Source organism: Leiobunum rupestre, chromosome 2 (genome assembly GCF_980474605.1).
Source record: "Leiobunum rupestre chromosome 2, qqLeiRupe1.1.hap1, whole genome shotgun sequence".
NCBI lineage: Eukaryota > Metazoa > Arthropoda > Arachnida > Opiliones > Sclerosomatidae > Leiobunum > Leiobunum rupestre.
Window position 1 is genome coordinate 26535747 of NC_143385.1, and position 288358 is coordinate 26824104.

Here is a 288358-nt window from a genome sequence, read left to right on the forward strand (position 1 = left end):
GTTTTTGTTCTTCTACTTTTTCCTGTTGGTTTTTATGTTGAGATTTTTGTTCTTCTACTTTTTATGTGGGTTTTTATGTTGGGATTTTTGTTCTTCTACTTTTTCTGTGGGTTTTTGTTCTTCTACTTTTATCTGTGGGCTTTTTGTTCTTCTACTTTTTTCTGTGGGTTTTTATGTTGGGGTTTTTGTTCTTCTACTTTTTCCTGTTGGTTTTTATGTTGAGATTTTTGTTCTTCTACTTTTTTATGTGGGTTTTTATGTTGGGATTTTTGTTCTTCTACTTTTTCTGTGGGTTTTTGTTCTTCTACTTTTATCTGTGGGCTTTTTGTTCTTCTACTTTTTTCTGTGGGTTTTTATGTTGGGGTTTTTGTTCTTCTACTTTTTCCTGTTGGTTTTTATGTTGAGATTTTTGTTCTTCTACTTTTTATGTGGGTTTTTATGTTGGGATTTTTGTTCTTCTACTTTTTCTGTGGGTTTTTGTTCTTCTACTTTTATCTGTGGGCTTTTTGTTCTTCTACTTTTTTCTGTGGGTTTTTATGTTGGGGTTTTTGTTCTTCTACTTTTTCCTGTTGGTTTTTATGTTGAGATTTTTGTTCTTCTACTTTTTTATGTGGGTTTTTATGTTGGGATTTTTGTTCTTCTACTTTTTCTGTGGGTTTTTGTTCTTCTACTTTTATCTGTGGGCTTTTTGTTCTTCTACTTTTTTCTGTGGGTTTTTATGTTGGGGTTTTTGTTCTTCTACTTTTTCCTGTTGGTTTTTATGTTGAGATTTTTGTTCTTCTACTTTTTATGTGGGTTTTTATGTTGGGATTTTTGTTCTTCTACTTTTTCTGTGGGTTTTTGTTCTTCTACTTTTATCTGTGGGCTTTTTGTTCTTCTACTTTTTTCTGTGGGTTTTTATGTTGGGGTTTTTGTTCTTCTACTTTTTCCTGTTGGTTTTTATGTTGAGATTTTTGTTCTTCTACTTTTTTATGTGGGTTTTTATGTTGGGATTTTTGTTCTTCTACTTTTTCTGTGGGTTTTTGTTCTTCTACTTTTATCTGTGGGCTTTTTGTTCTTCTACTTTTTTCTGTGGGTTTTTATGTTGGGGTTTTTGTTCTTCTACTTTTTCCTGTTGGTTTTTATGTTGAGATTTTTGTTCTTCTACTTTTTATGTGGGTTTTTATGTTGGGATTTTTGTTCTTCTACTTTTTCTGTGGGTTTTTGTTCTTCTACTTTTATCTGTGGGCTTTTTGTTCTTCTACTTTTTTCTGTGGGTTTTTATGTTGGGGTTTTTGTTCTTCTACTTTTTCCTGTTGGTTTTTATGTTGGGATTTTTGTTCTTCTACTTTTTTATGTGGGTTTTTATGTTGGGATTTTTGTTCTTCTACTTTTTCTGTGGGTTTTTGTTCTTCTAATTTTATCTGTGGGCTTTTTGTTCTTCTACTTTTTTCTGTGGGTTTTTATGTTGGGGTTTTTGTTCTTCTACTTTTTCCTGTTGGTTTTTATGTTGGGATTTTTGTTCTTCTACTTTTTTATGTGGGTTTTTATGTTGGAATTTTTGTTCTTCTACTTTTTTATGTGGGTTTTTATCTTGGGATATTTGTTCTTCTACTTTTTTATGTGGGTTTTTATGTTGGGATTTTTGTTCTTCTACTTTTTTATGTGGGTTTTTATGTTGGGATTTTTGTTCTTCTACTTTTTTATGTGGGTTTTTATGTTGGGATTTTTGTTCTTCTACTTTTTAAGTGGGTTTTTATGTTGGGATTTTTGTTCTTCTACTTTTTTATGTGGGTTTTTATGTTGGGATTTTTGTTCTTCTACTTTTTTATGTGGGTTTTGTGTTGGGATTTTTGTTCTTCTACTTTTTTAAGTGGGTTTTTATGTTGGGATTTTTGTTCTTCTACTTTTTTAAGTGGGTTTTTATGTTGGGATTTTTGTTCTTCTACTTTTTTAAGTGGGTTTTTATGTTGGGATTTTTGTTCTTCTACTTTTTTAAGTGGGTTTTTATGTTGGGATTTTTGTTCTTCTACTTTTTTATGTGGGTTTTATGTTGGGATTTTTGTTCTTCTACTTTTTTAAGTGGGTTTTTATGTTGGGATTTTTGTTCTTCTACTTTTTAAGTGGGTTTTTATGTTGGAATTTTTGTTCTTCTACTTTTTTATGTGGGTTTTTATCTTGGGATATTTGTTCTTCTACTTTTTTATGTGGGTTTTTATGTTGGGATTTTTGTTCTTCTACTTTTTTATGTGGGTTTTTATGTTGGGATTTTTGTTCTTCTACTTTTTTATGTGGGTTTTTATGTTGGGATTTTTGTTCTTCTACTTTTTAAGTGGGTTTTTATGTTGGGATTTTTGTTCTTCTACTTTTTTATGTGGGTTTTTATGTTGGGATTTTTGTTCTTCTACTTTTTTATGTGGGTTTTGTGTTGGGATTTTTGTTCTTCTACTTTTTTAAGTGGGTTTTTATGTTGGGATTTTTGTTCTTCTACTTTTTTAAGTGGGTTTTTATGTTGGGATTTTTGTTCTTCTACTTTTTTAAGTGGGTTTTTATGTTGGGATTTTTGTTCTTCTACTTTTTTTAAGTGGGTTTTTATGTTGGGATTTTTGTTCTTCTACTTTTTTATGTGGGTTTTATGTTGGGATTTTTGTTCTTCTACTTTTTTAAGTGGGTTTTTATGTTGGGATTTTTGTTCTTCTACTTTTTTAAGTGGGTTTTTATGTTGGGATTTTTGTTCTTCTACTTTTTTATGTGGGTTTTATGTTGGGATTTTTGTTCTTCTACTTTTTTAAGTGGGTTTTTATGTTGGGATTTTTGTTCTTCTACTTTTTAAGTGGGTTTTTATGTTGGGATTTTTGTTCTTCTACTTTTTTAAGTGGGTTTTTATGTTGGGATTTTTGTTCTTCTACTTTTTATGTGGGTTTTATGTTGGGATTTTTGTTCTTCTACTTTTTTAAGTGGGTTTTTATGTTGGTATTTTTGTTCTTCTACTTTTTTAAGTGGTTTTTTATGTTGGGATTTTTGTTCTTCTACTTTTTTAAGTGGGTTTTTATGTTGGTATTTTTGTTCTTCTACTTTTTTATGTGGGTTTTTATGTTGGGATTTTTGTTCTTCTACTTTTTTAAGTGGGTTTTTATGTTGGGATTTTTGTTCTTCTACTTTTTTAAGTGGGTTTTTATGTTGGGATTTTTGTTCTTCTACTTTTTTATGTGGGTTTTTATGTTGGGATTTTTGTTCTTCTACTTTTTTATGTGGGTTTTATGTTGGGATTTTTGTTCTTCTACTTTTTTAAGTGGGTTTTTATGTTGGGATTTTGGTTCTTCTACTTTTTTAAGTGGGTTTTTATGTTGGGATTTTTGTTCTTCTACTTTTTTATGTGGGTTTTTATGTTGGGATTTTTGTTCTTCTACTTTTTTATGTGGGTTTTATGTTGGGATTTTTGTTCTTCTACTTTTTTAAGTGGGTTTTTATGTTGGGATTTTTGTTCTACTTTTTTATGTGGGTTTTTATGTTGGGATTTTTGTTCTTCTACTTTTTTATGTGGGTTTTTATGTTGGGATTTTTGTTCTTCTACTTTTTATGTGGGTTTTTATGTTGGGATTTTTGTTCTTCTACTTTTTATGTGGGTTTTTATGTTGGGATTTTTGTTCTTCTACTTTTTTATGTGGGTTTTTATGTTGGGATTTTTGTTCTTCTACTTTTTTAAGTGGGTTTTTATGTTGGGGTTTTTGTTCTTCTACTTTTTATGTGGGTTTTTATGTTGGGATTTTTGTTCTTCTACTTTTTTATGTGGGTTTTTATGTTGGGATTTTTGTTCTTCTACTTTTTTAAGTGGGTTTTTATGTTGGGGTTTTTGTTCTTCTACTTTTTTATGTGCGTTTTTATGTTGGTATTTTTGTTCTTCTACTTTTTATGTGGGTTTTTATGTTGGGATTTTTGTTCTTCTCCTTTTTTATGTGGGTTTTTATGTTGGGATTTTTGTTCTTCTACTTTTTTATGTGGGTTTTTATGTTGGGATTTTTGTTCTTCTACTTTTTTATGTGGGTTTTTATGTTGGGATTTTTGTTCTTCTACTTTTTTAAGTGGGTTTTTATGTTGGGGTTTTTGTTCTTCTATTTTTTATGTGGGTTTTTATGTTGGGATTTTTGTTCTTCTACTTTTTTATGTGGGTTTTTATGTTGGGATTTTTGTTCTTCTACTTTTTATGTGCGTTTTTATGTTGGGATTTTTGTTCTTCTACTTTTTATGTGGGTTTTTATGTTGGGATTTTTGTTCTTCTACTTTTTATGTGGGTTTTTATGTTGGGATTTTTGTTCTTCTCCTTTTTATGTGGGTTTTTATGTTGGGATTTTTGTTCTTCTACTTTTTATGTGGGTTTTTATGTTGGGATTTTTGTTCTTCTACTTTTTTATGTGGGTTTTTATGTTGGGATTTTTGTTCTTCTACTTTTTTAAGTGGGTTTTTATGTTGGGGTTTTTGTTCTTCTACTTTTTTATGTGCGTTTTTATGTTGGGATTTTTGTTCTTCTACTTTTTATGTGGGTTTTTATGTTGGGATTTTTGTTCTTCTACTTTTTCCTGTTGGTTTTTATGTTGGGATTTTTGTTCTTCTACTTTTTTATGTGGGTTTTTATGTTGGGATTTTTGTTCTTCTACTTTTTTATGTGGGTTTTTATGTTGGGATTTTTGTTCTTCTACTTTTTATGTGCGTTTTTATGTTGGGATTTTTGTTCTTCTACTTTTTATGTGGGTTTTTATGTTGGGATTTTTGTTCTTCTACTTTTTATGTGGGTTTTTATGTTGGGATTTTTGTTCTTCTACTTTTTTATGTTGGGATTTTTGTTCTTCTACTTTTTATGTGGGTTTTTATGTTGGGATTTTTGTTCTTCTACTTTTTAATGTGGGTTTTTATGTTGGGATTTTTGTTCTTCTACTTTTTTATTTGGGTTTTTATGTTGGGATTTTTGTTCTTCTACTTTTTTATGTGGGTTTTTATGTTGGGATTTTTGTTCTTCTCCTTTTTTATGTGGGTTTTTATGTTGGGATTTTTGTTCTTCTACTTTTTATGTGGGTTTTTATGTTGGGATTTTTGTTCTTCTACTTTTTTATGTGGGTTTTTATGTTGGGATTTTTGTTCTTCTACTTTTTTAAGTGGGTTTTTATGTTGGGGTTTTTGTTCTTCTACTTTTTTATGTGCGTTTTTATGTTGGGATTTTTGTTCTTCTACTTTTTATGTGGGTTTTTATGTTGGGATTTTTGTTCTTCTACTTTTTTATGTGGGTTTTTATGTTGGGATTTTTGTTCTACTTTTTTATGTGGGTTTTTATGTTGGGATTTTTGTTCTTCTACTTTTTTATGTGGGTTTTTATGTTGGGATTTTTGTTCTTCTACTTTTTTATTTGCGTTTTTATGTTGGGATTTTTGTTCTTCTACTTTTTATGTGGGTTTTTATGTTGGGATTTTTGTTCTTCTACTTTTTTATGTGGGTTTTTATGTTGGGATTTTTGTTCTTCTACTTTTTTATGTGGGTTTTTATGTTGGGATTTTTTCCCGTGGATTTTTGTGCCGGCATTCGTTGAAGGGCAACCCAACTTCACTGGCGGAAATAATCGTTGACGGCTCTAAGAAAATGTCACTATAATGCTTGACTTAAAGTCAATACCAATGTAACAATCATTGTTGACTTAAAATGATGACCAACGTCACTATAATACTTGACTTAAAATATTGCTCAATTTCAGTTTAATGTTCAGGTTAACAAGTACTCTGGTTCTGATTATTATGTATATGATTAAGGCCGTTGATTTGAAAATATATATATATGAATTCTTAACCAAATGGATAGCCCAACGTTTTCGGACTCCGCATGCTAGTCGCCATAACAGGGAGAGATCAGCTTTAGCCGCGGTCATTCTATCACTTGAAACTAAGTTTCATGGCAATTTTCTCTAATTTAGTTTGCCAAAACTGGAATTAATACCGACTTAAACCGGTCTCAAAGGTCCACTGTGAACGAAACTTTATTGTTGGAAGTGAATATTTATTTCCCGTAAAATGAAATGAATATTGTGGGAGTACAAAATCTCAACGGGTATAGCGGAAGCCAACGAAAATGGCTGTAAAATTGCGATTCGTCGTAATTAGAAAATAATTAGCGCTTTTCCCGCGAGAGGGTGGTGGGCGCGGGGGGTGGTCCCGAATCCTTTTATCGCGGGCCTTCGATCGAGAAACATCTCTATTGATATACGCCCTCTATTCCCTTTAATTAAGATGACTGGAAAGTAATTGCCGCCAATCGCAATTGACGTCTGCGGGCCTTGGGTTCGTAGGCGGACAGCGCCCTCTACTTCTATTTGCTTTGTTTATTGGGTTATTGTGCGCTCATGATACGGAAACTAATGAGAAAACGGAAGGGATAGAGCGCCCTCTACGCCGTCTTTATTTATCTCTTTTCGCCCCCGGATGTAAAGCGCTTGTTAGGACAACCTCCCTACTGCGGACGCCTGACAAAGGAGTTTACGGCACGTGTGATGCCTTAAAGCCATAACCCGTTAAGTATTTATTTTGGTCTATTCGCCATTTTTATGCATGGATGTTTCTCAAATTAGTTTTATAATTTTTGTTAGAAATAATTTTCTTTTGAAAAAATTAAACGTTTAATCGATTTTACCGTGAACGTACACCGATATCATTGTTGACAACAAGAAACTTATAGACATTCAAAGGGCCCTATATGTGAGCAGTCCATTGCAATTTATAGTGAAACTCTTCACCAATTATTGACAATATCGAGAATAATATTGTCGATATCGAGACTAAAATTATCGATATCGATAACATTATAGTTTAGATATCAATAACACTATATTGTCGATGTCGAGTACACTAACGATGTAGGTGGTCGATATATATATAACATTATGTTGTCTCTATCGATAACATTATGTTGTCTCTATCGATAACATTATGTTGTCTCTATCGATAACATTATGTTGTCTCTATCGATAACATTATGTTGTCTCTATCGATAACATTATGTTGTCTCTATCGATAACATTATGTTGTCTCTATCGATAACATTATGTTGTCTCTATCGATAACATTATGTTGTCTCTATCGATAACATTATGTTGTCTATATCGATAAGTAGGCTTCAACAAGCACCAGACCAAGCAGCAGGGAAATACGAACATTAAGGTTTGGGGTCGTGTGATAGGAAAAAGAGGACTTTGTAAACAAATCGAGGTAACCAGCGTGAAAAAGTAAACTTAAACAGTATTTAAAGTCCCTGCTGCTTGGTTTTGCGCTTGTTGCAGCCTACTTTCAGGGGCTAGTAGGCCACAATTTGAAGCTCTCTGGCGCTCTTTTAACTCATCGTAGGAAAATGAAAAAAAAAACAGGCATACTTCTCAACTCACCTTCTACAACTCCTTAAACGTTTTCCATAACCTTTTGAAACACCCTGTATTGTCGATATCGATATTAACACTAAAACTATATTGTCGATAATATTTATTACGATAAAACTATTTTTACGGCATTATTAGTTACAATACAATCTTACAAGAAGGCGGTAAAATGTTGTAATTATTGTTTGAATATCCATAGTTAACCAATTATTTTCGTCCTAATCCGAATTATACTGATTTTAGCCTGAGTCAATAATCTACAAATATCGTAAGATACTGATTTTAGCCTGAGTAAATAATCTACAAATATCGTAAGATACTGATTTTAGCCGGAGTCAATAATCTTCAAATATCGTAAGATACTGATTTCCTAATAGTCATATAAATTTCTTATTTCATCTTGAATCTATTCAATAATCATGTCTTAATTTATTTTTGAAGTATAAAAAGTGATAAAATTGGTTTTCATAAACATATAATAATTTAAATTTTATTCGCCTCTGAATCAAAAAAATCTCCTAATACGGAGAAGGACTGGTTTTTAACTTAAAGGAAAAGTCCAGGTTCGGTAAAACTTGGATCTATTTGAAAGATCATGTTTAAACAAAATGGCAGATCGCTTGGCGGGTAAATTTCGCTCGTTTAAAAATTAATTTATCATCATTTAAAAAAGATACAATTTTACGACTGATATTTTTGAGTTTACTTAAACATGATCTTTTAAATAAATCCAAATCTTACCCAACCTGGACTTTTCCTTTAACTAGCGCTAAACATACCTAGCGTCTGTTATACGTGGTGACATACACTAAATTATAAATCTACCGTAAATATGAAAGTTCATAGTCCCTTTGAAAAGAAAACGTAACTACTGAACTTACGACGTTATCGCTTTAAGCTAGCGACTTATTTTGGGGCATTAATTGATTTGGAGTCTCCCTCCCGTGGAGAGGGGTGCTTTGGCCCACTCGTACATTCCTTTGTTTAAAAGTGAAATATTAAAAGCGATTCTGGAAACAAAAGTTTTCGGCCATTGTTTTAGCGGGACTATTTTCTGAAAAATGCTCGAGGCGATCACAGACTTCATTACGCTTTCCTAATTTGGCACTCGCCTATTGACAAGGTTGTCAGTTCCTTAAGCTGATTTTCAATTAACGAGAATACCGAAGGCATGGCTTTTTGGTTTGTTAAGCCGCGTATTAAGAATGATTCTCTTAGAGGACAACGCTGATTCGCGTGTTTGCTTCATAACGAACGGATTTGCGCCAATACAAAGGAAAGAGTTTGTCAGCTTAAGATCGCACAATGGCGTTATTTCATCGCTATTATCTCGAGTAAATACGGCGGAAGCTGAAGTGGAACTGCTCAACCTCCTTGGTCAACACTCTTCCGCTATAATACAACATATCTTTGCAATTTAACTTTCTAAAATTAGCTTTATGTCTTTGCTAGCGTAAACGTCTTTACCTCAATTTCGACTTGCAGTTTGCGCTCCGCTGGTTTGCTTATGAATTTTCTCTAGTCAGTTTTTTGTTATGCTTAACAACAACCTTACATATCTTATTGTAAAGGTCCAGCAACTCAAGGTAGTAAGTTCTGAAGGTAATTTCTCACTTTACATTATGCAGATTTTTCCCTTAAATTTTAATTAATAAACCACTCATGTCACCATGGGTCAATCGATTTTTTTAAATTTTAAACACAGATAGATCTGTCTAAAAAACGGTGATATCCAAGGTTGTAGCTGAAAATATTGAGAAGTTTTAGAACAAACACAGTTTAACCGAAACCCCACATTTTTTGGTATATCGTACCTCGATTTCAGTACCCCTTCGCTTTAAGTTTAATAACTTTTTATAAATATATTTTATTTTAACAAAATAACACAATCTTACACATTTTGGCAAGGCCAATTCAATGGTGGAGTTTATATAGTCCTAACTAGAATTGATACCAGGTTATTGGATGTCAAAATGTACATTTTTATTTTTGGGGGGTCTCATTCGAGGGGTTAAAGTGTCATGTGGGCGATTGAAAACACGAAATATAAATACACTATTAGATAGCTCTATAAAAGAGCTTTCAAATAAGCTCTTAAAAAAGGGGTATTTTCCTTGTTTTTATTTGATAAATCAACACTTTTGAAATTTTAAAAAGTTAACAGTCTGTCATGGCCTAAACGGGACGATAAATGCCATGTACCTCTTAACTTGATTTTGCGACTGATATCAACGCCTACAGCGACTGCTTCCAGAGCTAGATCCTTTAATCTTAAAGATTATGATTTAGAAAATATTCGAGCATTATTTATCACACATCGTTAAATACGTAGTAATAATTTCTAACAGATTTAAACCATTTTTGGTATGATATCAAAAATATAAAATTTCAAAAGTGTTGAATTTCAAGAAAATAGTTATTGATTTATCAAATAAAAACAAGGAAAATACCCCTTTTTTAAGAGCTTATTTTAAAGCTCTTTTATAGAGCTATCTAATAGTGTATTTATATTTCGTGTTTTCAATCACCCACATGACACTTTAACCCCTCGAATGAGACCCACCAAAAATAAAAATGTACATTTTGACATCCAATAACCTGGTATCAATTCTAGTTAGGACTATATAAACTCCACCATTGAATTGGCCTTGCCAAAATGTGTAAGATTGTGTTATTTTGTTAAAATAAAATATATTTATAAAAAGTTATTAAACTTAAAGCGAAGGGGTACTGAAATCGAGGTACGATATACCAAAAAATGTGGGGTTTCGGTTAAACTGTGTTTGTTCTAAAACTTCTCAATATTTTCAGCTACAACCTTGGATATCACCGTTTTTTAGACAGATCTATCTGTGTTTAAAATTAAAAAAAAATCGATTGACCCATGGTGACATGAGTGGTCGAAATCGTATAGAATGACCCAATAGCATATTTCATTTAAAAGTCGTCGACTGTTTTTACAATAGGCTGGCTAATTACCGCAATTTAAATTTATTAAATTAGAAAAAATAACTATTCATGGAATATTTCAATTATTAGATACTTATTGATATAATTTTGATTTTATTTCTTGAATATAAACTTTTGGTTGTACTTTATTTTTTATATAATGTTTTAATTGACCAAAAAATTGAAGATAATTTGATTAAATGATAACGTTTTTGTTTTCTATTTAGAATAAAGTAGGCCGAATGATAATCTTATTTATCTGGAGGAAATCTCTAAAATTAGATCTTAAAGTGAAATATTTAAATCATTATTTAAATGTGGAACAAGAAGGAAAAAGAGCAAAGGACATCGCATTTATTCTGTGGGATTGATTTCATTTTAAATATGTTGTTCAGCCTTGTCAAATGATGAAAGTTGTCCAATTTTTCCTAGCTTATATAGTTTGTCCAGTATTGTAGCGATTTAATTAGCTTTTTAGAAACCATAGCCGACTTACCTTGAGGCTGCTACCTAAGAGCAATAAACACAACGCCCCACACAAGGAGAACGCAACCCGTCAAAAGTCGGAAGGGTAAAATCGACCGAAATCCCATTCGTCCGAATGTACCATTCAACCGAAGTCCAATAGACCGAAAACCACGTTTTGCGCGGTTTTTATTCAATATACAGTAGTGGTACATTTTTACTTACCGTAGGGTACGTGACGATAGTATATTTATTTTGGACTAAACTATGTCTTAAATATTTATTATTTCGTACCGTTGGGCATTTCTAGACCTTTTTCCCTTAAAATTCGATATTTTAATGGGAAATATTTCTATAGGTTTTCCCAATGGATTCCCAATCGACCGAAAAAGCGTTTTACCTTTTTTAAATCAATATTAAACAATTTTTCGTTTTAAAAAATATTAATAGACCTTTTCTTATCATAATTTTTTGGTAAGAGTATATAAATAGGTGAATTATGTGGTTTTCTTTCATTTCTTATCTAATTTAAAATGGAGAGAATCGCGAATAAAGGAGGGTATGTGTATGTACACAAAAAATATTTATTTAATTTAAATAAACGTCAAAATGAGTCGTGCTATTACGGATGTAGGAATAAAAGCTGCAACGTTAGGATAGCTTATAAAGGAGATATCATACGGGACATTCCGGACACTCATCCGACCCACGCACCCGACATCAGTTCTATAATACAGTTTCAAACTAAGGAAAACATGATGAACGAAATGAAAAATTCTAGGGGCAAGAAATGTGTTGGTGACGTTTTCACGGAGGTAAATCGTGAAGCAAAGCGTAAGGCACTAAGTTCCAGTCTTGACGAACTTGAAATTCATGCAATTCTTCCGGAAATGAGATCTGTTCGTTCAACACTATACAGACATCAGACCAGTTTATTGCCAAAAAACCCATTCCACCGTAAAGACATCGTTATAGAAGATGAGTGGAAACTTATTGATGAAACCAAAGAAAACTTTTTCTTTCTTGATAATGGCACTGACGACAAGATAATAATTTTTGCAACGGACGAATTTTTGAAAATACTATGCCAAGCGGAAACTATATTTATGGACGGTACGCATTATTCTTGCCCCAACCAATTTCAACAATTATATGTACTTCACTCTGAATACAAAGGAATTATGCTCCAATGTACTTACGCCCTGTTACCGGGACATTCAAAAAACGACTATACACGTATGTTTCGTTTAATTAAGGAAGGTGTTACTCATAAAGGACTGTCATTTAAGCCCAATTCTTTTCAAATTGACTTCGAAAAAGCAATGATTTCTTCAATCAAAACTGAATTTCCATCGGCAACAATTAAAGGCTGCTTATTTCATTTCAAACAAGCAATAACGCGTGCGGTAAAAACGAAAGGACTATCAAAACAATTTTACGAAAATTATGATGTCCGCAACATGGTGCACCAAATTATGGGTTTGTCATTAATACCTTGCGAACAAATTGATGAGACTTGGTTAAGAATACTAGAAACATTCCCCACAGATGTACCTAATGTGACAAACTTTCTAGACTATTTCGTTGAAACGTTGCTCGAAAATAGCATGTTTCCACCTGAAACGTGGAACCACTTCAACCAATTCACACTTCGAACAAATAACCATTTAGAAGGTTTCCATAAAAAGTTGAACCAGAAATTCAAGAAGAAAGCTTCGTTTTACCTTTTCATTCAAACAATAAAGGAAATTCACGTGGATAACAAAGAAAGAAAATTAAACCGCGACGCTGGAAAACCTATCAGACCAAGAAATAAAAATCTAAAGCAATTCAATGAGAGGTATCAAAACGCCATCGAAACTTACCAGAAACAAATTGAAAATAACAGGAACAATGGAACGGACTGTGTACTTTCGCTACTGGAAACTATCGCACGCCCGGCTAACCTAACCCAACCTAACCTAACCTAACCTGATAGCCTAAATAAATATATTTCGGTTCATTGGGAAAACCCATAGCATTATTTCCCATTAAATCGAATCCCATTCGACCGAATACCATTAAACTAAAAAGCCTGACATATGTCCTGCATTTATATTCTAACATGGTTTTCGGTCGTATGGAATTCGGTCGAATGGTAAAATCTCTAGCATTATATCCCATTGGATCGAATCCCATTAAATCGAAAATATTCATATTACATTTTTGTTACTAGATTAACATGGAGTGATTCGTTTGATTAAGAAAAAATGCCCCCACCCAAAACCCCTCTTTAAAAACCTGTTCCCGTTTAAATTTTAATTTTTTTTAAACCATTTTAACTATTATAATATTTTATTTTATCTCTGAATAACACGATATTTCATTCGAAGTAATTACTTACCCACCCAAAACCCCTAGTTTTACCCTGGTCCCGCTAAGATTGTTGGGTTAATTCTATTAAGAATAACCACTAAATTCGTATTCCGAACCTCGGCGTGTATACGAAGTGCCAGTATTACAATGTAAAAATACTACATTATGATCTTAGCCAAGTGGCCGAGAATACAAAAATCAGCGTAATAGATACTACTTTTTTGTCCCAGCCAAAAGGCCAAGAAACTACGATTTGATGTTCGACTAAGAAAATATTTCAAAAAGAATAGTTCAACAATCGATATAGGACATAAGTAATGCATTAAAATAACGGTTATTGAGAGGCTGACTGTCATGGTACATGTATAAGAAGCTTAGGTGGATATTTATCTAGGTTATTTCCAAAAATTAACGCCGGAGAACATCGAATTTCAAGGGAAAACTCTAATAATACAAAACGATACAAAATAAATGTATTGAAAACATAGCTTAGTTCAAATTATGAATACTAAAATCGCGAACCCTATTATACATCAAAATCTACACATAAAAACACGAAGCAGATTTAAATTTCCGAATCAACCGAATCCCCACCATATTGGGCTATAAACGAAAATACTGTTCGTTGCAATGGGATTCGGTCGAACGGGATTCGGTTCAATGGTATACAACCGCGTAAAGGCTCGTGACGCTCGTTAAATGAAATTCGTACACAACCCTTCGTTAGCGTGCTTAAAGGCTACCTGCGTTCTCCTTGTGTTTGTTGCTCCTAACTGCTACAATTAGTAATAAATTCCGGGTCTCTGCCGTACTTTTCACCATTGGTGTAGCGACTGGGGTTTAAGGGCTTACTTATACAGATACTACTAAATATAATAAGGATTGCCAACTTTTAATTGACCAACAGATATTTAAACAAAACCACACACTTATAAAACACTCAACGCAATTATTTACACTTGACATTCCTTCTCAACATTTATGAGTGCTCCTAGCCCACTCGGTACCCGGCCAACTCAGTATTGGTCCCGTACAAAAACCATAAACGTTCATGCTTAAGACGGTGATAACGCCAATACAAGATCGAAAGCTAAAATAAGGACCTATAATAGGGAGATCAACCCCTAGGCCTACGGAGTCATCCCTTCCTTAAATGTCCCTTTTATAACGTCTTGCGGGGGGAGGTGACAATACATGTGGATCCAATTACTAAACTTAGCGACCAGCGCTAACTAAAAAGGTAAAATATGGGCCACACTTGACACTTACCAAACTAAAAATTAAATTGATTTTACGAAAATAGGGTATCAAGAGTGACTTAAACGTCAGAAACTAAGCAAGTAACGATTTTAAACGAAATAGCCAGAAATTAATTAAATGCTTAAAAACTGGCGTTACAGTATCAACAATCAGAGTTGTACTAAACGTTATATTGTTTCGCGTTGTGGTATCGTTCGTCGCGGGTTCAGGTTGACTGATATAATATTATTGAAACTAAGTTACTTATTTTAACTTATTATTCGATGAATTTTCGTATGTGGAATTATTTGTCAGTATTTTAAATAAGCGATGTTTTAATAAGGAAAATATAATAAGTAAGAAATAATAAGACTATTTTTAAGAATAGTACCTTTTGTTTTTTTTTGGTTTTTTGTTTATTTTTTATGTGTATTATTTGTCAAGGATTATAGTAATGCAAAAAAATTTAACCGCAATTTAGTATTTAGAAAGATATGATAAATATAAAATTGTTACTTTCCACCAATTTTTACCTCGTAAAATACGACATATTTCGAGATCTTTGTACGTGTTGGATGAGGTAGGACTGATGACGAATTACATTTAACGGCAAGATATTACTAAATTTTTAAAAAGTGTGCCAACCGAAATGTGTTTTTTTACGGCGAATTCAATTCGCTAGATACTTGGTACGATTTCACTGAATACGATGTCCGTAGGTGTATTTATCACACATATTCCGATTTATTTATTATTTCTTACTTATTTAAGCAATTGCTTATAGCAAATATTGACAAATAACTCCACGTACGAAAATTCATCTAAAATAAGTTAATATGGAAAAGTAATTAATGTCAGTCAACCTAAGCCGGCGACGCACGAGACTACAACGTGAACCGATTTAACGTTATTTATTTTAAAAAATTGACTAAACTAAGTTTTGTCCAACTTTGACCACGGAAATTGGACCAATTATAGGAGCTTGGGAAAATAGGCAATGGACAATTTTGGTCCTATGACCCGAGGGGTAAGACACCTTGGGAACTCGGTGTACACGGCCGTACCTTTGACAATGCTAAATGGAACTCACGAACTCTGGAAAATGTGTACCTTTAACAGTGCTAAATGCACGAACTCGGTGTACAGATTATCTGAGACTGTCTTACCCCTCGCTTTAACCACGATTAAGAACATTTTAAAATTTGAAATAAATACGTGGAAAGCCATTTTCCACAAAAGAAGTGCGATGTTCTTTATATCGGACCATATGTTTCCATTAAGTTAAGTTAGAAGAAACCGCATATGGACTGTGAGAAGGATGATAAAATACGCGAAAAAGAATATTAGTCCATAATTAAAAGGGATAATATAGCTAAATCCTAAACAAATTTGAAGAAATTAAAAAACTTACTAATAACTCGTACCAATAGGTCTTCGAGCAAACAAAAAACGCGAAACTCTGATCAAATAGATCTTCGAGTAATAAACTAAATTAAAAATAAATTAAATAGCCAGAAATTCCAACGGTAGACCGGTTTCGTTCTATTTGGAACTCATCAGTATCGTGCGGGAAATCTGGCTAGCGACTGTCAAATCTAAAAGAGATGAGTTCCAAATAGAACGAAACCAGTCTACCGTTGGAATTTCTGGCTATTTTATTTATTTTTAATTTAGTTTATTACTCGAAGATCTATTTGATCTGAATTTCGCGTTTTTTGTTTGCTCGAAGATCTATTGGTACGAGTTATTAGTAAGTTTTTTAATTTCTTCAAATTTGTTTAGGATTTAGCTATATTATCCCTTTTAATTATGGACTAATCTACTTTTTCGCGTATTTTATCATATGTTTCCATTGTCAAATAGTAAGAAACAGATATGTAGAACCTATATCAATCTAATGTTATTTTAATCTTCAACCTTTTCAGTCCAGATGACTAGTTAAGGTATCAAACACATTATGAATAATATTTTTTTTCAAATTATTCTTAAAAACTAAAAGTTTCCATTAACTCCTAGGTTGCAGTTGCCTTGTCTTTGGAACTACTCTGATTTGAATCCCTGCTCCATCTTTCCTTTTTAAGAGACCGAGGAAGAAATGTTTCATTACTAGATTTTATTGAGCGGTGAATCTCGGAGTTTGATACTTTATATTTTATGCGTTACTGATAAAAAATTACCCACGCGAAGCAATATTGGCTCGATATTATCTTCGTTTGACAGTTCGTTTTCTTACATATCTATTTTTCTCTCAGTATATTCGATTCATTTTCCAAGATAGAATCGATTTCCTTAGAATTGCATTTTACTTAGAAATTGTCATTGATAGAATAGGCATTGTGTTTCTTTGCATTCGAAGCTACAAAGCTTGAGATATTCCAAAAAGAAAATAAAAAGATATTACTATACCGTATAAAAAGAGATATTTACCAACGCGTACTGACACAATTGCGGAAGACGTTCGAATTGTCGATTTTCCAATAGTTTTCGGAATCCTAAAACATTCAAAAATAGCTCTTCGTACGGCAAACTTTTTCCATTTGATTATTTAAATCGGCAAAACGTAGCTACGGAAATTTAAACTAATCTATAAAAGAACTGGTTATGCACAGATGCAAAATTAGTAAACGATAGATTAGAATACAGATTGCTCGATATTATGAAAACGCGGATCCGATAAGCAATTAGTGGAAATTTGAAATTATACCATGAATCGCTTCATCCTTACTCGCAGTTAAAATCTAAATATTTTAAAAGATCACAACAACATATTTCATTACTACTTGTATTTAGGGTTATTTTGGCCGTAGAAGTCGATTCTGAAATTTTCAGGAAGATTGATTGAGTGGTTGCTGAGATACAGTGTAGTCACATTTTTGAAAATGACATTGAACCCTACCATTAACAATTTTTTATCTCAGCTTCTACTTAACCCAAAAATTCGAAAAAGGGTTCATTTTAAAGGAATCGAAGAGCGCAATGTAAATAAGCACTTAGGTTCATGCTATATATAAGATAAAATACATTAAATCAAGTTTTAAATGGTTGACCTTTGACCCTGAAAATAGCTCATTTTTAATTTTCAAAATTTAATTTGATTCCGCATTCCCTGTACGCGCTTTAGTTGCAGTCAAAAAACTGCGAGGGTAATATTCTTTGTTTTCGAGAAAAAAAATTATTTTGTATACCCCTCCTTAAAAAATATATGGAAATTTAAGATTAGAATACCACACACGACCTTATGGTTTTTGGTCTAACATTTCTCGGCTTCCCATTGGTCAAATTAGATCGGGTCCAAAATGATTAGACTTAAAATTAAACGTAGAACACATTTCTAATTCGAACCATTTTTCTAATCCTAATGGTTCTTGAGATAAAATTTGAATGACCTTGAAGACCGGGTTCAAGGTCATTGAAATTTTCATTAACATTTCTCCCTCTGCACCCTCTATGTAACCTGCAAATTATAATTCTATCTTAAAACACATGTTGAGTAATTGGCTCTGTATCGTTTTTTAGTTAACACCCTGTATATATATTTTTTAAATTTCTATATATTTTTTAAGGAGGGGTATACAAAATAATTGTTTTTCTCGAAAACAAAAAATATTACCCTCGCAGTTTTTTGACTGCAACTAACGCGCGTATAGGGAATGCGGAATAAAATTAAATTTTGAAAATTAAAAATGAGCTATTTTCAGGGTCAAAGGTCAACTATTTAAAACTTGATTTATTGTATTTAATCTTATATATAGCATGAACCTAAGTGCTTCCTTACATTGCGCTCTTCAATTCCTTTAAAATGAGCCCTCTTTTGAATTTTTGTGTTAAGTAGAAGCTGAGATAAAAAGTGGTTAATGGTAGGGTTCAATGTCATTTTCAAAAATGTGACTACACGGTATCTCAGCAACCGCTCAATCAATCTTCCTGAAAATTTCAGAATCGACTTCTACGGCCAAAATAACCCTAAATACAAGTTTTCACGAAATTTGGCGATGGTCGGGTGAACAAGTGGGAAAATCTGTCAAGTCATCTTTTTGACTTAGCCCTTTTCCCTTTTTGTATGATCTATTTAAAGAAACTAATAAATGGAAATTGAATTGAATTGAATTGAATTGAATGACCCTACCTGTACCAAATTATTTAGTTTAAAGGTGAGGTGGCCAAGTGGTTAGCACTTTCTTGTCACAGCATCAGGAGCCGGGTTGGATCCTAGCTTGTGGCTCTGGGTGAAACCTCGAAACCACTCCTTCTGCGTAGAGTTTGCAAGTTCTCTCCGCAATGGTTAGGTAGGTTTTCCCCCGAACTCTTCCCTAAAATCTTGCTGAGGCTAACGGTAATAGCATAAGTGGATCATTCTCTCTAAGTATACAAATTCCGGGTCTCGGTCGGGTATCCTAGTCTGGGTTTCGTGACGTCAGAGCTTGTATAGAGAGCAAACTCCAGAGATAAAAAAATTGAAAATATTTCGGCTAAGGCGCCACCGAGTGGTCAAGACGGCAACTACAGGGGCGTTTATTGAACAAAACTCTTCACTTGGATCTGAAACTGACCTTGAACAAATATGGTACAGTTTTTTTGGGGGGATAAATTCGTAGAGATAACCCCCAAAATTTCTCTCTCTCGGGCACTCGAGACACGTTTCAGACGTGAGACGTAACATAAGAGATGTATGAAACGTTAGATTCGGCAGTATAAATTCAGAGTGAAGTTGAGGTGATACACAGTATAGGGCGGTTGTAAAGGGCTGCCAGACCGACCCCGACAAAGACTCTAGTCATAGGTAGCATAGCGTTTTGTCTACTTAGAGAGAATGATCCACTTATGGTAATAGTGATTGTATAGGGAGCTGTTGTCTCGCGTGGCATGAATGGCTTGCCACCACCCTCCCACGCATTTTAACCTGAAGTAATGGCATTTAAAGTCACAAGATGGATTGAATCTAGGGTGGAAGCTGATTTTTATTAAATTGTAATTAAATATTGAAGTTTAAGTTGGGTTCCATTATAGAATTGTAAAAGTACACATTAAAGTTTCTAAACCAAAACTTCCAACAACCTGTTACTTAAATTTGGAATTTGGCGTGTAATCGTATTCCGAGGAACAACTAAATTTTTTTAATACATGTGCAAACATTTACTCTACTAAAGTGATAACGTCACTGTTTGCACAGCATTACTAAAAGTTAAAGTAAAGTTTCTATAATTGGTGTAAAGATTTTCAAGAAATTATCAGATTAATAAACAAAGAATGTAAATATTTAAAATCATCAAAATCCCATATTTATATCATAGATTTCAACACACGACCTACCTTGAAGTCTAGAAACAGAATTTTGTAAGGTATAAAACAAGACGTACGACGGTCAGAATACACACAATCCTTCGAATGTGTTAAGTTTGTTTGAGCTATTCACAGCAGCCTGCAACGCCGGTATCACAACCAAAATATATCTACGGTCACACATATTTACACTTATTTGTTACTTCTGGTCATACTTTGAAAGCATCGAAGATTCCTTCGATCAGTGTCACTCTTATTTTTTACTTCTGATCACACTTATTTGTTACTACTAGTCAGCCGTTAAGTGTCTCACTTATTTCTTCTGGTCATACGCCCAAGACTAGGTTGATCAGTGTCATACTTAATTGTTACTTCTGGTCATACGTTGAAAATGCGGCCCACTCTGAACAGCCTTGAAAATCGCCAGAGGGAAACGGGCGCGTAGACCTCTATAAACACGCGGATTTACAATGTTGTAAATTGCGGGGGTCCGTATACGCTGCCCAAAAAACCTTACTTGGAATTAAATTTAAGGAACGTATTTGCAATTCTAGGTTATATGTAAACCACAGCTATTCATAAATATAACTTTCATGAAAATCGGACTTAAATTAAGGAACGTTATGTCGACTTTCAGGAGGAAATATAAAACCACGAAAATTGGGGTCTCGTAAATTACCCTGAAAACTATACTTAAATTTAATATTTACTGATATAACCGAAATTGTAGTTCAACTGAATCCTAACCTATCCAATAATATTTTTTTTAACGATATCGGACTTAATTTTAAATAAAATATCTACCACATAAAGCGAAACCACCCAAAATAGTAAATTGGGCAAATGCCCAACTTCTAGGGCTCCAATTTGAAAACTTTATGAAAGGCTATCAATGGCGATGCATGTACACTCGAACGAAATATCATTGACTTTTCTAGCCCTAACCGTTGAAGAGGTATGCGTGACACGGCGGCATCGGCATCGGCATCGGCTACACTGTACGTGAGACTAATACACACAAATCCTTAGGATTGTGTGTAAAAAGTGTTTGAAACATTTTATTTTAAATTGTACCTTTAAATATTTACATGAAGATGGCAAAACTTGTTCTGGATTTACCCTGGAATCGAGAAATGGAAAGTTCTGAGCAAAATACATTTTGGTCGAAGTTTTAAAAAAAATATTATTAATATTTGGTTTTTAAATACACGCATTATTATTTATCGGATTAATTATTGCGCGGTTGAGTTTATTAACAGAACTAAAATAAAATGCACAGGTACACCCATAAATGCAATCGTAAACCGGTCCTATGTGAATTTCCCGACTACAGTTAACCGGAGATGCGCGATAATATCCTTTCACTGACTGTATTACAACTTACATCATGTATGTTTGAAACTGAGTATAAGCATTATTATCCGGAATTAAGATAACATGAAAAGTTGCAAAAAATTAAAAAAACTCCAACAGTTAACCGGAAACAAGCACAAACTGTACCAGATTTCAAGCCTTCTAAGATTGAAACTGAGTATAAGCATTATAAGCCGGAATTAAGAAAACATGAAAAGTTGCGAAATATTTACAATACCCTCGTGGAAACGCGAACAAACTGTACTAAGTGTATGAGTTTTTGTTCAAAAATGTAGAAATATTCAATTAAATCACTAAAATTTGTTTAAGATATTATGACAACGTTTGTTGTCACTTTCTCGAAACTCACTAACGCAATATTGGGTTATTTAAATTCGGCTCAACTTGGCGTCAAAGATATACAGGACGTCATTTCCGAGATAGATTTGCGCAGAGGGTAATTCGCATCGAGTTGAATAACAATCGTGTGCAAACAGAGGAGTCTGTATTTGCGGCGATACAGTTAATTCCCAAAGACAAACGCATTTGACGAAACTGCATTCAAAATCAATGTTACCCGTGTCTAATTAAGAAGGCAGGAGTGATAGGGCTCCACGAAAAAGATAGTCCACCAAATAATGTGAAGGCTTAGAAGTAATCATATATTAATACATATAGAAGAATGATGTTTGATACTTATGTAACCCACAAAACGTTACATGGTTTGAAAAGAAGGTTTAAGTTTAATAAATATATTTTAGAACGTTAATTGTAAAATAATGTATGAAATAGACAATATTACTTAAAAATAAAATAATATAATATTACATCATATATCATATCGTATATCATATATCATATCATGTATCATATAATATATCATATCATATATCACATCATGTATCATATCATATATCACATCATGTATCATATTATATATCATATATCATATATCGTATCATATCATATACATCATATCATATATCATATCATATATCACATCATGTATCATATCATATATCATATATCATATCATATCATATACATCATATCATATATCATATCATATATCACATCATGTATCATATTATATATCATATATCATATCATATCATATACATCATATCATATATCATATAACATCATATAATATATCATCATATCATATATCATATAACATCATATAATATATCATCATATCATATATCATATATCATATCATATATCATATAACATCATATCATATATCATCATATAATATATCATCATATCATATATCATATATCATATCATATATCATATAACATCATATCATATATCATCATATAATATATCATATATCATATCTTATATCATATAACATCATATCATATATCATATCATATATAATATATCATCATATCATATATCATCATATCATATATCATCATATCATATATCATCATATCATATATCATCATATCATATATCATCATATCATATATCATCATATCATATATCATATCATATATCATATATCACATCATGTTTCATATCATATATCATATCATATATCACATCACGTATCATATCATATATCATATCATATATCATATCGTATATCATATAATATATAATATCATATATCATATCATATATCATATCATATATCATATCATATATCACATCATATATCACATCATATATCACATCATATATCACATCATATATCACATCATATATCACATCATATATCATATCATATCATATCATATCATATCATATCATATATAATATCATATATAATATCATATCATATATCAAATCATATATCATATCATATATCATATCATATCATATCATCTATCATATCATCTATCATATCATAAATCATACCATATATCATATATATCATATATCATTTCATATACCATATCACATATCATATCATATGTCATATCATATCTCATATCATACATCATTTATCATGCAATGACATGCAATACAACTGGAGTGTGCTTTAATCGCGGAAAACATTAGTTTTAAGGAACCAAAGAATCAACAGGCTAATTTAATTTTTGAAGAGCGAAGTAACTTACTGTTAAAGCGTGGGGGGTTAGTATTAGCCATAAGATCGTCAGTATACATTATATATTAGGAATAAATACATTTTTGCTGACACCAATATTACCAGCAAAAGTAAAAAACGATATTTAATAAAAATATATATTATAATTTAATATTTAATATCTATCTCAAACAATTAAGCACCATAATTAAGATTTTCTGGACTTAATCATTAAATATTTTCATAAAGTTATATATTTTTAAAAATGTAACAAATGTAATCTAAATGAGAAATATACATTTTTATCAATGCAATAAAAAACATTATTTAGCCCAAATGTTAATTAATATAATTAACAGAATTTAATTAGACTAATTAAAATAAATATTTATTTAAACTATGCTGTTGAATATACAATTCAACGAAATATAAATGCCACAATTAAAATTGAAATATATATATATTTAAATAAAATAATTCACCTTTATTAAATTGAAATATTTAAGTAAATTAAATTAAATTTGCATTAATAAAATTTAAATACAATTGGCATTAATAAAATTGAAATATAATTGGCATTAATAAAATCTAAATCGAATTAACATTCATAAAATTGAAATATAATTGGCATTAATAAAATTAAAACGTAATTGGCAGTAATAAAACTGAAATAAATAAATATACAGGGTGTTACGGATAAGAGTACCGAAACTTTCTATATGCATTCTATGGGTCTCTATGAGTAAAAATTGTCTAATAAACATGGGTCCTAAAGTGCTTCGTTTCAGAGATATACAGGGTGGAAGCTTCAGCCGTGGTCCAGCCTCGGTACTTCTCCTAGTACACCAGAGTGCTGCGGGTGGAACACTTCTACAGGCGCTGCCTCGGCTATTTAATTCGTTATTAATTATCGAGCTAGAATTTCTACAAATCTAGCTGGATGTTACTAGGTCTTTATTTTCATTTTCAGTTTTAAATCATTGTCTGCTATCGCGGAAACCAAGTGCGTAACTTTGTTCTTACCAAAATTAGTTAACCGATAATTAAATAACGGATTAAATGAAATAGCCGAAGCAGCGCCTGTAGAAGTGTTCCACCCGCAGCACTCTGGTGTACTAGGAGAAGTACCGAGGCTGGACCACGGCTGAGGCTTCCACCCTGTATGCTCCCAAAAAACTAACAAAAAAACCAGACACAGCCTTATATCTGGCAAATAATATTCTTCCTTGAACCAAATTGTTTTCATTAAACTATCAATTGTTTTTTATCCGTGAGGCGATAAACTTTAATAACAAGTGGCAAAAGTTCATTAATGTCCTTTTAGAAGTAAAATGAGTTTGAAGACAAAGCCATTTTAATTTCGTGATACGATTTTAATTATTAAATTTAAGGATACAAATGTCATAAAAATTCTAAAGGAATGGTTTTCAAATTGTCTAATTCGTTCTGTAGCTAATATGACACATTGGTCTGGGAACGCTTATTGCACGGATGGGCTCAATAAAAATGGGTTAGAAGCTTAAAGATTCAACCAGCAGTAGATTCCTAAAAGACTGCTGTCAGATCGACTGGCGTTTGAGTCTGTAGATAGATGTCTAAGAGAAATACAAGACATCAAATGAACGTCTTGGATACGCCCCGATTAAGCTGATATTTAAGCATACTTAATACTCTCGAACGTCTTTAGGATTAACGTACACTCATCCTCGGGATGTTCACTAAAAACCCGACGGACGTCTTAGTACTTGTCATCGGGACGTACTTTGACTCTGAGAAAATCAGACATTTGCTCGTCTATTAACCTCCGAGTCACGTCAATATCTCTATCTCCATCCGGTTTTCGGGACATCATACGGACAAATGCAACATACCGGCGTACTGTCCATAGGACGCCGGAGGGATGAGGTTGGGTTTACTGGGACACTGACAAACGTCAATTCTACGAGGATAGTTAGCCCTGTTGAAACTTGTACTTGTTGTAGGTGGTATGGGGGGAATTGGTGTTTATGTAGAATAAACTTAAAACCTAAAAGTGTAAATAATCCGTAATTCGTTTAGATAAATGATAACGCCAGCTAAACCTTATTCGGAAGTGATACGCAAACACCAGTTACAAATAATTATTGTCTTTTAATAAATTGTAAAACATCACAATAACTTCTCAAAATACTCACCGTGGGCTGCTATACAAAAATGACAACGCCGTACAAATGATTGACGAATCTTTTCGAAGATTTCAGGCTTGTTCCGAATAGTCTCACATCCATCAATAATGCGTTGACGAAGGTCATTAATGTCCGGGACATCTGTTTTATAAACAAGGTCCTTCAGATATCCCCAAAGCAAAAAATCTCATGGGTTTAAATCGGGAGATCGAGGCGGCCACGAAATAGTTCCTCCTCGTCCTATCCACCTTAAAGGAAATGTTGCATCAAGGTGATCTAGCACTGCGCGGCTGAAATGTGGTGGCGCTCCATCGTGCAAGAACCACATTCGCACTCTAGTTGCCAACAGGACGTCTTCCAATAGCTCTGGTAACGATTCCTGAAGAAACCGTAGATATGACTCTCCATTTAACCTAGGCGGAAGAAAATATGGTCCAACTAGATAGTCTCTTGGGGAGTTGTGACTATAGTTCCATGTGGGTTATTTTGGCTCCATTGATGATTATTGTGCAAATTGACTATGCCGTTCCGGAAAAAAATGGCCTCATCAGCTATTAGGATAATACTCGCGAACTGTGGGTCATTCAGTACTCTGTCCCCAAACCACTGACAAAAGTTGGCACGTCTAGGATAGTCGGCGTCGTTCAAGTCTTGGACTTTTTGAAGACGGAAAGGGTGAAAACGATGACCACGTAGAATTCTCCAGACCATAACATGACTGACACCTAACTGTCTTCCAACTTGGCGGGTACTTGTTCCCGGATCATCATCGAAAATTGTAAGTACCTAACATTTTAACCGAAAAATGTTAAAAATTCATAACTAAAAAGTAGTTATAAACCGAGGTAGTTACCTTTTCTTCCACGTCAAGTAGGCGCCGGTCTACAGCTTCAAAAGTTCGCCTATTCTTAGTGGGTAGTGTTCATGATACAACCTCCGGGCCACATCTCCTCTTCCTTCGGCTCGTCCGTACATCAAGTGCATATCCGCGAATTCAGCGTTAGAAAAATGTGCCATCAATATCGCAATTGTGGTTACAAAGTAAATACGTTTCCCAAATAACCAGATATTTTGGTTGTATACTATTGGACCGAATCCCGTTTGACCGTATCCCATTGAACCGAAAAGTATTTTCGTTTATAGCCCAACATGGCGGGATTCAGTTGAGTGGGAAATTTAAATCTGGTTCGTTTTCACTTCGGGTAGGTTAGTTCAGGTTGGGTTAGGTTAGGTTAGGTTAGGTTGGGTTAGGTTAGGCTAGGTTAGTTCAGGTTGGGTTGGGTTAGGTTAGGTTAGGTTAGGTTAGATTAGGTTGGGTTTGGTTAGATATGGTAGGCAACTATTTCTTATCAAGGTTATTTTCCAAAATTAAACCCGGAAAATATCAAATTTCAAGTGAAAAAGGTCTAAAAATACACGTCGCGTCGGTACGAAATAATAAATATTTAAGACATAGTTTAGTCCAAATTAGATATACTATCGTCACGTAACCTACGATATATAAATATGTATCACTAACGGTATATTGAATGAAAACCGCGCAAAACGCGGTTTTCGGTCGATTGGAATTCGGTTGAATGGTACATTCGGACGAATGGGATTTCGGTCCAATGGTCTACAATCGATATTTTATACTGATTTATTTGAAAATAAGTTCAAAATACAAAGTTTAAACATTGTTGAGAGAGATACAAATAATATTTCGACTGGTTTTACCAAATAGACGAACGATTGAATCTTTGAACTTCTAACCCAAAAAGCGTTCTCGGACGTGCCATGTTAACCACAGAACGAATTAGACAAACTTAAAAGCGTTCTTTTAGAAATCTTAGGACATTTTATCTTTAATTTTGATAATTAAAATCGTTCGTAACGATAAAATGTTTTTATTTTATTTGGAACCCTGTCAATAAAATTAAAATGGCTTTGTCTCATTTTACTTCGAATAGGACATTATAGAACTTTTGCCACTTGTTATTAAAGTTTCTCGCCTCACGGATAAAAAACAATTGATAGTTTAATGAAAACAATTGGGTTCAGGGAGAATATTGTTTGCCAGATTTAAGGTTGTGTCCGGCTTTTTGGGGTAGTTTTTTGGGAGCCCATATCTCTGAAACGAAGCACTTTAGGACCCATGTTTATTAGCCTTTTTTTTACTCATAGAGACCCATAGAATGCATATAGAAAGTTTCGGTACTCTTATCCGTAACACCCTGTATATTGAAATTGAGCGTTATTATAATTAAAATAATGAATTTTATTTGAGAATAAGTACGATTTTAATATTTATATTATTTTATCCAAAAAATGCATATTCAAAAATATTATTAATATAAATTATGAAAATTGTTGGTTATTTAAAATGTGTATTCATAATATAATGAAAATTTTAACTTATGTTAACAATCCGGTAAGCGTATAAAATTCCTGAAGAAAATCCATATTCCCGAAGTGCAGTCTATTTGTTAGTTTCCTTTTTCCTATTAGCCAGCTAAATTGAAATTCTGCCAATTCCATTATAATCAGAAATTTCGTAAATATGACGTTCAGATCGCAAACGGCTGTTGTTAATAATCATTTCGATTTAATACACTTTCATTATTTTCTTAAAGTAGGCATTAACATTTTAGCTACGCCTTGGCCTTAGAAGCGAGTGGGGTGATTACATTCCAGGTGAAGTCGTCACAGCGTAACTAGTTCTATTTCGATAACTGATTTTCGTAGTTCCCCACGCGTTAGATTTATGGCTGATAAAACTTACAATTGTTAGTTTTAGTTGAATCTACGAGTAATAAATATTTTCATAGAGAGAGTATCTGTGGAGTTTCAGACGAAACTTTTTCTAGTTTTTATAAGATTTAAAGCGAACTGAATCTGGCAATTTTTATCAAGAGTAGGACTACTTTCATAAAGAAAGGCTGGGAAATTGGGCTAAGCGCGCAACGCCCCCGTTACGATCGGTCTCAAGAAACTCACGGTAAATATCAACAGAAAAGGTTTTTCTTTCGGGGCCTTAAGTAAACGGAAGGGCCCATTGAAGATCGGCAGCTGTTTCGGAATACACCAAGTTGTATCTCAAAGGACAGAGAAAGATAAGGTCACCCTTTTTACTTGTTCCGAGTCCAACTTGGATGTCGAAAGCCCTTTGAAGTGTAGGTAGCTAAGCGGGTGTTTTCCCATGGCTTTATTTACCCAACTATTGAAAACATTTTTACTCTTTTCGTTTACACGAAATTTTGTATGATATTTTTCAATATTTGTAAAGATAATAATAATCAGCTAGGCGAATACTAAGGCCCCAGAGTCGTACCAAGTCCAAATAGCGCCCTGGGCCAAAAACCAAAATGGCGCCCCCAGAACTTTAAGTAGAAATTTTTAAATTTTCAATATCCAATTTAAATGAAAATCATCGATTTTACGCCAGTAGAAGGAAAGTGAGGGTGTGGCGCCAGTCCTAGGATCGAGGATCGAGGATCCAGGATTTAAGGGGTGAAATGGGGGTAAAATCGTCGAAAAGTCAATGTATTTAGGGTATTTCTCGCGACGATTTGTTTTTTAGTATATCAACATATTGTGTTCAGGCCAGCTTGTTCATTTATCTCTGCTTATCTTGAAAGACACTTGAACGTATATCTTATCGCGTTTTATCGTACGGAATAAGTTGAAATGATGTAAAAAGTGATAACCTAGGCGGCGCGCGCGGATTACCCGGGGGACGCGGTTAATTTGAATTTAAGAGTGTTTTGACGTCATGGAATATTCGTTGTTAAAGTAGAATGTAAAATTTTTTTAACTTCATTTTAATATCATTGTAGTACGCTTGGCACTTGAACCTATCTCACGAGTATTTCACTGAGTGAGAGATAACGCGCGCGTGCGTGGATTACCCGGGGCGTGGTTTTCGCGGCGCGGTTAATTTGAATTTAAAACACGGATTTGAGTGTTTTAACGTCATGGAATATTCGTTGTTAAAATGACGTAGAATGGAAATATTTTTAAACTTCATTTTAATATTATTAGCACGTAAGTTTTAAATTTGATTATCATATTTTTATACCTATATTTACATATTGAAATTGTTACGCATACATGGTTCCCATTTAATATTGGGATATTTATAGTAATAAATAAATAGAAAAATACTATAAAAGTTCAAAACGTATAAAGAGTCCTTCAAAGTACTTTAAAAGGATTTTATTTACGAACTAAATCCATATTTTTTTTTCAAACTTAGAAGTTAGTTTGTATGAAATACTTTCTAATACCTGAAAAATGAACTTTAGAGTGGATAATTAAGTATTTTTTCAATCCTTATACCTATATTTACATATTGGAATTGTTACAAAAGGTTCTTTTAAACGTAACTTAGTACGTTAATTTATTTTGGAAGTTCAAAACGTTTTAAGAGCCCTTCAGAGTACTATAAAATGATTTCAGTTACAAACTAAATTAATATTTTCTTCAAACTTTCAATTCGTTATAATTTGAATTTAAATGAAAACATCATGGATTATAGGTGCGTAATCTACTATTAGACCGAACGGATTAAAAATACTTAAAGTAAGTGGTTTTACTAATAAACTCTAAAGGAATTTAACTTTAAAGGGTATCTTAGATTATTGTTTTTAATTTTATTCAAGTTCAAAACGTATAAAGAGTCCTTCAAAGTACTTTAAAAGGATTTTATTTACGAACTAAATCCATATTTTAGAAGTTAGTTTGTATGAAATACTTACTAATACCTGAAAAATGGACTTTAGAGTTGATAAGATTTGTAAATATCATTTGAAACTAATAATTTTCACGCTTTATTTAAGTTAAGCAATTACATTTTTAAAAATGAAAGAAGTTAAACAATATAAAAATTTGTAAATATTGTAAATATTTTTAGGTAATAAAGAAATTAAGAAATGTTTTAAATAAAATATCTTTCATTTTCTACTACATTTTTAAAAATGAAAGAAGTTTAACAATATAATTATTCTAATATAATTTCAAATTCAGGTATTATTTAAAGTACAAATGCATAATTTAGTGAAGCAATTCTTATTTAAATACTTTTCTTTAATTAATTTGTGTATCTGAAATGTATTTATTGAAAAATAAGTGGGTTTTACTATTTATCACGGTTATTTTATATATATATATATATATATATATATATATATATATATATATATTATATATATATATATATATATTGGAATTGTTACAAAAGGTTCTTTTAAACGTAACTTAGTACATAAATTTATTTTGGAAGTTCAAAACGTATTAAGAAGCCCTTCAGAGTATTATAAAAGGATTTCATTTACAAACTAAATTAATATTTTCTTCAAACTTTCAATTCGTTATAATTTGAATTTAAATGAAAACATCATGGATTATAGGTGCGTAATCTACTATTAGACCGAACGGATTAAAAATACTTAAAGTAAGTGGTTTTACTGATAAACTCTAAAGGAATTTAACTTTAAAGGTAATCTTAGATTATTGTTTTTAATTTTATTCAAGTTCAAAACAATTCCAATATGTAAATATAGGTATAAGGATTGAAAAAATACTTAATTATCCACTATAAAGTCAATTTTTCAGGTATTAGTAAGTATTTCATACAAACTAACTTCTAAGTTTGAAAGAAAAAAAATATGGATTTAGTTCGTAAATAAAATCCTTTTAAAGTACTTTGAAGGACTCTTTATACGTTTTGAACTTTTATAATATTTTTCTATGTATTTATTACTATAAATATCCCAATATTAAATGGGAACCATGTATGCGTAACAATTTCAATATGTAAATATAGGTATAAAAAATATGATAATCGAATTTAAAACTTACGTGCTAATAATATTAAAATGAAGTTTAAAAATATTTCCATTCTACGTCATTTTAACAACGAATATTCCATGACGTCAAAACACTCAAATCCGTGTTTTAAATTCAAATTAACCGCGCACGCGTGCTCCGCGCCTCCCGGGGGAATCTGCGCGCGCGCCGCCTAGGTTAGCAATTTTTACATCATTTCAACTTATTCCGTACGATAAAACTTGATAAGATATACGTTCAAGTGTCTTTCGCGATAAGCGGAAATAAATGAACAAGCTGGCCTGGACACAATATGTTGATATACGGGAAAACAAATCGTCGCGAGAAATATCATAAATACATTGACTTTTCGACGATTTTACCCCCATTTCACCCCTTAAATCCTGGATCCTCGATCCTCGATCCTAGGACTGGCGCCACACCCTCACTTTCCTTCTACTTACGCCCCTAAAATTTTGGTGCCCTGGGCCTCTGCCCCTTTCACCCTACCCAAGGGACGGGTCTTGTTATTCCCAGGTCAGTTAGCGCCTTTTAATTCCTTAATATCAGTCCAGGGTTACAATACTTAGGAGGGTTTTGGCTTTTGAGTCATTCAAGCCGAGGGAAGCTAACAGCTCTTTTTATTTAGTATAACCTTTCATCTCCGCAAGTGTGTATGAAAAAGTTTAATTAACACTATAAACAAGCCATAAAAATATATTAAGTTAAGAGGAACCACCTCTGGACTACATTTATACTGCATATATTTACAATTGTTGACTTTCCGTTTTCAATTGATGAATTGAACATAAGGAAAATTTCAACCTAAGAGTTCACCTTCAGAATGAAAGGTGTTGGTCCATTTGATTGAAAAATATGTGATCGACAGTCGATCATTATATGTTGCAATTGATCGAAATTCCATTTGATCGAATCCCATTTGTCATTTGTTTCATAAGATCAAACCTTCAAATGATCGAATACTATTTGATCGAATTCAAATGTATTTATAGTACCAGTTGGTATGTTTTTATTTTACCGAATGTCAATATGAAGTGCTGAAGGAATAATGATGGAATAATTCATAGCTTAAGTGCAGAAGGAATAATGATGGAATAATTCATTGCTTTAACTGTATTAAGCCACAAAGATGAAGAGATTTTTACTTTATACACCATATGATGGAATTTTTTATGACATCGACGATAACGGCCCGTTGTTTTTGATATATATAAATAGGGACAGGTTAGGTTAGGTTGATGTACGCGCGCCGTAGGTGCGTATGCACCATTGTATACGAGGGGTCTGACCACGTTCACGGCCCTTCTATTGCTAAAAATTAGGTACATAGTTCGTTTTTTAATAGGTCTTTCTATTAATTATGTCCGAGAGAATATTTTGTTTTTACGTCACTGCGCTCAGGTTTTTTTTTCTGTATTAGAGTCTCTTGTACCTCATTCTGACTAGATGTTACCTTTTCGATTTACTCCCAAAAACTAGTAGTTTTACCCTACAAATCAAATTTCGTTCAATCAAATGCCATTCGATCAAATGGAAAATCGATCAAATGGGACCCATTCGATCATTTGAGAATCGATCAAATAGACTCAAACCGAATGAAAGGGTCTTTTATGTGGACCCTAAAAGTATCCCCCTGTCGTCGTCACAATCTCTCAATTGCAACAGGGCTTTATAAGTGTGCAATTCAGCAGAGTTTGGGAAGGTCTCAAACTGAATATTACCCAAATATTTTCAAAGTGGTGGTGGGGGTACAATTAGTTTTGACAAAAGGAACATAATTAACAAAATTACCTTAATTTTGTTTCATTTTCAGTAGTTCTAAATAAATGTTTAGAATAGGCACTGATTAGTAAAAAAATGTAATTTGGCGACATTTTAAAACCTTGATAATGAGTCCTTTGCCATTGACACCGGAAAGACCTAAGATAATAAGATAAGATAATCAGCTAGGCTAATACCCAAAGCACCACCTTATTCCTAAGTCATCAAGCTACTTTTAAAGCCATGAATTCAGGTGGCCGACGTACATCGCGAATTTAAAGCCGGCTTTAAAATCGTATCGGATGTGCAGCAGACGTCGTCAAAGCTAGAGCTAGTTTCATTTCAGAAAGGAAATTGGTTTGCTCCTTGTTCTGCAAAGACCAAGGCTTTGCGAAAAAAAAAATAATAATAAAAAGAAGTAAAACTTGGTATTTTGGTAGATAGATAATCAAGGCGGATTGAAAAGTTAAGACTAAGGAAATTGGCAAATATTAAATTAGCACAAATTAAAAGATTTAAAAATGTAGATTTCAATAAATTCTAGCGCTTAATTTCCAATGTATAAATTAATTTTTTTTACGTTTTCATGTTATTATTAAAATATTTTCAAATTTTGGCAGTCCGTTTTTGATACATAGGTTGAATATATTTTTTAAATTTTACTATACATAAAATTCGATAATTTTGTTTGTATGTTATTTTTTAAATATTTGCATGGATATCTTTAGCACAAAATATTGGACTTTCACCTAAATGGCAGCGTACAGAACGTCGCTGGAAAAGCATTTTATTCAATACATCAAAATTTTGCTAGATATTTTGCTAGATTGCTATTTTTGATTCTTGACCAAATTACGTTGTTGTTTCATTCTATGAGCAATCATTTAAAAAAAAAACAATTTAATTTAGGATGGAAGTGCAAAACTCATTTTAGAAAAAAATAGAGCATAGAGCTCTAAACGTTTTAACTACAACGTATGGAGTAACAAGATGTTCTCGAAGAAAGATTATTTGAAATTGGTTAAGCTTGCTTTCATTTTAAGTGCTAATGATAGCAAATACGATTCTAATGAAAAGGCGTGTTTGAACAATACTAAAGCCTCCTTTTGTAATTACGGCCGCATTGTTTCGACATTTATAATCGTATCGATTTTGTATTTGTTATACCGGGCTTAAGGCTCATTTCAACGTTTTAAGCGGATCTCTAAAAAAACCAATACACCACTTCAGTATTGCGGTGACTTTCGCGCCATCTATAAACAGAAAAGAGAAATGTATTTATTTTCTACTATTTCTACAAAGCTTTAATAGATTAATATTTTTCACTTTCGAAAAACGGTCGCCATAATAAATATTACATAAGTTCCATATAAAAATAGATTCTAAGTTGCCACAATAAATTCTCGAAGTTCTATTTAAACATACGAAGCGTTTTACCTAACCTCTTTAGCACAAATATAATTATTTGAATATTTCTTAGATTATATCTTCGGCGACAATGTTGATTTAGGAATTTGAATATAAAACTTCTAAATGGTAGTGAAAATTTAAGTACTTCTTTAAGAACTAGTCAAAATTATTTATGTTATTAAATCAAGTTAATGATATTATCGAGACCAAAATATTTTGGTAGCGACTAAATGATAAAGTCGCCAAATTATATAAGTGCGACCTAAAATTATTAAATTTTGAGTAAAATTAATTGTGACCAAAATGATTAAATCGGGAACTCGCGTTTCAAATTATTCAATCTCAATCAAAACAGTTAAATACTATCAAATCAATTGAATAACTTTATCACAACCAAAACGGTTCAATCATAGCCCAATTAATTTAATTATCATTAAAAATTAATTTCACACCATTTATTCGCAATCTAAAATATTGAGGATCTGATTTGGACGTGGGTTCAATCATAAATTTCCTTTTGCTAAGTTGTATTAAACCATAAGAGTAATTACAGGGACTTAATTATGTCATATACGCGACTGTCGTTGGGATGACCCAGGTCACGTGATACCGTAGATCAGAAGCCCGAAAATCGGTTAATCCCAATAACGGGCGTGTTACAAATATAGCTTTAGCCTGAAATGCGATATCTAGGTATAGTCGGTTCGGGGCTTAGCGTTAAAGAGCTGAAAGGGAGCTAAGATTGGATCAAGAGATTTATGGGGGCGATGTTCGGCGCGCCGTATTATTAGGTTGAAAGGTTATAAAGTCTAAGCCCGCGGTAAATATAACCTTGGGACATCACGAACAAAAGTCGTCCTAGTCTTTATACCCCGGGCGCCCGGATGAAGTTGGCCGCTGCCCTCCCTCCCCGGGGTAATAGAGGTAAGGTCTATTATTTACCGTTGGTTATCCCGCGCGTTGCTCTGGTAGTGACTTGCCACTCTTTTCGGCTTGATTAGGATGTAAACCTTACCAGACAAATGGACCAGTAAAGATCAGATATATCCCCTGTAGGTAAAATCAGACGTAGACGAGGATTTACGTGGCGCGGTATCTTTCATAGCTGATGAGAAAAGATTCTACAATTTGGATAATAGTCTAACCATGAAAAACTATATTGCTAAATTTGTCATATATTTTGCTGATAATAAAAAATATCTTTATTTAATGGTTTTATTTAAGATTTCGAAAAAAAATTCGGAAATAATCTTTTTTAATTCAACTCAAATTGAGTATCGTTTATTGAAATAAACTCAAGATTGTTAATTGTTATAATTATATCGGAATTTATTTTATATTTTTAATTTATATGGTTTTTTTTAAATATATAGAATAATAACAATATTAAAATCAGTATTATTATTATTCTATTTTAAATTTAAATTTATCATATTTAAAGTTATTAACTATTATTTTTATTCGTATTTCTAGTTTAAATTTAACCCAAAATTGTTAATTATTTTTAATTATATCAGAATTTCATTATATGCATCGATTATTTAATTGATTAAAATTATATATGAATAATATACGTTCATTGGTGTAGTTAACTTAAACTGAATTAATCTTAATTAAAATTACTTACCAGTATTTTAGTTTACTATGAATTGGAATTTGCTTTTGGTATCTAGAAAGCAGTTTAAAAAGCTCGCCCTATAATTATCTCACTCGATCAATACTAAAGGTGTTAGTGAAAAGAATTCATTTCTGAATCAGATAATGATAATGATAATTGCTAGAAATGGCGTATACTTTACGTGGTGATTTTGTGAAATTCGTGCAGTAAGAAACAGTGTGGGTCAGATTACGTCATTATATGCATCGAGCGTTGAAAATAAAGCGATATCTACTTTAATATTTAAAAAAAATTCAGATGACATTTTGATTCTTGTGATTCAGGCTGACTTTTACACAAAATCAATTAAAACAAGTTGGTGCGGTACAGTTTTATACAAAAATTAATAAAAAATTCGTACAATAGTACCTTTAATAATAATAATAATAATAATAATAATCAGCTAGGCTTATACCCAAGGCACCACCCTAGACTTGAGTCATCAAGTGACTTTTAAAGCCAATAATTCAGGTGGCCAGGTTACAATACGTAGGAGGGTGGTGGCCAGCCCTTCATGCCACGCGACCCAACAGCTTCCTTCGCCTTTGATTTATACTTAGGGCAAAGTGACCAATTCTGGACCACCTTTTTTGTTGCGCTTGAAAAGTTCAATTTTAAAAGGTAATATTAGTAAAAATAGAAACAATTTTTTTTTATAACTATTGATTTAACTGTTGCGTTTTTGAAATTCTAGTTTAAAAAAAGGACGTCCTTGAAACTATTTTTAATTTTTAATTTTTCTCAATATATGCAATTTGACCATTTGTGGGCCACATGCCCTAAAGTGAACCGGGGGGCGACCTATTGTGGACCACGGGGTGACCTAATGTGGACCACGGGGTGACCTAATGTGGACCACGGGGTGACCTAATGTGGACCGGTAAATTTCAATTAATGAACCAAAATTTTAAACTAGGCCTATAGGCCTACTTCTAGACATAGGTCTATTTAAAAACAGTTAAAATTAGGTCAAATTTTTTAAATAGGCATAGGCCTACGTATTAAAAATAAAACTGCACGGAAACATTTTTTTTAAACAAATGCAACATTTACTTGAGATACTAATACAAATTCAATCGTACTACAAATATAATACTGGACTAACCTCTGTTTTGATTAGTTTCATTTAAATATATTTAAATATCCCGCATTTTTCAAATATAAACCATTTCTGAACCGGCTCAGAAATGGTTTATATAGTGGTCACTGGTCCAGATATGGTCAATTGCTAGGTCCGAAATAGGACTACATTGGTTCACAATAGGTCGAGGGTAGGTTCAGAATAGGGCAAATCGAATAGTTTCTTAAAAACGATTTTTTTTAAAAGAATTATATTTTTTTAAACTTAGAACTATTTTTAAAAATAAACTAAATTACTTACGTAAACGTGAAATTCGATGTAACATTAAATTACTATCACGAAATGCAATAAAAATTCAAGGTTTTCTGGAGCTTGAAGTGAAAGTTCTGTCTAAAAATTTGGCGGGAACTCAACACTGGTTTTTAATTACCAAGGTGCGCATGACGGCTTTTAGCAAATTCGGTTGGTTGAATAATATTGAGTTTTCTACATATTTACTGCCATCTATTTGGAAACATTATTTATTACAAGAACGAAGAGGTTTGGCGGATTATTTAAAACTCAAAATAAATGTTCGAGCTATAACCTATGATTTTTTATAAGAGTTTTAAAAAGGTGGTTCAGAATTGGTCGTGGTCCAAATTAGGTCACTTTGCCCTACCACAATTGGCGACTACATATCTGATCAAACTCTGAACCACACACTATTCCTCAAACTTCTTTCTAAAACTGTACAATGTCGTAAAAGGTAAATATCTCAGTACCGCTTGGAGGAGTTATTAAGCTTTGTTTATTATTGGGATTTAGAATTTAATAGATCTAGGTAACTAGGCTTAAATCGTTTTTAAACAATCTGACAATTTGAAACTTTAACAGTTCCAATTAAGAACATATTTAGCTTACCAAGAATATTTGGCGTCGAACAGAACATAAAGAAAAGTACTATTGAGAATAATCTGAAATTCGGAGTGCGAATTGAAACAATAACGCTATCTGTTAAGGATTTCCCACAGTTATTTAGAGGACCTTCCAAACTATTAAGGAATTTATAATTACTTAAATTAAATCGCTAAATTATGCTTTAGCTAAAGTCGAGAAGTTGATCAATTCCAATTACGTGGACTACACTGGGATTGCTCGAAGAGTACACTGGGATTGCTCGAAGAGTACACTGAAAATTGCGCAAAGAGCAAACCAAGATTGCGTAAGAGTACACCAAGATTGTTCAAAGATTAAACTGAGATTTCGCGAAGAGTAATTGAAATAAGATTACACCAAGGAAGTAGGTTACGGCGAGACTAAGTACTCCTTACGGGAAACGTGTAGATAACTCAAATTGGTTAGCCCCTTGGCTAAAGTTGCACGAAATACATAATCTCACCGCTTCTTTATGGCGTAATACAATAAGTAAAATTAAGAGTTTCGGCTTAAGAGGGGTTCTTAGCTAGTAGATCATGTTAACTTTTTCACCTTCTCAGTCACCTAAGTACGTTCTAGTTTCTACAAAGGCTAGGCGCCCACTGGCTCTCCGTTTCGTGTCCGTCCTGCCTTTGACAAGGCATTTTCTCCGTTACGAAGCAAAGGCTTGTTAAAGGTAGGACGGAGACGTTACGAAGACCTGTGAGCGCCAGGCTAAAGGTGTAACCTTAATTCCGTGTATTTTGTTAATTAATAGGTCTATGTTGCGAGATTCACTAAACTTCTGAAAATTTTATAGATTATTAGGCAAGTTACTTTTAATCGGGTAGTGACAAGGGAGGCGCAAATACGTATTCCGAAATGCTGCAGAAGAGACTTAGGGCTGTGTTGGGCGAGCTCCACTAATTTCAGAGCGCGTGTTATGTTATTAAGTACAAAGTATAAAAATTAAGTCCAATTTCTGAAACCAGCATTTGCATGAAACATATTTTGAATATTTGGTAAATTTTTACAACTTTCAGTTTTTTTTGTTAAAAAATTATAATAATCAGCTAGGCTAATACCCAAGGCACCACCCTAGGCCCAAGTCATCTTGCGACATTCATTGCCATTTAATTCGGGTGGCATGGTAACAATGCGTATGAGTGTGGTGGCAACTGGGAGCAACAAACACAACACCCCACGCAAGGAGAACGCAACCGTCAAAAGTCGTGGATTTTCTTGTGTACATTTTTCATTGGCTAGACGCTTTAGCGCATGCTGCCGTCGGAAGGGGAAAATTCGGAAATTGTCTTCCCCCCACCCGTAAAACGTTCAGCGTAAAGGCTCGTGACGCTCGTCCAATGAAATTCGTACACAACCCTTCGTTTGCGTGTTTAAAGGCTAGCTGCGTTCTCCTTGTGTTTGTTACTCCTAGGTGGCAAGCCCTTCGTGCCACGCGAGCCAAAAGCTCCCTACACTAACTATTACCGTTAACCTCTACAAGTTTATTATTGTAAGTGGAAACTGAATAACTCAATGCAAAAAGTATCTAAAATTATCGCGGATACTTGTCAATCTCCTTTTTACGACAGCAGATTAAAGTGCTTACAAAATATCACACCGTATATATTAAGATCAAAAATAAACTTTTTGTTGGTTTTTTGTCGCCTAAAATGAGGAATCAAGGTCTATTCACACGATTCAACAATTGCCAAAACTTCTTGGTCAACAGGAGTCGCAAATCAAGCTGCTCCGTTTGTTGTAGAAAATATTTTCACATCGTGTTGACCACACAAAAGCCGTTGTTGGACAATTTATGAACGAGGCTTAGTAAATATTCAAATCAAATAATTTAATTTGAGGACCAAGTCATCTAGCAACGTTTAATGCCTTTAAACAAGGTGGCCGGGTTACAATGCGCGAGACCTTCATTCCACGTGTGCCAACAGCTCCCTTAACTAACTATTGCCGTTAACCTCTACATGTTTTTTATGGAAAGGGGAAACCGAAGAATTAATAATATTAATATTAATCAGCTAGGTTAATACCCAAGGAACCACCTTAGGCCTAAGTCATCGAGCGACTAAATCCTTTTAATTCAGGTGGCCGAGTTACAATGCGTTGGAGGGTGGTGGCAAGCCCTGCATGCTACGCGAGCCAACAGCTCCCTACACTAACTATTACCGTTTACCTCAACAAGTTTTTATGGAAGGGGAAACTGAATTCAGGGTAGGAACCCTTTTTACCAGTGGGGAGAGAAATTGCAAACTCAACACAGGAGGAGTGGCTCCGAGTTTTTACCCAGTTCCACAAGCTGGGATCGAACCCGGGTCCTCTCGCAACGAGGCGAAAGGGTTAAACACTCGCTTTCTTAAATTTGTTGATAAATATGATAACATATATTGCTTTAATTTAAGTAATAAAACTGGTACAAGTATTAATGAGTTTCTGACTTGAGCATCACAGTTTGAATCAATATTTCATCTGACCGGAGACTAAAGCTGAAACTAATAATGTCTGAATTAACCTCAGATAAGAGAAAAATGAAACTATATTTAAGTAAATTGCTCAATTTATCAGCAATGTAATGAGTATTATTTCTAGTATTAATCACCAAACCGGTTAACAGAAAAGAGAAATCCATGAAATCGAAACTGGTCTGAAAAGAGTGTGAGCGTTAATTAGTGCAAGATTGCAAGAGCCAGTTCCGAGATGAGACTCGATCTCGTAAAAATGCCCAACATTGCAAAATTCGAAAGTCGGTATTTCCGTTCCCAACTCTCTATTGTATTGGTGTGACGGAGGACAAATTGCAAATATTTACTCACTCTCTGCTTATGATTTATTACCGTGACCCGTTTTGAGCTTAACTGAGTTATTCGCCGTTATCTCTTATTGAAAATAATTTCAAATCTGAGATTTCTATAAGAATGGCGACAGCAGCTGAAGGGAAATCTGACACAAGGAGTAAAAATAGTCATCAATTTCCAGCCGAAGCTTGGAGATTTCAAAAAGGAAATGGACAATTTATATCAAAGGATGAAATGATTTATTTTCTGCTTTTCCGGGTATTCAATTTCAAATAAAAAACATTTAAAAAAAAGAAGAAAAATGTAATATGAAATTATATTATTATTTATATTCAACTAAAGATTGCGAATTTAGTAAAATGCAATTATGGAACCTAATATATGGAATGGCGAATCAAACTAATTTAATAGCAAATGGTGAATCAAACTAATTTAATAGCAAATGGTGAATCAAACTAATTTAATAGCAAATGGTGAATCAAACTAATTTAATAGCAAATGGCGAATAAAACTAATTTAGTAGCAAATGGTGAATCAAACTAATTTAATAGCAAATGGCGAATCAAACTAATTTAATAGCAAATGGTGAATCAAACTAATTTAATAGCAAATGGTGAATCCCACTAATTTAATAGCAAATGGTGAATCAAACTAATTGAATAGCAAATTGGGAATTAAACTAAATTAATAAATAAATCGAAGTTTATTTATTAGCAAAGCAACTTATAAGTCAAGTAGTATTTAATTATAATACAATTGTTAGACGAAATATAGTTTAATAACAGCTTTTGATTGAATAATTTTGAATCGAAATTCTATCCAATAGCAGGAATCCATACCTCTATTCGGAATGCTTATCGCGGCAGATTTTCGTCTCGATGTGGCTGACGGTTTAGTTGACGTCACTATGTTAACTTAACTAAGAACAACGTGAAAGGGGAGTGCGCGCAAAGGGTAATTTTTATCTCGTAGGCGGGGCCAAAGCCGTCAGAGTGATCTTACAATACGCGATACGGCAGGACAGTCATAGTATTTAATTAAACTGCGCATTTAAAAAACTGTTTAACGGGATATTTTTCATAAATTACTAAATTGACAGATAAAATAGAATAAAATAAAATGTAATAAAAAATAGGTTTTATAAAAAAATATTTAAAAAATAACAATCCCTAGGAAAATTTCAAATGATGATTTAAGCTTTATTTGAATTCAACTTTAATTTCAGTTATTTACTTAAACGAAAATTAGACAATAACGCAGTTTGCATTTCTTGTAAGCAAAATTCTATAAGCTTAGTGGCACACTAAACATTTAATATTTTTAAATTTTGATATTTATGCGCTTACAAGCACGCTTTTGATTGAGCTCGACAAATCTTAAACTTTGCCCGATTTCACGCTTTTCAAAGAAATGTATTTTAAAACCAACTGCGGGAAGTATTTCAGCATAAATTTTCCAACATTTTTTGTTGGTTTTTGTAGAAAGCTTAAAAAGTCATTAGAATGGTACGGAGATTTATATGTTAAGTTAAAAGGAACCACCTATGGACTGCATTGTAAAGGATGATAAAATTAACGAATAAGTAGATTAGTCCATTATGAAAAGGGATTTGGTCCAAGTTTCGCGTCTTTTTGTTTGCTCGAAGACCTATCGGTACGAGCTTATTAGTAAGTTTTTAAATTTGTTCAAACTTGTTTAGGGTTTAGCTTTATTATCCCTTTTCATAATGGACTAATCTACTTATTCGCTAATTTTATCATACAGAGATTTCTAAATTTCCTTAATCGCAGATTGTTGCACGATAATTCCTTTTTCATTACTATGAATTTCCAAATTAGGTCGAAATTCAACATAGTTGCATTCGCTATGCTAAGAATATTCTAACGTTTTAAAAAGTTGTTGTCGCTTTTGCTTCCTGACAAAATGTTCGAGATTTTCTGTAGCTTTCGCTTCCTAACAAACTATTCCATTCACGACCGTTACACTTAATATTAAACTATTCCTGCTTCAACCTCACTTACACCTCCTTTCAAACTATTTATGTTTTATTAATTGTTTTAGAATCGTATACATATCCTGTTAAAACTTAAGAATTTTACATCACTTCACGCTTAATATCAGTCTATTCGGAATTTGGTTTTTCACTGCCTGTTAAATCTTTTGAGATGTTAAAAGGCTTTACCTCTTCTTAAAATAATCTTAATTTTAATTCCAGAATTTTCTGAAATTTAAATAAGGATAATTATCGTGATATTATCAAAGACGATTATCGCTTAGTCCTACAGGAAATGTAGTACAGACCAACCTCTAGATCACGCCTTATATCTTGGTCACTCTTCAAATTACGGTTTGGTTTTATTTACGAAGCTAAGCGGCTGTAGACGACACGAAAAGGGCATTCTTACTAAAGTAAATATTTCTTTAAAGAGGAAAGTGAAGAAGGGTCGATTTAACGGCTCCTTATTTTTTTTTTCAGGGATTCTGTTGTTTTACCACCCACGGCGCTCATTATCTGGATAGCTAGTAAAAAAGTGGTTCTTGTTTAGCTAATTTCCATTATTTGATCTTCACGCTGAGCTAGTCGTTCTTTGTTTCATTCCACCCACGTAAAGAACGTGTTGTTTTTTTAGAGAGCGAAGCTGTGTCGAGTGAAACTGAGCGGAAAAGTATTTTCCAAAGTGGAGAAAAATGGAATCGCGAAAGGAGAGAGTGAGACGAGAGAATCGGCGGCGACACAGTGTATACCCCGAGATCGATACATCGCTAAGACGCATGTCCGCGAGCAACAGGGAAACTATATCGGAAACTCGCACAACAGTTTCAAGAAGTATACCATTCGGATATCAGATACCGTTACGCCCGCACTGGGCTAGATTTTAACGAGCGATACTGTTTAACAGATACGTTATTGTAAAAGATCTTCGGCACTTTGCAGAATTATATATTTGACAAATAAAGCGAACCAGGAAGTGGAGCCCTTTGGACTAAACGGTTCTGCACCTAAGATACTATTTCAAAGGTAAGGAATTGTTTTATTTTACCTCTATTCGTTGGAATAAGCAAAGTGCATGATGAAGTATGTTAGTAATACTACGTTTAATTTGTATTATGCATTGCGTTTCGTATTGCATTCCATTTACTTGAAATAAATGAATATGAATGTATTAAATGGACTTATTTAAAAACATACGTTTTAATGTATATGTACGTATGGTAATGGGTATGTTATTGGACTAACTTGTACAAATTGTTAAAAAATAAATGAAACCATTATTTAGCATTTGGAAATATAGGGCCTAAAAACTGTTTCCAAACCCAACAAATCATCATAAAAAGTCCTTACAAGCAAAACAAAAGTGGTCTGCAGGACGGATCTCTAACCGGGTCTGGCTACAGGCAAATCTTTAAGGACGAGCGGCTAACCTCTTCCTAAAATACTATTAGCTTTTAATAATGCTTAATGTTTTATTAGTTACGTGCAGTCAAATCTGTTGGCTTGTACACTGGTTACGGGAAGTAACAGATTGTACGTTTTTCGATTTTGCATATTTTATGGTCACTTGCAGTGGTTCATCATGATAATCAGCTAGGATAATACCCAAGATACCATCCTAAGACCAAGTCATCTAGCGCCTTTAATTGCGTTTTTATAATTCGGGTGGCCGGCTTTAGTGACGTAAGAGGGAGGTGTTGAGCCCATCATGGCACGCGAGCCAACAGCTCCCTTCACTTACTTTTACCGTTAACCTCTACAAGTTTATATGGATAGGGTAAAACCCCTAACCAGTGAGGAGATAACTTGCAAACTCTACGCGGAAAGAGTTGATCTGTGTTTTCTCCCAGTGTCACAAGTTGGGATCGAACCCGACTCCTCTTGCCGCGAAGTGGAAGTGTTAATCATTCCGCCACCCCAAATTTGTTTGTGATATTCAGAATGTTCTTAAATTATTTAGATAATTTGTTCTGGGTGTAATCGAAAGAAACTTATTTCTTTTTTGAAGTTCTAGCAAACTATTCCGAAATGAAAACCACATTTCTGTTAACTGGCTTTTAATTCGATTTCCATAAGTAATGCTGCAGGTAAGTAATCATACACATTGAATTTATAGATTAGTAAGGCTACAAGTTTCATAAAAAGAAGAAAACCTAATTCATCAAAAAAGGTAATATTAGAAAACACTGGCACTTCCTATAGGTATACCTTGAACAAGTCAGTTTCGTAAGACACCTTGAGATTACTTTCAATTTTTGTAATCATTTCTACTTTATGCCTCTTCTTTTAAAACAAAGCTACTTTTACGTACCCATGATATTATAATTTAAATAAATTAAGCGTACAAAATTTACTTTACGGCCTCAAAAAGGACAATGCTTCTGTATTTAGCATTCGTCAGAAACAATTATTATAAAATGTTTCTTATTTCGTTCCCCTGTTCAATACTTTCGAGACAAAATACTTTGAATTGAAAATCTTAATCTACACATAACGATTTAAGATGACTCTATGAGGAAAGTGGAAAAACTAGTTACACTTATCTTTAGTGCGTTCCATTTAATTTCATACTAATATTCTTATATCTATATAATTTTCCCATAGTGCTTAAAATGTATTTTGAGGTGACTTAATATAATGCATTGGAAAGGTCTCAGATTTCTTTATTACTAGGGGGTTACCTTAATTACTTGGTATCTTCCCATTGCGCCGAATCTCATTTGACTGAATACCCATTGGACCGAATTCCCATTGGACCGAATTCCGCCAATGAATTGTTGAAATTAGCCCAAAGGAGGGTTTTGTATTTTTCTAATCGACCGACGAATGGGACAATCCCATTAGACCGAATCCTAAATCCGCCAAAGGGCGGCTTTTTCGATCGAATGGGATTGGGTTCGGTCGAATGGGATTCGGCGCAATGGAACAGATTCAATTACTTTACCACGAATTAACTATTTATTTTAACATAAATGAAATTCCAGGCTTTAAACCTTGCTAAAGTCATTTTCAATGCCAGTTTTCAGCCAAACATATTAGAGAAATTCGTCATAAAACTGTTTGAAGCACCAAAATAACCTAAAATAGATGATTATTATAATTTTTTTCTTCTTATCTATACTAAAAAAAATTAGTAGAAGAAAGTGGAAGCCACGGTATCTCAAGCCCCTTAAAATGACCTAAATTCCAAGTAGGGACTTCGTGACCTTAGTAGCTCAGTTATATATCACGCTATAAACCATAGAAACGCTTTCAAATAAAATGATAAATGTTAGGATTCAGTCCTCGATTCATGAATGAATTTTATTGTTTTTTAGAAATATGATGATTTATATTCCTTAGTTGTTTTGGAATAATTCATGAGGCCGTTAACAAATTACGCAATGCAAGAGCATTACTAAATAATAAAGTAATATAAGGAAGGTTACTGATATATGTTACGGCATAATTATATAACGGTAACTAAATAAACAATTATTTTAAGGTACACCAAAAATTAACAATTATTAAAGGTAAATTTAAGATTAACAATTATTTTAAGGATAATTAAAAAATTTACAATTATTTTAAGGATAATTAAAAATTAACAATAATTTAACCGTAAATTAAAAATTAACAATTATTTTAAGGTTATTTAAAAATTAACGATTATTTAAGGTAAATTTAAAATTAACAATTATTTTAAGGATAATTAAAAAATTAACAATAATTTAACCGTAAATTAAAAATTAACAATTATTTTAAGGTTAATTAAAAATTAACGATTATTTAAGGTAAATTTAAAATTAACAATTATTTTAAGCGAAATTAAAAATTAACAATTATTTAAGGTAAATTTAAAATTAACAATTGTTTTAAGGTAAATTAAAAATTACCAATTATTTAAATTAAATTAAAAATTAACAAATATTTTAAGGTAAATTTAAAATAAACAATTTTTTAAGGTTAATTAAAAATGAACAATTATTTTAAGGTTAATTAAAAATACCTTTTTTAAGGTACAACAAAAATACCCTTTTTAAGGTACAACAAAAAATACCTTTTTTAAGGTACAACGAAAAATACCTTTTTTTTAGGTTACCACAAAAAATACCTTATTATTAAGGTACACAAAAATTATACTTTTTTCTCAAATATAAAAATATTATTAGTTTTCTAAAAGTAAAATAATAAATAAATAGGCTTAAAGAAATTGAGTAACTTTAAGCTTCATGGTTCGATTATAGATGACCAATTGTTGCGTAATTTTAGGCATGGGTCAATAAAGTCGAATTTTTGCATTCCGTAAATCGTGAGCGTCCACAGCTTTCCACCAATCTGAATAAACGACCCATTAACACTATCCAGCTTTAGTCAGCTGAGCAAGTAAGTCCGCGTAGTTCCACCGACTTGTTAGATCAGTCGGTGCATTAACACAAAGGAGCAACAAACATAACACCCTACACAAGGAGAACGCAACCCGTCAAAAGTCGTGCATTTTCTTGTGTACAGTTTTCAGTGGTTAGACGCTTTAGCGCCTGCTGCCGTCGGTAGAGAGAAATTTGGAAATTGTCTCCCCCCCTCCCCCGCCCGTTAAACCTTCAGCGTTAAGGCTCGTCCAATGAAATTTGTACACTTCACTACGTTAGCGTGTTAAAAGGCTAGCTGCGTTCTTCTTGTGCTCACACTGTTCGACTTTTCAGTATTGTTTTATCGGGTATACTTGAGTTCATTCGTTTGCCACCACAGGGAGTTCCAATATTATTAAGCCAATCAGAGTAAAGTAAGCTGTCTACTCGATATGTTCTAGATAATAAAACAGGTGATTAATTATTATTTCGTCGTCTATTTAAAAATCAATTATAAATAAACAATCCCGATGCACTAAATAAAGTGGTTTTCAAAGCGTGTATTTTCGGGCCGAGCACTACAACACGTGATTGCAATGACGTCCACTAGAGACAGTCACCTAATGGCATTTGCCTGCTACTATCCGACTCGCTAGCCCGACTTTAATCGCTTACCATAGCCAGGAGTAGTGGCTCACTCCTGTAATCCCCAGCGTCTGGGAGGCAGAGTTTGTGGAAGGCCGTGTGAGGACGACCACCAATCCCCCAACGGCTGGTCGGAATACTTCCGCCACGGGTGTCCCCACCCCTGTCCCCACGTATCCCCCCGTTGGCGTGGCCGTTACACATATCTCACCCTGATTAATCAGTTATTGTGTGTGTGTGTTAGTGTCTAAGGCCTAGGGTCGACACCGGTGTGTGTGAAAATAAAAATAAAAAAATAATAATAATCGCTTACCATTCAGATTCGAAATCAGGAAATTCGCTGACAAAAGGTCGAGTCAGATGCCGCTTTCACATTACCCGTGTGGTCAGTCCGACAAAATCACGCGTCTTGTCAACTGACTAAAGTTGGATAGTACGAATGGGCCTTGATTTTAATTCCTTCGTCGTTTAACGAAAACTTGGGGCATTTACGGTTGGAAGATTATCTGAATAATTTACCTTTAAACATCGCGGCTTTCATAACTGTTAAAACTTTGCTGCAATTTATTTCGACTCTCGGGCCAAATATCCTCGTTAAACCGCCCAGTTATTTTCCGCAACCCGGTACGATCCTGCCCACTCTTCACCCCTTATTGATTAAACTTCTGGCACAGCTTTCCTCTTCCATGGCGACACTGGCGCCACTAAACAGCAAATCAATGAACTATAAAGTGGAAACTACTGGATAAAATAGTGTTTACTTCCACAAATAAATTCACGAGAGAATATTCGCTTGTGGGTTGGAAAAAGATTACGGTTTTTGGTGCCAAGGCTTAAGCTTCTGGGAAAATTTAGATAATATTCGTATAGAACTAATAAATTAGGGTACTTGCGTATATCGTAAATAACAAATAATTATTTAAAGATTAATCAACTTTAATTACGCAATTAAGTATTGCGTAATTATAGTTGATTTGTCTTTAATTAGTTCATTGTTATTTAAATCTATAATAGCGCAAAATGGCGCAAAAACGATTACTTTAACGGTTCATTTATAACATAAAATTAAAACTATAAATTGTTGCTGTTGATGGAAGCTAAAAATATTACTGAAGTAATAATTATTTGTTATTGACCATTTTCCGTTAGTACCACTATCAGATCAAAAGGGTCGGCAGTAAATACACCGAAGTTTTCGAAATTAAACGGCGTATACTACATGAACATGAAAATGTGCGCTTTACATTTTAAGACACTGAATATTCCGAGCATTTATTGATCACCATGTTCCAGATAATATTCCGGATTACGGAGATTTGGTTTCTTAAAGAGTAAGTTGCAAATTATTCGTTACCGTCTTAATTCTGTTATTCAACGAAGCGTTTAAAGTACCCAAATATAAAGATTCGTTGTTTTCCTCTCGTAGTTAATTATAAGTAATTAGTAGAACGCCAAAACAATTTGAATTTTAGCGTGGTGATTGACGTCAATGACTACACGTTATTTCTCATTGGCCGTGTTCCCCAACATAGACTTGAGGCTTGGATACAAAATGTATATGCTACTGATTTAGTGGCCGAAGTCAAAAAATCACCCGTAGAACCATAGGATTCTACTACTGAATTTTGTACACGGGTGCTTACATGGGTTTAAAAACCCGCGCGTGCTAAATTGCCATCGTCATATCGGCTAAGGATATTACAGGCAGACTTGTAAATAGCGGCAGTCCACGCGTCAAAAACCCCTGAAAAAAATCACGGGACTCCTAAAAAAATGTCTTTAGAATGGAGTAAAGAGTCCACGGGACTCCCTCAAATTATTTCGTTAGCTGTGTAAAAAGAGGAAATATTTCGAGAATTTAATAAAAAGTAGAATTATTTTTCTCTTTGAGACATCTGTATAGTATACTGACCGTCGCTATGTCAGCTCTCGGAATCAGTGATGGGCATTTTTAAAAATTTTGTGATAACTCTCACCTCCTCTCAATTGCTCTCACTGATCTCACGGTGAGAGGAGAGTGCCCATCACTGCTTGGAATATTAGTCCAAAGATAATCTAGACTCCCCAAGGAGCTAGAACTCCCCTATCTACTTATCTGTGAGGCCAATGACCAACGAAAAATTTGGAAAACTTGGGCCACCAGGGAAAAACCACTTTTAACTTAAACAGGTGTGGCCCGTGTGGGGAATAATTTCCATACTTCGTTAGTCTTGCTCTGTTACTCTGTATTCCATTAGGCACAGTAATTGTAACAGTGCCATTGAATATAAAAATTTAGTTTTATTAAAATTAATAAAGTTAGAAAAAAAATTAAGCCCGATGTAAACTTTGTTGTTGGGAATATATAATGAAATAATGCTGCAGTTCGATTTCTGACTGTCTCTTTTATAATTAAAATAAAATTTTTTTAGGTGACATTTATTTTCGAATGTCAAATGAAGGAATAAAGAGAGATTAAAGAACATAAATTTAAACGAGGGGGTGAAAAAAGGGGGAAGAGTCTTGGACTCGTCGAAAAAATAGATCGGCGGAGGGGTCCGGGTCCAGTGGACTCTCTTAAAAATATATCCTATTTACAAGTCTGATTACAGGTATGATCTTGGTAGGATAGTGGGAACTATATAATCTACTAGATCCAGTGGGAAAAATTCGGAGAAACCCGTAGTCAACGACGTTACAAACAAGGCGCGATAAAATTATCGTTCAAAATAAAATCCGCATTGGGGCGCTGCACGTAAATTTAATTTTAATTTTAAATGAACTTAATCATCAAGTGAGTTACATTTTCGGAAAGCCCATGATCAAATGAACTAGAAAAATATAAAGTAGTTTAGTTTCTATTCCGAAAATCGTTTTGCAAATTAATGAAAATATAATTTTAAAACGATTTATCTCCTGGTGGTGTTGTAAGAACTGTGTCGGCTTTATGATTTACAGAACTAACTTGGGCGTCTTTATTTTTGAAACGCATTGACATCTAACCTAATGATTGAATAAAAAAAATAGATTAAAACAGGGTTACGGATTCTGGCGTGGAAATTCTTAAAATAAAACGAAGAACATTTCACTTACGACGTTAGTGTTGTAAGTCAGAAAATTTTCAGTGGAAAATTTCCCGCTAGGAAAATTTTCCGGAAAATGACCGAGACCTTTTTTCCGGAAATTTTCCGTATTTTTCCGAAAAAAATAAAAAAAGTTTTCATTCCATGATTAGTCTAATACATTGTTTGCATATTTAAATAAAGCGGCATTTTCACCTAATTTTTTCGAATCTGAAAGTAAAACTAAACCTCTAGACTATTTTAAACTGATTAACAATGTAACACTGTTAATGTTTTGTAGTATGTTTACTGATATTAGACATTTTATATCGATAAAAACTTAAAAACATTAAAAACCCCTAAAAAGTAAATTATGTTTCAATTTTTTATTTTTCCGATTTGCGGAAAAATTTCCGCAGTTCGGAAAATTTTCTGGAAGTATTTCCGCATTTTATTTTTCCGGAAAATTAACAACACTAATTTCACTAAATATCCTCGATTTTTCTAAGATTTGACTTGAAATTTTTAATCTGTAGTTTTCAAAGTTCACAAATTGTTTTTCTCTCGAAGCATGTATTTTGGCCATGTTGAAATAAATATTTGCTTGTTAATATATATTTTTTTGCATTCGTAAAAAAATTTCTTGATTAAATTTATAAAAATTAATTAAATCAGTTTTAAAATGATTTTGGAATTAATGCTATAAATGTGCATATGAAGATAAGACTTTCATAAAGATTTTTTACCAATTTTATTCGATAAGGCAATTCATGATTATAACTTTTATAAATATTAAAGTAAAAATATCTCTTCTATCGAAATAATTATAGACCAAAGAAACACCGTCTTTTTTATACTGTATAAATTGTGTTAAAGTAAGTTGTGGCTCCTGTCTAGTTGCATTCGCTCCCACTAGATGTCATATAAAACATTTCTTTTATTTATCAAATTTCAAGTTAACTTGGAGCATTTACTCAGAGTTTTCTTTTTCTCTCGGCTCGGCAAATTTTTGTTTACGTTTCTACATACAAAGTGTAAGCGACAAACTACGTAAAAATTAATAACACGTGATGTTAGGCCAATATGGTGGTTTTTGCACCCAACAATGTTTAAAATTACCTCTTCCGAGGAAAATATGTCATTAAGAATATCATAAAATGTATCCTCTTTAATGTTCTTGCTATATTTTTGAACGCAATTTTCAATGACAGATGCCAAACTATACAACGTTTTTGATGGATAAATTAATCCACCACGTGACTTCATACTGACTAAAAGCGCTTCTGGAACAAAATTTCCAGAATCGTTTATAATAGTTTTTATGCAATCTTCACATTTGGTAAATTTCATCATTTTTCGAGAAACAAATCCAGCCAAATAATACTTGGCACAGTCTTCTGAACTTGCTGAATAATAGTCGTGATGCTCATCAAAATCTAAATCGGGCCAGTGCAATTCATCGTAATCCAAATTTCCTATTTTTTCTGTCAATCGTTGCTCTGTAACAATCAAAGTACTTTGTTTCTCAGACTTCATTTCATTGGCATGATCAATCATATTAACAAATAGTTCAGTTGGGGAAAATTCAACATTGGCTCCCCTCTTGGGTGATTGGACGAGAGATCTCAGTGCTAATAGTCTATAAATGTAAAGGAATTGGTTTGGCGTAGGATGATCGTCTCCACCAGATGATTGTCGCACCATTCCAAAGTATCGCTAAAGATAAATATATTAGATACAGCTCCAAAGCTTCAAATCAAGAACGGACTATCACAATGAAATAGCGCTCACTTTATAAGCTTCAGTCCAAAATGAACAAGCTTGCTTACTAGGTTTTAATTTAAAAAAAGTATAAATTATACTTTTTCAATTAAAAATATAAGCGTGCAAAAAAATCTTACACAACACATGTGTATAAAGAAATATTACCTCAAGTGGATCCTGATTAAACTTATTAGTTAGTACATATTTAAAACCTTGAGCAAGTAAATCCTTTGACAAGTCAATTGTGCTTTTTAGCGTGAGTTTAAGGCCTTCTAAAGTCTGGTAGCTCAAAAAATATTTTTGATCCTCTTTCGCCAGAGTATTTTTGTAATTTCGTAGACTCTTAATGAGTTTGGTCTTTTGTTTCAATTTTGAACGTAAATAATACACTTCAGAAAGAGGATTACGTTTGTACTTCTGTTTCACAGATTTTCTACTGCAAGAAGATGAATCAATAACACTTATTTCTCCAAACGAATTTTGTAATGTTGTATCGCTATTTTCAATAATTGCCTCTTCCAGTTCAGGCACTGTATTGGTCATATCCGGTTTAGAAGTTCCTTATTCAGTTAAAGATGATGAAAAATCAATTGAATCAGATTCAAGAGTGTCTCTAATTTCGTGTACATTTGGACTTTCAAAACATCTTTTCTTTGAACTAAGACAATCAACTGAGCTTTCTTTTTCATCCAAAATGCGAACCACTTTTTTAGTGAGGCCAATATCATCCGTGTTGTTTTCACAAATGTTTTTTTTCCTAGGCACAACAATATTTGTACCAGAATTTTTATCTGTAGTAATCAGTGATGGACACACCAAGGAATTTCTTTCTGATACCGTCTTAGAAATAAGCGTGTTTGTAACATCACAGATATTTTGCTTGGAAGGAGTTCTAGTCATTACACTCCCAGGGTCCTCAATTACTTGACCTTTTATTGTGCAACTTCTCGAACGATCACTTAAATTCTGATAAGTCCTATAATTTCTTTCATTTTCTGATTGTGCATGATTCAACTCAGTGACAGTGTTAAGAGAATTAGGTATCATAACACTGCCTGAATCTATAGTTATTGGTATGGCACCTTTTTTTAGAGCCCATTTTGCACGATCACTGGTATTTATTAGTTCACCACCAATCACATGAGAAAATGCTTTTAAAATGTCATCTTGTTTAAAATGTAGTTCACAGAGTACATTTGTTGATTTCAGAGTTTTGTCTGGAAACACACCTTGCCACAATTTCAAACGGTCAGGATCTTTCGGCGCTTTAAAATAATGAATTTTGCTGATGGTTTCATCATCCAGTCTGTTTTCGGACCGTAACTTAGTCCTACACTGGCTAACCCAACATTTGGATTTAGGCCTTGCCATGATATGATTCCAAAAAGAAATAGAATCCCTAAATGTTTTTAAACAGTCATTTATTATTTAGAATTTATAAAATTAAATTTTAAGCCTAGTTTTGTAAATTTTCATTAATGAGATTACCTGAATTCAATTACAAGACGGCACAAAGTCCTAACTGAAAACCACGATTTTCAGCCGCGAAATTATAATTATTTTCTTATTTCCACCCGCCACCGATGGATGGCAGTATGGTCAGCGAAAGACCTACGGGGGTGAAAGCATTTCACTAAGAAAGAGCCCGATTTCCTCAACCGTCTCTTCTACAGCCCTGTCTAGACTAAAAGATTTAGAAAATTAGGAGCTTCTCGCGTTGATTGGCTTTTCGGAATCACGTGATTATTATCTTGTTAAACACGTGGTTTGGGGAAGCCCATAGATAGCAGACAACTCGAATAAAGTTTGCTTCAAGTTCCGGAAGGTGCTGCCACCTAGAAGCGCTTTAGAAGCATTTTTGTAAGCTGTCACTTGCTTTAAATGAATTCCCAAAACATTTTTTTTTCATTTATATTAATTTCAAAATTAATATTTAAGGGAGTGATCATCAGGAATTTTAAAACTTCATCTTAAGAAATCTTGGAAAATTTTGCAATTAAATTCTAACACTCTATTTTAATGGTTTGAAGTCGACGAAAACGAAAATATTCCTGCTTTTATGACAATAATTATAATCTAAAACGTATTTAGATAACTGAGAACTTATACTTTTACCAGTTTAAAGAAGGAAGAAGTACGACCTACGCCCAAGCTAAATAAAAAACAAAATTTAAACTTAAGCGCCATCTGTCCTAGACGTTTTAAAATGTTCTTTTCTTCGCACAATATTTAAGATTGCCGTTAATTAAAATTGCGGACGCTATATATAAGGATTAAAATAACTTTTCCTATAAGACACTTAAAAGCGTTAGAAACGACACTAGGTGGCGGTAAACAATTAAGGAAAATATACGTTTTCCGATGGACAGAAAGTAGAACTCTGCGTAACAGATAAATTAACTGACAAAATTTCGATTAATAGTAAATATTTTGTTTAACTGTTTATTTATGGATATTATCCATGGATAAACAACGATTTAACATGCAAAAATAATTTATAATTTCGAATAATTGTAGGTTATGGATAAAAATCAAATAAGTGGTTAATTTTTATCCAAACGCCGAACTCTAGGACAGATAGAGCATCTTACAATGTTACAGGGTGTGCTAATAATTATAATTAAAAATGTATCATTAATTGTTTTTATCTTTATACAGTTTTGATTTGTTATTTTCCACCTTTATACAGATTGGATTTTAATCAGTTTTTCATATGATTTGTTATTTTCGACCTTTAAACAGATTTGATTTTAAACAGTTTTTCCTATGATTTGTTATTTTCCACCTTTATACAGATTTGATTTCAATCACGTAAAATCATGATTTACTAATTTTTAATAATTTTTATACAGATTTGATTTTAATCAATCCCCAATTCACTTATTTTTATCTTTGTACAGATTAAATTATAATCAGACATTATCATGTTATTATTATTATTATTTTATAATCATTATATAATATCTTTATTTTAGATTGGTTTCTAATCAGATTTAATGTGATTTTATTTTTATAAAGATTTAATTATAATGAGACTTAATCACGATTTATTAATATCTTATAATTTTACAGATTTGATTTGTATCAGATTTAATGATGATTTAATGTATTTTATTCTTTATACAAATTTAATTTTAATGAGATTTAATTGGGAATTATTTTTTATCTTTATACAAATTTAATTTTGTTCAGATTTGATCTTGATATAATTAAACGAGGGTGTCCTAGTAAAAAAGGAAATAAAGATCATGGTTGCGTGTTATGAAAATAGTCCTACAAACTTGACCTTTAAGAACCAATCTGAACCACCGAATTCCGCATTTCTTTACTTAAACACATTCCCCAAATGGATTCGAATAAAACAATTTCAAAACCTATAAAGAAAGTTCTCTTAGCGGGTCCCCTCCCAAAAAAAAACCGAACCATATTTATGCAAATTATACCAAAACTAAAATGTTAGACGCAACGACCGAAAACAGTCCGGAGTTATTATTGAAAATGGAAAATCTTTTTTCTACGAAAGAGGAGATTAAATAGTTTTTAAAATTGTCCCATCGTAGGTAATTCCACCCAAAAACTCTCGGGGCTACTCTGTATATTTCTGCTTCAAATATTCCAAATACTCTAGTCTCCCAAAAAACGAATTACTTTGTACTTGCGTCATTTTATGCCCGGTATCAAATTTCTAAAATAAGTTCTTCGCCCACCGACGAGCTTATAAAAGAGACTTTGGGGGAGGAAAAAGGGGGAGGAATTTGCCAGCTAGCTGAGTCGTAAAATATGACCTTTAAAAATATATTTTCTCTCTTCAATCTTCAGAGGGTCTCGAAGCGGAACAAAAAAAGCTGGCGCATCCCATTCAATATAGAAATACATTTTGATGGGATGAAACTCTCCGAACGAAAGTTTATGAAGTGAACTTATTGAATCTGAATCTAATATTTAGTTGAATCTTACATAGAACTCTTTGGCCGAGCGATAATGTATCGGAAAGATCGAACCAATTTTATTTCGATGTGTTAGAGCTCTGCGTAACAGATAAATTGACTGACAAAATTTCGATTAATCCTAAATATTTTGGTTAACTGTTTATTTATGGATATTATCCATGGATAAACAACGATTTAACATGCAAAAAATAATTTATATTTTCGAATAATTGTAGGTTATGGATAAAAATAAAATAAGTGGTTAATTTTTATCCAAACGCCGATCTCTAGACTGTGTAGACTGAAGCCTAGGGGCCCCGGGGACGAGGCTAAAGCAAGGCTAAGGAGGCACCAATAAAAGCTCAAGTCTAGGTCCCGGGGATTAGAGAAAGGTGAGGTGCCCGGGACGACTATAAAACAAGGTCCTTGGGCCCCAATAAAAACTCAAGCATATGAGCCCGGTGATTGCCGAAAGTTTAAGAAGGCCCCAGTTAAAGCTCAGATCTAGGATAGGGAGGCCCCAGTTAAAAGCTTAGGGCCCAGGGGATTGACAAAAGATAAGTGCCCTGGGACAACAATAAAACAAGGTTATTATGCACCAATAAAAGCTCAAGCATAGGCACGCAGTCATTACCAAAAGCTAGGGGCCCCGAGACGAGTCTATAGCAAGGTCAGGGTGTCTGAATTAAAACTCACTCGCACCGGCTCAGATGATAACAATCCGCCACTGACGGTGAGAAGAGTTTCGCTGCTGACGTAAAAGATACTTTACTTTGATCTTAGCCATTTGATGAAATAACTAAGACTTTATTTAGCGACAACAACAAGACAATTATGATTATTTAAAGGTAAGCATTATGTTTTACTTGTATATAATAACAGCAAGAAAAGCAATAATAAATTTGGAATTTTTCAATGATCTGCCAGAAGGTCGATGTGTTCTATATAGCTAAGGTGACCTACGTTAATTCAGTATTTTTTCATCATTTTCATATTATGTAAGAAATATTAACAAAAGATTAAGCTATCGTTGTTTAACTGTAAACACTTGTCTTCAAAATATCACCATAAAATATGGAAAAAACCTTCGGGCATCTTTATAATCAAAAGAGAGCAGTAGCTTGAATTAGGAATTTTCAAAAATCACCACTTAAAGTCACTGCTAAGCGAGAGAGAATGACGGCAATTTTGGTGCTACAGTTTTGGCGCGAAAAAAGTCTATTTTTACATTAAAGTCATATATTTTGTTGATGCGAAAATATCTTAATATTAGCCAAACGATTAAATTTTTATAATAATTGTTTGGAGATATGCTTATCTGCACATAAAGCTTTTATCGATGGGTAGGTCACTATGCTTTAGGGTTTCTTAATAAAAACAATATAATTTAATAATTAATAATAATTAAATTTGATCAATTGAACATGACTTGTTTTTTACGATTATTTATTTATTTTAAAATTTTTTATTTTATTTTATTTATTTATTTTTATAATTGAACATGATTTCATTATTTTACCATGAGTTCATTAATTTACCATGAGTTCATTAATTTACCATGAGTTCATTAATTTACCATAAGTTTATTATTTTACCATAATTTCTTAGTTTTACCATAAAATCTTAATTTTACCATAATATCTTAATTTTACCATATTTCTTAATTTTACCATAATATCTTAATTTTACTATAATATATTAATTTTACCATAATTTCTTAATTTTACCATAATTTCTTAATTTAACTATAATTTCTTAATTTTACCTTAATTTCTTAATTTACCATAATTTCTTAATTTTACCTTAATTTCTTAATTTTTCCATAATTTCCTAATTTTACCATAATTTCTTAGTTTTACCATAATTTCTTAATTTTACCATAATTTCTTAATTTACCATAATTTCTTAATTTTACCATAATTTCTTAATTTTACCATAAATTCTTAATTTTACCATAATTTCTTAATTTACCATAATTTCTTAATTTTACCATAATTTCTTAATTTTACCATAATTTCTTAATTTACCATAATTTCTTAATTTTACCATTATTTCTTAATTTTACCATTATTTCTTAATTTTACCATAATTTCTTAATTTTACCATAATTTCTTAATTTTACCATAATTTCTTAATTTTACCATAATTTCTTAATTTTACCATAATTTCTTAATTTTACCATAATTTCTTAATTTTACCATAATTTCTTAATTTTACCATAATTTCTTAATTTTACCATAATTTCTTAATTTTACCATAATTTCTTAATTTTACCATAATTTCTTAATTTTACCATAATTTCTTAATTTTACCATAATTTCTTAATTTTACCATAATTTCTTAATTTTACCATAATTTCTTAATTTTACCATAATTTCTTAATTTTACCATAATTTCTTAATTTTACCATAATTTCTTAATTTTACCATAATTTCTTAATTTTACCATAATTTCTTAATTTTACCATAATTTCTTAATTTTACCATAATTTCTTAATTTTACCATAATTTCTTAATTTTACCATAATTTCTTAATTTACCATAATTTCTTAATTTTACCATAATTTCTTTATTTTACCATAATTTCTTAATTTTACCATAATTTCTTAATTTACCATAATTTCTTTATTTTACCATAATTACTTAATTTTACCATAATTTCTTAATTTACCATAATTTCTTAATTTTACCATAATTTCTTAGTTTTACCATAATTTCTTAATTTACCATAATTTCTTAATTTACCATAATTTCTTAATTTACCATAATTTCTTAATTTACCATAATTTCTTAATTTTACCATAATTTCTTAATTTTACCATAATTACTTAATTTTACCAGATTTCTTAGTTTTACCATAATTTCTTAATTTACCATAATTTCTTAATTTACCATAATTTCTTAATTTACCATAATTTCTTAATTTACCATAATTTCTTAATTTTACCATAATTACTTAATTTTACCAGATTTCTTAATTTTACCATTATTTCTTAAGTTTACCAGATTTCTTAATTTTATCATAATGTCATTATTTTACCACGATCTCGTTATTTTCCATAATTTCATGTATACTCTATTTCATCCTTTAAACACGATTTAATCGTTCAAACCTAGCTTTAATTGTTTAAACCTAGATTTAACCCGGCCACCTGTTTAAAGGCATAATAAGTCGCTAGATGACTTGGGCCTAAGGTGGTGCCTTTGGTATTACCCTAGATGATGATGATTATTATTATTATTATTATTATTTTTATTATTATTATTTTCGTTTAAACCTAGATTTATTAGTTTAAATCTCGATTTATTCATTTAAATTTCGATATAATCATTTCAATCTCAAATTATATAATTTAAATCTCGATATATTCATTGCATTCACGATTTAATCTGATTATACTTTGGATAATGATAGAAATATTTTGAGCTGCCCGATGCCTACTGGCTTTTATATCAATTTCATTGAATTTTGCCATAAAATGTACTGCAACGAAAAGTTAACATTTCTACTTTTTTGGAGAAATCTCGAATAAGTTATGGCGTCAGAAAAAAACGCAAACACGCAATAGTGAGTCTACAAACTGCGGTCGCGCGCTTCGACAATAATCGAGGGGTCGGACACTTGCCATTATTTTGTACGGCATTTCGGGATTTCGTAGAGATTTTGGCGATTTTATCATTACTTTTCGAAGTGATTTTGGGATTTCAATGTTAATTTACCATAGAGAGAGAGTTGAAAGATTTTACGAGTTTAGACAAAGTGTCGGGGATTTTGGTAAATGTCCGACCCCTCGACAATAATATTACACTCGCTTATATATTTTTAAGTCCAAATAGCGAAGTGGGTTAACAAAGGATTTTAGTTTCATTTTATGCAAAAGCACTTCTTTTTGCGAATGATATTTAATTCTAAACGTTTGGAATGGATTTAATTGAATGTTTTTTAATAAATGTTCTAAAAATTGAAGACATCTACATGCATCTTTATTAACAAATATTTATTATTTATAGACAATGTTTGAAGTAAATTAATATTGCGAATTGTTTTCCACACCGCTCGAACAAAATATTCAAAAATTATTTGAATCTGAACGTAATTTAGTTTTTACCAAAAAATGGAAAAAAAAACTTTTTTGTTTAGCCTCACTAAATACGTAAAGCCGTTAAAGGGGTTCAAAATGGCTTCTACAAAATTTTACAGAGGAAAAACAAATACATTTAAAGGGCGTAGGAGCTTCATAATTATGGAGCATAAACAAGGTTCACATTTGTTACGTTTAAATCAAATCAAAGCGCGTGTTAAATTAAGATTTTTTCTGATTTCATTTTGATTTAGTTTATTTTTGAGTGAAATTGAATAATATTTAGGATTACTCTGCTAGTATTACTTGGCAGTTTCAATAACTATACCGCTTTCTATCGGTTTCAAAAACTTAGCACTGAATAAGGCAGGGCGTTCTTAAAATATGTTTCGCGAAAAAGTATCATCTGGGCCAAATGCGATGAACTAAAAGCGCCTGTCTTAACTATTGAAATTGACTGTACTTGTGGAATTTCAATATACCTTTGCATTATTGAAACTGGCGAATTAAAAGGGGTCATCTAATTAATCAGTCTAAAAATAGCAAATTACGTGATTTCATTGTGGTTATTGAAGAGTATCTTTTTAAGATAGTTGAACAAATATTTTGTTTCAGTTTCTCGGTTTTATCAATAAAGAAAATCAGTAAGGACAGAAAAAATGCAACTACTTTGGGCCAGATCTCGTAAAACGTTCCTTTCCCTTCAACAATAAAATCTTGGCTATACTTGGTACTGATTATACGAACATATCTTCAATGTTAATTGTGCGGAAATATCTTCTATAGCGAACCATCCGGAGATGAGAAATATTGTTGAAAAATAACATACTATGTTAGGGGGAAGAGATATAAGTTTGTATTGGCCGGATGAGTTGTTTCTGCTTTTCTAAGAATGAGAAGAATCTTGGTAAATGAAAATCGTCATTTGATTTAGGAAAGTCAAAATAATGAAATCGAGGTTTCAGATATTTACAGGAACGTTTTTCCAAAGTGTAATTTTTGGAAAATTCGGGACGTAATAGACAAAATTAAAATATATATACTAATTATAATATCAATAAAATAATTACAATTTTTATATTATCATTATAGTTTTCATATATTAATTATAATTTAGGATATTAACAATGTCTTTTCATGAAATAGAAGTTAAGCATTTATGGATGTATTAAATAAAAAAATATTCTTTTTCACCCAGTTTAAAAAGCCATTTTTTTTAATTTATTTATAGTTTGCCGCATTGCTAAAGCATTACCTAAATATAAATTTTAAAATTCTGTTCCATGGTTATATTGAAATAATTAAAAGCTTTATAAAAGACTGATACTTCATGGAGTTAAAAACACTCTTTTACAATATAGGAGCCGTTGGACCATGGTCTTTCTTCGGCTAGTCTATATTATGGATTGTAATATTGACTAGCTGAGGAAGGACTATGGTCTAAAAGCTCCTATATTGTAAATAAAGTGTTTTTAACTCCACGAAGAGTTATTTTTCAATGTAGCATAGTTAGGTTCAAAAAGTTTTTAAACTATTTCTTTACGAATTATCCAAGGATACCTTTAAGTTCTACACCTGCCCTATTTAATTTTATTTTATTTCATTTATTTTCATTTCATTTCATTTCATTTTATTTATTTCAGTCTATCTTCTTAAATTATTCAAAAAGAGTTTCGAACTTATTGGTTTTTTGAGTTATCGGCATAAGAAAACTAACTTTTCAATGCGAGTAAATTTGTCATAAATTCAACTTCAGTTGAAAGCGTAAAAAATGGAGCAATTTTTAAAACTGTCAATGGAACTCGTTGCTATCGATTCAAAATTTCTTTGAAGTTTCGAAAACGTGAAATGATAGATCTATTTTTCTTTCTTCTTTTATGACACAAGAGCGAAATTTATTTATTTATTTCTTTTTTCTTATTGAATATCTAAATCATACACTCTCGCCAGCGGGTAAAAGAAACGAAATCTGAATATTCAAATAGATGGCACCAGGAGTGAGACGGAGAAATCGATAAAGCAATATCGATGAACGAAATCCAAAGCTATACCCAACGCCTTCGAACTGCGACATTTGACAATTTAAAATTTAGAAATCACCTATTGTATACATTTATTATTTCAAACCGAGGGATCAGACGTTCGACCAAATTCCCTTCACTTGAACTACAAAAATATGGTTTAGAAATCCTAAAGTCATTTAGGAAAAATCTACATCTGAAATTTAGCAGGAAAATAAGGAAATGAATGCAAAAACATACATCAGGATAAAATTTCCTAAATGAGCATTCGATATAAAATTCCTTAACTCTCGTTTCAATCAATTCCACGTTTCAAAATAACTTTTAACTAGTTTAATTTTAGTTTAACCAATACGTTTGTTTTATGAATTAACAGTATATGAGAAGCCTTTCTCTATAGTGCCTAGAATTGTTTGGCTGTTATAAATTCAATATTTAATTAGATCAAGAAGGTATTTACTTATCACCATAATCAAAAATTTCCCTGATATGAGAGGAGGGAAGCTATACACGTCAGTTTTAGGGAACAGAGTAAAAAGCCTAAACTTTGAGCATGGGCTAAAAATCGTCTAATTATTATTATTTATTTATTTTTATTATTATTTATTTATTTTTATTATTATTTATTTATTTTTATTATTATTTATTTATTTTTATTATTATTTATTTATTTTTATTATTATTTATTTATTTTTATTATTATTATTTAATATTTTTATTATTATTTATTTATTTTTATTATTATTATTTAATATTATTATTATTATTTATTATTATTATTATTATTATTATTAATTTTTTAGGTTAGGACGTCTTTTATTTCAGTTTGATGCTTTACATTTATATAAAGTTCGAGGTGCATATTTTTACAGTTCTATTTTCGAAGTTAACAGAAATACATATTTAAGGTCTCCAATTTTGTATATTGCTTTACATAGTTTTTGTTTGAATCTTAACACATCGTAAGTTCACATTTTTACACATTCTAAGATTAAAGTCTTAGATAATTTAAGTTTACAAATTAACACATTTTACCTTTTTTTCCCCTTTAGGCACTTGTAGCACATAGATCGATGTTTATAACATCTTCGAATTCGTTATAAAAGTTTCTGAAATTAAGATTTATCTTTTGTTTTTCAATACTGATATAATTATTTAATTTTTCTTTGAAGCGATTTTTTAAAGATGAAAGCGGGTTGATAAGTTGATTATTGCAGAGAGATAGTGAATAAATAGTTAATTTAGCTAAGGTTAGTATTAAAAATTTAGCGGAAGTACTGGGTTCTCTGATTTTGCTGAGAAGCCAGTAAATTTTTGGGTTTATCCCAAAGTTGCCGTCAAAAGATTTAATAAATTTATTAACATAGTCTAGAATTTCTAAGGTTATATTACAAGTAAAGTAAAGATGTTTTATTGTAGCTTTTTCAGTGCGACAGAGTGGACATGAATCAGATAAGTTTGGAATAAAGTGACTCGCGGCTTGAGGGGTTAAAATTTTTCCAAAGAAAAATCGGTATATTAGGTTATTTTCTTGGGCATTGTATGAGCTAGACCAGGAATAGTTCCATTGGATAGTATCGTCTTCTATATCGAAAATTGGCAAGATATGGTCTCTTCGGTTTATTGGGTTTGAGTAGATTTTAGAGATTTGTTTTTTTTATATTGTTATGAAATGTATAGGTTTCGTATTATTATTTTTGGAGTATATAAGGCGTTTTTCTAGGTTTATTGGTGATGGGTTTAATGGTTTGCGTTTAATTAGTGTTTTAAAATTACGGTCTAATATGGATATTTGTGTAATAATATGGTCAAGTTGATTGTTGGCGTGTCTAGCCCTTGGTGTAGTTTTTAGGAAGATCTCTTCGAACGTTTTGAAACGTTTTTTCGGAGACGTTGATTAAGTCTTTTATGAAGTTAATTTTATTGTGAAGCCACGTTGGTTCCAGGTGGACGTCTAAAAAGGGATTACAGTGTAGAGGTTCGTTTAAAATTTCGTTAAAATAGGTTGGGAGGGCTATGTCCGGGCCAGAATTATTCCACGTATCCATTTATTATTATTATTTATTATTATTATTAATATTATTATTTAATATTATTATTATTATTTATTATTATTATTTATTATTATTATTTATTATTATTATTTATTATTATTATTTATTATTATTATTTATTATTATTATTTATTATTTTTATTTATTATTATTATTTATTATAATTATTATAAGTATTATTTATTATTATTTATTATTATTATTTAATATTATTATTATTTATTATTATTATTTATTATTATTATTTATTATTATTATTACTTATTATTACTTATTATTATTATTTAGTATTATAATTATTATTTATTATAATTATTAATTATTATTATTTATTATTATTATTATTATTGTCTATTATTATAAATTAAATAAAAAAATACATTCTTTGTTAGTTATAATTAGACGCTGATGCCGCGAAATTTTGACCGGTGGCGGCGATCTTAGGATTTAGCATCGGCGGAAACGGCGCGATTGCACGCGTGCGCCGACTTTTTTTGTCAGCAGCGGCGTTGAACGAAAATTTTACAGCAGTTTATATGAAATTTAGTTTTCATTGTAGGATGTTTTAGGTTTTTTCTAGGAGTTGAAGACGTTCGCGTAAACAGCTAGAAAATAAGCTGTCTTAATTTGCACTAGCAAGCTAATCATTGAAATGTGATAATGAAAGGACTACATTTTTGTTCAAGCTGCAAAGAGACTGATATAAACGGAAAATCTGGTAGCCTTGTTAAAAAATATTATAATCCATCGTCAGCGCGCCGAGAAAATATTGGCGCAAATAATGATAGGCATAGGCGGCGCTGGGGTCTAGTTATAATGTATTACCTTAGTTTTAAAAAGATATAACTCTGGTTATAAGTAAGGATTTATTTAAACTGAGGTTATCATTTTCGCCTCGCAGTAAGAGGAGCCGGGTTCGATGCCAACTTACGGGTGAAAACTCGGAACCACTCCTTCCACGTTGAGTTAGCCAGTTCTTTCCCCACTTGTTAAAGGGGTTTTGCCCCGAGCTCTTCGGTTTCCTCATCCATAAAATCTTGTTGAGGTTAACGGCAATAGTGAGTGTAGGTAGCGGTGGCATGAAGGGCTTGCCACCACCTACGCATTGCAACCAGTGTTTCTTTCAGGAAATTTTCTTAGGGGGGGTTTCTCAGACATCCGGGGGTGGCGGTATCCAGTGGCGTAGCACTACCTGCACGCCTGGCAGTGGCGTCGGAAAAAGGGGAAGCTCCGGGGGGGCGTAAACATTTTCCGGGGGGGGCGAAGCCCAGCCACGTGAATTAATAGCTTTAAAAGTCACTTGATTACTTAGGCCTAAGGTGTTGCCTTGAGTATTAGCCTAGCTGATTATTATTTATTTATTCGTTTGATCTCTCCGCCCCCTCTCCTCGAAGTTAATGACGTTGGATTCGTTCGATTAGCACACAGCGCTGAGTTTTGCTAGCGGCATATTTTTTAAATATATTACATACACGTTTGGTAAAACCACCTTTGTACTCCGTTTCTTCAAACATTACTTCAACATTCTGAAAATATATTTGACGATATTAAAATACATTTCTAAAGATCATTAAAGACGTAATTCTCAAAATTAAAGGGCTCGTTATTCCAAATTGCACTTTAATGGCAATAAAATGTTTTCTAGAGACTCCTTGTGAACGAATCGAAATTAATGATGAGACGTAAAAAATTAAGATTTTTTCCATTATTTATGCCAAATTGACCATTAAGGCAGGGAGACCAAGTGGTTAGCCCTTTCAGCTCGCAGCAAGAGGAGCTGGGTTCGAGCGAGCGTTGCGATTCCAAGTTATCTCCCTGCCTGCTAAAGGGAGTATAACCCCTCTTCTTTGGTAGGGTGCGCTTAGACTATAATGGGTAGCTTCCACTAGCCTTTCTAGTTAGTTTAGTTAGGGTGTATAACCTTTTTCGATCAAACTAACTCCTTGCTGCCCCTGGCAAGTTACCCGGTATAGTCTAAGCGCACTCAACGAAATATGAGAGGTTATAATCCCTTTAAAGGGGTTTCCACCTTAGTACTTCGGCTAACCATAGCCTTCTCACGTCCTTTCAATTTACGAGTCCAAATAATTGGCTTCTCTCTCATATATCCCTCTTAATACCAGTAGATATTACAAATAAACCTTATCCTGTAACACGCCAGCCTCGTGATGGGCAAAAAATTACAATTTACAACCAGTTTCCCATTGGCTGAATGTAGGCACATGGGCAAACGTTTCGCCATGGACACTGTATCTCTAACCAGACGGGAAAATCAGCCTAAAAGAGGTACCCCTCTCACTGTCCGTTTGCGTCCTACTTCGTATGAGCTGAAATAGTCGGCCGTACTCGATTCGCAGGGCCGTCAAGGTCATTTGGAAGAATGTAAACCCCCATTTCAAACGGAACGTTTTGTCGAGCACGTGACGAATTATATGGCCTTGACAGCCCGAAAGTTTCAAAACTCTTGAAGCTCCCCCCTTTTACAGAGAGACTGTGGCGGCGGCAGGTGATTTTGTATGGTGGAAGCTACAACATTTCCCGTCCCGTTAGTGATACAGTGTCCATGGTTTCGCTGGAAACTTACGCTCGTGGATTTTTAACTAAAGCTCACGCAACTAGCGCAAAATACAAGCGTGGATTTTTAACTAAAGCTCACGCAACTAGCGCAAAATACAAGCGTGGATTTTTAACTAAAGCTCACGCAACTAGCGCAAAATACAAGCATGGATGTTTAACTAAAGCTCACGCAACTAGCGCAAAATACAAGCGTGGATTTTTAACTAAAGCTCACGCAACTAGCGCAAAATACAAGCATGGATGTTTAACTAAAGCTCACGCAACTAGCGCAAAATACAAGCGTGGATTTTTAACTAAAGCTCACGCAACTAGCGCAAAATACAAGCGTGGATTTTTAACTAAAGCTCACGCAAAATACAAGCGTATATTTTTAACTAAAGCTCACGCAACTAGCGCAAAATACAAGCATGGATGTTTAACTAAAGCTCACGCAACTAGCGCAAAATACAAGCGTGGATTTTTAACTAAAGCTCACGCAACTAGCGCAAAATACAAGCGTGGATTTTTAACTAAAGCTCACGCAACTAGCGCAAAATACAAGCATGGATGTTTAACTAAAGCTCACGCAACTAGCGCAAAATACAAGCGTGGATTTTTAACTAAAGCTCACGCAACTAGCGCAAAATACAAGCGTGGATTTTTAACTAAAGCTCACGCAAAATACAAGCGTAGATTTTTAGCTAAAGCTCACGCAACTAGCGCAAAATACAAGCATGGATGTTTAACTAAAGCTCACGCAACTAGCGCAAAATACAAGCGTGGATTTTTAACTAAAGCTCACGCAACTAGCGCAAAATACAAGCATGGATGTTTAACTAAAGCTCACGCAACTAGCGCAAAATACAAGCGTGGATTTTTAACTAAAGCTCACGCAACTAGCGCAAAATACAAGCATGGATGTTTAACTAAAGCTCACGCAACTAGCGCAAAATACAAGCGTGGATTTTTAACTAAAGCTCACGCAACTAGCGCAAAATACAAGCGTGGATTTTTAACTAAAGCTCACGCAACTAGCGCAAAATACAAGCGTGGATTTTTAACTAAAGCTCACGCAAAATACAAGCGTATATTTTTAACTAAAGCTCACGCAACTAGCGCAAAATACAAGCATGGATGTTTAACTAAAGCTCACGCAACTAGCGCAAAATACAAGCGTGGATTTTTAACTAAAGCTCACGCAACTAGCGCAAAATACAAGCGTGGATTTTTAACTAAAGCTCACGCAACTAGCGCAAAATACAAGCATGGATGTTTAACTAAAGCTCACGCAACTAGCGCAAAATACAAGCGTGGATTTTTAACTAAAGCTCACGCAACTAGCGCAAAATACAAGCGTGGATTTTTAACTAAAGCTCACGCAAAATACAAGCGTAGATTTTTAACTAAAGTTCACGCAACTAGCGCAAAATACAAGCATGGATGTTTAACTAAAGCTCACGCAACTAGCGCAAAATACAAGCGTGGATTTTTAACTAAAGCTCACGCAACTAGCGCAAAATACAAGCGTGGATTTTTAACTAAAGCTCACGCAAAATACAAGCGTAGATTTTTAGCTAAAGCTCACGCAACTAGCGCAAAATACAAGCATGGATGTTTAACTAAAGCTCACGCAACTAGCGCAAAATACAAGCGTGGATTTTTAACTAAAGCTCACGCAACTAGCGCAAAATACAAGCGTGGATTTTTAACTAAAGCTCACGCAAAATACAAGCGTAGATTTTTAGCTAAAGCTCACGCAACTAGCGCAAAATACAAGCATGGATGTTTAACTAAAGCTCACGCAACTAGCGCAAAATACAAGCGTGGATTTTTAACTAAAGCTCACGCAACTAGCGCAAAATACAAGCGTGGATTTTTAACTAAAGCTCACGCAAAATACAAGCGTAGATTTTTAACTAAAGCTCACGCAACTAGCGCAAAATACAAGCATGGATGTTTAACTAAAGCTCACGCAACTAGCGCAAAATACAAGCGTGGATTTTTAACTAAAGCTAACGCAACTAGCGCAAAATACAAGCGTGGATTTTTAACTAAAGCTCATGCAAAATACAAGCGTAGATTTTTAACTAAAGCTCACGCAACTAGCGCAAAATACAAGCATGGATGTTTAACTAAAGCTCACGCAACTAGCGCAAAATACAAGCGTGGATTTTTAACTAAAGCTCACGCAACTAGCGCAAAATACAAGCGTGGATTTTTAACTAAAGCTCACGCAACTAGCGCAAAATACAAGCGTGGATTTTTAACTAAAGCTCACGCAACTAGCGCAAAATACAAGCGTGGATTTTTAACTAAAGCTCACGCAAAATACAAGCGTAGATTTTTAACTAAAGCTCACGCAACTAGCGCAAAATACAAGCGTGGATTTTTAACTAAAGCTCACGCAAAATACAAGCGTAGATTTTTAACTAAAGCTCACGCAACTAGCGCAAAATACAAGCATGGATGTTTAACTAAAGCTCACGCAACTAGCGCAAAATACAAGCGTGGATTTTTAACTAAAGCTCACGCAACTAGCGCAAAATACAAGCGTGGATTTTTAAATAAAGCTCCAGCCAAATTTTTCTTTGCTAAAATTTTCCATGAAAACCCGGCTTGAGGCCTGTTGCAATGCAGGTTATAAACAAAGCTTTAGGGATATGAAAGTATCTCAAATTTCGATAAAAGTTGATTGCTTATTTATTATTTATTAATTATTTCTAGAAGTTAGTTTATATTATTTATGTAACGAGAAACGAATCCCTCTAGGCCATAGAAGTTAAAAATGTACCGACGCATATTAAATAGGCGCTTTAATAAAACATCTTCCAGGAAGTATTATTTCCGAGGTTCAGGACCCGCAAGTTACTGTTTATACATGTATAGTGCTCGCTGAAATAATTGAAATTGTTCACCTTCACGGTATGCAACAATACTGTTTCCTTTTAACCAGGTAGCTGTTTTGATATAAGGAGGCTAAGCCAAAACACGACGTTTTGTTTACTGGTAAAAAGTTTCCATTCTTTCAACAAGCACTATTTAAATGGTAACTTATAGGTCCTGTCTCCCGGAAATATTACTTCTTGGCGATATTGTTGAAGATGTATTATTGATTAGTCTATTGCACGTGAATTTCCCGCCAAACCACATCACGGTTCAGAAATTTCGCTATCGGTGTCATTTTGCATCACTATAAAAACAGCGTTATATTAATTTAATAAGAATATCTCACGAATCCTACAAGCAGTGCCACTTATGTATGTTAACACCGAAGTGCGCAGTTTTCATCAAGTCACCATGGACAATGGTTACAGACGGGATTCAACCCTATTTAAAGTTCGTCAAAGTTTCGGATGGTGACGCTTCGGTCGTTCTGAAGTGGAAAAAAAATTAAAAATTAACCGCTGAATATTTAAGTAAATATATACGGTCTTGATGATATTACCGAATGGTTACGAAACTATTCGTGTCGCATAATATTTTATACCTGTATAAATATGATAACATTTTCTATGCAATAGACGCTTAAATAAAACCTTTCCTAGAAGTAGTTATACAGAGAGCCAGGACACACTTGTAAAAGCGTTATATTTTAAAACGCGAGCCACTTAAAAAATTTATATAGAAGGGCACGTCCAATTTCGCACGTGCCTCCTAAAAGAAAAAAATCACGCGTGCACTATCAACTTTCGCCTAACAAATAAAACTAACATAAACATATGACTTTATTATTTATTACAGCGCTTATAGTTGTTTTTAACTATAATCTGTATTTATTTTAATGCATAGTGTTAGATCAACAATATGTGTATTTACTGAAGTAAATTAATTGACTTATTAAATATTATTTTTTGGTGTCCCCTTATTTTTAAGAAATTGTTGGGGTTAACGGTTAGAATAAGTTTAGGGAGCAGTTAGTTCACGTAGCTTGCCACCAAGCACTATGAAATATAACACGGCCACATTAATTAATGGAATTAAAAGTCGCTAGATGATTGGTCCTAAGGTCTTGTCTTGGATATTAGTCTAACCAGTAGACTTGGAATGCTTATCGTGGAAAATTTTCGTTTCGATGTGGCTGACGGTTTTTTTTGACGTTACTATGTTAACTTAACAAACAACAACGTGAGAGGAGAGCGCGCAGAGTCGTAGGTGGGGCCAAATCCGTCAGAGTTATGTTACCATATGCGATACGGCAGGATAGGCATTCCAAGTAGAGGTTTGGATTCCTGGTCTAACTGATTACTATTATAATTACTTTTTCTGCTACAGTATGGACGTTCTAGAGGTTGGGGACGGTTAATCATTATCCATGTTTAAATTGATTTTTTTCGGGGGCAAAATGTAAACAAAGAAATTTACCGGTTAATATTTCGGAAAATGATTAAAAAACATGTATTATTCGTAAAATTTGAGCTTTTTATTTTACAAATTTATCAAAAAATTAATCGGATAATACAAAAATATAATTTACTTGATCAAAACGTTTTACGAATAATTTTGAGAGCTTTATCTATTGAATAAAAGTTAACCATCCCCGACCTCTAGAACGTTCGAATAAAGAAATCTGAAATCGAAAAAGCGGCCTGTTTAGGGATTAGCCATTTCATTTGTCCAAGAACGAGGTCTAATAACATTTGTGGGTCATTGCCGAGATCCCATAAAGTATTTTCGTGAATAACATTTTCTATCACACTATATTGGGCTATATAGTAAAAGTCATTTTCTCAAAGCAACAAAAAGCAGTCATAGAGGTTTAAACGAATATAAATTCGATCTTTACAGGACATTTTTCTCCCCTGGTCTAAGACTGAGATTCACTTTTTGTGGGTGACACCGGGTCTCTATAGGCTTATGAGTTTCGTAGCCCGAATAACGTCCCCCGCCCATATAGGCTCTTTCTTATCTCGCTGAAGTCGGCGTTGCCAGGAGACTTAGTCCGCTGTTTCCGTAAGTGGCTTCAACCAGGGGCGACACAGCCTCGCTGACAATTCCGAATTTATCTCCTCGAAACCACCGACTCTTTCTTATTACGGTTGGACGCTTTTATAACAAGATTTGGCGCCTACGACAAATTTCTTTTTAATATAACTTTCCCGATTTACGTTCTTTTATTCTGAACACCGCTATTTCGCGGGGACATGCCACGGTCACGTCCTTTCAAAGGCCCTAGCTTCTGGTGATTTTGAGGGGTCGGGCATTAGCAAATTGTGTTTCAGGGATTTAAAAAGGACCGCGAATATATCTGCAAATTCGTCTGCTCACACGCGTTACGACCATAGAAATAGAGTGCTAGCAGTTGATGCGTTTTTAAAAGTTAGTGACGTCACAGCCGTAGCTTCCGTAATGGTTGTCATGAAAACTCGCGTTTTTTCTCAATAGACGTTTAACATTGGTGACGTCGCAGGGTTTCAAGCTGCTGGCACTCTATTGAAATGAGACTAGAACCACAAGCTTGAAGGCTGCCATGAGAGTGGAATCTTTACTAATCCATGCAACAGTGCGTCGTCTATTAAAAAAAAAATTTAATTTTAATTTTTTTTAAATAGATGGCGTGCTTCCCCAAAGAATACTGGCGATTCCACTCTCGTGGCAGCCTTCTTACTCGTACATCTCACCACAATCTAATCGTGCTTATAATCTCATTTCTATTTCTATGGTTACGACCGGTCTTAATGACACTAGCGCCAATCATAATCAGCTAGGCTAATATCCAAGGCAACACCTTTGGCCCAAGTGATTTTGCCACTTTCAATGCCTATAAACAGGTGGCCGGGTTACAACGCGTAGGAGAGCTCCCTACAATAACTATTACCGTTAACTTCTACAAGTTTTTCTTTATGAAAAGGGGGAAACCAAAGAACTCGAGGGAAAACCCCTTTGGGGAGATAACTTGTAAACTCTAAAATTGTTAAATAAAATGATAAAACTTCGTTAAATTTGCATATATATTTACAATTAAAAAGGCCTAGGTGGTGGGGGCCCGTAAATTTGGGCACTTGATTTCTCAGCGACCACTGAGGTGACCAATATGAACAATATGTCCATGAATGGGATATGAAAAACTCTCAGATTCGATACCCATTTGGGTCTTCGGGGGCCCATACCATTGGGCCCTTGATTTCTCAGCGACCACCGAGGTGACCAATATGAACAATACGTCCATGAAGGGGATATGAAAAACTCTCAGATGCGATACCCATTTGGGTCTTCGGGGGCCCATACCATTGGGCCCTTGATTTCTCAGCGACCACCGAGGTGACCAATATGAACAATACGTCCATGAAGGGGATATGAAAAACTCTCAGATGCGATACCCATTTGGGTCTTCGGGGGCCCATACCATTGGGCCCTTGACTTCTCAGCGACCACCGAGGTGACCAATATGAACAATACGTCCATGAATGGGATATGAAAAACTCTCAGATGCGATACCCATTTGGGTCTTCGGGGGCCCATACCATTGGGCCCTTGATTTCTCAGCGACCACCGAGGTGACCAATATGAACAATACGTCCATGAAGGGGATATGAAAAACTCTCAGATGCGATACCCATTTGGGTCTTCGGGGGCCCATACCATTGGGCCCTTGATTTCTCAGCGACCACCGAGGTGACCAATATGAACAATACGTCCATGAAGGGGATATGAAAAACTCTCAGATGCGATACCCATTTGGGTCTTCGGGGGCCCATACCATTGGGCCCTTGATTTCTCAGCGACCACCGAGGTGACCAATATGAACAATACGTCCATGAAGGGGATATGAAAAACTCTCAGATGCGATACCCATTTGGGTCTTCGGGGGCCGATACCATTGGGCCCTTGATTTCTCAGCGACCACCGAGGTGACCAATATGAACAATACGCCCATGAAGGGGATATGAAAAACTCTCAGATGCGATACCCATTTGGGTCTTCGGGGGCCCTTACCATTGGGCCCTAGATTTCTCAGCGACCACCGAGGTGACCAATATGAACAATACGTCCATGAAGGGGATATGAAAAACTGTCAGATGCGATACCCATTTGGGACTTCAGGGGCCCGTATTTTTAACCCTTGATTTATCAACGGTGGCCATTGAGGCCACAATTACGATAAGACAGGGCAGGGGTGAGGCTGCTATTATGGCCTGTCTTATCATGGTTAATTTGCTCCCAATCACCTCATGGTCAAACAAAAAGCTACTTCCCAATAAATAATCAAACCATCGTAGTATTTCTGGAACTCTATCCATAAATCGCGATAATTTTGTTTTTTTTAGGTCATAAAACTAATCCCGAGGTCAAATCTTGTTAAATTTTATAGTAGTTATAGTAGTTGTAGAATGAGACAACAAATGTATTACATCTATTTTATCCGACGATATCTTTTAACTGCTTACTTTTTAGAATTTTCTTTACTTTTGCTTAACTATGTTGTTGTATAACGTATTTTCTTTTTTGACGTAGACGTTTTATATATTTTTTTCGTTCCTGTAAAATTGTAAAAAGTGTGCAAACACGTTATCTTACAGGCAATAAACACCTTCTGAATTGAATTTTTAAACTTTTGAATCGAAAGATTTATAGAATCTTAGCCTGACTTTTATGAAATATTTGTCTGAAAACTCAAATTCAAATTGAAAAGGATTTTATTTTCTGCAGAACAAAATGTTTTAGAGCTTTAAAATTTATATAGTAGAACATATTTACTTATACAGGATTTTAACCTTAGTCTTTTCTACTTTTAAATAATATTATTTACAGTTTTAAAAACTAGATTCTGGAATTTAAACATAGAATTCAAATTTTTCACTTAATTTTGTCTATTTCATTGGGTTTAAACTAGACGTGTCAAGAATGAATTGAAGTTACTAAGAATATTTCAGCATAGCATTAACCCCTGGTACCATCCTCACAGCTTTTGTGGAGAAAGTTCGTCTGCATTTAAGGCGCATTCAAGGTTATACCATATAGCAAACTTGAATTGGAAAGCAGACGAATTTAAGCTACAAAGGCTGCGAGGATGGGAATCAGAATCCTGTAGTCCAATATTCTTAGTAACTTCAATACATTCTTGGACGTGTAGAAAGGCTGTTGATTTCTGATATTTGTGGTTAGTTTTTTAATGTTTATCTTCTGTGGTAATTCAATTGAGTCAATCAACATAAAAACATAATTCCGTTTTAATAATTCATAGTAGATAGGATCCGGCTGTTTGTGTAACGAGTTTTCCACCGAGCTCTTCGGTTTCCCATTTCCATAAACATTTGAAGAGGTTAGCGGTAAAAGCTGTTGGCTCGCGTGACATGATATGTTTGCTACCACCCTCCTACGCATTGTAACCCGGCCACCTGAATTAATGGCTTTAAAGGTCGCTTGATGACTTAGGCCTAAGGTGGTGCCAAGGGTCGTTAAATTGGCTGATTACTTATTGTTATTATTACCTTAAAATTTTAAAAGGAGCATAAAAAATTAAAAATCATTTTATTTATTGGTTTTAATTCAAATTAAACACAAAATTTATAACAGAAAATAAAAAAACCTTCGACGTTGAATCGCTATATTTTGCTAAATGTTAGAGTACAGAACCCTTCTATAGGCTAAAAATATTATAATTGGGCCCAAATTACACGACTTACACTACCAAATGATCCTGGTTCCGCCACTGATGGAACATGTAGCTTTTCGCTCACGTACACCAAGCTATAACTTATAATCGATGCAATTAAAAATGAAATTTTTGTAAATTTCGCCTTATTAACGCAAGCCAACATTCAAGCAATTTTTGTTAAGCAAAATTTTCAGCACATCGAGATTTATTTCACACACTTCATAAAGAAGGTGGTGAGATTGTGCACTTTAACCAATAAAGATAATTAAATCTTGAAACTTATACGTTTATCATGCATCGATTAACATTTTCACGGTGGCGAAGGGTTTAGAGACCGGGTTCGATACCACCTTGTGGCACTGAATTTAACGGTTCTTTCCCTGTCCGTTGAAGGGGTTTTCCGACGGGTACTTCAGTTTCTTCTTCCATAAAAACGTGTTGAGGTTAAGGGTAATAGTAAGTGTAGGGAGCTATTGGCTCGCTTGCCACCACCCTCCTACGCATTGTAACCCGGCCACCTGAATTAATTGCTTTAAAAGTCACTAGATGACTTTGGTCTAAGGTGGTGCCTTGGGTATTAGCCTAGCCGATTATTATTAAATTATTTAATTTTATGAATATATAATGTATAATATAATTATTATTTCTAAAGTTTTTGGAAAAGATAGACTAAAATGTGTTTTATAAAATTTTTGGATACATTGATTGTAGCCACGCCTGAAATCTAGGAGGGTACAATGTTACCCTGTAACCCCATTCCACAGTAAATGCTTTGAACTGCAACCAATAGCCAAATGTATCACTTACCGTGTGCGACCAAAGAAACTCTTTAGTCAAATTTGATAAAATGTAAGGAAATCAGTATGTGTTAACCACTTCAAAACCGAATTCGGAAAACTTTTCGCCTCTTTCTTAACTAAGGATTGTTTTATCGCACAACTTAAAACTATTTGGATGATAATCTACGCCTTAATAGATGTTTCGTTGACTGAGTGCTGTATGTGTTGCAAATGGTTAAAAACAATGTCTCAGTAGAAAATAATCTAGCTGATTTTATTTAGCCTCTTTACATAATACTTTGCAGAGGTCTTTTGCAATCAGATTAAAAACATAGCTTAATATTATTGATAAAGGTATGAAATACCGATGTTTTCAATAAGTGTTAAATAAAAAAATATGTACGCAATTTCTGGAGTTAACCTTTAGTCGTAAAAGCGTCCGTTGTTCGAAACTCAGTCAATAAAAGCGTTTGCATGCTTCACACGTTGAAGACGGTTTATCTCCCTTTGCGTTGGCCTTCAATTTATAACCCATTTTTATCCGACAGTCCGACAGAGGCGCTGTTGCCTCGTCTTGCTAGTTCATTATCATAAATCAATCTTTAATATTAAAGTTAGCAGTAAAAATAATATTGTAAAATTAACCGACCGTAAAATATTATTTTATACCCGGATGTTGCTTTTACTTGAATATTTATTTTTAATTACCATTAAATTTTAAAAATTATAATTCAAAATTATTCGAGTAACCTATTTACTATATTAAACTATTTACTGGCTAACTTGTACATAGTACTAAATTAAACAAGTTGGCAAGCCAAAATATACCTCTCCTCGGAAGAATTGTCCCTAGTGGTATTAATTTATCGAGATAACCCTTAAAGATATATCTCTGCAATTTAGAGTTATTTGTTAAAAATATTAACCCATTTCTATCCCGCCCGGTATAAAATTTTAATTATAATTAAAATAATTGAGACGAAACGACCAATTTTAATTTATTCAGAATATCATAAGTTAAGTAGTTACAACAGTAAGTTAGACGTACTATAACAATGCACAATTGAATTAAACCCTTTTACAGAACAAGTTTATCAGTTAAATATAATACGAAGCAAATTTTAATGAAAGAAATATCTACAGAGGCTTTTTGGAATTACTCGCTTACGAAATACTTGCCGCATCTTTAACGCTCATTTTATTTCAACACTCGCCCTTGATGAAGATACCGTAGATATCTGGTAGTGGACGACTCGTTCACTTCCTGTTGACGTTGTGACGCATACCACATGAAAAAGACCAATGCCGTCCAATTTCCAATATCATATAATGACTCGCACACCCAAGAAATCATTGACTGCGTTAGAAATCGTAGATATCCAAATATCCACACCAAATGTATTTACAAGAAGCAAAAACCTTACCATCAACAAAGCACAGAGAGCCACTTGACTAACCGCCAGCTCTTAAAGCAATTAACGTTAAATTATCTCCTTTGAATTAACATAACTATATATAGGTCGTTAAGAAAGTGGACCACCCACAGGGTCTACCCTTTAACCCTCTAATCTCGGCTGACTGCGCTAAAACAAGATTTAACCTTTAAAAAATACCAGATTAGGCCTTCATAAATTCATTAATAAAAAAAGACTTTATTACCTATTATGCTTACGATGCCTGTCTTAATTTCAGTGAATCTAAGCAGCTATCGGTGGTTCTGTGGTAGAGCGCTCGACTGCCAAGCCGAATGGTCTGGGTTCGAAACCTGGGTGGCGCATTTGTTTTTAATCAATAGAGAAACGCTAAATTAGAATTTCTTCGATGCAATAATTTCAATTTCAATTCTATTTCAATTAAACCAAAATTTCGTACTCTATTAAATACGCTTCCGATAAAGCTGAAGGTCTAATTTTCAATAAGGCGTAACAAGTGTCGGTGGTTCTGTGGTAGAACGTCCGCCTGTCAATCAGGAGGTCTCGGGTTCAAATCCCGCCCGATGCGATCGCAAATTGATACTAAGACGAATACCGTGTACAACTGGTGGAAACCCTGCCATTGGACGTTGAGAGGTAGCATTACACTCAGCACTCGGTCCGTCCCAAAGTCATTAAGAAGAAGTTGGAGAGAAAACGCCCATATAAACACAACAGACTCAACATGCACAACCATCAGAACACAAACACAACAAATTCAACACTCACAACCTACGCATAAACATTACAAAAACGTAATACACCAAACCGTCACGACGGTGAGCGAAAAAACACCATCCAAACCAAACCGCAAATGCATCCGTTAACGCTCACCGTCACACGGTGGTTTTGCCAACCCTTTGAGAAACTGCGTACGCAGTGATTACACTTTGCACCGAAAATGCGAACGCGTACGCAGTCATGACAGACAGACAGACCCACCCACAGACCCACCCACAGACCCACACACAGACCCACACACAGACCCACCCACAGACCCACCCACAGACCCACCCACAGACCCACCCACAGACCCACCCACAGACCCACAGACAGACACGGTCGTTGTATAACCCCTCCTAGGGGACTTTGTCCCCTCGGAGAGGTAAAAATAATAATTGAGTCCCGTTGTCCGGCGTACAATAAACAATTTAATCGCTACCGCGGCAAAAAGGCAAACCATTGTTTTTTTAAACTCGTTTTGAGCGATTGTGACGGATGGGACAATTCAGTCCGCTCGTCCATCTGATTAATCGGGTGCGAGATGTGTGTTACGGTCATGCCAACAGGGCGATACTTGGGGATAGGGATGGGACACCCGTGGCGGAAGTATGACAACCCCCCGTTTGGGGGATCAGTGGTCGTCCTCACACGGCCATCCACAAACTCTGCTTCTTAGACGCTTGGGATAACAGGAGTACGACACTACTCCCGGCAAAGGCAAGCAATCAGAGTAACTAAACAAGAAACAGAGTAATTAAAACGGAGCAATTCACACAAATCGAAAATCCATCGTATAAAATAACATAGCATTCTGATAAAAAAATTATATTGCCACCTATAATCGCACCCTCAAACTTCAAATTTGGTATATACGGCGTTATTAGAAAATGTAGAGGGCCATCCTCGCGATTTATTATTTTATTTTTAGATTTTAATTTAATCACTTCAATCGATTCTCTTAAATTAAGTTTGTGCCTATTATATTATTAACTTCGTGTCCTGCATTCTAATTTTATGGCCTTCAACATGGTCTCTGGAACATTATTTTCTAAATTCTTTCGACTTGTTATTGGTCCAATGCGCGTTCTATGTGTCCTGAAAGTTTGAAATTCCTAGCTTAAATACATATCTAGTTATTGGCCTTGTATCGTTTTTTAGGTAACACCCTGTATTGGCCAAACCCGACGTCACTTATCAGTCAGAATTAAACTACATGAAACTGATCTTAGACATAACAGAATCACAAAATCTGCCTTAGCTGAACAACACAGAATCAGGGCCATAAAATTTGAATGCAGGACGCGAAGTTAATAATATAATAGGCACAAACTTAATTTAAGAGAATCGATTGAAGTGATTAAATTAAAATCTAAAAATAAAATAATATATCGCGAGGATGACCCTCTACATTTTCTAATAACGCCGTAAATATCAATTTTGAAGTTAGACGGTTCGTTTATAGGTGGCAATATAATATTTTTTTTTCAGAATGCTATGTTATTTTATACGATGTTTTTTGATTTCATACTATTTACTTGCAAATACGATTTTTATATATACATGTTAGGTTAAATAACAACTCAACTTCATATTATATATTTCAAAACCATTCAATCACGATATTTGAATTTAAGCCTAATAATCGGTATTAACCATTTTAAATTTAATCGATTGTAATATATTATTTTAGCCCAGTAATCGGATTAAACTGAATTTATTTTTTTTTCAAAATATCGAGGTTAATTAACGTAACAATTTCCAAATTAATCGATCATAAATTTTGTTTTAAGCCAAGTTATCGGTTTAAACTCCTTTTTTTGAAAATAAAGACTTCGATTTCGTAACAAATTAAAAAATTAATTGATCCTAAATTTCAATTTAAGGACAGTAATCTGATTTAAAGCAACTGTCGGCTCTATCATTGAAAACCTGTATTATGAAAAGGCCCCTGTTATTAGAGATGGCCATGAATCTATCCGAATCTTCGAAAAAAATGACTTTCGTGGAGCCATCTATTAATGGGAACGGAAGCTAAAATTCAAAATAGCGAAACAATAACGTCGTTAGAGAGCCATTATAGAGAATTATATTTAGACTACTTTTACTCTACTTAGTGATCTTTAACCTAAATTATATATCCCATATAAAATATATTGTAAACAATTACTATAATTGAAGTTATTTACAAATGAGCCAATCAACGCGAAGCATACTTTTATGTCCCGCCTTTTGGGTCAAAATGTAGCTTCAGCATCTTGTTTTGATTTCGACGCTAGCGACATCTGTTGAAAAAAGAGCTACTTCACCTAGAGCCGACACTTGCTTTAACTATTTTTTTCTGTTATATACCCAGGTCAGCTAGCGTAACAATTTAAAAAGTAATCAATAATTAATTATAATTTAAATCCAGTAATCGGATTTATCTCAATTTATTTTCTGAAAAAAATTACTCGAACCAAACATTTATTTTAAGGTCGGTAAACTCAATTTATTTTTTTCAAAATATCGAGGTTAATTTACGTAAAAATTCCCAAATTAATCGATAATAAATTTTATTTTAAGGCCAGTTATATGTTTTAACTCAATTTATTTTTCAAAATATCGAGTCTAATTTACGTAACATCGGTTATAAGAAAAATATGTATTTTGGGTTTTGGTTAAAAAGAGGTCAATTTAAGTTTCAAACAAACTGCAAAAAAAATATTTCAAAATGAAACGATCAAAATATGTTCTTCAAGCTTTACGTTTCGTAAAAATAAAGAGATTATCTCGCAAAAGCAGCTTCTTTTGAGCTTCACTTGAATGCCTTTAGAGGGCAGCAGCGGCGTTGCTACAGGTGGGCTTAACCAGTTCTCGGAAAATAAGTTAAAAGACACCCACTCCATCTACATTTTGAGCGTAATGATCGTCTCCATAATCACGCTAAGCTTGGGATCGTAATCTCATTATTACGCTTATTTCCAAGAATCAAGCCAAAGGACTGCTATCATTAGAACGAGGCTAAGACGCTTTTGTCAGTTCTACTAAATGCGATTCCGGTAAAGAACTATTAGAGCGAGACAGCTTCAGCGTATTATCGAGATTTCTTTTTTTACCATTCAACGAATACGGCTATTTTCGGAAGGAATCAGTCTTACGAAAACGATCAAATAATTAGTTGGTTTATTAAAGACATTAATATTAAACTTTTTAATATATATATCTAATTATGTATCCCAACAAATATAAATCTAATTATGTATCACAACCAGTAACGAGTATTATTCGTTATAAAATTAGGAAATCGAAAACTTAAACAAAGTAAATTATTTGACATGTTTATTATGAAATTTATTTAAATACGTAAAATCAAATAATGAAATGAAATGAAATTATAGATGAAAAATCAAAGAAATTAAATTATTGAAATAAAATTAAATACAAAAATCACCAAATGAAATAAATAAAATGAAATGAAATAGTACGTAATATAAAAATTTTGATTTATAACTAGTTATAAGTTAATGAAGTTAATTAATAACTAGTTAATTAAGTATTCGATTCGTTTCGTTTTATTTTATTTTCTTAAATATAATTTTATTAATTTATTTTATTTATTAAAATTAATTTAATTTGATTTCATTTTATTTTATCAAATTTAATTTTATTTTATTTCATATAACTTTATTTTATAAATTTTTTCATTTCATTTCATTTTTTAAATTTCATTTCATTTCATTTCATTTTTTAAATTTCATTTCATTTTTTAAATTTCATTTAATTTTATTTTATTTTTTAAATTTCATTTCATTTCATTTTATTTTTTAAATTTCATTTCATTTCATTTTTTAAATTTCATTTCATTTCATTTCATTTTTTAAATTTCATTTCATTTCTTTTTTTAAATTTCATTTCATTTCATTTCATTTTTTAAATTTCATTTCATTTCATATTTTAAATTTCATTGCATTTCATTTCATTTTTTAAATTTCATTTCATTTCATTTTTTAAATTTCATTTCATTTCATTTTATTTTTTAAATTTCATTTCATTTTATTTTTTAAATTTCATTTCATTTTATTTTTTAAATTTCATTTCATTTTATTTTTTAAATTTCATTTCATTTTATTTTTTAAATTTCATTTCATTTTATTTTTTAAATTTCATTTCATTTTATTTTTTAAATTTCATTTCATTTTATTTTTTAAATTTCATTTCATTTTATTTTTTAAATTTCATTTCATTTTATTTTTTAAATTTCATTTCATTTTATTTTTTAAATTTAATTTAATTTAATTTAATTTCAATCCATTATTTTAAATTTAATTTCATTTCAATTCATTAATTTAAATTTAATCATCGATCAAAACTAATTCTATATTCTTTTGACCTTTTTGACCTACTGAAAACCCTAAACGGTTCTTCAATTGATTTTCCGCAGTCGCTCATCTTTACTCATTTAAGTCCGGTTTTTATTTATTTTCATTTTTTAAGCTCTTTGAAAATAAAGGTAAAATTACAATCATATTAAATGAAGTGTTTTTTATTTTAAGATATCTCCAAGTCATACAGGAAATCGTAACTAATTTGGACTTAAATCAATTACAATGAAGAAGTGTTGGCCATTAGCGGTTCTGTTCATTTTTGTGGTCCTCGTGGATTCAATATTTGGAACTTCAAACTCATTATCAAGTAAAGTGGATCATTTATTATCGCTGAACATATCGCGAATGATCAATATCCCAGCGCATATTATTACTTAGGCAGATACCGTTTCCAATTTGGAACATGTTCGTATATATTAATTATCGCCCCACCTGCCCGTACCTGGTGGAATTGAAGTACTTACAAACTACGCCTGCCGCAAAAGATAATATTTTATCCGCGCTAAAGTATATTTAACTGGAAACTGTGAAAATACAGGAACAAGTATAACAAAAAATTAATGAAATAAATGTTATCATTAGTAAACTCATAATTACGGTTAAAGTTTTGAAAAGTATGCATTCATTTCTGCTCAAATTTACAATGGGATAAAAATCATGTTTATAAGAATTTATAACTGAATAGTTTTCGGTCTAATTATGGAGTCGTTGCTTAATTGTGAAGTATGTTTATAAGGAGAAAGTTGTTTAAGAACAAATAAAAGCTGTGCTTACACATTTGAGATGCGTACAAAACTGACGGAAAGTTTCTGAAGTATTAAATTTTCTCTTAAACAGTTAAACCAAGATTTAATTATATCTACATCACGAGATTAACTATGTAGAGGTGATTTTTCCCATGCTCAAAGTGTAAGCGCAATATGTAATGTAATTCCTTCCCGCCCTTTAGGCCCGTTGGAAATTCCAACATGCATCGCGTCAGCATAGTCATGCTCCATAATTATCAATAAAACTTTATTTTTTCAACCCAAAGAGGCATAAGCGAGCTCCAAAAAGTACCAGTCTTACAATCGTTTACGTTTCGTATTTTCAGGTGAAGATGATATTGACGATTTGGACAGTTATAACGACAAAGTAGCGAAGCTTCTCTTTTACAACAGAAAGTAAGTTCAAACGCTATAATAGGATGATACCTTTCGCTTAATTAAACTATTTGCTTGTTCTGATTGAGATGATTTCCCTACACCCATAAATATTATTGAAGAGCAGAGTTTTGGGGCTACACTTGTTATACCTCGAAAAAGGAGTAATGAGAGTTAACTGAAAAAAATCGTCTGCCTATCCAAAATTTATCCGATAAAAAAGCCACAGACTGTCATTTTGGGAAAATATTTTAAATGACGTCAAAGGGATAAATAAATAAATAAATAATAATCAGATACCCAAAGCCCAAGTCATCTAAGTGAAAAGTATGCACCTATAATCACTCATCATAAAGAGAAATATAAAATTATTTTTCATAAAGAACAAATTAGTTTTCGATATACAAAATCAACACTTGATGGCAGCTTTGCTATCAGCATTAGTTCCCAAAGACTTATTCCAGCTTAAAAAAAGAAATTACACATTTTAAATTATATAATATACCTTCAAAGTACGCCGCAAACCAACATAGCGCTGCGTGTAGCGAACATTTAAATACTTGCATACATTACAGAAAAAGAGTGTGGGAAATTAAAACGCACAAAAAATAGATAAATATAGATAAACTTTAATTTAGTTCTCCCATCCTAAAACTTTAACATTTCCAGAAGATATAGTTTTTGAGGAAAATGCCTGGGGTTATCAAATATTATTCTTATCTAATGTCGCACTTTTGATACTAGTGATCGTTTTCGTATCTATTTCTAAAAAAATGCTTAGTAAAAGGAAGCAATTGGGTCCAAGGAATAATAGAAACTGCACATATGCCCGTTTTTCGACGTTTTGGAGGCCGATTTTTGACGGCCAATTAATCGGAAGCAATGCAATTTTGGAACCCATGTCCATTAGAAATTTTCAACTTAATATGAACCAAAAAACACATCACTTAAGTTTTCAACATGCTTATCCGTAACACCCTGTATATAGTTAAATTATATTTGAAGATGGGGTGGTGGCGTGGTTAACGCTTTCACCTCGCAGTAAAAGGAGCCGGGTTGGATCACAGCTTGTGGCATTGAATGGAAAATATTACTTCTGCGTTGAGTATCCAAGTTCTCTTCACACTGGTTAAAGGGGTTTTCCCCCGAGTTCAACATTTTCCCCTTTCCATAAAAACTTATAGTGGTTAATGGTAGTAGTTAGTGTAGGGAGCTGTTGGCTCATGTGGCATGAAGGGCTTTCCACCACCCTCCTACGCATTTTAGCCCGACCACCTGTTTAAAGCATTATAAGTCGTTAGATTACGTGGGCCTAAGGTGGTGCCTTGGGTATAATAATAATAATCAGCTAGGCTAATACCCAAGGCACCACCTTAGGCCTAAGTCATCATGCGAGATCGAGCCAACAGCTCCCTACACTAACTATTACCGTTAACCTAGACAAGTTTTTATGGAAGGGGAAACCGAAGAACTCAGGGGAAAACCCCTTAAACCTAGCCTAGCTGATTATTATAAATATAAACCAAAGGTATATCGTACACGACAAGTTTCCAACTCTCAATACTGCTATAATACTATTCGATTTACCCACGATCCTTCGCCGGGCTCCCTCTGCACTATCAAAATATTTTCAGAAAAAATCAGTGTCAGGTGAAAGACGTCTATACACTCTTAAAACAAAAAAATCTGATTTACGAATAAGAAAATAAGGCAATGAAAAATTTTCAGTGGCGTATGCCTGCTTAATTTCAGGAAAATCATCGCCCTTTGAAAATTTTATCGAGCCTGTGAAAGTACTTGTTCCATTTTCATGGGGTAGTTTGTTAGTTTTTCTTGTAAGAGTAATATTTAATACTTCTAGACTAATTAATGGGCAGCTTGGTAAGCATTCGCCAAACAAAGAGTAGCCTAGTTGGAGAGTTTTTTACACTGTTCGGAGGCAAAATGTCTCACCGTTATAAACGTACATTCGCGGTTCTCTAAAGATACGATAGAAGCTTACAATAATTGGCCTGCCAGCGAGCAGATTGCTCTCAGTAATCCTCAACAAGGTTCTCGATCAATATTTCGTATCAAGATCTTAACTTACGAGCTGTAGCTATCTACCTCCTTACAGTGCTTCAAAGAACACATTTTCTGACCATGTTCGGATTCAAACAATTTTTACATATAAAGTTCAAGGACATACTTAGAGGAACGTAGCTGAGGTTAGAAGTTAGCAGTGGGTTTTCTTAGGTGTCAATCGCTAGCCCTTAGACACCGTAGTATTTAAAAAGGGAAGCAATTATTAGTTACATTAACTTAATATATTTAAAACTGTGAGATCATATCAACCGAGGTTAGGATTTACGTAGCATTAAGGTTAACGAGCTACGTCCCTATAGTGGCAAAGTTAACTTATGTTAAAAAACCAGGGCATTCTTTAGTGAAACTCTATATTCGAAGTTAATACGTTCACAATTTAAAGTTACACGAACTTTAAATATTTAGAATTCTGATATATGACCAGCCAGGGCAATTAAATCAAAAATTATGGTAACCTGGTAGTAGCGACGCTTACGGTTTTCCGAGGTAGAGTGTAGTATACTTGGGGGATTAAGGCCCTTCGGTGCCTGCCTGTGACCACGTTTAAAGGCACACGTGGAAATTTTTCCTGAATTTTCTTGGGCCCTTATTTATGTTATGTAAGAAAAAATTGTAACAACAAACAAAATGGGGTGATGGTATGAAATCCATTTTCAAAATTAAATTGTGTTTTTGATTAAAAAAATATTTTCAAATAAAATAAAATTCCACGTTGAAAATAGTATGGGCAATAATGTAAATTTCCACACCTTGAAACCGCAAAATAGAAATGTGTAAAGCCCAGTTCACACTATACAATTGATTGGGCCACTTAATTGAAACCAACTAATTGTAAGCAAGAAAATTGTACAGTGTGAACAGAAAAAGCTGGAACATGGTTACAATTTTTCTGTTCACACTATTCAATTTTCTTGCTTACAATTAGTTGGTTTCAATTAAGTGACCCAATTAATTGTATAGTGTGAACTGGGCTTAAGTGTGTAGACGTAGCAAAATTTTGTACAATTCACACTCGTACAAGTTACACCTAAACATTTTCGAGTGAAAGCAAATAGTGGGGAATAAAATTTTAATTTTAAACAAAATAATAAAATATTTATCAGAAAGGCTCCGAAGCAGATTAAAGACTAAACATTTCAACTTCCATTTTTAAAACTATTCTATGTTATATTCTTAAAAATTAAGGTGTAGTATGAAGCCCAGTAGACACTATTGCAATTAATTGTGTTACTTATTGGTATCCAACTAATTGTATAGTGTGAACAGAAAAAGTGTAACAATGGTTTCTACTTTTTCTGTTCACACTACTATTTTCTTGCTTACAATTAGTTGGATACAATAAAGTAGTCCAATTAGTTGTATAGTTTGAACTGGGACTTTACTACTCTAAAATAAAATGGTGACGTGAAATAAACCATTAATATCCACTATTGGAAACAATTAGCCATTTTTCATATTTTCCATTATTAAAATAATCACTTTTTCCATAATTCCCAAAATTAAATACAATACCCCTTTTGGCTAGTTTTTAAGTTCGGTTTAATATTAGCCACTTCTTGCTATATTTTACACTATTGGCTACTATATTATCCACTATTCGGCAAATTTTTAAGTACTGGTTAATATTTTCCACTTTTTCCATAATTTCCACAATTGGCCACAATACCCCTTTTTTACAATTTTCAAGTACTAGTCACTTCTTGCAATACTTTCTACTTTTCGACATTGTTAGCCACTTCTTCCATATTTTACACTATTGACTACTATATTTTTCGCTATTCGGCAAATATTTAAGTACTGGTTTATATTAACCACTTTTTTTCATATTTTCCACTTTTGGACACAATTAACCACTTTTTACATAATTACCACAATTGGCCACAACACCCCTTTTTCCCTAATTTCCGCAATTGGCCACAACACCCCTTTTTTCCAATTTTCAATTATTAGCCACTTCTTGCCATCTAGGAGCAACCAACCCAGCACCGCGCACAAGGAGAACACCACCAGTAAAAAGTCGTGCATTATTTTGCGTACAGTTTTCATTGGTTAGACGCTTTAGCGCCTGCTGCCGTCGGAAGGGAAAAATTCCGAAATTGTCTTCCCCCCTTTCCGTAAAACATTCAGCGTAAAGGTTCGTCCAATGAAATTTGTTCATAACACTGCGTTAGCGTGTTAAAAGGCTAGCTGCGTTATCCTTGTGTTTGTTGCTCCTATTTGCCATACTTTCCACTTTTCGACATTATTAGTCACTCGTGGCCATATTTCCACTATTGAGCACTATTAGCCACTTCTTTCCATATTTCCCACTGTCCTGGACTTGTATAGAGAAAAGTGGCATTTTGCCAACATGGCGGGGCAAAAAGGAGAGCAACGTTGTAGCCGCTACAGGCTCGGTGTTCGCCGGTGGGAGGAAGAGGCGCTAAGCCTCAAAATCCGAAATGGTTCGATGGTGGGGTGATATAGGAAACAGGTGGCAAAAAATAACTCGCGACAAGGCTTCGGATTAGGGCTGGCTGAAGAAGGAGCTTAGGCCCACAGCGATAAGAAGCCGTGTTGGCGTCGGGTGTAGTGTTTACGTTGAATCTTCGGAACAAGGAAAATCCATTGAAGTGGAGGAAAATAGTAGGCCAAAGATCAAGCGCGGATATGAAAGCTCTTGCTCAAACAAAGCGCGTTGAAGACGCCAGCGAAAAGGGAGCCTGATAAAGTCTGGACTAATTAGAGAGCCCCTTTTAATTACTTGTAGGCTTCGGCTTTCGTTTCGAGGAATTAAGGCTGGGTTGGGTTTCCCTAGAGAGGGATAAAGTTATCCCTTCAATTATTTTTCAAAGATTTTTAAATATAGGTCGGGAGCGGCTCCTTTGAATGAAAGAGGAGCTGTTTTGTCCGTCGGTCCCGCTTCCAGGTACACAGGCTAATTAATTTTCCTTCCAAATGGTTCCCGAGTAATGGCTGGTAAAGAAGGAAATTTAAAGTCTGTGGCTTGTATGCATTAGATGAAAAGAGACCTAAGGCATTCTACTTAACTACTTAGTTAATAATGAAGTGAACAATATGCCTTGTTTAGGTTTAATGAATGCGCAGTTTCATCTTTGCTTTCACGTTTATCAAAATATTTTCCGCTCAGTTAAAAGATTTCAGAGAAAGGCTACTTCCTTTGTTCACCGACGTGTATTTTATTTCAAGTTTTCAAGGGAAACTTGCGTTTTTCTTAAAAGTGTTTACGTCAACGTGTGTTGCTTTAGTTAGAATTTAACCAAGACATGGTATAGATAATAAATTGAGCTTCAGACTTTGCGCAAGAAGCTTATATGAATATTGTATACCTTGTTACCAAGGTTCGTAAAAATGCTTGCCGCACTATATGCCTTGTTACGTAATAACTCTTAAGTACAGTCCCGATCAAAAGTTTCTGGCCGTTTTCTCTTGGCAGCCATTTCATTTCTGTTTTAGGTAGAGAGCCGAATGAGGGCTTCTATGAAAGAATACCTTCACTTAAATAATATGCAGTGCAAATTAATGCCCTACCACAATTAGGGCACGAGCAAAGCCGGAAATAGCCAAACCCCTCCAAAACGACGTCATTAAAAAATAAATATAATTTGTCGTGTCTACGCTTGTTCGAAGCGTCATAATATTCGGAAACCAAACCTGGTTTAATATTTCAAATCGGATATGTGGTTGTAAAGTTATTGAAGAAATAGTGAAATAAATTAAATAAGGGTTAATTTTCATGTTTTCCGCCATCACTATTTCTTCAATAACTTGACAACCACATATCCGATCGGAAAAATGAAACCAGATTTGGTTTCCGAATATTATGACGCTTCGAACAAGCGTAGACACGACAAATTATATTTATTTGTTCATAACGACATTTTGGAGGGGTTTGGCTATTTCCGGCTTTGCTCGTGCCCTAATTTCTTTCATAAAAGCCCTCATTCGGCTCTCTTCCTTAAAACAGAAATAAAATGGCTGCCTAGAGAAAACGGCCAGAAACTTTTGATCGGGACTGTACGCCTATGTCTACCATAAAACGTTTCATTGAACTGTAAACGGTGGTCACAAATACATTTATAGTGCTTTTCGATACTTATGTTTGTCTTATTTACCAGTTAAAAATTAAATTAAAAAGTTCAACGATTCTAAATTCAAAAATAAAATTTTTGATATAACTCTCGCAGTCAGTGAAAGCATTTTGATTGCAAATTTCAATTTTACAATTAAAATACTTTGACTGGGTTAATTAAGTAGTTTGCATTTTATTTTAATTATTGTATACACGGGAGTCTGCTTTTAATTGAAGGTTAAAAGTGAACAGAATCTCAGAGTTGCCTGATGTGAGATAAAATTGGCTTCTCAAATATCGCAAGAAAATGTTGCGTACCTTTAGACGCTGCTGTGATACGGGTGGTTTTTCTGTAACTTCTCTTTACCAACCAAAACGTCGATGACGCAAATTTCGTTAAGTCTTGGAAGTTAGGCAATTTTCGTCACATACATATCATTTATGTCATACTTATGAATGATGAGTTTAGTACATATGGCAATAGCTTACATTACATAATGTTACTTCGGGTTCTTCCGAACTTCTAAACATTATGGTACAATATGCTTTGTGATCTCAGTCTCAAATTACTAAACCATTTCCCCATTAATTACAGTTTTTGCTCTATCAATAACCTTAATAACTTCAATCAAATCAATGACTCTGCAAAACGCAGCAACTTTTCCATTTCAACTACCAGTCAGTGCCGTATTAAAATATGTCAGGGCCCCTAGGCTTACAGCTTATTTGGGCCCTCAACCCAGTGGCGTAAATAGCGCCCCCACAGACCCCGCGGCGCGGGGGTCCCCGAGAACTAGGGGCCCCCCAAACGTTTCTGATTAAAATCGGTGCTATTTAAAAGGGCTCCGAGTAGTTTTTTCTTAGTTACGCCACTGCCTCAACCCCTCAAAATCTCCCTCCTCTGGTGATGCATGGGCTCCTGTTTTGGCCCCTACTCTTGGTGGGAACCAAGGCTTTAGCCTAGTCAGCCTTATGGATATGCGGCACTGCTACCAGTATATCTCTTAGTTTCCTGTAAAACCACCACCTGACGAAGACAAACGCGCAAAGTCATCAGCGGAATTTACAATCATTTTGTGATTTCCAAAGAGGGTGGTATTCGATGGTGGAAAAGAAACCTTGATTTTGCCAACTCTATACCAATTTTTAGATGAAATATTTTTGCCAATCTTAATATAAGAAATTGGTTCCCAACGAAAAGGTGACTTACGAGAAATTGTCCCTTTTTCACCTCAGGGACATTCTATGATCAGCAAGATCTCGTGGACATTTAAGTACACGCAATTACCCCGATGTATTAACTTTACTTTAAATTTTAAATTATAATTTGAAAAATTCCAATCATCTTTATTTCACAAACCCGAGAGGAATTTTATCGAAAAAGAATTATTCGAGTTACCTGGTTTTGGGAATAAAGTAGCGCAACACGAACACATAAATTTAAATACATTTTTAGACAAAAAGAATGTCTCGAGTTACCTGATTTTAGAATTATGGTAGCGAAACGCGAACCGGTTAATTTAAATTAATGTTTAGACAAAACGAATTTCTCGAGTTACCTGGTTTTGGAAATATGATAAAACGTGAACGAGTTAGATGGCGCCTGTATCAATTGGAACGAATTTCAAAATATAACAATAGTGCGTACGCGGGTCCCGAAATCTCGCTTAATATTAAAATTTCTTAATGCGACCGAAAAGGTAGATCAGAAATGATCAATACTAACTAAAGATATAATTTTCAACCAAGTCGGACTTAATTTAAACAAATTATGTACATTTACATTTAAAAATCGCCCAAAATCGCTAAAATGGGCAAATGACGCACTTCGGGGTCCCCGATCTCACAAATGTAAACAATGCCGGCGAGGGCATGATATTTCCAATCGCTTGACGTATTATGTATCTTTGTACGTTGCCGGTTGCATTAATAAATTTTAATTTCGTGCCAATTGATACCGGCTCGTTCGTGTTTCGATACATTATTTTCAAAACCAAGTAACTCGAAAAATTAGTTTTGTCTAAAAATTGCATTACATTGAAGTGTTCGTGCTTTGCTACCTTATTTCTAAAACCAATTAACCCGCAAATTTCGTTTTGTCTATAAATTAATTTAGGGAAACCATAGGTTCTACTAGGAATGATACGGGAAGACTCTAAAGCCACACCGTTTTGTAAATGGTGCAAAGATATTTAGTTTGGTTTTAAAACATTAGCCGGCGTCGCACTATTGCTTGGAACCAGTTTTCAAAACTGGTATTCAAAATGACTGAAGGAGGAAGACTTACACAAGGGCCATTGTTTACTTTCGCGCCATTTCAAGCTGAACTCTTTTAATTTTGTATTTTAACTTATAAAATTAACATTTAAGTGTAGAACAGCCTCTTGTTTAGTGATTAAAATAATTTTAACAATTTAAATTTAAAAGTAATTAAGTAATTACGTTTTATTTCGGACCCCCGGAGCTAAGCAAGTTGGGCAAGTGCCCAAACTACCCTTTAGTTAGGACCTTATATCTCGTTAACTACTAAAATTATAATGATCAAAATGAGAAAAATATAATTTAATGATGTAATTGTTAAAACAGAAACGTTCAGCTTTAGCGAAAAAGAGGCTTTTACTGTATTCTTCCCCCTTAAACTAGGTTTTAAGCTCTAATGGGAGCGTGGCTATTTGGGAGTTTCAAATGCCAACCGCATAATGCGGTACCCACGTAAAACAATAATTGAGTCCCTCTGGCGGTAAAGGACGTAAATGCTAAACTCCTCCTCTTTTATGTGAAATATCCTTTAAAATGACTTTTGATAAATTTGCAGAAGAAGCTGCATTCAGCGTGGACGGAGCTGCGACAACAGACCCAGCGACTGCTGCTACAACTCGGCGTGTCGTTGTAATCTCTGGGGAACCAATTGTCGCTGCCAGAGAGTGGGGCTCTTCCAGAAATGGGGCTAGTGCCGCACCCCGACGAACGAATGACCGACCAACGCGACTTCCAACCACATTACCAAATATATTTTATTGTCCAAATCGAAAGCGGAGGGGGGGTAAATGTATTTTGGGTTAATTAGTTTCTAATGGAATTACTAGATACAATTTCAGTACAAAAATCTAAATTTATAAATACTTTAAATTAAATTTTTCATGTTCTATTAATTTTCAATCGAAAGAAATAATTCATCTTGCTATAATTTCATAATATATTTTGTTTAAACTTTTTTGAATAAAAAATAGTTGTGTCTAAATTCTGCCTCAATTTCTTATGTAATATATCAGAAAAATAGAGTTCTTATTCTCAAAAATAAACGTTTATGGATTCAATACAGACTTTTTTCTTCAAGTTTTCTATTTTAAAGACCAAGATCGCCTTTTCGCTTTAATTAGTCGACCTAGCAACGACCAAGAACGGATCAAAGCTACTGAGAACCAACAAACGACTATGCAATATGTACTCTATGAGCTTAATTAAGAATTAAGTCGTAATAGCCATCTGTGGGTCATTAATACTATTATTATTATAATACAAATTTTCCTATAGTGTTTAATAATGTTTTATAATAAAATTTAAAATTATTATAATTGTAATAAAACCTTTTTAATAATGATAAAATATTATTTTTATATTTACTAAATAACTAAAATATAATGCTTAATATATTAACCTATATTTGTTTAAAATTGGACATATAACATAAAAAAGTTAAATAAAATATATTAATGTTTAATATTTAAAACTTTATATGAAGTCCGTCTTAGTTAACAAATCCACGAGATGTTTAGTAGGCGGGGCCTGAATAATAAGTATAGTAGATAACTCACCCATATGCTTTGTTTATTTGTTCTCAGCTGTTTAAATGTGCTCTTGCGACTACTGAACTTTTTGTGTGTTGTGTACTGATATTTACATTTCTGCTACTAGGTTTAATAGAAGCTAGGGTTATTTGGCATTAAGATCATACTATTTTTAAAGTTTATGACATAATTATATAACGTGACGGACCAAAATAAAACATTTGCGTCTTGCTAGGCACTTTGAATATATTTTAGGTTGTACTACGTTAAGGACTTGGTTTGCTAAGTAAGTTACCTCTTACAACCCGATACTGAAGGGAAGTAAGCTAATTAGTAGCCTGGTTATTAAACAAAATAAATGGTCAAATTACAAACCTACGAATTAAATGGCCATTTGCAGGTAAAACGTCAGCTGTATATTTTGTGAATGCTTCACGATCAGCCTCGAATTGCTTTGCCGATTTCCAAGATTAATGGTTAGTTGGAATTTCAGCTCTATCAGTGTGTCTTGAATTTGCATTCGCAATGCTTTCTTTGTTACAGGTGGCATTGCAACACAGGTAAACATATGCACTTTACGTAGTAACGTATTACAAGGAAAGTTAAAGAATCTGATTTTAAATTATTTTAAACCACGCATCAATGAAAAGACATTTTAACATTTAACGCTTCAGTTTCTTGAGTTGTACAAAAAATATCGCGAAAATTATGAAGATATTAACTATATCCTTCATGGGTTTTCACTCCCACGTTGAGTTTGAAAGCTCCCCCCCCCCCCCCGCTCGTTAAAGGGGTTTTCCCTTTCCATAAACACTTTTAGAGGTTAACGGTAATAGTAAGTGTAGGGAGCTGTTGGCTCGCGTGGCTTGCATGCCTTGCCATCACCCTCCTACGCAAATTAGCCGGGCCACTGGTAATTGGCTTCACAAATCACTAGTTGACTAAGGCCGGTGTGGTTCCTTGGGTATAAGCTTACCTGATTATTAGGGGCTGGACTTTACGCTCCGCCTCACAGTATTGTCACAATCGCTTAGTGATTAAGGCCGGTTTAAGGAGAGAGCGGCTCTGCAATAGGCCCAAGAATAGCCAATGACTATTCGGTCAATCGTAGGCTAGACTAATGCCTGATTATATATTCTGGAACCAATTAGAGAAGGTAGTTAAAAGAGCAATGTTAATCTTAAAACTTAGTCCTGCCTCCACGACAGACATACCGTATTAAGTCGATCAATGTACGTCCTAAATTCATGGCTGTGTATAAAGAAATTCATGATGTTACACATTTCAACTTCAACTATCTCTCGCCACAGTTTCTAAAATAATTAAACTAGTTTAATCGATTGGCTTTGAGAGAAGTGTAGTATCTTCGCCCATTAAACTAATTACACTACGCCTAACAATAGAATTGAATTAATATTTCGCGCCAAAACTAGGGCTCAGTCATTGACCCTCACTTTGTACGTCAATATAGTTCACCTAACAATGATTGTAGGATATGATGTTAGAAAATTTCTATCACGTTTCTACTCCGCTTTGAAACCTTTTAAGTGTGAAGAGGTAAAAGTTTGGTTTAATTATACCATTTCTTATCATAATGTAGATATTTTTATGACACCTTTACAGATTTGCCAACAACTCATTTCATGCAGTGAAATTTTAAATTAAAATATTGTAATTTTTTAATAAACACTCTCCTTGTATAGGTTACCTTAATTATGTACACACATGTCTTTATGTTTGGAGATCTATAGCGATTGAGGATATAAATATAATTTTTATCACAAGAAGATGCCAAAGGAATATGCTGCCTACTAATAAACAACCTTGGTGGCACTTTTGATGATCACTCTTTTTTAATATTGACAAATTTTGACGTGAAACAGTCTATAGGCATGGGCAACACAATTTGGGCACCACCAGTCCATCATGGTTGCTCACTGTAGCGAGAGTAATAAATGACTGTATTGGTGATTGGAGCTAGGGATTTTATCAATCGATATTTTAAATACAATAATAACTATGTCCCTCTGATTTACATATTTATTTTTTATCTTTGGTATATTTAAAAACTATTCTAAATTTTATAAGTAAAGACCAAAAGATAAAAATTAAAAGTACGTTGTTATTTTTTTTTTCATTATTTCCGTCATTTTTTGCAGCAGGAGATTATTTAATTATTTTTTTTTCAAACCATGAAAGCAGGTAACCTAGCTCTTGCTTATAAAATATCCCAAACTATCTTTTCGATGTAAAAGTGTCCATATCAAAGATATGACAATGCTTATATTAATTGTTTCTAATAAAATACGTTAGAGCAATTTTAATGTTTTATTTTATTGAACAATGCACGCTCAATTAGCATTTGGTGTAAAATAGCCCTTACTTTGGCGATGTAATGACGAAATTTTAAATTCGAACATAAAACCCTCGCTTTCCTTTCGAAGGTAGTTATTTTCGAATTATTATGTACTACTAAAGAAGCCAGTGTGTTCTACACTGTAGCTTGATCTACCCTGCTAGTATGATACTCTCTTTTAAGTACTTAATTACTTATTGCAATGTACCTTCAAGTTTTTAAAATTTGTTTTGGGATTATATCTCGCCATCAAATAAAATGACGACGTTTCTTTTTCGATACTTCCCATGACGCAATCGCTACTGATGTAATTTTAGGTCACACTTATTTTACTTAGTTACTTACGGCTCCTGTTTAATTTTTGTATCTCAGTCTGCATTTTCGTAGGCCACCTTGGAATAAGTAAGAAAAAAAATCGATTTACGTAAGTGTAATTCTACCAATTTTACCATTTTATTAATTCATTTTTGCAATGGCAACTTTCAAAATTATCAAATATTCCCAATTTTTAATTATTTAAAAAAATTCTTTTGGAAGAAACGATAATGCTAAATCTAAAATGAGTACCTTTTTATTTTATTAATTTTTAATAATTAAAAATAATATGAATACATTATTTACAATAAAATATAATGGAAATAATAAATTTATAATTAGGAAAATATTAACCAGCTCGGCTTAAACCCCCGCACCACCTTATGCCCAAGATATCGAGCTATACTCTTAATGCCTTTAAATCAGGTGGCCGGATTACAATGTGTAGGAGGGTGGTGGCAAGTCCTTCATCCCACGTGAGCCCACAGATTCCTCCAATTACTATTACCGTTAGCGTCAACAAGTTTTTATGCTTTGAGAGAAAGAACTTGCAATCTCAACTCATTAATAAAAAAATTGTTGTGAATTATGTTTCGAATTCCGTTCAAGAGATGGCGCTTAACTTAAACCAATATGAGCGTAGGTATAACAGCTTAACACCAGAGCTATATGTTCTTTCTTCGCAGAAAGTAGTTCTTGGCAAGAAGTAGGAAAACGGATAAGCATTCAAATTTATTCTGGTGGGTAGGTTAGTGGTCCAAGTTTCTTTAAGTATCCTAAGCAAAGTCAACCCTTTTAAGTTTAACTCCTGCAAGGCATCTTCTATATTTTCCAAATTTCAAATAGCAGCGTTGAATTCCCCTATAAAATGGTCTTGCACATTCTCCGAATGCCTTATTCATCACGGGCATCAAATATTTCGACACCGCGTCGTATCTGTTTACGAAGAATTTAAGATTAGTTTAAGGAAAGCCTTCAGGGCGAAAATATGTTAGGCACTTACACCTTACGGACCGTTACATTTTCCATCACTCGGATCAAATGTAACGCGTGGAGGTGAAGCTGACCCTCAACTTTAGGAGCTCGTATTTCATCCTCGGAGATACATACATATATACAGGATGTAAACTAACTAGAAGACATCCCGAAGTGTAACCCACCGATTTTGTTTAAACTGGGGGGATCGGTAGACCTTCATGTAACTTAAATCCTAAAAATAAGTTATTCAATTGGCAACCGTTTTGCCATGGCAACGATAAATGTTTTTGACATAAAACATTGAAATTTTCAGATTGAAAATAACATAGGATTCTGACCGAATCCAAGGTTAAAAATTTGAAAAAATTTTAAACTTTTGAAAATGCCAAAATAGATAAGAATTGACGAAAAAAATCGAAATTGATCAACTTTTGATCAATTTGAACGAAATGGGTGAAAATGAACCAAAATGCCTAAAATTGGGAAAATGTGACAGAAAATGTAAAAAGTACAAAGATTAAAAAATATTTCAAAATTTTTTGAAATAAATTATTAAAAAAAATTAAAAAAAATTAAAAAATTAATGAATTTAAAAAAAAAACAATTTCAAAGCAGTAAATTTCATCAAAAACGATTATAATTGATAGGAATTAATTGAAATAGATTATTGTGAAATATCGGAATAATATACAGATAATTTATTGTATTTGAAAAAACATATTGTTCAATTTGGTCCACAATGATCAAAATTCGAATTAATAGATCAAAATGGGCAAAATTTTAAATTAAAAAATTACTTAATTTTACAAAAATCCCAATAAAGTTTGAAATAAAATACTTTTTTTCAAAATATTATGATTTTGCTAATTTTGATTTATTATTTCCAATTTGGTCAAAATTGACCTATTTGATCAAAATAAATAATTTTTTTAAACACAATTTATCTATATATTAATCCAATTTTACACAACTAGTAAATTTCAATTAATTCCTTTCAATTTTGATCGAAACTACTGCTTTTGATCAAATTGGTACAAATTTATTCAATTTTATCAATTTTGAAAAACAAAATATTTTATTTCAAACTATTTTGAGATTTTTTGTAAAATTTAGTCATTTTGTATATTTTTTTAATTTAAAAATTTAGCCCATTTTGATATTTTAATTCGAATTTTGATCATTGTTGACCAAATTGTTCAAAATAATTTCAATTTATCTATATATTATTCCGATCTTTCACAATAATCTATTTCAATCAATTCCTATCAATTATAATCGTATTAAGATCAAATTTATTGCTTTGATCAATTTTTTTTATTTATTAATTTTTTCAATTTTGAAAAAATAATTTATTTCTATAAAATTTTTCCAATTTTAGCCTTTTTGGTTCATTTTCACCCATTTTGTTCAAATTGATGAAAGGTTGATCAATTTTGATTTTTTTCGTCAATTTTTATCTATTTTTAGCATTTCCAAAAGTTTGAAATTTGTTAATATTTCTCACAGGAGGGGAGGGGGGGGGGGAAGGGCCCTTGGAATCGGTCAGAATCCTATGTTATTTTCGATGGAATTTTTTTTCATTTCCATGGCAAAACGGTTGCCAATAGAATACATTATCTTTAGGATCTTTCAAAATCGGAGGGTTACACTTCGGGGTGTCTCCTTGTAAGTCTTTGAGATGTCCACAAAGTTAAAAATCGCATAAGCGTACCGAAACTATTATATCGTATTCTATGGGTCCCTACTAGTTTAAAATGTCCAATGAACCATGGTCCTAAATATTCCCGTTTCAGAGTTACGAGCTTTCAAAAATCGGACTAAAAAACATCGAAATCAACGCAAATGTGATATATTTATTCTTCCTTGAACCCAATGGTTTTCATAAATTAATTGATTGTTTTTAGCGATTAACTTATAAACAGATCATTAAGAGATCGCTCAGAAGTATGCACTGCCAGATTTTGAACTAACTAATTTTAAGCTGGAAAAATTGACTAATAAATAAATCTTTCAAGTTAATGAAAACATCAGCTAACAAAAAAATATTTTCAATAACTGTTCAAAATGCCCACCTTGGGCTCTAATACACAAACGACCACGTCCTAAATATGTTTGACGAAGGGTTTCAAAGATTTCCGGTGTATTACGGAATATAATAATATATAACATATATATAAGGCCCAAAGAGTCGTTTGAATTTCGGAAATAAGGCTTCCAAAATTCCAGAGTGTAATTAGTGGGATCTGCTATCAAATGGTACGTTAGGGAAGGGGCTACCTAAAATTCGGTCTGAAATTTTCCAATGCTTATGTGACCCACTATAGGTTTATGAAGTGTTGGAATAATTGAGGTTTTATTAGCTTTGAACATAAGTTTATAATACCGTTTATCTCATTTTAAGTCCACCCACACAAGCTATCAGTATTTCAGGGGCGTATTAATCATTAGGCACAGTAGGCACGTGCCTAGGCCGCCACTTTTCTAGGGACGCCAATATTCTGATATCGTTTTTCCATTTTCTCAAACGTTTTGTTCAAAATTAGACAGACTAATGTAGTAAAACGAAGAAACTGTAAAACAGGTCACATTTAATCATTCTTCGGCGAATTTATTAAAAATATCGCTGAAATATCGTCACATTGGACGGACAGTAATCTTGTTGCACAATTATCCAAACGCTAAAAAGTTCGATAATGGTCCGATCCAAGGTTAAGGTTCTCCGTTGAAGGGAAATCAAACTAGTAGATACTTACAAGTTAGTAAGTTATATTTTTTAAATGGTTTTTAATTTTCAAAACAAAACCTGAAATCAACAGCAAGTTTGGATTTGGGGCGATAAAATTTTATGTGCCTAGGGGCGCCGTCAGTGTTAATCCGCCCCTGCAGTATTTACAACTGACGCACTACTAGAACCAGAATATTATTTTACGCTTTAAGCTTACAGTCAACACCTAATAGTTTCCCAATTTTGAACTTGCTCTACTTACATAAACTTACAGAAACTCTACAAATTATGCGTGTTAAAAAATAAATTCTGGGAATAAAATCCGATATCGAGCAATACATATATTCTATTCCGTTTAAAAAAAGAGCCTCTTCTATGTAAGGAAAATTTTCTCGAACCGAGTTAGGATCTTTTTGATCCCTTCCAATTTCGGCGAATCCGCCTCTTCCTGGTTATCTGATTTGCCCCCCTTAATTCGGGGATTGTGAGGCAATTAGAACTACTTCCTGTTACCAAAAGGGAAAACCGCGCCGTTTCGATGTACGTCTATTCGCCTTCATTATGCAGAGCGGGTAATCCTTTCTCTAATAGCAAAGTTGCTCTATGTTTCAAAAAAGATCTATCTACAATAACGATGATTTACAACTACATAAAAATGCACAGTTATACAGGGTGTTTGCAAAAATTTTAAGGAGTTGAAGTGGGGGGGGGGGGAGTTGAGAACTATTCCGGTTTTTTCCTCATTTCGCTTCGATGAGTTAAAGTGTGGACTACCAGCCCCTGGAAGTAGGCTGCAACAAGCGCAAAACCAAGCAGCTGGGAAATGCGAACATTGAGGTTTGTGTTCGTGTGATAGGTGAAAAAGGACTTTGCAAACAAATCGAGGTAACCAGCGTTACAAAATAAACTTAAACAGTTTTTAAAGTCCCTACTGCTTGTTTTTGCGCTTGTTGCAGCCTTCTTCCAGGGGCTAGTAGGCCACACTTTGAAGCTCTCTGGCGCTCTTTTAACTCATCGTAGGAAAATGGGGAAAAAACAGGCATACTACTCAACTCACCCCCTACAACTCCTTAAATTTTTTGTATAACCTTTTGACACACCCTGTAGTTTGTTAAAGACGGCAAGACGGACTGAAAGATGCTTTGTTTTTCTGTTCAGTTGGGAAGTTCCCATTCGCATAACTTATAATATTTCATATTGTTAAGCACTTCGTTACCTTAGTTTCAAAATCAGGTATGTCAAAACTAAATTTTAATAAAAACATTTTAATTTCCAAAAATAGTATTTTTTAATTATTTAATTAACGATAATTTTTAGTATAAACGGTGGTTGAAATGCTTTTTCGAAAAAACGCTAAAAAGCTTCATATTTGTCTAAGACGAGTTACTTGGTTTTGGAAATAGGATATCGATTTGTTTCTATTTTCCAAAGAATCTTTTCCTGAAAAATGTTATGTTTGTTTATTTATCAACGAACGTTTTCTACGAAGAGTATCCAATGATGAAACGATTTTAATTGGTCCTTTCACTCTTAAAAGTAAGTGCAGTGTACATATTCAATAGACAGGCTTAGCCCTAGCTAAAACCGCGTAAGGCAGACAGTCTGTGCACAATAAAGCTACATCTCAACTCATACAAGTTTCCCCAAAACTTTGGTAAATGCAGGGCTAGCCTGTCAAATCTGTAGTTGAAATTGACATGGCCGTCATTGGAGACCTTTGAAACTTTTTGATGGACCAAATATTTGGGTAAAGAGTTTAAGCTAGTTCGCTGAATACTGACGTAATCTCCTCGGTAGAAAGGAGTTCTTTTGGAAGATTATCAAATTTAAATTCTTTATTTTTAATTAATTATTTATTTCTATGGATTAAATATAAAACAGTTCAATAACAATTAAAATGAAATACCAATTCTTACTCAAACGCCTCGGGAGCTATTGGCTTTATAATAATCAGCTAGGCTAATACCCAAGGCACCACCTTAGGCCTAAGTCATCAAGCTATTAATTCAGGTGGCCGGGTTACAATGCGTAGTAGGGTGGTGGCAATCCTTTCATGCCACGCGAGACAATAGCTCCCTACACTCACTATTACCGTTAACCTCAAACGTTCTTATGGAAGGGGAAACGCACGAGTGGTTCCGAGGTTTCACCCAGTGGTACAAACTGTGATCGAATGCAGCTCTTCTTGCTGCAAGGCGAAATTTCTAACCACTAACCCCCCCCCCCCCCCCCAATATGTTCTTCAGCTCCTATAAAAACACGCCCATCACGATGAAAACTAGAATATGCGATCAGACGAAGATAACGAGCAAAGTCCGTATGCTTAGCTTTAGGTCAATCATATATTTTAATTAGACATAGGGTTAATACGTATCCTACTCCGTAAAAGGTTCTTATCCAATTCAGGTCCGTTTTAAATATTCTTATGTTTTTAAAATTTGAGTCATCAGACCAAAACCTGGGAAACCAAACGAGATTTGAAATTAGACGCTGTTGAGATTTTAAAGAGCCTCTAAAAGCAATCCTACTTTGAAAGAAATATTTACATGGCACTCGTAGGTTATTATTGAGAAGATGGACTTTCCAAATTGCTGTTTCAATTTGCTTTAAAAGGAATCTAGCTTCTCGAATTTCTATTGACCCCACCCACCAAAGGAAAAATAAGTTAAAAAAAAAACTAATTTCGGGCATCAAAAAAAAATTGTTCATTTTGCCTGTTTGCGTCCATGTTTGTTTTTTAACCTTTTACTCTCATTCGCCATCACTCCAGCAGTCAAAAGGCAAACCGTAGTAAACGCCATTTATCAAACTTGGATATATTTTAGTATATTTGTCTTAGGGTACTGTAAGTGGTACTTACTAAATTATTTCATCTAGGAATTGTTTTCAGATGGGGTAAAAATCTTTTTCGACGAGGAGCATAATTTGTACTTATACTTAATACAACAACTTGCTGGAAATTTTAAAAATTGGTGTTGATAATGTTTTTCTCTTGGAGACTTGATTCTATTCCTATAGCCTTACGTCTTCCTAAATACTTGTACACCAATTACAGCAAATGTGACTGTTTACAGCCTTAAGTAATGCTAGATCCGTTATCTATTATAGCATTACGTTTAGTACAGTCAAAGCTACTGGATTGTACACAGAAAAGTGGTTTTCCGACTTGCTTGACTAACGCTTTTAGGTAGAGATTTTTTTATGATACGCGAATAGAAATTATATATAATTCTAACATTCTAACAAATTTGAAAACGAAAATGCAATTATTCCGGTTTTGAATTGAACCGAGATGAATGTGGTGAGGATGGTTGCTGGAATTCTTATCCAAACACCGCCCACAACTTTCAGAAACGACAGCGCGTGGCCCAAAAAATGAAAAACACTTTTTCTTGTTAAGCTAGTCTTGCTTGCAGATCATTGTGTCACATTTCACGGTCCATCGATTCCAGAGATTCATCTGCGACGTAAAAGACTGGGACAACGCGTTGCTCTTTAACCACCCCCCCCCCCTTGTGCCCCCCCTTTCCGATCCCTTTTCTCGGATTTCCGTCATCCCGTTCTGTAAAGAGTGTTTCGTGCTTGTCGATCATGACACTTTTATCGCGGCACAACGGGGGCGCTACCACTACTGCTCAGATACCTAAAACTCTTAAGATTCCATTTACTTCTGGCTAGCTCCGTTTTAGTGAACCCACCGCCCCATACACTTAAAATGTGTAAATTTTCTTAATTTTTTTTACCTTTTTCATTGTTGTGTGTTTATTTTATTTTTTATATTGATGTACATTTTTTGTGTAAATATTTACTGTTTTCTGAATCTTTATTTTAAGCTCTGCTCTTTTTATATGTGACACCACTCCGATACATAAGCACAGATTTTATGTAAAATTTTAAATCTTATAGCTCTTACTGAGTTTAGGATTCTTGGAACATTATCTAGGAATGCAACTGCTTTGGACTAATGTTTGGCTATCTTAAACAAGATTAGGGTTATGCTTTAAATTAATCGAGAGCATGTTTATCCTTACACTAATTGAAATAAGGGTTATGTATACAAATAGTTGAAACAAGGGTTTGCCTTAAATTAATTGAGATAAGGATTCTGCCTTAAACTAATTGAGGTTAAGATTCTACCGTTAACTAAATGATATTAGGATTATGCATTTAACTACTGGGATAATGATTATGCTTTAAACTATCCGGGATAATGATAATGCTTTAAAATAATTGAGATAATGATTATGCTTTAAACTATCTGGGATAATGATAATTCTTTAAAATAATTGAGATAATGATTATGCTTTAAACTAATTGGGATAATGATTTTGCCTTAAGTTATTTGAGATAGAAATGATGCACTAAACTAACTAAACTCCCTCTGCACATTTGCGAAAGTGTTACCTATTTTATAAAGGGAAACATAAAAAAGAGTTCATCACTTACTAAAGAAATCCAGTAGCATTGAAACATTATTATGTGCTGTAATCCTAAGATACTGCCATCTTACAACTATTTGGTTCTTTCTAGTTGTTGAGCGATAAAATTGTTTTGTTATAAATATCTTAGGTAAGCAACATGACTGGAGTATAAACCCAAATAATTCGATATTTTAAGTAGAACATCTACTCTCTCCCTCAAATTCAGTTACTTAATTGCTTTACTTTGGTTTATTTAAAAATGCAGGTAAAATTAAGATATAAGTGGAAAAAATAACATTTTTGTTTACTTACCAAGATGATGGAAGAGCGTATTTTTTCCCTCTAAAAAATTAAAATGATAGTTGGTTTTTTCTTCAAATTTGTGATTTTTATTCGCACTCTTTTTTAAAGTATGGCCTAACGATCATCACTTCCTACTCATAAGCCTTATGGATAATTGTAGGAACATAGGAGGAGTTTTCTAGAAATCACTACCGACAATAGTTTACAATAGACAGGTTAATCCACCCATCGAAACCGTATAGGAGAATCTTGTAGCTGAGTGTAACTTAGTGTAGCTGAGTGTAGCTGAGTGTGACTGAGTGTAGCTGAGTGTAACTTAGTGTAGCTGAGTGTAACTTAGTGTAGCTGAGTGTAACTTAGTGTAGCTGAGTGTAACTTAGTGTAGCTGAGTGTAGCTGAGTGTAGCTGAGTGTAACTTAGTGTAGTTGAGTGTAACTTAGTGTAGTTGAGCGTAACTTAGTGTAGTTGAGCGTAACTTAGTGTAGCTGAGTGTAACTTAGTGTAGCTGAGTGTAGCTGAGTGTAGCTGAGTGTGACTGAGTGTAGCTGAGTGTAACTTAGTGTAGCTGAGTGTAACTTAGTGTAGCTGAGTGTAACTTAGTGTAGCTGAGTGTAACTTAGTGTAGCTGAGTGTAACTTAGTGTAGCTGAGTGTAACTTAGTGTAGCTGAGTGTAACTTAGTGTAGCTGAGTGTAACTTAGTGTAGTTGAGCGTAACTTAGTGTAGTTGAGCGTAACTTAGTGTAGTTGAGTGTAACTTAGTGTAGCTGAGTGTAACTTAGTGTAGCTGAGTGTAACTGAGTGTAGCTGAGTGTGACTGAGTGTAGCTGAGTGTAACTTAGTGTAGCTGAGTGTAACTTAGTGTAGCTGAGTGTAACTTAGTGTAGCTGAGTGTAACTTAGTGTAGCTGAGTGTAACTTAGTGTAGCTGAGTGTAACTTAGTGTAGTTGAGCGTAACTTAGTGTAGTTGAGCGTAACTTAGTGTAGTTGAGCGTAACTTAGTGTAGCTGAGTGTAACTTAGTGTAGCTGAGTGTAACTTAGTGTAGCTGAGTGTAACTTAGTGTAGCTGAGTGTAACTTAGTGTAGCTGAGTGTAACTTAGTGTAGCTGAGTGTAACTTAGTGTAGCTGAGTGTAACTTAGTGTAGCTGAGTGTAACTTAGCGTAGCTGAGTGTGACTGAGTGTAGCTGAGTGTAACTTAGTGTAGCTGAGTGTAGCTGTAGACGTTGGTTTATTGTCTACAATCTACACTCATACAAGTTCCCCTATCCATTTGCGAGGGGTGGATTAACCTTTTTAATGGTGGCTCCCACATTTCGGAGATATTTTTATTTTGCTCCAAAACTGGGATGTCATTTCATACAACTCTAAATCAGGGTAGTTTGCTAATAGGCAGTATATTTAAATTGAACCTAGTTACGGAGAAACTCATAGCATCATCTCGGTAATGACCATAAACTGTTATTTATTTAACTTATTTTTCTAAAAAAAAACAATTAAATTTGAGGAACAGTGTAAATCGTCCATTTTAATATTCCCGTCATGTAGCTTACCTAATCGCTTAACAACTGAAAACAAGCAAAGAAATGTTATTCTGTAAGATGCTTCTTAAATCGCAACTTTCAATAACTATTAGCAAAATTGTATACTTTATCTCTTAGCAACTAATCTCCCTATCCTGCAACTACTATTCACTAGAAACACGTACCTTAGCAGGCTCCCATTCATTTTTCCAAAAAAAATATGGAAGAAAACATACCGCTTCATCATGTATCGAGTTTCTCAAACTATAACAGAGGTAAAATGATATATTTATTTGTACATAGCCCTATGCCGTGTAATTTTAAAATTTAACATGGTTAGATAAAGTAATACTCGATCGAGGTAAATTTGGAGCCATGATGAACTGTAGGCCTGTGAAGATACATGTTACATTTCTTTCTCTTTTTCTTTTTTTTTAATAACCAGCTAGGCTAATACCCAAGGCACCACCCTAGGCCTAAGTCATCGAGCGACTTTTAAAGCCTTTAATTCAGGTGGCCGGGTTACAATGCGTAGGAGGGTGGTGGCAAGCCCTTCATGCCACGCGAACCAACAGCTCCCTACACTCACTATTACCGTTAACCTCAACAAGTTTTTATGGATGGGGAAACCGAAGAGCTCGGGGAAAAAACCCTTAAACCAGTGGGGAGAGAACTTGCAAACTCAACGCGGAAGGAGTGGTTCCGAGTTTTCACCCATTGCCACAAGTTGGGATCGAACCCGGCTCCTCTTGCTGCGAGGCGAAAGTGCTAACCACTCCGACACGCACATTTTTATGAACAAGATGAATACTATTTTAAACTTCCGGTAATATGGCGTCCACGTTTTAAATACAAATTCTACACAAAGAAGAGTTTTGAAAGCCACATTTTCGATCAAGATTGAAACACCCAAAGTTGATGATTTTCGATTAAATTGCCAAATATTTGACAATGCAATTTTCAAACGCAAGATTTTTTTACAAAACCGAAGATTTCGCGATAATTCTTAGAAAATCTTCGAACCAGTACAATGCTCTATAGTCCATCGAAAGCTCAGTATCACGGCTCATTACAACGAATCAGAAAGATTGAAGTAAGTGACTTTATATATCAACAGCAAAGTTTACCTTCTCGTGTGTCGTGTCTTTGTATTGTATTTGGAATTTCTTTTTCTTTAAAGGATTATGAACTAAATCAAAAAATAATTTGTTAACATGAGCTACGACATGTTTGTAACGTAAGTAGCTCCAATCAAGTATTCTGGGTTCTGTTAACCCTCGGGCCACCGCCGTCCTCCGCATTCTAACCCGGTCACCGGTAATTGGCTTTACAAGTCGCTAGTTGACTAAGGCTTAGCAAATTATTATGATAATTATGCAATGTGCTATTCGGTGCCTTGGGTACATAGAAATCTAATAGGTAACTCTAGAATGCTGCCGTGTAACTGGCAAATGGGCCAAACGCCGTGGCAGACGATAGTCAGATCTCAGCCAATCAGAGCTCAAAGAGTGGTTCTGCCAAGAATTTAATGTCACCAGAGAGAATGACGTCACCTATCTCCCGCTATAGTAGCGGATCCAAGGAGGATTATTATCCTCCTTGGCGGAACCACTCTACGGCCTCTCATTGGCTGAAGGTTCAAGGCGAACTGGCGTCAAGCTCGGCCGTATAGGCGGCAGCATTCTAGTTACCTATGAGATTTCTATGCTTGGGTATTAGCTTATCTGATTATTATGATTATTATGCAATGTGCTATTCGGTGCCTTGGGTATTAGCTTATCTGATTATTATGATTATTATGCAATGTGCTATTCGGTGCCTAGGGTATTAGCTTAGCTGATTATTATGATTATTATGCAATGTTCTATTCGGTGCCTAGGGTATTAGCTTAGCTGATTATTATGATTATTATGCAATGTGCTATTCGGTGCCTAGGGTATTAGCTTAGCTAATTATTATGATTATTATGCAATGTGCTATTCGTTTATTAAAAGGGAAGTTAATACTCCCTTTACGCAAAATTCCTCAAGAAAAAAGATTAACTAAAATATTTGTCGGTAGCAATCTTTGAGTTAATATATTTTCTTAATTAGGGCGCGTAAAAGTATGTAATTACGAAACATTTTTCTGTTTGCTTAAGCCTTGCATAGTGTAATTTTTCTCAGACCATCGAGGCAGCGTCATTGCATGAAAAAATTCATTGACTTGATATCCCGATAATATTGAGATAATAGATTTAAACGTACGGCTTTTCTAAAGGATTGAAAAAGCTTTAAGGTAGAATCCTAATCTCAATTAGTCTAAGGCAGAATCCAAATATCAATTAGTCTAAGGCAGAATCCTAATCTCAATTAGTCTAAGCCATAATCTTAATCTCAATTAGTCTAATGCAGAATCCTGATCTCAATTAGTCTAAGCCATAATCTTAATCTCAATTAGTCTGAGGCAGAATCCTACTATCAATTAGTCTAAGGCAGAATTCAAATATCAATTAGTCTTAGGCAGAATCTTAATCTCAATTATTCTCAGGCAGAATCCTAATCTCAATTAGATAATGTAAATATCAATTAGTTTAAGATAGAATGGAAATATCAATTAGTTTATGAGATAATGTAAATATCAATTAGTTTAAGAGGTAATGGAAATACCAATTAGTTTAAGGGACAATATCCTTACCTCAATTAGTTTAAGGGACAATCCTTATCTCAATTAGTTTAAGGGGCAATCCTTATCTCAATTAGTTTAAGGCAGAACCATACTATCGATTATTTTATGGAAAAATCCTTAGCTCAATTAGTTTCAGGCAAAACTTTTATCTCAATTAGTTTAAAGCAGAATGGAAAGGTCTATTAGTTTAAGACACACTACTAATCTCAATTAGTTTAAGGCAGAATTTTATTATCTTCAAAGCTTATTTCAATTGTAGCACTTGGAATTTCATATGATCAGTCTCTTGATTAGTTGCTGAACGACGATAGGATAATATAGATTCTTAAGATCTGAGAGTTTTTTCAACCTTAGTTTACAGCCTCATCCGACTCCAGATGGAAAACATTCTTTATAATGGAAACGTTGGTTTGGTCTACTTAAAAAATTTACCAATTTCGGGAAAAAAGCACCCGCTAGGAGATTGAACGAAAATTGAACGCGAAACTTCTAGACTTGCAGAAAATATAAGAAAGTCATTCTTTCAGTTTATAAAAAGCTATTTATATAAAAAACGCTTCTCCCGTTTAAAAAGTTTCAGAGCTCAATTCGGTGAAGGGTTCCGCGTTAGGATAGAAATCTTCGTGCCCCCCTCCGCCAACTTGAATTTAATATTCGAAACCTGCAAAATAGCACCGCGCAACAGTTGAATTCGTCGCGGATTCTCCTGTTTCTGCCAAGTTTCAAGTTGGACCCTTTTAATAAAATTCTCATAACTTTTTTTCGAGTTTCCTTTTAAAGGGTGCAACACTTATATTTCTACCGAACAGAATATTTTCATACCTCACTTGACGGTTCTGCTTCCACCAAGCGGCGAAACAAAAGTTCTTTTTCTATATCGAAGTCTCGCTTTTAAACCCGAAAAACGAACTTAAATAAAAATACCGACTTGCTTCCGGGGTCCTGCTGCAAAATATTCTTCAACTGCAAAACGTTTAGTTTTGGCAGTACAGAGTAAAAAAATTGGGGACGCACCAATTCTCAAATAGGATTTCAATCGAAAATTATTAAAGAACCTATTTAGCTCTTTAACGTTAGTTAACCTTGAAATTATTATTTACCTCTCGAACTTTAATTAACCCTACAAATTTAATTAATCCACTCATTGTTAATGCTAATTTCATTCCATCTCACTCTTAATAAACCTCAAAAATTTCACTCCGTCTAACTGTTAATAACCCCTGAAAATAAATTTCCCCACTCACTGTTAATAAACCCTAAAAAAATTATTTACCCATTCACCGTGAATAAATCCTGAATCCACAAACGATAATATTAAACCCTGAAATTCTAATTCCTTCCACAGTGTTAATAAACCCTGAAATTTTAATTTCTTCCTGAGTGTTAATAAACCCTGAAAATTTCCTTACTTCCTTAGTGTTAAGAAACCCTGAAATTTTAATTCCTTCCTTGGTGTCAATAAAATCCGAAAGTTTAATACCTTCCTTACAATTGTTAGTGTTAATAAACCCTGAAATTTTAATTTCTTCCTGAGTGTTAATAAACCCTGAAAATTTCATTACTTCCTTAGTGTCAATAAAACCCGAAATTTTCATTCCTTCCTTAGTGTTAAGAAACCCTGAAATTTTGATTCCTTCCTTGGTGTCAATAAAACCCGAAATTTTCATTCCTTCCTTAGTGTTAAGAAACCATGAAATTTTAATTCCTTCCTTGGTGTCAATTAAACCCGAAATTTTTTTTCCTTCCTTAGTGTTAAGAAACCCTGAAATTTTAATTCCTTCCTTAGTGTTAAGAAACCCTGAAATTTTAATTCCTTCCTTGGTGCCAATAAAACCCGAAAGTGTAATTCCTTCCTTACAATTGTTAGTGTTAAAAAACCCTGAAATTTTTATTTATTTCTGAGTGTTAATAAACCCTGAAATTTCAATTTGTTCCTGAGTGTTAATAAACCCTGAAATTTTAATTTCTTCCTGATTGTTCAGAAACCCTGAAATTTTCATTCCTTCCTTAGTGTTAAGAAACCATGAAATTTTAATTCCTTCCTTGGTGTCAATAAAACCCGAAATTTTCATTCCTTCCTCACAATTGTTAGTGTTAAGAAACCCTGAAATTTTAATTTCTTCCTTGGTGTCAATAAAACCAGAAATTTTCATTCCTTCCTTAGTGTTAAGAAACCATGAAATTTTAATTCCTTCCTTGGTGTCAATAAAACCCGAAATTTTCATTCCTTCCTCACAATTGTTAGTGTTAAGAAACCCTGAAATTTTAATTCCTTTCATTGTGAATAAAAACTGAAAATTTAATAATAAAACTCCAAAATATTTCAGTCCAAATCCAATAGAACAATGCGCTGATCGAGCCAATTCCCGCAACACCCTGTACGCGGCTAGGGCGCCGGCGCAGCTCGTGCCCGCGAAACGTGCGGGGGAGTTCGGGAGTGATACTCTCCGCAGGGCCTCGCCACGGGGACTCTAGAGAAACGGCACCGGCCCTTACAGCAGCGCCACTCTTCACTGCCACGCGCGATTATATAAGAAGCTGCTTCCTCGCTGACATAAGAGCAAATATTACTTTAAACTCGGTTAATATCAGAACCCGGGGAAGCGGATCTCTCTACGCCACCTGATAACGCTCATCCAAAGAAACGCTCTCGTTCTCCCACCTTCGTCTCCTCTCGACGACAGTTCGATTTCGCTTCTTCGCTATCGTGGATATCAACAGGTTAGTCCATCAATTTTCGATTTCTACTCGTATTGCTGTATTTCGCTCCTTTTTAAAAAATCGCGTTCGATCCGAGCGATATTTTTAAACGTTAATTCTCTTTATTGACATTTTAGCGATGAGAAAATTTAAACGCTTTGATGACATGGAAATATTTTAAATTATTACTAAATATTAAAGAAGTGGAAACACTTGGTGGATAAGACAAAACCCAAAAATAAAGTTATTTATTTCAATAATGAACGGCCAGGCGAAACTAGTACTTTTTTTAAAATATTTTTTAAATTTAAAAAATTAAAACTGTGTTCTACAAAAGTGGAATTCTTTTCTTAAGTAACTTTTTGTACCAGTGCCTTATCAACTTTTTAAAGTTATTTATGTTTTTATATTTTGTAAGTCGCGTGTTTTCCCATATTTAATATTAAATTATAGTTTAATTTATACGATCTTAACATGCGTGCTTGACATTGACGATTTAACTATATGATAAATAAACGTATTAATTTAGCATGCATGCTTCATATTGACGTTTTAAATATATGAGGAATAAACGTATTAATTTATCTTTATGATCAAGTAACTAAAGAATAAATAATCGACAAGAAAACAATATGAATAGTACGGATTTAACGTTCATGATTGACGTTGACCTATTAACTTAAAAAAGGTAAAAATAACCTAACTAGAATGATCCACATTGACGTATTAAAATACATTAATTAAAAAATCACCTTGGAATATGCCTTACCCAAAATTTTCTATGAACTCTTAAAGACGTCTATAGAAAATCTAATGTTTTTTGTATGAAATAGAGAGCCATTCAAACATTTCTATAGAAAAACCTTTCAGTTTCTAGGTATTTTCAAAAACCGTAGAAATTTTTTGAAATATTAATAAATTCTTTAGAAAATTGGGTAATTTTTCATATAGGACTTTGATAAAAATTATTTAAAATTGAAATTTAATTTTTTCGACCTTTAAAAACTTTAATACTTTCACAAATGAAATAAATCAAATTTTTTCACCAATCTGACTTTTAGAATTATTCCGCAATCAACCTTTAGTTCAGTACTAAGCCATCATGTGTTTAAATATGCAAAATGTGAAAAATACCACTCAGTTCGGTTGCAAGTCAATAATAGGAAAGGCCACACTTGTTATTATGATCTAAGCTATATCGAAATGTCTACTTGTGTCTTAATCACCTACATAATATTAAATTAATTAAAGCGAATATAAACACTTACGGTAGATAACCTAATAGTGGGGTGCCGGAGTGGTTAGCACTTTCGCATCGCAGCAAGAGGAGCCGGGTTCGATCCCAGGTTGTGGCACTAGGTGAAAACTCGGAACAACTCCTTCTGCGTTGAGTTTGCAAGTTCTCTCCCCACTGGTTTAACGGGTTTTCCCCCGAGTTCTTCGGTTTCCCCTTCCATAAAAACTTGTCGAGGTTAACGGTAATAGTTAGTGTAGGGAGCTGTTCGCTCGATCTCGTGGCATGCAGGGCTTGCCACCACCCTCCTACGCATTGTAACCCGGCCACCTGAATTAATGGCTTCAAAAGTCGCTTGATGACTTAGGCCTAAGGTGGTGCCTTGGGTATTAGCCTAGCTGATTATTATTATTATTATTATTATTATTTTACATTTCTCCTACCTGATTTATCACAAGCTTTGAAGCTAGGCACTAACTGGCTTTAGTGACGTAAATACTTTACATAGGGTTAAATGAAAATGAGAATTTCTAATCGAATTTTCAAAAATAGGTTGCTTAATGAAATTAATTTATCCTCCCAATTAAATAAGTAGTTTTTGAAAGCTTGTCATACGAATGCTCACTTTTTCCGCTTCCACAGATTCTTAGAAGCGACAGAATCGTGTTTCAGAGATGAAACTAGACCACTCACATAAACTTTCATTTTTTTTCGTCAATTTTTCGGGAGCGATTTCCTTATCGACCTATTAAATTAGCAGCAGAATCTTCGATGTTTCGCCTAAGCATGTCCTTGTGTTTTCATAAATGCGTGACTGCGCTAGAAATTTAAGCTTCCATATTTACAATTTATGTTAAACCCTGATTCTGATATTGACATGTTACAAACTTAAACAAACCTCGATGTAATCAATCAAAAAGATAGTCATCGACCGTTTAAGAAATCTTCAGATGGCTGCAGACATACATATTATTATACATTACTATTATTATTATTATTATTATTATTATTATATGTGTCAAGCCACTCCATCGGGGGCATACTTGGGGATAGTAACGGGACACCCGTGGCGGAGGTGTGACAGCCACCCGTTGGTCCACATGCTCTACCTCATAGCCGCTTCGGATTACCAGACTAGGCCACAAGTTCTGGTACGCTTATTGATTTAATAATTTAAAATATTTTATATGAATTTTTATTATTAGTTTGTGCCACTATATAGGGTAAGAAAAATTTTAGAATCTCTCTATCTGATTATTTAGGTTTAACTTAATAATTATAATAATATTCAGCAAGACTTATACCCAAGGCACCACTTTTTATGCCTTAAACAGGTGGCCGGGTTACAATGCGTAGGAGGGTGGTTGCAAGCCCTTCATGCCACGCGAGCCAAAAGCCAATTAGTTTCGGGCTATTTCACTTCAATATCCTCGACATTTAATTAATTTGCAACTTGCCACAAGGTAACTAAATTTGAAATAAGAGTCTTTAAACAAATATTTAACGAAATAACGAAACACCTTTAATTAATTTCAAAAAATTTTAATGAAAATTGGCTTCCAGTTTATATTGATAAAATACGCGAAGAAGTAGATTAGTCCATAATTAAAAGGGACAATATAGCTAAATCCTAAACAAATTTGAAGAATTTAAAAAACTTACTAATAACTCGTACCCAATAGGTCTTCGAGCAAAAAACGCGAAACTCGGATCAAATAGATCTTCGAGTAATAAACTAAATTAAAATTAAATAAAATAGCCAGAAATTCCAACGGTAGACCGGTTTCGTTCTATTTGGAACTCATCAGTACCGTGCGGGAAATCTGGCTGGCGACTGTCAAATCTAAAGGAGAAACTAAGCCTAAACATAAAAAATTTCAAAACGCGTTGCATATAGGGGGCAGTGTGGTGGAGAATAGAATAAACGATAAACCAGTTTATATTGTTTACTTAGTTTATAAAATTTTTAGATAATAATTTAAATATTTGTTTTCTCTAAATTGGCTCTGATCTGGCCTAACAATTATAGTTTTAGTTTCGTAAAAATACAGGAACGTTTTCACTAAACTTCGGTTAGTTATAAGCTCACGCATAGTTTTCAAATCGAAGGCGTACGAGATCAAAACGTTTCCCGAAAGTGAATTCCATCCGACGATCAAACAGTCTTGGGAGCGCACTGTCTGAATTAAACAATCCAATTAAAACCGCGTCGAGTGTGTCCATAAAGGGGCCACGCTAACGAAGTTATGTTTTAAATATAGTATTAATTGAGACACGAAATTGGGTCATAAATTGCGAAATTTAATATATAGATCCTCAGCCCAGAGCTGCCAGATATAATTTTACCTTCACCGCCCAACAGCTCTTCAAAGGAGCCCAATTTCCATCCCAATTATAAATAGGCCCTATTTTGTAAACAAGCCCAAATTCTAGCCCAATTTGGCGAGAGTTTATTTTTGAAAAGGCGCGCTTTTCAAAATATTGGTGTTTGCGTGATGTTATAGTTTTAAGTACCATGGGAAATTTTATAGAAACTCCAATTTTTATTATTCGAAATATTTTTTTAAGTACAAATTAATCGAATTTTTGAAGAAAAACTGTACATATATTGAGAGTAATATATTTCGGAGTGCTTTAAAGCGTATTCATTTGAAAGAAATCGGTATCCTACCGATTTTAGTGTATATTATCGAAAACCTCTGAAAGTAGCCCAAAAAACAGCCCAATTCATTTTTTCCCGCTAGTAAACATAAAAAGAAGCCCAATTGGGCTGTAAAAGAGCCCAACTGGCAGTTCTGCCTCAGCCCATCCTCGCTTGGCGGATTACGCCTACGTCAATATAGGATTAACGACGCGTTTCAATGTGAGGTCTACGCTCAGTTGAAATCCACTAGAATCATCCGCCAATATTGCGCAATTCCCAAGGCGCTGTCACTAGCGAATTCTGAGAAGACAAACCAAAAATTTCGTTTTTAATGGGAAAATTCGAGGGCAAAACTTTATCGTTCCCAGTTGGCAATTTCCTGTTTGCTGACTTAATCGGACATTTTCATTATTAGTTTGCAAGCGTTAGTAATTTCTAAATGCTACTGTCTAGATTTTTTATTTTATTGATATTCATTCATTTTAAATAATAATTAAATTATAAATTAATTTAAGATATATTTTACATATCCTTAAACTATGCGAACAACTAGTTTAATAAACCATTAGATTGTAGAGATCAGTTATACCAGAAGTTTATAATTTATATATTACGAGGGAAGTATCCATTTAGGCGAGGGGCAGGTCACTTCCTTGATTAACGACGCACCCCTCAAAAGATTCAATCCGATTTAATCGTGATTATTTTGATTAAATTCAATTTAATCGTGATTATTTTGATTAAATTCAATTTAATCGTGATTATTTTGATTAAATTCAATTTAATCGTGATTATTTTGATTAAATTCAATTTAATCACGATTAAGTTGATTAAATCACGTTTAATCATGATTAGAATGTTGAAATCTGATTTAATCATGATTAGAATGTTTAAATCTGATTTAATCATGATTAGCATGTTTAAATCTCATTTAATCATGATTAGAATGTTTAAATCTGATTTAATCATGATTAGAATGTTTAAATCTGATTTAATCATGATTAGAATGTTTAAATCTGATTTAATCCTGATTAAAAAATATATCATGATTAGTATGATTAAATCGCACTTTTGTTATGATTAAATATCGTTTAAATGATTAAATCCTGATTACAAAGATTAGATCATGATTAGAATGATTAAATCTCGTTTAAATCGTGATTAGATTTTCTAATCTTGATTAGATTTTCTAATCTTGATTAGATTTTCTAATCTTGATTAGATTTTCTAATCTTGATTAGATTTTCTAATCTTGATTAGATTTTCTAATCTTGATTAGATTTTCTAATCTTGATTAGATTTTCTAATCTTGATTAGATTTTCTAATCTTGATTAGATTTTCTAATCTTGATTAGATTTTCTAATCTTGATTAGATTTTCTAATCTTGATTAGATTTTCTAATCTTGATTAGATTTTCTAATCTTGATTAGATTTTCTAATCTTGATTAGATTTTCTAATCTTGATTAGATTTTCTAATCTTGATTAGATTTTCTAATCTTGATTAGATTTTCTAATCTTGATTAGATTTTCTAATCTTGATTAGATTTTCTAATCTTGATTAGATTTTCTAATCTTGATTAGATTTTCTAATCTTGATTAGATTTTCTAATCTTGATTAGATTTTCTAATCTTGATTAGATTTTCTAATCTTGATTAGATTTTCTAATCTTGATTAGATTTTCTAATCTTGATTAGATTTTCTAATCTTGATTAGATTTTCTAATCTTGATTAGATTTTCTAATCTTGATTAGATTTTCTAATCTTGATTAGATTTTCTAATCTTGATTAGATTTTCTAATCTTGATTAGATTTTCTAATCTTGATTAGATTTTCTAATCTTGATTAGATTTTCTAATCTTGATTAGATTTTCTAATCTTGATTAGATTTTCTAATCTTGATTAGATTTTCTAATCTTGATTAGATTTTCTAATCTTGATTAGATTTTCTAATCTTGATTAGATTTTCTAATCTTGATTTGATTTTCTGATCTTGATTTGATTTTCTGATCTTGATTTGATTTTCTAATCTTGATTTGATTTTCTAATCTTGATTTGATTTTCTAATCTTGATTTGATTTTCTAATCTTGATTTGATTTTCTAATCTTGATTTGATTTTCTAATCTTGATTTGATTTTCTAATCTTGATTTGATTTTCTAATCTTGATTTGATTTTCTAATCTTGATTTGATTTTCTAATCTTGATTTGATTTTCTAATCTTGATTTGATTTTCTAATCTTGATTTGATTTTCTAATCTTGATTTGATTTTCTAATCTTGATTTGATTTTCTAATCTTGATTTGATTTTCTAATCTTGATTTGATTTTCTAATCTTGATTTGATTTTCTAATCTTGATTTGATTTTTTTTAATCTTGATTACCCTGATTTAATCTTGATTACCCTGATTTAATCTTGATTACCCTGATTTAATCTTGAATACCCTGATTTAATCTTGATTATCCTGATTTAATCACGATTATCCTGATTTAATCACGATTACCCTGATTTAATCATTTTACTATGATTAAGACGCACCCAAAATGGAAGTGACTGGCCTCTCGCATTTAGGTTACAAAATAAAAGAGGTACTTTCGGAGGTTCGACGTAGATTTCATACGGTGCAAATTTTCCGTATTACGACTCGAGATTATTCTAGTATTACTTATACCACCTCATAGAAATATGTACTAATTAATAACAAATGTTATAATAGTTTAATATGATTATTTTGGCCCCATAAGTAGGATAGAGAGATGAATATTCTTCTTTATTATTAGATTTTTTTGTTGTTATACAATTTAGGCCCTAGGCAGCGTTGCCAGACGTACTATAATTATCGTAGACTTCGATAATTTCGAGCCAATTTTCAATATCGAACACAAATCTTTTTTTCCGTACGCCAAGAGAAAAATGTATATCACTAGATCTTACACCGTGATTTAATTGAAATTGTTTTCTTTATTTAAAAATCATACATAAAAAATATTGCTTTTAGTTTCAAACATTACTTAACCTAAAGTAGACTTTAAATCATTAAATTATTAATTATTGCAAATGTGCACTTGCCAAAATAATGTCTTCAATCAAGTTTTAAATAATCGAAAATTCTTTGAATAACAAAAATATACAACGAAATGTTTCTGGGATAAAATTAAGCGCCATAAATTGTGAATAGTTGGCGACGCCAATTTCCTGTTTGCTGACGTTTCTCTGACGTAATCTATTAATTCAACTACACTGGTTTTGCGTCACAAGTTTGCCTCAATGGGCTAGCAAACATCATAACAGTCGAATACATAATATACGTGTGTATAAAATTCCAGACAACCGGTAAATTTCTTCACCAAAGACTACACAACCCTAAGACTTGCAACAATGAATATTCTCTGGTTTTAAAATTTCGGTACTTATATTTAATTCATTTTGGGTTGTTTATTCTTAAGGAAATACTTAATACAAAATATAACAATATTATAAATGACATAATAACATATTTAAGCGTAAATATTATTTCACTGTATACAATGTTTAGTTTAAAACATTTAAAAATAGATGAGTAAAGTTTCGCATTTATATTCTATTAAATTATATTTCAATTCACCCAAGTTGTTAGTTTTGCACGTTTGTCATAGAAATTAAATCTAATAATTATTCACAAAAATTGTCTTTCTGTCTGTTTGTGTCTGTCTGTCTGTCTCTGTGTCTCTCTGTCTGTCACTGTGTCTGTCTGTCTGTCTCTGTGTCTCTGTCTGTCATTGTGTTTGTCTCTGTGTTTCTCTGTCTGTCACTGTGTCTGTCTCTGTGTTTCTCTGTCTGTCACTGTGTCTGTCTCTCTAAAGTCTGTCTGTCACTCAGTCTTTCTGTTTACCTCTAAATTTTTCACAAATTTTAATGTTTTTATTAGGAATATAATAATTTATATAAATTAACAAGTAGAATAAGTAACGGTAGAAGATGAACAGGCTAACCAGAGGGTAACTGTTATAACCACGAACGCATAGAAGTAACTAAAAACTATTAAAATATTAAAAGCTGGTACCATGAATCTATACTTCTCAAACTCAATGAATTGATAGCACTTTCTAGTGGCCAAATTTCTATACAGTCGTGAATAATAATTTCTTATAATTTTTCATTTTAGTTTTTTTTATTATTATAATTCTAAATTATCATCTTAACAAATGTAAATTCAAAAATGATCTTACCAATTTCGACTCTTTTATCAGAGCAGGAGAATATCTTAGTTTCCTCTATGCATTTTTGTTATAACCAAAGAAATGTGTCTTTTAAATATGTATTTGTCTAGGTTATATTATCTTCAGGGTTTCCAAAGCGCGTCTGAAATCGTGCGTCAAATGGCATAAAATATTTAGAAGAATATTCTAATGAGGAAATCATTCTATCCTGCGTATTCTAATAATTTCTATGACAACCACAAACTGAGTTAAAAAAAATGCTTACTCACTATAAATTTATTTTATTTTGAAAACTCGTTAACTCATAATTCTCAAGAAGTACCTCTTCTATTTACATTAATAAATTTAAATTATTGGATTTGAACATTTACTAAGCCTCGGTCATAAATTGTCCAACAATGACTTTTGTGTGGCCAACACGATGTGAAAATATTTTCTACAACACACGGAGTAGCTTGGTTTGCGACTCCTGTTGACCAAGAAGTTTTGGAAATTGTTGATTCGTGTGAATAGACCTTGATTCCTCATTTTAGCCGACAAAAACAACCATCAAAAAGCTTCTTTTTGGTCTTAATATATACGGCGTGATATTTTGTAAGCGCTTTAATCTGCTGACGTAAAATGGAGATTGACCAGTAGCGTCCGCGATAATTTTAGATAATTTTTGCATCAAGTTCTTCGTTTTCCTCTTTCATTAGGAACTTGTAACGGTAATAGTAAGTGTAGGCGGGTGTTGTTGGTTCGCCTGGCTTGCCACCACCCTAGCTCCTACGGATTTTAACCTGGCCACCAGAATTAAAAGGCAATAAAAGTCGCTAGCTGACTTGGGTCTAAGGTGGTACCTTGGGTAATAGCCTAGCTGTTTATTTTTTTTATAATTATTATAAATAATTAAACAGGTCAAAATGCTTTACTAAGCCCAACATTTAAATCGTAGTATTACCATGATATTTCAAAAGGCGACATTTCAAAGCCAATCTTAATTCAACTCTTTTTATTTACAGCCTACTGTTGACACATTCTCATTCACTGAACACATAACAACAATACTAAAATTAATTGAAGATTGATGATATATTTTCCACGATTTCACGTGTTAATTGATATGCTCATTGAAACAAAACTTGATTTAAAAAAAACTTCACTTCAAGTTGCCGTTTAGAATAACGATTTTCACCAAGCTTCTGGTAAACGAAAAATAAATACTTCAATAATAAAACTCATTTAACTTTTAACTCATTTTAACTACTACGAATAGAGATATCAAAAACACACAAAGTTTTTTAAATTTGTTTATTTAAAAAAGAAAAATAAAAACAGTCGGTAGTTTTCGCCTTACGCGATTGTATTTATTAAACATTTATTAAAAATATATAAATTACTTATTTTTAGTTTGTTTAAGTAAAGGTTTTACGCAATAAAAAGTGTCTTCTTATTCAATTTACAGTTAAAATAGTAATAACAATGTTTTGACAAAAATAATGCGGCAAAAATATATTTTTCGATTTTTATCTAAATTTCACGGCATTTATTTATTAATGGAACCTACGAAATAACAAGCATTGAGGAGTTTCGATGTTAAAAAAAGATTTTATCGCGTATATGCAAATTCTTGAGAAGAGATTATTTGCATTTTGCTGAGTAGTTGAAACAGGACAACGTTTGTCTTCGAATGTGCGCGTGCTAAATTGAATAATTGATTTTTTACTTCGAAGAAAAATAACAAGTTATTTCTTTCAAGCGATGAATAAATTTAGTCTCCTTTAAAAGTGTCTTAGATTTTACAAAGAAACGTTTTTACACATAAAACGCTGGAAATTGTGAAGCCGAACAAGAAATATAAAGAGTTAGAACTAATATAATGTAAGAGAAAGCTAAGACACATTTTCCGAGTGTTTAACACCTTTGAAATCTTACAAATCTCCGAATACCCTATTGTGACAGGTTTGATTTAATTTCTCAAATTGCCTGGATTTCTTTATACTATGCCAAGAAAAATATTTCAAAGTCAAATCGCTTTTTTATTTTAAGCAAATGTTCAGGGCCGGGATAAATATATTATTTTTACTTTAAAAATATAAAATTGAAATGCATCAATTTATATATAATTCCAAAAAAGAAGTTCGATCGTAAACGGTACAAAACATTTCAAAGCAGTTCAAAGGTACACAGAATATTTTTAAAAATGCCCCCTTTTGCGCCACGTTACTCAGACACACTTTCCACCCTTGGTCTTTTAACTCTTCTCGTTTATTATTTATATTTATTTATTTCCTTTCAAATATTTGGCACTGGTTGAGAAAGAGAAAAGTTAAAAAAAATAACGATTACCTCGTAGCTAAAGCTAAAGTATATCCCTACCTTCCTTACTTGGTGACTAGTGACACGAGTTTGAAAATGTAATATCATAAGTGGATCATTCTCTCTAAGTATACAAATTCCAGGTCTCGGTCGGGTATCTTAGTCTGTGTTTCGTGACGTCAGAGCTTGTATAGAGAGCAAACTCCAGAGATAAATTTTTTGAAAATATTTCGGCGGAGGCGCCACCGAGTGGTTAAGACGGCAACTAAAGGGGCGTCTATTGAACAAAACTCTACACTTGGATCTGAAACTGACCTTGAACAAATATGGTACAGATTTTTTTGGGGGGAGAAATCGAAGAGCCAACCCCAAAAATTTCTCTCTTTCGGGCACTCGAAACACGTTTCAGACGTGAGACGTACCATAAGAGATGTATGAAACGTTAGATTCGGCAGTATAAATTCAGAGTGAAGTTGAGGTGATACACAGTATAGGGCGGTTGTAAAGGGCTGCCAGACCGACCCCGACAAAGACTCTAGTCATAGGTAGCATAGCGTTTTGTCTACTTAGAGAGAATGATCCACTTATGGTAATATCTATACCAGTTGGAGTCATTTTCACCTGCCATTAATGCGAAGGCACTATAGTACTAGAATGATCGATTGAAAGGCATTCTCCTTCGAAAATCAGCCAGGCGCCAACAGACAGTTTGACAATGTCTCGGTCGCAAAGAAGGTTCGCCACTAGACCTCCAAAGACATGTTTTGCGGGAAGCCTTAGAGGCGTTAGATAGTTTCAAGGGTGACAAACCGAAGAAATCCGAGGTCTTACGATGAGGCTCTGTTCTTAGGATCCTAGTAATCAAGATTAGAAATTAAGGTAGGATTTGATCTAATTAATTTAAACAGATTTTATTTTTATTAAAAATAATCATTTCAATCGTAATAGATTTGATTTTTTATCAGATTTAATCATTTTTAACCTTTACAGATTTAAATTTTATAAGAATTTTTAATTTTAAATCTATACATCTGGATTTGATTTTAATAAGACTATCATTTTTAATCGGTGCAGATTTTATTTTAATCAGATTTTATCATTTTTAATCTGCACAGATTTGATTAAAATACGATTTATACATACCTCTCATTTTATCTAAACAAATTTTATTGTAATCAGATTTAATCTGTACGGGAATTGATTTTTATCAGATTTAATCTCTACAGAATTGATTTCAATCAGATTGAATCTGTACAGAATTGATTTTAATCAGATTACATCTGTACAGATTGGACTTTAATCAGATTTATTCATTCTAAATCTATACAAATTTGATTTTAATCAGATTTTTCCATTCTAAATCTGTACAAAATTTGATTTTAATCAGATTTGTTCATTCTCAATCTATTCAAATTTGATTTTAATATTGGATTAGTAAATATTATTAAACATTAAAATAAATTAAAACAATAATATTCTATTTTAATAGATTATATTAAACAATAAATTTAATTAAAACAATAATTATAAATATAAATAAATAATATTTAATATTAATAAAACATTAAATATTAATAAAAAATGTTAAATATTATTCTATAAAATTAAATATTCTTGAATAATATTAAATATTAGTAATTAATATTAAATATTCATAAATAATAATACATATTAATAAAACATATTAAATATCAATAAAACATATTAAATATTAATAAACCAAATTAAATATTAATAAAACCTATTCTTCAATAATATTAAATATTAATAAATAATATTAGATATTCATAAAAAAATGAAATATAGGCCTACATAAATAATATTAAACATTAAATTAAATTGATATTAAATATTAATAAATAGCATTGAATATTAATAGTTTAATTAAAATGTTTTGATTTACTTTAACCGTCTAGTAGCACTGATAAATCAAAATTACGAAATCACGTTGCACCTGTTGGCTCTACCAGCTTCAGTGCCGCGAAGTAAGATTTATTCCTTTTGACCTGGCGCCAAATCTCCTTCTGAAACGGGTAATTGCACTTGTCCAACCACTCAACCTTTAATGACAACCTTAATGTCATCTACGAACGTGTTAAAGGGAACGATACTGGGAGTTGAAGAATGCTCTCCCCGAAATGGGAATGGCTCACTTACCCGGACTTCAAGGTTCGTAGATGCTCTTCTCGCACATATGCACTTCTAATATAACCAATCGATTTTCATAACATAAAAATCGTTCGATTTCCTATATGAATACGACAGTGAAGGTAGCTCGATTTGCGAAATATTACGCGAAAGGCTATACAACTTTGAATTTCGCTTTAAAACTTTCCAAGTAGACGATTTTTCAAAAACCCAAAATCGGACAAAATTCGATCCGTACGAAAGTTCAAACTGCCTAATACGACATTGAGTTAAATAAATATTTTACACTCGCCATTTTTATAGCTTAAGCGACGTTCGATTCCCTGAACTCGTTCACTAGCTATAAGTAGCCCAAGTTGGGGAAATCTCACGTGAAAGGTTATACAACTTTGACTTGCGGGTCGGAACTTTCTCGGATAAGGCTTCAAGGTGGGTAACTCTCCTTTCAGTATTATATTAGCAAGGGATCAATAACGAAACTAGATGTCTCTGCCTTCCCGCGATATCGGTAAATAACGAAGTGTGACCGGAGTCCCACAAGGGAAGGTCAACCACGCCAGCTCTTTCATTGGCAGTCGATTGAGGCTAAAAATGCTTCATTCCTATTCACCTTTTTGTCGGCACTTACGAACTTCCCTTTTGCTCATCTTGCAACGTTCGCCGAATTATTAATAGTTCCGCCATTTCTCAAAGCCTTCAAATAACGTTTTTCTAATCCCTCGTGGCAGAGCGAGAGAGGTTTCAATGTTACAGATAAGTTACAGTGGTCGACGTTTTATTTTTACTGTTTATTTAGTTTCCCAGCGTTATATTCACTCGTTTACCAAATTTATTAGAAAAACCGTTGTCTGCAGTCTACTTGTAACTTAGGGCTTGTTATTACTAATGAAAAAATGCTAGGACGCAAAAATCTCCGTTAGGCCTAGTAAAATGGTTTTGCGTCGAAGCTCACCATCGTGGTGAGCAAAACAATTACATTAAGCTTAGTTATCACAAGTTCGTGTAACGATGCGTTACTCTATTTTGGATGTACAAAGAAAGAAAAATAAATATGACACGCGCTATAGAGGAAACCAAGTATTAGGCTTAACGGATATTTTTTGCGTCAACGATCACCGTCATGTCATTTTTGCCATTTAGATATAATACAATATTATAAATTTACACTGTAGTTTGAGTTTTTAATAAAAATCTTCTTATTTTTGTATTTTAGTATTGCATAAAAACGTGCGATATTGAAAAACCATTATGTTTGAGCTTCACATTGTGAAATGAAGAAAATGCACTGGAAAGGGTATTTTCTTGTTTAACAAATGTAATTATTTTACAAAATCCTTCGTAGTTTTCTTACTTCATGACCATGAATTAAGTGGGCATTGTGCGATATTGAAAAACCATTATGTTTGAGCTTCACAATGTGAAATGAAGAAAATGCACTGGGAAGGGTATTTTCTTGTTTAACAAATGTAATTATTTTACAAAATCCTTCGTAGTTTTCTTACTTCATGACCATGAATTAAGTGGGCATTGTGCGATATTGAAAAACCATTATGTTTGAGCTTCACAATGTGAAATGAAGAAAATGCACTGGGAAGGGTATTTTCTTGTTTAACAAATGTAATTATTTTACAAAATCCTTCGTAGTTTTCTTACTTCATGACCATGAATTAAGTGGGCATTGTGCGATATTGAAAAACCATTATGTTTGAGCTTCACAATGTGAAATGAAGAAAATGCACTGGGAAGGGTATTTTCTTGTTTAATAAATGTAATTATTTTACAAAATCCTTCGTAGTGTTCTTACTTCATGACCATGAATTAAGTGGGCATTGTGCGATATTGCAAAACCATTATGTTTGAGCTTCACAATGTGAAATGAAGAAAATGCACTGGGAAGGGTATTTTCTTGTTTAATAAATGTAATTATTTTACAAAATCCTTCGTAGTGTTCTTACTTCATGACCATGAATTAAGTGGGCATTGTGCGATATTGAAAAACCATTATGTTTGAGCTTCACAATGTGAAATGAAGAAAATGCACTGGGAAGGGTATTTTCTTGTTTAACAAATGTAATTATTTTACAAAATCCTTCGTAGTTTTCTTACTTCATGACCATGAATTAAGTGGGCATTGTGCGATATTGAAAAACCATTATGTTTGAGCTTCACAATGTGAAATGAAGAAAATGCACTGGGAAGGGTATTTTCTTGTTTAACAAATGTAATTATTTTACAAAATCCTTCGTAGTTTTCTTACTTCATGACCATGAATTAAGTGGGCATTGTGCGATATTGAAAAACCATTATGTTTGAGCTTCACAATGTGAAATGAAGAAAATGCACTGGGAAGGGTATTTTCTTGTTTAATAAATGTAATTATTTTACAAAATCCTTCGTAGTGTTCTTACTTCATGACCATGAATTAAGTGGGCATTGTGCGATATTGCAAAACCATTATGTTTGAGCTTCACAATGTGAAATGAAGAAAATGCACTGGGAAGGGTATTTTCTTGTTTAATAAATGTAATTATTTTACAAAATCCTTCGTAGTGTTCTTACTTCATGACCATGAATTAAGTGGGCATTGTGCGATATTGAAAAACCATTATGTTTGAGCTTCACAATGTGAAATGAAGAAAATGCACTGGGAAGGGTATTTTCTTGTTTAATAAATGTAATTATTTTACAAAATCCTTCGTAGTGTTCTTACTTCATGACCATGAATTAAGTGGGCATTGTGCGATATTGAAAAACCATTATGTTTGAGCTTCACAATGTGAAATGAAGAAAATGCACTGGGAAGGGTATTTTCTTGTTTAACAAATGTAATTATTTTACAAAATCCTTCGTAGTTTTCTTACTTCATGACCATGAATTAAGTGGGCATTGTGCGATATTGAAAAACCATTATGTTTGAGCTTCACAATGTGAAATGAAGAAAATGCACTGGGAAGGGTATTTTCTTGTTTAACAAATGTAATTATTTTACAAAATCCTTCGTAGTTTTCTTACTTCATGACCATGAATTAAGTGGGCATTGTGCGATATTGAAAAACCATTATGTTTGAGCTTCACAATGTGAAATGAAGAAAATGCACTGGGAAGGGTATTTTCTTGTTTAATAAATGTAATTATTTTACAAAATCCTTCGTAGTGTTCTTACTTCATGACCATGAATTAAGTGGGCATTGTGCGATATTGCAAAACCATTATGTTTGAGCTTCACAATGTGAAATGAAGAAAATGCACTGGGAAGGGTATTTTCTTGTTTAATAAATGTAATTATTTTACAAAATCCTTCGTAGTGTTCTTACTTCATGACCATGAATTAAGTGGGCATTGTGCGATATTGAAAAACCATTATGTTTGAGCTTCACAATGTGAAATGAAGAAAATGCACTGGGAAGGGTATTTTCTTGTTTAATAAATGTAATTATTTTACAAAATCCTTCGTAGTGTTCTTACTTCATGACCATGAATTAAGTGGGCATTGTGCGATATTGAAAAACCATTATGTTTGAGCTTCACAATGTGAAATGAAGAAAATGCACTGGGAAGGGTATTTTCTTGTTTAATAAACGTAATTATTTTACAAAATCCTTCGTAGTGTTCTTACTTCATGACCATGAATTAAGTGGGCATTGTGCGATATTGAAAAACCATTATGTTTGAGCTTCACAATGTGAAATGAAGAAAATGCACTGGGAAGGGTATTTTCTTGTTTAATAAATGTAATTATTTTACAAAATCCTTCGTAGTGTTCTTACTTCATGACCATGAATTAAGTGGGCATTGTGCGATATTGCAAAACCATTATGTTTGAGCTTCACAATGTGAAATGAAGAAAATGCACTGGAAAGGGTATTTTCTTGTTTAACAAATGTAATTATTTTACAAAATCCTTCGTAGTGTTCTTACTTCATGACCATGAATTAAGTGGGCATTGTGCGATATTGAAAAACCATTATGTTTGAGCTTCACAATGTGAAATGAAGAAAATGCACTGGGAAGGGTATTTTCTTGTTTAATAAATGTAATTATTTTACAAAATCCTTCGTAGTGTTCTTACTTCATGACCATGAATTAAGTGGGAATTGTGCGATATTGAAAAACCATTATGTTTGAGCTTCACAATGTGAAATGAAGAAAATGCACTGGGAAGGGTATTTTCTTGTTTAATAAATGTAATTATTTTACAAAATCCTTCGTAGTTTTCTTACATCATGACCATGAATTAAGTGGGCATTGTGCGATATTGCAAAACCATTATGTTTGAGCTTCACAATGTGAAATGAAGAAAATGCACTGGAAAGGGTATTTTCTTGTTTAACAAATGTAATTATTTTACAAAATCCTTCGTAGTGTTCTTACTTCATGACCATGAATTAAGTGGGCATTGTGCGATATTGCAAAACCATTATGTTTGAGCTTCACAATGTGAAATGAAGAAAATGCACTGGAAAGGGTATTTTCTTGTTTAACAAATGTAATTATTTTACAAAATCCTTCGTAGTTTTCTTACTTCATGACCAAGAATTAAGTGGGCATTGTAGCCTCAAAACCCACCTTTTCGGTCATGAACTGTCGGCACTTTTGTTGTTTAGAGCTAATTGAGGAGCTACTGGTGGAATATTAACAAACTGAAAAAGTTCAATTTAGGCAAATCAGTCCCAGCGTTGCCAGAAAACTGAAAATTATAGTATCGAAGCCGAAAAATTATCGAATTTTCTAGAAAATTATAGTACACAAGTACGGCCAACTTTGATTACTCGCTAGAGCGTGGTAGCAATTTATCATAGTTGGCCGTTACTAACATATTTAATTTTCGTTAGGCTATAACACGCTTGATTAGTCAAGTCGGCCGTATTTTCGAGTACAAACCAAACACTCCAAGGAGCATAACATTTCAATTCTTAGCCTACTAGGAGTAACAAAAGAAACTGGAAACGCCGTTCTTATGTTAACAGATAGGAACTTTCTAAATTATCGCACAAATATCGGAAATATAGTAAAATTATAGTACAATTATCGCAAAAAGCGTACTATATAGTACGCCATTGAAATTATAGTACGGAAAAATTTCCGAAATGTACTATAATTATAGTACGGTTGGCAACGCTGATCAGTCCCTGGATTCCCAGCCACTAGTCAAGCTAGCACTTAAAAGAGCCACTGTCCCCCGAATTCGTTGCCCTCGTGGGATTTCCCCCAAACTTCCTCACCTTCATTTCAAGCACGGTGCTAGGACTTTGACTATGTAGCACAAACTCTATATTTGACTTTAAAGATGTTTTATAAAAATATATATAGTCTTTTAAAAATCAGCGAAGTCGTGTAATAATATAGATAATTACATAAATGCACTTCCGGTTTAACTCTTTTCTGCTCTAAGGGATATTTAATAACGTTTGATTCTTGAAATATTAGATTTGAGACATATAGCAGTTGCAATACAATGGAATACCTTTTCGTGTACTTAGTTTCAAAGAAATTCATTTTTGCGTTTACGCATATGGCCGGTTTTCGAAAGAGGAATTGAATTCAAAGAAGGCACTTAATGTACCTAAAAAATTATGAGGTAAGTTATTTAATGAACTAATAATTTATTAATTTAAAATAAAATTTTCTAACTATAATTTGTCTGGATTTAATTTAATTTTCGTACTACCGAGAAATGAAAGTAAAGATATACATACGTGAAGATATCATTTATTGTCCTTATCAATATCAAACATCAGTTTAATAGGAAATCACAAATATTGTTAGTTTTACTTATGGTCTTGGAAAGGTAACTCAATTTTATCGCTAATGCATAACTAGGAGAATCAATTTTCCCTTTGATAATATCTTTGTTATTTATCGCTTAACTATTCATGTAACAGGCCTTTAAAAAGAAATAAAGTTCCTTGACCCTTAAAGGGGAACGGTCAAGCTTTAACCAGTTAGATAGCCCTATAGCCCGTTAAAAACTAAAATTTATGGCGAAAACCGCATAAAAAATATTAAGCGGTTAATTTTTAATAATATAAAGAAATTTCGGGAAATTGAAAAGCGCGCGTCCGCTGCGACACCTGGTGAGAAATCGGTGAAACCGAAAATCAACGTAAAAGCGCGCGCTGCTGAAGACGCGAAAGATTTGTTTTGCACGTGCGGCGCGTTCCAGTTATACGAGACCTAAGCCTAAATTGCGCGATTTTAAAAGTTAGGATAGTTCGCAAATAACTCCCTAAGGTGCTGCTGGCGCTGGCGATACACCTTAAGATGGCGGCGAAAATTCAAACCGAACTACTTGGCGTTATTTTGCGTTTCAACTTTTTAGGCCAAAAACTATTTTTTCAAGACAAAATGCAAATAAGGCTTGGCCGTTCCCCTTTAAAGAATTAGTTAAAGTATTGCATAATTGAACGACTCTCGACAATTTAAAAATAGATTGTTTTTCAGAGTTAAGAACGGGCTTGTAGATTTATTTACGATTTTCTTATTGTTATTTAATCGTACTTGGCTTCTTTGTCTTGAAAAATTAATAAAATGAGTGTAGCATTAACCGAAACTACACCACGCTTCTTAAAAATTGCTTTATTTTTAACAATTTTTAATAAAACAAATTTTAGTCAGGAAATAAAGCCCCGTTTTCAATTACGATAAATTTCAGGCTTTTCGCTTTTGCTTTTTTGACGCGCTTTTATTTCAAAAGAAGCCTATATCAAACCCATTTAGATATCTGCTTCTCGCGGTTGCTTTTCACGCAAAAGCGTAATTTTTGTTCAGAAAAATCGTGATTGAAAACGGGGCTTTACGTCGTTTATTCCCATTCGACCGAAATCCCATTCGACCGAAATAATTTTAAAATGTAGCCCAATTGGCGGGGTGATTTGGTATTTTATTTATAAGGTATGTACTATCGAAGATCCATGTTTAGGTTAGGTTAGGTTAGGTTAGGTTAGGTTAGAGTTGGTTAAGTTTACTATTTCAGTTTTGGTTCAGTTACTTTTCTTGCCACCACCCTCCTACGCATTGTAACCCGGCCACCTGATTTAAGTGCTTCAAAAGTCGCATGATGACTTAGGCCTAAGGTGGTGCCTTGGGTATTAGGCTAGCTGATTATTATTATTATAAAAATATAATTCTTGCTCATTCCATTTTATTTTCCGCTCCATTGCCAACGACTTCAGTAACTAAATTGAAAACATAGCAAAAGCCAATTTATATAGCAGCGTTCGGTCGAATGGGACACATAAAAACCGCACGTTTCGGCTGAATTCGGTCGAATGGGACACCTCAAAAACCGCCTTCGGTCGAATGGGATTTCGGTCGAATGGGACTAAAGCCTTTACGTGTCTCTTTAATTAAATAAAGCTTTTAACATCGTTAGGCCATGACTAAAATAAAGTAAACTATAAATTAAATTTTAAATTAATTTTAATGAAATTTAATTGCGAAATAAAAATAAAGTTTTAGTTAGTTTTCTCTGTTTGGGCATTGGCAGAGAGCCTACTTCTGTATATTTTTATAAATACTTTAAAGTATAAAAGGTGATTTAAAGTAACTGATTTATATCAAACAACCCTGGCTGTTTATTAATTAATTTCGCTTTTCCAAACTATAGCTATGCGCAACTATAAACCCTAAAGGGGAATCACACAAACCATCATACATCCCATCAGAAAACTATTCACCACCACTGACAAGGAGACGACCTGAGGTAAATTTAACTGATTTTGTTTAAATTCGGTGGATAAGTAGACCTTTATTTAACTTGAAATTTCCCAAAAGGAAAAGTTCCGATAGGCTTTAGTTTTACTATGGCAACCAAAAATGTTTTTGATTACTTAAAATTAACTTTTCCCTATGGAAATAACATGGATAAATCGCTGATTTAAATATTGAAAAAATTATGTTTAAAAAAATGTACATGAGGTAAATTCAGGTTAATTTGGGTAAAATTTCGTCAATTTACTTGCATTTACCTAATTTACACATTTTACTAATATTTTCCGAAGTGTATATGCATATACCCATTTTTACCCATTGTAAATAATGCAACCCAAATTGATTTGTATTTACCCATATTGCTTTTTTCCCCCAAATTTGCATGCACTTACCCAAATTAACCTGAATTTACCCAATGAACAGTTTTTTTTAAATTTGTTTTTTTAATATTTAAAATTTTTCAAACCATTAAATCTGCGATTTTTCCATGTTAATTTCCATAAGGAAATGTAGGTTTTAAGTTCTTGAAAACATTTTTTGTTGCCATGTCAAAACTAATGCCCATCGAATATTTTCCTTTTGGAAATTTTCAAGTTATATAATGGTCTACTTATCCCCCGAATTTGAACCAAATCGGTGAAAATCACCTCTAATCGCCTCCTCGTCAGTTAAAACTGGGAGCTTATAGGCCTTCTGCCTGTTGATGTTAACGGTAACAGTAAGTGTAAGGAGCTGCTGTTTCGCGTGGCATGATGGGCTTGCCATCACCGCCCTACGCAGCTTAATACAGCCACCTGAATTAATGGCCTTAAATGTCGCTAGATGACTTTGGCCAAAGATAATACAAACCTCCTACTCTAGATTCGAAATAACTGGCTCGCTCGTAGTCAATAGCGTTTACCCACTTCCTGCTCGGTTTCGGGAAATAAATAAGCTCCATACATGTAGTTACCATGGTAACCACTTATAGATAAGACCACGGCTGTTGCGCGAAAAGCTAGTCGAAAATTTGGCTGTGATAGGACAATACAAAACGCTTCGTTACAAAACCACCAATCAGAAGGCTATCAGAATTCAAATCTAGGGTAAGGAGTTTTATATTATCTTTGTTTGTGGTCTTAGATTGGTGCCTTGGGTATTAGCTTAGCTGATTATTGTAATTATTATTATTATTATTAGTATTAGACCGCAGGTTCTCTCTCTATGTAGGCGAAGATTGTCTCGGGGACGAATACATAGTGTTTAACTGCTGCCACGTATTCTCTGTTATCACAAATGAATCCTTGTCGTCACAGCTAACACAAATCTCCAGTACATGAAAAATAAGAGAAAGAAATTATCGAATTTATTCCGCTTCAAATAAAATGAGTCTCGGCATTATCAGCTTCCATCCAGCCATCCACGACTCAAAGAGATCTTGTTCTTCCGGCCAAACCCGTTAAAAGGGCCCCAACCATAAGACAAAAGAAACATCCTAGATAAATATTCCGCTGGAAATATACTTAGGACGTATCTTCTATAAAAGAATTAAGAGTGTTTTCCGGAAGAGTTTTATTATTTCCTCCTGCTTGTTGCCAAAGGAGAACGACATAGGGTATCATGGAAGCAGCCCCAAACGCAAAATAAAAACAAGCAAAGGGAACTGGAAACGAGACCACGGATATATTGCGCCAAAGACATCCAGAAGAATGCGTCCGAGGGGTGGTGGCGCTCCTCGGTCCGAAAGGCACGCGCGATTCGGTTCGGTTTCATCTCCTAAATGAAGGACCAGGGGGTGGTGAAGGAAGTGCGGGGGAATCAAAAAAAGCTAATGACCATTCAAGGTCCTGATGAAAAAAGATCGCCCTAGGGACCCCCCTCCCCATCTCAAACGTCGAGATATAATCACCTCCACTACCACGCCGTCTAGCAACTGTTTTCTTTTGTTTTTCCCCGACGCGTGGGTAAGTAAGGGATATGAAGAAGTAGCAATGAGGAAAAAGGCCCTTTTATTGATTTTAGTTTCTCCCTCACTCTCCCCACACCGAAACCAATTAACCTTTTATTAACAACCGGTACATATTTATCATTCATTTGTCTTCTAGGCTAGAGCTAGCCAGATGAAGGAGTTAGTTGCTTGGGTTAATGATGAGCAAATGTAGTATTTAACAATAAGAAAGTGAAACTAGTAGGGTGGTTCCTCCAAGCAAAATAACATGTTCTCAAAATACCTTTAAATCGCGTTACACTAAAGCTCTTGACAAATCTTGGGTGCTTCTATTTAAGAATTATGGATATTGTATAGATCTTAGAAATTGTATGAAAATTTTGTTCTGGTTTTAGCTGGTTTTTCTATTTAAGAATTATGGATATTGTATAGATCTTAGAAATTGTATGAAAATTTTGTTCTGGTTTTAGCTGGTTTTTCTATTTAAGAATTATGGATATTGTATAGATCTTAGAAATTGTATGAAAATTTTGTTCTGGTTTTAGCTGGTTTTTCTATTTAAGAATTATGGATATTGTATAGATCTTAGAAATTGTATGAAATTTTTCTATTTCAGATTTGAAAGTAATTTTTTCGTTTTTGGTACGATTTTTCATTTTGGGTTTTATTGCTGTTTTAACTTACAGCTGTTTTTGGTTGTGCCTGAATTTCGGCGATTTTCTGTTTTCTGTTCGATTAGACGCTAATATATTATTGAACGGTTATTGTTTAACCTACATTTTGACGGCTATACGTTTATCGCTCACTAAGGGATTTGTGAGTACTGGGCCCACGTACAGTGTAGCCGATGCCACCGACGCCACCGTATTCCACATAACTATTCAAAAACTAGGTTTAGAAGGGTCAGTGACGTATCAATTTAAAGGTTTGAAATCGGAGCCCAAGAAGTTAATAATTTTTCATTTTAGTGATTTTTGGCTAATTTTAAAAATTAAGACCGACTTGGTTGAAAATTATATATTTAGTTAGTACCGTTCATTTCTGAACAACGTTTTCGGTTGCATTAAGAAATTTTCATTTTAAGTGAAGTTTCTCGTCAATTCGCGGGACACAACAACCCACGTACGCACTATTGTCATATTTGAATTTCGTAAAAATTGATCAATACAGGCGCCATCTAAAAAATAAAATTGCGTTTCGCTACCTTATTTCCATAACTAGGTAACTCTAAAAATTCGGTTTGTTTAAAAATTAATTTAAATTAACGTGTTCCCGTTTCGATACCTTATTTACAAAACCAGGTTACTCGAAAAATTCGGTGTCTCTAAAAAATTATGGAAATTAACGTTTTCACGTTTCACTACCATATTTACAAAACCAGGTTACACGAAAAATTCATTTTCGATCGAATTCCTCTTGGGTGGATTAAGCTAATATATATAAGTGGATTGCAAATTTGTTCAAATATAAATTGAATATTTAAAATATATATAATGCATCGGTGGGATCGTATGTACTTAATTGTCCGTGACATCTCGTTATTTCACTTTTGAGTCCTGACATTATCGGTGGTGGAGGGGGGGGGGGTGAATACACCGCGGCGCTAGCGCCGAAAGGGGTTCCGCGAAACGGCAATTTCTCCCCAACGGCAATTTATAAAAATTAATTTGTTTCGTTGTTCGATTGGTATTAATTCCATCTATCCAACTATGCTTAAGCAGCACCGTTGTTAAATAAAACGTGATACCCGTTTGGGCCCTCGGGGTCCCGTAAGTTTAAGCCCTTGATTTCTCAGCGACCATGGAGCCCACAATTACGATATAGAAGAGCAAGGTTGAGGCTTGTGCCATCTTGTTATATTTGTTTGGCTTGGATTGAAACAAAAACAACCACTTTCGTTTAAAGTTAAAGCTACAGACTTATTTCGAGTAAGTTTTTGCATTACTATACTCCAATACATACACTCGCAACAAGAATTTGAGTCAGAGTTTAAATAGAACAAACTTAGATTCGTAAATTATCATTATATAAAATATTTATATAATTAAATTTATTATTCAAAGGTGAAACGAATTTTAAATTTTCTGAAGTCTCAAATTGTTTGAATCCTTCATAAAAGAATAATTAATTAATTAAAAAAGAAAAAATACATTAAAAATTAAAAGTGTGTAATTATCGTTTTCAGTTTACATTGAGCAGCCAACAAGATAATTTTTGTCTCCTATGAACTTCTCGCTTTGACCGCTACGGGGCTGAATAAATAAACTTAGAAAGCGTATTGATGTAAAATTTATATCCTGTGTTTAAGGAAAAGGTTTAAAATGGTTTTTAGGTTAGTATTTGAAAAGATTCGATTGACGAAAAGAGAGCTAAAGTTAGACTTTCCAAATCTCAATTTTTTATCAAGATGAGCCAGATTCGAGTATTCAAGTACTTGAATGTCCATTTCTTAATTATTACTATCTTATTATATAAATTATTTATTAATTGAAAGGGCCTGAAGTTATCCGTGTTAAATTGGAAATCGGTGGGCCCAAAATTAATAAAACCAATTTTCAGAGTGTTTTGTTTGTTAGACAGAGGCCTTCAGATTCAGCTCTCTCCACCGCCTGTGAGGAAAATTTAATTGGCATAGAGGTATTCAAGAAATGATATTTCGTTCAGGTCGTCTATTGCTGTAGCTGAATACACCAATAATTCGAATATTTTCATATTATTAACTAAATAAAAGAAATTAGATGAAAACTCATTTTATTTTTCATTTTGCATTGAGTATAGATACTTATTTTTATAGTAAACAAGATGTCACGGACATTTCAGTACACCCATCCCCTAATGTATTACTGATATTTTAAATATTAAATTTTAATTTTGATAAATTTCCAATCATCTTGTACATTATCTTAATAAACACAAGAGGAATTTTATGGAATAGAATTTTTCAAGTTACCTGGTTTTGGAATTTAAGTAGAGAAACGCGAACACGTTTAAATTAATTTTTAGACCTGGTTTTAGAAATAATGTTTAGACATAACCAATTTTTCAAGTTACCTAGTTTTGGAAATAATTTTTAAACAAAACGAATCTTACGAGTTACCTGGTTTTAGAAATAATGTTTAGACATAACGAATTTTTCGAGTTACCTAGTTTTGGACATAATTTTTAAACAAAACGAATCTTACGAGTTACCTGGTTTTGGAAATAATTTTTAGACGAAACTAATTTTTCGAGTTACCTAGTTTTTGAAATAATTTTTAAGCAAGATGAATTTTTCGAGTTACCTGGTTTTAGAAATAATTATTAGACAAAACGAATTTTTCGAATTACCGGGCTTAGGAAATAAGGTAGCGAAACGCGAACGAGTTAGACGGCGCTGGTATCAATTGGCAAGTCACTCAAATATGACAATGACTATGTTTTCATGGAGGTAGGAAATACGGATTTCCTAAATCCGTATTTCTAAATCCGTGCTACGCTGAATGAAAACGCTCGAATTTGAGAAAACACGTATTTTCTGAAACACGGGAAACGCACCTGTATTTCCTTGGTAAATCTGGATTTTCTTCGAATGAAAACGAACGAACACGTGTTTGATACACTGGGGGTTTATTTAGTTGGAAATGTAGTTACTAATAAGTAGTGCTCGGACTTTTTTTTATTCACGAATAAATACTTTTAGCCTTAATTTAAATAGTAATATTTCAAGATGAAATAGCTGAATAAAAGAAAGTGGATACACCTAAAACTTAATAAAAACAATTATTTATTTGAATAAGTAGAATGAGTAGTAGATTAACGAAATCGTTGGTTACATAACAAGTTTATTTCTTCAATACGATGAGGAAAAAAAATATCGCAATTTATGATAATGAATAAATAATTCCGAGCACTACTAAAAGGTTGTGGTTTCACATGTTTTAACCTAGGTTTTAACGACACTTTTTAAATTAAAAAATAAATGTAAGCAGAAATATAAAGATATAAACAATACATTTAATTGTTGACGTGATTAAATTAGTAAATTTTGCGAATAGGTTTTTGTAATCGTACGCGAACATTTCAATGTTTAAATTTTTAATTTTTATTTAAAATAAGCCGCGGAAAAGGGGCGGTAACCTGGTAAATTCCCAGTGACGTAAACTACAGATAAGAACTCGAAAGGGCTCAGGTAACTTGCCCCCCCCCCCCCAAACGCTGTGTTCAAAAATTAACAAGTTGATTGAAAGGCACCCATTATACACCATTTTGCACCATCCGTAAACCATTACGCACCCCCCATGGTGTTCAGTAAGAAATTGCAATCTCAAAGGGGGGGCAACTTTATCCTAAAACTTGTAAACCAATCAAACGCACCCATAACGCACCATTATGCACCACAGTCGAATCATTACGCACCCTTATCCCTATAGCATTACATCAAATATTAATTGGGGGGGGGGGGCTAGGATAGATCAAAATGTAAAAATTGAGTTATTTCCGTAACTAGTATGGTGCGTAACGATTCGACTGTGGTGCATAATGGTGCGTAATGGGTGCGTTTGAATGGCACCATTTACGATGCCAATGGTGAATGGGGGGCTGGGGTTAACCTAGCCCCCACTTTTTAATTCGACTGTGGTGCATAATGGTGCGTTTGATTGGTTAACAAGTTTTAGGGAAAAATGGAAGTGGGGGGTGGGCTCGGATAAAGTTGCCCCCCCCCCCCTTTTGAAATTGCAATTTCTTACTGAACACCATGGGTGCGTAATGGTTTACTAATGGTGCAAAATGGGTGCCTTTCAATCAACTTGTTAATTTTTGAACACAGCGTTTGGGGGGGGGGGGGGACAAGTTAACTGAGCCACTCGAAAGTAGGATTGGGCTCATTTGAAAAAGTTAGTGCTTAGTGGAACCTAATTCTGAATATAGCTTAATTTTAGTAATGGCCAACGAAAGAATGCTTCTCCTTCTTAGGATTGAGTTTTGTGTTCGTTGACGTATTAATTTTCCTAAGCTAATAAATTGGGAAATTAATAAAGCTAAAGCAGTTTTTAGCATTAAACTGGGATCGATTTGCTTGGAGTTTACAGTAATCACGCGCTACTGCAAAATTAAACGACCGGCCAGCTGCCCTTATCCGAAGGAAGTCGAGCGAGTAGTAAGAACATTCCAAGTGTAGAGGTTTCTGGGGTGTGAAACCCGTTTGGAAGTAAAGAGTGGACTTCCATGAAAACGTCGAAATACGAGTTTCTTAAAAAGCTCCCCGCTGAGAACAAAATCAGGATTTCCTCAAATCCGCATTTCCTACCTTCATGAAAACATAGTGATTATCAGAGAGTGTAAAGATTATGAGAGGCGTCTCTCTTTCAAAAAAGCGTACTAACTTTTTTTTCCCAAAAATGTCCACTACTACCGTAAGAGCGATGGCGCCACCAGTGGCGCCGTTCTCACAGCGCGTGCGTTTCGATGTTAGGTTTAAAAGAGACGCAAAAACTTTCCAGATTTTTAATGCTAGTTTTACAAGGTTTTTAAATAATTTAGTGGGTCTGGGTTATATTCTTTTGTTTTAAATTGTAAAATATTGAAAACAAGAAATCCTTGTTCATCTTTTTTTAAGTTTCCAAAGGAAAAAGACTGGTAAATTCGCATTTTCATTAGATAGGCTTATAGGCATATTAACTTAATATAAAGTTTAGTTCTATTTTGTGGCTGAAAAATGTAAATAATGATGGGCTTACAAATAAAACTACGGAATATTTACACGTTAACCATATAATTTGCGCGAATAATTTCATTGATGCCAGTTTCATGAATATTAGAACTAAAAATAGGCTCACACCATCCGCTGTGCCAACAATTTTCAGTCTTAATGACTCTACACCATTGGAAATTTCAGAAAATGGTAATTTCAATTCAAGCCTTGCTACTCCTCTGGGAAGATCTAAAGGATAAAACCAAAATTAAGTTTTTATTAACGGACAGGATTAGCCAAGATTTTGTAGATAATTTTCTTGGATCTATAAGACAGAAAGGAGGCAACCGCGAGTCCGTGATCATCCCAATCCACAACAATTTCGAGCTGCATACAGGGCGGCCTCTGTGAATAATCTCTTGAAACCACCGGATTCTAATTTTGAAAATCTTGTAGTCTCGCAAAGCCAGGGGCAATGTTCCGATGAAGACTTAGAATTTTGTAATTCTATTGGAAGTCCAAACCTGCTAAAACAAAATGTTCTTAGTTACATTTCAGGATATCTAATTCACCGCTGCTACTCAAACCTTCAATGCTCTTCTTGCATAAGTCAACTCAAAAAAGACAATCCAATTGTTGACCCAACAAATCTGCTCTTTTACTTTAAAGCTTTCAAAACAGCAAAGAATTCTTCTATCAGCTGCTCAGCAGCCTCATCGTACCAACTGATAGTTTCTTCAAATTTGTAACGGAGACAAATGAATTAAGTATTTGACACCAGTTTTAAGCTTTTATCGCACATGACAAATATTAAAGGACGTTTGGAGAGATTCATCATTCAAAGAATTGACAAGAAATATTTTAAAGCTAATGAAGATTCTCCATGTGCAACTGCATACCAAAACATGATATCTTTTTTCATAGAATTCTGCATACATAGTTCCCTTAAAAAACAAGATCTCAATTAACCATGAATACACGAAAACCCAGAATAGATTAGATAGGAAACTGTTAAAAATACAACATTAATCTCATTTTACAAACTTCAATCATGGAGCTTCAATGTTTCCTCGTATTAAGTTATAACGCTCTGTTCTCGTTAAGCCTCGGCCATTTCATAAAATTTCCAATGAATTTCCTTGGTTAATCAAACAAATAATTCTTTTAGTATCAAAATATTATAAATAGTCCGCTTTCTTGTACTTACGTTTCTTTATTTTTCATGGAATTGAATTTTATTAATTTTAAATTAGCATAATTCAACTATGTTTAACAGCCATGACTGATGAAAAACTTTCCGGATGTTTACAAAATTTAAAAAATTTCCAGTAGCGACATCGTGTGTCGGATAGTATCGTAACCTCTCCTATGGGCGCGCGCTCTCAAAATCTTGTACGAAATTTTAACGTTACGGGAATAGGAAGAGACGCCTCTCATAATCTTTACACTCTCTGACAATATTTTCGTTCGTGGGTTGTGGGGTCTCGCGAATTGGTCAGAAATCTAACTTGTAATTAAAATTTCTTAATGCAACCGAAAAATTAGTTCAGAAATGATCAGTATTAGCTAAAACTATAATTGTCAACCAAATTCGTCTTCATTGAAAACAAGTATGTCGATTTTAAGGTGAAAATCACGAAAAACCACTAAAATGGGAAAATTAATAACTTCTTCGGTGCGATTTCTAATCTTTAAAATGAGCTACCGATTGCATGATAAAAGCTTTCCTTGGACATATCACTAGACATAATTGTTGAAGAGTTATGTAGCGACGGCTACCTGATCTCACAAGGAGACATCCCGAAGTGTAACCCACCGATTTTGTTCAAAATCGGGGGATTGGTAGGCCTTCGTGTATCATGAAAAATCCTAAAGGGAATTTATTCAATGGGCAACCGTTTTGCCATGGCAACGAAAAATGTTTTTGACAACATAAAATATTAAATTTTCCCATTGAATATAACATGGGATTTTGACCTCAAATTGATCAAAAGCTGATCCGTTTTTATGTTTTTTTTGTCAATTTTTATCTATTTTTTCTATTTTTGGCATTTTCGAATTTTTGAAATTTGTTAAAAGTTTCACAGGGAATCGGTCAGAATCCCATTTTATTTTCAATGGGAAAATTTAAATTTTTTGTTGTCAAAAACATTTTTCGTTGCCATGGCAAAACGTTTGCCCATTGAATAAATTCCCTTTAGGATTTTTTATGATACATGAAGGTCTACCAAGTACCAATCCCCCGAGTTTGAACAAAATCGGTGGGTTACACCTCGGGATGTCTCCTTGTTAGTACAAGCCAATCCCTTAGGGATTGTGTGTAAATATTTATACCAGACCTTTCTTCGTAAATACTGAATTTTTCTTGATTTTCTTCTTAGAATTGATTATAAGAATGCTAGGAATAAAAGGTATAAAAATTACTGTATTTTCTACGATATTTGTTCCGCTATTCGCCATGTCTTGATCTCACAGCACCAACGATCGCGTACCTAACAGACTTTTCGCTTACGCTCAAAAAGAAAAATTAAACGTTTAAATTTACACGGAAAAGTGGAGCGTAGTTTGTTATTTCGTTTGTCTTTGGTTGTATTATTTTAAAAAGGCGTTGAAAGAGGCCTAACTAGATACGTTATTAAGTTACTTTAAATTTTAATTTTATTTTCAGGCAACATATATAATTTTATTCTAATGAATAGATAAATAAATAAATAAATATTTATTTACCATTTGTTATATAAATCCCTTTTAATACCAGGGAGGAATTTATATAAATATAAACTCACATGTGACAACCTTGACTATTATTTAACAATTTAACATTGGCTTTATCTTACATGTTAAGTTAGAAGAAACCACCTATGGACTGTGAGAAGGATGATAAAATACGCGAAAAAGTAGATTAGTCCATAATTAAAAGGGATAATATAGCTAAATCCTAAACAAATTTGAAGAAATTAAAAAACTTACTACTAACTCGTACCCAATAGGTCTTCGAGCAAAAAACGCGAAACTCGGATCAAATAGATCTTCGAGTAATAAACTAAATTAAAAAAAAAAATCATCACAATTATAAAGGTCCAGTAATTAGCCCATTTTCTATGTGAAATGATTTGGTGATAACAGCTACGACCAATTAAAATCTAATTAATATAGACCTTGTTTCGAGTCAAAATGTAGGTGCCATCATACAATGACCGGCAATATTGTTAAAATGGTTGTTTTGTTAGAGGATTATCTTTGCAGCTAGATACAACTCCTTTCTTTCATTTGGTGTTTTCTAAATTGCCCGCTAGAAGGTCGACTAATTAATAGCTCTACCAACAGACCATTCACTTATCCCTAAGAAGAAGAAAAAGCATTGTTTCTTTCGCCACCTAGCGGAAAAAGACCCGAGGGATTTTCAATTTTGGTAAAACGAGCAAGCCGTGTTGTCATGGCCTCCAAATTCAGCGTTGAATTTCTCCGTTAATAGTGTAAAGTTTTTTGCGTCTCCACAGATTCTTACCTGTTTCATTATCTTCGCAACAAAATGGAAAAAACATAAACACCGGTCAACAGAGTCATTCTCTCGAAGTATCAATGAATACAATCTTGTTATTACAAAAATTCGAAGAAATAGGCTAATACAATAATTATAATTATAAAAAATTTATGATTATACATAATATTATTATTTTAATGATGTAAGAATTTCTAGAAGGATTGAAGTTGACTGATATTTCTAATATTGCCCTTTCAGAGGTCAATTTGATTAAAAAATATAAAACCCACAAATACCGAAATTTTGTCAAAAAATGTGCAGCTAAATAATAATCCACAAGTGCCCAAATGGGTGATTTTTCTTAAATGGAGAAATTTGTATCTCGAAAAAAAATAACTACCATAAACAGGGCGATATCAACCTTCAAAATGGTGGTATTGACCTTCAAATTATTTGAAATTGAATATTTTGGCACCCTTGTTATTAGTACTAATTTCTTTAGATAAAAGGTACGCAAACAATTTCGAAACAACAGCATTCAGTACTTTATTATAATTAATGCAGTAAGCATTGACAATCTAAGATTTTCTGTTCCAGAAAGATAATTCCAATAGTACACTATCTCAATCACCCTGTTGGTAACCGGACTATAATTAACATGATTCATAAACATCATGGCAAAGAGTTCGAGTATAACCTTTGAAACTGGAAAAAAAAACCCTAATCATTCACGAAAATAAATTTTGTACTTTTCAAGGTCGAAGATCAACTATTTACAGATAATTACCATGACAACATAATTATTATAACACTGAGCGTTTCAAAATGTTAATTTTATTTTAGTGTTGTAAGTCGGAAAATGATCGAGGACTTTTTTCCGGCAAATTTTCCGTGTTTTTCCGAAAAAATAAAAAAATGTTTTAATTCCATTATAAGTCTAATATATTGTTTGCAAATTTAAATAAAGCGGCATTTTCGACTCATTTTTTCGAATCTAAAAGTAAAACTAAACCTCTAGACTAGTTTAAACTGATTAACAATGTAACACTAATAATGTTTTGTAGTATAGTTACTGGTATTTGAAATTTAATATCGATAAGAAGTTAAAAACATTAAAAACCCAAAAAAGTGATGTGTTTAAATTTTTTATTTTTCCGATTTGCGGAAAATTTTCTGAAATTTTTCCGCATTTTATTTTTCCTGAAAATGAACAACACTATTTTATTTGAACCAATTTAAAAAATATAAAATATAGGGCCCGTATAACTTGTCGCTACACTGCGCCCTCAAACAATTTCTATCAACTATTTAACTATATTAAGTAGCTTATATGTTTTCAATTTCGCTTTACATTGCATTTCAATTTTTCCTCAGGACTTCAATAGTATTTTATAATCGTAATACATCGTGTGTAACAATATCATTATTTAATCATAATATAAGTTCTATAACCGGGAATATTGTGAACGGCGTAGGCGCTTAATACGCTTCGTTCTTCTAAATAATTAAAGCCAGTTCTTGAACTATCTCTAACGGAGTAAGTCGAGAAGCAGTGTTCCTAAAATGTCACTTTTTTCGAATATAGGCCATGTCACTGGTAAATAGTGACAAATAATGTCATATAGTGACAAATAATGGCATTTAATGACAAATAGGGAAAAAAAATTTACTCTTAGAACACTTTATTTGCTAGAACTTTTAGCAATGAACAAAATAAAAGGTTTAATTTTATTTTAAATGTTTCAATCATCTGCCAAAAATTTTATATATTTATGCGAAAAATATACAAAATAGCCCCATTATTGGCATACTATAATTACCAAAATAGCCTAAAAATGTTTTTATGGTATTTCATATGAAACATTTATTAGTATTTTTACTTTTTCTATTATTTGCCAGTATATGTCAATTTGTCACTAAAAATCATTATTTGCCATGACACTTTTTGCCACAATTTGCCACAATAAATGTCAGGTGGTATTTACCACACCGGAACACTGTCGAGAAGCAAAATATAAATTTTAATCTGCGTTGTTTGATTAAAGAATCTCTCGTTAATCCTCAAGTTCAGCAGTGGGCGGTCTAACGCGTGGGAAGTTATTCCAAATATCGAGTATTTACATTTACCTTAGCCATTTTGATTATTGGTTATTCGGAACTCAAGATGAAAACGTCAGGATTCCTTTTCAAATATTTTCCGGTGTTTATCGATATTCCCCTAAAACCCGGTGCAAACCTTTTAACCGGGACAATACCTAAGAGTCTATTCGACAAATTTTCTAACAGGGCCGCGCTTAAGAAAGGGGGGATGAGCTGGACGGCCTTCCAGGGCTCCTAAAATTGTACCATATGGATATTACCTCAGGACTTAATTAATGGCCTTAAAAGTCGCTCGATGACTAAGGCATAAGGCGGTGTCTTGGGTATTAGCCTTTAGCTGTTTATTATTATCATTATTATTATTATTATATACCAGAGGGCCGCTACACTAATATATTCAAAATTAATTGAATTTTATTTCAAAATTCGAAAACTCGGGAAATGGAATAGCTCTTTATATAAAATACGAGAGGTCACGTGATTTCGTTAGATTCATCGTGCAGTTAAAGTTAGAGAGCGCGCGCATATTTTTGTTTGGGTTGAGCTCGCGCGAAAACGCACGAGACCCTCTACACGGAAATATTAGAAAGCGCGCGCTCCAAAAAATAACACTCTTTATACATGTATGCGTATATATTATTTTATAGAAAGAGCTATTCTATTTCGATGAAGAAATATTTTCACAGCTCAATAACAATTTTCGGATAACACAAATTTTGCTACCACATATTACTACGTTACATATCATCGTACTAAAATTTATAATAACAAACATGGGCAACAAATGATTTTAATGTGTTTTTCTTCTTAAGGATGGCCTTAGTTAATTTTCAGCACGAAATAAAGCGGACATTTTGAAAGGCTAGGCGCTTCCCTTACAAATATTATAAGCTTTATTACGTAGATTAAGCTTAGAATGTGATGTCGTAAAGCCGGACTTCTCAAGCTTCTAATTTAATCCGTGAAAGGCACCGTCCTACACAATAGCTACAGCCAAATAGCCAATATCTTTTTTTCTTGACATTCTGTTTACTCTATACCTGGACGTCTAACGTCAATAGATGATAGGAGACTTTCGGGGGTAATGTGATTTAGGCCGTAACGTAATCATCTTTCAATAATAGCATGTACGAGTCTGTGAGGAAATATCATTCACCGAAGGTATTCGAAGACACACCGGAAAGTGCTTTTCCTTAGCCTCCGCGTTAGCCTGACGGGTCAACCACCTTCGTATCTTTTTCCGTTTATTCTTTCAGCTTGTTTTTACCTTTAAAACAAGCTGGGTTTACACACAGTGTACTTTTAAAATTTAATTTACCATATTTTAGGGTATATAAATTAACGGAAATTGAAGGTAGGATAATCTGTTAAATTGCTTGAACTTTAAATACATAAAGAAAGGAGTTTTTAATTTTGTTTTAAATAATTTTTTTTAACTATCGTTTTCAAAAAATTGTAGTGAAATTCAAAGTTACATAATTCCTTTAAGTGTGAGACTACCCATTATTTTAATCCTAATTTTCTTCACATCCACTTTCGCCCAGTTCCGACTTGGCCCATTCTATCACCCTTTGTAGTAGTATATTTCGCCTAGATCAAATTTAACAACTAGGGTCTCTATTCTGAATTAAACGTTCATTGCGCATAAGCCCCGAAGATCAGTTCGGATACAATTTTTCACCATTATCATACTTCTGGTTCTTACGTGATTTATGGTAAACGTTTACACGTTTTTCTTGGATTATGAAATAACATTTTATTAAAAGTATATAACTAACAAAGAATACGCATACAGCTACAGATAGTGTGGTGGCCGAGTTGTTAGCACTTTTGCCTCGCAGAAAGCTGGGTTCGTTCCCAGTTTTTGGAACTTGGTGAAAACTTGAAGCTACGCCTTCTACGTAGAGTTTGCAAGTTCTCTACGCACTGATTAGAGAGGTTTTCCCCGAGAATTTCAGCTTGCTCTTTCCATACAGACTTGTAGAAGTTAATGGTAAGAGGGAGTCTATGAAGTTGTTGGTTCGTGTGGCATAAAGGGCTCGCCACCATCCTCGACACAATTTAACACGGCCACCTGGGATTAATGCTTTAATAGTCACTAGTTAGCTTGACTAATACCTTAGGCCTAGGTTGATTATTCTGACTAAACTGCTGTTGCATGCTTCAGTCTCGCGTTGCTTTTTAAAAATACAGTTTGGAAGTTAAATGATGAGAGGAAAACATCATGTATGGTCTTAAATAAACTATTGTGTTGTAAAAACAGGAGTTATTAATAAGTTAATTGTCGTACGCAGCGTTCATTTTATTTCGTCATCAGGCAGATTAATGCACACCTTGTTTCGGTGTGTGCTTACGGGGCTTGGATGAAACATTGTTTTCATTGGAAGGTACATGATACACCAATGTGGCGTAGATTAAAACTATACTCGGGAGATATGTACTATATAATTCAGATATAACTAACTGCATGGATAGTCTTTATCTCTTAAATTCCATATGCCTAATTATTTTAAAATAATTATTAAAAGTAGCCACACTTTAAGGAATTGCCAAGCCTTGTAAGGGAATAAACATCATCCGGAAGTACTTATAACCGCAGCGAAATTTACATTTTGATAAAAACAAACCCTGTAAAAAGGCTGTTAGATTATAGGGAAATTTTCAAAATTAGCTGCTCTTCAAATTGCTCGCCACGCTAGCCACTCCAAGTTCAAAACTTTCTCGTTTATTTTTGAATATTCACGGATATTCAAAATCAGCTATTCAGCAAACTGTTTCATTGCGTCAAAGGCTTATTAAATATATTAAATATATGAGTTTACTCTCAGAAAGAGTTTCCAGACACAGTTAAAGTTTCCAATCGAGGAATAAACAACTAAACTCCCTTTCTACTTTTTATTAAAATAACGCGTACGTCGAATACTATTCTAAAAATCTATAAAATTATACCCATATAAATCGTACTTTCGGGTATTTAAACCTTCAACGTTTAAAAACGTCAAAGTTTAAAAATACCCGCGTGTGTTCTCTAAAAGCGCTCCGTATAAATAAGAGTGGAATTCCGAATCCAGCCGCTTTAATATAAAAGAGTTTGAGAGATAGCTAGTGGCTAGAAACCCTGATATTAGCTTCGGGCTGTCCGGGACGAGGACATACGCTTGTTGACGCTTTAGAATCCCGGGTGCCTATCAATCGTTTTCCGCCAAATTAAATCTCATTCGCGAGAACAGAATGTTGCCCGTCTATAAGGTCGACTCAGTATTCTTGTTTGCCGGTAATATCGACGCAAAAATAGATTTCCCTCTGACAACCGGAGTGGGAATGCGGGCAGGTGCCGCCGGTTTTTCCTTATCCGGTCAACAAACAACACCTCAGTTTATTTGATATTTCGCTCATTCTAGTCCCATATAACGTGACAGATGTTCCCTAAATAGATAAGGTGACGGTGTCCGCTCATTTTACACCACCCACAGAAAATAAATCCACTTTGCAAAAGTTTTGTCTGCGCCTACTTTAGGTCAGGTATTAAGGTAAGGATTTATATGAGCAGGTTTTTCCCTTGGGACGGTTCGTAAATTGACAAACCCTTTTTTTACCTATAGTTTTCTTATAGTCCCATTTAACATTCCGTTTGCTTTTGTCAGATATATATACCGTGTCATAACTAAAGAGTGTTATGACGGTGTGGTTAGTGCCTTCATCTAGCAACATTTGGATATGGGTTCGATCCCAGCTTGTGGCACTGGGGTGAAAATTTTAAACATTTCCTTTCGCGTTCAGTTTGCCAGAACTCTCCCTGTCGGTTAACAGGGATTTTCTCCGGATTCGTTGGTTTTATCTTTCTAAAACACTAGTGGAGGTTAACGGAAATAGTGAGTATAAGGAGTTGTTGGCTCGCGTGGCTTGAAGGGCTTGCCACCACCCTCCTACGCATTGCAACCTGGTCACCTGACTAAAGGCATTAAAAGTCGATTGATGACTGGTGCCTAGGGTGGTGCCTTGGGTATTAGTATAGCGGTTTATTAATAGGAATTGCGCATAAATTCTTCCCATTAATATAGAATCGTTTTAGGCGTAATACTAACTCACAAGGAGACGACCTGAGGTGATAATCACAGATTTGGTTTTAACTCGGGTATAGTGTACACCTCCATGTACCTTAAAAAACCTGCAAGGGAAAAGTTGCGACGGGCTTTCTTTTTGCCATGGCAACCGAAAACGTTTTTGACAACATGATTTGGGATTTTCCCATTGAAAATAACATGGGAATCTGAAGGATTTTAAGGCCATTGGTCTGTTGATGGAGCACATTCTACAACAGAAACCAAACCTTTGTAGAAAACTAAACAATATTGAGGAAATTGTGATGTTATTCGGTTAATATGACTTGTCTTTAAGTGTAAATAATTAAATACATTCTTCGTCAAATAAATTCTTGGTCAAACCAGAAGCCTTTACCTCCATATACCGCCAAAGTAAAACTTTAGTAACTTCTTGTTTTCAAGACGGAGTAAAGAAGAAATTAGGACTAGCAAATCTAGTGAGCGCTATATTTAGTCTTTGTAGCGAAAAAGTAGTTTGCTCTCAAAAACGTGGGTTGGCAAACCTGTAACGTAGGTATAGACACGGCCAACTTTGATCACGCGCTGTTCGCGCTACAGCGGCCAACACATTCGTCGAAATTCCGCGAGCAAGGATTTTCCCCTTATAAACTGTACTATAATGTGTAGGAGGTCAGCGCCACGCTCTGTTGTTATATTGGCTTCAATGCAAAAGCTATTCTAAAAATAATAATCCGCTAGGGGCGCTGACGTCATACACATCTTTTGCTCATAGGTTAACACAGAAGCGTCAACGAATGAGATGGCAGCTGTAGCGCGAGACATCAAAGTTGGCCGTGGTATAGATCATCCTTGGTTTAAAACTTTAAACGGGAAACGCGGGCAAGGCTTAAGGTTTTTCAAAGCGTATCGATAAAATTATACGGAGATATCGCCTTCAGAATCACGATTATGGTTCATTAGTATGTATATTTATGATAGCAAATAACAGTTTTAACATTTATTACCTTTATAATGTAGAAATTACCAAATTCAATCAAAACGAGGCGAGTCTCTCAAAATTTAAAATCCCCAGCAAATGTTTTCTCCGCTACTGCTCGCGTAGGAATCGAGGCGCTATCCAATCATTCCAATGCAAGAAATTTTGTACATCTGATTTCAGATTTCAAGTGATTTCAATATTTAATTGATTAAAGTTATTAAAGCTATTAAATTTACGTGATTTCAAGTGATGTCAGTGCTGATTTGTAAACCTGAAGTCCCTCGATATGAATATGTCAAGAGGACTTTATTTTCTGGCCACATATCGCCTTAACAAATCTGTATCCCTCCGAATACCTCTAGTTCGAAAATGAGACGGTTCACGAGTTAGAGGCTTCTCTTATTATAGGTTCTGGTCAAACTTATTGCAAACTTCCCTCTTTTATGATAGTTCTGTTCTAGTATTTTAAAGCCTCTTTGTCGTCACGTTTTTAAGTCTCGCGCTTTTACTTAACCATTTTAAATTTTGAAATTATTTTGGTCGTTAGTCTTAAGTTTTGTATTCGCCCAGAAGGCATATAGGCCGAAGTAACACGCTTGTTTCATCAATAAAGCTTAGTTTCCCCTAAATGTTGGTCTCCTCGAAATTTTTCGCGTTTAATTTATTACTCATTTCCAGTCCAACGGTGGTTTCGGTCTTTTATCTGCATTCTAGGTAAGACTACCCAACTAAACAATAAAATCGCGCGATAGCAAGACTTAAAAATCGATAATTATATTAAACCACAATAAATGGACTGTCGCCAAAGAGGGTGATTCGCAGTTAGTTTGATGAGTACTTTAATGGAAAACTATGTATGACAAGGTTGTGTTGTACGCTTGACTTCGACAGACAAGTGTGCCATTAATGTTATCATAAGTAACATAATAACAATAAGTATGACACTTCCTATTGCTTTAATGCTAATTTTCTAACCGAACCCTTTTTGGGCACTGATACTCTCTTCAAGCTGTGACTTGGACTAGCGACTTACCGTTTTGGACGACTTCGTTTTGATAAAAATTTAAGCCTAATATCGGAGAGCACGTTCTGGAGTCGCGAGGGGCTTTGGCTTTGGGTATTAGCCTAGCTGGTTATTTATTTATTTTTTATTTGTTTAGAAGCGCGCGTGCGACTCATGAGTGATAAAAAAAACATGAGCTCGTGGCGCCGAAAAAACATTTTTAATTTTTTTATAATTTTGGCCTAATATTCCGCCTATCTATCGGAAACCAGATATTTCGGCTAAGCGGAAGTCTCGCATATTTTAGACACTAGAGGGCTCTGTGCTGAGAAAACATCTTGATTACGCAATAACTATGAAAATCAGTTTGGTTGTAAATCTCGTTAATTGTCATACTTATTTTATTATGTTACTTATGATGTTATGTATTTAATTCAAGAATATACAGGGTGGTTTTTTGAGATGCCCTTTTAATCCATCGGCGATGAAGAGCACATTAAATACTAATTTTTGGACAGCTAGGATCATTTTTTCTAGTATTAACCTGTCGTTACAGCTTTTAGTTTTAGTACGGATGTCGTTTAGCCACGACCAGAGCCGGAACAAAAATCGAAACCATAGACTAGCCAATAAATATAATCAGTGTTCCGAAGTGGTAAATGTCAAGGGTCAAATAATGTGGCAAAAAGTGGTAAATACCGACATGGCGAATAATACTTTTACTGGCTAATATGGCAAATATAGGCCAATAATAAATTTCAATAAAAATAAAAAAACATACCAAAGAAAAAATATATTTGTGCTATTTTAGACAAATATACTGGATTAGTTGCCAGGTTTTGGGCTAGAAACTCAATTATAGCCCAAGTTCAAGTTTCAAGTTTATTGAATTTTTTTACTTCTTTGGGCTATTTTTCAACGATTTTTCCTGAGTGTGAATTCGTGTGCTAAATATCTTTAAGGTGTTTTTAAAGTTTTTTTGTGAAAAATTGAAACATTATCTCACATGTAAGTGATGTAACATATCCGAAAGATATTATGTACATCATTTAAATGCATTTACTGTTTATAAGTCACTATTTGCCATACTTACCACTTTTTGCCACTGACATGGACTTTATTCTAAAAAGGTGACAATTAGGTAACACTGAATATAATTGAAGAAATTCTTAAAAGCACTGCCGTTTTTGAAGAATTCAAAATGTTTTAAAGAAAACGTGCCTTATAGTGAATAATCAATTAATTATTCTTCAATAGCTTGAAAGAAAAACTTCACTCAAGGCAAGGATCAAATTTCGGTTTTTGAAACACCCACCATCGGCGTAAAAGCTTCCATCTCAAAATATGCCAGATAACCATTTCAAGTAGAGTAAATGGATTTCAGTTTATTTTTAGTAATCATCATCCTAACCTTGAACTAAGCCACTCTGTGACCCTTACGTTATAAATAGCTTCTTATTTGATTACGTGAGGTTTGAGCATGAGCTACTCGCAGATAATGTACCGAAAATTAAATAATTATTTTTCCACCCCAAAGTTTTCTATTGGTAGTTCGCAGCGCGAATATATTATTAAATACTGAGGAATAAATTTAAAAATATTCCAAGTATACCCAGGAATAAATTTAAAAATATTCCAAATATACCCAGGAATAAAATATTAAAATACTCCAAATATACCCAGGAATAAATTTAAAAATATTCCAAATATACCCAGGAATAAAATATTAAAATATTCAAAATATACCCAGGAATAAAATATTAAAATATTCCAAATATACCCAGGAATAAAATATTCCAAATATACCCAGGAATAAAATATTAAAATATTCCAAATATACCCAGGAATAAAATATTAAAATATTCCAAATATACCCAGGAATAAAATATTAAAATATTCCAAATATACCCAGGAATAAAATATTAAAATATTCCAAATATACCCAGGAATAAAATATTAAAATGTAGAGACATTGTCTAATGCTTTGTGTCGGTCAGAATACCGTTACGGGTTATTTCAGGATGTCATTTCAGAAATAAAAAAGTCAACCTAGCCGATTTATAAAGCATATTTAATAGGTAAATTTAGAGGTTCGATCAAAGAAATGGATTTCCTAAATTTAACATCGAATGAATGCCATAATTTAGAATTAGATATTAGGTATTCCAACTTGTAATTTTTTTTCCTTTCAAATTTGAATAGAAGTTGGGTAAAGGCGAGGATTTTATTGTTTGAAAAGTATTGGCAGATGGGATATTGTTTTAAATTCCCTTTGAAATACTGGTTCTGAAATGAATTTTCTGATACTATGTAATGTTTTATTCTGATACATCGGTATTCAACTTGAAAATTTGTCGCCAAGAACGCAAAATTTTTATACTACAGTTGAAAGTTAAAATCCTTTTAGCTCATTAGATGGAGCTGAATTTCTAAGTACATGACCTGAAACTATCTGGTTAATTTGTTCAGACATTTTGGCCTCATTTGATGAAGAGTAGAATCGATCCAAGAGCGAAACTTAATCAATTGGGTGTAGGACGCGTTTTAGTTGAGAATTTATAAACTTAACATAATTATCGGCGCAACTATAATGGGAAAACATCACTGGTAATTAAATAGTCCTTGAACGTTCATGAATTCGATTAAACGATATTCAATCGAATCAATAAATAAAACTAACATTAATTAAATAACCTCGTATGTAATTTAATCTGACCACCGGTAATTGGCTTCGCAAGTCACTAGTTGACTTAGGTCTGTGTCGTGCCTTGGGTATTAGCTTAGCTGGTTAACCCCAAGCCATTTACCATCGCTTTGACTAAACTGAAGTTCCACCCTCTTCTCGACCCCTGGAAATTTACAGATTTACACCGTTGATCAATCTAGGTTACGCCTCTATAGACTTCTAGCTTAGGAAATATAGCGCCATCTGCATTAATATTCCTCAACTTAAATAGCAGACGACTTTTGAATATCAATGTTCTTGGTTTGAAACTTTCAGAGCTTGTGCAGAGATTATTTAGAACGAGCAGACAGCTTTCATACACTCAATTTAAAACTCGGCCGGTAGGCCGAGATACTTTAGACGCTTCAACAAATCATCCCCCAACGAAATCCATAAGAAGTAATATTTCCGAGAGCCAGGACCTGCAAATCACTGTTTATATAGTGCTTGTTAAAATAATGGAAATTTTGCACCTTTACGGCAGCAACAAGCGTTCCCTCTTAACCACGTAGCTTTTTTGACGTATTAAGGCTTGGCAAAAATACGACGTTCTCTTTACAGGTTAAAGGGCAACGCAAGTGACCATGCAGGGGGGTAAATTATCTTAAAGATAAAAAGAACGACTGCGCATGCGCTATCTGCCATAGCCTTTCCCTCTGTAAAAAAAGCAGAACCATATTTGCCGAATTTATTTTGTATAAATGCGCCTCTCGCGGTTTTTACGCAAAATCCATGCATTCTTGAGTCGCGAAAATGGCCGAGGAAAGTGAAGTCTCCGTGCTTACCGACAAATCGGATCCTAAACTTCTACAAAATAAATGTAATAAAATAAATATTCTGTCGGGGTATAATGATAGGGAAATTGTTAAGGGAGACGGGATATAGGAGTGTGTGTGGTGTTGAATTTTCTTAATCCAATGTGAGGCTAGCGGCAGAGATTTACCGCGTCCAAGGCCTAATGTTTCAACTTCCATTATTAAAAATATTAAATTCACAAATAATTATATTCCAAAACATTGTTAAATCGAAAATATCAAAGTCCAACTCTCGGAAACTAACCCAGTTCTTTTCTCCATAATAAATAAATTAAGCTAGGCCTAAATTCCTGGGTTCGTTGATTGCGAGCTAACTCAGCGAAGAAAATCAAAAAATTCGCGAATGAGAGCGGAATTGCGCCACGTGGCTACACCAAGGAGAATAAGGCTTTCGCGCTGTATAAAATCATCCTTGGAAAACCTATTTACGGCTTGTTGAAGAAAACATAGTCCCCCCCCCCTGCATGACCACTTTAAATGTTTCCGTTATTTCTACAAGCACTATATAAACAATACCTTGCGGGTCCTGACTCTCGGAAATATTACTTCTTGGCTACTTCCTGGGAGGATGATTTATTTAAGCGCCTATTCTATCTCTATTTTAACTCTTTAATATTAAATAAAATATGGAAAGTAAACAATTGTTTAATATTTTGTGAATTTTAGATGAAATTGAGTTGTGGCATTGGAGTAAGAGAAGCAGAAAATGTCAGTTTTTATATGCTCTACTTAAAAGGAGAGTACGCGAGGTGTTTATTGCCGATTTTGTTCAAAGTCGTCCCTAACGTAGACCTATATGAGATATGAAATTTCCCAAAAGGAGACGTTGCAGTACCCATTCGATTTGCCATGGCAACCGAAAATTATTTTGATCACCTAAAACAAAAAATCTCAATTTAAAAAAGCACGGGATTTTCTAGGTTTCACTTACAAAAAGGTTTTAAAAATTTGAAAATCATGAAATGGGTAATTTGGACCACATTTAGGTAAATTTCCTCAAGTTTGGGTAAATTGGAACATTTTTGGGGTAAAATTGTGAGAATTTTTAGGTAAAATAAGTAAAAAATATTATTTTGGTTTTAAGCGGTCCAAAACATTTTCAGTTGCCATGGCAAATCGAAGGGGTAGTGCCACGTCTCCTTTTGGGAAATTTCTTATCTCATATAGGTCTACATTACGCCCGACTTTGAACCAAATCGGCAAAAAACACCTCGGGTACTCTCCTTGTTAGAGGAAAGGGTTGCCAAAAATTCAGTGTAATCGAACATCAGTAAGAAACTCGAAATAATAATATTTGTAATAAGATTTTTTATCCCCTATTTAGGCTCCACTAACTTTATTGAAATTGTTTCTTTACTTGAAAATAATGCCAGAAAAAAACATATAACAAATTGATTAAATTCTTATCTGGACAATAATAATAAGTGGAGAACATATTAAATAAATGTCAAACCAAACTAATCAAAACTCCTATATCTCTAACGATTTTTATCCTTTATAGACTTCAGTAAAAATATAAATATATATTCCTCCGTTGATATGTATCTAATGAAAAATTCTTTAGGCTAGGCTCCCTTTACAGTGTGTCAGTTAATCAAAAAGCTCTGGCATGCGAAATATTTTACTATAAGCCTAGTTAGACTAATACCCAAGACACTACCTTATTCCCAAGTCAGCTAGCGACTTGTAATGCTTTTAAATCAGGTGGCCAGGGTTCTATGCAAGTTATTATTGCAAAATTCCAAGTGCATATATGTATATAAAACCCCGTCATCAAATTAATTAAATTCTGCATCGAAATACGACTGGACTGAAATTATGGGTTTTTTTTCTATGAATATTAAATTACTAATTTCTATCTCATGATAATTTTTAAGAGAGGCTATTAAAAAAACTAATAATTTTAAATTCGTGTAAGGTCACCCAGTTAGAATTATGAATAGCCTTTTGCACAATTGTACGGCAAAGTTGCAAATGAAAAAAATAATTTTTACTCTAAACTAGGAGCAACAAACACAAGGAGAACGCAGCTAGCCTTTAAACACGCTAACGCAGTGTTGTGTACAAATTTCATTGGACGAACCTTTACGCTGAACGTTTTACGGAAAGGGGGAAGACAAATTCGTAATTTTCCCCTTCCGACGGCAGCAGGCGCTAAAGCGTCTAACCAATGAAAACTGTACGCAAAATAATGCACGACTTTTTACTGGTGGCGTTCTCCTTGTGCGCGGTGCTGGGTTGGTTGCTCCTAGGTCTAACCAATAAATGATTACTCATCTATAGATTCATTTATCGTAAGCAAACGAAGCAAGTGCCAAAAATCAATCCCAAACCTCTTACACATTCCTATTGATGATATTTACTAATGTAAACATTTTCTCAATGAAAGAGTTTTAGTTTAGTATCCAACCGTATTTCAAAAGAAAATAGCGGATGAGAAGGGAATTGAATACTTCTCCGGTATTATAAACCTTTGATAAAACTGTAAATGAAAGCACTTTGCAGGGAAAACTTTGACAAATTAAATTATAAAATTAGCTTGATCCTTTTAAAATATTCGACCCATCCATAAGAGACGTTTATAGATTTAGTATGTAAAGCCTTTGCATGACGGCCTACGTGATTAGTAAAGGCCTTAAGATTCCCAATAAAGCGGAGGAGGAGAAGCATATTTTTTAATTTCTTAAATGGAAGCAAAAGTGTCTCGACAGCGGCACGACTTGTCTTTGTTATGAGGAACAAAGGCTTTGGCCCTTATTTGATCAACATACACACCCTTTAACAGTCTCTCTGCTCTGGCTTTCAGCGTATCTTATGAAAGGTTCGTCCTCATTAAAGAGAAAATATTCCGGCCGAGAGATGGCGTTCGCGACGCAAACGTGCTTCTAGTATTAATTGGCTCGGGCCCTAGGACAGCTTCCTTTTCTTCCATTTAGACGGCGCTGCGGTGGATTTTACATCCCAAGTTGACTATTCTCTTTCGGAAACTATTCCTAGGATATTAAACATTTATGGTTAGCCGTAAAATAGAAACCTTTAACCTCGTGAGTCATCATTAATAAATCAAAAATTCCAAAGTCATTTGACCCTGTTTTGGTATTTCTGGGACTTTACGCGAATAAAATAAATTAATATTACATGGTTAAGAATTGTTTAGCGATTTGCGGTCTAGCGTAATTTCCTGATCCAATTATAAGGTTGTGAACTAATTTACCTTGAGAAGATCAACGGTAACTTCATGATCTAATCACGAGCAGTCCAATAGGTCTTTCTATAAACCAAATGACCTTTCGCAAATAACGAAGGTCAAATAGTTGAGAAGAGGAATTGTAAAGGTTATACGCAAGGTAATCACAAAACTTTTATATTATAAACATTTGGGTTTAACCTTTTAAATTGCTTAAAAATACCACTGAAATTTATAACAAGAAGAATTTGAAATTAAGAGAATGAATCACCATAATTTGTTAGCTTTAGGAGTCTGAAACCTAAATTTAGGGTCTTTATTTACTGGACCTACCTAACCAAAAATTCCTGCCACAAATAGGGTGTATTCTCGTGATGTCATCATTGCTGTAGTGGAAGGCTAGTGTCATCCCCCTTTCCCCCATAACTATCTACCTTAGAGAAATGTCCGCCTTCTTCTAGTGAATACTACCTATATGCTTGTGACCTGTTATGAATATCAGTGTTTGTTTAAAATTTGTCATCGGTAGCGGTAGGTACTAAATTTAAGCCCTTTGGAAACTGCTGGACAATGTGGCGTTGATGGATACGTCTTTCGTAAGATAAACGTATAATTACGTTTTATTAAAATAATAATCTTTAAAATCAATTCATAGTTTTTTTTTTGGAAAATGGTAGATTTAAATATACGGATTTGATCATGAATAAAAAGTATAATAATCAAATAATAATCAGCTAGGCTAATACCCAAGGCACTACCTTAGGCCTAAGTCACCTAGCGATTTTTGAAGCCATTAATCCAGGTGGCCGGGTTACAATGCGTAGGAGGGCGGTGGAAAGCCCTGCATGCCACGCGAGCCAACAGCTCCCTACGCTAACTATTACCGTTAACCTCAACACGTTTTTATGGAAGGGGAATAAAAATTTCTCTTTGAGGTATTCAAAACGGATATAGGCTTTAACTTAAATACTTCCCAAATATTGGTTTACTCACTACACAAATAATTGAAAGACCGCAAGTCTTTTGTTAATATAACGATTTCAAAATATCGTGTAGCTTATTTTGGTAGCAGCAACGAATAAAGTAATTTTTTGAGTTTTTTTATGGCTAGCGTGGAACGACCAGCCTTTCCCCCGGGGAAAGAAAGAGCTGATTGGATGAAAGGTAATGACGTTTCCAGTTCCGAATTGCGAGGATGAAATTACATCATCAGCCTCTATCCCTCGGCAGTTTTATCCGCTTGATCAGTTTAAATTTCAGTGGTCCACAGTGTAATATAGCTAACAATGTTCGGACCAATGCTGAATTTATTGAGTTTTTTCATTTTCCTCTTTCCATAAAAATTTGTTGAGGTGAATGGTACTATAAGTGTAGGCAGCTGTCGGCCCTAGTGGCACGAAGGCCTACGACCAAATACCTACGCAATATAACCTAGTCACCTGATTAAATGGTATTAAAAGTGGAAAGTTGGCTTGGTAATTAGACAAACTAATAGTTATTATTCTTATTTCTAAGGATTTTAAACATGAAGAAGTGACTACCTAATTTTACTAGTTAAAGCCTGACTTCTCTTTCCGTGTGAAAACTCTAGTACCCAACCTCGGTTGGTCGAACTCTATTAACACAAAATCTAAAAGCAAACCCTCTACAATCCCAACTTACTACAACGAATAACAAGTCAAAACTACCCTACCCAAACTTTACTTGTACATTCTTGATTTTAAAACTTAACTTGATAAAATACTCCAAGCTGTTTTTAAATTAACCATTCCATAAAATCTGAGAATTCGAATTGGACATCTAACAAAATCAATATCGTTAAATCAGAAAACGAGTCGTATATATTCTTTCGATATACTTCTTATAAGCAACCGAATCTCTCAGTTTTGGCGAGTGTTCTATTCACTTAAATTTAACCGGTTAATATGAAAATGCGATTATCAAAGAAAGAGAGACAAGCACTAGTAATTTATATTCCTGGTATGTATTTAAAAGCATAAAGGCAGCAATGCCCAGAGTAATGGATCAATTTAACCTTTAAGTGTCCCACGTGCTCCCGTTCGGAGCTGTCACGCCAATAAACGGCCGACGCCCACCAGATTTCGTCTCGAATATTAACTGAGATTCGCTCGCAGTTCTTATTACGTAAGACTGCACCTTAAGGCCAGACTGAGGATTCGGCGAAGCGCGAGACAGATGTCCAGTTTTTAAAAGGTTTTAAGATGGATTTTCCTTCTCGGCCCCCCTCGACCACTCCCCGAGCGAGAAATCGGCTTCTTCGCCCTTTTCCTAAAAATAAATCGATTGCGAGAATTTTAAGGTTCGGACACCCGGGACAAGTACAATCCCTCAATGACAAGAAACGCTCGCAGCCAGTAGTTTCAAAATCTCTCAAACTAATCAGATGGAAACCTTAACTTTTCCATTTTCGTTTGACGACTTAAACAATATTTGCTGCTTGATAACATAAAAAAAAGTTTGCGGTAGCGTTTAAAGTGGCTTCAGTTAATTTAGCGAGAGGTCTCGAATCTCAGAAATCGCGAAATCAGGGTTTAAATTTAGAATTGAAGATGTTGTTTCTCAATTTTAGATTTTCTTTAGGTAATATGCATTGAGTTGGCAATATTAATCTAGAGATCCAATCAAATCTGTTCCCCGCGAAACAAGTTTTTAAAAAATACGAATGTGCCGTCTGCTCTAAAATGACGAGCAAACGTTATCATATGACCCGTGGCGCCATCCATTATTTTGAAGAAAAACATTTTTTTTTGCTTGAAAACGCGTCCTATTTGAACGAATCATTGAGAGATAGACGGCGCCACGGGTAGAATGATAAAGTTTTCTCGTCATTTGGGAGCAGACGGCAGTATTCTTATTTTTAAAAACTTGTTTCGCGAAATACTGAAATCCGACGTTTAGATTGGACATCTAGATTAATATTCCCAACTCAATGGTAATATGTACAGAAATGACATTGAATCGAAAAAGCCAAAAAGCCTACTTATAAAACTGAGGTAGCTTTTGTCAATTTTAATTTATATACTCCACTCTTTGTGCGTGGCTAAGTAAATTCAGTGGTGTAGTCTTAAAACAAAAAGAACCGGGGCGCTACCTGGGTACTGCAAACTTCGATTTCGCGCGTAATCGAAATTGGCTGTACTGGCAGCTATAAATGTACGTCCAACTTCGATTTTTAGCGTGATCGAAGCTGTCCGTACCTAGGTAACGATTTGAAATTGTTATGGTAGTTTCCTTTCAAAACGGCATCGGTGTGTATTGAGAATTTTCAATACCGAAATACCGGTTTTGGAAAACCGTAACGGTATTGGATGCACTACTTCAGCTTATACGAATTTACAATTTTGGTGTCACATTTAATAAATTAAAAAAAGTCCATATAGTTATTGATTTTATTTCTAACATTTTTTAAAAACCATTGAGAGCTATTATTTTTTTACAACTTCAATGATTTTTTACTCAAAATTAATTATTGAGATACCTGATGTTTAAAGCAACTGTCGGCTCTATCATTGCCATCTGTATTATGAAAAGTCCCCTGTTATTAGAGATGGCCATGAATCTATCCGATTCTTTGAAAAACGCCACTTTACTGGAGAGCGTGGAGCCATCTATTAATGGGAACGGAAGCTTAAATTCAAAATAGCGAAACAATAACGTCGCCAGAGAGCCATTATAGAGTATTATATTTATACCACTTTTACTCTACTTAGTGAACTTTAACCTAAATTATATATCCCATATAAAATATATTGTAAACAAGTACTATAATTGAAGTTATTGACAAATTTACAAACGAGCCAATCAACGCGAAGCATACTTTTAAGTCCCGCCTTTTGGGTCAAAATGTAGCTTCAGCATCTTGTTTTGATTTCGACGCTAGCGACATCTGTTGAAAAAAGCGCTACTTCACCTAGAGCCGACACTTGCTTTAACGTAATAAAGTCACGGTTTACAAGTTCAACCTCCTTTGTTACCAAAGTAAGTTTAGGGAATGGTTGGCTCGCGTGGCATGAAGGGCTTGCCACCACCATCCTACACATTAAAAACCCGCCACCTGAAATAATGGCTCTAAAAATCACTCGATGACTTGGGCTTAAGGCGGTGCTTTGGAAATTAGCTTAGCTGATTATTAAATCAAATAAATAAGTTCTATTTTCATGGTTATAACAATATGGTATTTATTTAAACTTGGTTGAGATAATATTAAGCATTTCTGCTAATCCATTTCACTAATTTCCTTAATTTAAATCAAATCGACCCAGCGCCTCATTGGTTCCGACGCGACTGAAGCAAACGTAAGTGGCGTTTTTAATTCCCCCTGTAGGAAACCTGTACTCAGTTGCAGTTAAAGAAGGCAAAATATCTAGTACATTTGGCGGAAAGATACTAGCACGAATTTCCGGTAAGGCGTCAGCGGGAATTTCGAATTTCGCCTATTTTCTGTTGAATTCCTAAAGGTTCCTACGCGTGTTATATAAATCCATTTTAGAAATTCCTATAGCGTATATTTAAAAATAATCAATACATATTTAATGTAAGCTTCATTAAAGTGAATTTTTAGTATTATGGGCTCCTAAACAATCATCAAATCACACGCTCGTCAACGTGGTAATCTCGGCGTTACCCGTTCTATACTTACCCTGGACTCACCAAACGGAATTTTTTTGTTATGCCTCACTTGTAGTACTGTTTTTAAATATCACCTATGTTACTAAATTAATTGTAACCCGGCCACCTGAATTAATGGCTTCAAAAGTCGCTCGATGACTTAGGCCTAAGGTGGTGCCTTGGGTATTAGCCTAGCTGATTATTATTATTATTATTATTATTATTATTTTACTTTAAAATATAACGCGATAGACGGTATTTTCCAAAATTATATAACGCGCGGGTGTATTTAGAAATTCTACTGTAAAATTGCGAAATTCGAAATTCCCGCTGACGATTTACCGGAAATTCGTGCTAGTATCATTCCGCCAAATGTACTAGATATTTTGCCTTTCTTAACCTACAACTGTGTATAGACCATGATTTGCGTGGAACAACTAAGCTTTAAGAAATACATTCTGAATTAAAGTGATCAAATTCATAATAATATTCTAAGCTTCCATTTCTTATAAAAATAAGCTATATTTATAACCTGTATAGCAACAGACCCTTTTAACAGGTATGCAGGTAATTTTAACCTTATGTGAGGACTGTGGCTAGCCCTGCCGCAGATAACCACTAACTATCACTTTAAAACCTCTGCAAATTTCATACAAAGAGGAAACCGAACCATATACGTTTCGAGTTTTCACCCAAGGACACCCATGGATCGAACCCGGGCTCCTCTTGCTGCGAGACGAAAGTGCTTACAGCTTTGCCACCCTGCCATATGACGACAATCGCGAAAAATATTCTCTTTAGGAGTATCATATTTATAAGCAAAATTCACCTGCGCAGACTAAACCTAATATTTAAACCGCGAATGCTTCCTTGGTTTCGATAAAGGACAGGAATACATCGCGGCTGTCCTTTTGAATTTGATCCTTTTCCTTCAGGGTGGTAAATATTATTAAAAACTCAATTTGAAAAGATGAAGAGGCTCGCGGAGGCGAGGTTTAACCAGCGCTCTTCGGCTCTCCTCACAATAGAAAAATATATCTTCCGCGGATGCGAGAGATGGCGCATTATATCGAAAGCCGAACCGACACGTTTTCTAAAACCCTGGTCTAGCACTCTAGCCATCGTCCTTGGTCGGAAAAGGATTTTAAGACGAACATGCTAAACATTTTAGCGACAAAATCCTCTTTTGCATATTCCTGAAAATAAGCTTCGGCCGCGGAAACCGAACAAAAGGATTGAAATCCAAGCCGCTTCCGTTTCACATTTCTTTCTCTCTCTTCGGAACCTCTAGAAGTTCGTTGCAAATACTTTCAAGGCAAGCACAGCGCTGGCCACCCTCAGCTCATTTTCGAGCAGCGTGAAGCAATTGGAGACTGCATGTACTGTAAAATTTTGGCTAGTGAGATCGGTTTTTTAGATATTATTATCGAATAACGTGATTATTTCGAATATAGCAAATATTTCGAATATAGAAAATATTTCGAATATAGCAAATATTTCGAATATAGCGAATATTTCGAATATAGCAAATATTTCGAATATAACGAATATTTCGAATATAACGAATATTTTGTAGATAGCGAATATTTCAAATAAAGTAAATATTTTGAATAAAGCAAATATTTGAAATATAACGAATGTTCGAATATAGCGAATATTTCGTGTATAGCGAATATTTCATGTATATCGAATATTTCAAATAAAGTGAATATCTCGAATATAGCGAATATTCCGAATATAGCGAATATTTAGCTAGTCACAAGCTTTTCCAAATTTGAGCTGGCCAAAAATCTAACTTAATTTATTATAATATAGTATTCAGCTAGGCCATTACAATGAAACATGTAACTCTGCAGGCTCGACTCTGATTCCCTCCAAATCGCGAATGTGTACACTGCATCACGACTCGAAACATACCATATATATGTTCGTAATGAATATAAAATGTAAGAATTACACATTAAAGGGATATGTACTTATGTATCAATCATATTTTCTGGATGTCATAGTTTTAGAAACAATATTACGTGTTTCCACGTGCACAATCTGTTTTCATTCGAAACATCTTTTTTCAAAATAAGCTGGAACCTGCGAAGGGAAGTGTTTCCTGATCTTAGTGAAACATGATTAAGTTTATTATTAAATTGCATGATATAAATATTTTAGGTCATCTTAGTCAAACGATAAAGCAGTTTATTATTGAATTTCAAAAGAGCATTTTTAAGTCGTCTATTTGAACAAAATACAATATTTAGTAGGTTTCTATTAACACTTTATTAGTGGTTAAGGGTGCTGGTCAATCATCTCTTAAGAGATATCTTAAACTTCAACCATTATGTATTGTTTGATTTAACTAAGTTTGAAAGCTCAAAAAGGAGACAAATATGACCACACTTTCTTAAAAAGAGAGCAAGAAATAAAAATAAACGAAATAATTTATGAGCCTATCTGAGACAAAGACAAAATCGAAAGAGCATGTGAGTAAATTGTACTCATTAAGAGTGAGCGGCGAATGAGCTGAGCGTACTATATAAGAAAATGCCCAATCAGTGGTCTCTCGGATTCGTAAGTGAAATAAATTACGGAGTAGCGTTTTCTCAGGATTGTCACCCGCCAGTATTTCACCTCGTTAGTGAGGGCTTTCTATTGTCATGCGCCTAAAAGAAATCGCAACGGCTTTATGGAAGATAAAAAGGTGAGTTATTTGCTTGACGAAAAGGAAGTGAATTTTATGCTCTACCCCGCGGTGCCGGAGATTTTCGAAGAATCGAGTGAAGGATATTGAAAAGATTAGCCCAAAAGGCCTCAAACATTTTAAAGGAAACGCTCTGTGAGCCTTTTTCAAATGGAAATCGGAAGAGAAGTTCGCGAACAGATTTCTGTAATAGCTCAATTTCCTCGTTTTTCAAGCTCACTTCCACTCCAATTCCATTTTCGGAAAAGTATTTCACAAACGTTACCCTACTTTTTTAAAAATAAATTTAATACTCTGATATTGTTTTTTTTTATATCCTTTATATTTATTTTTCCGAAAGAAAAATTTTTTTTTGGTTTACGCCTTACGGTGTTTCTAATTCTTTGGCAACCAGTCTTGGCCTAAGTAAGCTAGCGATTTTTAATTCCATTATTCTGGATGGACGGGTGACAATAGGTCGTAAAGAAGTAGCCAGCCCTTCACAACACGTGAGCCTATAGCTCCCAACACTCACTATTACCGTAACCTCAACAGGATTGTATGGAAAGGGAAACTATATTACTCGGGGGAAAACCCCATTATCCAGTGCGGTATAGAACTTTTAAACTCAAAGCAGTGAGAGCTGTTCCGAGTTTTCACCCAACCCACAAGATGGGACTAAGATCAAAGTATCTTTTTCCATCAGCTGTGAAATATATATCGTTAGCTTCACCATTGAAATTGGACAGATGCATAGTCAGTGGCGGACTGGGTCTAATATTTTGGGCTGCCAGAAGAAAAGGGCCCCAGCTTTAACAACTATAACTCTATCGTGTTTGAAGGGCCCACTTCATGAACGGTCCGTGGGGCCCACCTGCCATCGGGCAGGTTCACTCTATGGCCAGTACGCCACTGTGCATAGTAGATTTATCGCAATCCTATTTTAATATTCGGGCCAATCGGTGGAATTGTGGGGTATATTTTAATAATCAATCTTGGCAGTTAAAAATGTAATTAAATATACTTTTACTCAACTACTTCTTTCGCACGAACTTATAGTTGCATTGCAGATTCAGTTATACTTTGCTAATAGCATAAATAACGTGATACTTATAAGTGTGTTAATTCGTAATGATCCCCGAAATGATTTTTAGAGTAATTGCGCAATCTAGACTTACGAGGAGACGACCCGAGGTGGTTCTCACCGATTTGGTTCAAAGTTGGGGGATTGTTAGACCTAGATGAATAAAAACCATTTTGGGTGAATTCGAGCTAATAGGTTGAAATCTTAGGTATAATACAAAATATTTGTAAAACTTATGCCGTGATAACTGCCATATATTTTCACCGATAAATCTTAAAATTTCTACATTACATTATCTGAACGATATAAACAGATTTTTAGATTTCGATAGAAAAACGACGCCATTTTAAGAAATGGCGGATACAAATATAAATCATGGTGCAATAAGTTAGGTAATTTGTATCAGATTAACCTAAGATTCTCTACGTTACATTATCTGCCCGAATGAATTCGTACTATAGATTTTTATAGAAATCCGACACCATTTTGGAAAATGGCGGATTTCAATAAAACTCATCGTGCGATAAGTTCCGTAAATATTCGTCGATTAATCAGAAATTTTCTACGTTTCATTATCTGCCCGAGTTAATTAGACCTATGGGTTTTCCAATAATAATCCGACGCCATTTTGAAATATGGTGGATATAAATATAACTTATGATGCGATAACTGCCGAAATTATTTGTCGATTTACGTGATATTTTCTACATTACATTATCTGATCGAAAAAATAAGCGCCTTACACTGTGATAGAAATATGACGCCATTTTACAAAATGGCAGATATCAATATCTCATAATGCGATAACTGCCGAAATTATTTGTCCATTAATTTGAAATCTGCCGTATGCAAAATATCGCATAACAATATATCTATTGATTGTTATTAGAAAAATTATCGATTATCAATAATTTCCAGAGGTATCAATAATTTCCCGAGTTACCAATAATTTCCCAAGTACCAATAATTTCCCGAGTTACCAATAATTTTATTTATGTTATTTTACATAGACTTTTTCTTATTTTATGTTGTCAAAAACATTTTTGGTTGCCATGGCAATACGGAAGCCCAGCGTAACTTTTCCCTTTAACGGGTTTCATGTTACATCTAGGTCTAACAATCCCCCATCTTTGAACCAAATCGGTGAGAACCACCTCAGGTCGTCTCCTCGTTAGTTCATCACATAGACCCCAATGTCTAAAATATTCCCGTATAACGAAAAACTACTGCCAAAGACGATATTATACTTTTGGGTTCGGTTGCAAATCTAGACTGGAGCTAGCTGGGAGTGTCATTGTTGAAAAAGTTCGGTTGCAAACTTAACATTGAAACAATTGGAGTTGTCATACTTATAGTTTTATGTTACTTATTGTAATAGTTAAATACTTTAAGAATGAAAACAAATAGAAAAATTTAAAATTTGAAATAATCTTCATCCATATTTTGTGGTTTGCATAGGATTGCTTCAATAAAGGGAGAGTAGACCAATTAAATTACAATAAGCCTTTTTAATTAACGTAAATCCACCTAGTGACCAACACGAGAAGCAGAAGCTTAGTTTAAAGTAAAATTTTTGTCTATTAAGCTGACGTTGTGTGTTTTAGAATAGCAAATCACCCGCTTCGCAGACGAAATGTAGCAAATAGGCGAGTTCCTCGAGGCTCGCGTTGTCCACTACGTGGTTCGATATGAACTGAAAATGCTAATTAATGTCCTTACCAAGAATGTATAGATTTTGGTCTATTTCTTCACCTATAGTCGAAGAGGTGACAATTTTGCAGCTGAAACCGTTGGTTAATTCGTAGGTGTCTAATGTTTGATCTCACGTTACAATCCAATTATCGTTTAATCTCCGTTTCAGTATTGGGCACCCACACTCGTTTTAGAGCTCAGTTAAGGAGTTTCCATTTGAAACGTGAGCCGTTAAATTATCAGTGAGTAACACGAGATGAGATAACCCTAATTTAAAAGAAGCTAATTTATTACGTATAATCTATTACTTTAATAACGTGATAAAGGTACTACATAATTTTGTATTTCCTCATAGTAAGCAGCTAACTTTGTACCGATGAAGCTATATTAATTAAGATTAATATTGGGTTCTATGGGCTAGCATTTTTAATAATTGTTCGACTACTACAAGTTCAGTTGTATTATTTACCCCTACGCTTCCCAAGGGAAATATAAATACAGAGCTTGGAAGTGCAAGCTACCCTTCTAAAACGTTAAAAACGACTCGATGGTGAAGGATGACGGAAAAAATACGTGTTAGGCCTAACGGATCATTTTGGCGTCGAAGAGAAAAATTCTCTTAGGCCTAACCGAGATTTTTGTGTCGTCATCGATAGAGCTGCTACATTCGCTTATCAGCAGGCACCTAGATTCGGCAAGAACAATACGAATTTCTTGTTTCATTTGATTTTTCCTAAATGAGTTAGCCGGAATGTCCATTTTCTTTAGATAATAGAGATAGCTTATCTGAAAAATAGCATTTTTCAAAATATAATAATATTTAACATGGATTAAGATTTCGTTGTTTCACTGTATACCACTCCTTGTTTAAAAAAAATAATCGACCGGGTAGCCACAAGTATCTAAATATTTCAAATCTATCCAGCCCCGGCACATTATTGCAGTGATATTCCAAAATCTCCACCTACGAATTTTGGTAGAGAATGGCAACACCCATTGGTAGGTGATGGAGAAGGGTAGAGAATGGCAACACCCATTGGTAGGTGATGGAGAAGGGTAGAGAATGGCAACACCTATTGGTAGGTGATGGAGAAAGGTAGAGAATGGCAACGCCTATTGGTAGGTGATAAGGAATGGTAGAGAATGACAATGAATATTGGTAGGTGATGGAGAAGGATAGAGAATGGCAACGCCTATTGGTAGGTGATAGAGAATGGTAGAGAATGACAATGAATATTGGTAGGTGATGGAGAAGGATAGAGAATGGCAACGCCTATTGGTAGGTGATAGAGAATGGTAGAGAATGGAAACACCTATTGGTATGTGATAGAAAATGGTAGAGAATGGTCACGCCTATTGGTAGGTGATGGAGAAGGGTAGAGAATGGCCACGCCTATTGTTCGGTGATGGAGAAGGGTAGAGAATGGCCACGCCTATTGGTAGGTGATAGAGAATGGTAGAGAATGGAAACACCTATTGGTATGTGATAGAAAATGGTAGAGAATGGTCACGCCTATTGGTAGGTGATGGAGAAGGGTAGAGAATGGCCACGCCTATTGTTCGGTGATGGAGAAGGGTAGAGAATGGCCACGCCTATTGTTCGGTGATGGAGAAGGATAGAGAATGGCAACGCCTATTGGTAGGTGATAGAGAATGGTAGAGAATGGAAACACCTATTGGTATGTGATAGAAAATGGTAGAGAATGGTCACGCCTATTGATAGGTGATGGAGAAGGGTAGAGAATGGCCACGCCTATTGTTCGGTGATGGAGAAGGGTAGAGAATGGCCACGCCTATTGGTAGTTGCTGGAGAAGGGTAGAGAATTTCCACGCCTATTGGTAGGTGATGGAGAAAGGTAGAGAATGGCAACACCTATTGGTAGGTGATAAGGAATGGTAGAGAATGACAATGAATATTGGTAGGTGATGGAGAAGGATAGAGAATGGCAACGCCTATTGGTAGGTGATAAGGAATGGTAGAGAATGACAATGAATATTGGTAGGTGATGGAGAAGGATAGAGAATGGCAACGCCTATTGGTAGGTGATAGAGAATGGTAGAGAATGGAAACACCTATTGGTATGTGATAGAAAATGGTAGAGAATGGCCACGCCTATTGGTAGGTGATGGAGAAGGGTAGAGAATGGCCACGCCTATTGTTCGGTGATGGAGAAGGGTAGAGAATGGCCACGCCTATTGGTAGGTGATGGAGAAGGGTAGAGAATGGCCACACCTGGGGGTAGGTGATAGAGAATGGTAGAGCATGACATTGCCTATTGGCAGGTGATAGAAAATGGTAGAGAATGACAACGCCCATTGGCAGGTGATATAAAATGGTAGAGAATGACAACGCCTATTGGTAGGTGATAGAGAATGGTAAAGAATGACAACGCCTATTGGTAGGTGATGGAGAAGGGTAGAGAATGGAAATATACTATTGATAGGTGATAGAGAAGGGTAAATAATGGTAATGCCAACACATTTAACTTAAGCTCTAAACTTGAATGAGACTAATACTACCTGAATCGCTCTAAAAGACCAGAATTAATTTATAATGAGCATGAGCGGCTTCTGAGCCGAGCCTGAGATTTGTAACTATGCCCACTTACTCTACCCTGCGAGCTCAGAAAACCCAATCATTCCAAGGTCTAGATATGGTTGCGCCTCAGGTAATCTTGTAAATCCTACAGAGTGTACAGTTACTATAGACTGATTAGAAATGTTAGGCCCTACTTACAAAGTTCATGCCAAAGTTTTGGAACTTCCGGCTCAGAGTAAATGAATAACATCAAGCTATAAGATATAGCCAACGGAAAGAGACATTTGAAAGTTAATAAAAACTCCGGAAACAATGCATTTTCTTTTCTTTTTAAATATTTAAACGCATGCAAGGCAAATATAGTTAAAACAAAATCGATATTTCTTGTAATAAGTTCTGTTTCTCTAACCACGTTTGGGTTATAAAATATTTTTAATCTGCTGATTTATTACACCAAAGTTACTTTCACTTTCCTGTATGTTTCATTGACTGTCTCTTTAATTTTGCATTAACAGTCAACTTTAACCTTTAATTCATTGCCCCCTTTAACCTTTCATTTAATAATAATAATCCATTCCCTTTGCTTTTATTTTTTCATTATCTTTATTTTTATAAGTTGTGTCATTTTTATCATCAACAGTGGCGTAACTAGGAACTCTGGGACCCCCCCCCCCCCGCGAAAAACGACTCGGGGGCCCTTTTAAATAGCACCGATTTTAATCATAAACGTTTGGGGGCCCCCTAGTTCTCAGCCCCCCCCCCACGCCACGGGGTCTGCGGGGGCGCTATTTACGCCACTGATCATCAATTATTCATTCTTTTTTATTTAAAATTCTCAAGTACTTAATTATTTTAAGCTTTAAATTAAAACATTCGATAAAACTACAAAAGAATTTACTAGCGTGATCATATCCAACAACTTATCAGGTTATGTGAGTTCAACAACATTTAATCATTTCAACCACGAAACTTAATTGACCAAATATTACAAAAATGATTAAATATGATATAATTCTTCCTAACTTGGAAAAAATTGTATTATCAAGTAAATAAATTTAACCATATAATATGACCGTAGTTTCGTAAATGTAGAACTTTCAGTTCCAGTTTGGTCCTCGGAGGAATCATGTTGGACATATTTCTCACGACCAGTTTCGTTGGGACTAATATCTCGGCAGAAGGCCAGAGCGTATCGTGCAGTTTCGCAAAGTTTAGAAATGGGGCTCTAGAGGTGAAAATATGAGAAAATATAAATCTAATATACCAAAACCAACGATGTACAGGGTGTTTCAAAAGGTTATGCAAAAATTTGAAGAAGTTGTTAGGGGTGACCTGAGGAGTATGCCCGTTTTTTTCCCATTTTCCTACGATGAGTTAAAAGAGCGCCAGAGAGCTTCAAAGTGTGGCCTACTAGCCCCGGAAGTAGGCTGCAACAAGCGCGAAACCAAGCAGCAGCGAAATGCGAACATTCAGGTTTGGGTTCGTGTGATTGGTGAAAAAGGACTTTGTAAACAAATAGAGGTAGCCAGCTCGATTGCGCCCTCTATCGAATATTTGAAAACTAGTCAAGATATTTTGATAAATATTTTAACTTAATATGGAGTAAAATAGGAAATAAAATAACTGTGAGAAAAATTAATATTTAAGACAATATAATACATACACTTAAGCTGTTAGTGTTAATAGTTGGGGTGGATTATTAGTGCTGAAGCCTTAAAAACTGTGTAACTAATGTTATCAGCGTACCTTCAAAATATTTTTATTATAAAAGAGGGTAATCAGAATGGTTTAGAAATTTGAACGAGACAACGTCCGGATTACTTAAATGTTCGCGAAATTGAATTATTTAAAATCGGTTACGCGTGTGTTTAATTCAGCGACTAATGACATTGAACACGAATCCTAAGTAAATTTAAAATATTTCCTAAACCCGGGTACACGACGAAAATAAATTGAAGTAACCAGCGTAAAAAAGTAAACTTAAACCGTATTTAAAGTCCCTGCTGCTTGTTTTTGTGCTTGTTGCAGCCTACTTCCAGGGGCTAGTAGGCTGCACTTTGAAGCTCTCTGGAGCTCTTTTAACTCATCGTAATAAAATGGGAAAAAAACAGGCATACTTCTCAACTCGCCTCTAATAACTATTTCAAATTTTTGCATAACCTTTTGGAAACACCCTGTATATAAGTTATTTCGCGAATCTCTTCAAACGGATTTCTTGAAAAATTTATACAACCTAGACTTTGGATATAAAATATGTACAACTATATCAAATATATAAAAAAATATATGTATAATGTATGGAAATGAATGAGAAATCGATGTATATGTAAAATAAATTGTCTTTTGGAAATGTTACTGGGTCATGCGGATTTTATTGGTAGATTATAAATGATCAAAGAAAGAAATACAAATAACCCGACTCTGCCTAGTACGATTAATGCCCTTTGGCTTTTTATCGAAATACGCGCGACTATCTTGAAATTGCCAATTGAAATCGAACGGACATTTGTCTCTAGGAATTGTAATATCTTTGGGAAATACAAAGCAGGTAGGCTTTTGCATTTGTGGCGGAATTGTTTGGATCTTAATGAATGCCGGATTATATGGGTATATAATAAAAGGATTTTGACCCCGGGATAGTATCAAGCAGTTCGTGTGATCCACCACAGGAATTTCTAATTGGGACAGTTCCCGGTTGTATTTATAAGTGTACCCGCGAATGTTATCTTAATTCCGGTACATTTTTTCAACTGCGCAATATTTAAAAGCTATAATTAGTGTTAAAATGAAAGAGATAATAATAGAAATATTGGTCTCTTGATCACGACCCCAAGTTAATTTCATTACATATATTAAATAACTGATGTACTGAATTAATTAAGAAATAATAAGGAATATTTAGAAATACGAGTCAAATTCAGATTCTATATACTAAGCTAGGAATAGAACGAGTCGAAATATATAAATGTGGAATTTTAAAGTGCGATTCCAAATTGATGTACTTAAAATATGGTGTTATAATATTTCGATTCAATAGTTGTTTACTTCTTACTTTCCAATAGTGTTGTAAGTCGGAAAATTTCCCGCTCGGAAAATTTTCGGGAAAATGACCGAGGCCTTTTTCCGGAAACTTTTCGTATTTTTCCGAAAAAAATAAAAAAAAGTTCTCATTCCATGATTAGTCTAATATATTGTTTGCAAATTTAAATAAAGCGGCATTTTCGCCTAATTTTTTCGAATCTGAAAGTAAAACTAAACCTCTAGACTAGTTCAAACTGATTAACAATGTAAAACTATTAATGTTTTGTAGTATGTTTACTGATATTAGACATTTTATATCGATAAAAAGTTAAAAACATTAAAAATCCTTAAAAATAAATTTATGTTTAAATTTTTTATTTTTCCGATTTGCGGAAACATTTCCGCTTTCCGCAATTTGAAAAATTTTCCGTAAATTTTTCCGCATTTTATTTTTACGGAAAATTAACAACACTACTTTCCAATAACACTCAGGAAATTAGAAACAACGTGTTATAGATATATTTATTACCACTTGCAAGGTTTATATTAGTATCTGAGGCTAATATGCGTGGCAGAAGGAGTATTGATTTCCGTGCGATTCCGCGCCGCAAGGACATTTCGCCGCTTCACTTTTTAATAATAATATAATAATCAGCTAGGCTAATACCCAAGGCACCACCTCGTTATCCAAGCGTAATTTGGTGGCATAAAGACCAAGGCCTACGCTACGCTCGTAATCAAAGAGACGTTTTCAAGTACGCCGCGCGTTAGTAGGCAAATTAAACCCGTGACGTATTTATCAAGGATTGATTCGCCCGCATAAAATCAACAGAACGGTTTTATTATTTTCATGGATACCAAACTTGGGCCATGTCATGTTACATCTGTTTTTAGAAAAATTCTTTTTTTTTTAACTTATGACAATTCTATGAAATTTCCAAAAAAAAATAAAACTACAGAGTTACAGAGTGTCCAATTGTTCTATTCAATCAATTTTTATCATTTTAGAGCCAAAGCTATAGAATTGAATTTAATCGTATTTAATGCATGATTTTATACGAGGGTGGTCTTACACAGAATTAATGTTGTTAATTTCCCGGAAAAATGAAATACAGCAATTTTCCGCAAATCAGAAAAACAAATTGAAATGTAAATTACTTTTTAAAGGTTTTTAATTTTTTCAAATTTTATCGATATAAAATGTCTAATATCAGTAAACATACTACAAAACATAAAGTGTGTTACATTGTTAATCAGTTTAAACTAGTCTGGAGGTTTAGTTTTACTTTTAGATTCGAAACATTAGGCGAAACTGTCGATTTTTACCTCTCCGAGGGGACAAAGTCCCCTAGGAGGGGTTATACAACGACCGTGTCTGTCTGTGGGTCTGTGGGTGGGTCTGTGGGTGGGTCTGTGGGTGTGGCTGTCTGTCAGGACTGCGAACGCGTTCGCATTTTCGGTACAAAGTGTAATCACTGCGTACGCAGTTTCTCAAAGGGTTGGCAAAACCACCGTGTGACGGTGAGCGTTAACGGATGCATTTGCGGTTTGGTTTGGATGGTGTTTTTTCGCTCACCGTCGTGACGGTTTGGTGTATTACTGTTTTTGTAATGTTTATGCGTAGGTTGTGAGTGTTGAATTTGTTGTGTTTGTGTTCTGATGGATGTGCATGTTGAGTCTGTTGTGTTTATATGGGCGTTTTCTCTCCAACTTCTTCTTAATGACTTTGGGACGGACCGAGTGCTGAGTGTAATGCTACCTCTCAACGTCCAATGGCAGGGTTTCCACCAGTTGTACACGGTATTCGTCTTAGTATCAATTTGCGATCGCATCGGGCGGGATTTGAACCCGAGACCTCCTGATTGACAGGCGGACGTTCTACCACAGAACCACCGACACTTGTTACGCCTTATTGAAAATTAGACCTTCAGCTTTATCGGAAGCGTATTTAATAGAGTACGAAATTTTGGTTTAATTGAAATAGAATTGAAATTGAAATTATTGCATCGAAGAAATTCTAATTTAGCGTTTCTCTATTGATTAAAAACAAATGCGCCACCCAAGTTTCGAACCCAGACCATTTGGCTTGGCAGTCGAGCGCTCTACCACAGAACCACCGATAGCTGCTTAGATTCACTGAAATTAAGACAGGCATCGTAAGCATAATAGGTAATAAAGTCTTTTTTTATTAATGAATTTATGAAGGCCTAATCTGGTATTTTTTAAAGGTTAAATCTTGTTTTAGCGCAGTCAGCCGAGATTAGAGGGTTAAAGGGTAGACCCTGTGGGTGGTCCACTTTCTTAACGACCTATATATAGTTCTGTTAATTCAAAGGAGATAATTTAACGTTAATTGCTTTAAGAGGTGGCGGTTAGTCAAGTGGCTCTCTGTGCTTTGTTGATGGTAAGGTTTTTGCTTGTTGTAAATACATTTGGTGTGGATATTTGGATATCTACGATTTCTAACGCAGTCAATGATTTCTTGGGTGTGCGAGTCATTATATGATATTGGAAATTGGACGGCATTGGTCTTTTTCATGTGGTATGCGTCAAAACGTCAACAGGAAGTGAACGAGTCGTCCACTACCAGATATCTACGGTATCTTCATCAAGGGCGAGTGTTGAAATAAAATGAGCGTTAAAGATGCGGCAAGTATTTCGTAAGCGAGTAATTCCAAAAAGCCTCTGTAGATATTTCTTTCATTAAAATTTGCTTCGTATTATATTTAACTGATAAACTTGTTCTGTAAAAGGGTTTAATTCAATTGTGCATTGTTATAGTACGTCTAACTTACTGTTGTAACTACTTAACTTATGATATTCTGAATAAATTAAAATTGGTCGTTTCGTCTCAATTATTTTAATTATAATTAAAATTTTATACCGGGCGGGATAGAAATGGGTTAATATTTTTAACAAATAACTCTAAATTGCGGAGATATATCTTTAAGGGTTATCTCGAGAAATTAATACCACTAGGGACAATTCTACCGAGGAGAGTTATATTTTGGCTTGCCAACTTGTTATTTTTGCAAACAATATATTAGACTAATGACGGAACAACACTATAATGAATAGTGATCTACTCATCGGTTTGGACCATCACTTGAGAGAGGTAGTTATTAAAACGTGCCCTATAATCCTTGGATGAAAGCACGGTGAAATTAACTAGTCACGTTAGAGAGATGTTATTTCGTTATCAATTTGGAAGACACATCTATAGAGAGAAGGACGGGTGTACAAGTCTAGAACTAGAATTGTTAATTTTACCTATGTCATCCAAGGTTTAAAAGGGCAAGTCGTCATTTAGAAGATACTAAATTTTTCGGCAAGCTTCGATTTTTCAACTATATAATGCTTTGTGGTCCTAGTTCCATATATAAATTCACTCCACCCAGAGAGTGGTTAGAATGACGTTACCTCTAACTGTTATCTTTTGGAACGTAGAAAGTAACTTATTAATTGAAATAACATATTCAAATGGTTTAAAAAAAACCCACGGTTTCCAAAGGTATCCCCTATACATTTAAGTCGAATGACCAGCTTATTAATTTCCTAGTCTTTCAACAAAAAAATGGATTTATTATGTTTTAGGGTAATTAATTTTTTTAGACAATCCACTATCTCATTGGTTAAGAAAATCTTACGAAGTTGACACATACGCCGAGGACGATGGTAAAATTATACCATGGTATCTCGCGGGTAGTTTCAACATATTCATAAATAAATAAATACTTACTTGGTATCCATATAAGAGCATTGAAGTTGAAGTTTAATTGTTCAAATATTATAAATGGTTTAAGCAGTGGTTTCCAAACATTTTCATAGTTGAACCTTTTCTATTTGAACGAAAATCCGGTAAATGGAGTCTGGTGGGTACTCGGGGTGATTTTTATATAAATAATTCTACCAACCCCTGGATTAATCTCGAGAAACTCTAGGGGTCCTTGGTATTATTTATAAAAAGTACCACGAAAAATTAGCGAAAGAAGTTTCTAACTAGAGGCTGACCACTCGGGCGGGCCCCTAAGCCAAGCTATGAACTTCTGATACTATCCCATCCACCACTTACCAATTTTGTATTTCACTGACGTTATTTAGGGTCTCGGTCTATAGTCTAAAGGCTACACTGTCTACTGGTTAGCGCAACTCTCTACCTAACCATTATCCAAGTGGGTCATGAAAATTTCGACTCGTTTTCTTTCCAGCCATAGTCAGCGTGAAATGAGTGTCGTGTGGTAACTTAATCTCCGTAACAATTAGAGTAATCCGCTTTTAACGACCTATCAAATTAATGACAAGCCAACTATTAAGCAATTAAGGCGGGCGATCTCCCCAATGAATTAGCTCCTTTTCACCCCGCCTTTCAACGGGCGAACAACAACCACGACTTCGTTATATCCCGAGTTGACTATTCAAGCTGCAACATTAACGATGCTAGTCTTCGATGTTACCTAAATAATGGCTTCTCTAGTCGTAATATCTCGTTTAATTAAAGATTCCCCAGCGCTTAATAACGCCCTGGCCACTGCGTCGTAAACCGGAAGTAATTACAGAGTTAAAAATGCGGGGAGAACTTATAGGCGTAGAATTAGAGTAGAAGGTTCATAGCGTTAAATTAAACTTTAATTGGAGAATAAACGTGAGCATTTGGTTAGGCAGTTTAATGAACCTTCGAAGCAAAAATCGATAATTTCATATGACATTTGGCCTGTACAAATTTATTACTATGCTTTAAAAGCTTCAAATTTAATAAACTTATATGTATTTGGAACTATTCTTTTAAATTCCTCCGCAATATATGGTAAATTTTAAAGTTATATATTTTTTAATATGGCTAAGGTAACCTACGTGATTAAAATATATTTCAAAATATAGAAATAGTAGAAATTGTGCATGAACAGAACTAACGATATACCATTGTTGCACTGTACACAAACAAGATAATGTTCAAACAGTCAAAGCATAAATTAATAAGACGGCATCTTTCTACTCCCTTTACATGATTTTTATTGTTTATTTCAAGGATTCAATTGTGAATATAAATCGTGGAGAACCATGGCGGCTTATATGTTCTTTGTCATTCTACTACTTATGGGAACTACGTTAGTGGCTGCATACGCTTCAAACGGTAAGTTTCAAAATTCTAACGCAAAAACTACGACTTGGCAAGTATTGTCACGTCAACGCCAAATTTGTTTTTCAAATTTGAAAATAATTAAAGACTACTTTTCCTGTCAAAGGCGGGTGACGCCATTTTAAACCCAAACTATGACCGTCGGAAGACTAGTTTCGGAGTGTTATTTTTGCGCTTAGGTTTATCAGGAATTCATCAAGGTAGGAGTATAGGATCTTGTTACAAGTATATTTTAGCGTTTTAAGTTAAATCTGTTGCAATTCCTCTGAAGCTAAATTTATCAAAACTACTGCCCTCTACCATGGCGCTACCTATCGAGCAAAGGCAAAACTAGATGAAGGTGGACAATAGAAAATGAAGATAAATATTAAAATATACATTTATTAATGTGTTTATATGCACCATAAGGAGAATGAATATTATGAGAAGTTGAGCTTCACCGGGGCGTGCTTCAATCGACGTCAGTTTTAGGGAACCTATGAGCCAATGATATACAAAGCTTAATTATTTGAATTCTGTAGGCAGAGGAGCTTACTGCTAGAATGTACGGGGCTTAGAACCAAAGCTTAAAATTGCTCAAGATACGCGTTTTCTTTTTTGTAGCTAGGATCAACAAACACAAGGAGAACGCAGCTAGCCTTTAAACACACTACCGCAGTGTTGTGTACAAATTTCATTGGACGAGCCTTTTTGCTAAACGTTTTACGGGCAGGGGACGAAGAAAATTTCCGAATTTCCCCTTCCGATGGCAGCAGGCGCTAAAGCGTCTAAGCAATGAAAACTGTACACAAGAAAATGCACGACTTTTGACGGTTTGCGTTATCCTTGTGTGGGTTGCTGTGTTTGTTACTCCTAGATTGTAGCATGTTAAATAAAGTCTATAAGAAGTCCTGGAAAGGCATAACTAAATAAGCAACAGAAAATGTTAAGCAACCAATGAAAATGTTTAGGAACATAAAGTTTTACATTTTATAATACTTTTTTGAATACTAGTTATAAATCTAGTAATTTTTATCATTGAACATTTAAATTTTACCCATAAAAAACGGGACAGAGACAAATCAAGGCCCTGGGAACATCAAGGCTGATTTTCTTTTGTTATTATTAATTAACACTGACGTCCCACGTCGGCATACGAGGGTTCGAATGACTTAATTGAAAGTTTAATACTTCTATCTTATTGAGCTTTAGGGTTTTTTAAGTTTCAGTTCGTAGGCGTGCTTCCTTCAAAATCTTTTTAATATTTACCTGATTTTAATTTTTTTTAAATATTTACCTGATGTGTAGAAATATTTGTGTAGCTGAAAATTTCTAATTCTCAGAACACCGAAATTTTAAATTAATAATTGTTCCCGGAAATTAATAAACAACAACCTTTTAAGTAATTAAAAGAAATAAGAACGTGCATTTTGTATAATATTATTAAAATTTATTGAAATGAGGCTATTCCACTCAGAAATTTCAAACGTGGCGCCATCTCTAGATAATTTTTATGAGTTCTTCGGCTTCTCTATTCTATACAAACCAATTTAGGTTAGCGGTAATTCGGAGTGCAGTTGGCTGTTGGCTAGCCAACACGAAGGGCTTGCCACCACCCTCTTACGTCTTGATATTAGAGAAGCTGATTATTTTATATTTAAACTTTGGTCTGCTTTGTAGAGGTTAAGTAACTAATCTGGATATGACAGTAGTGTAATTTTATAATTTCGCTGGTGATGGCAAGAATTTATAATATATATTATAACAATCTAGAGTGGGATACGCTTCTTATCCAGAGTTGCCAAGTCAAAATTTCGATCTTCCGCCCAATCAAAACCTAAATGAGCCCATAAATCCGCCCAAAATAAAAATTGCTTTTTTAAAGTAGCCCAAATTTGAGCCCTAAATTTATCGTATTTTATAGGTAAAAAAAAATCAAAATATCAAAAATTGTTGTTTTTTAACTTCAACTGCGCAAGTTATTTACAATAGTTTACGAAATCATTGGTTAATGGTTACATTTAAAAGTTTAATGAGTTTTTCGGGTGGTATAAATTCAGACGGTTTTATCTGTAATCTCGATAAACCAAATATTAGGTACAAGAGACTTTGTAACAGTTCTAGTCCCATCCTATTTCTATGCTTAATTTGCTTATTTTTCAGTAAGGTTACTTGGGAGAAAACCCTCTCGACGTGCGCGTTTGATAATGGCAAACATCAAATTTGTATTGCCATTTCTGCAATGTCCTTAAAGACATGTTCGCCAGATGAGTTAACGTATTTGTATACATTCATCCAAAACTCAACTGGTTCGGTTTTTTTCTCCCAAGCCAATTGGTTCAAATATCTTAGTTGCGATTCCAGAGTGTTAACCGAGCAAGAATAAAATATATTCGGGATAAAGTTTGCACATTCTGCGCCATTTAAAAGGATATTTTCCGGTGAAATGCTTTCTAATTTATTTAGTACCGAAGACGCGTTAGGTAGTCTATCCTTGGAGCTCAGTAGAAACTGCCTTTAAATAAGTGACACATCTCTCTTTCATTATTAATTTGGTGCTACTATCTAACTTATTTTTTTAAATTTTATCTTGGAATTCGTAGCCAAGGTCACAGTCTTCGGTACTCAAAAATATACTAATCATTTTCAAGTCTATTACCATCAACTTATCCGCGTCTTTTCACATTTCAAATTACAAGATTCTTTATAGCCTAACGAACATCGGCAGTGGCGTAGCCAGGGGGGGGGCACAGGGGGCACATGCCCCCCCGAAACGTATGGTCGTACGTACAAATATTTTTATTTTTTTTTACTTTTTTTCAATGGTGTGCCCCCCCCCCCCCCCGAAACAAAATCCTGGCTACGTTACTGAACATCGGCCCGATTTTTTAGAGAAGATAAGATAAGAATCATGATATTTTGGCGGTTGTTTATCTAAGCGATCTAAACTCTTAAAATATATATTATTCCATTAGGATTATAATATTAGACGATCTCTCTTTTTAGTTTTTGTAAATATTTTTTCCTTTTCTTTAGTATAGATTACTGAATGAAAACTAGCCCAAAAAACCGCCTCCCACCCAAGCCATTTTTTACCGCATCGGACTGTTAAAAGGAGCCCAATTGGGCGTGAAAACCGCCCACCTGGCAACTCTGTTCTTATCTGAACAGAAAAGATCTTATTGCATTTTTATATAATAGTGAACCGCTTTACCAACTACTGTTGCTGCTCTTAAGCCGTGGACACCAATCGATATATTTCGCAATGGGAATGGATTAACCCGCACTCTCGCGTATAATGCAGCTTACACCTTGGCTTAAAATACTGGTGTACTTCCAATATTTACTCTTTTTGTTATTCTTAAAGCCTCCTACAAAGATCTTCGGTTTACTTTGCCTCTTCGAACCCATTCCCTCGGTCAACATTAGGCATGCTTACCTTGAGACCGTGTTAGCCTAAGAGCTAAGTAGGCAGCTTGTAAAACTAAATATTGTAGACCACTTGACCTCGCTTAAAAAACGTATGCAGAAAGAATCACAATGGTGTTCTATATTTAGAAGTGACTAAACGTAGAAATGGTTACAAATTATATTAACTTTGGATTATATTATTGTCTATATTTTCGAATTTTTTGGTTAGTTAAGATTAGGTAAGAATTAATAGGTTAAGGTTAGGTTAGGTTGGGATAAGAATAGTTTAGTTTAAGGGAAGGTTCGGTTAAGGTAAGGTGAATTAAGTGTAAGATTAGGATAATGTCAGGCTAGATTTAAGTTGGGCTAGGATGAGGTTGGTTTAGCTAAGGTTAGATAAAGCGTAGGATTGGTTATGGTAATTTGAATTAAATTAATATTTGATTAAGTTTACGTTAGTTGTGTAAAGGTTATGATGAGTTAGGTTAAAATAAGGTTAGTTTAATCTTAGGTTAAAATAAGGTTAGTTTAATGTTACGTTAAATTAAGGTTAGATTAATGTTACGTTAAATTAAGGTTAGATTAATGTTAGGTTAAATTAAGGTTAGTTTAATGTTAGGTTAAATTAAGGTTAGATTAATGTTAGGTTAAATTAAGGTTAGTTTAATGTTAGGTTAAATTTAGGTTAGATTAATGTTAGGTTAGATTAATGTTAGGTTAAATTAAGTTTAGTTTAATGTTAGGTAAAATTAAGTTTAGTTTAATGTTAGGTAAAATTAAGGTTAGTTTAATGTTAGTTAAAATTAAGGTTAGTTAATTTAAGGTTAGTTTAGTTAATTTAAGGTAAGTTGAGTTAATTTAAGATTAGTTGGGTTAAATTTAAGATTAGGTTGGATTAATGTTAGGATAAATTGAGGTTAGTTGACTTAAGTTTATGATTAGGTTATGTAAAATTAGGTCAAGGTCTGCTGCAAAAAATCGCTGTGTGTTGGGAACAGTTACGACGTTTAGATACACTTCGGCATTTCTGGTCAATCCAGTCTTAAGCGATCGAAAAGGAAGAGTACTTTCGTCCTACGCTGTCTTGCCACAAATACTTCGAATAACTGAGTGTTACGTTAGAGCAGCTTAGGTGTCTGAGCTTTACGTAAGTAACCTTACGTAATTTTATTTTTCAGCTGCAATAAATATGTGCTCAAGAAAGAGAAAAAATTCCGGTGTTAAGTCACCTCGTAGGCTATGCCTTGCTGGTACTACACCTTTCAGATCTTTTTTAAATATGTTTTCTTGACGGGCCCCGTGCGTAGAATGAATTAAAATTGAACAAGTGACCCATTCGAACGTTTATCAACAGGTTTTTCCCCATTAGGGACCTCATACAGAGGCACTATCATTCTGGTTGAGGCAGAGGCAAATCTGTATCTCCTGCTATTCCAAAATAAAAATAAATTCATTTTATATAGAGGAATAGAACTTGGGTGACCAAAAGTGTCGAAATATAGCAACGGTTTTCTATTTCTTGTTCGTTTCCGAGATCTATGTAATTTGCGAATCGATAGCTAGGTCTAGTGTTTCTCGGGGGTATTTGTTAAATTAGGTTAGGTAAAGTTTGAATCAAAGTCAGGTTATGTTATCTAAATTTAGGTTAAGTCTAAGAATAGTTTAGGTTTAGTGTAGGGTTAGTGTAGGTTTAGGTTTGGTTAATCTTGGGTTAAGTTAATCGAAGGTTAGGTTAAGGTTAGGCTAGGAATGGATTAGGTTAGGTTTATATTAGGTTAAGTCTAGGTTAAATTAAGTTAATGTTAGGTTAAATTATATTACGGTAAGGTAAGGTTGTATTTAGGTTAGTTTAAGTTAGATTACGGTAAGATTAGGTTGTATTTAGGTTAGGTTAAGTAATATTAAGGTAAGGTTAAGTCAGGTTTGGATTAGGTTAAGTAAGATTAAGTTTAGTTTAAGTTAGTTAAGGGTTAAATTAAGTGAGATTAAGTTTAGTTTAAGTTAGGTTAAGTAAGGTTTAGTTAGATTAAGATAGGGTTAAGTCAGATTAAAGCTAGGTAAAAGATCAGTTTAGACTGAGGTAAATTTTAAGTTAGGTTTATTCTAAGTTTAGGTTTGGTAAAGGTCAGGCTAAGGTTATGCTAGTAGAGGCGCTGACCACTATCCGTAATCGTTGTACAAGCCTATAGCTTTGCAAGTTTTAACTATACTAAAGTGATTACGTAATCAATTACAGATTTAGCACAATCAAAGGCTGTACTCGCTGTACAGAATTCAAAGAAGTGGTTAGCCCCTCGATGCTAATTTATGTTGGTTAAGGTAAGGAAAATTAAAATTAAATTAAGTAACTCTTTGAATACCAAGGCCATCCCTTTTCTAATATTTTCCAAGAATAATTATTTTTCTTAAATAAAGTGCCAACTTAAATTAAGTACCATTGTTACGTTTAGTCACAATGAGCAATGGTAAATATAGAAGAATCATTAGTTAGACCTTAAACTCGTTAAAAAGATCAGACAATCAGTAGAAACATGAATTTATTCACATACACCCATACAGTAGCGGCGCTAAGGGTGGGCTGAAGTGGGTTATAGTCCCCCGGCATTTCTGAGAGGGGCCACATATTTATATTAAAAGGGCCACATATTCATAATTAAGAGGCCACATATTTCAATTTATGAATTTTCATTATCTCTAGAAATTTGTTTTATTGCGAAGAAATGTTTTTCTGGAAAAATCTTTCAAAATCAATTTGTTTAGTCAAAAAGGTAGTAGACCATAGACATATAGATTTTGGAGGAAGGTAGCGGAAATTGAGAGAAAGTTGAAAAGAAAGGGGCTTATGGGAATTTACGGAAATATCCCAGGCATGCACGTGTCTCCTCCAGGTCAGATACAAGGTCAGTAGGGGTCCAAAAAACGCGACGAGAGCCGCAACAATAAAACGACCTTGCTCTTCTCGCTTCCTGGAAATTTTTGGGTTTTTTCGATTTCTCCACTTTTACGAAATATGATCAATCCAAGGTTCCCGCTAAGGGCCACAAAATAATTAGCCCAGCTGTGAAAAAACCTTAGCGCCGCTACTGCACCCATACCCTTTACGGAACCAGCCTGTCGCAGGACTTAACATTCCGCCCATTGCATAGCGGAAATTAAACCAGGTGTAAGAAAAGGGAGGCTCTCCAATTGACCATAGAAAAGCCAATGACGTTTTGTTCTATCTATGGCTTCAGATCGCGGATGATGCCGATAGACCGATACCTCATTGGCTAATCTCCGGCCAATTGACGAGCGGATTTTAAAGCGTCATAAGAATCTTAAAAATTAGTCCTGCCTCTACGACAGCCACATCGTTCTATTATTTCTATACCCAATTGAATCTTGAGAAAAAGTCACCTTCTAAAATATTTGCTGCCTCGGAGTCTCTCGAGGATAGCACTGGAGTGAAAGATTGATTAATTTGATTAACGGCTTTCTCTAATAATAATCAGCTAGGCTAATACTCAAGGCAAAAAGCTAAGACCTAAGTCATCAAGCGACTTTTCAGGTGCACTGGACAATATTTCAGCCCCTTAAACCTTTTTAACCAAATTTATAGTAGAGTTCGCCGCAAAAAAAAGGTCCAAGAAATAATATGCTTTTTCCCGTTCATCGTAACATTGTTAGAACAAATTTAGTTTTCCAAGAAAAACGTCGCAGTAAAATTCAGTCGTATCATTCAATTGTGTTCATTCTAATTAGTTCATCGTCGAGCTCCACGCGTTTGCAAAATGTTCACACCTTTCACTATCATATGCTCACGTCTTTTCATGATGCCTAAGTATTTTATATTTCAGTGTTTTATATACTCACGCAATTTTTAACTTTTCCTTCATTTTTAAGATGATTATGCATTTTTATGACATTTACTAAGTCACGAATGCAGCTCGTTTTCACGAAGTTCACGCGATTTGTCGACTTGAAATATACTTAAAGATTTCAACACATTTTCGAAATGTTCCAAGCAGGTGTTTGAAATATCACGATACTTACGGGTATTCACATTACAAACTGGTATGCACATTTTTCAAACTTGTTCACGATATTTTCGTGATGTCATGATGTGTTTAAGATGTTCTGGGCATTTCAATTGGTTATGCATATTGCCGTATTGCATTTCTACAATATTCACAAAAAGATCAGCGCTAGCCTAATTGTCCATTATTGCTCCGCGTCATCATTTCTTCTGGCACGTGGTTAATTCATTTAAAGACAGTGTTGCCAAGTTCTGAAAATTAAATTATCAACCCATAAATAAAAAGTTGTCGTTTTAAACAATTTACTATCATACACCTGACAATTGGCTGTAAATTTTAATTTTGTGGGGAAATTAACGTTATACTTGAGCAATAAAATTTTTGAAAACAAATATCTTATGTTAAAAAGTATTAGATTTAACTGGTTCCCTAACAAAATAAACCATTATCGTATGATTATCGCACGCAGAAGCTGGATTAACGAAAATAGCGCACTATGTAGTTCACCTTTAAAATTACATTATGGTCTAGAAGTTGGCTCGAAATTATCGACGTGAACGATAAATATCGCATGTCAGGGAGTGCTTACGAATAAGTTCTAGATACTGGAAACGTCATTAGCAGATCAGAAGGGTTATTTATTAAAAATGTAGATGGCGCTTTTCAATCTACGCACGGGGCCTATACTGTAGCTCAGGATAGTATTTTTCCTAATAGTTAAACATATGTGTACTTGAAAACTAGGTTTACCAAGTCTCCTTTGCTGTGTTACCCATTCCAATTTTATTAATAGAGTTGTATTTGATTTTTGTCTATTAGTGAGTTTAGACATTGCCAAATGTGTAAAGAGAAACCAGGAAGTCTATTCTGTAAAAACAAAAATGCCAAAAAAAAACGATCCTTCAAAAATGGCAATGCGCGTGTGGAGAAGCGGCGGACATCGAACTATAAATTGTGAAAGTTCAATTTTAAGTAGTGGCAACTAGGAGCAACAAACACAACACCCCACACAAGGAGAACGCAACCCGTCAAAAGTCGTGGATTTTCTTGTGTACGTTTTTCATTGGCTAGACGCTTTAGCTGCCGTCGGAAGGGGAAAATTCGGAAACTGTCTTCTCCCCCGCCCGTAAAACGTTCAGCGTAAAGGCTCGTGACGCTCGTCTAATGAAATACGTACACAACCCTTCTTTAGCGTGTTTAAAGGCTAGCTGCGTTCTCCTTGTGTTTGTTGCTCCTAGGTGGCAGTATGTTACGCTTTATCCGGTATTTTAGTCAAATAATAAACTTAATGCTTAAGCGGACGTAAAATATCTGTTTTATATTTTTGGTGTCCAAGGCTTAAATTAGCACCATCGACCCGTATGTCACTAAAATCACTGACGTCAGCATTACAGACCGCCACGATTTTGAATTTGATCAATACTATCGATAGTTTAATATTTCGATAGCAACCTCTTCTGCACACGCGCTTTATCATTTTGGACGGATCATGATTTTTTTTATCATTTTGGATTTTTACAGAATAGCCTCCGTGTAGAATTGTGATTTTGATCAGTATTTCTAATAACTCTAACGAAAAATGGCAAAAAATTCATAACCCTTAAGAAATTTACATTTTCGCGTTTTTTCTACACATTTTGCAATATTAAAATTATCTTTTCTCTTCACGTGAAATCAACGTTGCTTTACATTCCACTATTATTGTTTCATTTCAGATGTTTATGGTGATTACAATGACAACTTAGCCCGATTCTTGTTCTACAGCAGGAAGTAAGTCTCACCAATTGGCCGTTATTGTCGTTGATGGAAATTTTGCGAAAGATTCCAAATAATTTGAGGTTTCTTCCTCAACAACCACTATGCAGAGCCAAAAAAAAATTATTTTATTCTGTATTAAAAATAATTAAATTAAAAGAAACGCACAAATTGTCAAAAGCTATTAAAGTAGCATTTTAACTTTAGTTGCTTACCATGTAATGACTTCATGAAATATTGCTATAGGTCTACCCAGATAGCCGCTAAATTGTGCAACTTTTTATCCTCAGATATATGATTGGTACTTTAAAATATTTTTAAAGTTTCTATAAAATCTTTCGTAAATCTACAAAATGTCTAAGAAATTTATATAATTTGTTTTATATAATTATATATAACAAATGTTATAACAACTTTATTTATTAACACATAAATGTTCCTTATTTCTCTAAACAGCTTCTTAAAACTGAACTAAACTGGTATACATTCGATATAATTTTTTTTTCTACAGAATCCTAATTTTTAAACATTTTGTTTAATTTGAAACGTTGTTACGTAGATTATATTACTTTAATAAGAACATAATTAGTGTTAAACAAAGAAATAAACATTTAAAATGAAGTACCTTTTCTTCTTGCCCGTTTAATTGCAATTGTCAGACCTGAGAGAATCTGTTTCGCTAACGAAAAGCTCCAGTCAAGATCCTCATGAATTATAAATACCACTAGAACTGACATTTCCTTGAAGACGAGAATATTCAAATGCTTGTTACAGGAGCTGGCGTAAACTATATTTATGACTTGCTAAACCTTTCTTGGCGCTTCTTGACAGTTAAGCGTAAAGTGGCTCGTGCCTTTGCGCGCGCTCCTTAAAATGAGCGAGCTCTTTCATACTGAAATGAGAAGGAACGTTTACACAAGGATCCTATATGTTAGAAGGATAGGTAGCCCTCCGGCCAGCCCATGTTTTCAAAACGCCGGCAGCGCCGTCGATATTAAGAGAGCCTCTTCTATTCCCTCAAGGACAAATTTTGGCGGTGCTTCCTCCATGTTTTGAACTTGATGGAATCTTAAAATGGATTCTCTATCGCGCATGACCCACAGACGGCGCTGCCATTTTTCGTCCCTCGCCTCATATCCTTCTAACATATATGATCCTTGGTTTACATTTCTTTAACAAGTTAAACAAGACATGCAGAATTTTTGCTAGCGCCAATTGTAGAATCCGAAATTTTAGATGAAATTGAAGACCCTGCTACAGAAGCGCCGCCTATTTTACAATGTTTAAACTAAATGTGTTTAATTTGAAACCCTACATCCAATAAAGAAATACTAGAGGTTATATGCTCTTTAAAACCAGAGCAGAATTACGTCAAACATTAAATAAGTTCTATAAATATAAGGGGTCAGTAAACTTTGTTAACCAGCTAAAATCTTTCTGCATTGAATGACAAAAAAATGTAACATTGACAAATCGTTAAGCACAATTTATATTTTTGTTTCCCAGAAGGAGTTGCATTCGACGAAGCGGAAGCTGCGACCACCGACCGAACGATTGTTGCTACAGTTCTTCGTGTCGCTGCAATCTGTGGGGGACGAATTGTCGGTGTCAGAGAGTCGGCCTGTTTCAGAAATGGGGGAAATGAGATCAATCTCTCAGGATGCTCTTCTCTTTCAAAAATCTCTGAAGTCACTGTGATGTTTCGATCTTTTCGTTTTGGATAAAAGGGAGCCCAATACCAAAAAATATCGCGTTTTCCGTTTCATTTAAACTTTTCCGAGAATGTGCGTTGGAACAGAAAATTCAATCTATAAAAGTGTAGATGATTGATGGTTGAAAATGATAAATTGATGTATGGAATATACCAAAATAACCACGAAAAAAATTAATTAAATGTTAATTTACAAGGAGTATTTAACTTTCTTAAGTTATACCGATGGTTCTTGTTTTAAATAATTATCATTTCAATATATTTATTTTTATACATTATTTATTAAAATGTAATATATACCTCACTGCTCTTCCGATGATATCACAAATTGTAAAATCACGTTACCGTGTAACGTTAAATCTGTATTAAACACAATTTTATCGTTATTATTAAACGTACCACGTTTTCGCATTCTACTAATTATATTAACGATAATACGTCTCTGACATCAACCAATAAAAATATCGCCCTTCTGGCAGCACACGTCGGTCGGGATATTCCACCAAAAAGTGCCATCTTTACGTTCTTTGTACGAAAGAAACCGTTAATCGGATTTTCTTGGACAGGGCTTAAATTGTCAAAAACAAGACTTAAGTCTTCTTAAACCACGTCAGCTACAGTTAAAAAATCTATTGTTAAGCCAGACAAGGCTGATTTAAACGTACTTGCTACTATAAGCTTCTGGACATAATGATTCTTGAAATGAGTTTGTTAGAAGTAACTATAGAAGTTATCGAAAGCAACAGGAAAACTGAAGCGAAAAGTTTAAAATCTAAGTATTCTTTAAAATACCATTGACATTCGATAAAATACAGTAAGGACTAGTGAATATTCATCAAAATGACCGTTTGAATGGTAATCAATTTCACCTTCACAAAAGAGATATAAATGGACGTAATTGCCGACATCATTATAATTTTCTCCGTAGACTCCGAGTCCGTACTATCCATTATTAACTCGGGGCTACTCTCCTACTACTATTTTATTAATTTTCACTAATTTCTGAGGACAACAAGATACACACTTAAAAAATGTATCGTCGGCGTTTATTTTAACAACAGCTGCTAAGATCGGCTGAATTAACTGTATTTGGTAGTAAAGCCACGGTTTATATATTACACAGGTTTTTCTTGTCGCGCTCCAAGAGGGGCCACTTAAGCGCTACTCCCGCATTCGGAAATTTTCAAATCACGTTCGCTGTACCCTCTTGAATCAAATTGTAAAACTATTGACCAAATTTATATATATATATCCAATTAGTACTGTTTCAATAAAATAGATGGCGCAGTGAGTGCGATTTGGAAAACCGAGTTGCCAGTCAGCAGAATTTAAGAGGCCCCGTCCCGTAGTAAGGGCGAAGCTACGGACAATTCTAAGTTTTCTAACCTGTGTAATATATAAACCGTGGTAAAGCGGGAGACACGAAGACAATATTGTTCGGATAACACTACTCTGCTAATTGATTTTCTTAATATAATATTATCCAAACATTTATTTTAAACGTGTATCCTGTTGTTCTAAAAAATGAGTGAAATTGGATAACAAATTAACTAATAGTAACTTCAACTGGACATCTTAGGTGGGCGCAGCCCCATGGATTTCCTAGTCAACGGGGTGATTGCCTCCTGTGTATCCCCTTTTTCCGCCGCCACTGCCAGGCGTACAGGGCTCGCTACACTCACCACTGGACACCGGTACCCCCGAATGTCTGGGAAACCCCCTGTAGAAAATTATCTGAAAGAAACACTGCTCCATCGATCGCAATGTTTGAATTCATATGAATTAATTTATTAGAAACAGTTCAATTCTCTTGGCAGAAACAGTTTATTTCGTTTCGGACAAATAGATAATTTTTGTTTGGTATAATCAGCTCATTCTGTGTAAAAACCTTTCAAAAACACACTTTCTTTCGGTAATTTCACAGCACAGAGTAGTCTTATGTTTAAAGATGAAAGATTTAACTATCTCTCTACTGAACAGTTATAATGAATTAAAGACTTCAACTTTATAACTTAGGCCTAAGGTGGTGCCTTGCGTATTAGCCTAGCTGATTATAGGTCTGTAGCTTGTAGGATTGAAACTACAAATTTTTTATTTATTCCTCTTTCGGTCGCCAAGAAAACCAATTAAGAAATATAGGTTGTAATAAGTTCATACTTGTAAGAAGTGTAATAGATAACATAGATACATAATTTATTGAGTGATAAAAACAGTGGTGAATTATCCAATTAGCTGATTGGGGACCCATTAAAAACCGAATGGTATAGGGAGCCCGAGAACATGGTCAGGTGGAGCCAGTAGCGTAGGCAGGATTTTGGTTCAGGTGGGGGGGGAGGGAGGGCACACAATTTAAAAAAACAATTGTACATACAACCATACACCGTTGGGTGAAACACTTATAAAACACAAACCTGGAGATATTTAATAAACATAACCAGAAATTCTGTCAAAATGCGCTTATATTAAATTAATGAAAGACCTGAATTAAACACCCTCTGATCTGATGAAAAATTTTAGCCTTTTGAACCAAATAAAATCAACACTACATACAAAAGAACAATTTTAATTTATCATAATCCAGACGGAAGTCTGAAATGCGCATGCATTTAACGTCATCATTGTAGTTCCGTGAACCGATTTAACAATTCTGCGGCGCATGCGCTGTTTCCACCTCCGTTCCCGTAAACTAGGAGGGGGAAAGGAATATGGGGGAAATTAGAGGACTATGCTGGCCGGTAGCTTCTACCCCACAGGACCTCTCCAGGGGTTTAGTGCTCCCTGGTAATAAGAAAAAAAGTCTTAAAGGGAGTATAACCTTTTCAGGAATTTGGGGCAATACATAATTCCCTCCCCTCATTTATTTAACCACGTGTTATATGTAGTGTGAAATACAGTGATTTTTGAGGAATTATTCCAATAAAAGTATCCCCGCTTTGGTAGTACTTTAATTTATCATATCTACTAGAAAGCCTTTCGTGAATCTAAAAATATGTACCTCATTATTAAGAAATTATATTTGAATAAATATCCAAACTATAATGATAATAATTAATTTATAGCTCGGATATCGTTGTTTATATGTTAGTTAAGGGTGCATTCAAAAATTAAACGCTAAATATGAAACAATAAAGGTTCCAAGTGAGAAAACCTCTTCAGGCCGGGTACGCTTCCTCTAATAGAAGAATTGGGTGTTTCTACTATCGTTCTAGACTAGCGCCATGAGCGAGAAAAGAGAGAAGCTATGGCGCACCCGACCAAACAAGGAGGGTTCTACTCCCTTTAAGGTTCGAATTGTATCATTTATAGTTGAATCTGAGGTGAGGTGGCTATAAATATCAATTGTACCGCGATGCGGAAGACATTCGTATTTGTTTTTTCTTACACGGAGAACCTAGCGACATCTGTCTTGAAGCTTTACCACTCTGAACATCTACTTTTCTACCGTTCTTCCTTACGATTGCTTAAAATTTCTTTATTAAAATACATATTTTATATAATAAAATATCTGGTAATAAAAATATTACTAGATATCGCTATAGCTTGCATAAAATCAATGAATCGATTTTTTTCGTGAAAAAAAGCAAGTCGATTGGGAATGCAGCGCCCTCTTCCGAATCTTTGACAACTAGTCTATCAATATTTGACAAAGTATGAAAAAACTAAGGTAATAAAACCACTGTTAGACAAAATATCCTTTAAGACCATATAATCCATAATACATACCTATAATACATATATACTCAAATTATTTATTTCACTTATGCTGTGAGGGAAAATTGCAGTGGTGTGTTAACGACCACTAAATCACCAATACACTTAAGCTCATTAGGGTACAACGGCGGCAATCGTAAAAAATCATGTAGGGGCCCAAGCTATTATTTTTTTATCCAAAAATTAATACACTTAAAACTTAAGCCAGAAAATGTTAAGCTTCAAATCTTTATTATTATATTTTTTAAAAAACATGTTCTTACGAGTGATACATAAAATTTTAACCTATAAAATTGAAATCCACTATTGTTTAAGTTTTAAAAGTGTTCTATCTAATATCTCACCCATCAAGGAATTCCGTGGGGTGGTAGAGTTGTTAGCATTTTCGACTCGCACCAAGAAGAGCCGGATTCAATCCCAACTTAATTTTGACACTGGGTGAAAACTCTGACCACTCATTCTCCGTTGAGTTTGCAAGCTCTTTCCGCCGAGTTCTTCAGTTTCACCTTTCCATAAGAACTTGAAGGGGTGAACGGTAAAAGTAAGTGTAAAGAGCTGTTGACTCGCGTGGCACCCTCCTACGCAATATAACCCGGCCACCTGAATTTAAGGCAATAAACGTCGCTAGATGACTATGACTTGGGACTAGGGTGGTGTCTTGGGTATTAGCGGAGCCTACGTTATTATAAAGGCCTGTGTACTGTCGATAATCTAGGGGGTGACAGCAGCTTTTGGCTTACGCGTGAAAGACCGATAGGTGGCGGTCTTCGCAGTCTTTACCTTTTAAAATATTTGGCGGTTCGCGCCATAATTAGAAATTTAAAGCGGGAGCTTAAATACGAAATTAATTTCCCTTCAGTTTTCCACAACCTAAAGCTTAATTTTAAACTAATAAGTAAAGCATCTTAGCATTAAATATATTATATAATATCAGATAAATGAAATAAGGAAGCAAATTTACATAAAATAATACTTTTAATAAATTGAGATCTTATCACAGTGAAGTTAGCTAACTTTTAAAACCTTCCTAGACAAAGGTTTGACATTCAATTTTTTTTCGCACTTCATTTCGATCGGAAGCGTCAATTGCGTGTTTGCACAAAATTGATCATAGGAACGTTTTCTCCACATTCACAAGTGAGTGGTTTAGAAAAATATGGTAAAATTATCATTACATAAGACTCAAGAACTTGGCTTCTAGGAAACGAATGTAACGATGCTTTTACAAAGTCGTGAACTAAACTAAATAAACAGATGAGGAATCTGGTTGGATATTTTAACCCTCCATTGTCATGGGCTGATATGAGAACATATAGGGGTGATTTTGATTGAGGCATAGACAATGGTACCAGGCAACTTTCACATAAGTGTTACATACTACTACTATATACCCTCCAACTTGTGCTATGGTGAAATTTTTAATAGATGTATGGCAGTTGTCTAAATATAAATTCGACATATTAAAGGATGACCCATTATATTTTAACAAACAAATGCAGTACCATTTTGAGTAAGTTTTTCAATTTTGCAAAGTAGGCCTTGTAGAAATGCGGTTAATTCTATAGTCTTAAATTTGCCTTGGGTCTCTTTTTCTTTGGAAGGTATCTCGAATAAAGTTTTTTAACCTCAGCTTAAGAGTTCAGAGTATTTTTAAGGTTCCGCCTGTCATTTAAGGATTCTAAATCACTATTATCTTTGATATCTCTGTTGAATATTGCACACATCCATTTCCTACTTATAGCACCGTGGAAAGAGAAGCATTGCTGCCCTTCAGTTGTGCCCCTTTTCCGTCCTTTGCGTTGGAACCAGGCAGTTTACTCTTTCAGCATCTGGCTAAATTTCCTAAGAATATTTATTTAAATCATATAGGTTTTATTAACATTAATAATACATATTTTTAAAGGAAGAAAAATGTATTATATTTATTAATAATATACAGGTTGTTTCAAAAGATTATGCAAAAATGTGAAGGAGATGTACGGGGTAAGTATGCCTGTTTTTCCCCCATTTTCAAATGAGTTAAGAGAGTGCCAGAGAGCTTCAAAGTGTGGCCTACTAGCCTCTGGAAGTAGGCTGCAACAAGCGCAAATCCAAATTAACATTTTACCTTTTAATACGCTTTGTTTTGATAAAATAGCAGATCAGCGTCCCAACCTCATCTCGGCTCTGCAGTCTGCACGCTAAAGAACAATAGCTACAAACCACGCGAAAATTCAATAAATTTAAAATTATTGTCAATGAAGAGCGCCTCTAGCGGCAAATACCAGCAAACTGAAAAATCCTGAAATAAAACTTGAAAGGGTATCGTGCACAGGCCTTAATTAATAACGTAGGCTCCGGTATTAGCCTACCTGATTATTATGATAACAAAATTTTAGTCGAGTTCTACGTAAATCTCTCTAAACAGTTGATCATTAAGCCCTATCGACCACATGCATCACGGAGGTATTTGATGCTATCTAGTATAACTCTAGATAATTGGGTAAGACAGGGTACATGATAAGACAATTTTATGTTTGTACGAATCTATCGAAATCAATTTTACGCTTATTTCATCTTAATGATACCAACATCAAAAAAAATATGTAAAAATAAGTCTTAATTCGGGCCAAAATTATGAAGGAATAGAGTGTGTAGAACTTTTTATTAATTGTATTAATCCTCAATTATATTTCTGTTTGGCATTGCCCCTATATGTTTATCCCTGTAAGGGCTCGAACCCCAGAGCCCTAGTTATCATTCCCCAGCTTTTTCTTGGACCCCCTTCCTTATTTTAGATAATATAGAATCTGCTATTAAAAGTTTTATTAGATGTCGCTTTAGTTTGCATAAAATCCATTAATTGATTTATTTCGTAACAAAGAGCTGGTTGATTGCGCCCTCTACCGAATATTTAAAAACTAGTCTAGATATTTTAATAAATATTTTAACATAATATGGAATAAAATAGGAAATAGAATAACTGTGAGACAAATTATTATTTAAGACAATATAAATATAATACATACACTTAAGCTGTTAGGGTTAATGTTAATGGTTGGGGTGGATTATTAGTGCTGAAGCCTTATAAACGGTGATACTACCCACTGTTGGGCACTATCATATCTTTTGATGGTTTTCGTACTTGATATGATAGGGAATCAAATTTCACACTAAGATATGTTGATAGTGATCTATCAACAATTTAAACTTCTAAATGGTTTATTGAGTTGAAATCTCGATAATGGCTTTAGTTTTTTGATAGATTTGACGAAACTTTACCCGAAAAATTATAGATTTTCACTTGAAAGGAGTCTTCATCCTAGTTTTAAGAATTTGGGAGAGATATTGATATTTTGTAATATGTTTTTCGCGCCATCTCTTAGTACAATTATCTAAATTTGATAGTTATGATATGAAAAGCTTAATTTTTTTTAGTTGACGATTTTTGATGGTTTGATTTCAAATATTTAATTTACCTAATAAAAAAGTTGAAGCATGGATAAAAGGACGGATAGTAGGGATGGTGATGTATATCATTTGAATGTTTTTTTTTTTACTTTAAACCGTTTTCGGCTTCCTCAAAGAGAGGGGAAAGGTTACACAGCTTTTTTTTACCTCAGTGGTTCCTATGTAAAATGAACTGTATCCCATTATAGTGACGGCGATCCCGTGGGGGCTCTGGGGCTCGAGCCCCCACAGGGAAATTCAAACGAGGGAAGAGCCCCCACAGAAATTAAATTGAGGGAAAATAGCAACCAGGGTAAAATTTATAATATCACTGCCTTTAATTGGGTCCGAATTCAGTCTTTTGACAGAAGCTATTTTGAGATTGCAGATGCGAGTAGCGTTAAGATGATATAACCGTAAAATTGATTTCGATAGATTCGTCCAAACAGAAAATCGCCCCGTCGTGTACCCTATTTTACCTAAAATACCTTCGTTAAGTATGTGGCCAAGAAGGGCTTAATTATCTAGCCATGTACACAGATATTTTTCTAAAGATATCGACTTAACTTTTATTATCAATGTAATCCATGCCGGATGAGATATTATAAAGAACACTTTTAAAAATATATAGAAATTTAGAGCTGTACATTTTCTTGTTTCAGTTTTAAGTATTTGCATTTTTGGATGAAAAAATAATGGCCCGGGCCCCCACAGAAATATTTTCCGATCGCCGCCGCTGAGCCCATAGCCGCAGTTACTTGAAATAAAAAAAACAACGAAAAAGCCGTGAGGTGAGTCAGCTGAGCTTGCGGAAGGGATATTCTATCACGTGACGGTTGAACTCCAATGGGACGTTTCGCAAGTTCTATCGAAAGTTTTAGTTTTGGATTTGACTTTTTGAAATCGAGAGATCCAGGCTGAAAGGAGTCAAAACAAAAGACAGGTAACGACAAGTCTAGACAGCATATGTGATAATCCTTATCTCCCAAACGAGGAATTAAAATTGATTGTTTTGGAATAATTTGATTTAATTATTTCGCTTCTAATTAATATATTAATTAATAAAATTTAAAAAATAATAGTATTTGATACGATGGGATAGTCTATAACAGATTTCATTAATATGATTGATTCGATAGGTTAAAAAAACAAATTGCATTGGTATTCTTGATTTTATAGATTAGTTTATAACATATAGCGTTGGTATTCTTTTTTTGATAGGTTAGTTTATGACATATTTCATTGATGAGATTGATTTGATAAGTTTACAAAAAAAACTATTTTTATTGGGGTTATGATTTACAGCTTTAAATCTGTAAAACTTTTATATAAGAGAAACATTTTTACGTAGAAAGCCAAATATATATATATATATATATATATATATATATATATATATATATATATATATATATATAATAAATATATATAATATATATATATATATATAATATATATATATATATATAATATATATATATATATATATAATAAATATATATATAATATATATATATATAATAAATATATATATAATATATATATATATATAATAAATATATATATAATATATATATAATAAATATATATATATAATATATATATCTATAATAAATATATATATAATATATATATATATAATTGATAGTTACCAAAACGTCAATGGACGCTTCAATAAAAGATACTCGGTTTTTACTTCCATCTCCAAATTCATCTGGGAAGGAACTATTTCCGGTCGGTCGGTTAAACGGTTGGAATGGCTAGCCAAAAAGTCATTTAAGCCAATTGGAGACGCGTTTTTGCCCTCATGAGAATTTTGCGTCAGATAAGAAATGCGTCGGCTCACGTGTATAAGGAACATACTAATGTTAATTTTCGATCATATATTTTAAGTTAAAATATATAATGTTACTAAAACTAAGCATAAGAATCATCCTCTTTTGGTATAAATAATTAAAATTATACGGAATATTTTTATATTACCGGACAATTTTAAGGCTTCTCATGGAGGCAGAGTTAATTGATTTCGTATAAAATTATCTTTTGGAAAAAGATAAAAACGAATTCCTTTAGAACTAAACGTATTAATTTGGCAGTACGGTATGGAACAATTGTTTCCGTTTAACCAGGTAACTTTTTTGGCATGTTAAGGCTTAGCAAAAAATCGATGTTATGTTCGAGAAAAGTTTCCAGCTTTCTAATATTTCAACTATATAAATAGTAACTTATGAGTCCTGGCTGTCGGAAATATTACTTCTCGGCAATTTCTGGGAAGATGTTTTATTTAAGCGCCTATTGGGAAAAAATACGATTGTAAATTTTCAAATACTAACTTCAAGTGAGTTAATTTATTTATAGACACAGAAGCTCTGGAATTTTATTTATTCATTAAGAGTTTACCGCCATCTAAGGAATATAAATCGAAAAAAACTATACTTTATTATTTGAAATTTAAAAAACGAGAGAAAATTGATAGCAACGCCATATATTAAATTTTTAAAGGAAAAAAATTATCTGGAGAAGTGTGCCCAGCTTTGATACTACCTAATGTAATCAACAAACCTTCAAAATATTTGTACTATCAGAAGTTTGAACGACAACGTCCGGATTACCTAGATGTTCGCGAAATTGAATTCTTCAAAATCAGCGTGCGTTCAATTCAGCGACTAATGAAAGTTAGATTTATAGGCCTATCGAAATTGAATTAACTTGTGGAAAAAAATTATTCTGCATTGTTTGTTAACTTGTATATTCAAAATAATTTTATTTAGAATTTTCGAAACTAGTTTCATAAATCATCGCATATTTCACCCTACGTTTTAGATTTTTTTTAATCTGAAGTCATTATTTTTCAATTTATCATTAGTTTTTTAATAAACTAATGGAATTCGAAACAATGTACTATATCCCAGTACATTGTCGTTAACTTAAGCGATGTTCAGAATTATAGCAATATCATTTATTACTTTTAATGATATTCAAAACAAATATCTCTTAAAAGCTGCAGTTCTTTACGAACTAAAGAAAACTTCCAAGCTTTTTATTGAAATTATTCTATGGAATCTATAGCAACGTCTTAAACCCTTCTAATGATATTCTATAAATGTTTCTAAGTAAAGTAACCCATTTGCTATAGATAATCTATGAAATCATTACTATACAGGGTGTTTCTTTTTGCTCGAAATTTCTGACTTTCATAAAATTACACTACTCTTCCAATGGAATTCAAAAAAAGTTATTTTAGCTTGTCACTTTTTCAAGTCGTATTTTTTCAGTGAAAAAGACATCTATTTTTTTCGCGCTAACGCTATTTGTACGTTTTCGGTGACGCTCTACACTTTTCTCATTGACAATTTTCTTATAGCACCTAGCGGTTAAAATTTAAATTTTCAAAAAACGTGAAAATATTTTTTCGATTTAGATGCAATTTTGGTAGAAAGTGTCCCCCGGCACGTATAATGTACAGTGCAAATTTCAATTTTCTAGAAAACATAGTTTTTGAAAAAAATCACTTTTTCGAGATAAAAAAACACCCTGTATATTCTAAAAACGATTTTAAGTAAAGTAACCCATTTCCTAAAGACAATTTATGAAATCTTTACTATATATTTTAAAGACCGTTTTCACAATATCTCTACTAACATTCTATAAACCGCTTTATAGAGGTTTGTAGAGATGGATTCTGATTCCCATCCTCGCAGCCTTTGTAGCTTAAATTCGTCTGCTTTCCCATTCAAGTTTGCTATATGATATGACTTTGAATGCCCAATAAACACAGAAGAACTTTCTCCAGAAAAGCTGTGATGATGGTACCAGGGGTTAATGCTATGCTGAAATATTCTTAGTAACTTCAATACATTCTTGGTCTTAGGAACACCCAGTGTCGTATTTCCGCCTAGGCCAACCTAGGTCGTGGCCTAGGGGCCCATCCTTTTAAGGGGCCCTCCAGTGACCGTAATTTCTGTATTCGAAATTCCTAGCTAGAAGATTATGTTTTAAATTACCAAAATTTCTGCCTGGCAGTTTACGGACGCAGCCTTAAATCGAAATGTTGCATAATTATCGCATATTTAGTCGACGATTGTTAAGAGCTTTTATTTAGTAATATAACCGTAGAGCTCAGACCTCTACGCTGAATCAGGGAAATTCAGGCACAGCCTAGTTCCAGGGATAAGAGTAAATGCCCAGGATCTCTTAGTCCTGCCCTGGGAACACCGCCAAAGATAAATATGTCAACATCGAGGTCATTTATCTGTTTTATTCATGAATTATTGAACAAAAATTATATACAGAATGCTATTCTTTGGTACCGCAGTAAGACAGAAGTTTCCCATAAGTGCATTGCTGCTTACAGCACTCGTCACTGACTTGTCTGGCCACTCGCTCCAGAACGGAAGACGACGACTTGGAAGCGGGAAAATCATTATCCGAATATGATCCCATGTTTCTTAAGATAAAATACATGTTGGATGGAAAATCTATGGAAACCGAAAAAAAAATATTATTAAATCCATTTATCATTACCGAACTAAAATGAAAATTATAGTTTTAAATCACATTAAATTGATATTGGAACTATAGTTTTCGAAGACATTAAATTGAAAGGGTAATTATAGTTTTCGAAGACATAAAATTGAAGCAATTAAATTGAAGTGGGAATTAAAGATCTATAAAATAATAAACTGAAATGGTAATTATATATTAAAAGACATTAAATCGAAATGGTTACTACAGTTTTATAAGACATTAAATTGAAATGATAATTATTGTTCTTAAGGACATAAAATTGAAATGGTAATTAAAGTTTTAAAATTAATAAAATTGAAAATGTATTTATAGTCTTAAAAACATAAGATTGAGATGGTGATTATAGATTTCAAATACATTAAACTGATATGGTATTTATAGATTTGAAAGACATTAAATTGAAATAGCAATTAAAGTTTTAAAACACATTAGATTGAAATGGTAATTATAGCTTTAAAATATATAAAATTGAAATGGTGTTCTAGTTTTAAAAGACATTAAATTGAAATAGCAATTAAAGTTTTAAAAGACATTTAATTGAAATGGTAATCATAGCTTTAAAAGATATTTATCTGAAATGGTTATTTTATTTTTAAAAGACATTAAATTGAAACATTTTTGGTAATTTTAGTTTTAAAAGACATTAAATTGAAACATTTTTGGTAATTTTAGTTTTAAAAGACATTAAATTGAAACGTTTTTGGTAATTTTAGTTTTAAAAGACATTAAATTGAAAAATTTTTGGTAATTTTAGTTTTAAAAGACATTAAATTGAAACATTTTTGATAATTTTAGTTTTAAAAGACATTAAATTGAAACATTTTTACAGTTATTCAATGAAACCTTATGTTTCATACTATAATATTATGAAAATAGGAGAAAAGCTTTTAACAGATTTCAACTTTATTTTCTTCATAGTACCTAAAACAAGTCTTCATTTCGTCTTGGATGAATAAAGTAGTAGGTCTGATTCATAAGCAAAAACCACATTTTTTAAATTTCATCGCTAGTCAGCGTGCATTCTGAGAGAAAGGTGAAACTATTCCTGCGTAAAAACTTTCGACGGCGAGCTAAAGATATTAAACCTAAAGCCGTTCAATATTTGGGTGGAAATCGTTCCCATATGGGACACCGTGGCGCTAAAAACGATGAGGCGTTCTGAGAACTAAAACGCCCCATCTAGATTCGTGTCCAGCGGTTTATTTGTAAAAGACTCCGCACCCTTAAAATGAAAAGATCACTGACCACTGGAGTAGTTTTCGTCGCTCGATGGCGAATTTCTTTTTCTGAAGACTCCGTCGCAGACCATACTGAGGGCATCCGCCAAATCCGAACCGCAGATTCGTTGTCTTTTGGTAATTTTCTGGAGGACAAATCTATCGTTGCTAGAGTCTGAGTTTGGCATCGAAACGCAGTAATTAAGAGCTACCCACAAGTTACAGAAGAAGAACACGAGCCGCAGCATCTACATTTGACAAGTAAAATAATGAAAGTTATCTCAGAATTTAAAAAACAAACCTGGTCGTGCCAAATTCTATAAATGTAGATGGCGCTAGCCAACAATGGGCTGGTTTCTCACTTGTTTTTTAACAACGGCGTGCGTCACACGTTGGGTGTCACTTATTAATAGGAACTATCCGCCGAGAGTGCGTCGCGCGCCGTTATTATATTGAAGTGAGAAAGCCGCCTAATGTTGGGTAGTGCCACCTTCAGAAAATTCGGAGTAAAAAACGAATATTGAATTGTGTTTATTTTCCTAATTTTTTAAAAGATTTCTAAAGAAAAACGAAGAATATTATGTTCAGAGCGTTTTGTGGCTCTGAAAAGAACTCGAGGTAACAAGTTCTTTACAATAGTTATAATTTTTACTTGCCGCAGTTTGTAACAGTTTCAGTTAAGATCAAAGAAGCATAGAAAAGTGATTTCAAGAATATGTCAAACCAGAGCCATCTGACCACAAAATCAACATTTCATTAAAACCGACAAATTTTCCGCGATTCAAAAATTTTATGGTCTTCCAAATAGAAATGCTTTAAAATTAAAATGTGCAATAATTTTGAATAACCATGGATTTGCGTTGTCATCTTTTAAAAACGACTTGATCTAATATCCAAATTTTTATTCAACTGGATTCAAGACATATCCAGTTAAATCAATCAATGCTCTTTAGATGAAATAATTTCCATCCAACCCCGAAGAAGTTGAATTTCATTCATTATAATTTAAACAAATATAGTACATTTTCGATTGTAATTTTCAATCTAAGTAAAATTTTTATGTGCCCAATTTTGGGCTTATCTTTTTGGAACCATCACTCCACACAAAGCTATCACTAGAAATTTCAATTCAATGGCACCCTTATGTACATAATTATTGATCTACGGACATGCTTATGAAGCGATATTACTTACCATTCCTCTTTTAAGATTGAAACTGTTGAATATCAGCGACAGAAGGAGCAAACGCCAACTCCACAGTATGAGAACGATTGAATGAAACAACTTGTTGTGCAGTCCACAGTTTATATATACTTAGTACCGTTGTTAATCCCTTTTTAAAATAGGTTCCCCAAACATCACTGAGTCATATCAAAATCCTGGGGATTAACCACGCACTGGCACTTTCTCTCTCTCTCTCTCTCTCTCTCTCTCGTACAATCCACACAGAACTGCAGTTTTCTGGTAAAAGGAAGTGTCACTTACATTACAGCTTAAGCCACTCGTGATCGCAAAGGGATGTAGTGACTACATCCAGTGCTCGGAAAATAACAGCCAAAAGAAAAAGAAGAACGTTTGTTTTTGCCACTAATTCTTTTTATTAAGTCAATCATGTACTGAAACTTTATTGATTTATGTGTTTACTACAAATAAGAATCTGGAGCAAGTGTGTGTGTCGAAAGGTTTGAGAACGGAATTTAATTGACGGTTTTAGATTCGATGGAATCGCGTGCTTAGAATATTTAAAATTGTTGTTGAAATCACTAAAATTACTTCAAAAAGCAAATAAATATCGGTCTTTTTGGACAGATTTCAAAATTCCTTTGAAAAGCGTAGCTTTATATGAAAGCAGATTTTACGCTCTATATTTAATTTTTGTTTAACAAAGATCTTTAATTTTATATACTCATTGCTTAAGCTCCTAACCCGTTTAATCGCTAGGACATTGTAGTTTAAATCAAGGTGTGATAAAATTTCTACAATGCCACAATGCATTTTGAAAATATAAATTTGATATAAAATCTAAAATGTAAAATGTTAAAATTAATATTTCGATTACGTAATCACTCCACGACCAACTATGATTTCGCGAGATTTTTTAGTGCTATTTTTTTACTATTATGTAACTTATGATAATAATTAACGGAACAAAGGAACTATAATGCATAAAAAGCCAGAAGATATTTCAAACAATTTTCAAAAGAAACCGAATTATGAAAGCATAATGGGGAACGGCCAAGATTTCCAAATATGGCCTTATTTCCGTATCAAAAGATTAACTAGACGTTCAATATACTAGCACGTACCTTTTTTTGTCTTGAAAAATAGCTTTTGGCCAAAAAAGTTGAAACGACAAATAACGCCAGGTGTTTGGGTTTGAATTTTCGCCACCATCTTAGGGGCCACCGCCAGCGCCCCTAACCCCTTATGAGCGATTTGCGAACTATCCTAACTTTTAAAATCGCGCAATTTAGGCTTAAGTCTCTTATAACTGGAACGCGCCGAAGGTGCAAAACAATTTTTTGCGTCTTCAGCAGCCCGCGCTTTTACGTTGTTTTTCTGTCTCACCGACTTCTCACCAGGTGTCGCGGCAGACGCGCGCTTTTCGATTTCCCGAAATTTCTTTATTTTATTAAAAATTAACCACTCAATATTTTTTGATTCGGTTTTCGCCATAAATTTTAGTTTTTAATGGGCTATAGGGATATCTAACTGGTTATAGCGTGACCTTTTCCCTTTAACCTCTCATTTAAGGAAACGCTTTAGGAGACGTCTCACCAAGGCTTTTGGCACCTAATTTCATATAATATTGTAATAGTACCGGTAGTTTTGTCCCTGGTTAAAATGCCAAATCGTTGAGTTATGAAACCAACTATCTGGTACACTCTTAATTGGTACGAGATGAAGTAAGCTCTAGCTGAAAGCTAACTTAATGAAGTAATCTGATCTTGGAACCATTAAATCCATTTTATTTCTAGAGACTTTGTTTCACCGACTATTACATTTGGTTTTAGTTAGAAAGTAGATTTTATTTACACCCAGTTGCAGCAAGAAAAGTATCATTTAATTTGAAGTTTTCTAAGTAGTCTACAATAGAGTATTTTTTTTTAATTTGGCCAAATTCAAAATTTTATATTAATGAAAAATTAAGATTATAAATTATATAAATATAAATTTATATATTTAATAGTATACAAAAGTGTGTATAAATGAATAGGGTTTCACATTCATACTTAAAAAATGGGCCCAAACGTAATATTAGTACCACATCGGCCAAATGTATGGGCCCTCCAGTGCCCCAATAGGCATCACTATCGAGAAAATTTTATACTCACGAATCGACGTATTATTTACAGATGTGGTCTCAGCAGTTTCCAAGAAATACGTTTCCCAAATTTAAGGGTCCCCGGGGCCCGAATGGGTATCACGATCGAGATAAAATTAAATGGGCGTATCGTTTATATTTATAATAAGATTTAAATTCTAAAAATTTAAATTAACGGCACTTGTACATTAAAATAGAATAAAAAAGGAAGAAAAAGCCTCTATATGCACAAAAATTTTAGTTTATTTAAACTAGACGACTAGTTTCGCTACCCGTTCGGGAGCTTCCTCAGGTCTGACCGCTGGGCCGCGTTATACATCCATTTATAACTTTCACAATTCAAGGTTACAAAATTTTGTTTCTGAAAATTAAAAAATTAAAAATAAAAAAATAAAAAAAACACTCGACAATTTATACAAGAGATAGTTAATTCTGTAGACAAAAGTAAATGAAAGTTAATAAGTGTAAATATAACTAAACGTATACAAAAAATTATTTAAACACTGTCATGGCTTAATCAATCCACATTGCCGCAATGAGGCTACCGGGGCCGTCATGTAATGGTCAGTTTTATATATTATTTTTATTTTAAAAATAATATATAAAACTGACCATTACATAAAATTAAACATAAGAGAATCGTTGGAAATAGTTAAAAAACGAAAATCGAATTCGTTAATTTTAAATAGAGATGACGGCTGTAATATCCTCAAAAATATATATATTTTAAAAAGATAAAAAAAGCACACGCGGCATCTGTAAGCGCGCGCCACGTTTTAAAAGTAGTAAATAAATAATTGTTTTAAAATAAGGAACGACGGTTTAATTTGCAACTCATAAAAATACGCTAAGCCTAACATCAAATTAGAACGGAAATTCGTATAAAGAAAACCATCATCGAGAATATTATAACGGCCCCGGTAGCCTCATTGCGGCAATGTGGATTGATTAAGCCATGACAGTGTTTAAATAATTTTTTGTATACGTTTAGTTATATTTACACTTATTAACTTTTATTTACTTTTGTCTACAGAATTAACTATCTCTGGTATAAATTGTCGAGTGTTTTTGTAATTTGTTTAATTTTTTAATTTTCGGAAAAAAATTTTTGTAACCTTGAATTGTGAAAGTTATAAATGGATGTATAACGCGGCCCAGCGGTCAGACCTGAGGAAGCTCCCGAACGGGTAGCGAAACTAGTCGTCTAGTTTAAATAAACTATAATTTTTGTACACATAGTGGCTTTTTCTTCCTTTTTTATTCTATTTTAATGTACAAGTGCCGTTAATTTAAATTTTTAGAATTTAAATCTTATTATTATGTATCCGCACACGGGAATTACGGCAAACAGATTCTGGCGTATGCGATATAAGCTATTTAGACAGCTTTCACAATTAGGTTTTTTAGTCACTTGCAAAAGACTTAAAGTGATCCCCAACTTCATCAACGTTAAATGCAATATTAGAAACTTCAGAGCAGACAACTACATTGCCGCAGTAAGACTACAACTACTACCATTCAAAGAAAACGACGGGACATAGCAATCCTTGAGAGTCAAGTCTACAAACTTCATCTACAATTCTACCAACAAAAACCAACGTTCGACACTGACACCTACCAACACCTATGGTATGATAATAATTTATTTACAAATTTGTGCATCAAAAATTTATCCGAGTGTAGAGAGCTAGACAGAAAATTAGACAGTCTTACCATCTCGCAATTACAAACTAGGACAACTAGTGAACCAGAACTTTTACCAGAACAATTATGTCTTTTAAATAACCCTAAAATCATTAATAAGTCCAGCTACGTACCCACTAGCGAGCAAATATCCGTGTTAGAACTAGGCCTTAACTTTGCAATAACCCCAAAAAACTTTCCGAAAGAAGAACTAATTACAGAAATTGAAGTAGGGTTAAATAAAATACCTAACAATCAAAAATCGATCTTACGCAATAATTGTAAAAAAACACACTAAAAAACGGTATAAAATTAAAACCTAATTTATCAAAATCGGAACAACGCGCGCTAACCGACTTGAAGAATAATAAAGACATTTTAATCACCCGTGCAGATAAAGGAGGTTGCATAGTTATATTAGATCGAAAAGATTACGAAGCTGGACTCAATGACCTCCTTAGTGACAATAAAACTTACAATGAAATAAAGAAAGACCCTACTAATAGCTTTCACGATAAAGTCAAAAAAAAACTATTAAGCAATGCCATTCATTAACGGAACATGAATGCAAACGCTTAATTAAATCACATCATTCAGCCCCCAGAATGTATATTCTACCCAAGATCCACAAACCTACATTAAAATTCAGACCAATCGTTGAAAACGTTAACTCATCAGCACAACCTATCGCAAAATTTATTGTTAAAAAATTTAGTTATTTATCAATCGAGCATAAATATTCACTTAACAATTCAAGTGAATTAATCTCTGAACTCAGAAAATTAGAACTTAAAGAAGATGACATATTCGTGTCCTTCGATGTCGTTTCGTTGTTTACTAGCGTACCTGTACCTAACGCGTTAGAAGTCTTCAGACAAAGACTTGTAGATGACAACATTAACCCCCTTGAAATTGAAGATACTTTAACTCTCGTTGAACTGTGCGTGAATAATCCCTTCTTCAAAGCGAATAAAAGAATGTACATCCAAATTTTGGGTCTGGCAATGGGCTCGTCACTTAGCCCCCTCTTATGTGACATCTATGTAAATAAACTAGAATCAATCGCGCTACTTAATTCCCCATTTTTAATTGACTTTTGGAAACGGTATGTTGATGACATCTTAGCATTGTGGCGACACGGAAAATCTAACCTGCATATTTTCTCAAATTATTTAAATTCACTAGACGCCGCCCTACAATTTACACTTGAAACTGAAATAAACAACTCTATTCCGTTTTTAGATATAATTATTACTAAATCTAATGCTACCATAAAAACAAATGTATATCGTAAACCTTTTTCAGTCTGTATGCCGCCACACGCTCGATCGAACCATCCAAATAATCAAAAACTTAGTTCTTTTTACTTTTTTATTGACCGCGCAGCAAAAATATGCTCTACCACATATACTCGTAATCATGAAATTGCTTTAATTAAATCGATTGCCAATAACAGAGGTTACGACGTGTCCATTTTAAATAGAGGTATAGATCTCATTTTACACAGAAACTTAATTGATATAAACACTAGACTGAAAAAAGAGTTTAAAACTAAGAACTGTGTAATTTTACCTTATTCGAATATATCTAACGCCATCGGCAACGCGTTCAGTAAAGCCGACATGAAACCTATTTACAAACCAATTAACAAATTGGTTTCTAACCTCATTGGTCAAACTAAACGTAACCTTAAATTCAGAATTAATGAACACAGATTAGCCGTTCGCAACCAAAAGGTTTTAACGTCAGCACTTGCTGAACACGTTGCCAAAACTGGACACCAACCATATTTTGACAAAATAAAAATAATATATAAAACTGACCATTACATAAAATTAAACATAAGAGAATCGTTGGAAATAGTTAAAAAACGAAAATCGAATTCGTTAATTTTAAATAGAGATGACGGCTGTAATATCCTCAAAAATATATATATTTTAAAAAGATAAAAAAAGCACACGCGGCATCTGTAAGCGCGCGCCACGTTTTAAAAGTAGTAAATAAATAATTGTTTTAAAATAAGGAACGACGGTTTAATTTGCAACTCATAAAAATACGCTAAGCCTAACATCAAATTAGAACGGAAATTCGTATAAAGAAAACCATCATCGAGAATATTATAATGGCGACGGAGAGTTAAATAACCCACAACTTCATCAACAATCAACACCTATCAACTTTATCAAGTCTTTATCAATATCTATCCAACCATGGCCATCGCCAATCCGAATTTTCCACCTTTCATCGTCTCTGAAGACAGGGAATCATTGTCCGTACGTTGGGAAAGGTACGGGAACCGTCTCCGCCGATATTTTACAGCCTTTGACATCAATAATGCCGTAAGAAAGAAAGCCCTGCTATTGTTTTACGGAGGAGAAGAACTGGAAGACATTGCTCAAACTATAATCATCCCACCAGTGCCAGCAGGAGCGAACGCCCTTGACGTCTTTGAGGAAATCGTTGCCGCTCTCAATAACCATTTTTTACCCCAACGTAATCAGGCTTTCGAAATATTCAAGTTTCGACAAGCGACACACAATGAAGGTGAAATGATAGCCGACTATCAGACCCGTCTCCGAATCTTAGCTTCGACCTCTCAATTTGCAAACATGGAACAAGAAATTTTTCTACACATCGTGCAAACTTGTCGCTCCGCCTCTCTTCGCCGTAAAGCGCTTAGAGACCCAGCAATGACGCTCAACGAGTTACTCATTCTTGCACAATCGTATGAAATTGCAGATCAACAAGCAAAGACCATCGAAGGTCAGTCCCACAACCTAGGACAAGGACCATCAGTCGACGCTACACGACATACCCCGAATACCTTTCGCAACAAAGAAATTCGGCTTCACTCACAAAATCAACCAGGTCAATCAAATCAATCGAATAGATCAAATTCAACCAACACACGGGTTCTACCACAATATCAGCGACCATATCACCAACGTTATCAATCACCAAATCACCGATATGAATCTCACACCAACGTACCCCAATCACAACAACATGCGTGCTATCACTGTGGACAACAGCGACCACATCGAGGACAAGACAGACCTCTTTGTCCTGCGTATAACGCTACCTGCAACTGGTGTAAAAAATTGGGACACTTCGAGAAATGCTGCAACAGCAAAAACCGGCAGACTCGAGACAACAATCAGATCGTGGCGACAACAGAAACTGACGAAAATGAGTTGGACAGTGACGAAGATGATCAGATGGATGAATGTCAAGAAGGGATCATGATTATCAATTCTATCACTAAACGTAATAATCAAGATTTGTCTACTGTAAACTCAACACAAAGTCAACGACCAACGAAAACGATCAATGTCAATGGTACAAACGTGAATATCCTGCTCGATTCTGGATCGTCTATCAATATCTTGGACAACGAAACCTACATAAAGCTATCACCCAAACCAAACCTAACGACGTCGGATGTAAAGGTATACACTTTTGCATCTCGAGATCCTCTACCTCTTCTAGGTAAATTCTTAGCAACGATCACCTACAACGGCCAAACGATTCAAGCGCCCTTCCATGTACTCCACCACACTAAAACAGCTTACCCAATCTTGGGATATCACACACTATCATATTTAGGTTTCTTTCCAAATATCACTTCAGTCCTACACGATGCAAATCCGTACGATGCGGTACTCGCCAAATTTCCGAGCATCTTCGAGGGCGTTGGAAAGCTAAAAAATTATCAAGCCCACTTATTCATCGATAAAACGATCCCACCAGTAACGATAAACAATCCGAGAATTCCATTTCACTACCGCGAGCAAGTCAAACAAGAAATTGACTATTTGTTACAACACGACATCATCGAGCCAGCTGTAGGACCAACATCTTGGTTATCGCCACCTGTAATAATACCAAAAAAGGAAAACCCGAGCAGCATTCGATTGTGTGTGGATATGCGCCAACCAAATCGCACCATCAAAAGATCGCGTCATCTCACACCGACAATCGACGATATCGCTCAAAAGATGTCCGGCATGACGGTATTCGCCCATTTAGACTTGAATAAAGGATATCATCAGCTGGAATTAGATCACGAGTCCAGAGACATCACCACGTTCGTCACCCATTTGGGAAACTTCCGATACAAACGACTTAATTTTGGAATTAGCTCCGCAGCGGAACTATTTCAGAAAGTAATCGAACACGTGATCCAAGATATTCCAAACACCATCAATACAAGCGATGATATCATCATTGGGGGAAGACACACAGGTGATCTACTCGACAAGCTTGAGCGAACCCTACGAAAAATCAGCGAATCAGGAATTACTCTCAACAAAAACAAGTGTGAATTCGGAAAACAAACACTTCTTTTCTTTGGACACGTTTTCTCCAGCGAAGGGTTGAAACCCGACCCCAAAAAGATCGAAGCTCTCGAACGACTGCCATCGCCAAAGAACATAACTGAATTACGAAGTTTCTTGGGACTAGCAAACTACACTGCAAAATTTATACCCAACTATTCAACTATAACAGAACCACTTCGCCAACTAACAAAAAAAAAGAACCATTTATCTGGACTAATGTTCACGAACAAACTCTGAACAAGATAAAAACGAGTATCAAATCAACTACCACGCTCAGCTTCTTCGATCCTAAAAAGAACACAATCATTATGGTCGACGCCAGTCCGGTTGGGCTTGGCGCCATGCTCACCCAATGCGGTCAAACCGGACAAGAAACCATCATCGCTTTCGCTAGTCGATCATTAACACAAACCGAACAGCGTTACTCGCAAATCGAACGAGAAGCTCTGGCGATTGTTTTCGCGTGCGAACATTTTCGTCTATATGTTTCTGGAGCTCCGTTCACCGTTTTAACCGACCATAAACCTTTAGTTACCATCATAAACAATCCACGATCAATCGCTTCTATCCGAATACAAAGATGGTGCCTGCGTCTACAACATTTCAAGTTAAACGTCTCATACCAACAAGGAAAGACAAACCCAGTAGATTACTTCTCTAGACATCCTAACACAATGGAGCTACCCTATGAAGACGAATCAATCGCGGTAATTCATCAATTCGGAGCCATTACCGTTGAAGTAGTTCAAAAGGAAACTAAAACTGATACGATCCTTCAGAAAGTTATCCAAGCCATAAAAGACAACTCATGGGATCAGGTAGAAACGCAAATCGACAGCAACGACAAACAACAATGGTTAGCGTACAAAAACTGCAGAAATGATCTTTCAGTACATGACGGGGTAGTTTTGCGACACGACAAAATCGTTATACCCAAAAAACTAATTCAACAAGCTATTTGTATCGCGCACGAAGGACATCCAGGGATCGTCCGCACGAAACAGCTATTACGAGACAAAGTCTGGTTCCCCGACATCAATAAAAATATTAAGTCACTCGTCGAAACCTGTATCTCGTGTCAAGCGACGACCTCCAATCTACAACACCAACCATTATCAATGACGCCGTTACCAAAACACGTGTGGCATTCGGCTGCCATTGATTATTTTGGACCCCTACCAACGGGATAATACATTCTGATTATTGCAGATGAATACAGCCGTTTTCCGATAACAGCAACTCTTTCATCTACCGCAGCTAAACCGGCAATCATTGCGCTAAAAAACATTTTCAGTCTATTTGGAATCGTCAAGAAATTAAAATCCGATAATGGATCACCTTTCACTAGTAAGGACTTTTCAAGGTTCCTACAAGAATACGGAATCGAACATGAGAAAATAACCCCACGTTGGCCACAAGCAAATGGTCTTATTGAAAGACAGATGCCTACGCTAGCAAAGAGCATACGCACGGCCCTCATCGACCAAAAAAACTGGAAAGAAATTCTACCTATCTCCTTAATGAATTTCCGAAGCACACCACACCCAACTACGGGTCAATCACCAGCTACTTTATTCGCGTTACGTGACTTCAACACCAAACTACCCACAATAATCAAACCACCACCGCAAGACTCTGCAGTTCGCACTCGAGATACTGACAAGAAGATTCAAATGAAAGTTTATTCAGACACACGAAAGAACAGTAAACCCCATGACATCGAAGTCGGCCAATTCGTTCTTCCAAAGTTAATTTCGCGATCCAAATTCGACCCACTTTTCGACACTACACCATGGCAAGTAATAAATATCAACCACTCAAACATTACTATCAGAAGTAAGGACGGAAGAACGATAACTCGAAATTCTTCGATGCTAAAACCACTAAAGGGATTTTCCGGCGTATACAAAAGTTCTGATATCTACGACGACCCTTACGAGAACCCCATACAACACCTACAAACCGGTCCAACCAACAATCCACCCCACATTCCTCCTCCCATTCCTCAACAAGCCATCCAACAACGACCTCAACATAACTACAGTCTTCGCCCCACCGCCGGTATATATCGCCAGCGACCTACAAAATAGCTACAATTACTTATATATATATATGAAAAAAAATCTGGATTAAGAAACATTTTATTTACGTTTTTTTAAAGAAGAAGGGACATGTAATATCCTCAAAAATATATATATTTTAAAAAGATAAAAAAAGCACACGCGGCATCTGTAAGCGCGCGCCACGTTTTAAAAGTAGTAAATAAATAATTGTTTTAAAATAAGGAACGACGGTTTAATTTGCAACTCATAAAAATACGCTAAGCCTAACATCAAATTAGAACGGAAATTCGTATAAAGAAAACCATCATCGAGAATATTATAACGGCCCCGGTAGCCTCATTGCGGCAATGTGGATTGATTAAGCCATGACAGTGTTTAAATAATTTTTTGTATACGTTTAGTTATATTTACACTTATTAACTTTTATTTACTTTTGTCTACAGAATTAACTATTTCTTGTATAAATTGTCGAGTGTTTTTTTAATTTTTTTAATTTTTTAATTTTCGGAAAACATTTTTTGTAACCTTGAATTGTGAAAGTTATAAATGGATGTATAACGCGGCCCAGCGGTCAGACCTGAGGAAGCTCCCGAACGGGTAGCGAAACTAGTCGTCTAGGCTAAATAAACTATAATTTTTGTGCATATAGAGGCTTTTTCTTCCTTTTTTATTCTATTTTTTATTCGTTTATATTTGTAAGCTCATCGGTTTTCGAGAAATCAAGGGCCCAAAATTACGGACCCCTGAGGGCCCAAACGGGTATTACGCCCGAAAGAGTGTTTCAAACCCCATTCATCAACGTATTGTTTATTTTTGTCGCATCAGTTATCGCTTAGAAATCAAGGGCCCAAAGTTACGAGCCTTTGAGGGCCCCAATGAGTATATTGTTAGAACTGTTTTTAAATTTAAATGATCACTACCCAAACTGAATTGTTTCACAAAACAAAATATAGTGGAACGCAAAAGCGTCAATTGTCATTATTTTTTACTCAAACCGAATTTTTTGAGATACCTGGTTTTTGAAATAAGGCCGGGAAACGCGAACGAGTTAATTGATATAATTTTTTACTTAAGCCGAATTTTTTAGATATCTAGTTTTGGAAATAAGGTAGCAACGGTGACCTATACCACCTCAACTAACTCACGATCCATCGCCTGCGCCGTCGAACCAGGAAAGAGGTGCAGTCATTTATAAAGGCGCACTTATGTATATTGATTGTCCTTGCAAGTTACGTGTCCGGCTATGACAGAGTCGTAGTATATATATATTGTACGGCCAACAAAGCATCGGTTCAATATTACCGACAGGGAAGAAAGTTTTCGTAAGTCTGGCAACGCTGCCCTCTATAGCGCTTTCGCGCAAGCGCATTGGGAAACCAACGGAGATGGAGGAGAACAAGCAGAGACCAGAGGGAGTTCCAACAGGAAAACTAATATCTCCTTGAGGTCGTGAGCGCAAGGATCCTATATTTCTAACATATAGGATCCTTGCTGAGCGTTAGCTTTCCATCTTGCGCGCGGTGAGGCCGGGAATCGAAACCCGTTGAGTTCAGTTTTAAAAATAATTATATTTAATCGGTGCTAGCGCCATCTCAAAGGCTGTCGTGGCATTAAACTACTACTATTACTACTACTTCTATATTTCGGTTATAGCAATAGTGCCACCGGTTTAATAACTAAAAATGTGTTTTAGCTAGGAATTTGAAATTTTCTTTACACAAAACATGCAGGGGTCTCTTGCCAACGAAAATTTCCATGACATTGAACCATGTCATCAAGGTCATTCACAATTTATCTCGAGAACCATTTGAGATACAAAGTTGGTGTTAATTAGAAACGTGCAGGGACGTAACTTTGGGGGGGGACAGGGGGGAGGCTCCCCCCCAAAGCTTTGTAGATTTGTCAAATCGAGGTGGACTTGGCAAAATGAAAATTTGTGAAACATGATAGTTAATTAAAAAAACTCCTAAATCGATAGTAAACTATATTGCAACAAATCATTTAGAATTTCCCAGCAATTTACTTCCCTAAAATCATTAACTATGTTTAAGATTTCTATGTAGTTGCTTCTCCTTATGTATAACTTACAAGACCTGATTTCTATGCTAGGCAGCTAGTGTGTCGGAACTTTAGTTCAGCATTGTGGTAAAACCTTTTTAAATAGTCATTTTTCCTACTGCACCTTATAAAATTGAAAGGCAGATAGACGCGTGATAGAGAATATCGGTTGTTCGTTATTATTTCAGTGTTCATTTTCTACGTTAAATTTGGCAATCTGTATAAAATTTATAAAAATAGTTTAATTTAGGAGATGTTACAGTTTTTTTTACTTCGGGCAAATTAGGTAAGTCGTGAATATTATAGTGATATTCTTTAGGAAAGTGAAAATTTCACAAGCCAATATTCCTAAAGTTGCGTTGGGTAAAGATAACGTGTGAACATATGGTGTGATACAGTGTCGGTTGTTCTTACGTTAATATTTCAGTAATAAGTGTTTGAATTGTTATTCAAAGCAGTTCAGTTAAACAACAACTAGTATTCGTCAGGATGAAATGTATTTATTTTTACTACAGCGGGATACACGACGAGAAAATAGTAAGAGGGTTTGATGGGATTTTTAAATTGCTGTAGCATCGTTCAATCTCTGTTTTCTTCTTCGTGTATCTCACTTTATATATAAAGAGAGTACGCACGCAAATGCTTCACTCAATATAACTAGACGCCGAGCCGTTTTCGCCATTGAGTTGGGAATAGTACCGCTAGAATGACATAGGCGCGTTCGGTAGTCGTGGTTTCGCGAAACAAATTCTGAAATTTCCAGTCGGCGCACTCCGTAGATATAAGATATGTATATAAAGGTCTAGATAAATTTCGGGGCGTCTAAGCCTAACATAAAATACGGAATTGACACCTAGCAGACACCGAGGAAGGCACGTGACCAAGAGCGCGAGCTCTCTTAGCATTTTAGTACGAAGTGCTTGACCTTTCCGCAGGCCGTAGTCTTTAGATACCATCTGTTGGTGACTTTTAGTATAATTTTTAAGCAGGAGACAATGGCTCTCGCGACGATAGCACGAGCTTTCTTACCGATAGATAGCGCCTTATAAGGATAGCCTGCAGAGATTACGCGTTTCTGCTAGCTGTCACCTCCGTATTCACTCCCTTTGAAATATTTTATCTAGACCTTTATATACGTTTCCTATATCTATGGCGCACTCAGCCGTCAACTCTATCATTATACGGGTAGCGCCATCTATAACTTTTAAAGTACATTAGTACTATTAATTCAATTGTATAGTATATAGTTCCCGCCGCTAACAGCGGATGGCGCCACCGATTATAATTTTAATGAAACATTTAAATTGAAATCTACCGTAACAATCCGAACTCAGACGAATTGACAAACTTTGTTTTTTACTTGGCAAATTTCACTTACCTCCCCCCCAAACGTACTCTCTTCGGTACGCCCCTGGAAACGTGTTCTCCGTCACATTTTAGGACTACATAGCTTTGGGTGCACATAATTTGACCAATAACAGGTCGAGGGATCTTAATCGAAAACCGGTAGGTCGTGATGAAAATAATGTACGTACCAGAGACCAGGTTGAAGGGCTAATAACTCGAAAAGTACTCACGCTAGAGTGTCAAAATTTACCAGACATTCTCATTTGGCAGGGGGACTTTGGAATTTTCAAACTCGGGTGACCTTTACTATCGTTGAAAAATAAATTTTAGATAACCACGAAGTCTTGTCCGATTTTTCCTAAATTTACAAATTATAAAGCTCCCTTGAGGCTCAGTCGGTTTGGAAGCTTCACTGAGACTCACTACCGACGTTTACGTTTGCTTCCATTTTTCGTCGCGGTGGTGAAGACTTCATTTTTAACGATTGCGTTTACTGTTTATTCATAAAGGTTTTGATTGTATAGTTTAGTAGCACAAAGGATAATGATTGGCCGTCCCGACATCAATTTCGTAGTTGGGCAAATTAGATTGAAGTTGGGCAGGCCACTCTGATAATATTATATTGTACCATAAGCCTATCAACCCTAAGTTTGAATCGAAAGGCAGTGTTGGTTCAAGCTAACGACTGTCTAAAGTACAGCGCTAAATCCACCCGGTGGCGGAAAAGAGAAACGTAACGCGTCTCGCAATGCATGATGCCAGCTGCTTTAGTAAGAGAGAGAAGCGTAGAGAGAGAAAGGGGGAAGGAAGAAGCTTCAATTTATCTCTACCAGGTGCCGATACTATCGCCTGATTTCTTCTTTTTCGCCCGTCCAGTGGTGGTACAAAGGGCGCTATGCGCGTTTCAAACTTAGGGTTGATAGGCTTATGATTGTACCAGAATGCTTGTGAAATTAAAATATTGATTTGAAAAAAGCACGTGCTTATCTTCGGTAAAGCTTCAAATAAATTGTACCTTAATGTCTGGCCCTATCTCCAGCTAACTGCAAGAAAACTGAATAGAAAGAACAGATTTGGCAGTGCACAGGGAACAGCCATAGATATAGGTCAGCATGACGATTGTATGAGTCACTCAGGTAGCAAAATGTGGTTAAAAACCGTATTAAAATCACTTAAAAATACGTTGAGTTTACGTTAGTATTTTTCTAATAGTAACGTTACTTGTGCAAACTTAAATAAAACGTTATACAAAAAACCGTTTATTAAACGTTCAATAAACTACCAGAAAACGTTTTAGACAAACTTTTTCTAAAGTTTGTGCTCTATTTGAAACCAACAATAAATCAACGTATTTTATGGATTAAAATAACGTCGTTCTTAAATTACTAGAATTTATGCCTTTTACATATTAATTAAAGCAGGCGCGATCTCCGAAATAGCTCAATTTTTACTTAATGTATCTCTGACATAAACATTTATTGATAGCCATAAAAATATTAACAGACACTGGAAAAAATTAAAGGACAGCATTAAGAAAGATCTGTACTTTTTATAAAACTTTCGGGTTACAATGCAATATGAACTACGAAAACATATCAGTTAATTTGATCATCACAAATCACTTTTTTCGAAAATAAAAATTGGATCTACTTAAAACTTAAATATACGTTATTTTAAAATACTTAAATCTTAATTAATTCAGAAATACTTCAATCGTATTTCCAATAATCGAGAAAATGTTAAACTAAACGACAATTAATTGAAGAATTCTTAAATATTAATTTCGTTGTATACAGCGAATATTACTATCTCACTTGTTTCTAAAATATCACAAATTGCTTTTTGTAGAAAATATACACGCTATTTATTGCAATACTTAATCTAAAATATCCATCAATTTGGTCAAACATCTTAAAATAGTTTAATCTTAATTGTCATTACTTAAAAAAATATTTAAATTTTATTCACAATAATAAAAAATACTTTTGAAAAACATAAACATGGTATTATACAAAAACCAGTTCTACGAAATGAAAAATAAACAGTGTTTATTCTTGTAAGTGTTACAGCTAAGAAGGGACAGACATTAAAATAAATTTAGAATTCATGTTTTTACGAAACATCATACCAAAAAAATGTACGCAAAGTTTATCCAGAATATAAACGTAAAGAGATTATATACAAAATTAAAGAGTGGAAAAATAATTATGATGTGCGAAATCGACCAAAAAGAATGGTCTAAAACTAGAAAAGTTTTATTTTTTATAATTTTCGAAGAGTCTCCGTGACAATTTTCTGAATTTCTCACTTAAACCAACCGTGCTAATGTCTAATGGCGCGATACTTTTACCACTGCCTATAGTACAAATGCGTAGGTTCTGCTTTTACTTTCACTTTAGATAATCTCTACCTGGGTAGTAACACGGCCGACTTCGATTCGTCGCTGTCGCACGACATGGACAAATCAAAGTAGCCGTGGTAGAGCCATAGATGTAGAAAATAAGTAGAGGCACATTGAAAAAGTATTTGTTAAAGGGAATATAACCCGCAAAGCAATCTTTATGGAAGAACCCTTCAATTTTTAAAATTTCCCTGTACAGTGGCGCCAAACATTTCTTAAGTAAAAGGCAAGAGCGGCCAGAGCTGCAAACGTTGGTGTTCCACACCAAACACCTAAGGTTATATTCCCTTTAAAAGGAAAAAAAAATAAGGAATTAAAATTTCTTGAACAAATCTCGTCTTGCAGCAAAAGGAGCCGGGTTCGATCCCAGCTTGTGGCACTGGGTGGAATAAAGAACCACTCCTGCGGCGTTGAGTTTGCACGTTCTTCGGTTGCACGTTCTTCGGTTTCCTCTCTCCATAAGGACTTGCTGAAGTTTAACCTCGGGTTTAACAGCAATAGTAAATGTATAAATTAATGTAAAATTAATTATTGGAACACATCACATGAGCTAGAGGATGAAAGGATAATTTATTCTATAGATGGATAATAATACGAATAGGCAACTTAATTCAGGTGAAAATAGACATGGAATAGGAAAAGTTGTAAGGCCAAAAATAAGTCTTAGAAATTTTGCGGTAAATCTTTTTGTATATGGTTGTTAAAAATACTAAGTTAAAATTTGAAACTTTCTCGTTGAATTAGTCTCTATAAGAACGTTTATTTTGAAAATTGTCCTTGATGAAAATATTTTTTTAACACAACCGAAGGGCAGATCACTTCCTTGATTAACGACGCACCCCTCAAACGATTAAATCCGATTTAATCGTGATTATTTTGAGTAAATTCAATTTAATCACGATTAAGTTGATTAAATCACGTTTAATCGTGATTAGAATGTTTAACTCTGATTTAATCATGATTAAATGATCAAATCTGATTAAAATGATTAAATCCTGATTAAAAAATTATATCGTGATTAGTATGATTAAATCGTACATTAGTTTTGATTTTAATGATAAATTCTCGATTCGACCGATTATATTGATTAAATCTAATTAAAATTATTAAATCTAATTAAAATTATCAAATCTAATTAAAATTATCAAATCTAATAAAAATGATTAAATCTGTTTAAATGATTAAATCTGTTTAAATGATTAAATCTGTTTAAATGATTAAATCTGTTTAAATGATTAAATCTGTTTAAATGATTAAATCTGTTTAAATGATTAAATCTGTTTAAATGATTAAATCTGTTTAAATGATTAAATCTGTTTAAATGATTAAATCTGTTTAAATGTTTAAATCTGTTTAAATGATTAAATCTGTTTAAATGATTAAATCTGTTTAAATGATTAAATCTTGATTAAAAAGATTAGATCATGATTAGAATGATTAAATCTCGTTTAAATCGTGATTAGATTGATTAAATCGTTATTAGATTTTCTAATCTTGATTAGATTTTTTAATCTTGATTAGATTTTTTAATCTTGATTAGATTTTTTAATCTTGATTACTCTGATTTAATCATTTTACTATGATTAAGACGGACCCAAAATGGAAGTGACCTGCCCCTCGAACACAACCAAAAAGAAACGTTATTTTTTCGTCTAAAAATAAACTTGGACGACATTTATTGAAAACAACGTTATTTTAACGTTAAAAAGTTTATAAACAAATTTGGTTCGAAACATTTTAATTAATAAACTACAATTCAACGTTATTAGAAAGTTTAAAAAATAATTCATACCAATATTTCAACCAGATAACCAAAATTTAACCAAATTGCAACGTTGCTTTGCTACCTGGGCAGTATGACCTTTTCTCAAAAGCTACAAGAGTTAGAGTTACGAAATTTGTAGGGTATTATGTCTAGTATGGGAACGCTTAAAATCCAAATTTTCAGAAACCGTAGAATATTTTTCACATTTACGAAAAATTTTATTTTTGGCGGGAAGGTGCTAGACCAAAAATTCCAATAACAAAGTTGTAGAGTACTGTCGATAATATACAAAGAAAAAACATTCCATTGAAGTAATGAGGTGATGAAACAAAACAAGTTGTCCATATGGGGAAATAACCAGTTTTGTTCAAGCTATTGAGAACACCAACACCCAGCAATTTGCTAAAAATCAGCTTCGAGCTACACTAATGGTTCACTTTAAAATATATTTTTAAAAATATATCTTCTATTGCCAAATATGTCAATTTAAAGTGCTGGCCTTAGGCTTTGCGATGTAAGGTGTAAAAATAACCATGGCTAGTCTAAATATAGTGTAAATTTCATCATCAGTATAGCATAGGCGAAGCCAAAGTGTTTCTACCTTTTTATTTTAATTCCATAATAATTTACACAGAATATTTTTTAAATCGAAAATCATTCTTTCGTTCCGCAGTATGATCTGAGTTTCCAATAGCTACAGGTGTCTTTGCAACATTCGTCGCTGACCTGTCGGGCCACTCGCACCAAAGACGTCGATGTGGCCAGCTTCGAATGAGGAGCTTCGTAGTCGCCAGTGTCATCCATGTTACGCAGAACAAAATAGAAATTCGCAGGGAAATCTAAGTACAAAATAGAACATTGCTGGGAAATCTGAGTAAAAAATAGAAATAAGCTGTTAAATCTAAGTACAAAATAGAACATAGCTGGGGAATCTGTGTAAAAAATAGAAATTAGCTGTTAAATCGACGTACATAATAGAACATAGCTGGAGAATCTGTGTAAAAAATAGAAATTAGCTGTTAAATCTAAGTACAAAATAGAACAAAGCTGGGGAATCTGAGTATAAAATAGAAATTACCTTTTATATCTAAGTACAAAATAGAAAAAAGCTGGGGAATCTGAGTACAAAATAGAAAAAAGCTGGGGAATCTGAGTAAAAAATAGAAATTACCTTTTATATCTAAGTACAAAATAGAAAAAAGCTGGGGAATCTGAGTAAAAAATAGAAATTACCTTTTATATCTAAGTACAAAATAGAAAAAAGCTGGGGAATCTGAGTAAAAAATAGAAATTACCTTTTATATCTAAGTACAAAATAGAACAAAGCAGGGAAATCTAAGAAACAAATACAAATTAGCTGGGGAGTATAAGTCCAAATACTTGTTCCCTGGGAAATATAAGATCAAAATAGTAGTGAGCTAGGAAATCTAAAGAACAAAATTTAAGTTTTTAAAGTTTTTAAAGTGTTGAAAATAAAGTTTTATCTTCTAATATCATGCCGTTTTCTCTGAATTAAACATAATTTCTACTAAAATTGAAGTTATGTAAGAAGTCTTATGAACTATAAATGAAACCCTATAGAAAAAAGACTCAAACATCAATATATTCCAAGGACCCTTTGAGTAATTTATTGTAGGAGAACTTTATGATAGTCTTGTGATAAAAACCTTATCCGGTTTCAGAAAAGCATTAGTCAATTAAACACTAACGACACTATGTTATTATTCTTTGGCTTTATTGGATTTAAACATGTTGTGTATAAATATATTTATGTGCTAAATGACAGATTTCTTATGTGTTTGTTGGTGAGTTTAAAATGTGAAACTGACAACTTACCGTTGTAAGAGGCATCGCTGATGTGTCTCCTCTTGAGATTACGTCTCTTGAAGACGCTGTCACACACGAAGCTGAGGGCATCAGCCAGATCGTGGCCACAGATGTGTATCTGCCTCTTCGCCATCAAGTGGAAATACAGTTGGTCTTTGTTTAGCGTTGCGTGGCAGGTAACAAGCATTAGGCAGAAGGCGGAAACAAGGAATAAAGATCGCATTGTCTAGAAAAGAATCAGTAAATATTATTAGTGCTCTAGAGTCTAGACATACGCTTCCGTATTAATATAATATTAATGCAAATTCATCAATCGGTAGTTTCATAGCGCATCTTGACAAATATAAGATGTGGTGAACACCATTGGTTTTGAAAGTCAATTCAGTTGCTTTAGGTTTGTCACATTTGGATATTTAAAAGTTATTATTCTGAAATTTAAGTGTCATACCTTAAATTCGATTGTTTGTCTAAAATTTAAATGGAGTTCTTTCAAATTTGAAAAAAAATTGTTTCACTTAATTGTAAAGTGGAGTTCACTCACATGAAATCAATGGATTTTTCACTAATTCGGTTTAAGATAAAAACATATGAGGCTTGTTGCTGTATTATTTGAAAAATAATTATTCTCGTGACATAAGCTTAGCTTCGGGACACGCAAGTTTGGCGTGTTTATGCTTTCCTTACATAGGTCCCCACAAACTTAGTCCCCCACCTTCAGTAATTGCGACACTGGGTACAACTATTTCTTTGATCAACTCAATTAAATTGATAGATGGGCAAAAAGGAATTTCTAAAATGACAACGTGCTGAAACATGGTAACGAAACACTTACTTGTCTATTTGGTGAAAGATTCGGTGGTGGATGTCAGAGCTGGGTACACAGGAGGATGTCAACTGCGGTCGACTGAGAAAGACCTACTTTTTCCTTTTCCTTTTATAGTTTCTCCTGCTTTCCGAGTTAATCTCTCGCTTAAAAGCAACTGCAAATATTAGGTCGTGAAAGCCATCACATTCTGACGCAGTATCGTAATCTTAATCTCTTTCTTGGGGACACATGTCACTGACATCAGCACCCATTACCAGAGTGAGAAAAACACCGAAGTAAAAACGCGTGGGTACTTGGAGATTTAAAGGTCTTTTTGGAAGCGAGGTTATTTGTTCGGTTGAAGTAATTTTGTACTACGACACCTCATGTTCAATATTATCCATGGGTGCGTCGAGTTGATAGGATTTTTTGCAAGAAATGTAAGATTTCTTGTGATCTCGCGAACTGGACGGTTTTTAAAACCGGAAGTAAGAGCGATTAAAGTCAGAGATCTTGCAAAATTAGTAAGATCACTTTCGAGGTTGTTTTAAATAAGAAATAAAGATGGCGTCGAATGGCGGGGAATTATTTAACAGACCTTAAAGACGATGATACGGGAATAATTTGTAAATTTAAAGTTCCTGTCGAAGAATTTTAGCGAATTTTGAATGGTAAATATATTTTAATTGTTCTTCGAGGCTTTTATAATATTAAAACGACCTTTCGGCGTACTATTTATGAAATAGCATTTGATGGCAAGGCTTAATGAATTACTTTCTACATCCATGCTCTGACCGAGCCGCCATTTTGTTTGGAACTTCGCGATCTTTTCAACTTGACGCAAAACTCTCAAAATCTTAAAATAAGAATGTTTCTTGCTAGACAGTTTCTTATAATAAGGAAAATATCTTCTCCACTTGACGTACCCCATAATTAGTCTAATTTACGAAAGAAAATAATGAACACACCTTAAATTCTTAAAATGGTTCGAAAACAACTGCTATTTTTCGTACCAATTTCAATATTCTGCTTATGTCATGTCAAATAATACACGTCGTACGTTTTGAGACGTGATGTGGTCAACACATTTGGTATATTCAAATTTGGAAAACTTAAATCATTTTACAAAAGCATGTATGTCACTATACCTGGAACAAGTATTAGTGGTTATTCCAATTATAAAGGGACTGTCTAGTACATAAAATGAGTTAAAATAATTTTAAAAACCACTATTGAACTAAAATAAAGCAAATCTTATTAGATAATATTGACTTTCAAAAGTATTTTAACTCCAAGTTGTTTATCATTTGATTCAAATTTTTAATAAAATAAATTTTAGTAAAGCAAATATTATCCACGAATTATAAGCGCCTGCCGGGAAATCACCCCAGAAATGATTCAATATGCTTTTTGCAACTTGATTGTTCGCGCTCAAGCTTGTATCGCAGCTGATGGTGGAATATTTGAACCATTCTTATAATTTTCGTCACATTTTGTAAAATAAATTGATTTTTCTGATTCTTCTTGGAAATTATTTATTGTACGTATTTGGAAAAACGATATCTTCTTTAATTATTGTCTCTTCCCAACCTTTAACTTAAACAATTATCCAACTTTTTCCAACAAACGTAAATTTAATTTATGACGCTATGCGAATACATTTTTAGCTAAGCCAACTTAGCACTTTTTCAAGTCGTGTTTTTCAGTGAAAAATTCGTTTAATTTTTTCGAACCAACGATATTCTTATGTTTTCGATGACGCTCTACAAGTTTCCCATTGACAAATTATTTCCAGCAGCTAGCCGTGAAAAATTAATTTTTTAAAAAACGTGAAAATAATTTCCGAAATCGATGAAATTTTGTCAGCAAATGTCCACCAGGCATGTATAACGTACCATAAAAATTTCATTTTTCTAGAAAACATAGGTTTTAAAAAAAATTACTTTTTCGAGAAAAAAAAACACCCTCTATATATATATATAGTAATTATAATAAACCGGTTTAACCACTTCTTAAAAACGCGCATATGGTGAATTTGTAGGAGTATAGGTTGTACACAATAAAGCTAGGTCTTCACTCCTACAAATTTCCCGTTCACTTTTTCTTGAGCTGACTTGATCTGTCTATTATTGATAAATAACGAAATGATGATTGAAACTAATTTTAATTAACGGTATTTTAGTAATTAAAATAATATTGTTTCTGAAAAAGGTTATTTAGGTAAATTACAGAATGGTGTTTGCAACTAATTGTAAACAAGGGTATTTTGGTAAATAAAAGAATGGTGTTTGTAACTAATTGTAAACAAGGGTATTTTGGAAAGTATCAGAATGGTGTTTGCAACTAATTGGAAACAAGGGTATTTTGGTAAATAACAGAATGGTGTTTGTAACTAATTGTAAACAAGGGTATTTTGGTAAATAACAGAATGGTGTTTGTAACTAATTGTAAACAAGGGTATTTTGGAAAGTATCAGAAAGGTGTTTTCAACTAATTGTAAACAAGGGTATTTTGGAAAGTATCAGAAAGGTGTTTGCAACTAATTGTAAACAAGGGTATTTTGGAAAGTATCAGAATGGTGTTTGCAACTAATTGTAAACAAGGGTATTTTGGAAAGTATCAGAAAGGTGTTTTCAACTAATTGTAAACAAGGGTATTTTGGAAAGTATCAGAATGGTGTTTGCAACTAATTGTAAACAAGGGTATTTTGGAAAGTATCAGAAAGGTGTTTTCAACTAATTGTAAACAAGGGTATTTTGGAAAGTATCAGAAAGGTGTTTGCAACTAATTGTAAACAAGGGTATTTTGGAAAGTATCAGAATGGTGTTTGCAACTAATTGTAAACAAGGGTATTTTGGAAAGTATCAGAAAGGTGTTTTCAACTAATTGTAAACAAGGGTATTTTGGAAAGTATCAGAAAGGTGTTTGCAACTAATTGTAAACAAGGGTATTTTGGAAAGTATCAGAATGATATTGATAACAAATTTTAAGTTTCGGTATTTTAGTTAGTAAATGTTAATTTTCAATAAATTTAATTTCTTTAAAAATCTCTAGCTAAGAACTTCTAACTTGGAAACCTGATTGGTTTTACACCTAGTTAATTACTGAGTATTAGATAGTAATTTAAGTTATTAGTTAATGGTCGCGGTGGAATCCCATAATCCATTTCGGAAAAATAAAACTCCCGTTATAAATATTGTAATGAGATGACGAATTCGCATTCCGACACTGACTGTGACGCTTGACGTTAACCTTTCCGACGAGGGGACTCTCCTGTTGGGCCAATAATCTCCTAATCATAATGCCGCTGGTGACGTGGCTCTGAATCAGCCAGGGTCAGAGGTACGCCAACTGCTCCCCTCCGCCGAGCCACCCCGGAGGAACTCCCCCGGGAGGAGTGAGAGGCGATTGAACGCTCCAAATAGAAAGTCAGTGAGTAATATCGGCATTCACAGGGTCCCGACACTTGTTACGGACGGTGGCCAAGCCGACTCCCTTAATAGCCGCGTCTCCAGCTGCGAACACCGAGCAACGGGGATAAATAGCTTCCATACGAATATAAGTTGCTTAATTTCTACAAACGTAACTTTAAAAATAGCTTTGGGATATCATGACAAAATTATGTATTAAGGTTTTCATACTATTGTTGTGTTCATAAGTTCCAAAAGTTTTATCATTTGGCCATACGTAACTTTAAAGGTAACTGTGGGTTTCATCACAAAAATATATAAGTTTCGAAACGAATAACGATTGATATGGTCATAAGTTTCATAAGTTATGTCATTTGACAAAATCTAACTTTAAAAGTAAATGTGGGGTTTTTTGAAAAAATTTACAAACAAAATTATATACAAACGATTTATATGTATTTATAGACTAGGAATGGTAGTGGTTTTGGGACGGTAACCTAAAGGTTGTAGGCTCGATTACTGCCTGAGGTGATATTATATTTCACAGCTACATGGTAAGGAAACTTGCGCAGAAGGATTCCTTGGTAAGAAGAAAAGTCCTTCTATAATTATATACACAGCATCAAACAAATGTCCTCTTAGAGAAATATAAATATTATTCAATTCGAGAATTAACTGAAGTTAATAACTAGAGCACAATAAAACTAAAACCAGTTAATTAGAATTAAGCTAATTTCAGTTTCTTTCCGCAATTTTTAAAGAAAATTTCTACCTTCAATTAGAGTATAAAATGATTTTTAAAATGCCTATGCAGTTTCAAAACTATCGATTTTCATTAAAAAATTTTAATATCATTAATAATAAAATATTTTTTTTACTTGAAGTTACTTTTTTGAGATACGTTATTGGTAAAAATATAACTAATAACGAAATCAATCACAAAACCAAGTATAGCAGGGAAATGCGAACATTAAGGTTTGTGTTAGTGATAAGTAAAAAAGGACTTCGTAAACCAAAAAGTACTTATTCATGTAATTTAACTGCATTAAACATTTTATTAGATCCACCAAAATTTCCCTAACCGCGTTTTGAAATTTTTTACGTTTAGGCTTAGCGTCTGTTTCCGGTTTAGTCGCAAGCCAGATTCCCTGCGCGGTATTGATGAGCTACAATTATGACATAACCGGCCTACAGCTGGATATTCTGGCTATTTTATTTCCGATTTAATTTGTTTTGGTCTTGAAGATCTATTTGGTCCAAGTTTCATGTTTTAATTTTATCGTCGAAGAGTATTTCGTAAGTTTTATCACTACCTTAAAATTGTTGGGGTTTACCTTTTTTGCCCCCTTTTTATTATGGTCTTTTGTACTTTTTCGCGTAATTGAACTGCATTATAGTCCATAGGTGGTTTTTATTAACTTTAACTTAAGGAAGTGGGTTAACGCTCTTGACTACTAGTGAGGCAGCTATTTAGAATCTTTGTATATAAATTATTTCAAATATTGGCATGTCATTGTATACAAAATTTTGTTTTAAAAATTGAACCGATAAATGAGCAGGGTCTCTCACTCATGTCTAAAATGTGGTCAAACATTCATCGTTACTTACTTAAAAAGGATAATTCCCTCTAGTAGAAGTCTGTATGAGAATTGTAAGAACGTAGTAGCCATTATCCAAAATCACCTCCTACAATAACTGCTAGGTGAGTGGTAATGGCGGACATAGCAACGCCCACGTTTAAGCGCGAAACAATGTCTAGAGCACACAAAGTTTCAAAATGGTTCATCTGATTTTCTTAAACATGTATTTCACTTGAGGAGAAAATAAACCTTTGATTTCATATGAAACTAATGAAATGCGCTATGCTGATGAGCTACAACTTAAGCCAACGCGAAGTAATTTTCGAATATTTTTGAACATGGATATTTATTCCTATGGCCAACTTGTTATTTTCCATGAGTTCATATCTTTGTGTAAATTTGGTCTTTTCCAAACGAAACCACTTTATTTGTACTTTTTCAAGTCTGCTCTACATTTTTCTTACAACCAGATTTCGTCTGTCATCTACCGGTCAAAACATTTTTGAAAAACTTAAATTCAGAAATTGAATAACATACCCGGGAAATTTCAAAAATCTACCTTTTATTGATTTTGCAATAAAAGTGTTTTGTTTGCTCGGAAAAGCTACTGTTTAAAAAACTGTAATCGCTAGAATGTTATATTTTTATGGTTCATAAGTCATTGATTTCTGAAAAGTTTTTTTTGCAATTTTAAAAAGAGTATTTTTATACAACGATTTGCTAGATTATATTGGTCAATGAGAAAGTTGTAGAGCGTCATTAAAATTTTAAGTATATCGTTGATTCGATGAAAAAAATTACAAGTTTCGTTTTTTCGAGCAAAATAATAATAAACAAGTTGATGTTAATTTTTATAGCGAGATAGCACTATTTCAAAGGAAACGTGAATTTATCCAATTATTCGATAATTTTTTAGATGAGTAATTATAAAACGAATGTTTAAAGTAAAAGGTGTAGACAAGAATGTATTTATTTATATTTAGGAAGAATGATTATGTTGCGACAATCGCCGGGCACGTGGAACGCCTTTCCCCCTTCTCGCGCGGGGGGGAAGACAAAACGTCACCGGCGTTTGATTTCCATCGCGTTAGGTGACGTAAATTTAAACAGCCAATGAAATACCGGGACTATTCGTTTTATTTTAAGCGGAGGAATGTACTGGGACGACCAACGGGTGGATTGAGTAAAAACCGTCTCGACATAGACATTCTCCTTAGGTATAAATAAATACATTCTTGGTACAGATGTTTCTATTATAATATTATATTATAATAATTGTTCGTTTTCGAATAGTTAACATTGTAACCCTAAAGTGGTTGATGTTTAGTAAAGTGTTTTGCAACGAGATGGGCTTCGCGTAGTATGGCACTGTGTTGGGTAAAGCAAGAATAAAAATAAGCACATTAAAAATTAAGTAGTTTCGAGTTTGGAAGTTTCGAAACTGTAATAATCAAAATAAATTAAGAAGCTTATTGTCGCAAAGTATCGATATCGATGGCTTGAATGCGGCTTCAAAGACTAATTTAAATATTTCTTATAAAATAATAAGGGAATTAATTAGAACAGATTTTAAGTAATTAACTATAAACAAAATTAAACTAACCTTATCCATTTATCTTTATATTGCGTCATTCTCATAACAAAATGGATTAAATATTTATCAAAATGATTGGTTTGAGTTAGTTCGTCAAGTTTTTAATCTATTAAAACAATAACTTTTCTATCTAAAGTCACATCCACACGGTTTCCGCTTAATAAATACATGACATTATTTGTTGTTATTACACGTAACGGAAAAATAACTTATTCAAACGTTAATGGTTCAATTAGATAGTCCATTCCTGTCCATAGTTACGCACGTTTCTACCTCTGCCTATAGACTGACTAAAAAAATGTTCAACACTGTTCTAACTTCCGCTGCAGTATAATGAGCATATGCGCGACACACGCGAGCAAGTGTGTCGTAGGAATCAGACGTAATATAGCATAGGCACTGGCACGTGCCCAAACCTGTCTGATTCCGGAAGAAGGTGCAGTTATTCGTTTGCATCCCAAATGGGGCTCGAGTGCGTGCTCGAAGCGACAGAGGGGAGACCTTGGAGTGGCGCTGTTTATACAACATTGATAATAAGTGTTTAATCTTCGCCGTATCTATCAATCTGACCCATCCCGGAAAGGAGCGGAAAAAGCGAACTGGGGGAAGGCAGCGGGGAAACTCGGTGGGGTCCTGACTCACCCCAGTGGGACCACCGAGGTCGGGGTCTCGGGGTTCCCGAAAAGATGAGAACGGGGATGGGCATTTTCTTTTCCAATTTTAAGCTCAGCTCGGAAAATGATCACGCTAATTTGAGATCTTCGACACTCGGGTTTTTTTTCAGAGCGATTTTGTAAAACCACATTCACTCTGTTTTTCTCAGAACGGTTTGAAAATAACGTTCTTTCACATACACTCTGCTTTTGATAATTACGGAAAAAGTATTTTACAAAGGGTCTGTGTTATTACATAGACAAAATGATGTTTTTCTCAATCTACCTCACACTTTATAAAGCGTGTCTTGGCCAAGAACTGGTGATATTTAAATGTAATTATTCAGAAAATTAAATGTAATTCCTTAAATCCAATTATCTAAAATTTAAATGCGTCACTATAAAATTTGATTATTTATTTTAATGTTTTCTAATTTTATGGTAATAATTTACTGTGCAAGACAATAAGTATTGTATTTCCTGTACAATAAACGCCTACAATTTCTATTTAACAGTAAGATCATTTGCCCTAAAAAATCAAATCCGCGCAGTATCTCGTTGGCTCCCAAAGACGCGAGATTGAAGAGCACTGGCCGGTGACGTCATTCCTTCCCCCTTTCGTTATTCGAGGTAATTGTTACCATTATTCCCACTACCTACGTAATTATCTGGTCTTTCGAATTTGCCGAAAATTCCCGCTAGGTGCGCATGCACATCGAATCTACCTCTCAGGCCTTGTCTATAGCATAGGCCATGGTGATTAAATCACGTAGGCTACGGCTAGTAGCCTAGTAGTGGCTGGGGTTTAAAGAATAAAACTAATTTTTAAGTATTTTTATATCCCTTAAAATTTATATTACATTATTACAAAATAGAAATATTAGCTAACCTATATCTATTTGGCAATTTACACAAATAGTACTAGTAACTATATAAAATTACATTAAAAATAAAGATTTTCTTAAGCCTTGGCTTGGATAAAAATTTCGAAATGTTTTACTTGTAAAATATGCCAAAATATACAACTTTAAGCAATAGATATAGGTTAACTAATATTTTGATTTTAAAATATGGTAATTTGAATATTGAGATGTAACAAAAAATACTTTAACATAAGTTTTATTCTTTAAATGCAGCCACTACCCATTTAATCACCATGGCCTATGCTATAGACGTACATGCGCAACTAGAAAGACCAGAATTTTTTTCCCAGCATGCACCGGCCTTGATTAATTGCGTATTTCCTAACTGTAAATAAATACATTCTTGTTTTGAATCAAACATTAACCTCATGTTTAAATTAAACTTTCGTAACTTTAGTCGGCGCAATAACTGACTGTTACATAAGGTTATTTGTGAACAATAACAATAAAAATACTTTTTTAAAATTTAATATCAATTTTATTTGGTCCTTTGGCTACGATTAAAGTGTAGTATATCTTCTTACCAATAAAAATGATGACATTTTATAATTTTTTTTCAAATTTAATAATTTAATAATAACTTTTTCATGCATTGGCTAAGATCAAAGTGTAGTATCATTTCTCAACAAAAAATAGATAACTTCTTTTAAAATATATTTTTTCAAATTAAATAATAAGCTTTTCATTAAATAACCAATTATTAATAATTATCACTTAATAACCAATTAATAATAATAATTTAACAACCAATTAATAATATTCATCATTTAATAACCAATTAATAATAATAATAATTTAATAACCAATTAATAATAATAATATTGATTAATAAAACTAATAATTATTTTAATTAATAAAACTGATAATTATATTAATTGATAAAACTAATAATTATAATAAAGATACTCTTGATAACCTAGTTTCACAATAGAAAAAATGCTCTACCCTGCACAGCTACAGGGTTACGATATGGTATCTAACAGGTGGTAAACATCGTTATGGAATTAAATGGGAAAATGGTTTAATAATGGTAAATAATGGTAAATAATTATAAATAATGGTAAATAATGGTAAATAAGGTAGATAATTATAAATAATGGTAGATAATGGTAGATTATGGTAAATAATGGTAGATTATGCTAAATAATGGTATATAAATATTAAATTTCTATGAATTATTTACAGTATTTAAAACTTAAACATAATTAATTAAATCTTATATAATGTTACATAAATTTACGGAGATAAAACCTTTAAGATTCAGAACAATGATTTTCTTGATTTCACATATTATTATACAATATTTACCAGTGGTATGCACAATATTCGGAAAACGTGTTATTTTTGGAACACACTATACAGCTCACTCTATAAAAATCATACAGCTCGTTTTAATCCGAAAAGCTCAAATTGGCTCCATTATGAGTAGAGCGTGGCCACAGCCGGTTAAAATGGGGAAAGAGGCACCCCGGGTGGGGTGTGGGTAACAGGGTTAGCGGAGCGTGTCCGCGATTATACAGCCGCAAACGAACCATGGGCCGTTATAAAAAGGAGGGCGACTTATCTCCCATATTTCTCTCTCGCCCTGAAACTAGTTTAACGCGGCGCCAAGAGAGGGCGCGGGGTGCTAGATTACTCACCGGCGGAATCCACGTACGGGGCTCTCGATTTAATGTATTCAAAAATACGGTGTACCTTCACCCGGTTGCTCTTTTCTGTTGGGTCGCCCTACCCGCCGTTTTATACGAAATTCCCGCATTGAAGAGTGCGTCATGACGATGACCAACGCTCGCTTACTTCACCGAATACCGATTTCGCGTCTAGGCCTTTAAGCTTTTAAATTAACCCGGGGTAGTTGGCCCCCCATCTCGCTCTCTCGCTATTCCTCTCTTCTTTCTGTGTTGCGCTTCCAGGAAAGGTTTAAAAGTCCGCGATCACATCCAGGGATTATGTTAATTATAATCTCAAAATTCGGTGATTCAAAAATGCTACTTTTTATTTTTGGAATCTTGAATAAACCACTGTAAATTAATGGGTATTGACGATCCTTAAGAGCACCAGAAGTTTATAGTATTTCTGAAATCAGAGTAGTATCCGTCTAGGTCATAAGAATGAAACACGCGTCTTCGTAGGTTCGACGCAAATTGCGAAACCGCGAATGTGTACATGGCTTAATGTAAGCAATGCACTACCCACACGGTAAATTCCAAGTGGGTAAAATAACCACTTGGAATTCGGGGATGGGGGAGCTTCCCCCCCTCCTAAGATTCGAAGAGTTTGGCAAAGCAATGTCCACTTGGCGAAATGAAAATTGTGATATTATATTCCAGCATTTGGAAAAATAGTGCTCAAATTGAAAATTGTTTCATATTTTTCTACACTTGAAATCTTGAACACATCGTCTAGTACTCTAGATGTCAAATTTTGTTTAGAAACCGACTTCTCGAGTATCGCACTACGCATATCTTCATAGTTTCTAAGGAACTTTTTCGTCAACCGCCTAGATTTATTGTATTATTTTTACGAGTAATGTCTGTCGCGTCGTGCTATCGTTTGTATCTCAAATTCTATTAACTGAAGGAATAAATGAGGACCGTGTTTTACAATTTAACGGTTAGTTTGTTTAACCTAGGAGAAACAAACACAAGGAGAACGCAGCTAGCCTTTAAACACGTTAACGAAGGGTTGTGTACGAATTTCATTGGACGATCGTCACCAGCCTTTACGCTGAACGTTTTACGGGTGGGGGGAAGACAATTTCCGAATTTTCCCCTTCCGACGGCAGCATGCGCTAAAGCGTCTAGCCAATGAAAAATGTACACAAGAAAATCCACGACTTTTGACGGGTTGCGTTCTCCTTGCGTGGGGTGTTGTGTTTGTTGCTCCTAGGTTTAACAAATTTTAAAACTTCAAAGATTCAGGTAATGATTTGTGTTATAATTTTTCATACTATTATAATTTTAATGTGTATAAAAACGGTGAACGGTTTCGGAACTTTCGGTTAATGGACTGATCCGACTGAAAATAGTTGTTAAGCCGATTAAAAGCTATTCCGAAAACTTTTAAACAACAAGAACCGTCACGTAAAATAAATATTCAAACAAAGTACGTATTGTCCAGTTTCGATTTTCCGATTTAGTGAATAGTGTCTACTAGATAGTAGCTCCGGCCGTCGACCAGAAGAGCTTATGAATAAACCTATGTTTATTTTCTATTTCCTTTAGTGTCGCGAGTACTGCGTTACTACAAATGTTTGTTTAGAAGCTAGTACGTCCGACTTCGATTTATAAAATAAACACTAGTGGCGTAAATAGGGTCCCCCGCGGTCACGCGGTGCGGGGGTCCCAGAGTTCCAGCAGGCCCCTTTTTAGTTCGTTTTATAACTTTGCTTTAGTTCTATTCTATCACGGCCTGCCTGGAAGATAACGGACGCAGCCTTAAAGCGCAATGTTGCATAATTATCGTTTGTTAATAGCTTTTTAGTAATATAACCGCAGATCGTCGCTAACTTAAACAGAAGCCCCTCTTCACTTCTAGTCATTCCTCAATTTCCTCTTTATATTTTCTGGGGAGGCTCTCCCCTCTACTGGCCAACTACCCACACGAGACTAACACCACCTGCCGGCCCTGCGTCCGAATAGTGTCGCGTTTGTCCGAATACTCATTTGTCCGAACTCGAAAACCGAATTTAATGACTTTGAGTGTCATTTGTCTGAACGAGTAGTAGCATTTGTTCGAATTTCCATCGCAAAAATAGTGTTTCGTATATGCATTATGTCCGAATTTTTCCTTTTATGGGTTTGGTGTTAATTCAGAGTTGGCTTTGATTCCGTTAGGTTAAATAGGTTAGGTTAGGTGTCTGTTTTCATTGGAATATAGGTTAGATTGAAGTTTCACAATTATTCATGTTAAGATAAAATAAACGCACGTTTGGGACTATTTTTTACGGATTCGGATCATTCGGTTAAATGTGATTCTTTTGAATTTGACTAAAGCCAATGTATAACGTTAGGACAAATGACATTTCGGACATTTGACAAACTGATAGAACAGTTAAATTGCCAAAAAATTATGCAAAATAATTTTTGGACAAATGAAACCATAATTCGGCCATCTGAGCCAAATTTTTACAGTTCGGACAAATGAGTATTCGGACAAATGCTACCAAATCGTCTGTATAGATACACCAGATGGTGCCCTAATCTTTATAAATAATAATTACCAAAAAAATTGAAAAATAAAAATAACCTTAAACAATTCAAAAACGAAAAAGTTCCTGCTGCTATAAGATTTCATGCGATTAACCAGGAGGGTTTAGTCCCTGGTGATGAAGTACCAAGCACTTCAAAACTAGTAGGACGAATCATTGTAAATAACATTGGTTTTAATTTAATATACAAATTTAATGATTTTTTTATCTATCATAATCATCAATCACATATTGGACTTGAAAATCACCTAAATCTTAATTAGTTAATAATAATATTATAATAAATATATTTGGTTTGGTAACAGTAATTTATTAAATAATGGTCTTCTGCGTGGGAAATAATGGAATGTTTGTAACTTATTGTAAATAACGATTAATACTGGTAAATAGTTCAGAATGGTTGAATATTAGTAAATATTTTTTTTATTAAATCAAGATCAACGTTTAAAAACAGTTGGAAAATGCCGAAAAACGAACTTTTAAACTTCATATAGGCCTACATAACGAAAAGCAGTTTATTTTTATCTTTCAATTTCTATATTTATTATATAATACCATAAGTAACATATTAACAATAAGTATGCCAATTAAGAAAAATTATCACCGAACTGATATTCAGAGCTATTGCGCAATATAATAATAATAGTGTTTATCTATGGTGCATTCAAGGCTTATTTCTCAGCATAGAACCCCCTAGTGTTTAGCTAAATTGTAAAGTCAAGGTTTTGTTCTCAGCACAGAACCCCCTAGTGTTTTGCTATTGTGCAGTCAAGGTCAAGGTTTTGTTCTCAGCACAGAACCCCCTAGTGTTTAGATATTGTGCAGGCAAGGTTTTGTTCTCAGCACAAAAACCCCTAGTGTTTAGCTATTGTGCAGTCAAGGTTTAGTTCTCAGCCCAGAGCCCCCTAGTGTTTAGCTATTGCGCAATCAAGGTTTAGTTCTCAGCCCAGATCCCCCAAGTGTTTAGCTATTGTGTAATCAAGGTTTATTTCTTAGCACAGAGCCTTAAAGTGTTTAGCTATCGCCAAGGCTGATAACACGCTTCTCACAAGTCAGTTTAAGTGCAAGTTCAAGTCGGAGCTTAGCGAGAATGTCAGTAAAAAAACAATACCCGAAACAGGTTAGTTTAGTTTAGGTTAGGTTAGGTTAGGTTTCATGCTTTCACTTGTGAGCAAACAAATGTCGGTCGAATGGGACAGGCGGTCAAATGGGATTCGGTTGAATGGGAATCGACCCAATGGGACAAAAGCATGTGCGCGATCAAATTTAAGCATTTAACGTTTTTATTAAAACGATGAATGTTACAAGGAGTAGCAATCAAATGGGAAAACTATCTGGCAACAAGCTTTACGACTTGTAAATAACGCCAATCACCCGATCGTCCTTGTTAAACCTGTTGGCAGATATGTCATATTCGTTTATTTGCCATAAAAATGGAATTTTGTAGAGTGATCTCAAAAGTTGTAAAATGTTTGCTTACCAATCTTAATAAATATTTTTATATTCAATTATTGTTGCAATTTAGCGTACCAAAGTTTAAAATTGTATAATATTGGGAATGTTATTGGTAACTACGATGACGTTTTTCAGGGTAATCTGGGAAAATATTTTGGGATAATTTCAATTTCGTATTTGTGTTGTATTACAGTATTTTAATATATATGTATAATTTTTTAAATACTATTTTGAAACTTAATATTATACGGTATAATAAGTTTATTGTACAGGAAATACAAAGTGTATTGAATTATTGGACCCTGTGTCTTGTGCACCTTTAAAAAAATTAAGAACAAATAAGAGAGAAGATAAAATGTTAATTTATTGTATTAATTATATAATTAATTAATTATATCCAATAAGCGGAACCCATACCTCTACTCGTAACGCTTATCGCGGCAGATTTTCGTCTCGATGTGGCGGACGTTCTTTTTGACGTTACTATTTTATCTTAAAAAACAAGTACGTGAGAGGGGAGCGCGCGCAGAGGGGATTTTTTTTATCGTAGGCGGGGTCAAAGCCGTCAGAGTGATTTTACCATACGCGATACGGCAGGATAAGCATTTCAAGTAGAGGTATGTATTCCTGTATTAACTGTATATTTCATAAAAAAAAATCATACACATCATAAATCCCTATTTTTCATGTTTGAAATCCTTAAAGGGAGTATAAAGTAGGACGTTCAGTGATAGGTCAACAAATTGCCACTAGAAGCGCTGTTGATTGCAAAATTCGAGCTCGTGTACCGTTCTTGAGAGACTTCCTCTGAAATCAATGAAAGAAAATTTTACGAAACACGTCACTGTTTTGGTAAGTTATAGGACCCCTAAGAAACATTTTGGAGCTCATCCAAAATCCAGCAACAAGTTGCTTTTAATGCTCAAAATATCAATTTCTATGTTCCCTTTAATTCCAGTAAAGATTTAATGCATTTCAAATTCATTTCCCAAACGTGTTCCATAATTTTTGGGTAACTGAGCTTTGTTTAATAGGCGGTACTTATAGGTACCCTTCGCGTTGATTGGATCGTTTGTAAATTGGTCAATAACATAAATTAAAGCAATTATAAACAATAGTTTTCCACGGGATATTTAATTTAGGTTAAAGTCCACTAATAATAATATAATAATATAATTTGTCTAACTATAATACTTTGCAACGGCTCTCTGATGACGTTATCATTGGCTATTTTTAATTTTACCTTCCTGGGTCGTTAATAGATGGCACCACGCTCTCCAGTAAAGTCACGTTTTTCCAAGATTAGGATAGATTCATGGCCATCTCTAATAACAGGGGCCTTTTCATAACACAGGTGGCAATGACAGAGCCGCCACTTGCTTTAAAAGTTCAAAGCTACCTGACCTACCCCCTGACGGCGCCACTGATCGTTTCGAAAGCTTGGAAGCACTCCTTTCGTAGTATTCCAGAGTACAGACTGAGTGTTAAATAAGGATTTGAAATTAAATTACTACCACCAAAATTAACAACCACCCAATATATTAATTATATTAAATTTTTGCCTGACTAGAGCTAATAAATAATACGCACGACTAGGTATAATATATACTACAATCTTTGTGTGATCCATAAAGATTCATTTAGAATCTGTGAATTTTATGACTTTTTATAATTTTCTCCAAAAAAAGCGCAATCGTTCATCAAGCTTGTAGTATTAAACTGCGGATTTTGTCATAGAATAAACTATGATAATAAAATCACGTAGATTGCATTGTTCCGTCAGTTGAAATTACTTGGAGCTAATATTTATTTTTAAAAATCCATCTATATGACATTACCTATTGTGCAAAGATTGAACTAAATTAGGGGTGAAAACTAATGACAGTCAATGAATTATTGCGATTATTATGGCCTGAATGGTTTATCTGTTATGTTTAATTTTTTCCGATAAACCGACGACCCAGAAGCGAAACAAGTTGTTCGCAACCACAACGATGATCACCTTTGATTGGCTGCCCCTTATTTACATATTTGAAAATTTTATGGATGGCATTACCGAGAAATCGATCGTCGTTTTAAATGGATTGTCTTACTTTTTCGTGGCGTGTTTTAGTCGAAAATCCTGTCTAACACAATAGCGCAGGTTCATATCCTTGAACATTTTATAATATAAATAAATTTTTCAATTAAAAGAAATGGAAATTAAAAACTTTAAAACGCGAAAGAATAATAAATATTGTCATACCACAAAATAATATTTTAACCAACTTTGAAAAAAAGAAAATTATAAAAATCAGTACGAACCTGCCATTTTTTATATAATAACACTGTTAAAACTGTGTTGTTACTCGATTTGACAAGGTTCTTATACTTGAAAAAGCTCAAAGCTCCGCATTAGTTATTTTTTTTACATAAACTTATTATTTAACAGTAAAAAATTGACAGTAATAACGAAACCCGATAGAGAAGCTAACTCTGAAACAAGAATGGTTTAATAGTAAAAAATTGACTTTATTAATTGCTTGGACCACTTTATATATTCATAAATTGAGAATCACAGGGTTGCCACACGTCAGGGAAAACAGGGAAATCAGGGAAAAGTCAGGGAGTTTAAAAATTGACCTACAAAGTCAGGGAATTTTAAGAATATGTAAAGAGTCAGGGAATTACGTTTAACTTTAACACTTTTTTAAGTCAATTTTACTCTAGATCTATGGCAAATTCTGCTATTATTATTTAGATCCTTGAAAGATTTTTAAACGTTGAAATAACTTTTGTACTTAAATATAAGTTGATAATATTTAGTAACTTCTAAATAAATGTAAAAGTAAAAAAATAATAACTAATATTGCCCTTTAAAAAGTCAGAGAATTTGAATCTGATAATATTGTGGGAACCTTAACAGTGATTCGTGAGAAAAAGTATTTTAAAGGATTTTAAACTTCGTGTCCACGAACTATGCGCGACCGAAACGAGTCTAGGTGGCGCTGCGGTGGCACGCTCTTCCAAGGTAGATAGGATCTTGCGTCTATTATTCTCAATTTAGATAAAAATGCCTAAATCTGAATGCTATTATTAGTCTATGTGTTAACATGTAGGAAATTCAAAACAGTGTAATATACTAATATTATAAATAAATGCAAATATTAACCTTTTATAGCATCGCTTTTATCCTATGTCCTTCTAATACGCGTAATTGGTGTTTTTATTAATTAACGCGGCCTTCTTGTTTGAATGTAGCTACTACGTCACAACTTTAACTTTAGTAAAACAGGAGCGCGCGCTTCGGTCGCGAGATAACTCGAATTTTCACGGGCGCGTGCAAACCGCTCGTGCCAAAACTATTCTATTAAAGCTATAACATCGTGACGTAAGAGCAACATAAAAACAAGTTCGGCAAGCGTAGCTGAATTTATTAAAATTATTATACCGTACTCTAAAATATTCTTAAGCAACTAGCTGCCAAACGCCGTCTGCTTATACGCAAATTATCTTCTTTCCGACTGCATCCAAAAGATGGCGTATCGATAGCTTTTGGTAGCGAATACTTCACTAACAGAAGAAAGCTATCTATTTATCTATAACGAACCCCCGAAAAACATTGGTAATTGAACAAGTAGAAAAATGAGGAAAGTGTTAGTAAGTAATTGAATTTATTAGCGGTTAAGGTTTTTGAGAACCAATCGTATAAGTTAAAACGTTTTATTACCATGGTTTTAAATATTAGTTAAATAACTGGTTAAAACATGACTGATACTTGATGGTATTTTTATGAAAAACAGTTAAATTTTATTTACAATTTTACCGGAGCTTTCGGGTTCGAGACCCCTCGTCAAGCGGTATTTTGTTCTTTAGTTCAAAATACCGCTTGACGCAATGAGACCGAATTGACTTATTGTGCAGTTTTTGGGATAGTTTTAGTGTTGTAAGTCGGAAATTGACCGAGGCCTTTTTTCCGGAAAAGTTTCCGTCTTTTACCGAAAAAAATAAAAAAAAGTTTTCATTCCATGATTAGTCTACTATTTTTGCAAATTTAAATAAAGCGGCATTTTCGCCTCATTTTTTCGAATCTAAAAGTAAAACTAAACCTCTAGACTAGTTTAACTGATTAACAATGTAACACTATTAATGTTTTATAGTATGTTTACTGTTATTAGATAAAAACATTAAAAACCCTTTAAAAAGTAATTTGTTTCAATTTTGAAAAAATTTCTGGAAATTTTTCCGGGAAAATTACCAACTCTAGTTATTTTAATTCGTTATCCAAGCCAAATATTATCATTTGCAGACAGAAAAATACTTAAAAAGTAGCCTATTCGTAGAATCGTCTGCTAGCAAGCGCCACGGTTTGTTCCTACCTGCCTATCGCCATATACCCTAAACTTCCCTTACACCTGGTGAAAGAAACGATAAATTAGGTGATCCACTATAAATATGTAACTTTATCTACCCAGTATCAGAATGAAAAGAGAACGTCAAATATGATCTTCCTCGTGTATATGAAATCGAACGCGACGGAAGGTGAGATTCCGTCACAGTGAGTAAGTGGGTGATACGACTCCGGCACAATGGCGAGGCGGGAAAGCGTTCATAATAGGTGAGGAGGGAGGAAAACGGGCTTGCCAATGGCAGCGGCAGTAGGCTAATCGTGACACCCGAGAATGAAAAAGCGGGAGGAGCAGGAGGTGGATCCGGACCCCTCCCAGCATCCCCGATGACGGGGCCCGTTGGGATGAGTATGGGATTTGGGTTTCATATGGCAGCCGGAGTGAGGGAATTTGCCCATCATTCCAATGCAGCGACTCTCAGAAAGGGGTCGCCGAACGTAGTCGCTCCGGTGTCCACGATGAAGATTATTATCTCGCGTTTCTAACTTTCAAAATTTGACGAGTTATTGTAAAAGATTAAAGAAATGATTACAATTCATTGAGAAAAAGCCATTTCTGAACACTGTTTTTTTTTCCTTCTCACGCACCCGGATGCAATATCTTCGATGCCACAACATGCAAATGAAAAGGAAGAATGATAAACTTTTGTACGTATACGTAATGGTAACCAAAACGTCTTGGAGCGTGCTATCTTTGTGGCTCATTCTGTCGGCGTTTGTATTTGCCATGTCTTTTCTAAGTTTAATCGAAAACGAATGGCTAGTTCGCGTAAATACGACCAGCACCCATAATATTTCAGACTTTTCGTGGCTGTCACCGTTACATTACCATCGAAATGACTTAACGGTAGCTTTCGGCTTGTTCAACGCTTGTTACAGAAACATTAACATTCGCAAATACGTCGGATTGAATTGCGTCAATCTCGGAGATGAACAGGCGATGTCTGGCGCTTACTTGGCTGGCATCTTGTACTGTGGCGGATGCATTCTTCTCGGTGTGTCATCAGTATTTTCCGTATTACTTCTTAAACGAAGCAGTTACTACTTAAAGAGACACGATATCCTGTTCTTAGGAAGAATTCAAGTTGTGGCAAGTAAGATCATGTCTATGTCCGTTGATATATTGTGTAGCTCTGATCCATGTGCGAAGGACCAGTTACGTTAAGATGTTTCAAGGCTAGCCGGCGGTAGTCCTCAAAATATATAGAAGTTATAGGATTAAAATGTCAAAAATTTAGGATAAGTATTGGAAATTTACAAGAATCAAATTACTTGGTCTTAAATTATTGGCATACATCGATTTTTAACATAAAATAAATTACTTTGAGGCCAAAAATAACAGCTTTTTTACGGTTTAGATAAAGGCATGAACGTTAAACACTTTTAGGATAACTAAATTGACCGATTTGAACCAGTTAAAGAACGGTTAAAATATTGACCTTTACAACCAATTTTCTCAGAAGTTAAATAACTTCTGTATGTCTAAGTTTACCGATTTATATCAGCTGTTGGGATGTCATTTTTTAGATTATTCTCAGTTAGAATATAATCAATTTTATCAAAAAAAAATAGCCTTAATTATAGGAATATGATAAAACGATTCCAGAATTATATGACATAACAGAAAATGTGAGATCGATGGTAACTCAAATGTTTTATTCTCTTTGCTGTATAAATATCACTCACTTCCCAATTTATTGATGCAATTTGTGTCGGTACCCATATACCCTTTGTTTTCAGTATCCCAAATTGCCAGCTAATTCCTTCACCTTCTGCTCTTGCAGCACCTCTTATAAACGGTTTCATATCGGCTGAGGTTCCTCATTTTATTTATTTTTTAAAGGATCTCATATAAAGATTGTAGGTTTCCTTTTATAGAATTAAAGAAATTAAAAACTACTTCTACTCTTTCAGTCCACTAACATGCTGGAAACTATTTGGGTTATTCTCCCTTTAATGATGTATTGTAGTTTAAAGAAAGTATAGAGTTAACAGGATCAAAGGTTCTTACAAATAATTTAACGATTTGGAACCCCTTAATTTCGTATAAGACCCCTCTCTTAAATGGACATAAGACTCAAGGGTACTCTTAAAGGCAGAGAAGGATCAGACCTAAGTTACCCGGAGTCAAACCACAGGTAACCTTTTAAATTCAGTTCTAGCAAAAGTGTTGCTCAAATTTAGTCGCGGTCAGTCAGCCTAGTGACTCAACACTACTTGAATTCGTAAATCGACAATTGAAATTCAAGAAATAAAACCACAACAATAAAATTTTATTTTAGTGGTTTAAAGGGAGTAGAACCCTCCTTGTTTGGTAGGGTGCGCCATAGCTTCTCTCTTTTCTCGCTCATTGCGCTAGTCGAAAACGATAGTAGAAACACCCAATTCTTCTATTAGAGGAAGCGTACCCGGCCTGAAGAGGTTTTCTCACTTGGAACCTTTATTGTTTCATATTTAGTGTTTATTTTTTAAATGTACACTTAATTACCATATAAACAACAATATCCGAGCTATAAATTAATTATTTTCATTCTAGTTTGGATATTTATTCCAATATAAGTTCTTAGTAATGAGGTACGTGGTCTTACATTTACGAAAGGCGTTGTAGTAGATATGAGAAATGAAAGCACTACCAAAGCGGGGATACTTTTAGTGGGATAATTCCTCAAAAACCACTGTATTTCACAATACGTATAACACGCGGTTAGAAAAATGAGGGGAGGGAATTATGTATGGCCCCAAACTGCTGAAAACGTATTATCGGAACCTATTACCAATCCTTAATGTGATAATGTTATTTTTCCAGTAATTCTACATTCAATGTCCCTGATCGTCTACCCATTGGTGTGGTTGGCGTCTTTCTCCAGAAACGAAGACGATCGTTCCAACAATCACGAGTCCGACAAAATAGGGTGGACGTACGTCTTGGCGATGGTCACTACCATACTGGCCTGCTACTGCCCAATTTTGGCTGTAAATATAAACTATACTGATGTGTATGAAACTTACATGTGGTCAATTGTCTAGAGTTCTAATTCATCAGTGATCATCCTCAATTTTTTATTTATGAATTCTGAATTTTTGTAAAATACCAAAATAAAGATATATATATAAACCTTGTTGTTTCTTGTTAATATAATATTAAGTTGTTTGATAACATATAATTATAATTTCAGTAAATAATAAATTTTTATCGTGCTGGAATTTATCTGGAAAACATGGACTAATATTAAATATTCAAATAAATTGCCATTAAAATAATCACCGGTCGAGCCGTCACCGGTACGTGTACGACAAAATTTATATCCCTCAATTCATTATCTGATTTCTAAAAAGTCCACATATTTGACAAATTTAACAAATACCAAACTCTTAATGAAAGAACCGTAAATTTGCGTACTTTTAAATCAAAAATTAAGTCTTTATCTAGGAGCAACAAACACAAGGAGAAAGCAGCTAGCCTTTAAACACGCTAACGCAGAGTTGTGTACAAATTTTATTCGACGAACCTTTACGCTGAACGTTTTACAGGCGGAGGGGGGGAGACAATTTCCGAATTTTCCCCTTCCAACGGCAGCAGGCGCTAAAGCCTCTAACCAATGAAAACTTTTGACGGGTTGTGTTCTCCTTGTGTGGGGTGCTGTGTTTGTTGCTACTAGATATGAAAGATAAAGATGTTATTAAGGTCCTAATTTTTTTAAACCTTGCGCCGTTGCTGTCTTAATTCTTCTCAAACGTAAGTGACGTAACTTCCCTTGGGCTAATTATTATTTGTTTATTTTTCGAAATCTTATAACTGAAATGCATGTTACCTACAATTCGTTAAAGGCTATTGCCTGCTAGTACAACTTGTTTTTTCCCCCGACCTCCAAACTCAGTGAAAAATAGGTCTTTTTCAACCAAACCAAATTTTGTTTTACACTTTCGACTATGCCCTACAACTTTTCTATTGAAACATTTTGCGTGACACCTACCGGTGAAAAAATAAATTTTCCAAAACGGCACAAAATCGATCGATTTTTCTGAAATTTAGTAACCAAAGCCTTCCATACCTAACAAATAAACCCTGAAAATTTCAGAACCCTAGCATAAATACATTTTGAGAACAATGGCCTGATCGAGCAAATTCAGACACCCTGTATAGTTCTATTCGCTATATTTTGACGACTATTTTGAAATGACCATCCGTGGCAGAGATGTAGACATGTAGTGTATTTTTTCAAAGAAAAAAAGGGTGACTCACTTTTTATGAAAACTTTGTTAACAGTCTACTACCCCGGGAAGTAGGCTGCCGTAAGCACGCACCCACGAAGCAGGAAAAAAACTATTTCAGGGGCGTGATATTTTAACTATATAAGCCCTGAAATAGTTTTTTCCCTGCTTCGTGGGTACGTGCTTACAGAAGCCAACTTCCAGGGGGTAGTAGGTCAAAATTTTAAGCCCGCTAGCGCTCTTTAAACTCTTCGCAGAGAAACGCGACAAAAACCTGTATGCTTCTCAGCTCATCCCCTATAACCACCAGAAATTTCTGTACTGACTATTGAATCACCCTGTATAGAAGTTGACAAAGTAACTTTGTTAGTTATAGTAGTAGTATAGTTTCAGATGGTTATTCATATCAGCGAAAATAAATAGCTAATGTTTAATGTTTATAATTGTTATTTTTTACTTCTGATATAATAATGCATACATATTTTCTCACAAAGTAAGCGTTATTTAAAATTTTGAAAGCATTTCAATTTTTAATGGGCCTTGGCTGTATCACTCGGCGATTTCCAAAGACTAAGAGGAAGTCGCCGAGAATTATTAGTCTTTAGTCACGTAATAATTTACGTTGTCAATGGCGGAACAGACCATTATTAAAAAACTGCATTAGGTAAATAGGTAGTGTCATACTTATGTTTATTATGTTACTTACGGTTTAAGTAAACATACTAAAAATTGGTGAGCAAGAGGGGGCCCCAAATTGTAGTGCCTACGTGGGAAAAAATCCTGGCGGCGCCACTGCTTTCTTAGCCTAATTCGTCGAGATATATGTGAAATACTGTGGCGGCGTCGTTAGCATCGGCTACTTTTGATCTTGGTATATTTAAAGAAAATTTAGCCATAGTCTCTGGTGTCACGTAACCATTTAAAGTTATGATGTTAAAATTGGCATTACCGAAAAAAAATTGACAGAATGCCCCCTTCTGTAAATTCAATTTTGGTTTTTCAAATTGCGGACGACCTAATTTTTAGAGCTTCATTGTATGACAAGGAAAAACCAAATTTAGTGAGATTGTTAATGAGGTCTTGAGATTAAAATTATGTAAAAATACACGACATTTTTGCGTGAGTAAAGTTTGTATTAAAATAATTAAAAAAAGTCAATTAAAAATATTCATCGAATAGTTTCGGCAATGAATTTAGAAACATATTTTCTGCGCATATACACAACAAGGGGAGATATGATAGTGGTTTTACTAAAGTCATTTTAATATAAACTTAATACATGTACCTAATTTTTGTTCCCCTGCACAGAAAGTGGTAAACTTTTTTTGCCCAATATGTAATTCATCTAGACCCCAAAATCTTATTTCCGTGCGAAATGCTAATTTGACTAAGCGAAAAAATGATAATTTTACAAGTAACTCCACGAAATTAGTCGGAAAAAAGTAAACTTACATTTTTGTTTCGGTGATGGTTTTGGGTACGTATAGATCCACGTATAACTGTAAACCGTGACGTTTCCATAATTAAATTACCTTTAAATATAAACGACTGCACCTCTTTCCCGGTTGGGGGCGATAGTATGGAGTAGTTTCAGTTCGCCATTTTGTGGGGGATTTTTTCTCTATGGGAAAAAGCAAAGGTGACGTCGTGTCACGTGATACTAAAATCACTGTATAGGTCTCCGTTGCTACCCTATTTCCAAAACCAGGTATCTCAATAAATTCGGTTTAAGTAAAAATCCCGGTTAGTAAAACAATTAAGTTCGGGCAATGTTCATTTAAATTAAAAAAGGTTCTATCAATAAACCTTTCGGGGGCCCTCAGGGGCCTGTATCGTTCATTTATTTCTCAGCGACAGATAATAACGATAGGTCCATTAATGGGGCATAAAAACTCTCAGAAGCGTAATTCCCGCAAATTCGGGCACTAAATTTCTTGGAAACCGCTAAGGAAACAAATATAAACGATGAACGGGAATCAACGTTCCTAGAAAATATAAGCTGGAACCAGCTTTGCAAACTGTGATGTTTTCAATAATTTTCCAAAATTATTTTCAAATAACGCGCCAATTCCCGTTCTATAGCAGAAATCGGTAATTTTTCTTGGGCGGGAATTTGGGCTCTTTTGGGGTTAATCAGAATTTGGCTTGTGCGGGAATTTGGGCTCTTTTGGGGTTAATCAGAATTTGGCTTGTGCGGGAATTTGGGCTAGTTTTAAAGTTGGTTTGTGCGAGATCTAAAATATTATTCTGGCAACTCTGCCGGGGAGTCGGGGTCCAGCTCTTGTAACCCAGCACGGGCGGTGGCGCACTGGGAGATGTTAGCTCCGTCCGAATGGTCCTATCTCCACCTCCGACTTCGGTCCGGTGTGGGTTGGTAACTGGGCTTCGGCCCAGGCTAATGGAGAGGGGCCGGGCAAACTGGCCACCTCGGTGGTTTGCGTTGCCTGCTGTGGGGCTGCGGGCCTCCGTATGAGGGCACGGCGGACCCATCTCCCGGCCTTTTGGGGTTCCACCGGGATATCCGGTGCCAGCTGTGCCGGCTTATGCGGGCTGCTGTGTGCCCGCCGTTCCCCTTTAGGCGCTCTCTCCAAAGGGCTTGGCTCTCTACCTTTCTAGGTAGGGTGTCGGCTGGCGTTGCCAGAGCATCGGCTCTCATTCCCACTGCTGTGTGCGAAGTGGCGCGTTGGTCGGCTCATTGCTGCACCTTCTGCTGGGTTGAGCGGCTTGCGTCGAGGGTGCGACCATCAGTGGTAGGGTTCTGCTACCCATGCTGGTTTTGTCACCTGTCCGGGCGTGTGGACGCTGGCGCAGGGCATTTTATGATGGACCTCCGGTGGTGTGGTTTCAATCTTAACGGTACACCGGGCTATAAATCTGTTGCATGTCCAGGTCGATTCATGAGGTAAGGAATTTTCTCTTGATTGAGCCAACTTGTTTACATTATGTTTGTATTTCATTTTGTCCCAAAACATAATGACCTAGAAAACAGGTAATTTCAGGGTAAACATATTCATAAGTAAACACATATCTCAATCACCCTATTGTTTAACATAATTAACGCACTTAAAGGGGAACGGCCGAGCTTTTCCAAATATCGCCTTATTTGCATATCAAAAGATCAACAAGACGTTCAATTTACTTACACGTACCTTATTTTGTCTTGTAAAAATAGTTTTTGGCCTAAAAAGTTGAAAAGCAAAATAACGCCAAGTATTTGGGTTTGATTTTTCGCCGCCATCTTAAGGTGTTTCGCCAGCGCCAGCAGCACCTTAGTGAGCGATTTTCGAACTATCATAACTTTTAAAATCGCGCAATTTAGGCTTAGGTCTCGTATAACTGGAACGCGCCGCGCGTGCAAAACAAATTTTTCGCGTCTTAGGCATAGCGCGCTTTTATGCTGTTTTTCTGTTTTCATCAGGTGTCGCAGCCGACGCGCGTTTTCAATTTCCCGAAATTTCTTTATTTTATTAAAAATTAACCACTTAATATTTTTTATGCGGTTTTCGCCATAAATTTTAGTTTTTAACGGGCTATAGGGCTCTCTAACTGGTTGAAGCTTGACCGTTCCCCTTTAACTGTTTAACATTAACAAGCAAAGAGTAACTTTATCCCAAAAATAATTACAACGCTTTATCAATCACCCACTTCATCAGAATATTTCTATCACCATGTATAATAACTTGATATGACAACCTTAAAAGGAATATAACCTTAGGTGTTTGGTGTGGAACACCAACGTTTGCAGCTCTGGCCGCTCTTGCCTTGTACTTAAGAAATGTTTGGCGCCACTGTACAGGGAAATTTTAAAAATTGAAGGGGTCTTCCATAAAGATTGCTTTGCATGTTATATCCCCTTTAAGTAGGATTTAAAGAAATTTAAAAGTTGTCTCCCACAATTCGCTAATTTCCAATATTTTGGGGCTCCTTTTAAATGGTTTTTGGGTTAATTAGATTATTTCAAAGAAAGTCGAACCGATATATCAAGGAATTTGATTTTATATTGTTTAAGATAAGATTATTCTAAAATGCCAAGGGCGATGTCCTTTGCAGGTTTAACGCTGTCCTTGAATAATCGGAGATTGGTCGCTGTACCCTTTGAAAATTGGAATCGCTCCAGATAGCCCTCACTCCGACGCAAAAGCGGTAGCAATAAATAAAATACGCGGCACCAGAATTCCTAATATTAGATACTTATTTTAACCAAATTTAAAGTTGCTTTTATTAGAACCAAAACATGATATTGTACGTCGGTTTGGTTTTATTTAGTATTTATATGTTCATTTATTATTTGTGGAGACGATCGCTGATTAAAACCGTTTGGTGTCCGACTCTAATATTTCCAACTGGTCACTTGAGATTTATTAAAATCAACTCGCCTATTTTATCCACAAGTAAGTTAAGTTATTTCTAAAATCAAGAAAGTAATTTATTTAAGTCAATTTATATATTGAAGTCGATTATTTTATTAAAGTCAATTTATTCATTAAGTCTGTTTATTTATTAATGTAATTTTTTTTAATCTAGTTATTATATTTTTAAATAGTGATTCAAAAATTTAGTTTTATTCAGTATTTATTTATATTTATAAGCGATATTTAAAGATTATCCCTGTCTGTCAGTAGGTCCATTCCCTTAACAATCAAACAAATAGGCCGGGTTTCTCGTGGCTTCTTTTAAACGTTTTTCGACACGACTGAAACACACACTAGGTGGTTTCTTTTGGCTTATTCGTGGATTTCGGAGAAGGGTAAGAAGATTAAGGCTATGACGTCATTTTACTCCGATTCTGTGGTGGCAAATAGTTTGAGTCGTAGTAGAAACATTTTTTTTTCCAAAATGGCTGCCTGAGGCCTTTTTAGCAGATAAATTCTGGCTAGCAGACGACCAAATACAATTTACTCCTTTACACCGTCCTCCTTTTCAGAAGGAGTAAATAGTGTAGTCCTAATACTCCGGAACAAGCGAATAGTTTATGGGGCGGAGTAATTATCATCCCCGGAACAGGCGAATTAAACGTTTAAGGGAAAAAACCTTAGTAGCACAGACCTACCGTTTTAGTGATGGGGAGGTGACGGTTGTGTTGGTAGACTGCTGGTGCTGAATTATTGCTGGCATTCAACTCTTAAACATCACCTAAGTAAATAAGCCTACAAAAAACCGAAAGATTATTATTATTTATTATTATTATTAATTAATTTTATTTAAAAGGTTTTTAAAATGTAAGTTTTCTAATTACTAGAAAAATTATTTACGTATTCAAAGATCTGCTGGAACAGTGTAGGTGATGCCGACACCTTTTCAGCACATAATGAATAATGGACGCTTCAATAAAAGATACTCGGTTTTTACTCCCCTCTCCAAATTCACCTAGGAAGGAACTATTTCCGGTCGGTCGGTTAAACGGTTAGAATGGCTAGCCAAAAAGTCATATTTAATCCAATTGGAGACGCGTTTTTGCCCTCATGCGAATTTTGCGTCAGATAAGAAATGCGTCGACTAATGTTAATTTTCGATAATATATTTTAAGGTAAAATATATGATGTTACTAAAACTAAATATAAGAAGATAATATTATTATTATCATCCTCTTGTGGTATAAATAATAAAAATTATTTTAAGGCTTCTCATGGAGGCAGAGTTAATTAATTTCGTATAAAATTATCTTTCGGAAAAAGATGAAAACTAATTCCTTTAGAACTAAACGTATTACTTTTGCAGTACGGTATGCAACAAGTGTTTCCTTTTAACCAGGTAACTTTTGGCATGTTAAGGCTTAGCAAAAAACCGATTTTATGTTCGAGAAAAGTTTCCAGCTTTCTAATATTTCAACAAGCACTATATAAATAGTAACTTTTGAGTCCTGGCTGTCGGAAATATTACTTCTTGGCAATTTCTGGGAAGATGTTTTATTTAAGCGCCTATTATTAATTAAGTTTATTCGGTACGATACAGGTCCGTCTTTTAAAGGGTACACTTTTAGTCCGAGAACAGGCGAAAAGAACCCACCCTCTAAGGTCGTTACTCCTTCCTCCTCTCGCGTCAAGGGACATAGGCTACGTTCAGCGGGACTCAGCGGACTTACTGTACGCTTTTTTGAACTTCCGGTTTCTACGTCATGTTGCTCAACGAAGTCAGCGGTCGGAGGAGCAGGTTTTTCCGTTGCTCATCGGTGTCGTGACGTCATTCGACAAAGTTAAAGGAGGTTAAGTCAGCGAACTATGAAATCGTACAACAACTTTTAGATTTTTGTGACGTAGCGTTGATTAAAAGAACTCAACGATAACTCAGCGGTTTTTCTCCGTTGATAGTTGTTGAACGCAGCCATAGTCAATAGACAGATTAAGCCACCACTCTAAAGCGTGTACGGATAACTTGTAGAAGTGTAGATACTGTCGCAATTGTACAAGTTTCCCATTCACGTTGAAGTCTATTTACATAAATATTAAAAATGTTAAATCAAAATAATGAAATATGAGTTTTTCATTTCCAGGGGTACAGGAACTTTTCAATGGCTGTTGCCTCATCTTTTGTAATGATGGTCTGTTTTACGCTAGACTGTTTTTCCAAAATTATATTTTCCTAACTTCGGCTGAAACAGTGAAAGTGAGTCATTCGATTTAGGCAAAAAAGCCATCTTGAAAGGCCCGTATAATTTTAATGCAAAGCGTTAGATTCCATTTAATGAACCCCTATCAATTTTAACTCTGATTTCTCTAAACTAGAATTCAAACGTTTCTTCCTCCGTTATGGTGGTAATTTTGCTTCTGCTTATATATAGCTTTCTCATTGTACGTTACGCACGTTGAATACAAATACAATTTTATCGCGGAACTTTCATGGTTTCAATTATCTACGCATATGGCATGATTCATTTGTTTTATAAAACTTGTTTAGTGGAATATTTCAAAACCACTTTACCTAAAGATTATCAATTCGGTTCAAAATGCCGTTTCGTATAAGAAAATTCAACATTACCTTATCTTTAATCTAAATATATTAAGAAGCACTATATAATTAAGCTTTAAATGTAATTCGGTTTATTTTTGCACTGGCTGGACGTTGTTCGTTTTCTCCACTAGGTTTCTTTTCACGTTTTCTTTGGACGCACGCTTTCTTTGCACAATGGTGCCACCTAGCTTTAAGGAACATTATACGGATTTGAATGAACACTTGTCTTTGCGCATGCTTGAGAAAATTAAATAATTAACCCGTGACGTTCCATGTTACCATTTTACATAGAGCTTCTTCTCTAAACAACTACCTTAAGAAAAAATTCATGTAAGATGCTCTATAAGTGAACAGTCGAATACAGTTTATAAAGATTTTTCTGCACAGTATCCTAAAAGACACTTTGAAATATTACGTTGGATATTGATGAGCACCAAAATTACGAAAGTTGGCCATTTTGGAATCTCTTCTTATACAAGTGTCCTTAATTTTAAAAAAATAGTTAATAATAATAATAATAATCAGCTAGGCTAATACCCAAGGCACCACCTTAGGCCTAAGCCATCAGGATGAAAACTATTTTTCCCCATTTGAAATTCCATGAAAAATAAATACAATTTGCATTTGGAATTGTGTTTCTTACTAAAAACGTTAAAAATGTATCTTTATTTATATTTTCCATAAGGCTCCTACGCGTCTTTCTCAGCTTCGTTGAGTAAATAGCGCGATATACGTCGTGAAATTGGTGGCCTGAGCCTTGAGGTACTTTAAAGTGCTCGACGAAACATTAGCTCAAAGGTCGAGTGCAGAATATGTTTCAACATTTTCCTTATTTGTCCGATAATTTTACGAAATTATCAAAAACACCCTTTAAATACATTTAAATTTGTTGAGATTAATAATGACCTAAAAATGTTGTTGGAAACAAATTCAAATAGAAGAGCTTTTTTGATTGAAATCTCTATGTTAATTTAAAACAGGATTTCTTAGGAAATCATCGAAATAATTTGACGAAAATATCAAATATGGATCCAATGAAAACCTTTTTTGGCGATGAACTTGTAACCAAAAGGTAATGAATTCATTTAATTTGTGCTTAAATCCATAATAGAGTGCTTTGTTTTCAGAGCTTGAGTAAGTACTACTTAAAACATGGATTCTTTAGTTAAAATCAAACAAATTATGAACCAAATAGTTCAATGATAGCTTTTAGCATGATATTTTTATTTTGACATCGTGTTGGTCTTATATAGTGCTATCTTATCCCCCCCATGATTAGAGATTATGTACCAACCGCTTTCTATCTTAAGAGGAACGCAACTCCACCATGTTTCGCCCCCCCCCCCGCAAGTATATAAAATAAAATTATTTTATTCAACTTTATTCCCATTTGATGATAGATATTTATTACAAATATAATTTGATTAAAGTTGAATGCAAATTTGGACATAACATCAAGGGTATTAATTAATTATTATAAAATTAATTATAATATAAATACACGGACGTTAAAATTAAAGGAATTTAAGTGCCGCTAAAACTTTTATATACATGTATCAAATATCTGTTTTCAGGGTGCTCACTTGAAAACATTTTAAGGAAAAATAATTAATATACTTTCGTTCTATATGTAACCAGGCTAATCTAACAAGTTTCAGGTGACATTTTACTCGGTATACATTAACCCTGTGTAGTAGTCGATTTTCCTATTTTATTTTGAACCTTCTACCTAATTAAAGTATGTTTATATCTGAAATATCCATAGTTTAGTCTAGCTATCATTCATTTTCTTAGTGTGTTCTACTATACATGAACATATATTACGAGATTAGAGTTGTGAGACTTTTTTGTAAACATAAAATAGTATATGTTAATAGAGCCGCTAAAACATCTTTTGGCAAGGGCCGCTGCCAGCTACGAAGGTTCAGTTTTGATAACAATTATTATTAACAGAGGTGACAATCAATCGAAGCTTCACCGAAAATTTGTCAATCAATTCTTTGGAATAAAATCTTTATTGAAATATCAATCAATTATGAGCAGACATTCGGCAATAATGTGCCAGAGATTATCCGAAGTTCCCTCTGGCTCAACAATCTCCCTTAATTCCTACCTCGTTAGCTGTTCCTTTGACATTTCTCTGGGTAAGTTACTCATTGCGTAATTCAATTTTGGGAACTAAAAGGGGTAGATTGATTGGATGGTTACACTTTTCTTACATATCTGGAATAGTGTGATGGTCGTGGACGAGAATTAAAAAGTTTTTAAATTTGCAAATGACCACAAGCATTTCTCTTATGTGAGAAGTAACAAGCTTCGTATTCTACTAAAGTTGAAACCCAGGGGTTGTTCCATTCGACATCAAAAATTTTCGATCGCGTTATACCAGTTTTAGTCATCGCGGGCCTGTACATTTCATCATTTGATTTATCAACTGCATTGACGTGACAAATAGAAACGATACATCGGGTCTGAAAATCTCTTTCAGTCGCGATAGCTTTAGGGTCCTCGTGGGCCCGTCAATTTGGACTTTTATGGAGATAAATGAAAATGATACGTCAAGAGATTGTATATGAAAAGCTTTCTCTGTAATAAGTTTAATTTGAGCTAAAAAATGGCCCATTAAATAATTTCAATGTCGATGTGGAAATAATATTTCGACTTAGCTGACTTGTTATCGTTGGGTCTGAGTGTGCAATAACTGGTGGCTTTACCGGCGAGTCGGGGTCCGGCTCTTGTAACCCATAAGAGCGGTGGCGCATTGGGTTATGTTAGCTCTGATCGAATGGTCCTATCTCCACTTCCGACTTCGGTCAGGTAGGGGCAGGAAACAGTGCTTCGGCTCAGGCTAACGGAGAGGGTCCAGGCAAACTGTCCACCTCGGCGGATTGGGTGGCCTGCTGTGGGGTGGCGGGCCTCCTTATAAGGGCACGGTGGACCCATCTCCCGGCCTTTTTGAGTCCACCGGGATATCCAGTGCCAGCTGTGCCGGGTTAAGTGGACCACTGTGTGCCCGTCGTTCCCCTTTAGGAGCTCTCTCCAAAGGGTTTGCCTCTTTACCTACGTAGGTAGGGTGTCGGCTGGAGTTGCTTTAGCATCCACTCTTACTCCCACTGCTGTGTGCGACGGGGGGGGGGGGATTGGTCCACCCGTTGCTGCACCTTCTGCTGGGTTGAGTGGATGGGTGCCACAGGTGCGACCATCAGTATTAGCGTAATACTACCCGTGCTGGATTTGTCACCAGTCCGGGCTTGGGGACGCGGGCGTAGGGCACTATGATGCTCGGCCTCCGGTGGTATGGCCTCTGTTGCTAGGTACACCTTGCTATTATTTCTGACACACTGATTTGTTATCGTTGCTGCCAATCCCTTTCAATATAAAATAAAAATATCAAATCAGAATAATTAATTTGTTGATATTATTACACGTGGTGAGACTTTCTTCAATTAACAACTTTAAAATATCGATGTGTTTTATTTAACATTTTAGAAGCGGTATCTGGTCTGGTTTTGAAAAATAATACATTTTCGGATCATGAAATACTGGAAACATATGAAAGGTTAGTTTCCGGGGTCACTCGTATAGTCAATTCACGAGTGGTAATTTGTGACTTCCCAAAAGAGGCTCTGATTAATCATCGTGATGAAACATTACTATTTTCAATTCATATAACTTTATCAAGCCTGAAGATTAATGGTATAACTAGTTTATGAAATCAGAGAATGTTACATTTTGGAACGCTGGTTCTGAATGTATGACTTCATTTTCGGGTGGTGACCAAAGTGATATTAAACAAAAGATTGACACCATTTATGTATGTAAAAATTGTACATTAAAAGCATTCCTTTAGAAAATTACGGATCCAATTTTATTCCAAAATTAGTTTCCAAAATTGGTCAGATCCAAATTTGAATATTATAAAATCCAAATCAACTTATATTTGATCCACTAACAATGAATCAAATTTACCTTTATTCCGATTTGATTAGAATTGGATTTAAACGGGATGTGTTCAGTTTGATCTAAATTTATACATTGGCCAAGTAATTACCTTTAGAGATATTGTCTTTAATTTAACGTTTTTAAGTAAGCGACAGTAATAAAAACCTTTATTTCATTTCAGAATCGAAGAAATATTTGTTAATAGCACAATCAACCCTTTCACTCGGTTAGATGTTCTTTATTTGAAGATGTTTGTTGGAAGAGAATATGATGAACTAACTAAAAACTATCGTAATTATTACGAAGAAGTAAGCTATACAGATTGTAATATTTCTTATTCGATATATGAAGACTTTCAGAAGCCCAAAGGCCACCAAACTCAAATTTTCCGGAAAATAAATAAGGAAAACGTTCCAAAATAAAGATGTTATTAATTTGATGGCCACGATCCATCAATTCTGATAAGACTTTCTTGTACCGCAACTTCGTACTGCAACTTCGTACCGCAACCTCGTACCGCCAACTCGCACCTCATCAGCCACGAATATACTCTGTCAAATTAGATTCGAAAATAACACCTTAAATTGAGCAGATCCAAATTTAATTTTAATTGAAATTTGGATTCAAAATGCATCACATTTGATCCAATTGCAATGTATAAAATTTAACTTTATTTTGATGTTAGAACAACTTGTTTCGAGCAAAAATTTCAACTCGATGCGTCTTGATTACAGTTAAATCCAAATATGGACATAGAGTTTAGTCAAAATTTGAAGAAAAACTCCTCTTATTTTCTTTATTCAGCGAACCTAATTTAGCTTGGGAGAGCTTGTAGTTTTAGGTAGGTATTTGTCCTGCAGGTAAGACCGACTGAAAAATCTTATTGCAGTAAAGCACTGTTCACCCGCAGGTTTTTTGGGTACCGGGTTTTTATTTCAAACCCTGGTATAATGATATAAATTAAAAGTTTCTACCTTATTGAATATTTGTAGATAGTTGAAAACCGACGAGCAGGAATAAAAAAAGAGTTATCACGGAAGCACATTATAGAAACTTGCGACAGCGACCCTGCAGTGGACATGTCAATTCTGGATTCATTCATTTACGACCAACTGATTAATAACAATTTCTCAGAAAAAGATGTCTTAGACGAATTTATTACGTTAGTTACTGCGGTAAGTTTGATTAAAAATACTTTTTACGAAATTATATCGTATAGATACCGGGGGTTTATGTTTGCTCGGTCTAGCCATTTTTCTTTAAAACCACATACTCTAGAATGTTGAAATATTAGGGTTATTTATTGTTAATTTAACGGGTTAATTTCAGAAAAATCGGAAAACATTTCGAAGTTTTAGAAAATGTATTTTCGCACTGGAAAGTGGTAGAAAAATATTTAAATGAAAACGTTTTAGTGCAATCTCAGAATCTAAGAAATAAAAATTATTCTGTTGAAATAGGCTTTTTTTACTACGTTTTAAGGTCATGAAAAAAAAGTAAGTACTACCCAAACGTAAACTTAAGTTTTGTGGTAAAAATATATGCCGATTATGTGTGAGCATTTAAGAAAATATATTTATCAAATCCAATTTAATATTTTTAGAGTAAATATTTTTTTAAACAATGGCCTGTTTGAGCAAATTAAAGAACCAAATAATACAAAAATTTAAATCTCAAAAATAATGAATAAAGCTTAAATAATAAGCTGTTTATCAAAACAATTATCTAATAAACATTTTATTCTTATAGAATGTTTCAGATTGCTATTTACATTTTCAGAAAACGTTTAAAAATTTAAAACTTCTGATATATAAATTTAATGGTACAAAAAGCTTAAGATTGAGGTTAAGATGAATAAAATTATCAAAATTTTAAAGCTTAAGATCCATAAAATAATCAAAATTGTAAGGCTTAAGGGGGAAGACTAAAGTGGCCATTGTCTACTTTCGTTCAAGCTGAACTCTTTTGCATTTGTATTTGAAATTATAAAATTAATATTTCCGTGTTAAACAGCCTCTTGTTTAGTGCCTAAAATAATTTTTACAATTTTTAATTTAAAAGTAATTAAGTAATTACGTTTTAATTCGGACCCCCGGAGCTAAATATTCAAAATTATAAGGCTTAAGATCAATAAAATGCTAATAATCTCAATTTAACCCAAAATCCGATAAATATATCTCACTCAGTAAGTTATAAATTTGAATAACATTTAGAATTTTATTCCAAAAGTAAAAATAATGAATGTTAAAAATATTTGAATAGGCCTTTGATACAACCGCCACTGCACTAGTTTGGTCTCTTTTTCTAATTGGATCTCATCCGGATGTTCAGAAGGAATTACACCGGGAATTGGACGAAGTGTTCGGAAATGACGTCGATAGAGACATTACGTTGAGAGATTTGAACCAACTGAAGTACCTCCTCTGCGTGTATAAAGTAAATTGGACATTTTGTGATATATTCATTCTACCCGTTGATTACATAAAAGAGGGATTATAGTACTAATTACAGATGAAGCATTATTATATATGATAATTTGTCAAATTTGTTTAGGGTTTAGCTATATTCTCCCTTTTAATTATGGACTAATCTACTTTTTCGCGTAGTTTATCATCTGAAGCATTATTAAACGCAGGGCCATGCTTAGATCTTCAGCGGCCCTACAAATATACTATTTTAGGTTTTCGAAAATGAAGAAAATAGAACGTCTAATGTCTCTAATCTCTTTATTTATGTTAATTAAATAATACACTAAGGAAATAAACTGTATTAGTTTAGATACATTCTTATTATACAAAACAAAGAGGTGTCAAATAAGATTTAAAAAGAAATCTCAATATACTACACAGGGCAAATATATACCGAGTAAAATGATACCTGGACCATGAGAGATTAGCTTGTTTAGGTTTTGTGTGCATAGAACGCTAGTCTATGAAGTATTTTATCGTAAATGGTGTTAAAATAAAGGCCATAAAACGGATCTCTGGTGCATGTACATTTATAACATTTATACCGGCACTTAATTTTAACGACTCTGAGTTTACGCTAAGCTCGCCAACACCTAAACACCAGAAATGACAAAAGATAATTTTCAGTTGCATACGTCTCTTATCGGTGATGTTTAGGAATTAGTTTGCACAGTGGCGCAAAAGGAAATTAAGTTAGCCTCTCGCTAGATGGTACTTTCAACATTTAGTTGAATAATGAGAGTGTTAGAAGTCATCTGAAAGTGATGCGTTTTTGTGGCATTTAACATAATGTTTTTAAATGCTCTTAAATTTCGCTATTATGTTATTCAAAACGAATATTCGAAATAAACCTTTAGTGCATGAAACCAAAAACTATAAAGGTACCATCGACCCGAATAATTAAAATGTCAATTTTTTGATAGTAGTTATTTAATGTATTATGAAAAAATTGCGTACGTTATTACAAAGGCCCGTGCACGACTCTCGGCAACAAAGAAACATTAAAGATGGAACTTACATAAATTATTAGTGCTTTTGTTTAGAGAAAAAATGGCTTTCTGATCTGAACCTAATAAGGGGTTTTCAAAGAGCTACGTTAAATTTATTCCATTAAGACATAGCAACAATTTAAATAAAACTCTTCTTGTTCTTTCTTAAATACTAGGAAATAAATTTTAAAGAATCTAAAAAGAGTGCACTGCATCCCAAATTTGCTATAATGCAATAGTCTACACTACGCAACGTCCTATTTTTTTGTGGATCTTGAAAGTTGAAACCTATAATTTGCCAAAGGAACGAGAACCTTGTAGCCGAAATTGTCGAACTAAAATGACAGAAATTAATTAAAGATATTTCCGTGCACAGGCCATTATGATAACATAGGCCACGAAATAAAAAAACAAGTTTACCTTTAACAAAGAACACTGTTTCGAAGGGTTTTTACTAAAATGGATTCGATTCTTTTCTAGGAATCGACGCGGTTGTTTCCACCAATTCCATTCATCGGAAGACAACTCGCCTCTGACAGTGTAATTGGTAAATATTGTTCATTTGGTGCTTATCATGAAATATTCGAAGAATGTATGAAGGTTAACCAAGAATAAGAAGTTGAAACTCTAGCCTCTGTTTCCACGATTTCCTTAAGATATTCCCCGCCAGGGGCGTAGGAACCAGGGTGGCAAGAGGGGGCAATGCCCCTCCCTAGAATTTTACTGGGAGGGGTAACTAATGTTATTGCCCCCTCCAACTTTTTGGTCAGTTGAAATCTACGCAAGGCTCAAATTATATTTTAAAAGCATATAAAGCTTATAGAACCTCAACTGTGTTTAAATTTCAGTCTTTTCCCGCCAATGTATATAGTAGAAAAATGTACAAATGCATTCGGAGAAGCTACACGCCATTAAAAATTCAAAACCATTCTCCAGACCCCTTTTGGTTTAACTTTGCCCCCTCCAACTTCAAGAACGTTCCTACGCCCCCGCCCCGCCTACACGGAGAGACATTGTATTGAAGTGCTGCCTGCATATTCTATGTTCACCCCATTAAATTTCCCTTTGAACCAAGTGTATAGTATAGAAAAAAATTCATACTATGCAGTTTCATTGGGTGCCAATTTGTGGTTCATGGCCAATTTACTAATCAATAATACAAGAATATATTAATTATAATTACGCAATATGGAGAATGACTATGGGCATCATGTTCCAGTTTTCCCACCTTAGCAGTAAAATAGGGGGGGGGGGGGTCCCATCGCGTTAAAAGCGTACGTTTTTGGGAACCAATGAGATACCGCACGGTTTGATTGTCTTTTAAGACGAAAAGCTTCTGGTTAGAACATGAGGTGGTTTTGGAGGAACAACGTCCCGAAACAGTCAAAGTACAAATAAAAACTTGCTGAGGTTAACGGTAATAGTAAGTGTAGGGAACTGACGGTTGGCTCGCGTGGCATGAAGGGCTTGCCATCACCGTCCTACGCATTTTAACCCGGCCACCTGTTACTTGATCACGCACAAGCAACATTGCTTATGTCGTCGAAGGTGGTGCTTTGGGTATTAGCTCTATTTAATAAAACAGTCACACACATTCGTGGTATAATACTTGTACATTTAAAACTACTCCCAATTAAATTAATCTTCTGTACACTACATTTTATTCTATTTTACAGGAGGAAAAACCATACCGAAAGGAACGAATGTAGTAGTTAATATCAGCCATCTTCATCGTCTCCCGAATCATTTTGAAAATCCAGAAGAATTTAAACCGGAAAGATTTTTTGCTGAAAATATAAAAGATCTTCACCCATGCGCTTATATACCATTTTCCTTTGGAAGAAGAGACTGTATAGGTAAATTAATTACCTTTGATACTAAATTCGGAATTTCAGGGGCTAAGCACCGTTTCACTGATAGAAACTTCAATTCCATTCTATAATTTGGTGTTTCTAGCGTCTTGTTCAGGTGATTAAGGCCGTCATTTTGCGATACCTGGCTCACTTAATTAGATCACGTTTATCTTTATTATCTCTTCTCAAATTGTAACTGATTCATTATCGTAAATAACCAATCTGAACTCATCTGCTATAATTATGCTCATGAGATTTAGTCAGCTGAATAGTTATCTAAGTTTATGTTTATTAGATATGTAATCTTGTGGAAGCAATTCCGAATAAACCGTTATAAAATTTTCGAGCGCAGTTTTTATTGAAGGATATCTACAATCTATAACTGTGAGGCATCTGAAATAAGCTCGTCGGCATTTTATGAAAACAGATTTCTTTGGAATTTTAACCATCTCGTTTGGATTTTGACTCACTTCAACTGATCTGATAATATCTGAGCGTAAATATGGATATTCTGATATCTTTTTAGTACAATTATTTTATCAGTTCAATAACGCCACTCTTATTTGAGAGTTCTTTAGAATAATTACGTACTTCCTAAATATCTGAATTTATCTCAAGATAAGTTTTACAATACGCCTATATTCAAAGGTGGGTAAAAATACAGACCCACAAAGGAATATGAAAGACCAATAAGAAACTGTTATTTCGTTCCACGCCGTCTGAATCGCAGACGATTTTGAAACGCAACACAGGAAATTCGTTCCCACCGAAATTCAAATTTCATAGGGTGGGTCGTCCTTTTAATATAGGCGTATATGAATAGATTATTAAATTATCTTTGATATGGAACCTTTAAATAATGAATAAGATATTGTTATTTACCGTATTAATGAAAAAGGTTTAGCAATCTTTGGTACATAATTAAATTGGATCGAAACCTTCGCCTCTTCCCACTCAAGAGAGGATAAGCAGTTGGCTGGTTGGATAAACATTTGAGGCCTTTCCTAAAATCATTACTTACAACTACTTCTATAAACACAAAAAGTATTAAACTTTAGGAACGGAAATTAATTTGGCACCCTTATTTTCAAAGACCATACATACATTTCATTGGGAACAAAAATTTAAAAATAAATGTAGTAAATTGGAACTCTGACCAAAAGGAGATTACGAAACCAGGCGCTTAGGTTTTTCGTGGAAATCGATTGTCAGTTTTATGACGAGGTAACTGTGCTGTTTTGTGCCATCTATACTGGAACCGCAAACTATATAAAACAAATTATTTTATGGCAGCAATATTATTTAATTTGCATATGATAGATTTAAATATGAAGACTCGACAGATGTTGCATTGTGTTGTACTGCATTTCATCTGCCTACAATAATTGACGCTCTAAATGTAATTCTAATTCTACTAGCAGCAGTAGCGGCGCCACGATTTTTGGGGAGGTAGGCCAACCATTTGGAGCCCCCCCCCCCCCCAACATTTTTTTCGAATCCGTCCACGTGGATTATTTAATTTTTTTTTAAGCAAGTGGTGCAATTTTTGGATAAAACGGGTACGCGACGAAAAAATTAGAACTAATAACACTTAACAAATGAATGGTTATTTACTTATTTCTACGACTGAATTCAAGTCTATCAATATAAATTCATTCCTTCGGTACTTCGCATGTACGAAAATGAATGTACATAGGTACACTAACATTGTAAGTAAAGTAAGTTTAAGAACCATTTATTTGTAAAGATAAAATTTAAGATACAATTTGGATATAGTAGCGCTCGCTAAAAATTATAACTAAAATAAAAACTACTGTCAAAGAAAAGTTACTCGTACCTTTGAAAGGAATAAAAACAGCAGCGTCGTTAAGCGCATCACCCGCGTTGAATATTGAAAAATTAATAAATACATAAATTATTTCGTAAACAAATTACAGAATTTTCTGATATTAAATAATTTGGAGGCCCATATATTAAATTTTGGGGGCCCCTTAAGACGACTTTTGGAGGCCCTTACCAAAATTTTTAATAGGCTCTAGCCCACCCCGGCCTGTTGCTGGCGCCGCTACTGACTAGCAGTTGTTAGACAGGGACATTTTTCTTTCAAAGATACTCTTCCCTCTCGGAAGCAAACTACACCCGGTATGATTGGATTGCAGGGATTGTGGCTTTGAGAAGCTGGCGCTCACCTCTCCATGAAAAGATCGCGTTATTACTTTCGAAAGCATAAAGTGTTAGATGTCCTCCTGTTGAATCGGAAGTGCAAGTTATCCTTACACGTTTTCGTTGACTCGCTTAACCTATTAATTAAATATTGATAAACCCGTTTAAAAGCGTTACTCAACCTCTAGTAAGTATACATTTTGGTAAATATAAAGAAAAAGATTACGCCCCTCTACTTTTCCACGTGCACTCTTCTACACTTTTCTTCTTGTAATGACGGAGGCATTAGGTTCGATCCCTGCCTCTCTACGGGTAGACAGATACTGTTTTCAGGGAATTATAATAAACTGAGGCTATAGCAAGGGGATACCAAAAATTAATTTATTTGTATTTACGGATAACGTCTATGTGGGATATTTTTATGTGTTGCTCCCCATTTCCTTTATGCTCGAAGAGTAAGTTCCTACCTCTTATCCCCTAAAATCAAATCATCGCGGTTCTCATTGGTTTACGGAAACTGAAATCTTGGTGATAAGAATTTTAGTCTTGATAGAAAATATTAAACACCATCTAAAAGCAAAATTAATATATTATAAAATTCCTTTATTATTGTACAGGATTCCTCATTTACCGTTAGTAGTTAATAGATGCGTTACATTTTTAATCAAAAGTAAAGTTGGGACACAGTCTGCGACTTGGAACTGCTAGTACGACAACTCATTTGAGGGGCCATTTTTGAGCCTGGAGGAAGCTATGTAATCTTTGGCTCTTCTGCTAGGAGAACGTGGCACCTAATGTGCGTAATTGTGAACCCTTTTTCGGCCGGCCCGGTGATTTTAGCTAGAAAAAACCGCGGTTTTTCCCACCCTTGGCAAAACTGTGCCAACCCTGTGGACGTAGTTTTGTGCTGTAGAACTTATAATTCTACAAGTTCACCCTATACTCGTTTTCTAGCCTTGTTATAACCTGGCTAATATTCACTTTAAAAGATATAAAAAATTATTTTGTTTAGAATGTTTTAAGAACAACACGGAAAAGCATTGATTTACCAATATTTTTTGTGCCCTTCTAGGATCAACCTTTGCCCAGAGGAGTGGTCTTACCATGTTAACTGCCATCCTAAGAAAATTCCAAGTGAAGAGCACTCAACAAAGGGACCAATTGCACGTGCGATGGGGAATTATTGGAAAGCCTGACACTGACATCTTACTACAAATACTTCCTCGTTCGTCCACTTCATCATACCAGAAGTAATTGGCTCATTTACAGTTTTCAAGATTCATGGCAAGAAGTTCTTTATATTCGAATGATCACGTTTGACAGATAACAGGAAGCAACTTTCCGTGAATCTAACACTAACTTATCTTAGGTTTATTTTAAAAATTAAATTTGGTTTGGTTGCAAATTTGAAAGTGCGAACAATAAAGGAATTTTTTTATTTCGAAGTTCATTAATTTTTTTGTTTCTTAACCTAATACTAATAATCAGCTAGGCTAATACATTTAGCACTACCTTAGGCATAAGTCATCCAGCGACTTTTGAAGCCATTAATTCAAGCCGGGTTACAATGCGTAGGAGGGTGGTGATGTGTAGATGACGGCAGACGGTAGACGGTGCAGGAGACATCAGAATCCAGTTCCGAAACGGGAAGAAGCTCTGCCGAGAAGTTGTCCACAATGTCTGGCATATCAGCGATTCCGCGTGTAACGTTTTCTCTCTAAAGAGTGTCATGAAGCGAAACTCCACTTTTAAGTTTGAAGCCCATGCAACATCATGCGTTCTCTACGACAATAACAAGGGCAAGAAAAGTATCCGTCTGCCTGGAAAAGTTGAAAGTCTGTACAGACTGGACATCGAGGTAGAGCAGCCTTTACATTCTGCTCATCTTACCGCTAACGTTCGAAGAGCAGATATTCAGACCTGGTATGAAAGACTAAGGCACGAAGATAAACGTCATGTAGCAGCTTCGCTGATAAGACTAGGATATGAAGTCGTTGCGCAGAAGACCGACAAGCTCGTACGAGTATAAATGCCGTCAAGTGGCAGAAGGCGATGAAAGATGAGTTATCGTCCATGAACGAGCACGGCGTCTATGAACTGTTCAAACCTCCTAAAAGGCGCAAAATCATTGGAAACAGATGGGTGTTTCGGATGAAGAGGGGGACAATTGCCAAACACAAAGCAAGACTCGTAGCCAAGGGCTATTCTCGAAGAGAAGGAGTCAATTACGACGAAACTTTGGCTCTGGTTGCCCGCTTCGAGACGCTCAGTATTTTTTTCAGCTTCGTCGCCCAGGAACGACTTTGTCTAAAGCAATTTCAGGTAAAGACAGCGTTTCTTTAAGAAATAAATATATATGAAGCAACCAGAAGGTTTTGAGGATGACAGCGGAAGAGTCTGGAGACTCCAGAAAAGTATGAACGGCTTGACGAATTTTTTCAAACGAGCCGATGTTGATCACGGCCTATATCTCCTCTCAGAGGGTAATGTGTACCTCGTTCTTCTAATCTACGTCGACGATGGGCTTCTAGGTGGAACTACTGCCAATGCCGTTGATGACTTTCACCGTCAATTCACCAAAGAGTTCGAAATAGTCTCTGGGGAAGCCTCTACTTACCTTCGACTGAACATATCGACTTCACAAAAGACGGCTAAATCTAATTGCATCAGAGCGCTTACATTGAAAAACTCCAGGAAAGATTCGGTTTGGTTGAATATAAACCTGTGAAGACACCAGCCATTACCCCGGACACGTGCGAAGAAGCGCGAGTTGAGTTCGAGACAACGACAGTTTAAACTTCAGCCATCGGACGTATTGACTATGCAACCCTGGGCACTCGACCTGACAATGAGTTCACCGTAAAACGATCATGGCCAGCACTGACAAGTCCAACTGCAGCTGATTGAACACCGTCAAATTAATTTCCCGCTACCTGCGAGAAACATCAACACTGGGTCTCTTGTTCTATGCTGATGATACCACAACGACAGTTCCCTGTTGCGACGCAGATTATGGAGGTGGCGAAAGGAGTAGACGTTCCACTTACGGGATAGTCTGCCTTATGGGTTCTACTCCAGTCACGTGGGCCAGTTGGAAGCAGCAATCTGTCGCTCTATCCACCACCGAAGCCGAGCTGGTAGCTGCCACCGAAGTAGCGAAGGACGTCGTCTGGATACAGAACATTTTTGATAATTCCATAGGGTCTTGTCTCTCGTGATAAATTCTTTACATTTCAACTGGTTCAACAACTTTTATTCCTCCAAAAAGTTCATTAGCTCTATTCATCGCGAGCAAAGCGACAAACTCCGCCATTGTTGCTTTGAATATTTCGCGCCGATAACGTTTTTACAACACATCCAGAGCACTCGTAACTTGATGGTTACTTTACGAGCGAAAAAAATCGTAATATCATTGGCCACGCCCACTTCCTACGAAATTTACGAAGGTTGTTAAAGAGATAGTGCCAACTCAGATTAATTTAAAATACACGTTATGGTAGATTTTTAAGTCCTGAATCCGAATATATATACATATTAGCACTTTCAATTAGTATTTAGTTTTATATTTTAATGTAAAATAATGGTATTTCAGTAGCCGCAACTATGTCCCCTAGGAGGGGTTTTACAATCACCGTGTCTGTCAGTCTGTCTGTCTGTGTGTGTGTGGGTGTTTGTGTGCTGTGAACGCATTACCGGGGCAAAGTCGAAAACCGTGTTTGCAGTTTAAAGGGAGGCAAAACCACCGTGTGACGGTGAGCGTTAACGGATGAATTTGCGGTTGGGTTGGGTGCGGTTGTTTTTTAGTCAACGCTCACCGTCGTGACGGTTCCAACTCAGTTTTATTGGAAAGTCTGTGGTAATGTTGAGTTTGTATTATGGCGGTTGCGGGTGATGAGTTTGTTTGTATGGGTGTTTTATCTGCAACTTCTTCTTATTGACTTTTGGAACGGACCGTGTGCTGAGGGTTACGGTAAACGTCTCAACGTCCAAATGGCAGAGTTTCCACCAATTGTTTACGGTGTTCGTTTTAGTATCAAAGTGCGATTTCATCGAGCGGGATTCGAACCCGAGTCCTCCTGTATGACAGGCAGACGTTCTACCACAGAACCACCAACATATGTTACGGTTTATTGAAAATTATAAGCCAGCTTAAGCGGAAGAGTATAATAATAATAATAATAATCATCATCTAGGCTAATACCCAAGGCACCACCTTAAACCCAAGTCATCTAGCGACGTATAATGCCTTTAAACCGGTGGCCGGGTTACAATGCGTAGGAGGGTGGTGGCAAGCCCTTCATGCCACGCGAACCAACAGCTCCCTACACTAGTTTAATAAAAAAAATTAACGTTTGAAAATTTAAAGGTCAAATCTTGTTTTAGCGCAGTCAGCAGAGATAAGCACCCGTATTCTGCGCTTAAGGTAAGTTGAACGTCATCTTCATGACCTCCGCTGTTCACCCCTCTTGACTAAGCGACCTGATTAGCGGGATCAGATTGAGTCAAAGTCACATGTTACACGGTTGCCGGAAGAAATATTTCATTGCCATCTATTTGAGCATATCTCAAAGCTCATAATGTAGTGCCTTCTATTTGAAGAAAACACCCAAAACCAAAACTGCCATCTACAGCGTGACCTCCAAACGTAACTTGACCTTGATTTGACTGCCATCTACAGCGTGACCCACAAACGTAATTTGACCTTGATTTGAATGCCATCTACAGCGTGACCTAGAAACGTAGTTTGACCATGGACTGTAAATTTTAGAGGACGAGTAAAGCGTAGCCTTCTCCTGTAGAATTTTGGTTTCCCCGAGCATCAATCACTTCGAACTAGAGAGAGAGAGTCCGTCAAGGTCATTTGTACCACGCATAGAGATAGACCCCCCCTCGCATGTTATCTGGAAATCTGGCCGACCGAAAGACACGCGCTTTAGTTTTTTTTTATGACCTTGAGCGACTCCCGTCAGCCTGATCGGTGAACGGGGCGTAAAATACCTCGGGAATACCGGTCCTCTAAAATTTACAGTCCGTGGTTTGACTGCCATCTTTGCAAATTATCTTGAACTTTAATATTTTCCGCCACCTGTTACGTAAGTCTCTAAACAAAAGAAATTTCAGATGATTAATGTTTAATTGCAATTTTCATAGGATTTAGAATTTACATACAATAATGGTTCTAATATTCATCCAATTACCATTAATTTAATTCAATGAAATCATAGGAATACAAATAAAAAAGCATGAAATACAATATTAAAATAAAACAATGATTCTTCTTTCTATTTATGGTAAAATACTTTGTATTTAAAGCAGGTATGACATACAAATTTCTTCTTTTATTAGTTTTGCTGATTTAGTTGAGCTGTGATAATAAAGAAATCTTGTTTTATTAATTTTTCCTATGGGGTCTAAGTCAAGAAAGAAAACGTACAATATTGAAGAAATTGAAGTACTTGTATCCAGGGCCGTACAGAGGGGGGAAATCCCCAGGGCCGTACAGAGGGGGGAAATCCCCAGGACCCGGCTTAAAAGGGCCCATGAGATACGGAAAGGGGACCCACTGAAAATCATCAAGGGGGGGAAATAAATTTAGATATCTAGGGGAATAAATCCGGTTTGAGGGGATACAAATCAAAGGGCCCACCAGCAGCTTTGCCCCAGGACCCCAGCAAACCTCTGCACGACCCTTTTTTTCCCCTGCACTTCGAATGTACAGTACTTAATTGACAAAACATCTTTATCTGGGGTCATCGATGGTTATTCCGTCACCAACTTCCTGGATTTGTTTAATGCTGTGGCCCATGACATCAGTTGCCAATCCGGATCCAGTGAGGTTGTTCCTTCCGCTGATACGGCTTTGAACGAACAAGGTGACGAAAGTCATTAGAGCTCCATTGCATATATTTTCTTTGATCACGATGGGGAGACGATTCCCAGTCCTTTTCAAATCAACAAAGAAGCAGCGTCTACTGATAAGTTGTAATCCATTAGTAACGAATATCTATTGCCATTTGTTCATGAGAACTACCTACTAAGATGAAACGATATTGATAACCACTACAAGACTGATTTGAGAACGCTTTCCTCAAATCATTTTCTGGCTGCTTGGCCTTCATCCAGAGCCACCATCAAAAAAACTTCCTCTGAAACAAATACTGGGCAGTGTGATGGACGACTTCGAGGAAGTCGAGAAGCATATTTGTCGAGATGTTGGAGAAATCAAGGATTTGATTACAACGATGGCATACACCTCGAGCCAGGATTCACCTCAACTTGCTCACATTTCACAGCCGTTGAAGGCTTTTGAGAGATTTCTCGATAACGACCCTAGGAAGATGCCTTCTGTCCACTAGTTTTCGCAATTACTGGTGTTCCGGTGCAGCCTTCTCAGCAACCTGCTCCATAAAACTGTTTTCTGGTTATAATGCCCGGGAATTACCCTGTTATAAAAAACGCGCCATTATTTCTAAATCCGGGGTGGTGTGGAAATGAAATAACTCAAATGGATTTCGCTTAGAAAGGCGGTAAGTTACCCTTGGTCTTCTTATTGCACAATTCCACCAGTTTTATCTAAGTAGTCTCCCCATATCCAGGTAATTATTGCCTTCTGCTCTCTCAACCAGCATTGACATAGTTACAGGTGGACAAAATTATTTCACTTAATTGTTTTTGATATTAATTGTGTTTTTTTACCAGGTGCGACTGGATGTTGGACGTTATTGCCGCTTATGCAATAATGATGCAAATAGCAGCAAGCTGTAATGATAATGTCGGCTTTTCTAGGCTCAAAGCACAGATACCATCCGCTCTCATCTAGGCACCTAAATCTGGATTTCAGGACACCATTCAAACGTTCAATGACGTTCCTTCCTTTAATAAATGACATAAATGTGTGGTAACACGTACCTACTCAAGAATGACCTTTGAAAAGTAAAACTCGGAATTAGTGTATTTTATGTTGAATAAAGTCTTTTGCACGTACCTTGGTTTCTTCAGCGTACTCTGGTTGTGTGGGAAATGCACACATTCTAGCTATAATTGCTTCACACAGAAAAATATTATTGTAAATTTTTCAGTAATCTGCGGTCAGCATAGTTGCCAGCAGAATGCTGTTAATTTCACAACCAACTCTGACTGTTTTCTTTATTGTCATGCTTCCTTTTAAATTTACGGGACACTCTGCTGTTTAAAAATACAGCAAGATAAAGTTATATTTAAGGAGTATTGCTGTTTATTTAACCTTCATTCCAGACGTATTTAATACGGTAAAATTCCAGTGTTTGCCGTAGTTCTAGTTATCAAACTTATTTCGTACAGAACCTATTCACAACCTCAAAATTTCATCAAACATTTTACGGATCAAAACATTATCACATTGGTTTAGGCCTAACTAAATATTTTCAAATATTTTATTAATCAATTCATGATAGAAAAATATAAAAAAATTTCAATTACTACGAAAAAAACTTGGAAAAAATTTACATAATTCAATAGTAAAACTTAATTGAAACTATCAGAAATAACAACAACTCTAGTTGTTCTTGCTTAGCTCGAGCCTTTGTACTTTAGAGTTATAGGGAAAACCAAAGGAAAGTAAACTATTAACTTGGTTTCAAATTCTTAAGCACACGATGAACAAGGGTTGTAATTAATATAGCATTTTGCGTGGGGTGCTACTTATACCAAAGAGTATATAAAAATATTTTTATCGGATATTATTATATTTAAAACTAAAAGGAATCTTGTGCGATTTTAAAAATGTTTTGACAACTAAATAATAATTAGTTGTTTTATATACTAGCACTTGCCGTTTATAACAGAAAAAAACAGCAACGTGTGGTAAATTTTACGCATTTTTGAAGTAAAACGTCAACCAGGGTTTCATATTGTTAATTTTAATATAACTGACATTTTAAAAACAGTACGAATATGAATTTTTAGAGTCGCTACTGTTTTCTTCAAAATACAGCAGAAAGCTGTAAATTTTACGACAAACTGCTGTTAACCCACTTCAACTGCACCTTGCTGTAAATTATAAACCGTTTTTGCTGTTTTTTCAACAGTAAGTTTTGAGTGTGTTCCTATTGCCCTACTGACAGATGGTTGGCTCATCCCATTTTCGTAGCTACTTCCTCCTACTCGTTGAAACGAACCTGAGCCATAAAACATCAGAGCAGCTAGAACTTCCTGTTCAAGTTATCACGTACGCGCCTACATACTGCTTGTCCAATTCTTAATGAGGCCTTAATATTTCGCACAAGTTACTTACATCGTCTTTCGGCACTCGATATTGTGCTAAAAACTCTCTAATCGGCAGTTTGAACGGATTTCATCGCTGCCTCCTATAAAGTTCGTTATCAGCTAAGCCTAATTCCGCAACAGCATCTATAACAGCAACAGCTCCAGCACGAGGCATTTTGGGAAATGATGGTAAAAATGGCGGAAAACAGTAAAGACTAAATAAATAGCAAACTTTTGAGTACTTTTGAGAGTCTATGGAAAACATGACGGAAGTTGCGATTTACGTCACTCGACTCACTCTGATCCCGCTAATCAGGTCGCTTAGTCAAGAGGGGTGAAACGCGGGGGTCATCAGTGTCCCGCCCAATGAAAGCTCTTCGTCAAGATGACGTTCAACTTACCTTAAGCGCAGAATACGGGTGAAGATGGTTAAAGGGTAGAACCCGTGGGTGGTCCACCTAGTTATTTTTTTGTAATTTATTTGGTTTTTTCAGTCGTATATTTTTATCTATTGTGTGTTTAGAGTATTTAGTTTTCAAGCGTAATGGTTTATTAATATACATCGTGCTCTTACATTTATGTTGGTCTGGTTTTTAACTGGGTCGTCATTACTTCGTAATTTATTTTAAACGTTTTCTCGACGGTTTAAGATGTTTTATGTAGTTCATCGATTGGGTTTGTTTGTTTTTATTTATAAAGAGCCCTAACTATTCCGTCTACGGTCATTTATTATACGTTGTAAGCCATGTATTGCTAACGGTAAGTATTTGGATTACCTTGTTTCTTGGTTGAATATTCTTTTATAATTTTCTATTGGTTATTTTTGTTGTTGTTTAGTACGTCTAATACACTGTTGTAACTACTAAATTTATAATATTCTGAATAAATTAAACTTGGTTGTTTCGTCTCAATTATTAAAATAATAATTAAAATTTTATACCGGGCGGGATTGAACCGTGATGACGTTTTTAGTAAATAACTCTCAACTGCGGAGATATATCTTAAATGGTCATCTCGAAAAATTAATACCACTAGGGACAATTGTTCCGAGAAGAGGAAAAGTTTGGCTTGCCAACTTGTTTTTTCGGGGAGTGTGTTAGCAAGACATGCCAGCAACAAGATACAGAAGATACCTTCATTTAATAATTACTTTACCGTCAATAAGTTTTAATAAAAAAGAGTTACCGATGAACTGGGGGAAAGCACCTTTAACCAGAGAGGCAATATCTACTCAAATTTTCCAAGATGGTTTTTAAAAAATGATAACTGGCAGACATTTTTTTCACAAACACTTCAAGAAATGAAAATCCTTTCGTCCAAATTAAAAGCTTTATCGTTTTAAGTTAGTATTGGTCAGTTCATGGCCGACACTCTAAGCAAGTTCAAAAAAGTTCAAAGATTTTTAAATGAAAAATACTGAATTATACTAACTACTCTAAAAGTTATATTATTTCGCACAGTTATAATTGTCGAAATATATCATTTTTTGATTTAACGGCGGCAGAAAGTTTTATAAAATTTCAATTGTAGAAAATAGTCAAACTCTTACCAAATGCAATTGCAAGTAATGCCAAAAATTTATATTTAATAGTGCACCTCACTAACGTACATATTTCCAAGTTTTTCTACATCGCACCTCTCTCTCATACTTCTACTCTCTCTCTACTCTAACTTGGTCTTTCGCTATTCATACATCGCACCTCTCTGGCAATCAACTTATATTATTAAAAAAGTTATAATCACTTTTAACATTATCAACATGTTACTTGAAAGATCACGGCTCTTAATGTTATGTTTTAAACATGATTTATTCTAAAAACAATGAAGTATGTGCAGTTTCAGTTCTTGTAATGAATATTCCATTTCTAGTGGTCCTTCGGGCTGTTAAGACTGTACTCGCGGTGAATATATTCCCTCGGGCAAAATAGCTGCTAGATTGCAATACCTTACCTGTAAATAACTATTGTAAAAATTTAAATATTTATATATATAAATTATAAATAACTGAAAAATCTTTTTAAATTAGTTATGAAAAGGCTCACGCCACCTAATACCAACTGGTTATTTTTCATATATCAGTGACCAATTCACCTATTCCGATCAAACCAATTTCATTTCAGGCTTTCGAGTATCCTCTGCAACTTGTTTCTCGACCGTTTTCGTCTACCACCTTGCGTCCAAAAAATAAAATATTCCAAAACCATGAACATAATCACGATTTTGCTGAAATTCACAAATATCAATGAATTTACCCGCTAGTGTACGTCATATAAATCTCATATTTTGAGCAAAATGCCTGAGACGATCAAATTAAAACACCCTGTAGAAGTATTCCTTTTGTTTATACAACACAACAATTGTTATCAACAACCTTTGCTATATTTTTGACGGGCCCCACTAAGGATACCATATCCAATATGTTCAAAAAAATTCAAAAAACATCAAACAAATATATCACTTACCTTGAAGGTGGGCAGAAGAAAGGTCTACTGAGTTAGTAATCGATAATACGTTAAATCTTGCGATACCTACTTAATACGAACGTCTCGACTCTAATTATCTATTTTACACAAGCGCTCAAAGATTTTGAAGAAATATTTAAAATTAACCTGTCTAACCTACCTATATAAAGTTTTAATTATCACTAAATATTTTTGAGATTAAATATTAATCGTGTTTTGAATTTCGCGTATTGTGTTTTAAAACAACTATCTGGCTAAATTCAGCCTCTATTATTTCAAAAACATATGAGACATCCATCTTGCCTTGAAATAAAGTAAAATTGACAATGTTATTTTGATAGAAAAAGAAAAATAATAAAATATTTAATTTTTATTATCGGCAACCACGCGAGTGTTTTGGGAAGTTCGACAGATGTTTCAAGTGCAATATTTCAAATAAGTTGTGTATCATTGAAAATCCTACTTCTAGCTAAACTAGCATACTATTTAAAGGAAAACGATAGGTTAATCTGCGCAGACAGACCCGTACTGTTTATTGAAAAATCAATAGAACATGAAATAGAGCATATCTTATAGATTATTATTCTTTTAAATTAAAGCTCATTCTACGGGAGTTTTTGATATTTCAAAATAGAGCAGTTAATTCAAGCTACCTCATGTTGGAGAGTCAAATACTTGGTTTAGATATCAAAAGCTCAAGAGAATCCGCACTTTGTCGTTTTGGGATAAGCTCCAAAGAACGGGTTTTCGTATTTGCATTCGTTTATTAAAATCAAGCAACAATCATCAGATTTAGCCAAAGTAAGCAATAGCTACCGGTAGGTTTTGTAATTTTTATTGTTCTTTTAAACAGTAACCTGACGTTTTCTACCTGATTTAAAACAACAATTTAGCAGAACCGATTTCGTACTGTAAGACTTTGTGCAATACGACATGGGTTTTTGCGAAGAAATAATTATTTCCTTCATAATCATAAACTGATAAATTTATTATCTTCCATGGAACCTTTTCACTGAGTGGCTCCTTAAATCAAAATGTGTTATTTGTTTCGGTTCGGTTTCCTCAAAACAGATATTTATTATGTTTGGCAAAGAGAATTTCAATTTTATTATTTCGTTTCAAAAATGTTCACCTTAATTAGAAACGATTTTTCAATCGTTGACCGCTTTGTTTCATTTAAAACACCGCATCCCAGTGGTGGTTGCTATTAACTTAACTTTTACCGCATTTTATGCTAATTCTCTATCCCCTATCTGGATTTTAAAGGTTAGGCATAGGTTATCTTGCGGTTTGTTAGTCGTGTTCTATATTACCAGCACTCTATTTATGAGCCCTAAGAAGGGCGAAACCGTTTTACAGTTGAAAATTATATCTACTCTCTTTACTTTTGAATTCGTTTTTACTCGAAGATCTACTTGGTCTGAGTTTAGCGTCTTACATTTATTCTCAAAGAGGTCAGAGTAATTCTTAAGTTTTGTAATGTTTTTATTTGTTTTTGCGTTTATATTTTTTGCCCATTTGCATTTTGGACATTTCAACCTTTCACCTAGTTAAGCGCTCTGCGCATCTCAGTCCATTTGTGGCTTAGATATCGTCTAAGTCTTTAGAAATACCCCATAAGTATAGGAATTTATTGAAACTCATAAAAATTCAAAAATTCAGGTACGGGCATACACATTTACGTAACCCTTTTATGGGAGTGAAGAAGAACAGCAGATGTTTTCGATATAGATTTTTCTATCAAAGCTTTACAACTCAAAAACATGCGTTTACCATGTTCTTCTTAGTCAGTGGTTCACAAAGAGCTATCCTAAAACTAGACCCATTCACAGCACAGTGCCACAGTTCATTGAGTAAAGCGTCTTTATAAATATAGGAAATTTCGATCTCGGCTTTCGTGGCTTCACATCCTCATAAAGTAGGTTTAAGCGTTTATGTTAAAACATAAAATTATTTATTGATTAGGAAACAATGACTGAGAATCCCGTTCATTGAATCTCATGTGTTGTTTTCATAACGTAAGCTTTTGGCAATAACATGACTGCGGCTTCTGGACTGAATATATTATTCATTAAATATCTCAAATTAATATAATTTTATCTTTCAATTATTAATGATATTATAAAAACCTTTTCTTTCATTCTAAGAAATGAAACCGGCAGTTATTTATTTGGTGCTTTCGATAAAGTTCAATCGACCAAAGAAATTTGCGCTTTTAATTATAAGACCAAATTTGCTAGAAATATAAAATTATAAATGCTTTATATTGGAATTTAATAATTGAGTACGACCGCCTTTCGCCTAACGGTGGTTGTGGTGCTTGGTTCCAAGTTTCAACCTGTTGGCGTGGCTCTGACTCTAATCTCGACCCTGTTTATTAACGGACTGAATGCCGCAGAGGAGTAGGTCTACACAGCTGTACTAAAACGACCCACTTCCAATGGAAGGGAACCACAAAAAACCCAAGATGGTAGCTAGGTGTATAACCAATTTATTTATAGCAATGCTAATTTGAAATATCAATGTTGCACTTTTTTATTCAGTCTTTCTCTTCGTAATCACTTATTAAATCGTCCAGCTCGAGAGACTCAATGTTATATTAGAAGAAACCACCTATGGACTGTGATAAGGATGATAAAATACGCGAAAAGGTAGATTAGTCCATAATTAAGAGGGATAATATAGCTAAATCCTAAATTATTAGATTATAGTTATTAATTTATGAAAGGATAAAAACTATGTTAGATTTGCATATTTAATAAAAAACATCTTCAGGGACTAAGATGTTTTGCTACGCAGAACGAAACTAGTCGGACTCATTGTAAATATCATCATTGTTTTTATTAAATATGCAAATCTAACGAAGTTTTTATCCTTTCATAAATTATCAATCGCATATTGTACGTGCAAACATCTAAGCCATTATAATTATTAGATTATTTTTTGGCAATAATCACAAAAAGCTGTACAAAATAAACCGGTTTTCTTGCATTTGTAATTACTTACATATCGCTTTTTACAACCGAAACTAATTAAATTTACGAGGTGGTCAGGCGCGCGAACAAGTAATGTAGGTAGGTCTTAAATACCCGGAATTATAAAATTTCCATCCCCATTCTTCCGGGGGTATATCAATCCCTCCGCAATGCTGTATTTGATGGTACACTCTTAATGAGTGTTGTTCAGCGGCTGATGATGTCGGAGGCAATTTCGTCAAATAAAAGGTAGATTTTACAGCTAGGCAGTAGCATAGCAATAGAGGTGTACAGTGGTGTGCTACACCAGGGCCTGGGATGCAAAGTGGGGCCCGAGTTCGAGTAGGTAAAATGTTTTATTTGTATTGTATTTATATTTCATTTTATTAAACGTATATCTGGTATTCTTAATCGTATATTTTGTAGTATTAGTCTTGTTATTTCGTAGTATTATAATTTCTACAGCTAGTATTCTATAAAACATAAGGCCATTCAACCTTTCCGCCGTATAGTATTGTCCAAACACCATTCTAGTAGTAGCATGTGCTCACAAGATCCTTCACATTATCTGCCTCCCGGGAGCCTGGGATTACAGGAGCAATTACGAAACTATGGTTTATATTGGGTTTTTTTAAAAAAAATGGTTGATATCTTGTTGTTTAAGTATTAATTGTTAAGGTTCAACTCTGTCGAAAGTATGAAAACCTTTAACTCTTTTTATTTTCCTCTTGACATGAATTCTCAATGATGCAATCTTTTGAGTTTCCTCAATTTCATTCTCGGCTAGCTGGTCCTTGTTGCGAAGAAATGCAGGAATATTGAGCGATATGCCCTTTTCTTTCAGCATATCTTCAATGGTGAAACCTGAAAAACAAAGAATGTGAGATCAATTGGGAAAGTGGAGATCATACCGACCTTTGTCTGCCATTATGGCATCTGTTGGTTCGAACGGTAGCTTAAGCAATCCACTCCTCGCTGTCAACTCCTTATCAGATATGCAACAGGTGAATAATGACGAGAAAAATGTCACTAATCCATCAGGATTGATTCCTATGAAACTTTTGAAGGTGGTTGTTGACTTGTAGTTTGAGTATATCCCTGATTGTAGGAATAGTGATTTGGCAGTTTCGCATTTGATTTCTGTCGCATCGAGGATCAATCGAGTGTTTGGATAGTGAGTTTTGAAGTCTTCGGGCATATTCTTTGAATAACTTCCTTAGACGGCCGAATACATATTAGGCCCAATTGCAAGTACATATAACTAACCCAGGTTATAGTTATTCTCGAAACGGTGTTGGCTGAAATGCCAAAACAGTGAGAGATGTCTCTTGTAAACGAGCCGAGCCTTAGTCGAATTAAAACAAAAAAAAAACTGGTTTTCCGCAGACAATTTCCTTGGTCTTCCAATTCCACTTTCAGTAGTTTTCTTTTTCTTTTTTGCACAGCATAACATTATGTTATCTCCATTTTCTCCAGAGTTCAAGAATGTTAGCAGACTTATGAAACGACCATAGTTCGGCAAACCAGTGTAAAAATAAACATCTTCGTCACTATTTATTATACACTCGATACGCACGACTTTGCTATTAAACTCTGAAAAGAGATGTTGTTTTTTTTTGCCTTTTCATTTTTAACAACTTCCAAAATAGGGTACATCTCTTCTTGTTTTAATTTCAAATCTTTTTAAGTTTGGTGTTTTCAAACAAAATAACTTTTATTTTTTCTTCCAAAGGCGGATATTTACGACAGGGTATGGAGAGGTTCATTGCCTTAATTCGTAAGGCACATCAGCATTACTATGGTCATCATAATTTGTATCTAAACTCGCATCAAGTTTATCTTCAAAACCAGTACTACTTGTTTTGTTACAAATTTTTGGGCCACCCCTACGCAAGATAGAAGTTTTGTTTGTCAAATAACTGCATTTAAAGGACTGATAATTCACGCTCGTAGAGAAGTTAGTGGACAAAGATGATTTTGAAGAATTCACAATTGTAGAGACATTAGAGGGTGAAACTGAAATGGAAGAGTTCACAATTGTAGAGACATTAGAGGGTGAAACTGAAATGGAAGAGTTCACAATTGTAGAGACATTAGAGGGTGAAACTGAAATGGAAGAGTTCACGCATGTAGAGTAATTAGCGGGTGAAGCTGATTTTGAAGATTTGACGCTCGTAGAGACGTTAGCGGGTGAAGCTGATTTTGAAGATTTGACGCTCGTAGAGACGTTAGCTGGTGAAGCTGATTTTGAAGATTTGACGCTCGTAGAGACGTTATCGGGTGAAGCTGATTTTTAAGATTCGACGCTCGTAGAGACGTTAGCGGGTGAAGCTGATTTTTAAGATTCGACGCTGGTAGAGACGTTAGCGGGTGAAGCTGATTTTTAAGATTCGACGCTGATAGAGACGTTAGCGGGTGAAACTGATTTTTAAGGTTCGACGCTCTTAGAAAAGTTAGCGTGTGAAGCTGATTTGGAAGATTTAACGCTCGTAGAGACGTTAGCGGGTGAAGCTGATGTTTAAGATTCGACGCTCTTAGATAAGTTAGTGGACAATAAATACAATACATAAATCTGGTAGCCGTACAGAACCGGGAAATTTTAGAGGTACCGCTCAAACTAGCCAAATCTCACGTACTGCAGAACATATTGCAAAACCGCAATTGGAGAATTTCCTGAATGATACTGGGTTTTTTTCTAATTCCCAACATGGCTTCCTCCCTGATAAATCGTGTTCCAGTAATCTTCTCGCTGCCACCAATGATTGGACCAAATGGCTGGAATCTGGTAAAGCTGTTGATGTGGTATTCCTTGATCTGAGCAAAGCTTTCGATACGATTCCTCATGATGGTTAACTCGCGGCTTTGCGATCCGCCGGAATAACTGAGTTGGCTCTCAAATGGATTGAGGAATCGATGACTAATCGTTCACAAAGGGTGGTTCTGAAGGGATTTTCTTCAGATTCGCATTGTCCATTGAGCGGTGTACCACAGGGAACGGTGCTGGGTCCGCTCTTGTTTTCTGTCATCATAAATGACCTTCCCTCTGCTGTTACTCATGCGACACCTTACTTGTTCGCTGATGATACGAAATTGGGATATCCGTTGGTCGACAACTCGGATTATCAACATTTACAGAGTTATTTGAATAACCTTCACATGTGGGCGTCAAATCGTGGCATGAGCTTTAATTCACATAAAAGTTTAGTTCTCCACCTTGCGAGTCATAATCCTTGTCACACATACACACTTAATGGTTCTATCATCAGGAGCTCTACTGAGATCCGTGACCTTGGTGTAATCACTGATAACAGATTGCTTTACTCTTCGCATACTCGAACTATCAGTCATCGTATCAACTCGATCTCTGGATTAACACGTCGAAATTTTTACTTTCGTTCGAAGAAATTTATGCGCACTATTTACTGTTCATTAATTCTACCAAACATCGATTTTGCTTCAGTTGTGTGGACTCCTGCTTTGGCAGGTGATGAATCTTATCTTTCTAAATCGCATAACCGCTTCACTAAGCTCACTCGCGGCCTGGATAAACTACCACCTACCCTTCGGAATCGTTCCCTTAGAATTGTGGATCCTATATTACGCCATCGTATAAATGACTTGGTTTATGTTTTTGACCTTTTTCAACGTTCCCTAAAGGCCCCGAGTCATGATATGTTTTATGACCTATTTGTTTTGTCGACCAATAAACACACAAGGGGTCATAACGCCCAACTAGTCAAACCTCTAGTTAAGCGCTCAGTGCGTTTTCATCATTTATCAAGTCGAGTCATAAATGACTGGAATACGTTACCATCTGAATTTCTGCAATCATCATCCAAGATTTCCTTTCGAAAGGCTGTTACTCTGTGGCTCTCTATCTCTACCTCTGAATCTTTATCTACTCTCTAAAGACTTTTCGTGACAACTCCCCTAAAATTTTTCGGTTTAATTACTATTTAACATTTCTTATTTAATATTTAAAAAATATATATATATCACGTTTTTTTGTATACTCATGTACTTCTTTTCTGTCGGTCTACATATAAGCCTACTGTGGCTTCGTAGTCTTCGTTCATATAAATACATAAATAAAGATGATTTTGAAGAATTCACGCATGTAGAGTCATTAGCGGGTGAAACTAATTTAGAAGAATTCACTCTCGTAGAGACGTTAGCGGATGAAGCTGATTTTTAAGATTCAACACTCGTAGAGACGTTAGCGGATGAAGCTGATTTTTAAGATTCGACGCTCGTATAGACGTTAGTGGGTGAAGCTGATTTTTAAGATTCGACGCTCGTAGAGACGTTAGCGGGTGAAGCTGATTTTTAAGATTCGACGCTCGTAGAGACATTAGTGGGTGAAGCTGATTTTTAAGATTCGACGCTCGTAGACACGTTAGCGGGTGAAGCTGATTTTTAAGATTCGACGCTGGTAGAGACGTTAGCGGGTGAAGCTGATTTTTAAGATTCGACGCTGGTAGAGACGTTAGCGGGTGAAGCTGATTTTTAAGATTCGACGCTGGTAGAGACGTTAGCGGGTGAAGCTGATTTGGAAGATTCGACGCTCGTAGAGACGTTAGCGGGTGAAGCTGATTTTTAAGATTCGACGCTCGTAGAGACGTTAGCGGGAGAAGCTGATTTTAAGATTCGACGCTCGTAGAGACGTTAGCGGGTGAAGCTGATTTTTAAGATTCAACACTCGTAGAGACGTTAGCGGGTGAAACTAATTTTGAAGATTCGACGCTCTTAGAGACGTTAGCGGGTGAAGCTGATTTGGAAGATTCAACGCTCGTAGAGACGTTAGCCGTTGAAGCTGATTTTGAACACTCGACGCTTATGGAGACTTTTGCGGGTGATAAGTTAGACTTAGGCTAAAAATCGCTTGAGGATTTGTTATGAATAGGTGAATCATTAATTGAGCTTTCCCAATCAAAAACTGATGGAATGGCGTTAGCTTTTCAACATGGTCTTTCAGAGTCTAACGATAAAAAGATAACCTAAAAAAAAACAAGGTTTAAGTTAGAAAGGTCTTTCCATACGAAAATATTATTTATTTTAATCGAATTACTTACTTTTTTGCCGTCGTTATTAAATCTGGATTTTTGACGACAACGCGCATTAAAACATATCCTCGACATTATAAAAGAAGCAATTTTTACATCAACTTTTATTAGGATATTAAAAGAACAAGCGCGTAGTGTTAAGCCGCCAAGAAAATTTACCAAAGAAAAAAATACCTGGACTGGACAACTCTCTATTCCGGGAGTACGAAGCGGAAGTGGCTCAAAACTTTAAAATGGCAGAAATATTTTAAGCCCCCCCCCCCCGTAACCTCATTCGTGAATTTTAAAGATAAGTTTTTTATTATACTATTCATAAAATTGGGTCTCAAATAAAGGTCTTTATGAAAGGGTTGCCGTTCCTTTTATTTAAGTTATTTTATGGATCTTAAATGGATTTTATAATTAGTCAAATGTTTTCCACTTTCGTGTATTTGTTCACTATAGAATAGAAAATTGCCAATCCCGCGTTTTCATTTACTTTGTACCGAATAATTTCCCTAGCTGTAATTGGTGCATTTTAATGATTTTATTAAATAGCTTTTGAAATAGTAAAAATTGGTTAATTAGCATTGTCTTTACTCTGGTGCGTGCGTAACTACGAAAATCATTAAACCCAGACTTTTAAAATCGATCGTAAAAGCACTTTATAGCAAAAGTTAATTTTCGTCAGTTAATCAAATACAGCCAAATAAACAAGAGGTATTTACGGTTTTAAACTCCGTGAAATTCAAGAGAATCAAGATTTTATTTCACTGGCTGAAAATATAGGTATAAGTTGGTCTTTATCTATACTCTACAAATTTCTCCGAGGACGGGCGTCAACCAATCGTCACAAAAAAAAGCGTTGATATGATATTTTCTGATAAATGAAACTAAATTAGCGCTCTATTAAGTGTGGTGCAAAGGCATTAATCTAGTCAGAATCGTTGTTTTGGTAATATTAAGTTAGCTGCGGGTTGATTATGCCAGCAGTTCATCTTTCACTTTAATGATCTTTCGTTCAATTTCGTTCTTATTAAACGTAAAATTTATCAAGAAGTTATTTGAAATAAATTCATCTCAGACACTTAAAAAAGTTTATGTCATTGAAATGAATAAATATTTAAATTACATTTAGTTCAATTTGTAAACTTAAATATTTAAATTACATTTAGTTCAATTTGTAAACTTAAATATTTAAATTACATTTAGTTCAATTTGTAAACTTAAATATTTAAATTACATTTAGTTCAATTTGTAAACTTAAATATTTAAATTACATTTAGTTCAATTTGTAAACTTAAATATTTAAATTACATTTAGTTCAATTTGTAAACTTAAATATTTAAATTACATTTAGTTCAATTTGTAAACTTAAATATTTAAATTACATTTAGTTCAATTTGTAAACTTAAATATTTAAATTACATTTAGTTCAATTTGTAAACTTAAATATTTAAATTACATTTAGTTCAATTTGTAAACTTAAATATTTAAATTACATTTAGTTCAATTTGTAAACTTAAATATAATAATAAAATCACATTTATTGTTTTTTTACAGATTTGAGCTGATATATCAAAACACTTACGAAAATGACATTAAAAATGTTATATGAAGAGGTGGGTTAATCACGCTTTATAATTTGCAATAACCTTGTTGATTTACAATTAACAAACTAATTTAATATAAGAAAATATCTCGCATATCATTTAGAATTAGCTCTCCTTGAAAATCTTAAGATAACTGAATATGATGAGATAATGGTTTTATGGATAAAATCTTTCTATATCCACCGTTTCCACTTTTCAAAGCGTCAAAAGTATTTTTCCCGATGCCGTTTCTCTCAGAAGAAAATCCCTTCAGTTTTATTTCCTAGGATAACAAAGTGGTTATTCGGTTGCTCCATGGACAGTAAATTAAGAGGACAGGTTTTCGATACCCTTCCACAGTGCATTTGATTTACCCCTCGTATCAATCAGCTCGAGAGACTCCGAGGGAGTATTGCAAGGTCGTTTGTACCACGTGATCTTAAAATTTCAAAATGGCAATCTAATGCGGTTGATATTGTTACGTAATTTTTTGCGCTTTATATTTTAGTAATTTTTAATTTTGTTTTTTTTAATTCAATAAAAATTACCAACTGATATTTAGTATATCACATTTAATCTATAAAAACGTCAAAAAATACTTTGTGTTTATCTTATATCTTTTTTAGAACAGTATCGTCCACTCTTAGCGATAATTGTTTTTTTTTTTTCAAATAACCTTGGCCGCCTCCCTTAGTGTGATTGGTTTACGGGGGCTGATAACCGGGCTATTTACCGTTCCTCTCAAATCTACTATCCATGTTTGCTCTTCCCATAGAGCAACGCTTCACTATTTAAACCAAAGAAAAAAAACCTTTTTTGATATAATTTGGTAATGCTCAGAGTAAATGAGAGAGATTTTCCCATGTAACAAGCGTGACGTTCTGCTCCATTGATAATTAGTGGTGTTATGGCAGGCTAAGAGTATTCCAGAGGTGGGCAAAAATTGCGAGCGCTCGAATTTGAAAATAGTCTCGGAATGAGTGAGCACTTCAAATTCTAAGTTCAGCTGATCTATTCAGAAAGAGAGACAAACTGAGCAAGCTCAAGGCGAGCGCCGAATTTTCTTTTCAGCGGCTGAATGTTCACGACGCGGTGAGCGAGATCAGCCGATCGACGGGCTAGCCTGCTCACTTTTAAGCGATACTCCCTCTAGCGGCGTCGCGGTTTGTTCAGTTGAAAGCGCTTACGGCGGGTCGAGAAAAATCTACCCGATAGATTCAATTGGACGTTCAATTTTGAAAGCTAGTAGAGCGCGGATTTGATCACGTTGAGCAATGGGCTGGTTTTTTCTTCAAAAATCGCTCACCGGGCGGCGAACCTATATTGAAAATATTTTATTTTTCTCATCGATTTGTCCATTCTTTTTTTAATCAATTTCGACTCGAATAATTATTTTCAGAGTTATTTTCACAACGATTTGTATACTCTAACATTAAAAAAAAAACATTTTATATAAATATAAGCGGTTATAGATTCCTCGCTGTATAGTGATTAGCTACAGAGGTATCATAAGTAACATAACCAATAAGTATGACACTTTCTAAAATGTTAATACGAATTTCCCTTACAGAACCTTGTGTAGTAATAGTACATTTGAATAACAAACAGAAGTGGGTGGTACTAGGCGGTATATACGAACAAATAAATTAATAATAAATAATAAATAGGCCTAATAAATAATAAATAATAAATAGGCCTCATAAATAATAAATAATAAATAGGCCTAATAAATAATAAATAATAAATAGGCCTCATAAATAATAAATAATAAATAGGCCTAATAAATAATAAATAATAAATAATAAGTTAATAATTAATAATATAAAATAAATAATAAATAAATAATAATTAATAATATAAAATAAATAATAAATAAATAATAATTAATAAATAATAATTAATATATATAATTAATAATATATAATATTATCTCGACACGATAGCACCTGCACCAAAGACTTGGGTGTTATATTTGACAAAGGCCTGTATTTTCATAGTCAAAATGTCAAATTCATAAAACATTAGGTTCCTGTAAACGCTTGTTGGGAGTAATACTCAAACACGCGAGAAATATAAGATCTTCTCGTCATTTTGTTTTATTATTTCAGGCCCTTGTGCGCTCAAGAGCGATGTTTGGTTCCTTAGTTTGGGGTGGTTGTACTACTAAGGTAGTCGCTACAACCGTTATAGCGACTACCTTTTGTTAAAAATTGAATCAATTCAAAGAAAATTTTTATTACGTTACATATGGTGTTTCGCATTTAAACCGTTAACACATTTTTCTCAACCGGCCGAGCAGACGTGTATTACTTGCCCTTTTAATTAAATTATAAAATAAAATATATAAAAATTGAAATATAATGTGAAATACGTTAACAAAACAATTAAATGCGATAATTTCTAATAGTAGAAATTGCGGATTTCTCAAAAATAGGGAAGTAAAATGTGACAAAATAACGTGTAGTGTATACCTATATATACCCCAGACGGTTTGGAAATGTGGATTAGGGTTTAGGCCAAACGGGCCAAACCCTAATCCACATCCCCCGCAGGGAACAAATCGCTTGGTATCTACCACTCAGGTGTTGTCCAGACATGGAGTCGTCGCGTTAATTTCGACCAAAGAAAGAGGGAGGAAGGAAAGTATTAGATTTTTTTGTGTGTTTCGGCCGCGTATACACTACATATGCCCCGCGAATGGGTCCACTCTTCGAGGTCGGGGGGCGCGGGTGCGTAGACAATCTTACGAGAATACTCAGTATTCTCGTAAGATTAAACGAAATTTGTGTTTACCATCATTTAGAGACTTATTTTC

At 34.3% G+C, this 288358-nt stretch overlaps 7 protein-coding genes across 8 annotated transcripts; 4 read left to right on the top strand and 3 right to left on the bottom strand.

Annotated features, from left to right (window-relative positions):
• Window positions 1-43517: 43517 nt before the first annotated feature.
• LOC149956656 (xibalbin-1-like) lies at window positions 43518-93571 on the top strand. Its single transcript, XM_090164743.1, has 4 exons — window positions 43518-43704; window positions 83200-83338; window positions 84125-84194; window positions 93146-93571. Exons 2-4 carry the CDS (start codon window positions 83254-83256, stop codon window positions 93279-93281), a joined length of 291 nt encoding a protein of 96 aa, XP_090020869.1. The 5' UTR covers window positions 43518-43704; window positions 83200-83253; the 3' UTR covers window positions 93282-93571.
• An 18319-nt stretch (window positions 93572-111890) lies between these two features.
• On the top strand, window positions 111891-190268 carry LOC149956657 (xibalbin-1-like). 2 transcript variants are annotated; one of them, XM_090164745.1, is made up of 4 exons: window positions 111891-112125; window positions 178961-179065; window positions 188193-188247; window positions 189742-190268. In XM_090164745.1, exons 2-4 carry the CDS (start codon window positions 178993-178995, stop codon window positions 189875-189877), a joined length of 264 nt encoding a protein of 87 aa, XP_090020871.1. In that variant the 5' UTR covers window positions 111891-112125; window positions 178961-178992; the 3' UTR covers window positions 189878-190268. The 2 variants fall into 2 exon arrangements, with proteins under 2 accessions (XP_090020871.1, XP_090020870.1); XM_090164744.1 differs by having other exon boundaries at window positions 189739-190262.
• An 11058-nt stretch (window positions 190269-201326) lies between these two features.
• LOC149956658 (insulin-like peptide 4) lies at window positions 201327-204084 on the bottom strand. The gene is made up of 3 exons (XM_090164746.1): window positions 204022-204084; window positions 202856-203075; window positions 201327-201561 (listed from the first exon to the last, which is right to left on the bottom strand). The coding sequence occupies exons 1-3, from the start codon at window positions 204022-204024 to the stop codon at window positions 201380-201382; spliced, it is 405 nt and encodes a 134-aa protein (XP_090020872.1). The 5' UTR covers window positions 204025-204084; the 3' UTR covers window positions 201327-201379.
• Window positions 204085-210045: 5961 nt separating this feature from the next.
• Window positions 210046-212412, top strand: LOC149956659 (uncharacterized). Its single transcript, XM_090166909.1, has one exon. The coding sequence runs from the start codon at window positions 210046-210048 to the stop codon at window positions 212410-212412; it is 2367 nt and encodes a 788-aa protein (XP_090023035.1).
• Window positions 212413-222396: 9984 nt separating this feature from the next.
• On the bottom strand, window positions 222397-224543 carry LOC149956660 (insulin-like peptide 5). Its single transcript, XM_090164747.1, has 3 exons — window positions 224469-224543; window positions 223646-223862; window positions 222397-222648 (listed from the first exon to the last, which is right to left on the bottom strand). Exons 2-3 carry the CDS (start codon window positions 223857-223859, stop codon window positions 222464-222466), a joined length of 399 nt encoding a protein of 132 aa, XP_090020873.1. The 5' UTR covers window positions 223860-223862; window positions 224469-224543; the 3' UTR covers window positions 222397-222463.
• Window positions 224544-255685: 31142 nt separating this feature from the next.
• On the top strand, window positions 255686-266575 carry LOC149956661 (cytochrome P450 4C1-like). The gene is made up of 8 exons (XM_090164749.1): window positions 255686-255957; window positions 257303-257372; window positions 257937-258063; window positions 258748-258930; window positions 260018-260191; window positions 261693-261759; window positions 262889-263068; window positions 266301-266575. The coding sequence occupies exons 1-8, from the start codon at window positions 255849-255851 to the stop codon at window positions 266480-266482; spliced, it is 1092 nt and encodes a 363-aa protein (XP_090020875.1). The 5' UTR covers window positions 255686-255848; the 3' UTR covers window positions 266483-266575.
• A 13007-nt stretch (window positions 266576-279582) lies between these two features.
• On the bottom strand, window positions 279583-280107 carry LOC149956662 (uncharacterized). The gene is made up of 2 exons (XM_090166910.1): window positions 279825-280107; window positions 279583-279773 (listed from the first exon to the last, which is right to left on the bottom strand). The coding sequence occupies exons 1-2, from the start codon at window positions 280105-280107 to the stop codon at window positions 279583-279585; spliced, it is 474 nt and encodes a 157-aa protein (XP_090023036.1).
• Window positions 280108-288358: the final 8251 nt, after the last annotated feature.

What these genes read in the sequence shown, in the direction of transcription:
- LOC149956656 (XM_090164743.1), top strand. Translation starts at nt 83,254, where the DNA reads ATGAAGAAGTGTTGGCCATTAGCGGTTCTGTTCATTTTTGTGGTCCTC. An exon ending in AACTTCAAACTCATTATCAA is followed by an intron (nt 83,339 to 84,124) that starts GTAAAGTGGATC and finishes TCGTATTTTCAG; the next exon opens with GTGAAGATGATATTGACGAT. An exon ending in CTTCTCTTTTACAACAGAAA is followed by an intron (nt 84,195 to 93,145) that starts GTAAGTTCAAAC and finishes ATAAATTTGCAG; the next exon opens with AAGAAGCTGCATTCAGCGTG.
- LOC149956657 (XM_090164744.1), top strand. Translation starts at nt 178,993, where the DNA reads ATGGCGGCTTATATGTTCTTTGTCATTCTACTACTTATGGGAACTACG. An exon ending in GGCTGCATACGCTTCAAACG is followed by an intron (nt 179,066 to 188,192) that starts GTAAGTTTCAAA and finishes GTTTCATTTCAG; the next exon opens with ATGTTTATGGTGATTACAAT. An exon ending in TTCTTGTTCTACAGCAGGAA is followed by an intron (nt 188,248 to 189,738) that starts GTAAGTCTCACC and finishes TTTGTTTCCCAG; the next exon opens with AAGGAGTTGCATTCGACGAA.
- LOC149956658 (XM_090164746.1), bottom strand. An exon ending in CGACGAAAACTACTCCAGTG is followed by an intron (nt 201,562 to 202,855) that starts GTCAGTGATCTT and finishes CGGTTTCCATAG; the next exon opens with ATTTTCCATCCAACATGTAT.
- LOC149956659 (XM_090166909.1), top strand. Translation starts at nt 210,046, where the DNA reads ATGGCCATCGCCAATCCGAATTTTCCACCTTTCATCGTCTCTGAAGAC.
- LOC149956660 (XM_090164747.1), bottom strand. Translation starts at nt 223,859, where the DNA reads ATGCGATCTTTATTCCTTGTTTCCGCCTTCTGCCTAATGCTTGTTACC. An exon ending in CAGCGATGCCTCTTACAACG is followed by an intron (nt 222,649 to 223,645) that starts GTAAGTTGTCAG and finishes TTTTGTACTTAG; the next exon opens with ATTTCCCTGCGAATTTCTAT.
- LOC149956661 (XM_090164749.1), top strand. Translation starts at nt 255,849, where the DNA reads ATGAGCAGACATTCGGCAATAATGTGCCAGAGATTATCCGAAGTTCCC. An exon ending in ATACTGGAAACATATGAAAG is followed by an intron (nt 257,373 to 257,936) that starts GTTAGTTTCCGG and finishes ATTTCATTTCAG; the next exon opens with AATCGAAGAAATATTTGTTA. An exon ending in TGGAAGAAGAGACTGTATAG is followed by an intron (nt 263,069 to 266,300) that starts GTAAATTAATTA and finishes GTGCCCTTCTAG; the next exon opens with GATCAACCTTTGCCCAGAGG.
- LOC149956662 (XM_090166910.1), bottom strand. Translation starts at nt 280,107, where the DNA reads ATGCCCGAAGACTTCAAAACTCACTATCCAAACACTCGATTGATCCTC. An exon ending in TGCCATAATGGCAGACAAAG is followed by an intron (nt 279,774 to 279,824) that starts GTCGGTATGATC and finishes TTTGTTTTTCAG; the next exon opens with GTTTCACCATTGAAGATATG.